At 49.6% G+C, this 251,770-nt stretch overlaps 7 protein-coding genes and 1 non-coding gene across 22 annotated transcripts; 3 read left to right on the top strand and 5 right to left on the bottom strand.

The window, feature by feature from the left end:
- Positions 1 to 15,568: 15,568 nt before the first annotated feature.
- On the bottom strand, positions 15,569 to 57,882 carry ST3GAL4 (ST3 beta-galactoside alpha-2,3-sialyltransferase 4). Of its 7 annotated transcripts, XM_062197335.1 has the most exons (12): positions 56,951 to 57,106; positions 49,383 to 49,470; positions 24,297 to 24,369; positions 23,915 to 24,023; positions 23,475 to 23,555; positions 23,154 to 23,251; positions 22,942 to 23,002; positions 22,341 to 22,436; positions 22,065 to 22,254; positions 21,261 to 21,404; positions 16,517 to 16,660; positions 15,569 to 16,250 (listed from the first exon to the last, which is right to left on the bottom strand). In XM_062197335.1, exons 3-12 carry the CDS (start codon positions 24,310 to 24,312, stop codon positions 16,164 to 16,166), a joined length of 1,026 nt encoding a protein of 341 aa, XP_062053319.1. In that variant the 5' UTR covers positions 24,313 to 24,369; positions 49,383 to 49,470; positions 56,951 to 57,106; the 3' UTR covers positions 15,569 to 16,163. The 7 variants fall into 7 exon arrangements, with proteins under 7 accessions (XP_062053319.1, XP_062053317.1, XP_062053316.1 ...); XM_062197333.1 differs by lacking the exons at positions 49,383 to 49,470; positions 56,951 to 57,106 and adding an exon at positions 57,866 to 57,882; XM_062197332.1 differs by lacking the exon at positions 49,383 to 49,470.
- A 7,710-nt stretch (positions 57,883 to 65,592) lies between these two features.
- DCPS (decapping enzyme, scavenger) lies at positions 65,593 to 113,169 on the bottom strand. The gene is made up of 6 exons (XM_062197327.1): positions 112,928 to 113,169; positions 110,087 to 110,261; positions 79,808 to 79,953; positions 72,546 to 72,659; positions 67,667 to 67,777; positions 65,593 to 65,960 (listed from the first exon to the last, which is right to left on the bottom strand). The coding sequence occupies exons 1-6, from the start codon at positions 113,126 to 113,128 to the stop codon at positions 65,694 to 65,696; spliced, it is 1,014 nt and encodes a 337-aa protein (XP_062053311.1). The 5' UTR covers positions 113,129 to 113,169; the 3' UTR covers positions 65,593 to 65,693.
- A 17,558-nt stretch (positions 113,170 to 130,727) lies between these two features.
- TIRAP (TIR domain containing adaptor protein) lies at positions 130,728 to 142,565 on the bottom strand. Its single transcript, XM_062197328.1, has 4 exons — positions 142,463 to 142,565; positions 135,715 to 135,873; positions 133,445 to 134,038; positions 130,728 to 132,893 (listed from the first exon to the last, which is right to left on the bottom strand). Exons 2-4 carry the CDS (start codon positions 135,779 to 135,781, stop codon positions 132,874 to 132,876), a joined length of 681 nt encoding a protein of 226 aa, XP_062053312.1. The 5' UTR covers positions 135,782 to 135,873; positions 142,463 to 142,565; the 3' UTR covers positions 130,728 to 132,873.
- Positions 142,566 to 146,661: 4,096 nt separating this feature from the next.
- FOXRED1 (FAD dependent oxidoreductase domain containing 1) lies at positions 146,662 to 151,575 on the bottom strand. Of its 3 annotated transcripts, none has more exons than XM_062197324.1 (11): positions 151,427 to 151,575; positions 150,584 to 150,804; positions 149,830 to 149,940; positions 149,532 to 149,650; positions 149,273 to 149,367; positions 148,956 to 149,057; positions 148,546 to 148,622; positions 148,198 to 148,358; positions 147,948 to 148,077; positions 147,583 to 147,687; positions 146,662 to 147,365 (listed from the first exon to the last, which is right to left on the bottom strand). In XM_062197324.1, the coding sequence occupies exons 1-11, from the start codon at positions 151,509 to 151,511 to the stop codon at positions 147,111 to 147,113; spliced, it is 1,461 nt and encodes a 486-aa protein (XP_062053308.1). In that variant the 5' UTR covers positions 151,512 to 151,575; the 3' UTR covers positions 146,662 to 147,110. The 3 variants fall into 3 exon arrangements, with proteins under 3 accessions (XP_062053308.1, XP_062053309.1, XP_062053310.1); XM_062197325.1 differs by lacking the exon at positions 151,427 to 151,575 and adding an exon at positions 151,243 to 151,413; XM_062197326.1 differs by lacking the exons at positions 149,830 to 149,940; positions 150,584 to 150,804; positions 151,427 to 151,575 and having other exon boundaries at positions 149,273 to 149,363; positions 149,532 to 149,625.
- Positions 151,576 to 151,826: 251 nt separating this feature from the next.
- On the top strand, positions 151,827 to 157,649 carry SRPRA (SRP receptor subunit alpha). The gene is made up of 14 exons (XM_062197316.1): positions 151,827 to 152,036; positions 152,570 to 152,653; positions 152,952 to 153,115; positions 153,323 to 153,483; positions 153,681 to 153,840; positions 153,964 to 154,114; positions 154,328 to 154,419; positions 154,525 to 154,643; positions 154,771 to 154,857; positions 155,165 to 155,337; positions 155,431 to 155,644; positions 156,021 to 156,184; positions 156,268 to 156,366; positions 156,536 to 157,649. The coding sequence occupies exons 1-14, from the start codon at positions 151,920 to 151,922 to the stop codon at positions 156,662 to 156,664; spliced, it is 1,914 nt and encodes a 637-aa protein (XP_062053300.1). The 5' UTR covers positions 151,827 to 151,919; the 3' UTR covers positions 156,665 to 157,649.
- Positions 157,629 to 209,672, bottom strand: FAM118B (family with sequence similarity 118 member B). Of its 5 annotated transcripts, XM_062197320.1 has the most exons (9): positions 209,587 to 209,637; positions 194,207 to 194,387; positions 180,647 to 180,739; positions 175,160 to 175,412; positions 167,411 to 167,638; positions 164,784 to 164,912; positions 162,887 to 163,172; positions 158,683 to 158,742; positions 157,629 to 158,423 (listed from the first exon to the last, which is right to left on the bottom strand). In XM_062197320.1, the coding sequence occupies exons 3-9, from the start codon at positions 180,730 to 180,732 to the stop codon at positions 158,410 to 158,412; spliced, it is 1,056 nt and encodes a 351-aa protein (XP_062053304.1). In that variant the 5' UTR covers positions 180,733 to 180,739; positions 194,207 to 194,387; positions 209,587 to 209,637; the 3' UTR covers positions 157,629 to 158,409. The 5 variants fall into 5 exon arrangements, with proteins under 5 accessions (XP_062053304.1, XP_062053303.1, XP_062053307.1 ...); XM_062197319.1 differs by lacking the exon at positions 194,207 to 194,387 and having other exon boundaries at positions 209,587 to 209,672; XM_062197323.1 differs by lacking the exon at positions 194,207 to 194,387 and having other exon boundaries at positions 158,683 to 158,739; positions 209,587 to 209,672.
- A 74-nt stretch (positions 209,673 to 209,746) lies between these two features.
- Positions 209,747 to 243,465, top strand: RPUSD4 (RNA pseudouridine synthase D4). 3 transcript variants are annotated; one of them, XR_009866424.1, is made up of 8 exons: positions 209,747 to 209,952; positions 210,282 to 210,447; positions 213,145 to 213,346; positions 218,451 to 218,544; positions 218,619 to 218,763; positions 220,335 to 220,432; positions 227,069 to 228,488; positions 229,227 to 230,100. XR_009866424.1 is itself a non-coding variant. In XM_062197318.1 (7 exons), the coding sequence occupies exons 1-7, from the start codon at positions 209,776 to 209,778 to the stop codon at positions 243,285 to 243,287; spliced, it is 915 nt and encodes a 304-aa protein (XP_062053302.1). In that variant the 5' UTR covers positions 209,747 to 209,775; the 3' UTR covers positions 243,288 to 243,465. The 3 variants fall into 3 exon arrangements, 2 of the variants coding, with proteins under 2 accessions (XP_062053302.1, XP_062053301.1); XM_062197318.1 differs by lacking the exons at positions 227,069 to 228,488; positions 229,227 to 230,100 and adding an exon at positions 243,255 to 243,465; XM_062197317.1 differs by lacking the exons at positions 227,069 to 228,488; positions 229,227 to 230,100 and adding an exon at positions 220,961 to 227,062.
- LOC133764931 (U6 spliceosomal RNA) lies at positions 232,247 to 232,348 on the top strand. Its single transcript, XR_009866499.1, has one exon. It is a non-coding gene; the product is annotated as a U6 spliceosomal RNA (small nuclear RNA).
- Positions 243,466 to 251,770: the final 8,305 nt, after the last annotated feature.

Genomic DNA, 251,770 nt, shown 5'->3' with positions numbered 1-251,770 from the left:
GTCTAACCAGAAAGGCAGGGCACCCACCCAGGAGGGAAGGCATTTAAGGAATTGCTTTGAGCAGATTTTTAAAGGTCTTTAGTCATCCGCAGTAAAACTCTAGTGTTTGCACGCTCTTGACAACTTGTGGGTAGCCAGGACTCTGATGTTGCAAGCTGTAGACACACATGTGCAAGGCCTAAGTCGGGCGGCAGAGTGGAGGGGACAGTGGAGACCTGGTCTCCCAGTCCCACCTCTCCTGCCATGTGACCCTCGGCAAGCGGCCACTCTTCCGGGTTTGTGACATTCTGTGAGCTCCGTGCACACGAGGAATCAGTGGTACAAGTCTGCTTCTTTTGTCTGGCAGCCCTCATGGGTCATGTGTGTTCCCTGACATATACTAGGTAACCCTGGCTCCAGGGCCTGCCTGCAAGGATGTGGTCTCCAGGACCCCTCCCTCACAGCCCCCCCACCCCCCACTCAGTGGAAATTACTGGGAAATGCATTTTTTTTACAGGCAGAGTTAGACAGTGAGAGAGAGAGAGACAGAGAGAAAGGTCTTCCTTTCCACTGTTTCACTCCCCAAATGGCCACTACGGCCAGCACGCTGCACCAATCCGAAGTCAGGAGCCAGGTGCTTCCTCTTTGCCTCCCATGCGGGTGCAGGGCCCAAGCACTTGGGCCATCCTCCACTGCACTCCCGGGCCACAGCAGAGAGCTGGACTGGAAGAGGAGCAACCAGGACAGAACCGGCACCCCAACCGGGACTGGAAACCGGGATGCCGGCACCGCAGGTGGAGGATTAGCCAAGTGAGATGCATATTTTAGCAACACTCTTCCAAAATGCCCTCCCACAGGAAACAGGCTGCAGGAAAGCTTCTGTCGCCTGCGCACAGACAGAGCCACTGGACCCCAACGTGTGGGCTTCTGCTCTGGGTGGGAGGTTGGCCATGGGGACCGTGAGGTCCTTTCGAACAGTGACATCTGTGGTTCCATGGATGGAGAGCCCAGAGCCTGAGAGAGTAGGTCAGAGAGACTTCTAGAAGGAAGTGAGAATTCTGTAAGATGAGAAGGATCTAGGTCACTACAGTGGACAAACGGATGAGGACAGCCTCTCCAGCCATGGATGAGTGGCTGAGCCACGGGCAATGAGGAGCCAGGCAGCCCACGTGGTTGGCCTCGTCTGAAGCCCCATCAGCCCCAGCATATCCAGGAGGGTGATTGACCGGTCAGGGTGGGGTGGCCTATGCCGAGTTCAGGGGCTGGCGGGTCCACTCTGGGAGGGATGGGGTGAGAGGGGCAGGGGGCTGCTGGGCAGCTGGACATCTCAGGCCCAAGTGACTGAAGGTGACCACTGAACGGGTCATCTCCATGTTCCTATCTTGTGCCCAGATCTCAAAGGTGTCGTGTCAGCCAAAAATGACATCCGAGTGGAGATTGTCCACAAGGAGCCTGCCTCTGGCCGGGAGGCTGAAGAGCACCCCACCATCAAGCAACTTATGGTGAGAGTGCTGTCCCCGTTCCCACCCTGCCCCGGGCCCCCAGCTCCTGGACGGACTTGGGCCTAAAGGCTTCCCGATGTTAGTGGAGCACCTGTCACAATGTACCCACTACCGTAGGCCAAGCACACATGCCCAGCCAACATGTGCCTGCTCCATTGGCCTGGGTGTTCTGGGAGGCCCAGAGGCACCTGAGTTGCAATCCCAGGTTTCAGGGAACCTGACTCCCTAGTAGGGAGAGAAGACTTGTGCACACATCGCCATACTGTGTTGTCACACAACAGAGGGCCCAATGCACACACAGCCACAGGGACTATAGCAATCCATCACATGGCTCTGTCGCACCAAAGTCTACAGATGGCAGTAGGCTCCCCGGCAGGGCCCCAGATAGCGCCGAAGCAAAGGCACCCACTCTTCCTCGTGACCCTTCATGGGCTTACCTCACTCAGCTGTCCCAGCAGAAACCTAGACATCTATGCCAGGAGCTTTGGGTGCCTGCCATGCGTGGTTGGGATATACGCTGGAGTAGGGGCTACAGAGCAAGGAGTGAAGAGCCTGCACTTCTCTGAGCCTCAGCGCCTTCATCTGTGAAATGGGCATGAAAGTGATAGCATACAGGGTCACAGCAAGGGGGAAATGGGTAAAACCCTGAAGAGCTTGGAGCCTGCAGGACAGAATAAATGCTCAAAAAATGTTAGCCGCTCCTGCTGCTCCGAAATCCCCCACTAGATGGTAAGCAGCCACTGCCGGCACGGGCCCTGGGGGGCACTCGCAGATGTGGACAGAACCGAACTGCCCCCCCACCATGCTTTCTCTATCCAATTGATTTTAAAGGCCTGTCAATTCCACTTCAAAAAATGTCTCAACTCCGGGGGCAGAGGGGGTCCCCGGCTCTCCTCCACTGTCACTTCCTAACTCCCCTGGACAACAGCAGCCTCCTATGGGCCGCACCATGCTAGGCCGTTGCCACCTTTCTCAGTCCACCCTCCAGAGCCCTGCAGGAAGAGCTGTTCTACAGTACAGAGCCGGTCCTGTCACCATCAGCGCTCCCCTACCACTTCTGCGGAATGCCCCAGGGCCCGGCGTGCCAGCAAGGCCCTTCGCTGCCAGGCAGTGCCACCTCCCAGCCAGAGCCATCTGGCCTCCCAGACGTGCCAGGGAGCTCGCGATTTTCTTCAGCCCTCAAAGGCCTGTGCACGGGCCCTTCCCACCGCCTGTTGATTTTGTCTGTTGAATTTCACATTCTCCTGTAAGAATCAGCTCGGATGTCAGCCACCCCACAACTTTCCGGGCACTTGGGGCTCCCCATAGGCACTTTGCATGGGCCTCTCTTAGACAACAGTGCTCTCTGTGCCTGTCAGACCCCCCCCCCCAATTCCAGCGCTCCTGCTGCCTCATGCCCCCAGGGCTAACACAGATCCTGATCAGTAGAGGGAGGAAACCACAGCCCAGCCCCAGGAAGGAAAACGTGTCTGTGCCTAAGCTTTATCGCATCTGTCCTTCTTTCCCCTTGGGACATCCTGATCACCCAGGCTGTGCCCAAGCATCAGGAGACAGAGGGGTGCTGAGGAGTGGGGTGAGAGCAGGGGCGGAACTCCCTCACTGGCTGAGAGCTCTGTGGCCGGCCTCCCCTTGCAACATCTTCGTGCCCCCTGACCCTGACATAGCCCCATCCTCAAGGAGAGGCTGGCTTAGAAGTGCAACCTGGGGAGAGAGAACTCCAGCCAGACAGATCCAGAGCAGGTATTGCAAAATGAAAACCAGCTGTCTCATTAGTGAGGCGGTAATGGGAGGTGTGGGGTGACCCTCTGGCTGCTACTGTGGGGCTCCAAAGAGACCAGGAAAGGGAGTCACAGGGTGGAGGTGCTTCTCAGTCCAGAGACAGGGACCTGGCCCAGACCACGCAGTCAGCAGAAGTGACTCACGGGTTACAGGCTAAGCACCGCTGTGGTTATGCAGATCAACTCGCATACCCTCTCTGTGCCTTGGTTTCTTGTCTTACAGCTCACTGTTACTGTCAGTGGTTAGCACTAAGCCAACTCCTTCATTCATTCCACACGAGTATAATACCTGGAACAGCCTGACTGTACCAGGCACTGGGCTAGGCCCTGGCAGGTCACAGAAGGAAGAGGTTCCATTCCAAAAGCTTTCTGATCCACCTAGCTCTCTGCCAGGCACCAGACCAGGTGCGGCGGGCACCTAAAGAGAAGGAGGAAGCGATCCTCACCCTAGCGCTCTTTGGCATCTATTAAGGAAAATAACTCCAACTTCCCAGCGGGTCTAAGTCACCGCTGGGAGTGACAGGTGCGGCCCATACGGGCAGCACCTCACGTCATTATTCCTAGCAGTTCCTTGTTGAGGCCTTCACTGAGCCCCAGCACTGGGTGACTGGTGGCTGGGAGGAGCCCGACCCGTGCCCAGAGGTTGGCATTCTACAGCTTTTTTATCTCTGGGTCCATCTTGCGGCTGCACAGAGCTGGCTGCACCTTATCATGTCTTAATCTGTGTAACCCTGGCCAGAATTTTGCAAAACGTGCTCAGTGACTTGAGTGAAATCAGATGAGTGAGATCTCTGGAGGTGATGTCCTAACCCAAATGCAGGAAGTATGGCCTTAGAGACCCGCCCCAGCCCAAGCCACACACATGCCCCCCACCGCCTCTCCTGGATCTCTCTGTCTCTGGGGCTTTGGGGTCCAGAAGCAAGGATTCGGTGTGGAATCCACGGGGACGCTTCACCTGCTGTCGGTGGCCCAGAGGTGGGAGGGGTGTGAGTGCATGTCTCCATCTGCTCCTTGGGGGCAGAGGAGGCCAAGGCCACCTCCTACCCCACTGAGTAGCACTGTGGGTTGTAGATGGACCGCGGTGAATTCCAACAAGACTCGGTGCTGAAGCAGCTGGAGGTCCTCAAAGAAGAGGAGAAGGAGTTTCAGAACCTGAAGGTGAGAGCAGCCCAGGTGGCAGGACACAGCTGCTGGCCCTTCCACTCCCATGACCCAGGCCCCACATCGGGAGACAGAATGACAGAATGACAGCCTCTGGGGAAGGAGAAGGGCCTGTGGCCAGCTCACAACAAGTTCCTGCCCCCTGCCTGAGCTGGGCCACTCCCCACCCAACCCAGAGGAGACTGAGCGAGTTAAGGCCGAGTTCCCACAATAATTCTCTTCCACAGCCTCCTAACATTAAATCAACTAACTTTAAAATTAATTATTCATGTTCAGGACAATAAAAAAATAATTTCAAATGATCTTGCCATATCCCAACACAAGCCCAGTTGGGGGCCTCTGCTTACCACCTCCCATAGCCCAACACCACCTGCCCCCAGCACCCCCCCCCCCCGTGCACCTGCCAGCCCTCCCCTCCTGGTGTCCCCACCGCTAACCCTCCCCCCTGCCTCCTGTTCCCTGTCTTTGTGGCCCTCTCACTCCTCCTGTTTCCTGCTCACTCTGCCCTGGGTAACTAGAAACTCAGCTACAGCCAGGCCAGTGCTGGCTGCACCCGGTGATACTTGTCTGGCTGTCCCCACAGGACCCCACCAATGGCTACTACAGCGTGAACACCTTCAAAGAGCACCACTCGACGCCGACCATCTCCCTGTCCAGCTGTCAGCCAGACCTGCGCCCTGCAGGAGGCAAGCAGCGCGTGCCCACCGGCATGTCGTTCACCAACATCTACAGCACCCTGAGCGGCCAGGGCCGCCTCTACGACTACGGGCAGAGGTTCGTGCTGGGCATGGGCAGCTCGTCCATCGAGCTGTGCGAGCGGGAGTTCCAGAGGGGCTCCCTCAGCGACAGCAGCTCCTTCCTGGACACGCAGTGCGACAGCAGCGTGAGCAGCAGCGGCAAACAGGACGGCTATGTGCAGTTCGACAAGGCCAGCAAGGCCTCCGCCTCCTCTTCCCACCACTCCCAGTCCTCTTCCCAGAACTCCGACCCCAGTCGACCCCTGCAGCGGCGGATGCAGACTCACGTCTGAGGATAACACACCGCGGGCGGGCGCAGGGAGCGGGGAGGCAGCCGGGGGCGGGGCCGGGGGCGGGGCGTGTTCTGGGTCTCCAGGGACCAGGGGTCGCTTTGCCGCAAGACCCCAGAACTGGTCGCCTCTGCCACCACCGTCCTCCAAAGCTCTGATCAAGCACAAATCCGGGCCCCCGGCTGCAGCGCGCCAGAGGCAGGCGGATGGGCGGGGAACTGGACGGAGGAGGCCCTGAGTGCTCTGACACACTCGACCAGGCCCTTTCCTGGAAGGCCCCTCTTCCGCCTGCTCTCCCACAGGCACTAGAGGCAGCTAGAACTTTGCTTTCATGAAACTGCCGTCCACTCTCCCCTCTCCCCGGAGCTCCACCCCTTGCTGCCCCTAAGCTCTGCCCCGTGCCTGTGCTCCTAGACAACCCTGGGGAGAAGGGACGGGGGTGGGTAGGGGGGGAGTTCCTCCCAGCACCGAGCGCCCCCAGAGACCCCCAGCTCACCCCACCTGCTCATAGCCCATACCTTGGAGGCTGAGAAGCCCAAAATGGCCCTGGCCAGAGGAGCATCCCTGGCACCTCGCTGGCCGGAGCCCACCCCCAATTTGTTTGGTGTTTTGTGTCCATACTCTTGCAGTTGTGTCCTTGGACTTGATGCCTCTGAAGCCTGGCTGGGATAGGACTGGCCCCATGAGAGCTTGGTGTCCTCCGGGGAGCAGAGGGGGAGGGAGGGAGGGTGTGCGTGCTTGCCCGACAGTTCCACCGCCTCCCCGGTCACTGCCCCCTGCTGCCTGTGTACCGCCCTTCCCCCCCTGCAGCACAACTGGAGTTAACCTAAGGAGCGTGAGCACCTCTCTGGCCAGGGTGCTTTGGCGGCCGTTGGAGAGAGGGTGTATTCTGGGAGGTGCGGGTCCAGGGGCTGGAGGTTTAAGATGATGAGACTTGCGTTCCCCGGCGACCAACGCAAGGGACGATGGCCAAGTTCTCTGTAAGACTGCCTGGCAAGAGAGCCAGCGTATCTGCACCTCATTTCTCCTAGTCACCACGTGAGAATAAACCCGAGGGCCGATACTCCACCTCCTCCGTGCTGTTCTTTTGTGCCTGCACAGCTGCAGGAAGAGGTCAGGGGACTCCTGGTGTGCTGGGGGGGGGGGGGGGGGGAGACCCAGGGCTGCCTGCCCTCCTGTGGGCTGATTCTCCTGACAATGACAGCAGGTGGCAGGGCCAGCTGTGCTGCCCACAGCACCTAAGGGGAAACTCCTCTCCTTAGCGATGGGCCTGACCCACGGGACACGCACACATGGTCAGGACTTGGCACCCACCGGACTCACGCTAGACACAGCTCCCAGGCAAAGTGGCCATGCTGGACAGTAGCCTTCCCTCTCTGTGGGGGTGGGGGCGGGGGGAGCTCCTTCTTCTAGGGGTTCTGGGGGGAGGTCCTCTCAATGAATCTAGACTGCCAAGCACCCTAACAATCCAGTGAGACTCAAATCACCGAGGAATGGCCCTGTGTGGCGGGAAGCCTGATGTAGTCATGGCAGCCGGGCTGGATCAAGAGGGGCAAGTTCAAGTGGAACTCTGAGGGTGGGAGGCGCTGTTCAGCTTTGGACCCCTCCTCTCCATCCCCGTCTGCAGTCCTTAGCCCTCGTGGGCACCCCACCTGGGCAGAGTCTACACTTCTGTCCATACACTGACTCCCTGGATCACAGGTGCTATATGCAGCCTCTGTAGCTTTTCCACACGGACAACTCTCCCGCTACCATCCTGGCTCCTAGTGCTTTGAATTCTCTCGGCTTCAGGGATATCTTCCACTGGTCCAGGGGGAGGGAGTAGAAACTGATCAGGAAACTACACCCCAGCCCCAAGTTCCGCTCCTGGGACTGCTTTGGCCTGGCATCATGCCAGGATGCCAGCCTCTGCCCTCTCTGTCCCTCTTTACATGTTAAGTTTTCCCTTTGCCAATCAGGAGTACAGATCTAAGACCCTATGTATGCAGCATGCCTCAATGTGGTAGAACAAGCAAGAGAGAGGACCACTTAGGAAGATCTGTCCATTAGTTTCTCGGTCTTCCTTAGAGGTGGGTGGACAGTCTACCTCCTGATACTCACTGCACCCTGCCTTGGTCCGACACACATACACACAAAGCTAACAGGGTGGCAGTACCTGTTTCTTCCCAGAGTTCAAGGTTATACAGAGTAACTGAAGCATGCGGAAGAAATCTGGTCCTGTAAAACAGAATGAGCCCTTCCCCTCTCTGTCCTGGGCACTCCTGGGGTAGGAATGTGGGCAATCGTGAGAGACGGGCAGAGAGCACCAGAGAAGCCGCAAAGACAGCGCCTGACCCCCTGAGTTTTTTCCAATGCACAAATATGGCAAAGAATTGTCAAACGGACACGACGTCGCAAGCATGGGCTTTGCAAGACAGAGGAGCATGCTGGGAGGAAAAAAGCAGGCGCGGGGTGCACAGCCTCAGAGGAGCCAAGTGTACAAAGCTCTGCTCACTTCTTGCAAAGGAGTCAGGGCACAGAAAAACCGGGAACGGGAGGGCCTTAAAGACAAAGGCAGTGGGAAGCCCTGAATTCCCCTGGGGTTGATGTCTCATTAAGTGACGTGAGGGGTTTCCCTTGTGATTCCATTTCACCTCCACTCTAGAAAGTATCCCCATTGTCTCCAGGTGTGGGAATGAGGCTTTACAAAGCCAAAAGGCTTCCCCAAGGTCACGGAGCTTACAAGCGGCAAGTGTGGATTTAAACACACATGCTTTCCACCACACAGGATTTCCAGCCCAGACTGCAAACACAAGGCCTCCGTCATCCTCAGATACGTAGGGAAGTGGCTAACAGGAAAGGCCCTCAGCTTGCACCGGCTCAGGGGCTGCCTGGGCAAGGATAAGCCCCCCCCCCCGGGAAGGTGGGCCTGGCGCCCTCTACAGTAAGTCCCTAAATGACCCGGGAAGCCCACAGCTCGCTGGGAAACAAAGCTGTTCTGTGTATCCAATCACCCCCACCCCTCCCAAGGCCGGCATCCAGTTTTCTGATAGCTTTAAACTTCATTATTGGCTCAGGTCACTGGATGGGAGCCCAGTTTCTAATTCTCAGGCCCACTATCAGTCTGCAAAGACCCAGGCTGTTTCCACCGCTCCTCAGCTTTCATGGAACAGGAAGTGCTCTCGCAAGAGGAGCTCAAACACCACCTCCAATCCGTTTCTGACGGAGCCCATCTGAACACAGCCTATAAGGCGACGGGCCTCCAGGCCTCCATGGAGCTTCCTGACCAGAAAGGACGGGAGAAAGGAAAACAAACACTACGCAGTTCTTGGAAGAGTTCTCAGAACAGGAGAAGGGAGCCGGCCTCTCGCTTCCTGAGGCTAGGGTATTTACAACTATAGGTTCATTAGCCCTTTCAAATCCATGTGTGCTGCCTGCGCCGGCACCAGAAAAAAAAGACAAGAGGGAGTCCTGTCATTTGTGTCTTCTCTAGAAACTTCCCCTATAAAGCAAGCATCCAGATGTAAATTAAAACTACCTTCACTGGCATTTAGGTTTCTAATCAAAATACCATTTAAGGGAAACATTTAGACAGGGACCAGTGACACCTCAGCCAAATCTTGAATTTTACTTCCCCTCCAAAAGAGAGCATTTAAAAGCCTCTTATCGAAGTTGTTTTTAGGAGCTGTAACCACATACCAGCCATTGCAACGTTAGCATCAAAACTAACAGCAGTCTCTGGGAGACGCTGATAAAAGGGCTCTCTGGCTGATAGCAGCTTTCTCATTCCCAGTGAGGCTCCAACTATCTTTTCCCCAGCCTCTGACCAGGTCATAAACTGGGGTGGGAACCAAGAATATTTCTTTCTAAAAATACAGATTCGTTTTCCTGGATGAATACATGTCTGCCGTAGGACCATCAATTCCTTCCTCCTCTAACTGGTCGTCTTCCTCAGTGCAAGCCCGTTCTGCTCCCACAGCTGGTCTTTGACTCACACCCAAAGCTCTCATTACTACGAGCCCTGTAGTTTGACTTCTACCACAGCCCTCCACTTTTTTTTTTTTTTAAGATTTATTTAATTTATTTGAAAGGTAGAGTTGCAGACAGAAAGGGAAAGGGAGAGGAAGAGAGGGAGGGAGACACAGACATATCTTCCACCTTCTGGTTTACTCCCCAAATGGCTGCAATGACGAGGGCTAGGCAAGGTAAAAGCCAGGAACCAGGAACTCCATCCTGGCTGGGCCTCTTCTACTGCTTGGCCAGAGGTATTAACAGGGAGGCAGATCAGAAGTGGAGCAGCTGGGACTCAAATTGGTGTGCTTATGTGATGTAGGTGTTGCAGGCGGCGGCTAAGCCTACTGCACCAAGACACCAGCCCCAGCCTTGCTCCATAAAGGCCGTGGTGAATGTTCTCTGTGCATGAGATATGTTGAGTCCAACTGCGGTCTCCATTTATGGCTCTGTCTACACCTGCCCATCACCCCATGTTCCTCGAGCTCTTCTCGGAGACAGCTGCTTCCACTGATTCCCAACCTTAGGGCCCTTTGCAAGACCCTGGGATGCTGTGAGAACATTCAAAGTGTGTGCATTTACAACCGCTTTCTCCCAGGGTGAATCTAATGTATGAAGGAGTGAAAACAAGCCCAGGGGAGTCTCAGGAAGTTCAGGTCTTCAGTGAAAGACTTGGGGTCTTCATGAAGTGGGACTTTTCTTTTTTGTTTTTTTAAAGATTTATTTATTTATTTGAAAGTCAGAGTTACACAGAGAGAGGAGAGGCAGAGAGAGAGAGAGAGAGAGAGAGAGAGAGAGAGAGGTCTTCCATCCGATGATTCACTCCCCAATTGGCTGCAATGGCCGGAGCTGCACCAATCTGAAGCCAGGAGCCAGGAGCTTTTTCCAGGTCTTCCATGTGGGTGCAGGGGTCCAAGGACTTGGGCCATCTTCCGCTGCTTTCTCAGGCCACAGCAGAGAGTTGGATCAGAAGTGGAGCAGGCAGGCACCGCGGCTCAATAGGCTTATCCTCTGCCTAGCGGCGCCAGCACACCGCGTTCTAGTCCTGGTCGGGGCGCCGGATTCTGTCCCGGTTGCCCCTCTTCCAGGCCAGCTCTCTGCTGTGGCCCGGGAGTGCAGAGGAGGATGGCCCAAGTGCTTGGGCCCTGCACCCCATGGGAGACCAGGAGAAGCACCTGGCTTCTGCCTTGGGATTGGTGCATCGCAGCAGCCATTGGAGGGTGAACCAACGGCAAAGGAAGACTTTTCTCTCTGTCTCTCTCTCTCTCTCTCACTGTCCACTCTGCCTGTAAAAAAAAAAAAAAAAAAAAAAAAAAAAAAAAAAAAAAAGTGGAGCAGCTGGGTCTCGAACGGGCGCCCATATGGGATGCCAGCGCTTCAGGCCAGGGCATTAACCCATTGCGCCACAGCGCCAGCCCCAAGGGGCTTTTCTTAAATCTACTCCCAGTTACACCAGAGGAAAAGTTCTACTCAGGACAGGGGCTGAACAGAGGAAGTGATTCATCCCCTCAAAGATCACCCCCAATTAGGCCAAGACCAGTTCATGGTGGACTAAGTTAAAAACGTCCACCTCCACCACCTCTACAAGGAAGTTCAGGAACCAGCGCGCTCTGTTAGTGGATTGGAAAGTCTATTCCTGGGGGCTGGCGCTGTGGTGTAGTAGGTTAAGCCTCCGACTGTGGTGCTGACATTCTATATGGGCACCGGTTCAAGTCCTGGTTGCTCCACTGCTAATCCAGTCCTTGCTAACGTGCCTGGGAAAGCAGTGGAAGATGGCCCCAGTGCTTGGGCCCCTGCACCCACGTGGGAGACCTGGATGAAACTGCTGGTTCTTGGCTTCAGATTGGCCCAGCTCCTGCCATTGTAGTCACTTGGGGAGTGGTCAGTAGATGGTGTGTAACTCTCAGTGTGTAACTTTACCTCTCCTATAAATAAATAAATCTTAAAAAAGAAAAAGAAAGTCTATGCCTGACACCAACAGGCATTGCATTTCCCGGATACACAAAAGAGCAGCAAATACAGAACAAGGGATGTAGACACAGATTTGGGAATTTCAAAAACAGAATTTCCAGATAAGGACTTCTATCTGGGTTTTGACTGTTTCTCTAGCTGTCCTGCCATGCAAAAGGGCTACATCGTACAGCATAAAGCCACAGAGAAAAGAGGACACGGAACTGGAGGACAGCCCCCTACCACACTCCACCTCGGACTCTTCTCAAGGAGAGCGGCTCTGGGCTTAGTAAGGAGAGAGACACATTTTTCGCAAGTGAAGACACTGGGCAAGTGTTAAAGTCGGAGATGTATGTAAACAGTATTTTGAGAAGCCTCAGAATAATAGATGGTTCTGGAATAGTTTAGTTCAGTAATTCCAACTTTGATCCCCTAGGGCTGTTTCAACATCTGAGCCTTCTCTCATTCTTTCCACCCAACTCCACCCTCCCAAGTCCTGCAAAGCTCTTGGGAGTAAGCAAGGTCTCTGTGGAGGGGCTGGTGTACTTCAAATTGCATCTTCCCTGGGAACCAGAAATGGGGCAAGAAGTAGGTCTCACTTCCCCAGGTCCGTTTCTTGCCCTAAAGACTTCTGTCAAACTCCTCCGCACTCCTGACACTGGAGTCTCTCCCGCCTGCCTCCCACTCTGCAGCTCCGTGAAGTACAGCCTTGAAACACACGTGGGCTTGCACTCCAGTTGCTGTAGCCAGTCAGCTGTTGCCCCTCGAGATCTCCTGGCTGACGAGACCTGCAGCTCGTGGCCACTGCCAGGATCTGAGACACCATCCTATTTCATACCACTAGCCTGGGAAAAGAGCAACATTCAAAACTTGAAGGATGGTTTCAACCAAATGCACGGTGCTTTCGCGCCATCATAAAGTCAGAAATCCTAAGTTAAACCTTTGTAACTGGGGGACCACCTAGCTATCCCTCCTTAAAATTTTAATTTAGAAGGTCTGATTTCCTGGAACCATGAATGTAGAGTTTAAGGGTGCTCCAGACTAACAGTTTTCTTAAGCTGTAATTAAGACTCCAGTAAGAAGGCTGGAGGGCTTATGTCTCCGCCTTTGTTTAGGGACTTAGGGTAAGCTACGTGCCATTGAAATGCATAATGCAATGGATGCTGCCTCCCCAGAGACCACTTTCTCCAAGAACCCCTAAAGATGTCCAACTTCAGCTTGAAAACCGCTGCTGCACAGCACTTTGGACTCACTGTTCCTCGTCTGATTATGCAATGTGAGCTTGAGTCATTCCACTGTCCTAAGGGCCCCTATGTAGCTCAGCAGGTGACTGGAAGACAAAGACTTTTCCGCGAAGTGTAAGCAGTTGGCCCCACAAACACATCTCACCGGGGTGATGCGCTCTCTGCTATTTTCCCACCACGCCCTGACAAACACATATCCCAGTCTATGCAACTTTACAGTCTACAAAATGCCGTCACGATCATATTCCTGTCAGCTCCTAACGTCCTCACTGTGAGACAGGCAGGCACGATCACTATTTCCAGGAGGGGAAGCAGAGGTTTTTCGGCTCATTAAGGCAAAGCCGCGAGGAGAAGGCGGCATCCAACCGTCCACGATTTGCGTGCACTACACCTGCCTGCCTCCCGGACAGAACTCTGCAAGCTCCAGGTTCTCTAGTCTCTGGAGGGAAGCAGCTGAAAGTACTTAGGGCCTCGGCAAGTGTAAATAAAAGCCTACAGGGTGCCAAATTAAGGCACCCATGTGACACCAATACACAATAGCATTTAAATGTGTCCCCCGGGCTAAAGACCTCCGCGCTCGGCCTGGCCGACAGGTGGAGAGGAGGGGGCACGAGCAGCGTCTCCATCGGGCGGCGCACAGCCCTCCCGTCGCCTAGAAGGTGAGGTAGGCTTCACCCCGGCTTTTGCAAGGGACTCAAAGCGGGTCATACGAGAGGAGGGGAGCAGAAGGGCACCCGCACACCGGAGGAAGCGGCGCGCCCCGCGTGCAAGATCCGCGCGCAGCGGCGACGCCCCCAGCCCACCCGACGCCCGGCCTCCCTCGGCAGCTGTCGCCAGCCTCCGAGCTGGTTGCCAAGCCAGGCGCCGGCGCCAGAGTCCCAAGAGGCTCCCGCGGGTGTTCCCGGCCTCTCCTGCGACGCATGCGCGGCTCCGCCCCCGGCGAGCAGAGCCGAGCCGAGCGCGCGGTTCCTCCCGCGGCGCCCACCCGCCCGCTCGAGGAAGCTGCGCGTGCGCCTAATTAGCACGGCTCAAGGGCACGCGGATTAGGAAGAGCTGTACACGCAGAGCCGACCGTGGCGTTGAAAGAGGCCAATGAGCTCATCCTGGAGTCTAGACGGCTAGAGCAGTGATTCTGGGTGCTTGTTAAAATTCCAAATTCCTGGGCCCCATCCCCAGCGGCCTGGGGAGGAGCCAGCAGTCTCCATTCTGAAATCACCCCAGATAGCCCCTGCTGGCTGGCGCCACCCTCCAGTTTCAGGGCATGCAGGGATGGGGGCCTATTCCAGGAGAAGCAGTTGGCCCAAGATGGTGCAGAATTAAGAGGCAGAACTCAGCCGTCCTGCTTCCGCCCAGCCGGCCCTCTTTTCAGGGCAAGGCTTAATCAGTACCAGGCAGGCTGGCAGGCAGCTCCTCCACATTGGTTGGGCTCACTGAAGGCTGAGCCTCTTTCCCAGAACACCAAAGAACCCCATCCAACAATCCCACACCAAAGCTCCACTCCCAGCTCCGACCCTGTGCCAGTATGGCCTCAAACTGGAGCACCCTGGAGAAAGCAATGCCTTGCCCCCCTACCCCCGCCCTGGCGAGACACACACACACACACACACACACTTCTCTGCAGGTGATCACAGGGGCTTACTACATATGGAATCACCAACAGCGCCCAAGGCAAATGTGAAATGCTGGTGTCTGCGTGTGCATGCATGTGTGTGTACAGTTGGAGGGCTGACCTGTTCCTTTGTGTTGGATTCTGGCTCAAGTTTAGGCACGTTTAGCAACAGACGGTGGCTTCGGTCCAAGACAGCTGGAGCATGTATGGAGACAGCCACTTTGAATAGCCCTGGATGGGGAGAGGGACACTCCCTCACATACTCTCCCCTAAGAACCTGGGGCCAGCAGAGCTGACAGTCTCCTGCCCCCACCCCAACCAACACACACTCCCACCTCTGTCGGGGTCAGGACAAAGCGTGGAAGACAGAGGAGAGGACCTGGGGGCTTTCAGAGTCCCCCTTCCCCAGGGAGAGAGCAGCCAGCCAAGTGTGGGCCTCAGAGAGAGCAGGCAATGCCCTCTCTGGGAAAGTCCTTGGGACTGTGTGGGACGAGGTTGTGTGTCCGCCAAGCCACTCCAACACTCCGTGGAGACCGGCTCATCTTCCTCCGCCCCTCCCAACTCGCTGCCCCTCTTTATCTGCCCTGTCCCAGCCTGGCTTGTCTCAAACTCACAAGGCTGCGACTCTTTCCGAGAAAGCCAGGAACACAGCTGCGAGTCTCATTCCCCACAGGGGACTTCCAGCTCTCCCTGCTGGCTCCAGATGTAAAGGAACAGCTGTGGGAGTGGCAGGAGGCCCAGTTGGCAGCCAAGGCGGGAGAGACGGGCAAACGGCAGGGCTGTTCGCAGTCTAGACCTGGGACAGAAACCACCTTGTCCCGCAGCCTGGCCACTGGCTGGGGAACTCTGCCAGATCCTCCCGACACTGCCCTCCAGCCCTGCCCACACCCATGCTGACGGCCCGGGCCTTCCATGAACTCCATTATTGTTCCCACTGGATCTGAGAAGGAACACTTGGCTGTCCTTGTCCGTCCCCACCCCTGCGCTTGAAAGACACACCTCCCGGCACGAGATTCAGATAAGTGAAGCTTGGGAAGCCAGAAAGGAAGACGGGTGAGGATTCTGCCCCTCCCATGGGGCATCTTTTAGTCCCCAGCCTCTCTGGGAAGGAAATCAGGAGGCAGGACACCAGGCTGGGTATCTGCAGACAGCGATGCGCTGGGCACCACGTGCTTGCCCACTGTGCCAGAGAGATGATGCACAGCCAGGCACCAGGCACCGCACCTGACAGTAAGCATTCCGGGAATGGCCCTGCCCGGCTCTGATGGGCCTGCCACCGCCACACCCCTTCAGCATCCTCCCTGATCTGAAAGAACACAGGCCTCACCTCTGCTTCCGTGTTAGGAAAAATAGTTTAATGATAGGTTTGAAACCTCTTTTCTAGGTGAGGTCCCTTTCTGGATAGAACCCCCATACCAGTGCTTTTCCCAAGCCTGCTGGGAGGTAGCAGCCGCTCTCTGGAGGGCACCCACCCACCCCGGACGCCCCTGCCCCCCCGGGGAGGCTGGCTCTGGGTGGGCTTTGGTGGGCTCATGACTTAGGTTTTTATAAAAAGTGGGCGGAGCACTGTGCCGTGCCCCTCTTCTGATTCCGTGGGACCAGCCCACAGCACTTTCCTACCCCGTACTTAAATAGCCCATTAAATAATCTCTTGGTGCTGGCAGAGAGAGGCTGCCACAGCAATAACCCCCCTGCCTTGGCCAGGCTCCCACGGCCACAGGGCCATCACCCTGACCGGGGATGGGCTCCACAGCAGCAGCCAGGGACGTGGCCTGCGGTCAGGCCTGGCCAGGCTCGGGACTCCCTCCCCAAATGGGGAAGTCGAGTTCAAGTGGTCCTGCGGGCCCCAGGCGCCCCACAGCCATGGATGGGGTGCCCCTGGGAGCGGCGTGGGCCACCGATGGGTTACAGTCCTTGCCCAAGTCAGAAGTACGTGAGGTTCTTGACAGCTCCAATTTCTAGCATCCGCTTGATAGCCAGGGCCTCTTGGGACACGTTGTGGCCTGACCCCTGTGGAGACAGCCAGGGAGGCAAATTGAAGGATGCCAGGGGACCTCTCTGTCCTTCCCCTCGCCCCACACCTCTTGGGAGCTCCCTTCCCTGTGCTGGCTCCTGGAAGAGAGAATCCGAGTGGCAGAATATGGGGCACCTGGATGCCTCAGTTCCAGTCCTGACTCTGGATGGCTTCACGGGGAGCACCTCGGGAACCCCAGCACACTTCTCTGTTGCCCAGTGAGGCCCACCTGCCCACCCCGACCGTGGGCGGGGCCACTTACCGCCATGGACTTGAGTGTGATCTGCTCATAGTAGTGGATGGTCTGCTTCTTGTTATAGGCATCCGGGTAGCCAAAGCCGGCGATATGCACCAGGTCACAGAGGTGGAGGGCCAGCGTGATGGCCAGCAGGCCTGTGGTGGGCTTCTGAGGGCAGGGACAGGAAGGTGTCAGAGCAGCGTGCTCCTCCCCCAGGGCCAGGGCTGGTGCTCTGCGGGCGAGCTGCCTGCAGCCCTGGAAGTGCTCCACCAGGGTGGCCACGTGCCCACTGAGCACCTGGCTCGATCACTTTAGTAAACCGTAAGGAGCTGCACCTTAAGTGTCAACAGCCACACGTGGCTGGATAGGACACATCTGGGGTGAGGGTGGAGTTTGGGCCCCCAGGGAGGACGATGGCAATCGAGGTGACAATGACAACAAGCATAATAATGTGTGTGGTTTTTGGAGCCACTTCCTGTGTTCCACAGCTGTCTATAGAATATCTGACCATAGGGCCGGCACTGTGGCGCAGCGGGTTAACGCCCTGGCCTGAGGCGCCGGCATCCCATATGGGCGCCGGTTCTAGTCCTGGCTGCTCCTCTTCCAATCCAGCTCTCTGCTGTGGCCTGGGAAAGCAGTAGAGAATGGCCCAAGTCCTTGGGCCCCTGTGCCCGTGTGGGAGACCCGGAATAAGCTCTTGGCTCCTGGCTTCGGATCGGCACAGTTCCAACCATTGTGGCCACCTGAGGAGTGAACCATCGGATGGAAGACCTCTCTCTCTCTCTCTCTCTCTGCCTCTCCTCTCTCTGTGTAACTCTTTCAAATAAATAAATAAATCTTAAAAAAAAAAAGAATATCTGACCATATACAATGCATTATCTCATCCAGCCTTTAAAAAACACTCGACAGTAGGTACTTTGTTAGCCCCATCTTACAGATGAGAAAACTGAGGCTTACAAATATTAAGCAACTCCCTCAAGGGAAGGGAAGGGATCTTCCCTCCTGTCTGAAGAAGCTCACCTCATTCAGAAGACCTGGGGGCTCAACACTCACTGGCCCTCCCCTTCTTCAAACTGGGGACAGCAAGGCCTTACCCCACCCCCACTTCGGGCTGTGATGGGGACCCTGCTTCCCCTGCCCCTCATTCCTCTTCAGGGATGGGCAGTCTGACAGTCTCACCTCGCCAACCTCACCCTCCTCAGCTGTAGATGCCCACCCTGCGGCTGCCTACTGCCAGTTTGGGACGGGGTGCCTGGGCAGGGTGGGTGGGCTTTTTTTTTTTTTTTTTTTTAAGATGTATTTATTTGTTTAAAAGCAGAGATACAGAGAGAAGCAGAGAGAGAGAGAGACAGAGATCTTCCACCCACTGGTTCACTCCCCAAATGGCTGCAACAGCCGGGTCTGGGGCAGGCCAAAGCCAGGAGCCAGGAGCTCCATCCAGGTCTCCCACATGAGTGCAGGGGCTCAAGCACTTGGGCCATCTTCTGCTGCTTTCCCAGGTGTATCAGCAGAGAGCCGGATCAGAAGTGGAGCAGCCAGGACTGGAACCGGCGCCCATATGGGATGCTGGTGCTGCAGATGGAGGCTTAGCCTGATATGCCACAATGCCAGCCCCAGGGCGGGCCTCTTAACACTCGCTTTCACCTAGCATCCCTTTGGAGCTCTGCTGTCTTCTCATTTTCCACTCCCTGCCTGGACCTTGTGTTCACACTGGTTGCTTTAACCACCCTGGACCCCAATGGAAGCACACTGTCCTCACCTGCTAGCCATCTCTGCCTGGGCGCAAGCCCCTTACCTCATCAACCTCCTCTTCTTCCCTGTGGTCTCTGTGTGTGTTGCCTGAGATACCATCCACCCAGCTGCTCAAGCTAGAAACCCAGAACTGGTCATAAATCTCTCAGTGCCACCCACACAACACAGGCGACAGAAGAGCATCGCCAATGGCACTGGCCCTTTTATTGCCTCTTCCTGTGGCAACCCAGGAGGAGGGTGGAGTCTATTACAAGGTGTATGTCACATGGACACAGTGTCAACTGTAAGAGGGGCGACTGTCCTGACAAGCTTGGCCCAATCAGCTGAACCTTTTAAGTGTGGGTGTCAAGGTCAGAGATGGAGGAAGCCAGAGATTTGCGGCACAAGAATTCATTACACTGTCCTTGCCTTGAAGACGAAGGCAGGCAGCCTCCAAGAGCTGAGTCCCCACCTAGCCCAGGCTGACAGCCAGCAAGGAAACGGGGACCTCAATCCCACAACCACAAGTGCTAAATTCTTTCAACAGTAACACTGAGCTTAGATGGGGCCTGTGCTGTGATGCAGAGGGTTAAGCTACCACTTGTGATCCTGGTTCGAATCCCAGCTGTGCCATTTCTGATCCAGCTCCCTGCAAATGTACCTGGGAAACCAGTGGAAGAAAAGTGCTTGGGTTCCTGCACTTCATGTGGGAGACCCGGATGAAGTTCCAGGCCCTTGGCATCAACTTGGCTCAGCCTTAGCCATTGTAGCCATCTGGGGAGTGAGCCAGCAGATGGGAGATTGATCTCTACTCTCCTTTTGCCCCCACATGTGTGTGTGTATCCCTTACTCTGTCACTCTGCCTTTCAAATAAATAAATCTTGGGGGAAAAAAAAAAAGAATGAGGTTGGAGGGCGGGTGTTTGGCACAATGTTTAAATCACTGCTTGCGACTCCTGCTTCTATATCAGAGTCCTTGGTTGGAGTTCAAGCTACTCTGCATATGATCCAGCTTCCTGCTAATGTGCACTTCGGGAGGCAGCAACTGACAGCTCAAAATGGGCCCCTGACACCCGTGTGGGAGGCCTGGATGGAGTCCCAGGCTCCTGGCTTTGGCCTGACCACAGCCTTGGCTGTGGTGGGCATCTGGGGAGTGAACCAGTGGATGAAAAGTCTTGCTCCATCTGTCTTTGTCTCACTGCCTGCCTCCCTCCCTTCCTTTCTTCTTTAAGACTGATTGATTTATTTGAAGGCAGAGAGAAGGAAAGACAGACAGACAGAGAGATCTTCTATCTGCTGGTTCACTCCCCAAACAGCCACAAGATTCAAGGCTGGGTTAGATCAAAGTCAGGAGTCAGGAGCTTGTTCTGGGTCTCCTACACGAGTGGCAGGGGCACAGGCACTTGGGCCATCTTTGCTATTTTTCCAGGCCTCTAGCAGGGAGCTGGATTGGAAGTGGAGTAGCTGGGACAGAAAGTGGTGCCCATAAGGGATGCTGGCATCGCAGGCAATGGCTTAACCGGCTATGCCACAACATTGGCCCCCTCTCTGCCTTTCAAATAAAATGAAAATAAATTTAAAATTTTTTTTAAAGTATAGCTTCCCCTAGCATTTGCTGGTCTTCAGAGGGAAACTCTATTCTTGTGATCAGCCTTATGATACTGTAGACAAGAACCTTCAGGCCTATGAGTCAACATGGGTATTATTTTCCACCTCTAACTTTGTGGCCCTTGGACAGACAAGGACAGAAACTAATATACTGTGACAAGTGCTTGTGAAGTCCTTCCCACTGCCGGGACTGGGTGTAGGTCCTGAACTTCTCTTCCCTTCCTCCCCAGCCTCCGCGCTGACGCCCTGCCTGACCCTGTCAACTCCTTGTTGTCCTCAATGCCACTCGCAGCAGCACGACTCAGTACGGAGGAGCCCTTTGGTCTTGCCAAAGGGCGCGCCATTCCCCAGGTCCCTCAAGACCTCCTCCACTGGGGAGCCTTCCAGACAGCCCTCAGCAGAGCTGTGCCCCTTCCTCTGCCACCCCATGGCATTCAGAACAGTTTTGGCATCTCATTCCTCCATAGGGCAACCTGCGTGTTTATTCTGCTAGACTGAATTTCCTAAGGGCAAGGAATACATCTCGCTCACCAAGCATGCAGATGTGGGCAGTCATAAAAGCAGGCAATCAACATAGGAAGTTGAAAAACAATAGATACTGAGTAAAGAATGGAATTGTCTATTCTGAATTTGACAAATATTTATTGAGCAGGCACTGTGTACCAACCTCTGTGATAGGCACTGTGCATAGTTATCTCTTTATAAAAGGCCAGCGTGAATATTAGCCCCACCACAGTGACGAGCAAACCGGGGCTCCAAAGTGGCTGACGTGCCAACGCCACCCAGTAAGGAGCACAGCCCAGAGTCCTCGCTAAGTCTGCCGCTTTCCCTCCTTGCACACGGCTCCACCGAGCCCCCAAGAGCTTCCCAGACATGGGTGGAAGTACTTGAGAAGCTGCAAGGTGGAATAAAACCCACCCGCGGAAGACCACCAGGGCACTGAGTGCTGAAATCAAAACCATAACTCACAAAACTGCACCGTGACTCCCCAGATCAACACATGGCACCAAGCCACAACACACAGACCGAAGGCTCAGAGCAGAGTTTTTAACTCAATTGGACCAATGTGTTCCCAGATAAGATCACAGACTAAGTGTCTGACAGCAATGCTACACAGGCCCAAGCTGTTCCAAAGACAGGTCCACTGGCTGTTCTAGCAACTCCCTAGCACCTGCTAAAACCATCCTGGAACTCCAGCCCCCAAGCTCAGTGCAGAACCTCTGTCACTCCTCTCTATGGTGATGCCCAGGATTCTCCCCCAAGACCAATAGCACCCTTGCTGCAGATAAGAAACCTCACTTTGATGGCAGGTGTGTTCGTGGGAACCAAATGCGAGCCACTGTGCCTGTTTCTCTCTCCCACTCCCAGGGGGTTCCTCTATGGCTTTCCACACCAGGACCCCAGCCCACGGGCCTGGCTCAGGTCATCACCTGCTTGATCCTGCGTGGCTGCTGCATGGGCAGGCTCAGCAGTTTGTCAGCGGTGATCTCCATGAAGAAGGGGTTGAGGATCCGAATCTGTTTGGGGTTGACGTCCCAGATGAGGGGGGGCTGTTTCCAGAAACCCTTTCGCACCTAGCGTTGGAAGACAGAGATGGGAGTGGGTGGAGACCTGTTTCTCAAGTCCACCGGCCCGTGACCCTCAGCCATGAGAGGGAACCCAAGTGACGGCGGAGGCTCTCAAGGGTGCAGGGAGCAAGCGAGGGGTGGTGGAGCCTGCACCAGAGGAAGGCAGACTAGAGGGTAGTGGTCCAGCCACTGCCCACTCCCAAGGGCTCCCACACGGCAAGAGAGGCTGGCGTTTTAGACTGTCTAAGCACTTGGCAAACCTGCCAGCTTAGACAACTCAGTCTCTGACCCGATGGCAAAGGGAAGGAGGGGACCCCTTCTGTGCGCCATGTGGGAGGGCACGAGCGCCACTGTCCTAGCCTGCCCCTGCCCCGAGCCACCCTGCTCTACAGGGCTTCTCTGCCCCCACATCTCTCTCAGGAGGCACATGTTCCACAAGCTTTCCTGTCCCACACAGCCCTCAGGCGTGCGGTGCCCTTGGCTGCTGTGTCTAACTCCTACGGTGTCCCGGGCCCGACAATGACCTCCTGGGAAGCCTGTGGGCTGACAGGCACCTACTCCATGTCCTCCCCTCCCCCGCTGGCTCTGCAGACCTGCAGGACTAAGGTCTCGACTCCATGGTGTCCCTGTCCCAGGCCTCATCACCTAAGCCATCCCCCGACCTACCCGCCTCTTATCACTCAGGATGGTCTCAATCCAGTGGAAGTCCATTGCCTTGAAAGCTACAAGGACCAAGAGTGTGTCCGGGTTGTTCTCCACTTTGGGGTCAAAGTGGGCGGATTCGGGGTAGAAGAGACGCATGGTAGTCTTGGAGCCCACGTCACCCTCATAGCCAGCCACTGGGGCGTTGTTCAATCTGGTGGGGAGAGGAAGATGCCGTCACAGGAGCCCCCGGGCCTGTCTGCAGGGCCCTGTCTGGGATGTCAGATGCCTGTCACACACCTGATGACCACGTCATACTTGTCGATGGTGTCTCCCAGCGAGCTGTTGCGGAGCCGGCTGCCGTTCCCCACCACCACGCAGCGGCGGCACTTGAGACTGTCACAGGGAGAGGAGCGGTCAAGGTCAGCAATAGCCCTGCACCTGCCCGGCCCATCTCAGGATGGCTCCCCAGGCGCCCCCTCGGGCCCCCTCCTCGTGGAGCACACAGCGCCAAGGAGTGCTACTATGGCCACTTTGACTTTGCAGCCCTGGGCCTTAAAAAGAAGAGACTGAGCAGAGCATGGCAGAGGGAGGAGGAGAAGGAGGGAAAGGACCAACCAGAAACCCCACTGCCCAGCCCCCTTGCCTGCTGCCTGCCTGTTGCCATGGTGATTCTTGCCTGTTCTGACACCCCGATGCCCAGGCCAGATTGCCGTGGGGATCCGTGCACCTGTAGCCCCTGGAGACAAGCAGGCTGGGAGGGATGTCAAATTGGCCCCAAGAGACCAGCGGCTGGAAGGCTCAGGGGGATGGCGCTGGGCCGTGATGATTTCGCATTGGGGCAGAAAGAAGAGAAGGGCCAGAGCTCAGCAGGAGGTGGCAGGGGGGATGGTATCCTTACCTCTGGATGCTGTCGGGTATGGAGTAGCTAGTGATGGCCAGGACCCGGAGGAGCAGGTCTTCTACGGGAAGATTGGAGGCAAGGGCCTGAGCCTGCAGTTTGTACCCTAAAGGCTACACCCTGACCCCCTCCACTCCTCCCCCGACCCCACAGAACAGGCAGCAGCACGGCCAAGGCGAGCCATTGCTCCTGCTGGGCCAGGCGGAACCTACCACTCCCCTTGGTCCCATAGGGCAGCTCGTAGGCAGATGGTGTCTTGACCCAGAAATAATCCTTAAGCTGCAGGAAGACGGGCTGATCTTGGGAGTAACTACACAGGTGGGGTGAGATGGGGATTAATCTTGATTCCAGAAGCAGGGGCAGGCCTCTGACTCACTCTAGAAGGCCCCTCCTGCCCTCGCTGGCATCTCTGAACCCATGCCCGGCAGCATGGTCCCCTCCTGCCAGCCAGCACTGAGGCCCCCATCCCGCGAACCTCTCTCTCCTAGCTGGCCTGCACCCCGCCGCCCCAGCCCCCATCCTCCTGCACCTACTTGCCAAAGATCCTAGAGGCCTTCCGCTCTGCCTCGCCATGCAGGCATGGTTCCTTCTTCTCTGGGATTGGAAAATAGAAACTGGAGACAGAAAAGGAGAGGAGACTGGAGCCTTGGTCAGACCACAGGGCCCTGGGGCCAGCAGCCCACCTTCCTTCCCCCCTGACACCCAAGTCCAAAGCACTGGAAGGAGATTTGCAGGGTGGCATTGTCCCAACAAGTTCCACTTCCAACCCCAATCAAGGAGGGTCCAGCTCTTCCTGCTCCTGTACTCTCTGGGCATGGGCACCAGGAAGTCATTCAAGACCCCCATCCCCATTCAAGACCACCCCCATCTACCCTCACAGAAGGGTGGGGCCCTGCCCTGGCTCTCGAACCCTCCTGCCCCAAGCTCCCAGCCCTGGCAGGAACCAGTGGAAGGCCATAGAAGATGCACTCACAGCTCGATGTACCTGTCCTCTCGGGAGATGGAATACCACACCATGAGGACCAGGACCAGAGCCAGCATGGCCAGGAGCCTCCAGCCTGCAGGGCACATGCACAGAGGAGCTGGAGGCAGAAAGAGGCAGGTACAGCTCCAGTCTGCCTTCTCCCCTGCCCCCCCCAGCCCTCCCACAACCACCTCCAGCAGACCCCCGTCCCCATCCTCTCCTGGCCCTAAAGCAGGCCTTGGGGCTCCAGGTCCCCACCGCCCTCTAGGAGGAAGGGAGGAGCCCCCACCATTCCTGGATGCTGCAGAGGCTGGCTTCTGCAGGCCCTCCATGCCGTGTGTGTGTGTGTGTGTGTGTGTGTTGGGGGTGAAGGGCTCCTGGCCGTACTCACGGGACTTGCTGATCATGTTTCTCAGCAGGTGGGCTTCCTGGGGGGAGCTGTCATCCCGGCTGCCTCGGGCCACCTAGGAGGTAGGAGGCACAGGTGTCTGTCTGGTCGGCTCCACAAACACTCCCACCTAGACCCAGAGCAGGACACACCCACACCAGCCCCTTCCCTCCTCCAGGCAGCCAGCTGGGCCCTGCCCCAGAAAGGGAAACCAGGGCCCCAGCCCCCAAGGATTAGGTCCAAGTTGGACTCGCCTACTCCCGCTTCCTCTGTGTGGTCCCTGCTGCCAACTTCTCCATTTTGACGGAGAAGGGTCAGCTCCAGGGGGCAGATGGGGACCTCTACCCACTGGTGATTGACGGTCAAGCTAACTGTCCCAGGGCTTGATTCGTGCTTCATTGATGTCTACCGGCTCCATTCCCGAAGGCGTGCCCTCCTGTCCATTACCCATTTTCTGGGACTCCAGCCAAGCTGCCTGCTCAGGCCACAGGCTGGGCCACACAGTGGCTCTCGTGGGGCCCCTCCAGCCCGTCTGGACTCTGATGTCTAAGTGTGCCACCCAGAACGTGAGCCGCGAGGGTCTGGGTGGCCAAGGAGGAGTCAGAGATGCTTCCAGTAAGGGCAAAGGCCAGCGAGGTCAGGACCAGGCAAAGGAAGTGGGGAGCTGCCCCGTGCCCTGTGCCGCCAGCTCAGCCGGGTCCATGTAGCTGTGTCCTGGCAGAGGGAAGCTCTGTGGCCTCCACAGCCACAGGAAGAGGCACAGGACACTGAGTGCCGTGTTTTCCCGGCCATCAGCTGGCCATCTGCTAAACACACACATTCTGCAGCCCTGTCCCGGAGCCGGCCTGGGGTGGGCCCGTGACGGGCAGGTCACCAGCTGCCCACGGGTGATCTCAGAATTGATCAAGGAAGGGAGGGAAGCACCAGGGCTGGGATCATCGGCAGATGCACAGAAAACCTTCGAGTATCTCTCAGGGGTGAGGGGCAGCATCCAGAGGAGCGCTGGTCTTATCCATCAAAGTCCTGAGCGCTGTTCTGTCATGGAGTCAACACTCTGTCCCCCAACGAGGCATTCCCCAAGCTCCACTCCGAGCCCCAGAGGGGATGGGGGCTGGCCCCAGCCGGTAGGTGACATAAACACTGGTGCACATGGTGCACAAGGCAACTATCTGAGGAGTTAAACCTAAGGGTTTTTTATGGCTTTTGTTTTTTAAGGCAGAGAGATAGAATAAGAGAGATCTTCTAACCCTGGTTCAATCCTCAAATGTCAGCAACAGCAAGGGCTGGGCCAGACAGAAACCAGGAGTCCGGAACTTAATCTGGATTTCTCACTTGGCTGGCAGGGATCCAAGTACTTGAGTCATCACCTGCTGCCTCCCAGGGTGTGTATTCCCAGGAAGCTGGGGGCGGGTGCTGTGGTGTAGCGGGTCAACACCCTGGCCTGAAGTGCCGGCATCCCATATGGGTTCCAGTTCGAGACCTGGCTGCTCCACTTCTGATCCAGCTCTCTGCTACGGCCTGGGAAAGCAGTAGAAGATGGCCCGAGTCCTTGGGCCCCTGCACCTGCATGTGAGACCTAGAACAAACTCCTTGCTCCTGGCTTCGAATTGGCACAGCTCCAGCCGTTACAGCAAATTGGGGAGTGAACCATCGGATGGAAGACCTCTCTCTCTCTCTCTCTGCCCCTCCTCTCTCGGTGTAACTCTGACTTTCAAATAAATAAATAAATCTTTAAAAAATCAAAACAAGACAAAAAAACCAGGAAGCTGGAGTTGGAAGCACAGCTGGGACTCAAATCCAGGCACTCTTAACAGGGGTTTTAACTGCTGCACCAAATGTCTGTGCCAGCCCACTCTTCCAGGGGAACTTTAAAAAATTTAAGAAAAATGAAAAAAAAAAATGTATTCATTTCAAAATTTTTTGCAACAAAATAAACTGACCTTTTCTTTCCATTTTCCACAAGTTTTTGGAAGTAGCCTCTTATACTGGGACCTGGGCCCCAAGATTTTTATTTAATTGGTTAGGAGAGGGCCCTGGGCATGAGCAGCAAACAGCAAACAAAATAAACAACAACAAAATGCACCCTCTCTCTGTGATTCTGATGCTCAGCCAGATGGAAGCCACTACCCCAGAGCCCGATCTACAGTGGCCAAAACACAGACTCAGTCCCTTGTAGGATGGACCGGGTCGGGTAAGAGACTTTGACATGCAGATATGAGCAGCATGGACCAGTTCCAAGCCACAGGACAGCTAGCTTTTCCCAGGGCTCTTTCCAGAACAGTTCTGTGTTGCATGTCTTTATTCTAAAACCATGTTGCTACTGGACTACACTCACTGGGCAGTCCTAACACATGGGCCAAGGTACCCCATCTGGGAGCCGCTGAACCTATGCCCCTGTTTGTCAGGTCCAGCCAAGAGCGCTGCTCAGTGGCCCTGGGTCCTCCAGGGGGCTCAGTCTCACTGGGCTAGCTGCTCCTCGGGACAATGTGCAGCCTTCTGACTGTCCCCCCAATGTGGACCTAGCCCCTGGGTATAGAAAAAGGTGAGAGAAGAGTCACAGTAGGGTGCCTGGGCATCAGAGTCACACCTGATGCATTCCTGTCTGAGTGTACCAGCCTCTGCCTGTGACCAGCTGCCGAGACGGCCGGCTCACCCAACCTGCTGGGCAGAGCTGAGCCCAGGCAGAAAGGGGTCTGCCCTCTTGGTGCTCTGCCAAGAACCCTGGCTGAAGTGAGCTGGTGGATGCCTGCCAGGGAACTCGCCCCAGGGAAGAACGGGGGCCACGGGATGAAGAAATAGGGCCCAGTGGGAGTGGGAACCCTGCCTCAAGCTGCACCACAGCTCAGCCTGAGCCCCTGGACCCACCGGAGGGATATGGCTTAATGTTCCAGAGAATGGGTGGGGAAGATCAATGGGTACGGAAGCCCAGGGGTTCCTTATTGATTCTGGGATCCTGAGCGAGTCACTGGATCTCACTGTCCCAGTTCTGTAAGGAAAACCTGGAGCTGCCTGACTTCCACGGACAGCCTTACCTCCGAATCCTTCCATCAGGTACCCCCGATGCATTCCAGAATCATCCCCAACCAGTGACCCTTTGTCCTGTATCTTCCAGTGTCCTTTCTTCTCGACTCTGACTTATAAATACACCTGCATCCCCCGCTTTCTAAAATCCATGCCTCCCCTCCCGTGCCCCTTTCCCTTCAACAGCCAGACATCTTTCTCTGCGCTCCCTCCCTCTCCCCGTCCACCTCTCCCAATGCACTCATTTTCAGGCTGCCATTGCTCCTGCTGAGAGCATCAGTGGCCTCCTAATGGCCAAGCCTGGGAAGGGTCCTTTCTCCATCTCCGTCATTCTCTGAGGCCCTGGATGCTCCTGGCCATGCCTTCTCCTTGGCTGCTAGGTTCGGGTCCACAGGTTTACCTCCTCCCTCCAGGCCAGTCTCCTGGCTGCTCTTGCTCCCTTGCCCATCATGTGAACACCAGCGTTCTCAAGGGATCTGTCCTTGAACCTGGCCACACATCTTCACAAGGGCAGTTCATTCACTCTCAGAGACTTAACTGCCATTCATACACTGATGATTCAGGTTCTTTCTTTTTTCCACTCCTAATTCCTCTCCCAGATCCCATCTTAATATTTCTAATTTTCTACCTGGATGACTTTAAATTCTCCTATCTGTACATGTCCAACACTGGACTCATCTCTCCCCCAACCCCCTAACATCAACAACCAGGTCTCCCAACACTTACCCTCTCCTTCACGGCCCCTCTCACCTGGCTGCTAAATATTATTGATTCTTTCCTCCACCTGCTCATTTTAGCAAACATTTGCTGAGCTCCCTGCCCTATGCCTGGTATCACAGGGGACATTGAGGATGTCAAACTTCTTAACAGCCACAGTCCAGACCCTCAGAAAGACTTCAGACTACAGCCTCCACTCCCCCTATCTTTTTTTTTTTTTTTTTTTTTTTAAGATTTATTTACTTGGTGGCCGGCGCCGTGGCTCAATAGGCTAATCCTCCACCTTGCGGCGCCGGCACACCAGGTTCTAGTCCCGGTCGGGGCACCGGATTCTGTCCTGGTTGCCCCTCTTCCAGGCCAACTCTCTGCTATGGCCTGAGAGTGCAGTGGAGGATGGCCCAAGTGCTTGGGCCCTGCACCCGCATGGGAGACCAGGAGAAGCACCTGGCTCCTGCCTTCAGATCAGCACGGTGCGCCGGCCGCGGCGGCCATTGGAGGGTGAACCAAAGGCAAAGGAAGACCTTTCTCTCTGTCTCTCTCTCTCTCACTGTCCACTCTGCCTGTCAAAAAAAATTTTTTTTAATTAAAAAAAAAAAAAAGATTTATTTACTTGGAAGAAAGAGAGTTGGAGGTTGGGGGAGATGCAGAGTGAAGAAGAGATCTTCCAACTACTGGATCACTCCCCAGATGTCCACAAGGGCCCAGGGGAACTCCACCCAGGTCTCCTACATGGATGGCACAGGCCCAAACACTAGGGCCAATCATCTGCTGCTTTCCCAGGTGCATTAGCAGGGAGCTGGATAGGAAGTGGAGCAGCCGGGATTCGAACAGGTAATCAAATGGGATGCTGGCATCACAAGCAGCAGCTTATCCCACTGTGCCACAACATCAGCCTCCCCCTACCCCACCGCATCCCCTTTCTGAGCCACAGCCTGATTCCAGATCTCACCCCAAGTTATGTGCTTCTAACTGGCCGCTTGACCACAAGTCTTTCCGCTCTCAAGCCACTTCCTCAGATCAGCAAGCGTGGTACCTTTCTAGGAAGCGATAGAGATCAAACCACCCTCTTGCTTCCATTGCTCCTGTTCCTTAAATGAAAGCCAAGGCTCTGGGGCTAGTGTTGTGGAACAGTGGATTAAGCCACCACCTGCGATGCCGGCATCTCATATGAACATTTGTTGGAGTCCCAGCTGCTCTGCTTCTGATCCAGCTCCCTGCTACTGCACCTAGGAGAACAGTGCATGATGGCCCAAGAACCTGGGCCCCTGTTACCCATGTGGAAGACCCAGTTGGAGTTCCAGGCTTTTGGCTTCAGCCAGTCCTAGCCTCAGCTGTTGTGGCCATTGGAGAGTGAATCAGTAGATGAAAGGTCTCTCTCTCTCTCTCACTCTCTGACAATATGCCTTTCAAATAAGTAAATATATCTTTAAAACTAAAACAAGGCCGGTGCCGTGGCTCAACAGGCTAATCCTCTACCTAGCGGCGCCGGCACACTGGGTTCTAGTCCTGGTCGGGGCGCCGGATTCTGTCCCAGTTGCCCCTCTTCCAGGCCAGCTCTCTGCTATGACCCGGGAGTGCAGTGGAGGATGGCCCAAGTGCTTGGGCCCTGCACCCGCATGGGACACCAGGAGAAGCACCTGGCTCCTGCCTTCGGATCAGCGCGGTACGCCGGCCGCAGCACGCCAGCCGCGGCGGCCATTGGAGGGTGAACCAACGGCAAAGGAAGACCTTTCTCTCTGTCTCTCTCACTGTCCACTCTGTCTGTCAAACAAACAAACAACAAAAAACTAAAACAAAACAAAAAACAGCCAAGGCTCCTTAGCAGGCAACCAGAGCCCTTCAAACTCCAGCCCCAAGCCCTGCAGATGTAACTCCTAGTGGGGCTCCTTTTCCTCCCCACACCCTACCCTTCCTCATCCCCACCTTGGCCCAGGTTCTCCTGCATTAGGATTCCTGCTATGGTTTGAATGGGCCCCAAGTTCATGGTTTGGCAACTTGATCCCTAATGCGGTGGTGTTGGGAGACAGAACCTTGAAGAGGTGTTTGAGTCACGACAAGAGACTCAAAGGATATGGCCACTGGTGGTGGACCTGCCGCCTCCAGGACTGTGAGCGGAATAAACTTCTTTTCATTATAAATTACCCAGTCTAAGGTATTTCTGGAATAAGACAGAAAATTGGTACTGAGACACGGGCATGGCTTTAGAATTGGGCAATGGGTAGAGGATGGAAGAGCCTGGAGGCACAGGCTAGGAGAAGCCTAGATGGCTGCAAGAAAAGCATTAGGGGCAAACGAACTGCCAGAACGTCTAAAACTCCTTAGAGACCATTGAGTGCTCACGGCCAGCATGCTGGTAGAATTACGGACAATGAAAGTCATCCTGAAGAGCCATCTCAGACGGAAATGAAGAACAAGGAATCGGAAACTGCAGGAGAAACCATCCTTGTCACAAAGTGGCCAGGAGGGCAGGTGTTTGGCACAGCAGTTAAGAACCTGCTTGGGATGCCTGCTTCAAGTCCCTGCTCTGCCATTTAAAAAAAAATTTTTAAAGATTTATTTGAAAGAGTTACAGAGAGAGATCAGAGATCAACTGGTTCACTCCCCAGGGCTGGGCCAGGCTGAAGCCAGGAGCCAGGGGCTTCTTCCCGGTCTTCCACATGGGTGCGAGGGCCCAAACACTTTGGCCATCTTCCGTTGCTTTTTTCAGGCCATTAGCAGGGAGCTGGATCAGAAGTAGTGCAGCCGGGATATGAACCTCCAACCACATGGGATGCCGAGGTTGCAAGCACTGACTGACTTTATCCTCTATACCACAACACCAGCTCCTCTTCTTCTGCTTCTGATTCCAGCTTCCTCCTAATGCACACCATACCAGGCATTAGGTGACGGCTCAAGTACTTGGGTCCCTGCTACCCACATGGGAGATCTGGATAGAGTTTTGGGCTCCTGGCTTTGGCTTGGCCCAGCCCCAGCTGTTGCAGGCATTTGGAGAGTGACCCAGCAAATGGAAGATCTCTCTCTCTCTCTCTCTCTCTCTCTTTCTAAATAAAAAAGGAAAGAAATTAAAAAGTTACAAAGAACTTGGCTGAAGTGTGTCTGTAGCCTAGTAATTTAGAGAGGGCAGAACTTCAGAAGAATGAACTAGCATGTTTGACAGGAGAAATCTCTGTGCAGCAAAGCATTCGGGCTCCTGTGTGGCTTCTTTTAATTGCACACAGGAAAATGCAAGGAGAAAGAAATGATTTCAAAATGGAATTCATAACTAAAAGGGAAATGGAACTCAGGGATTTGGAGGCTTCTGCTTGGCCAAGCAGAAAGCATGAAAGAGAATCTTAAGAAGCATCAAGGGTGTGGTGAAGCAAGGCACCGGATGGATAAGATTACTCTGGACACAAGCAAGCCAGGTGCCATGGGAGAATGACTTTGAAGACATCTGGGAGAATGTTGATGCGTCCCTCCCGTGGCAGGTCTGGAATGCAAGCCCTGGGGGAACGTCATAGAAACCTAGGGCACCCTCAAGACACTGGGGCTTGCTGCCCATGAGCAGCCTTGCCTCATCCCCCTGAATTTGGGTGCAGGGCTCCTCAGGCACCAGGGCCATGGCTCAAGCGGGTCCAGGTGCTGATCAACCCAGCACTACAGAAGGTGCAAGCAGTAAGCCTTGGTGGCACCCACACAGGTGCAGACACAAGGCCTGTGGAGGCCCCAGCTTCCTCCACTTGGATTTTAAAGGATCTCTCAGACAGCGCTGGGGCCCAGGTATAGCTGTGTCCATAGGCAGTGCCACTGCTCCTTGCCTGCAGCAGGGCAGAAGTGTGGGGTCAGAGCTCCCAGAATCCTACGACTCTGTGACGCATTGGGGCAGGGCCATTCCCAAGACCTCAGTACTGCAGATACCAGGAGGCAACACCAGCCTGGAAGAGCTGAAGGCCTGAGACCCCAACCTGGGAGAGCTGCTTCATGGGCTGAGTCCAGCAAAGCAAAAAAGACAGGGTCACTTGAGGCCTTGGGGGCTTAACCCCAACTCCAACCCCTGTATGTTTGCAGGGTGGGACATGGCATCCAAGAAGATCATTCTTAAGACTTAAGGTATTGGCCTCCTTGTCAAGGTTTTGACTTGCTTGGGGCCAGTTACTCCTTCCTTCTCGCCCATTTCTCTTTTAGAATGGGCCTGGATAACTTGGTTGATTTCACAGGTTCATGGCTGCAGGTTGAGCCTCACCCATATCTGATTGAGATGAGACTCTGGACTTTGCAGTTGTTGAGAAGGAGTGAATGCATGTTGCGCTATGAAAAGGACACAAATTTAGGGGGCCAGGGACAGAATGCTGTGGTTGGAAGGTGTTCCTGGGTTGAAAACTTAATCCCTAATGTGGCAGTATTGGGAAGCGGGAGGTGGCACCTGGAAGAAGTGTTTAGTTCATGAGGGTTCTGTCCTCATGAGTGGATTAATACCCTTATCAGGAGAGTGGGCTCTTTCTAAGAAGACAAGTTCCTCTCTCCCTTTCTCTCCCCCTTCTACCTTCTACCATGGGGTGATACAGCAAAAAGGCTCTCACTAGATGTAGCCCATTGATCACGACTTCCCAGCCTCCAGAACCATGAGCCAGCACATTTCTGTTGGTTATAAACTACCCAGTCCATGGTACTCGGTTAGGGCAGCACAAAATGGACTAAGGCAGTACCCTTCCCTCTCCCACCCTGTTCACCCCAGCAGTCCCACTCCTGCAACACCCCGATCACATGGCTCCTCCTCTATAAAGTCTTTTTTGTTTGTTTGACAGAGACAGAGAAGCAGAGATCACCCACCTGCTGGTTCACTCTCCAAATGTTTGCAACAGCCAGGGACAGGCCAGGCTGAAGCCCGGAGTCAGGAAATCAATCCAGATCTCCCAAGCCGGTGGCAGGGACCCAAGTACTTGAGCCGTAAGTTCCTGCCTCACAAGGTGCCCATGAGCTGGAAGATCAGTTGGAAGCAGAAGAGCCAGGACTCACACCAGGCTCTCCAATACGGGATGCAGGCATCCCAGATGACAACCTCGCACAAATGCCCACCTTCAGGAAGATTTTCTGACATTTCTCAACAAATGATGTTTTTGCTTCCACAAAATACTGTTTTTACCCTGATTTTAGCACTTGGCAGGTAACAGAATTTTAAATTATATACTTACTGGTTTTCACATCTTGCCCACTATGCCATGACCTTTGCATTTAGAGACTTATTTCTACCCAAGGTCTTTTAGAGTACCTGCACTATAGATGTTTTATTATACACAGTAATTTGATATTAAATAATTATATATTTTCTTATCTTGCCCAAGAGACCATAACCCCTGTAGTTAGAACTTCCTATCTCCAGAGTCTACTATAAGACATGGACTTAGATGTTTCTATAAATGTCTGACAAACAAGAAATAAGATATTAGAGATATAGCATAGGTCTTATTAAATAAGGGAAGTATATTGCACACTTACTATATGTGAGACCAGTAGCTCTCAGCCTCTGCACCTCTGATTTGGGGGGGCACATAGTTCATTGTTGTGGGGTCATCTTGTGCACTATTTAGCATATTTAGCTGTGTCCTTGGCCTCTACCCACTAGATGCCAGTAGGGCACCCACACCCATGTTGTGACAAACAGAAGAAGGTCTCCAGACATCATCAAATGTCAAGAACTGGTATGCTAGACACTTTGAAGGGCTGTACAAATTCTTTCTTGAACCTAAGCTTTCACACTATAATTACCTTCATTATAGAGGTGGGCCCTTAAGGGTGACAAGAGTTAACTATATGCCCAGGTCGTACAGCTGGAGATGAGTGCAACCAGGCCTGGAACTCTACCCACGTTTGCTCTGAGCCCTGCGATTAACCTCTGTGCCCTAGCGTCTCTAATACAACCATCCTGTGAAGGAGTGGCTCCCTAAGCCCTGAAATCTTTGAAACAACTACGGAGCAACTAGAGGAAATGGCACCACTGGCACAGCAAAGCCTTCTAATGCTTCCAACTGTTGGAGCCCTGTCTCAGGCCAGCTTTCTCATGAGGCACGGTCTGTGGCCCCCAGCCTTGGCACTCCTCTAGAAGATCTCTACATGTTTTCAGTGCACATAGCTACAATCATGGCTGCCAGCTGGACTCCAGGCTTCTACAAATGCTGTCGCTCTCTCACAGCCACGTCACGCTAAGGGCATAGCACTGGACCCTCCCACTGGTGAGCCCAGTCCCCGGAGCACGGCTGCCCTCTGAACCCAAGTACAGGACTGCAGCTGCCCATTTGACCAGCCTGTCCAGGCATGTGGTCTGGAAGGTGTCAGCTCGTCCACAGCAATTCCTTCCATGTCTCATGTTTCATGTCCACTGTCAATACTCCAAAGAGGACTCGAGCTGGACTGCAAACTGAATGACATGAATACACCTGCTAGGTAAGGCAAGAGCAGGATCAAGGCCATGGGGATTCTCCCATGGGGTCATAATCCACTTGATCAACTGCTCTTGGCTAGAGATGATTGATTAAATGCAACTGCCCAGAGTAGGTCTGTTATCTCTGTCACTTCTTGACTCAAAAATCCCCCATGGGCTCCTCATCCACTGAGAGGGACAGCCCAAGTCCTTGCTCTGACCTGTAGGGGTCCCCCTGGCCAGCACCTTTCTTCCTCTTTTCCCAACTTCCCCTCTTGTATTCCACACTGCTCAAGCCACCACACCTTGATGAGACTGGCAAGGTACATCCAGCCCTCCCCAGGCCCTTGCACCTACTGTTGGCTCAGTCTAGAATGTTTCTCCCATAGACATGGACTTGGATATCTATTTACCCAGTTCCTCACTCACCTTCTCTGCTTCCCAGCAGTAATTCCACACATACCCAACATTGCAGATCCCGCCCTGGCTGCTGGAGGAAAAAAAAATGTTTTGTTGCTTTCCTAGCTGCTGTATCAACAGTGTCTATATAGTTGCTAGGACATGGTCAGCTCACAATACAAACCTGTTGAATTAATCAGGGGACCTATTCATTGGGACATCACTGCCACAGTGCAGGTGAAGGAAGAGTGCAAGAGGCAGTGACGATAGGCCAGGTCCCCTCCACCCTTCCGGGGCAGTCCCCACCTGGACATAGCAGCCTCCTGCCACCGCTGAACACTGTGACCACAGCATGCCTGGGAGGGGGCAGCTCTGTCTCTCAGGCTCATTAGAGATGGCAGACGGCAAAGTCATTGACCAGCCGTCTCAAGGACACAAGTGGGAGGACAGGGGTGTCCCTCCAGCCTTCCGAGTTCAGAGAAAGAACACCGGACAGGCTTCCCTCCCTGCAGTGTGCAAGCTGCCTCTTCCCCACCCTTGGGCTCCACAGCTTCCCCAGCTGGGCACTGCAGACTCCCGCGCAGAAGCACTGTATCATCCACTCTATCAGCTGCCAGTCACAAGACTCCGAGGGAGTCACTTGAACATCATACTTCTGGTGTCTGCATGGGAGGGTCAGCCGCTTTGAATTCCATTCCGGGGTGAGAGAGCTAAAGCTGCTGTGACGGCCAGGAGCCCAGAGGACAAGCCCAGGAAACACAGAGGACAAATGTGGACCTGCCCGGGTTGTGATCCATCAGGGCCTCTGGGACACGTCTCCCTCTTACCTTCCCTGCAGCAGAAGCACTGCACTCACTCCAGGGGTCTGGAGTCTGGGGCTGGGCCCCAGCTCATCGCCAGTATAACCAGTTCCCTGCCTCCTCTGGGGTCCAGACGCCCCTCGGGTAGGCAGCGGGCTGCACCTGCCTTGCCCTAGCCCCGTGGTGGCCCCAACCCCAGGTGCCTATTGAGTGCTAGCAATGAGATGGAGCCACACTGACAGGTGCTCTAAGTGGAAAACATGCGTTGGATTGATTTCAAAGCTAGTATAAAAAAAAAAAAAAAGAAAGAAAGGAAGGAAGGAAGAAAGACAAAGAAAGAAAGAAAGATGTCACCTTAATCATTATTTTACACTGATCACATGCTGAAATAATATCTTGGCTACATAAGATTAAAATATTAAAATTAACTTCACCTCTTTATTCTTTTGAGATGTGACCGACTTGTTTTAAAATTACTTTGAAAATTACATATGTGGCTTGGATTTGTGGCGCGCATCCTACTTCTGTTAGAGAGCCCTGGGCTACACAGTTCCTCTGATTCCTCCAGGCTCCAGCTTTCCAAGACTGGAAGGCAGAGGTGAACACCCCTGAATGCCCCCTGGAGGCCCCTGGGGAACCGACAGAGCCTCATTCTCTTCCCAGACTCCACTTTGGCAAAACTCAGCCAACGGCACTGAGACATCTGAAGAGGAACCTGGTCGTCTAGATTCACAACCAAGGTGAGCACTGCCCTGAGGTCTTAAACATGTCAGAGTCCAGAAGACGTCACTTCCACACCTGCCTCGGCTCCTTTCCTCCCAGGCTCTCAGGGTCCTGGCTTAGGGAAGCACAGTTCAAGGTGATGTTGCCCTGGTCCACAGCCCCCACTTCTACTCTGCCCACACCCAGCCTCTTCCTGACCTTGCATCTCGTCCCAGTGCCGGCCTGCAGGGGGCTCAGCCCCACAGCTCCCTGGCACTTTCTCAGAGCCCACCCAGGGGGACACCTACCGGGGCCTTGGCTCCTGCCCTAGGTCCCAGGACTGACCCCTGCCTCTGCCATTTGCAAGATGCGTGACTTTGGAGTGACTTAGCATTTATAACCCTTGGCCCCCTGGTGTGTAAAACAGGTATGGTCTCTAGCACAGTGTTTCATGGTATGGTAAATGGAGACCATGGGAGGGTGCACAGGAAACGCTCATCTCCATCTATAACCGAAAGCACAGAAATGCAGGCTGTGAATCTCGCCCTATGCACAAGCAGCCGTCCATGAACTTACCTAGAATCTTAGCTTGTATGCCGCCATCTGCAGTCTCTTGTTACTACCCCACACCCAACCCTCAACCCCCCCCAAAAAAAACATACCCAATTTGAGAATGGAGGCTGGGCAGAGCCTACAGCTTCAACTTGTCAGGGCAAGCAACTGTTGACCGTGTTATAAATGTTGAGGGATCTGGAATATGTGGTTGGGGCCTAACTTCCCCCCAGCCTCCCCTCGTCCTGGCCACAGCTTCCTCCCTGAGCAGGGTCCTGACTACCCAGTGGAGAGGAGCCTTCTCAGTTCCTGTGCCGTCTCCGTCCCCACATCACCCTGCTCTGTGTCTTGCATGGCACTTAACACTATGACACTGGCAGACCACATGCCCCCAGAACATGGCCTTCCTGAGGCTCACACACCTCCAGCACCAAACTGAATGCATGAGGCAAGGTAGGGAACTGACAAAGATTTTAATAAATGGAAGTCAGAATGAATTAGCAAATAAGCTTACCAGCTGTGCGACAGAAAATTTCATCAGGGGACGGGCATTTGGTACAGTGGTTAAGATACCCACTAGGGATGCCCACATCTCATACGGGAGGGCCTGGGTTTGAATCCTGGCTCTGCTCCTAATTCTACCTTCCTGCTAATACAACATCCTGGAGGCAGAAGGTGATAGCTCAAGTGCTTGGGTTCCTGCCACTCATGTGGGAGACCTACACTAAGCACCTGGCTCCTGGCTTCAGCCTGGCCCAGCCCCAGCTGTTGCAGTCATTTGGGGAGTAGACCAACAGATGGGAGATTGCTTCCTTCCTCTCTCCCTCTCAAATAAAATAAATAGAAGTTTTCTAAAAAGAGAAAGTTTCATCAAGTTAGAACATTCCCAAGCACCTCTTTTAGGAAGACCTGGGCACCCAAGCTATCCAGGGCTTGCTAGAGGCTCACCCTGGAGGCTGGCAGAGCCAGCAGGCACCACCGCACTGTCTGACAAACACAAGTCACTCTGCCCCCAAGGGCACACTTACCACCAGCTAGTTATGACTTCTGCAGAGCTGCCCACCACCCCCTTCGACTCCGCTTGGCCACTATCAGCTCCAAGGCGAATGGACCGCATCGGTGGCTGACGTCAGAGAGCAAACTCTCTGCTACAGACTAAAAGGTACTAGCCAGAGGAATCTGCCCCCTTCCCTGCTCCCTGATAGGGCCTGAATTACACCTTAGGACCCAGCCCCAGGAGGTTCAAAGCATCTGCTGGGGGCAGTGGAAAGAGGTATGGACTCAGAAAGACCTGAGTTCCTGGATGGAGGGCCAGGCTTCTGGCTTCAGCCTGGCCAAGCCCTGGCTGTTGTGTGCACTCGTGGAATGAACCAGCATGTGGGAGATTTCTCTTTCCCTGTCTTTGTGCCTTTCATATAGTTAATAAATAAAATTTGTGTGAGGACAGACCTGAGGTCCCAAGCAGTCTCTGCAGTCAGAGAAAGTGACCCCCACAAGGTGCTTATCCAACAGAGCTCCAGGTTCCTCATGTGCAAAATGGGAGAAGCAAAAGCAAGTTCCCAGGGGTGCCATGTGCCCTGAGACACATCCCAGTCTGTACAGTCCACACAGAGCCTCAGTACAGGCCTGGCACACAGCAGGCACCTGGAAGGGGACAGTGACCCCGGGCCCTGGACCCCCCCCCCCCCCACACACACACACCACCTCTCTACTTGAGGTCTGCCCCAGCCCTGCCTGCTCCCAGCTGCACTCACCTCTCCTCCTGATGCTGCTTTGACTCTGCTCGCCACACAGGACCCTATAGCTGTCCAGACAAACAGGGAGGAGCACTGCCTCCCAGACTCTGCCCTGCACTAAATGAAGACCCACCTACTGACTCACAAGCAAGAGTGCCCTGCTGGGGTGGGGTGGGGCTGCAGGTAGGAGAAGTCTGACTGGCTGTGGGTCTCTCTCTGCAGAAGCAGTACCACCTAGACTTGGTGTCCAGGCCCCGATCAAATCCCTCTCCCAAGCAGCGACCCCTCCAGAACAGGCTCAGTGGTACACAGAGCTCAGGAGCCCAGGCTTTGAGGAAGTCAGACAATGTTCATAATCCACTAACACTTAAACACATCAGTACTCCCACTCAGCAAAAGGGAACAAGTCAATGAACCCACAAGAAAAACAAAGAACACACTATAACCCAGCAAGTCCACTCTGGGTATTTACCCAAAAAGAGTTCAGGATCTCCAAGAGATATTTTCACCCCCATGTACATAGCATCAACATTTGCAACAGTCAAAATGAAGAAGCAACCCTGGGGCCGGAACAGTGGGTTAATGCCCTGGCCTGAAGCGCGAGCATCCCATATTGGTGCCGGTTCGAGACCTGGCTGCTCCACTTCTGATCCAGCTCTCTGCTATGGCCTGAGAAAGCAGCGGAAGATGGCCCAAGTCCTTGGGCCCCTGCACCCATGTGGGAGACCTGGAAGAAGCTCCTGGCTCCTGGCTTCGGATCGGCACAGCTCCAGCTGTTGCAGCCAGTTGGGGAGTGAACCAATGGATGGAAGACTTTCTTTCTCTCTCTCTCTCTCTCTCTCTCTCTCTCTCTCTCTGCCTCTCCTCTCTCGGTGTAACTCTGACTTTCAAATAAAATAAATAAATCTTTTTTTTTTAAAAAAAAAAAAAAAAAGAAGCAACCCAAGTGCCCATCAAGGATGCACAGGTATACACAGTGTGATACATACACGCAACTGAATGTTACTCAGCGCTGAAAATTCTGACACATGCTACAGCACGGATGAAACTTGAGGACACTAATGTTAAGTGAAATAAGCTACTCACAAAAACACGAGTAGTTGGGTACTCAACAAGTGCAGGGAAAGTAGAATTAAAAGAGTTTATTTTGGTTTAAGACATTTTTAAATCCATGCAGTTTCTTTTACACAATATGTATTTTTCATAAACTTTTTAATGAACTCACGGATACAGGAATTGGTGCTGTGGCGTAGTGGGCTAAGCCTCCACCTGCGGCACTGGCATTCCATATGGGTGCCAGTTCATATCCCGGCCGCCCCTCTTCGATACAACTCTCTGTTATGGCCTGGGAAAACAGTAGAAGATGGCCCAAGTGCTTGGTCCCTGCACCCTCATGGGGGACCTGGAGGAAGCTACTGCTCCTGACTTTGGATTGTCTCAGCTCTGGCTGTTGTGGCCATTTGGGGAGTGAACCAGCGGACAGAAGACCTTTCTCTCTGTCTCTCCCTCTCTCTCTAACTCTACATCTCAAATAAATAAATAAAATCTTTAAAAAAAATTTGGAAACCCGACAAGTTCAGCAAGTGCCAACAGGCGGAGGTGCACTGCCCTGGCGGGGAGTAGGGGAAAGTGCACCTCCCAGTCCCACAGTGGAAGTGAGAAGCAGGGCACCCCTCTGGGAGGGGCAATGTTCATCTCGCCCCTTTCCTCTGCGGATTCCATTGCCAACTTATTCCTGTGCCTACACGGAGACCTGTCAATCAAGATGTTAGCCACAACACTTTTTATAACAGTGAAAGATGTGAACATTTTGAAATCTATCCACAGAGACCTGCATAAGTGCATCCTACACAACAAAACCTTATGCGGCTATGAAAAAGGGATGCAAATCCATGCTTACTGCTATCAGGTCATCTCCAAAGCATGTGTTAGCTTTTTAAAGGGCAGGAGGAGAACAGATACGGTCTGTGTATCTCCCAGTCCACTTTCCCCCAAAGCAGTTCCGTGCACACAGAGATAAAGCATGCAGGAAACATGGAGGTGGTCTCTCGAAGGCAGCCCTGCAGGCAGGGGTCTAGAAGGGGATAATTTCTTTTTATCATGAAGGTACTTTTAGAAAGTTCACAGGAAACAAAATAAAAATTTTAAAAATTTTTAAAAATAAAAAGTTCATGAAAAATGGAAAAAAAAAGTTCTCAGGAAAACGAAATGAAAAGTTAAATTTATGAGGCATGCGCTTGGCATTGTAGTTAGGATGCCATGTGGGATGCTCACCTCCCGTATCTGAGTACCTGGGTTTGAGTCCCAACTCCACTCCTGTTTCCAGTTTCCTACTAATGTGCAACCTGGGAGGCCACAGGCGATGGCTCAAGTGCTTGGGAGTAGGCCAAGCAAGTGGCAGACCCAGACTGAGTTCCCAACTCCTGGCTTCAGCCTGGGCCAGCCCTGACTAGTGTGGGCATTTAGGGAGTGAACCAGCAGATGGAAGTGTGTTCTCGCTCCCTCACTCTCTGCCTTTCAAATTGAATCAATCGATAAAAAAAAAATTTGTTTTGATTTAAGGTTATTTTGGTACAAAAATTTTAAAGCCACTTTTTCCCATGAACTTTTAAATTTAAATTATTTATTTGAAAGAGAGACAAAGACAAGGATAGCCCATCTTCTGCTGCATTCTCCAAATGTTTAAAGATCTCTCATGTGCATGGATTTCAAAAATTTTTGTGCCAAAATAAAGTTATCCTTCAATTGCATTTTCCACAAACTTTTTGAGTACCCTTGTATATCTTTTTGTACTGTTCAATTTTTTTAAACCTGGTAAATGTGACACACTTTCAACTCAAAACTTGATGAAAACAAGAGAGGAAGAAGAGAAAAGGAGGAATATAATGTTGGAGTCTGACACACCTGGACCCGCGTTCAAGCTCAGGCATCAGATAGATGAGTGTAGCCAAGCCAGCTCTCCAAGCCTCAGCTTTTCTGTTGGGTTACTGAGAAACATGGTGCTATCAGGACAGGGGTTGATCTAACAGGGCGCCAGTCAGGATGCCTGTATCCCATATCAGAGTGCCTGGGTTGAAGTCACAACACTCCTCTCAAGTCCAGGGGGCAGCAGGTGACGGCTCAAGCAGTTGGGGACCTGCCACCCACATGGGAGACCTGGATTGACTTCCTGAGTCCTGGCTTTGGCCCAGCTCTGTTCTGGCCATTATGGACATTTGAGGAATGAGCCAGAGATGGGAGCGCTCTCTCTTGTCTATCTATCTGCTTCTCAAACAAGTAAATAAAAATTCCAACACACAGACACTGTGTCAGAGTGGCTGGACATGCCAGGTGACAGTAACTCCAAGGATATTATTGGAGAAGTGAAAGCAGCTGATGTCAAACCTCAGAACACAAATCACCTGCCCCTCTCCCGGATGCGTGGTTCTCAGCCTTCCTTGAGACCCTCTCCCAGGAGAGGCCACTCACAGCAAGCACGTCGGCTATACCAACCTAGCCAGGGAGGTGAGTGCAGCTGCCAACCTATCCCTCTGCCTGCACACCCCAGCGCAAGGCTGCGTCCACCCCAAAGGGTTCCTTTTTTCTCATTTACACAAAAGCTCTGCACCGACTAGCAGCAAGACCATTTAGAGCAGTTTACTCTCTTCTCTCCAGGTTACAGACAGCCTCAGGCCAACGCCTGGGTGTGTACAGAGTGAGAGCTGGCAAGAAGTACCCCCGGAGAAGCCCGCAGAGCAAGCTAGTCTGTATTTACCACTCTGTCTGTCACTTCCCCAAGCTCACAAGGATATCCTCATCATATACAGGTGTGGTTTCTGTGGAACTGGCTCCTGCCACCTGTGGTCCAGCCATACCCACTTCCTAATTCTAGGGCAGCTGCCCAGGGTTCCAAAGTGAAGTCACTCAGAAGGCTCACCCCATGTGCAGAGAAAGGCACCTCCTTTCTTTCCCACAGAAGTCTGCAATAACACCCCCATTCCAGTGCAGGCTGCAGACCCCAAGGCCTCCAGGGACAGATTGAGAAGGAGCAAATGGCACAACCAGGAGCCTCCAGGGACCACAGGCCTACAACATGCAGGGGGCACTCTCAGGCCCTGTGACAGAGCCATACACCAGATGACAGGCCTCCACAGGGAGTTTACAACTAGTAGGGACAGATGCATGACAAACATTATGATTACGTTACCAAGATACATCCTATTTGGCCAACGGCACAGGGCAATGGGGCAGAATGTTGGGGCTGCAACTTGGTAATTGCCTAGTTGGGCCCAGCCCTCTGAGGAGCTGGCAGCCACATGCAGAGAATCATAACGACCCGGGACTTACTGGTTGTCAGGGACAAACAAAGGGCAGAGGTGACTGCCACAGGTGGCACTGATATAGTTACGGGGCGGTACCGCATGTGGCAGGCCACCTCCCACCCTTGGAGCCCAGATTAAGGTATCATAGGTGTCATAAAAAGTCAATGAAGGATATTAAAAGAGGAGTGACACCACTAGATTTTTTTTTTAAAGATTTACTTATTTATTTGAAAGGCACAGTTACGCAGAGGCAGAGAGTGAGAGAGGTCTTCCATCCACTGGTTCACTCCCTAAATGGCCAGAGCTGCGCTAATCCAAAGCCAGGAGCCAGGAGCTTCTTCCGGGTCTCCCACATGGGTGCAGGGGCCCAAGGACTTGGGCCGTCTTTCACGGCTTTTCCAGGCCACAGCAGAGAGCTGGATTGGAAGTGGAGCAGCCAGGACTTGAACTGGAGCTCATATGGGATGCCAGTCCTGCAGGCAGCGGCTTCACCTGCTATGCCATAGAGCCATCCCTGCTTCGCTTCTGATCCAACTCTTTACTAAAGCACCTGGGAAGGCAGTGGAAGATGGCCCAAGTGCTTGGGCCCCTGCACCACGTCGGAGACCCAGAAGAAGGTTCCGGCTTTGGATCAGCCCGCTTCAGCCATTTGAGCCATCTGGGGAGTGAACCAGCAGATGGAAGATCTCTCCGCCCCTCTTTCTCTCTGTGTAACTCTGCCTTCCAAATAAATAAATAAATCTTAAAAACACATAAAAAGGCTGGCACCAGGCTCACTAGGCTAATCCTCTGCCTGCGGCGCTGGCACCCCGGGGTTCTAGTCTTGGTCGGGGCACTGGATTCTGCCCAGGTTGCTCCTCTTCCAGTCCAGCTCTCTGCTGTGGCCCGGGAGGGCAGTGGAGGATGGCCCAAGTGCTTGGGCCCTGCACCCGCATGGGAGACCAGGAGGAAGCACCTGGCTCCTGGCTTCGGATCAGTGCAGCGCACCGGCTGCAGTGGCCATTTGGGGGGTGAACCAACAGAAAAGGAAGACCTTTCTCTCTGTCTCTCTCTCTCTCTGTCTACTCTGCCTGTCAAAAAAAAAACCATAAAAGACATCCTAAGGGGGCAGGCATCCAGCCTGGTGGTTAAAATGACTGCAGCCCCTATCAGAGTACCTGCGTTAGATACCCAAATCCAGCTGCTGATCCCAGCTTCCTGCTGATGCAAAGTCTGGAAGGCAGCAGGTGATGGCACAAGTGACTGAGTGCCTGACTCCCTTTTCAGAGACTTGGATTGAGTTCCCAGTTCTCAGCTCCAGCCCAGCCCAGCCCAGCCCTGGCTGTTGTGGGCATCTGAGGAGTAAACAGGCAGATGGGAGTTCTTTCTGTCTCTCTGCCTCTAAATACATACATACACATATACATAAATATATCTCCAGGATGGTGGGCATTCGGTACAGCAATTAAGATGCCACTGTGGAGGCGGGGCGGGGGCAATATTGTGGCACAGCGAGTTAATTGACTGCCTGCAATGCCAGCATCCCATATGAGCACCGATTCAAGTCCTGGCTGTTCTACTTCTGATCCAGCTCCCCCACTAATGCGCCTGGGAAAGCAGCAGAAGATGGCTCAACTGCTTGGGCTCCAGCCACCCATGTAGGAGACCCAGATGAAGCTCCTGTTCTCTGGCATCAGCCTGGCCCAGCCCCAGCTCATGCAGCCATTTGGGGAGTGAACCAGCGGATGGAAGATTTCTGTCTCTCCACCACTCTAACTCTGCCTGTCAAATAAATAAAGTGGAAAAAAAAAAAAAAGACCAAGGTTCTCAGTTCCAGCTTCCTGCTAACGCACAGCCTGAGAAGCAGCAGGTGATGGTCCAAGTACTCGGGTCCCTGATACCCACATGGGAGAACCAGCCTGAATTCTAGACTGCCAGCTTTGGCCTGACCCCATCCTGGCTGTTAGAGTGTTTAGGGAGTGAACCAGTGGATGAAAAATCTTTCTGTCTTGGTTTTGCTCTCTCTCTCTCTTACACACACACACACACATACACACATATATACACACACATACAGACATACACATACACACACAGCCTTTCAAATAAATGAAGAATACAATAAAAAATTTAAAAGCCATAATATCACTAGGGCGATTCTGCAGCTACTGTGTGTAATGTGGTTTAATTTTTAAACTCTTTTATGGGGCAATAAAGGAAAATACCACTTACAGACAGGCTTGTTTCTTCCTGCCAAGAAGGAACTGGAAGGATCAGACTCCAAAAAAAACCACAACACCATCCCTTCACCTCTCACCCTAAAACACACCAAAGCCTGACCAGCTCACCCAGCCCTGCTGGGGCGGGGAGAGACAGGAGGTCCCACTGGAAAAGTCCCACAGGATGTCACTCTGACTCCCTCTCTCTCCAGGGGCAGCATTCCCCACAGTCTGCACCCAGGACCCTGACTAGTTCCACCTAACCCAGCCATCCCAGTGAGGCTCGGACACAGATCATCTTGCTTTAAACTAGATGTGCAGCCTTCTACACCATACACCTGCTGTCCATGGGCAGTCCGCCCACACCCAAGGGCAGCAGACATCCCCAAAGCCCCCATTCAAGGCAGTGGAGGGCAACATCCAGTCCTGGGAGGCCCACAGAGGTGGTAGCCCAGGCAGGCCAGCCAGCAGCCGCGCTGCGGATTCCCTGGGAGCAGCGAGCACGCAGGCATGGAAGATCCTCTCTGTGCCCTCCAGTTTCACTCCTGCTAGGACTTTACTCCCTTCCCTCTCCAGAACACCTGGCCAGCACTGAGATGGGCCAGGGACTCAGGAGCAAGGTTGTTTCTGAACACTGGCAAGGCAGGGTCGGCTCCTGAATTCCCATTTGGAGCCCAACAGGGTCTCAGGGGCTGAGTGTGGGAGAAGTGAAAAAGGCTGGGCCAGAGAGGGATGCAGTGACTGGTGGGGTGGGGTTGAGGGTAGGGGGTCCCTGGGAGAGAAGTGAAGGAAAAGCAAGCCCGCCCCTTCCTGCAGCAGCCAGCCCACCCCGGGGAGGGGTGGGGGGAGAGGAGGAGGTAACACGCCTCTCTGAGGTGGCTTCACAAGACCAAGACTTTTAAACCAGTCAGGTACAGGAAGGGACTTCAAAAAGCTGGAGGGAAAACCAAACAAAAACTTAAGGGCCGTGGACATTTGGTGCAGCAGTTAAGACACTGCCTGGGTTTGAGTCCTGGCTCGCCTGCTTCTAATCCAGTTTCCTGCTGACGCACACCCTGGGAGTCAGCAGGTGATGGCTCAGGGATGTGGGTCCCTGTCACCCACATTGGAGGTCCACACTAAGTTCAGTGTCCTAGCTTCGGACTGTGGGCATTTGGGGAGTAAATCAGCAAAAAGAAGATCCCCCTCTGTCTGTCTCCCTCCCTCTCTCTCTCTCTGCTTTTCAAATAAAATGAAAATAATTAAACAAAAATATTTTAAATAAAAGTTAAAAATCTGAAATTCATGCATCGCTTTCTCAACATACTCATGTCCCATGAATTTCTCAAAAATCCCACATATGCATGGGTCTCAACAATTTTTGCACCCACAGCAGCTTATCTTTTAATTCCATGTTTCCCCAAAATTTCTGAAGTCTCCTATCTGTGTGATTCTCCTCAAAGTCAAAGAAGATGGTGACGGAAGGGAGGGGCGGCCGGACTTGTGGTTGCCGCTGGGGAAGACCCACCCCTGCAGCATCTGAGTGATGGTCCCTCTGGGCGAGCACAAGAAATGCTGAGGAGACCTGACTGGCCCATGGCTCAGCCAGCCCCAGTGGGAGTGTGGGTGACTGAGAACCCACAGCCATAGCCCTACACCATGAGTGTACAGAGAGCCCCCAAGTCATTCCTGCTCTGTGCCTGTGACCACACTCACACACACACCCCTCCCTGGTCAATAACCTGAACACCCTCCTCTGTGCACAAACACCGGTGCTTACACAGAGCCACAGTGACCCTTCCACACACACACGCATATGTACACACACACAGCTCCCTCAGTAGTCCTTCCCACCTTCCCTCCCCACCCTCAACATACAGCTTCTGGGGCCTGCGGGGCCCCCTCAGCCAGGGCGTCCTCCTCCTCCATTGCTGCTGCAACGTGGGAGCAGAGTGGGGTGCTGCGGCTGCTCCTGCCTCCCCTCCAGCCCACTGGGCTCCAATTTGAGCCCTGGCTCTGGCTGAGTTTGTTTGTCAGGTTGCAGGTCCCTGGAGCCAACGTCCAGGGAGCCTGGAGCTCCAAGAGCCACGGGGAGTGGCTACGCCAGCCCTCTGGGGAACCCTGTGGCTCCAGAAGTTGGGTAAAGAGAAGCCTTGAGCTCCCTGCCCTCTGCCATGTCAAGCTAGCCCCCAGGAAGAGAATCTAGCTCAGGATTCCCTGGGGGGACAAGGCTGCAGGAGAACAGATGGGAGGATACACAGCAGAGGCCCTGGACAGGAGCCCCAGCCACCCTGGGAGAGTCCTGGGACAGCCTGTGGCTGCGGCTAAGAACAGGGCTGAGGCTGCTGCCCAGTAGAGGGCACTCCCTGTCCCCAGGGCCACAGGGCACACACTCACCATCCTCGGTGCCTGTCCCAGCCTCTGTACCAGAGTCTACCCCGAGTGACAGGGACGGAACTCTGGGCCCACTGAACGGAAAGCCAAGAAGATGGTGAGGGAAACTCCTCCCCAGCCCATCTGCTCACCAGCCCAGACCTTCTGGGCTCAAGCCTTGAGGTTTTAACAATTTCAGGATCAGGCCAGCACCCAGACCCAGGGGGAAGGGATGGGTGGCCTGGGGACTGAGGATTCCAGAATCTGGGCTTGTTCAGCCGGTCTGGGCAGTCCCAGCACTCACCTCCCCGAGCAGCCAGTCCAGGGTCCCGCGCAATAGCCCAAGGTTAGAGACTCAAAATCAAAGAAAGTGGTGCCAGGCGTTGAGCCCAGTGCCCAGAACCCCAGCTCTCTGTCACCCATTGGGCCCCAAACCCATGTTCTGGATCATCTGTGGCCTTGGCCATGGCTCCTGCTCCCTGTGCATTGAGGACCTGCTGTGCTTAGGCGGAAGAGCATGGCTGACCGACCATGGCAGGCCGCAGTTAACCACCACCCTGAGGGCCCAGGCAATCAGCTGGGGCCAGAAAAACACTGCAAAAACCCCGGAAAGCAACCCCCAGTGGGGGCTGGGCCCCATCTGAAGGCAGGAGATGCCAGAGGCCTCGTCAATCCTCCTGGCTGCTCCTGATGAGCTGATTCCTCCCGCCTGGGAGGAGCGAGGTGGATCAGGGCCCCAGGACACCATACCCTTCCCGACCCCACCACAGGACACACCCAGGCCTGGCCAGCTCACCTGGCCTTGCTGGGCTGTCAGTCCAGCTGTTCTGGAAAGAGTACATTTTCCTCTTGTTCTATTTGGACAGCTGTAGGGGTCGTGAGGACGAGGAGAGAGGCAGATGACTGGGAGCCTTGGAGGGCAGGCTGGCTGAGCATGCTGAGAAGGGGCCGCCCCCCCCCCCGCCCTACTGGGTGCTGCCCCATGGGGTGGCCCAGCAGGCGGGAACAGAAGCCAAGGGCAAGGGAGGAAAATTACTCCTGATTTTACGGAATTTGCTCAGTCAAAGGTGAGATCAAGAATAGACTTCAGAAGCCCAGCCCCAAACCCTGCACTGCCTCACTCCCACTCCAAAACAGGTCCCACGACCTTCCCCTTAGCTCCCCCAGGACTGGTGGGAAGGGTCCAGGAGAGGATGTCAGCACCCAGAGGCACGGCCCAGGGCCCTGGTATTCATCCCCTTCCCCTCCTGGGAGGCAGGATGTGGAGCTGTGAGCTCAAGACCAACTCTACCCCCTCTCACCCCTCCTCTCAATGGTCTCTCTGGCTCTCCCCCCTCTTCTAGCCATCCCATCCTGGTATCTCCCGGTCCCCATCTCCACCCTCCTGCTGCCTGCCTGCCCCCATCCCCGGGTTACGTAAGGGGCCTGAGAACACACAGAGGGAGCTTTGTTGTCAAACCAAATCCATACGGAGCCGACTGGGCCAACGCAGCTGTTCCCCATTCCCTCCGCCTTGGCAGTGCTGGGTCTCTGGGCAGGAAGCCCCTACACGCCTCCATTTTGGGAGTTGGGGGACAAACACTGGCCCCAGGGCCCCAGGCAGCTGAATGGGTGGCCAGGGATCAGTCATCACTGCGTGGGACCATGGCAAGGGACCAGCTGGCCCCTAAGATAGAACAAAGTCACAGCACAAAGCCAGGGTCACAACAGCCACAGAGAGCCAAGCTCCAAGCTAGGGGCAGGGCGGCACAGTGCCAGGCTCCAAGGCAGAGAGGGTGCAGCTCACACAAGTGCACCCCATATTCTCCGTCACACACACACCACCCATGTCCTCACTCTCCTCCACACTTACAGGCACGTGCATGAACACACACCATGCATAGCCCAGGCATGGCGGGCTGTCATGTTGCTCACCTGCAAGGGTTTTGAGCAGAAAGTGCCTCTCCACTCTGGCCAGCTCCCTCCATGCGAGCAGGCACCTCTGAGGGAAAGAGCTGCAGCTCTGGAACAGGAGGGTGCAGGGGGCAGGTCAGAGGCCAGGGACGCTCTCTCCAGGAAGAACAAGATCCTGGCTACAGCCGGCGCCGCGGCTCACTAGGCTAATCCTCCGCCTTGCGGCGCCGGCACACCGGGTTCTAGTCCTGGTCGGGGCACCGGATTCTGTCCCGGTTGCCCCTCTTCCAGGCCAGCTCTCTGCTGTGGCCCGGGAGTACAGTGGAGGATGGCCCAAGTTCTTGGGCCCTGCACCTGCATGGGAGACCAGGATAAGCACCTGGCTCCTGCCATCGGATCAGTGCGGTGCGCTGGCGGCCATTGGAGGGTGAACCAACGGCAAAGGAAGACCTTTCTCTCTGTCTCTCTCTCTCTCTCACTGTCCACTCTGCCTGTCAAAAAACAAAACAAAAAAAAAGATCCTGGCTACTGGCTACCCACCCAGGAAGAGGTCCGGGGAGGCAGGTGAGGGCACAAGGAATGATGCTAATGATCAGAGTGTTGTGAAATCTTGGCAGGCACTGTCCCTTCACCAAACCCAACTGCAGAAGGCTTCTGGCATTTGCAGCCCCCTCGGGCTCCTAATGCAGGCTCCCCTGAGCACCCCTGGCAATCCAGGGAGCCTAACCAGCCACCCCCTGTGAGGCCAGTCTGATTGCTGGGGCTTGGGGGTGGGCGGGAACAGAGGGACAAGGGGACAGAGAGAAACAGAAGGCAGAAACAAATCAAGGGGGAAGATCAAAGCAAGTGAGCGAAACCTACAGGGGAAAGACAAGGAGGGCAGAGAAGGTGGAAGAAAAAGAGGAGGAAAGGGACCAAAGAGAGGGCAAGAAGGAGGGGAGGCAGTGAGTCTGAGGATCAGGCCACTCCTGTGGGGAGAGTGTCCCCACTCTATCAGCACACCCCATTCCCCAGTCCCTTGCACCTGACCCTCTCAGCAGGACCAGTCTAGTCCATCCAAATGGACATTTGAGGCCACTCATCTTAGTCCACCCAGTCCTGGCGCTCAGCATGCCCCAGGGGCTCCTGACTTCCAAGTTCCAGATTTGGGGGACTGCAGAAGACAAGACGAATGAGAAATGCAGGTGGGTGGTGGAGCTGGGGGTGCAAACAGAGGGGCAGAGGGAGCCAGGGTCACTTCTGAGGCTCAGCCCAGTGGGGCAAGAGTCCCGCGCCTCTTCCCTGCCTGGAATGAGAGACGCTGTGTGATGCTGTACAAGCAACTTAGTTCTGAGTTTCTGCTCCCTCGTTTGCAGAAAGGAGGGCACGTGGAACAGTTCTTGCGTGCCAGGGCAGCACTACGTGCTGGGATAGAACAGTGAACCAGTCACCAGTCCTACCCTCTTACGGAATGAGGATCAGCCAACCCCGGAGGTTCCCTCCCAGCTTGAAAACCATTTATCTCATCCGTGCATCACAGTCCGGTGGGGGATTACACGTAACAGATGTGATGACGGAGAACCTACAAAGTCTGAGGCCTGCCTGAGATCACGTGACTGGGGCGTGCACAGAGAGGACACAAAGGATGTCCCAGCAGTCCCTGCCGCCTGGCCACCTGCCCTTGGTCCCCTGGGCCAGAAAGTGGCCACTCTTCAGGCTCAAAGGTCCACTCTGGAGGCCTGGGAAGTAGACCACTCAGCATTTAAACTGTGAAAGCCCAAGCTCAGTTTATCTGGGATGTCACCTCATTAAGAGGTGTTAATTTCTCGGAGGGAACAAAGTTAACAGCCTTCCCCCTGCCTCTAGGAACACAATCTCCTGGCCCCACACCAAGGACACCCAAGGGCACTGCCCCACAGTCACCTGCCTGTGATTCAGCTTGTACCCCACTCAGGGCCACTCTGGACTCATCCTGGGCACAGGGTCCCTTCCATGTCACAGGAGCCAGACCTGTGTGGGTGGACTCTGTGGGGCAGGGGTGTGCAGGGACCGTGCTGGGTGAGCTGGGAACATTTCTCAGAGCAGAGCCCTGCGCTGATGCTGACATTCACAATGTAAAAAGGTCATTAGCATTGGTGGGTGGCCAAGCCACACAGGGGGCTGTGGGGGTAACGGCAAGGAAGTGGCAGGCCACTGGGAAATTTTTGCTACTTGGGAGTTGGCAAAAAAATCTTTTTAAAGCCAAGAAACCCTCTGCCCCAGTTTCAAAAGAAACAGTCAAGTGGGAGTCCAATATGTAGAAATGAGCCGTCCGGGTCAAAGCAAATGAGGGTGAAGGCTCCTCCTAAGAAGCCCCTGCCCTGAAGTGAGGTTCCTAGGGCAAGGTTGCCGCTCCTGGGCTCCGAATAAGGAGGGGACTGACCTGGGGACATCCCTGTGTGGGGGCCTGGAGGTTAGGGGAAGAGGTGACAAGCACAGAGATGAGACGGGATGAGTGGAATGGGGCATGCCCTCCAGGGATGGTGTTGAGGGGACAGACTCCTAGACATGCTCACCAGGGTACCTGCCTGAGGCCAGGCCCTTCTCTGGCAAACAGTTTACCTGGCAGGAGGAAAGCTCTCCTCCCTTTGTCCCAGGAAAAGGAGGAAGCAGAGTAGGGACACATTAAAGACCAAGGCAGAAAATCAGAGGGCTGCAAGCCTCTTCCTATAGTGCCAGCACCCCACGTGGGTGCCAGTTCGAGTCCCAGCTGCTCCACTTCCAATCCAGCTCCCTGCTAACAGCCTAAGAAAAGCAGTGGAAGATGGCCCAACTGCTTGGGCCCCTGCATGCATGTGGGAGATCAGGAGGAAACTCCTGGCTCCTAAATTCAGATCAGCCCAGCCCCTGCCATTGCAGCTGCTTGGGGAGTAGACCAGGGGGTGGAAGATCTATGTATCTGTCCCTCTCTGTCTGTAACTCTGCCTCTCAAATAAATAAATATTTTTTTTAAAAGTCTTAAGATCTGGGACAAGTGTTTGGCCTAGCAGTTAGTATGCCAGCGTCCACACTGGAGTGCCTGGTTTAATTCCCAGTTCTGGCTCCCAATTTTAGCTTTCTGTTAATGCAGAACCTGAAGCAGCAAGCTTCAATGGCTGGGTTCCCACCACCCATGCAGGAGACCTGGATTGAGTTCCTGGCTCCCAGCTTCAGCCCCTGCTCATTTAGGGCATCTGGGGAGTCAACCAGCTGATAGGGGAGCTCTTCCTCATAGAAAAAAAAAAAAAATCCTAAAATCTCAGAAAGAGTACACTGTAATAAAAGTGGCCAAAGCCACTCCACACCACAAACACGGCACAGTCAATGCCTGTGGCAGTTACCTCTGTACTGTCCCTGCCATGGATACTGGCGTGTGCTCCCGAGATCTCCAGATGGCCATGTGAGGACCCTGCTGCTCTCTCCCGGCCCATCCTGCGTCGTCTCATGCTAAGGAATCAACAGTGTTAAAAGCACCCTTAGAACATGCACACTTTGCTTTCCATACGGCAAACTACACGACTGCTGTATCTCTCTGGTTCTGAGTCGATTGCCTGAGACCAAATGAGGCAAGTCAGCTTCATCCTCACATGCCCAGAGCTCCAGGGTCCCTACCCCTCCGCCCTGGCATCCCCTGCCTGGCTTCCCTGCCAACGGGTCCCCAGCAGCAGGAACCCAGGTGTGCCCCTGCTTCCTTCCTGCAACCTCTAAGGCGGGGGGGGGGGGGGGGGGGGGCGGGGGCTGTCTGCCTGGCACAAGGGTAGTTCACCCACTACACTGGATGGAGAATCGGGTTTTGGGGGAGCCTCTCCGGCCTTGAGCCAGCTCAGAGTGGGCTGCCAAGGAGAGCCAGGCAAAGCGATGCAGAATCGGGGGATTCCAGACGCCTAAGTGGCCACCTTGGCTGGGCTCCTCCTGCTCAGATTTCGGCAGGGCCTCTCCCATTCCCCATGTGTCGCCCGTGGTTGCCGAAGGAGGCCTCGAAGCCATGTGGGCGGCCAGGAGCCGCATTTCCAAAGGAATAGGGGCCAGATGGAAGCAATTACCGGCGGGAAAGCAGGAGGGTGGGGGCTGGGAGGGGCCGGCAGGGAAGCTGGGAAGAGGGAACAGGAGAGGAGGAAAACCCTGTCCTGCCCAGCTGAGAGCCGACCAGAGACCAGCGCAAGGCCTAGGCTCCGGGCTGGGCAGGGCGGGAACTGGGTCCAGGGCAGCACACAGAGGGCCGAGTTTGGGTTCTGCCTTTGTTACTAACACACTGTGGTCTTGAGCAAGCCCCTTCACACCTCTGCATCCAGGCCCTCACTGATCACAGGATGGGGTGGGTAAGACGAGCTCAGGGGAGCACTCAAGAACTGGGCTGAAAAGTGCAGGTTTTGGCAACAGGCCTAGATCCAAGCCCCCAGCCCAGTTCCCAGCTGCTTATGAGCTGTGTGACCTTGGCCAAGTAATGCAATCTTTCTTCACTTATAAATGGGCTTAATCACACAGTTGTGCGAGGCTCCCATGAAATGATGCAAGTGTCTAGCACGTTTTTTTAAGGTTTATTGGATCTGGCTTTTAAGAAGTGCTTGATTGATAAATGGTAACCTTTTGTGATTTGCTAAGTCCCTTTTTATTATGACAGAAGTTCAGCAGAGCTACAGCAGGCAGAGGACACAGGGCAGACGGTGGGCACAAGTAGCATCGCTGCTGTCCCTGGTGCTCTCATCCTGGAGAACAGCCTAGACCCAAGGCAGAAACACAGTCATGTGCTTGCCCAGCACCCCCGACACTGATGGCTGGACTCTCCTAGCTGCTGGCCTCCAGACAGGAAAGCAAGATCTTGGAGTCTCTGACCCCCACGCATGGGACTGAATGAAGCTGCAGGCAGGGAAAAGAAACTATCCCTCAACTCCAAGTGTCTCAGGGCTGCTCAGCGAGGCCTTCCTCTCACGGGGTCCAGCCTGACCCCCACCTCACATCGGTCCAAGCCGCAGCACCTTCATCCCCACCAGCCCAAGAGCAGAACCCAAGGCTGCAGAGTCCAGAACCATCCCATCACTTTTCCACACAGCAGCTTTGGCAGTGGGGTGGGAAGAGCTGGGGCCGTGGTCTGGCTGTGGGGCTCCTGGTTGCAGGTGAAAGACCAGCCAAGATGAAAAGCAAACCCACAGCTCTGGACACCCACACCCTCCTGAAAAGCAGCAACCCAAGTTCAGCCCCCTGCTGGGCTCAAGGTCAATGCGAGGCCCCAGGGCACCTGGCTGGGGCCTGAGTGCCATGTGCTACATGTGACATTTGACCATTTCCTCCAGTCCACTTGCAGAATAAAGAGCACCATTCACACACACACACACACACACACATTCCCTGGGAACGCAGTGCCGGTTGGGGTGATCCTATGGCCAGGGTTGCCCAGCAGCCCATCCAGGGGTGCTCAGAACATTTGCACACCTCTGGGAAGAGGTGGTAAAGGAGAGAGGGGAACTCCTGACAATAGTCACCCAAAAGCTACCTGCCCAAGCCATTTCCTAAAGGAGACCCAAGGCTTCCGTGCAAGGCCTTGGGAGGTGAGAAGGAAGGAGGGTCCCCAGGGCAAGGACAACAAGCAGCAGGAGCTATGCCACCAGCATCAGCTCACTAGAAGGAAATGGCTAACACATGGCCCCATGCGACTGGGCAGGAAGGAGACGGGAGCAAGTGCTGGGGGCTCAGGGTGTCCCACCGCTCATCATTTGATTGCGCTGTTCTCTGCTGCCCAAGGTCTATCGCTGAGGGCTGGGCGTGAGGATGGACTCTGGAAGCTGCCTGGATCACAATAATCTTGATCTTCAAAACCTACTGGAGGTCCAAGATCCCCATCCAGCCCCTGCAGACTGTCCTCAGCCCAGGGCCTGGGACCTGGCACCACCCAACCGTCTCGTACTAGTGCAGGATGGTGTGTTCCCTCCCTTGCAGCCTGCGAGTCCCTCAGAGAGGCACCCACAGCCTCACTGGGACAAGCTCTGGGGCGGCTGCTCTGGATGATGAAGAAGCCTAGAGTGGCCCCTGAGACACGGGCAGATGCCAGGCCCCCATGGGGTAACTCTAGGATGACCACAGCGCAGGAGGGAACACACAGCACAGACAAGAGGCTCCGGCCTCTCGGCTCGTGCCTAGTGAAGGGAGGTCCTTTCCAGGACTTCTGACCATTCCAGTTCTTGGTTCTACGCAGGAAGCTGGATGGGTGAAGTCTAAAAAGGCTGGGAGGGGGGGTGGAGTAGAGGGGCCACGACAATGTTTCTGAGGAGTTGCCAGTGAGTCACAGCTTCGGGCAAGGGAGAGGGCGAGGGAAAGAAGGGGAGACAGCTCAGACGATGCCAGGGGCTTCCTGGGCCTCCACTCTGAGAGTGGTCTCTGAGCAGCAGAAGCAGGCTACTCCCCAGCTCAAGCCCAGCAGGTGACTGACTTTTCTCCCCTCCCATCTGTATCCATTCCTACCACGTTAACCAGCCTCTTTCTCTCTGCAGACACCTTTCAAAGCACGTAACGCATAATAACTCATTTCCAATCTGCCTTTGCAGATGCCGGGCCTGAGCCCTGGGGGTGGGGGACATGGAAGAACTGGTCCCACACAGCTCACGAGACGGCGGCATTGGGTCTGCGCCGCTTGTGCCAGGCCAGTTCCCCAGGTTCCACAAGAGTAAGTCCGCCTGAACTTGGCTTCCACACTGTGCCTCCCTCCAGTGGCGGAAAGCACAGACTTCCAGAGAAGCTCGTGGGGGTTGCCAGCCTGTGGGTGGCCATGAGGTCAGACAGGGCACAGCTGGGCCCCTGAACGCTGCCTACGTCTCCAGCCTTCTGGCAAAGGCCCACCAAGCCAGGCCCTGGGGACCCAATCTGCAGAACAGAGGAAGCAGCAGCTCAGGCCTCACACGGGGCCAGATGGGGGCCTCGCCCCAAGACTAGAATGGAGGGGGCAGCTCCGGGCTGGCCAGACCTCTGTGCCAGCAGGAGCCCCAGGCAGGCTGAGCCCAGGGGGCTCTGCACCCTACTCCAGCTGACCCCTTCTCAACTCGGCTCCTCGGCACCGCCCACCACACAGGAAGCTCTCGGAGGCACGGTGGCCCTGTGCCCTCAGCGGGCAACCCTGACCTTTGGGCTCAGCTCGGCGACCTTGCGACTCCTGCACACACACAAACACACACGCGCGCGCGCACCGCAAAGCCCGTCACCTCCAGCAAGGAGGGCCCACGTGTGCTGCACTCGGTCGGGTCAGTGGTGGGAGAAGCCAGCGACCCGGGCTCAGAGGATGCCGGCGGCGGCGGAGGACGCCTCTCCAGCCCGGGCGCAGGGTGGGGACAGAAACTTTCCGGAGAGGACAGTCCTGTTCGCGCACTGCAAGGGAGCGAAGAGAATCCGGCTTCCCGCGAAAACCTGGTGCAGGGAAAGCGACCCCAGGAAGCAGCTCCCCGGGGCCGGGGCAGCCCCCACCCGACCCCGAGCCGCGCTGCGCCCACGTGCAGGGCCCGACACCGCCCCGAGCGGCGGCGCAGGGCTGCAGCCGGACGGCCCGGGACCCCTGGGCGCTCCCCGCCCTCCCTCGGGGCCCCGGCGCCCGGCTGCTGCGTACTCACCCCGGCGGGTGGAGCGGGGCGGGGCAGGGCAGTTCCGCGCACAGCTCCGATCCGCTAGGCGCACCGACCCGCGGCACAGCGCTGGCGCAACGGCTCCGCTCCGCCCGGTCCCTGTCCCGGGCGCGGGGCCGGCCTGGGAGCGGGCAAATCCGCCTGCAGGGGAGGCGGGGGCCGGGGCCCGGGCCCGGGCGGGGGGCGGGGAAGGGGCCGGACACGCTTGCGCACACGGCCGGGGAGCCGACTCCCGGAGCGGCGGGGAGGAGGAGGAGGAAGGGCGGGGTGGAGGAGGAGGAGGAGGAAGGGCGGGGGCGAGGCGGCGCGCGGGCGGGGCGGGCTCCCACCGCAGGCTTGGGACGGCTTGGTCGCCTCCGGGGCTCGGGGTGCGAGAGGCGCTGGGCGGCGACCGGGGAGCCGGATGGGGTGAGGGCAGAGCCTGGGCAGGCGCTGCCTGTGAGCCGCGACAAGATGAATGTGCCCGGTGCAGCCTCCCACACCCTCCCGGGGACAATGAGACCCAAGAAAGGGCTCCTTGCGCTCCCACGCGCCGAACCGTGTCCTTGCCTCCCTGGGGAAACCGAGGCACGGAGGTGGGAGGGCCCTGCACCGGGAGCAGTCCTGCCTCTCCCGCGTGCACGCGCTGGGCGCCTCTACCCGAGTCTGCACCCGCCGCCGCCGCCAAGCTGCTCCCTCCCCACCACTCCCTTGCAGACCACCTCACAGAAGACCCCATCTGACCCCTGGGGCCCAGGTAATCTCCCTGAAGGTCTGGACCCCTGCCAGTCCCAAGAACAGTCCAGAAGTCACCCCGCTGGAGGAGCCACAGCCCCCCCCCGCCACCGGTCCGTTTCGTGGATCAGCAGTGTCCTGACCCCCTAGTGGGAACAGCCAGGTGCTGTGTCAGGCTCAGTCCCCTACCTGTCCCCAGGGGGCCGAGGTTCCAGCTCCAGAGACAGTAGGGCAGGGCAGGATGTGACTAAGTGCAAAGTGTAACTGACAGTGGGTGCATGGAGGGTCAGAGAAGGCGGCCGTTGGCTTCAGCTGGAGCTCAGGGCTTATGTGGGGAAGCCCTAACTCAGGAAGCTCCAAGGGGGAAGAGTGGGCCTCCAGTCACCCTTCCCAAAGCCCCTGGGCTGTCTGGCGTTTCACCAAGGTCTCACTTTGAATGGTGCCTTTTGCTTCGTCAGTCAAGCATTCATTCAACAAATACTCACTGCAGATCATCTTTGGGCCTCAGCCTAAGCTGAGCATGAAGAACACAATGACCAAGTCTTCGACCTGGGCAAGCCAAGAGGAAGCGGGGAGGCCCTAGTTTTACCAATAGGACAGCTAGCTCTGAGAGAGTAAGGCCGTGGCCCGAGGTGATTCTGGGTGTCTGGTGGAGCTGATCCAAGAATCAGCCTGGCCACTAAACTTGACCAACTCTTTGATGGACCAGATCATAATCTATTTTGCAGTGCTTGCTAAGAACCATGTAAACTTGACTGTCATAAAGTGGAATTTAAAAACCAGCTGCTGGGGCCAGTGGGATTGTGCAGCAGGTTAAACCACAACCTGTGATGCTGGCTTCCCTTATCAGAGCGCTGGTATATGTCCTGGCTGCTCCCCTTCTGATCCGGCTCCCTGCTAATGTGCCTGGGAAGGCAACAGAGGATGGTCTAAGTGCTTGGGAGACCCAGATGGAACTCCTGGCTCCTGTTTCCAGCGTGGGCCATTGCAGCCATTTGGGAAGTGAACCAGCACATGGTCTCTCTCTCTCTCGCTCTCTCGCTCTCTTATTTTCAAACAGAAAGCTCCTTTCAAATAGATAGTAAATATACAAATCTTAAAGAAAAAAAAAAAAAACACAAGGTTTTGCTTCTGGAGACCTGAGTTCCAATTCTTTCTCCACCACTAAATAGCTTTAGTTTTCTTACTGGGGGGAAAAAAATGGAAGTATCTGGCTTATTGAAAGGGCTATTGCTGGTATGAAACCAGACAATGATATGAAGGTGTTTGGAAAGTGTAACGTGCTGTATGCAACTGTGTACTATTGCTGTGTGGTGGAACACCTCTTGTAACCTAGAAACTGCATTCATCTCTCTCTCTCTCTCTCTCTCTCTCTCTCACACACACACACACACACGGCTTACCCCAGTTGTTCCTGGGTGCTCAGAGGCAGGCCGTAATTCTGATCTCCTCCCTCTGGGCCACAGTGTGTTTACTCATGGCCTCTCCCCTCCAGTTTCTTAAGAACACAGCCAGAAGGTTAAGTTGCTGCCCAGAACCCATCTGTGAGGCAGGAGGAAAGCAATTCTGGTGCTTTTTGATCCCAGCCTCTCCCAACTCCATGGCACCCTGCTGGCCTGTCTACAAGACATTACAAGTTGCTTGATGAGAGGCAGTGTGATGGGGCAAGCAGGGCCTTGGCTCATGGGGACTGTTGCTCTGGGAGCTTGGCTGTGCCAAGGGCGGGCCAAGACAACCTAAGCAACAACAGGTCTGAGTCTTCATCTCGAGCTGCTTCCCGGCAAGGCCATCTCTGTTCCTGGTTTCCTCTCCCTCCCTGTCACCTCTACTGCGTTTTCCCAGGGGTAGGGCAACCAGAGGGAGGGGACAGAGGAGATGGGACAAGGGAGGGGGCAGGCAGCTCTAGACCTGGGAAGCCCTGGTCCTGTGGCCCCTCCCTGGCAGGCAGTGGGTGTGGGCAGCAGCCATGCAGCCAGCTGACAAATGTGCCGCCCAGGTTTCTGGTTCCTGTACCTCACGTGTGCCGTGGTAGCATCCTGCCCACCAGGAGGAGGGAACAGAAAGATGCTGTTAGAAGAGCAAGAAATAAACCCAACCCAGCATCTCAGACGCTTTTAAAAATAGCAACTCCAGGATAGTATTTCAGCTCCTATTTTTATCAGATTTATATGGCTGGACCATGGAGCTGAGCTGTTCCCAGGGTTCTCAATAATGAGACATCACTGTGCTTGTGCTAGGAACTTGCCAGTAGGTCAAAGCTAAAATGCATTCCAGAAACCTTTAGGCTGGAAGAGATCCCGAGAAGTCATTGCATGTGGTGATTGCCTTTGCTAGGGTCACGCTCAATGGGCCACAGGACGCTTATAGCTTGCTATTTTGCCTCCTGTGTGTGGCCTAATTTCACAGCCCTTCCAATCAGCAAGTTATTTTTAGTATCGTCTTCGTCCTTTCTGGCTACTATAACAAATTAGACTGGGTGACTTATAAACAATGGGAAATTATTTCCCACAGTGCTGGAGGCTGCAAGTTCAAGTTCAAGGCATCAGATTTGGTGTCTGAGGACCTGGCTCCAGTTCAGAGATGGCCATCTTCTCACTGCCACCCATAGTGGAGAGGGCCAGCTGCTCTCTGGGGCTTCTTCTATGAGGCACTAATCCCATTGATGAGGACTCTGCTCTCATGGCCCAATCACTCCCCCAAGGCCCCACTTCTAAGTTCATCTCCTGTGGGCATTAGGACCCTAATGTGAATATCAGGGGGACACCAACATTCAGACCTAGTATCTAGCCCAGTGTTCCTCTGCTGACATTTTTTTGGGTCACTCTCACAGTAGAAAGTAGCAGCTAATGTTTACTGAGTGATTACTATGTCCCACCACATCCTCTTCTTTAGTCCCCACGAAAGCCCTCTGAGGAGACACTTTTATCACTCCTGTTTTATGAGTAATTCTGTAACTCGCCCAAGATTACACATGCTTATGGGCAGATGCTATGCCAGGGCCTTCACTCTGCTTCCCAAGCCGGGGAGGAACAGAACACTATGAAATTTCCTCTTAGCCAAGTCCCAGCCACACTGAGCCCCAGCGGCTGGCCTCTCTAATTTCTGGGTCTTTGCTGGTGCTTGCCATTTGGCTAACAATTAGCAAGTTTTAGCCTAGAGCACAAAAAGACAAACACTACACAATCTCACTTACAGTCGAAGTCAAGCTCATAAAAGCAGAGAGTAGAATGGTGGTCACCAGGGGGTAGGGGCGGAGGGGAGATGGTTTGAGGATACAAACTATAAGACTGGAGGACATCTATTGTGCAACAGGGCACATACAGTTAATAACAACATATTGTATGCTTGAAAACTGCTCAAAAGACTTTAAATGTTCTCATCATTTTAAAAAGTTAAGTATTTGAAGTAACCTATGTTAGCTTGATTTAGCAATTTCACATTGCATGCATATGTCAAAACATCAGGTTATATACCATATATCTGTATAACTTTTAAAAGATTATTTATTTGAAAGGCAGAGTGACAGAAGGAGAGAAAGAGAGAAATCTTCCATCCAATGGTTCATTCCCCAAATGGCCATAATGGCCAGGGCTAGGCTAGGCCCAAGCCAGGAGCTTGGAATTCCAACCAGGTCTCCCATGTGGGTGGCAGGGATCCAAATAATGGGTCATCCTCTGCTACCTTTCGAGGTGCATCAGCAGGGAGCTGGATTAGAAGCAGGGCAGCCAGGACTCAAACTGGTGTTCCAATATGGGATGATGGCTTCCATTATGGGATGTGGCTGAACTCACTATGCCATGACACCGGCTCCCAAATTTTTACTTGTCAATTAAAAAAAATCATTCATAAAAAAGGTTTTAGCCTACAGGTTTTGTTCCTCTTGGCTTAAGCTCCTGTAGCCCTTCCCACTTGTTCAAGACACATTCACCATAATTCTGTAATTCCTCTGTAATTAATGCCTGTATCCCTCACTACATTGTAAGCTCCACATGAGCTCTGTTTACAGATTCTCTGAAAAACAAAACCTGTCCATCCTATTGAATTTAAATTGGACCACTTTGAACAGATGCAGTTCCTGCTTATTTTCCGACAATGTTTACATTTCTGACAATGTTACATTGATATGGACTTCAGAAGCCAATACAAATTCAGCAACAACAGAACTGGTGGCCACATTTATTTGCTAAGTAGAATATTTAAGAAGCTACCATTAACCTTCATCATCTTCTGATAAAAGGAAGGGCATTTACCATTATACCAGAGTCCTTCAGAGGACTTGTGGAATATGTAATTAAAAGATGTTTATTTTGGTGCAAAAATTGGAAATCCATGCATTTTTGTTCACAGCGTGCATTTTTCATGAACTTTTTGAAGATTCCCCCCCCCCTTTTTTTTATTTGACAGCTAGAGTTAGTGAGAGAGAGACAGAAAGGTCTTCCTTCGGTTGGTTCACTCCCCAAATGGCCGCTACAGCCGGAGCTATGCTGATCCAAAGCCAGGAGCCAGGTGATTCTTCCTGGTCTCCCACGTGATACAGGCACCCAAGCACTTGGGCCATCCTCCACTGCCCTCCTGGGCCACAGCAGAGAGCTGGACTGGAAGAGGAGCAACCGGGACTAGAACCCAGCGCCCATATGGGATTCCGGTGCCACAGGCAGAGGATTAACCAAGTGAGCCACGGCGCTGGCCCTCCTGGTTAGTTTTGAGTAGGGGATCAGGAGCATGGAGATGGGGAGAATTGAATATTCCAGTCCCCTAGGCCCTGTATGGCCAGGGAGACAATGCAGCAGATAAGTCTGCAGTGTCTTTCTTTCTCACTGGTGTCCTTGTTTGATATATGTAAATAAACATCTTGTTTGGAAAAGTAAAAAAAAAAAAAAATAACATTCAAAGGTTTTGGATACAGAAGTATTGCCAGGGTAACATTTTCAAATATTACTTTGTGTGCAATTGCTTCATTTGTTTCTGTATGTTCTTTTTCTCAGCTTCATGTTGATAAATGGAGACCACTCAGCATTTTGCTGTCAGGAACCTCTAGGGCAAACAGAATGAATCCAAGGAACAACAGCAGTCATGCCTCCAACTGCTTTTCTCCTCCAACCAGGCCAGGAAGAAAGTGAGCTAAATGCTAAAACCTAGCACAGAGCCATCCGGGATTTCCCTGGGAAGGGTGTCCTGTCACTACTGCACAGCAGGGACACAGGCAGGGGCGCGAGGACACGTGGTTAAGTAGAGAAGACATCCCATCCAGCACAGGTCGATGGCATTCCAGCTGCATTTGCCATTCGGTCAAGTGAGGGCTAAGGATATGATTGAAGCCTCGCTGGGGAAGCTCTCAGGGAGGTAGGAATGTTGCCTTCAGAAGTGAGAGCAGGATGAAAGCATGGGGTGGGGGGATGGGAAGGGGGCCACCCACTCTGCCCTGGCCCAGGAACCAGGAGGCCTGGGTTCACAGGCCAGGTCCATTCCCTCATTCACTTGTCCTGAACACCTCCTACGGGTCAGGTACTGCCCTGGATCCCGAGTAAATGGTGAACAGATGTGCACAGATCTGTTTCCTGGAGCTGACATTCACCCTGTAACATTGGACAAGGCATCCTGAGCCTGTTTCTTTATCTGTAAGATGGTCCCATGGAACCACCTGCTATATAAATATAGTGTTACAATATGACTCTTAATACTTCACCCTGCAGAGTAGACAGAACCCTAGGTGCTGGGGATACGGCTATGGTTAACATGGCACTCCTGCCATCAAGGTAGCCAGGTAGGGAAAGCAGATATGCCAACAGTGACCAGTAGGAGTAAGAAAACAGAAAATGCCTGGAGCAACTTGGACAGGTTCCGCAAGAATCCGATAAGGTCCCCCAAGAAGACATACAAGGCACGCTTTGGGGATGTATACTAAGCACAGCAGCTGGCCCAGCATACGTCACAGTGTGGGCCTGGTAGGAGCGTAGTAGGGTGAGGTGTTGCGGGAGACCCAAGGGGGCTGGACTGTAGGGAAGGAGTCACAGCAGGGGGAGCCCACGTGTTCTCTGGCTCTGAAGGGGACCCTGACCAGGTCTCAGGCAGGGGCCTGTCTTTCCATGTGTAAGAAAAGTAAGTGAGGAGGCCTGGCGAGGAGACCTCTTGTGAGCAGTCTTTAAGGTAACTGAGGCTAGGGAAGGCAGTTGAGGGGATGCTCTCTCAGAGGCTCCTCCTTGCAAGGTGGGGGTCTCCGTCTGCCTGAGCAGAGCCCCTGGAGGCTCCCCATTCCACTCCCAGCCTTCTGTGGAGACCCTTGTGGATGAGCTCTGTCCCTTTTCTTCTCCTTCCTTGCAGGTTTTAGATCCCTACCAACCATCCTCCATGGGCCTGGACCTACAGATAGTGGGTAGGAACAAAGGAGCCCCGAGCCTGTTGACCTGGACCCTCAGACAGCAGTCTGGGGAAGGAGAGAATGTTGGGGTGTAGACAAGGGCTGATTCAGCGGGAGGCCTCCCCTTGCTCCTCTGCCCTGCTGTAAGGGGAGAGCTGACACTCAGGGAGCAGCTCTAACCCACAAGCACTGCCAGTGTCACTGCCCCCAAGGGATCTGCTGTTAGTCCAGGAATCAGTCGGTCCATGTGTGGTGGCCGCGAGAGCATCTTGGTCACCTCCTGAAACAGGTGCTGAGCTGCAGCTCCACTCTCCCTGGGTCCTGGGACTCTGGAAGAGCCGCAGGAAGACCGCCTCATCGGGACTCACTGGGGCTACAGTGCATCTGCCGTCTTCATAGGACATCTCCCACATCCCTGCTCTTCCTAGAGAGTTTCCTTCCTGGGGTCACAGGGCCAAGTGCAGCTCTCTGCAGTGGGCAGCGTGGGCCTGCAGCAGGTGGCTGCAATGGGACCACCACCGAGGGCCTCGCTGCATGTAAGAGCTGGGATCTGAATCCAAGCGTCCTGGTTGCCAGGTCAGGGGATGCAGAGTGAGACCACCCCCAACCCCGTGTTTTCCTTCTGCTCTCACTTTCTAACTCCAAGAGAGCTTCTGCAGCAAGGCCCGGTAGTCTTGGCTGTCTCCTGACAGGACAGCATACGCCAGGCTCCCTCTGGCAGCAGGATGCCATGGTCCTGTGCCGGAGAGGGTGCCGAACATGTTTAATGGTGTGCCCTCACACCCACTCCTGTGTCCTTGCTATGGCGGACCGTGGCAGGCATCACCCTTCCCAGATAGGCCCCTTACGGCTCCTCCAGGGCCATCACCCTCCAACATGTTGAGGTCCCTTCCTGGCCTAAGAGTTGATGAACCCAAGCCCCTCTGGAGCTTTGCGACCGTTATCAGTTTGCCCTTGCTGATAAAACTGTTTTGCACTGGATCTTCTGGCTGCTCCATGTGAGTCTGTTTTGTCTTCCTGCCTAGATGATAAACCCAAGGCCAGGGACTCACTGACCAAACAGCAGGAGCAAAGGCAGGCATTTTGGGCTTGCATCATCTGATTCCTATTAAAACCCTCCCACATCCAGGCACAGATCCCCGCCCTCGTCAGCAAGAAGTTTATCAGCAGGGAGGTGTGACCTCAGCGTGGGCAGGGAAGGGGGAAGTAATGTCAGGACTCTACAGACTATTTCTGGAAAGGTTTTGAGACTGGTTTCTCCGGGGAACTCCTCAAAGGAGCACTGTGGGGGGTGGAGGGAGGCGCATGACAGCAGAATAGGAAGGAGTGGGAATGGGGAGAGACGGGCTCAGGACAAGGAGAGCAGCCAGCGGTAGGCACCTGCCCAGGGCAGCTTGGAACGCCCGCAGAGGCCACTGCTGGAAACCTGCCTTCTCAGGGCCTTCCCATTGCTTCTGCCCACCTGCCAATCACCACCTGCAGCCCTGGCCACAGTGAGCCCTCACCTCACCAAATGAGTCTAGGACTTTATTCACACACAAGGAACAAGCCAGTAAAAAACACATTTAAAAAAAAAAAAAAAAAAACCCATTGGAGATAAAAATCCACCCTCCCCCTGGCCCACATCCCACATGTCTGTGCTTCTCCCCCCACGAGGGCTCAGTGCTGCTGGGCCTCCTGCAGGAGCTTGAGTAGGGGGTCGTCGGCCCTGAGGGTGAAGGTCAATGAGCGCTGCTGATAGTGCTTGGGATTGCATTCCAGGTTCTCGATCACCTCAGCCAGCAGGTGAGCTCGCTCCACCCCCGAGCCGGGGGCTTCGAAGCCCAGGGCAGTGAAGTGCACGTGCAGGTGGTAGTAGGAGGGTAGGTAGTGCAGATACACACGCAGGCGGTCCCCCTTCACCTGGTAGCGCTGCAGGATGGCTGCCTGGGGAGAAGGGAGTGGCAGGAGAGGGGTCATGAGCTGCACACAAGCTGGCACCACCCTCATCTGGACTCTTCCTCCAGTCCTAATCCCCGACTGGCCTGGGACACCTGATGAAATCCCTCTGAACAGCTCTCTGCACACTGTCTGCTCCAGAGCCCTCAATCTTTCACTCTAGGAAACCAACAACTGCAGCAGACTCTGACTTGGCTCCCTACAGACGGGGCAGAGGTCTCGCTCTGAGTGCCCCAGCCCCGGGAATCTGGGCTGGTCCAGCACCTCCCAAGGACAGGCCAAGACTCCTGAGACTATGGGACTAGCCTGCCTCTGGATGACGTAAATCCTACAGTGGGTAGGAGAAATGCTTCATTCTCAGCACGGAACAGGGTGAGGCCTGAAAACAATGGAGGTGGGGAGGCGCTGAGCTAAGAACTTGGTGAGGGAGAAAGGGTGGGGCAAGGGCACGACAGGGGAGGGCTGCCCCACACAGACCCGGGATGTCTCAGGTGGGCTCCCCCTGCCTACATTCCTCCCCTCTTCAGGAGCCTCCAGGCTTGGAATGCAGAGGAGACTCTGGTCTCCACTGTGGAGGCCACAGGTGACTGGAAAGAGACCGGATCCAGTGGGCTCACCCCAAGCATCTCTGCAGCAGGATGAGAGAGGGACCAAGGCACCCAAAGGGCCTCTCGAGGTAAGCAGGGCCGACCCACCAGAGGCGGCCACCTGAGCTGCCAAGACAGGAGAAAGTGGGACTCTTTCTCATCTCCTCAAGAGGAAGACACCACTCTGCCCGCTGTACCCAGAGGTGGCATCAGGATAGAATGGAGTCACTCCAAAAGGCTCAAGGCAGCCAGGGAAGCAGAAGGAGAGAAGATGGGCCAGGGCCAGTGGCAGGGGAGCTGGGATCCAGGAGAATCCCTCCCTCCAGGCCTGCACTATGCTATGCGTGGAAAGGGGCAGGCCTCTGTCCTGGCTGGGCCTCCTGTGTCTGTCGGGCCTGGCGTGATGGCAGAACTTCACAACCCTGCCCCACAGAGGGATCACCTCCAGACTCAAGTGGTAAAGTGGCTTGCCCCCAGCCCTTCAGCTGGATAGGGTCAACATGGCAGGCCAGTCCACAACTCGACATTCTAGGCACTCATCCCCTGCCCCTGGGGCTTTTTAAAAATGTTCTTATAATCTCAATCAATTCATCATACATCCTAGATAAAAAGTATCCCAGGGGCCGGAGCTGTGGGGTAGTAAGTTAAGCATCCACCTGCAGCACCAGCATTCCATATGGGTGCCAGTTCAAGTCCTGGCTACTCCACTTCTGATCCAGCTCCCTGCTGATGGCCTGGGAAAGCAGTGGAAGAGGGCCCAAGTGCTTGGGCACCTGCACGCACGTGGGAGACCTGGAAGAAGCTCCTGGCTCCTGGCTTCAGATCGGCTCAGTGCTAACCGTTGCAGCCATTTGGGGAGTGAACTAGTGGATGGAAGGTTTCTCTCCCCCGCCCCCCCCTTTCTGTAACTCTGCCTCTCAAATAAATAAATCTTTAAAAAAAAAAAAAAAACAAAAAGAGTTTTAAGAGGGTCCCCATGACTGGCATCCAGAGAGAAGCCCCTTTCTAAGGTGGACTCTGGGAGGGTGAAGAGAGTAGCCCATGGAACACCCTGGAACCTCAGCACAACCCCTACGGGCTTCAACGCAGCTTAGAGAAGCAGCTCACCTGGCCTTCGTGGAGGATATTCCTGAGCAGTGGCAGGTGCTCTGGAGTCAGGTCCCGAAGTGATTTGATGCCCCGGCGATGGCAGATGGCGATCAAGTACAGGTCATCAAGCTGCATGGAGACAAAGAGGAAACCAGAGGGCAGTGCCCGGCTCAGCAAGGTACAGGGCCAGGGAAGTTGCCAACCCTGGAATCCCCCACCTAGTGAGGAAGCACTGACCCCTGAGGCCCACGTGCTGGCCACAGCTGATCAAGGAGGCCCCCAGCAGGACCAAGCCCCAGGCAATGTAGGTGTCCACGAGCCCAGGGAGAGCAGGACAATCTAAGGAACAGGTCTTCGTTATTCTTCCTGCTAGGGCATCAAATGAGAGGATCTATATATTCACTCTACAGGGCTGGGGGTGTGAGCAGGGAGCTTCAAGAAAGAACCAAGGATAATTCCTCCTCCACAAGTTTGCAGTCTAGTCCCATGCCCGTAAGAAACTCTGCTATGAGACACAGAGTGACCCAAGTTCAGGAGGAAGAAGGAAAGGTTCTGTCTAGCTGGCGCCATCCAGGGAGGCTCCTGGAGGAGAAGGCAGAGGATCTAGGTCTTGAAAAAGAGGTAGAGTTTGGGGGCTGGAGCTGTGGTGTAGTGGGTAAAGCCGCCACCTGTGGTGCTGGCATGCCATATGGGTGCTAGTTTGAGTCCTGGCTGTTCCACTTCCAATCTGGCTCTCTGCTATGTCCTGGGAAAGCAGTAGAAAATAGCCCACATCCTTGAGTCCCTGTACCCACGTGGGAGACCTGGAAGAAGCTCCTGGGTCCTGGCTTTGGATTGGGGCAGCTCTGGCCATTGCGGACATCTGGAAAGTAAACCAGCAGATGGAAGACAGATTTCTCTCTCTCTGCCTCTCTGAAATTCTGCCTTTCAAATAAATAATCTTAAAAAAAGAAAAAAAAAAAAGAGGTATTGTTTGGAGAAAGGACATTTGGTATAGGGAATAGTGAGAGCAAAGGCTCCAAGTCAAGAATGTGGAGAGTAAGCAACTGGACCTGTCTGGGGTTGGAGGCACACAAACGGGGACAGGGGATGTGAGGGATGGAAGGGGAACCTGGGGCCAGCTCAGCGGTGAGCACCACTGGGGAGGTTAATGCTCTTCCTCTATCTCAAAGGGGTCATGGGAGGTCCTTCCTGCTGTCCTTCCTGAAAACAGCCTGGCTGAAAACCTGGAGGTCACAACAATGCAAAGAGCCAGAGTCAACAGGATTCTGTGCCAGAGAGCAAATGAACTCTTCCTCTTGCCCAGAAAACTCTCCCACACCCTCCCTGCTCACCCAAGCCCCGGCTCTGCCTGGTTATCATACCCACATGCCAGGCAGGCCCCTGATTCCAGGGCTCCAAGGGACAAGGTATACGGAGAATCCAGCAGTGCGCAGCGCAGTTCTGCAGTCTTAGCTTCTGGCTTCCTTGCGAAGACACTCTGGGAACCATGAGCCACCCAACGAAATCCTCAGGGGTCTCAACTTAAAAAACTGCATATGACTGCTGATGGCCCCCATGTCATTCTCTTCACACTACAGAGCTGTAAGAATCGGAGCTCTGTGCCGCAGTGCAGCTCACGGACAACCCCAGCATTACGGCTGAGCTGCACCACAAAGTCTCCGTCTTGCCCCCACGTCCCTCTAGACTCTCCCTCCTCAAGGCCTGTGCTCAGCAGATTTACTCTCTCACCAGCATGGAGTCTAAGAAGAAGCCAGGAAAAAGAGTGCTCCAACTTGGGATATGCACCCCAAATCTACCAGAGGTAGATTTCCAGCTGCCCGATGTGTCCCCATCACAGGGCTCCCTGTTAATAGTAACATTTCTTTTAGATGAGGTCAGCTGACAATCTCTAACGGGACATTAAATCACAGCTCTGGGCTGGCACTGTGATGTCGCAAGCTGCTGCCCGCGATGCCGGCTTTCCACAGGGGTTCCAGTTCAAGTACTAGCTGCTTTATTTCCCATCCAGCTCTCTGCTAATGCACCTGGGAAAGCAGTGGAAGATGGTAGAAGTCCTTGGGCACCTGCACCCATGTGGGAAACCCAGATGAAGCTTCTGGCTCCTAGTTTTGGCCTGGACCAGTCCCGGCCACTGTGGCCATTTGCGATGTGAATCAGCAGATGGAAATCTCTGTCTCTGTAACTCTGCTTTTCAAATAAATAAAATAAATCTTTAATAAATAAATAAATCACATCTCTGCTCCACTGGCATGGAATGAGACATGGCACCTATGCTGCATGTTGGCTCACAGTGATGGGTTCATGCTGTGTGAGGGAGAAACAAGAAACCATTCTTTCACACTAGACACAAGCCAAGAGTTCCTGCAAGCAGCCCAGGGGCCTCATGGTCCAGAGCAATCATCTGAGAAGACCTGGACAAGGGACAGGCAAGGGTCTCTCTCAGACTGGCACCCCAGAAGGGGAGACAGACACCATCAGTCTCTTTTCCCAAGACAATATAGTAAAATCAAGGTTACAGTTTCCTGACAAGGGGCAAGACAGAGAATGGCTAGCATTGGAGTGCCACCCCTGACCTCTGGAGTGATGCAAGGGGAGAGTACCTCATGCCAAACAGCTTCAACTCTGTGAACTAGAAGGGTATGTGTGTTGACGTACACACATACACACATGTTTATATGAGGGTACTTAACAGGTGCAAAAAACATGAAAAGGTAAGTTTATTCTGATGCAAACATTTTAAAGCCCATGCACAGAGTTTTCATAATACACATGTCCCATGAATTTCTGAAGGCCCCTCATATATGCAATATGCAACAGTGACCCCTGGAAGGAGAGACTAAGAAATAGCAACAGTGGTTGTTTCAGGGGGAGGGGCATAGAGAATGGCGGGGTGAGGGAATCACTTTCACCGCAGATTCCCTGTACGATTTTCACTTTCCCATGTATTAACCACGCATGTATTAAGTGCATGTGTTAACCATGACAGAACAAATGAAAAAAGAACACATAGGTGGTCTGTGAGGCGGAGGAACCAATGTTACCATCCAAGGGAAGGCCCTGGATAACAGCCTGCTGAGTGGCTGGGAGGACAAGCAATGGACAGGCTCTCTAATGCAGGGCCATCGGTTTGGGGGCAGCAAGCCCATACTTCTAGAAGTGGCAGGCAGGGATTCAAGGCAGGCTAGGAAGGTTCCACAAAGCACAGGCCAGCACACCTCCCAAAGACAAAGAACAGAAGCATGGGCGTGACCTGTCTCCCGCTGCACACACTGCCAGATGCTAATGGAGCTATTGAGATCCCCGCTGTCACAGATCAAGGATTCCGTCACAGATCAAGGATTTGAGGCACTGAAATGCAGCACCATCAAAAGACAAGCAGGAATTAAGCAAAGGTTGTTGAGCAAAGTGGCAAAGTCTGACATTTAAACACCAAACACAACCCTTGAGGGCAAGTACCTTCAGCTGGATGACTGGGAGCCCACGGCAGTTCCGTTCCGGAGCCCTTCCTGTTTTAAAATGGGCCTCTGAGCAGTCCACTGGCAGGCCAGGCAGATGCTCACCAGCACCAGGTAAGAGGACCATGGGTTTCCCTCCTCAGGGCATCAAGGGCTTCACAAAAAGTCCCTCTCTGCTGTCCCTCCATGGCCCTCAGACCACCAACCCCCTGCAATCTCAAGTTCTTCCGACCCCACACCCCTACGTCCCAGGACCCAGGGTCTCAGGTGCAGGGCTGCCTGGAAACAGAGTGGGGTCTGCAGAGCAGTGATGGGGCCTGCTCCCAGGGCTTGATGGTGGCCTGGGTAGGGACTCCTGCTGCAGGGGAAGGAGAGGGTGGGTGCAGGTGTTTGCTCAGCCTCCCTCACCACAACACCCCACATGCGGGTCTTCTTTGATGTTACCTGGCTGGAATAAATCATCACTCCATGCTGCAACTTCTGGAAACTCCCTTAAGCTCCCTACACCCCCTCAGGCCGGGTGTGGAACACCCAGGTGCCTCTTTCTGAGAGCAAGGTAACACCCACTCCCCTGGAGCTTCTGACCAAGGCTTGTTCTGGGGCAGCGGAATGGCATTGCTAGAAAGCACAAGTTCAAAACTAAGCAAACTGCAGGTGAGTTCAGATCAGGACCTGAAGGCCTCAGAGCAGGCCACAGCCCAGAGAGCAAGGGGCCCTCCCTGGAGAAGCGCAGAAACAGGCCCACCTAGGGTAGAACAGTACACCTGAGCCCAGACTACTCCAACAGCATAATCAGGGGGCGAAGGCGTTGCCTTCCCAGCGCCTCCCTGCTCCAATCTGAATGGAACACTCTGTCATAGGGGCTGCATTTCATTTCTGACACTCTCAGGGCATAAAGGAGCCCATAGTAAGTTACAGCTTTGGGTTATAAGGGAGAGAGGAGGTGCAGAGGATGCCTCTAAAACCCGCTCCTCAGATGGTTAGGAGAGGCAGAGTGCTTGGAGGTCAAGCTCAGGCTGGGCAGGGGACTCCTCAGGTCAGTAGGCACGGTCCCTGCCTGCCAGTGCTTCAGAACACAGGCCTGCACAGATCTGTGGCCATCGAGGGGACAGGAACAATGCAGGCCAGGTGCTGCTGGAACCAAGGTGGAAACTCAAACTGCCTGGCTCATTAAGGAACGGTCAAGTTGTCACAGATGCAGACAGCACCCTGTTTCATGTCTTGGGTGAGATCTGAGCCACCAAGGGCTGCGAATGAGCCATCAGAGCACATGCATTTGAGTATAATGGGTGCTGTCAGCCAGGAGCTCAGGCTGCCTCCTGCTGGGTAATTATGATCCATTTAGAGAGAGGGAGAGGGGTCCGCGTGGGAAAGAAGGGCATGCTGGGGGTGGTGCACAGCGACCTGGAGCAGGGGGTGCTCCAGTGGGCCACCTTTACCTGCTGTTGGTTCCACTTGAGGTCGGGGATGAGGACAAAGCCATCCGAGGGATCTGGGTTCTCAAAAACAATCCGGTCGGCTTCAGCTTTCTTGTCGAGAATGTTGTATACCCACTGAAAGGAGGGAAGAGATGGCTCACAAATCCACTCAGCACCCCTCAGGAGATGCCCCAAACTGGCCCAGGTAAGCTCTCTGGCCCTTCCAGGAAGGACAAGAGAGCCAGAAATGGCCACCAAGCTCAGGGCATCAACACTCAGGCAGTCCTGGTCCCAAGCATCTGCCATTGTGGGTCCAGCAGAGACTCCCCTCATTCCCACAGCTGACACTTCGCCATCACAGTTGTCACGGGGCTTCTGCTGACTGGAGTGGCCCAGGCTCTGGAGGGCCTTCCTGACTGGCATGGTTTGCACACTCTGCTCTGTGTTCACGGGCCTGGTCTGCACCTACCCTCCCAGGCAGCGGACCCCTCTATGGCCCACAGGACTTGAGCAGGGTGGACACCATGGACCCTGATTGACTTTACTCAGAACTTCGGGGCAAAGACAGCTTGGGAGGCAGAGGGCAGAGAGGTTTCTTCCCGCAAAGGGAGGCAGCGGCCCACTGGGGCCATGAGAGCCTTTGGGTTCTAGGAGTTAAGGTGTGCGGGCTTCTGACCCTGCAGTGAGGCAGCCATCAGCAGTCTCAGCTGACACAGGCCTCATACCAAAAAGCAGAACTGAAAGCCAAGTGGAGATGGAGGCCTCCTGAAGACTTTCGTGGTAACAGGGCTTGTGGCCCATACACCACCCTCTGGTCAATGGCTCTCGACAGTCCTCAGAAGAGCCTTGCCCAGGTCCTGGGGGAACCCCTGAGGATATCACTTTACAGTTAGTATCCTGGGCAGCCCTTCTGAGGGGGCCAGACTGCAGGCAGGGGAAGCTGAGCAGAGATCAGGGCTCGCAGTGCTCAAACCCAGTGCCTCTGGTGTTCTCCTTCCTACACAGCCCCTGGTAAGTGTAAATCCCTTCCAGGTGACCTCTCTCCCAGCATCCCAGAGAGAACCTGCTGAGAAAGCAGAGAGGGGTGTGGCTGGGTCTCACTGCTGACCCTTCTTCCCCCAAGCTCACTGACTAGGGAAGCAAGGCATCAGCACAATGACTGCCATGTCCCCCTCCTGGTCCCAAAGGCCAGGGCAGGGAGCACTGGCTTGGGGTCTGTATGTGCCCTACACTGGGCCTGGAGGCCTGATATGTGGCACTGTGTCCTCAGCCCTCTGCTGGGACAGAGCGGAGGAAACCAAGGGCATCACCCTGGAACCTCTGGGCCTCCAGACCCCTGCGCAGACCCACAGGCCAGTCATAGTGTGGCCCGCCCAGTGCCAAAGAGTCCTTCCCAAGAAGAATGTGGCTGAGCTCCTTCCAAGGAGGGAGCTGGCAGACACCCACAGCTGCTTCCTCACGTAGTGCGGGGGGCAGAGCCGCACACACCTGGCAGGCTGCGACTTGTCCACAGAGGCATTTCCCGTCTGCCTGACCTAAGTAGAGCCCTCCAGAGCTGTGCTGCAGGGGTGGGGAGGGAGAACAGTGGGAAGCTGACTGGCAGCCTCCCAGTAACTGAGGGGAGAGGGGGTGGTGGCAATGCCCCATGGAGACCCTGGGCACCCTGTGAGCAGTACTTCCAGCCCATCCCCTGCCCATAGGGGAGCAACCCCTCAGGCAGGGAGCAGTGGGTGGTATCAGAGAGCAAGTGAACAGGCTCTGGAGCTCAGTGACTGCTTTCTTCTCCAAGCCTCACCACTGATGAGCTGTCACTCTGGGCAAGCAACCAGATCCTCCCCTGCAAACTGGGGCTGATGAGACCCAAGGCATGGACTGTGGCGAGGCTCTTCAGTGGGACATGCATGAGAGAGCAGCTGGCTCAGAGCCCAGCACAGGGGAGACTCCCTGCAAGTGATAAAAGTGCTCAAAAAGGGGATGACAACAGGACAGGTCACTGAAGACTCTGCGACCAACTGTGGGCAGGAAAGAGCGGGGATGAGAGCAAAGGGCACATGAAGCTGGGGCGGGGTAACCCCAGGAAGGTACGAGGATGGAAGAGGAGCCTCACTCTGGGCCACTGCGTAGCTGCAGTGATGACCCCACCTTGAAGGTAAGGACGGAAGGAAAAGCAGTTCACCTGCTCACACGACCCTAACCCTGGGAATCTCCCAAACCCTGGGCCACGGCACACCCTGTCTCCTTGGAGAGGCCTCCTGATGAGTGGCCAGGACCTGCACCCACAGGAAGTTTCAAGGCCAGAAGCTCAGATAAGGAAGGCAAAACAAGGGCACTGAATTCACACAAATCACAGAGGGCCAGGTAACGGAAGTGCCACCACCTGGAAGCAAGCCCAGGAGACTCACCAGCCCTGCTGACAACGGGGCAGTGGTGGGAACGCCAACGGCTTTCCAGAATGTGCCTGGTTAGACTGCAGGAAGTGACGCCGGCAACTCCTCTAGACCCTGCCTTCCCCCGCTTACTTCCCACAGGAACTCTGCACCTTCTTCACTCCTCCTGTCCTCACTCTGCTCACCTGCCTGGCTTCTCTCCTTTGGACATGCCTCCCGGGTGTCTGGGTTCTGACCCCCGGAACTGCCACCTGGGCATGGGCAATGGTAGCTACCCCTCTGAGGCCTATTCTGTGCTGGGAACACGAATAGTCAGAACAGAACACAGTATTTCTCCTAACTTCCACAACGATGCAAGGAAGGAGGTGCTGTATGTCTCATCTTCCAGACAAGGAACTTGGGCTCATTTGTTAAGACAATGTCAACTGTTCTCAGCAGAATGAGAACCGAATGCTGCCCCAATGCTGATTCCCAAAGTTATGGTTCAAAAATGGACACTTTTAGCCATGCGATCTCAAAGGCTTGAAACCCAGATACCCTACTTTTTTTTTTTTTTTTTTAATTTGACAGATAGAGTTAGACAGTGAGAGAGAGACAGAGAGAAAGGTCTTCTTTTCGTTGGTTCACCCCCCAAATAGCCACCACGGCCAGAACTACGTCGACCTGAAGCCAGGAGCCAGGTGCTTCCTCCTGGTCTCCCATGCAAGTGCAGGGTCCAAGCACTTGGACCATCCTCCACTGCACTCCCAGGCCACAGCAGAGAGCTGGCCTGGAAGAGAAGCAACTGGGACAGAACCCGGCACCCATATGGGAGGCCGGCGCCGCAGGTGGAGGATTAACCAAGTGAGCCACAGCGCCGGCCCCCACCACATTTTTTATGGGGAAGTTGATCAGTACCTCAAATTTGAGGAACTATCGTGCCTCAGGCTGAGAGTACAGACACTGGGGCCAGGCTGCCTTTGAGGCCTGTCTCCAGATCAACTGTGAAGACAAAATGAAGTGATGCACACAGAATGCTGAGAATAGTTCCTGGCACCTAGCAAGTGTTCAGTAAGTTCCAAACAGAACTCCCTGTCTTCTATATTATCCCATTCCTCCATGCATGTCCCCTGTCAAGTTTAGCAAATGATCCTCCTATCCACCCAGTACCCACACTGGGCTGGGAGGCAGCCCACAATTTCCCTGCCTCTCCAGATCAACCAGTTTCTTTTTCTTCCCTTCTCTCTCCCTCTTTCTAGATTTATTATTTATTTGAAAGTCAGAGATAGAGAGAAAGAGATCTTCCATGCACTGGTTCACTCCCCAGATGGCCACAATGGCCAGGGCTAGCCAAGCTGAAGCCAGGAGCCAGGAGCTTCACTGGAGACTCCTATGTGGGTGACAGTGTCCCAAACACTTGGGCCACCTTCAGCTGCTTTTCCAAGGCCACTAGCAGGAAGTTGGATGGGAAGTGGAGCAGCCACTTTTACCCACTATGCCACAACACCAGCTAGTCTGTAAGCACAGTCCAGCCCTGTTCCAGAATTCTTCCCTGCTGTCCCTACCCTGGTTTAGACCCGTGCTGGTTTTTACAGTGTTCCTGCTTTACTCTCATGTCACCCGCAACCGAGCCTGTAAATCTGACCATGTTACATGTTTCTTTGTTTTCTTAGATATATTTTTATTTGAAAGGCAGAGTTCCAGAGACAGAGGGTGACACAGAGAAAGACAGGTCAGCATCCACTGGTTCACTCCCCAAATAGCTGCAATGGCTGCAGCTAGGCCAGGCCAAAGCCAGGAGCCAGGAGCCAGGAGCCAGCTTCTTCTGGGTCTCCCATACGGGTGCAGGAGCCCAAGCACTTGAGCCATCTTCTACTGCTTTCCCAGGTGCATTTGCAGGGAACTGGGTTGGAAGTGAGCAGCCAGGACTCAAATGAGCACTCTTATTGGATGCTGGTGCTGCAAGTGGTGGCTCTACCCATATGTGTGGGTGCCCCTGTCACACCAGATTTCTTACAGCTCCCCAAGTAACTCAGAGGATTCCAGCTCTCTGTGCTTCCAGACTTGCTCTTCCCTCCGTTTTGTCCAGCTAATAGACTTCTACTGGTACCTAAAGACCCAGGAGAGGGTCCTCTTCCTGTGAAGCCCTAACCAACTGAGCTGGTCATTCAGCTTCTGCAGCACACGTATAGTTCCCAAAGACCACCAGAGTGCTTATGCCAGTACTGCAATTGTCCATCTACATGTTTCTTGGCCCTGTCAAGACTGGGGGCATAGGGACTGGCGCTGTGGCTCACTTGGTTAATCCTCCGCCTGAGGCGCCGGCATCCCATATGGGCACCAGGTTCTAGTCCCGGCTCTCTGCTGTGGTCTGGGAAGGCAGTGGAGGATGGCCCAAGTGCTTGGGTGCCTGCACCTGCATGGGAGACCAAGAGGAAGCACCTGGCTCCTGGCTTCGGATCGGCGCAGTTCCGGCCATAGCAGCCATTGGGGGGTGAACCAACGGAAGGAAGACCTTTCTCTCTGTCTCTCTCTCTCACTGTTTAACTCTATCTGCAAAATAAAAATAAATAAATAAAAAGACTGGGGGCATCTCTGAGGATGCATGACCTTGGTGACCCTCCAGAGCCCAGCACAGGGCCCACACAGTGCATGCTCAGTAAATACAAAGGCTGCTCATGCGCTTGTTAGAAACAGCCAAGAAGGAACACAAGAATGCTTCTTTCAGCAATTGGTAGAGCAGTGGAGTTTTTATTTTCCAATGGAACTGCATAAAAATTGTGTGTAGTGACATACACCCTAGCCACACAACTACTGTCAGGCTTCCTTTTTAATGCCAAATATGTACAACCACAACAGCACACATGTTCCAAGACATTCCTATAAGATTCTGAACAGCAAAAGCTATCTAGAAACATGGAAACATATGCAGGTAATTCAAAAAGTTCATGGAGGGGCCGACGTTGTGACATAGTGGGTTAAGCCTCTCCCTGCAACACCGACATCCCATTTGGGCACTGGTTTGAGTCCTAGCTGCTTCACTTTCGGTCCAGCTCCCTGTTAATGTGCCTGGAAGAGCAGTGGAAGATGGCCCAAGTCCTTGGGCCCTTGTACCCAAGAGGGAGAACTGGATGAAGCTCCTGGCTTCGGCCTGGCCTAGCCCCAGCCATTGCAGCTATTTGAGGAGTGAACCAGCAGATGGAAGGTCTCTCTCTCTCATTCTCTAACTTTGCCTTTTAAATAAATAAAATAAGTCTTTAAAAAAAAATTCATGGGAAGGGGTGGGCATTAAGTCACTACTTGGGATGCCTGAATCCCATATGGGAGAGCTTGGGTTCAAGTTCCAACTCAGCTTCTGATCCAGCCTCCTGCTAATGCACACTGGAGGCAGCAGTGATGGCTCAAGAACTTGGGTCTGTGCCACTTACATGGAGACCCAGATGTAGTTGCAGGCTCCTGAACTTGGCATGGTCCAGTCCCAGCTGTGGCAGGCATTTGGGGAGTGAACCAGCACACAGGAAATCTCTGTCTTTCAAATAAATAGAAAGCACATAAAACAAACAAAGAAAAAAACCTCATGGAAAATGGAATTAAAAGTTTATTTTGGTACAAAAAAATTCAAATCTATGCCTAGTTTTTAAAAATACATATTTTTCCACAACCTTTTTAAAAACTCCTCATATACCTAGATTTCACAATTGTTTGGCACCAAAATAAAGTCATCTTTTAACTCCACTTTCCACAAACTTGTTGAAATGCCCTAATATTTCTTTTCCACATAGAACACAAAACAAGTGATAGGATTTTAAAAGCAAAATAAATAAATAAAAATAAAAATTAAGCCTGCTTAAGCCAGAAGAAACTTGTGCAAATGATACACAGGGATCCATGGATAACAATGGGGCTAGCCTTACCCACAGAGAACAGGGCTGTCAGAACACTGGCCTCCGGGGGAAACGGCATTCTCACAGGCCCTGCCAACTTTCCTCCCCTTACTCCTCTGGGTACAATCCAAGCTGCAGCACCCTCACTCAGTCCTCCCTTCTTCTGCGTCCAGGAGCAATGGCTGTGACCTCCCGGGTCAGATCACTCTCCACCAGGGAGAGCAAATTCAGGGAGAGTAGGTGGCAAATGGTGCAGAGAGCAAGGGTAAGCAGTGAAGCCTTCCCTCCAGTGAGAGCCAGGGAGTGGGCAAGAAAATGGCTCACCAATAAGCATCAATCATACTTAACTCTGAGTATGCACATGGGGCCAATTTCAGGCAGAGGCTCTGACTGGCACTGGGCCTAGGCTCAGGAAGATGTCAGAATCCGAGCTAAATGGCCTTTTATCTGGCCCAGCTGGAAGGTGCTGCCAGTCACTGAATGGAGGCCCTGCTCCAAACAAACCCCAGGGACAGTAGGGCCCTGCCTCTTTACTCTGACCCTGAGCTGCTGCAGGCTGCTCTGCTGTTAGTAAAAGCAGGACTGGGCTTGGCCTAACCCAGCATCCGTCTTCACCTCTGGCGAGGGCTACTGCAGAACAGATGCAAATCTTCTGATGGCCTGGACTCCTCTGAGACTCCCAGACAGCCTCAGTGCCATGCCCGTGTACCCCAGGTGCGGCCTAGGACCAGAGCCAATCCCCTTCTCCATGAAACCCTCTTCAACCATTCCATAGTAAATGGCACCCAGCCCAGCCTAGGACTGTCCATGGCTCTGACCCTGTGCCTTTTTCTCATGCACTCATACTCTCACCTGTCATAGAACTCCTTAGATCCCTGTACTGATTCTGAACAGAGGCAGCTCCACTGTGCCCCATACTGTGCCCCGCTGCCTGGCACAGTGCCTGGCCTGAAAAGAACCCAGTAGATGCTTGCAGGAAAAGAAACCAGCCATGGGAACAGCACTTTGCATGTGAGATACGACAGCCAGTCACCTGAATGCTGAGGCTCTGGGACTCCAGGTAGGGTAAGGTAACATTCTTGTAGTCCTCTCCTGTCTCCCGGACCAGGTGCAAGTCCTGGCGCAGGTACTTCTGAAGGTGTTTCTCTGTGGCAGGGTAGACCACGGTCGTCTTTATGTCTGCAATGACAACACAGCCCATGACTGGGAAAGCAGACCCCATTTGCCATGCAGTCTGTTACACTCCCTTTCAACTCTCACCCGGGCTTTGATCCTTGACAAGGGGAGTCAATGGCCAAAAGGTCTCAGCACTGAGAATCCACTCCCATGAGGACCTCATGCCACGAAACTCGTGAGCTGAGCCACACACATGACCTGGAATGCAAGGCTTTCAACGAAGGGTCGCAGGCCCCTTATCACTCTAACCCTTGCCCTTCCTCCTTCCTCCATCTTCCAGGCACAGGAAGGAAGGTCCTTAACTCTTCTCATGTCCCACACATCTAGGAATGTGGCTTTCTGAACTCAAAGGTGAAAATGTGGTTTGAAACATAGGAGTCCTCCCACAAGGAGGGGCAGCACAGCATAGGGGTTCAAGCCATGGATTCTGGGGCCACAGTGTTTTGAGTTCAAGTCCTGGTCCGCTCCCTCCTCACCTCAAGTTGGGACCATGGCCCTGAGAGCTCGGTCCAGTTATTTAACCTTTCTATGCCCCGATTTCCTCATTGCCAAATGAGGATAGTCATAACTCTTATGTCAGAAGGATTAAGTGAGGTAATTACCTGTGAAGCACTGGGAACAATGTCTGGCACACCTAAGTGCTGGCGAGTTTCATCCAAGGTTTCTCAACCTCTGCACCACTGCCACCATGGCCTGGGTCACTCTGTGCTGCAGGGCCGCCCTGTGCATGCAGGATGTTGAACAGCAACACCTTCCCCAGAGCTCTGACAATCAAACATACTTCCAGACATTGCCAATGTCCCCGTGGGACAAAACTGTCTCTGGCTGGGAATCAATGTTTTTGTTTGTTTATTTGTTTAAGATTTATTTATTTGAAAGACAAAGTTACAGAAAAGTATAGGCAGAGAGAGGGAAGAGATATATATATATAGAGAGATCTTTCATCTGCTGGTTCACTCCTCAAATGGCTACAATGGCAAGAGCTGGACTGATCTGAAGCCAGGAGCCAGGAGTTTCTTCCAGGTCTCCCACACGGGTACAGGGACCCAAGCAAAAGGGCCATCATAAACTGCCTTCCCAGGCCATAGCAGAGAGCTTGATCAGAAGTGGAGCAGCCGAGACTCGAAACAGCGCCCATATGGGATGCCGGCACTGCAGGTGACAGTTTTTACCTGCTACACCACAGCACTGGCCCCAGGAATCACAGTTTTAATTAGAAGGAATCTTTACAGTTTTCCTAAACAGATTCTGTGCTAGTGTTCTGGCCCAACAACACCTGGTTTGGGTTAAGTCTTTTCCCTATTTTAAATAACATCTGGTACATTACTCTAACATTTATACAGGGCTTCTACACGGATCTTGTGGCAGGAAAGGAAAATGGTGCTTCAAAGTCAGTGGGGATGTTTCTCCAAAGACCCACTCCCCCTGTGCAGCCTCCCCGGGACTCAGATCTGCTCTTCCAAGGAAACCCACGAAGGTAGAAGCCTGGAAGCTGTTTCACAGCCCAGGAAATCCTCATATTCACCTACATAGCCCAAGATCTGGCAAAGAACCCCCCACCTACACTTTCAGATTTAGTCTGAGGATGTAGATGATTCAACCTCACTTTCTAGGTAAGTGGAAAGGGCTGACGAAGATTGAAAGACTTATCCAGCCCTATGCTGTGGGGTGTGGCAGAGGCAAGACCAGAGCCCAGGCTTTCTTACCCCACAGTGGACGCTCCTTCACCTCCGCGGCCTGGTGGGGATGCACCAAGGTGACACAGCAAGCACAGGACTCCTGGTGAGCGGCTGGTGTCCCAGCCCAACATGCTCCAGGGGCAAGGCAGCATGGTGGGAAAACACAGGCTGTGGACCCATGCTGGCCATGACCTCCCTCACTGCCCTGTGACTGCCTCTCAGGGTCTGAGTTTCCTCACTGGTTAAAGGGTAGTCATACAGTCTGCCTCAGTGAGTTAACATTAAAGAAAACATGTTATCTGAATCAGCAGAGGTGTTAAATAAACATCGCACCAAGCTCTAGGAATCCCTGCCTCCATCCCCACAAAAGACACAATGGCCAGCTCACAACCCTGCAGGCAGGCAGCAGCTTCTTACTCTTCATTGCTTCCTAACAGGCCAGGGTAGAGGCCTAGCACAGCAAGACCCCAAGAAGGAGTAGACTGTCTGAAATAGATAGAGTGAGGCCCCTGCAGTGGATGTGGGGAAAATCCCATGCAACCTGCAGAGGAGCCTGGAGATGAGAAAAGGTAGCTTGGAGCCAATCAGTCTGGGTCTGACCTCTGCCACACACTTAGAAGCTGTGTAAACCTGGGCAAGTGACTGACTCTGTTACTGTTCTCTTCACCTATGCATCTGGGAGTAATAATAACAGCACCTATCCTGCTGTCGGTTGGTGGGAGATGGAAAGCGTTGAGAGAAGTGCCACACAAAAAGCAGAGAACCTCAGCAAAAGCTATTACTCTCACTGTTGCTTTAGTTGCCTGGCTTGGGCTGCAGAGGAAGCTGAGGCAGTGGACTCCCCCGGAGTGGGGAGATGGCTGGGAACAACTGCAAAATCACATCAGAGAATAGTCTAACTGCTGGCAGTGGACACACAGCCCTGGGGCACTGCTGGGGGCTCCTGGATGTTCCAGATCAGAAAGCCATGGGATCAGTGTGCACGCTCTCATGTGTCTGCCTAGGCTTGTCCAAGATCTGCCCCAGCCACCCAGGGTGTCAGGGAAACAGGCACCTCTCCAAGCCAGCCCCCGCTCCTTGTACCCTTGGCAGCCAGGAGAAAATCCAGAAGTCTGATGCTCCAATTGCTCACTTCCTGCCATCCTTCCTCCTTCCCTAAGACACCCCTGTCTGCACCTAGGTACCACACTGCACACTCCAAGGGCCCTCCTCAGAGCCCACCCCTCCTCAGGGCTCAGTTTCTCTCAGACCACGAGGGAAGCCCTGGCACAGTGGTGTCAGGGCCAGAGGCTGCCCTTTCAAACCATCGAATGCTCCGCCAGTATCCAGCTGTGGTCTGCAACGCCCTCGGTCACCTTGCCCTGCCTTCTCTCCAACAGCGTTCAGTGCCCCCACTTTCCATTGATGCCTTACTGCAGCTGGGCTGACTCTGCATGGTTTCATTACCTCACACCCGGCACCTGCCCACTCTGGGCCCTGTCAGAGTGGCTCCCACTGCCTAGCAGTCTGTCCCAGTGGGGAAAACACGTCCCTTGCTTGCCTCCCCCAGTTCTCTAAGGTCAGCAGCCCTAGCTAAAACAGCATCCTAACCTCATGGACTTGCTTTTTCTTCCCTTACCTGAGAGTGGAGTACAGGTTTAGTGCCTAACCACTCCTCCCCATTAGAGTCACTTCCAGGGAGACAGGCATTTGGTTTTTTAATCATTTATCCCAACACCTGGAATAGCACGTGGCATAGAGTAAGTACTCGGCAAACATTTACTGAACACATGAATCAATGGATCTTTTCAGACTTTAAACCTAGAACATTTTTGTCCCAAGTGGAATAAAACCCTTTGATAAAAATCAATACATTTCCTAACACTGAATTTACCATTGGCAGCCCCCAAATAAACCCTGGTGCTTTCCTTAATGCCCATCAAGATGCTGAGCTGTGGCTGATCTTTAGGAGGAGCTTGGTCAAGAGTCCATGACTGACCAACTCAAATCATCACTTTAAACTATGCTCGGGGACGGGACACACACACAGTCCCAACACTCCCTCTCCCCAGATTGCTTATTAACTACAAAGGGCAAACAAGTCATACCTCCAAGTGAGAGGCGGTGACATCACTCGGAACAGGACAAACCTACATGAACTGTCTCCTGATAGTATCTAATATTCTGGCTAAAAGTGTATAACCTGAACCCAATCGTAAGAAAATAACACCAAACCAAAATCCAGGAGTACTCTATAAAACTAGTGGCTTTGTAACTTTTCAAAAGTGTCAGATGAGCAGGATTTTGTCACGGTGGCTAAGAGGCTGGCTGGGACACCACATAGGATATGGGAGTGCCTGGGTTCAAGTCCCAGCTCTGTTCCGGATTCCACCTTCCTGCCAATGAGCATCCTGGAAGGCAGCATGGGATGGCTCAAAGGACTTGGGTAGTTGCCATCTTAGTGGGAGACTCTGACTGAGTTCCAGGTTCCTGGTTCTGGCCTGGCCCAGCTGCAGATATTGCCAGTGTTTGGGGAGTGAGATGGTGATCTCTCTTTCTTCATCTGTCTCTCAAATAAATAAACAATTTTTTTTAAAGGGTCAAGATTAGGAAAGACAAAGAAAGGCTGAGGAATTGCTCAGATCAAAGGGGACTAAGGAAACGTGACTAATGGGATTGGAGTAGATCCTGGATCCGGGAGGAGTCCTGCTTTACACAGTACTGAACAATCAGCACTGTTTAATAATGGATGCTATGTTATATAACAGTTTTGTGTAAATGTGCTCTCCTGAAGTCTGAAATTAATCACTGTATCCTTCTTTTCCCTAACCCTAGCCATAACGATTATTCTTCTATGTGTATGTGGCAAGAGAAAAAACAAATGTGGCCAAATGTTAACAATAGGTCAAACAGGACTAGTGTGAGGGAGTGCTTTGTACTACTCTCACAACTTTTCTGTAAGATTGACTTTTTTCTTCCTTTTTATTTATTTATTTATTTTTTAAGAAAAAGTTACAAAACCGTGTTGATACCTTGTGGAACCTCAGCTTGAATTGCTAATGGATACACGAGGCACTGTTCTAGACCCAAAACATGTATTAAGTTATTTATGCTTCAGGACCAAGTTGGGGTTTTATCACAACCCCATCTTACACACAAGGAGGCCAAGGCCCCACAGCTCTGTGTGGTGAAGCAACATCCTGCTCCCTTGGCACCAGCGCAGGGGCAGCTGGTGTGCCTCCACAGACCAGCAGATGAGGCTGACCACCTGCTCGGGTTCTTTCTCTGCCAAGGACAAGCAATACCTGCAACTCCTCTCCCCAGAAGCTTTTCTCTGTGGTTAGAAAAGCAAAGGGAAATTCCCCAACCCTGACCTCCTGCTGGCACTCTTACCCAAACAGCTGATGAGAACCCCAAGCCCCTCAAAACTCACCCCTTAACAACCTGTTAAGGGAACCACCCTGACACCCCTTACAAAGTTCCTCCTACCCGCCATGCTTTCAAAATTTTTATTTATTTTCATTTCATTTTATTTGAAAGGCAGAGAGAGCAAGAGAATGAATGAATCTTCCATCGATTGGTTCACTTCCCAAATGCCAACAGCCAGGAACCAGAAACTCCATCTCCCAGGTGGATATCAGGGATCCAAGTATTTGAGCCATCACCTGCTGCCTCCCAGGTGCATATTAGCTGGAAGCTGGAATCAGAAGCAGAGGCAGATTGAAACCCAGGCACTCCTATATGGGATGCAGGCATCCCAAGCAGCATCTTAACCACCCATGCCAAATGCTCACCTCTATCACACTTTTTAAATTTGATTACATTTATAAATCAAGGTGTATTTATTTGCACACAGGTTAAAGAGTCAAATGACACTTGTGTTAAAGCTTTACTACTCCTCCCTGATCCTGACTTCCAGCTCCTCAAAGGTACTGCTTTCAATTCTTCCAGCCATTTCACTGTTTCTGTTCTGCGATCGTCCCTAATTGGGTCTTTTTTTCTTGTTCCTCCATGACCTTTCAGTTTTATTGCTGGTGAACTTACTGACCACCCATTATGGAGAACAGGGATTTTTTCTCTTTTCACCTGCGTTCTGCCGACCTTGCATAGGTGCGCCCCACACACACACACACACACACACACAGGTGCATAGATACTTCCAACCCCTCTATAGTCACATTACATTTGGAAAAACCACTATTTAATAGTGCTACTATTATAATGATATAAATGCTATAAATGTAAAAACTGCTCAAGAGTACACTAAGAGCATTTTTCCTTTGTAGTACAATTTGTGGGATGTAGAACTAGTAATTACTTTACTTAATTTTCTATAAACTTGTCACTGATTCACCCCAAATGTACTTCTCTGTTTACAGAAATCTCTTGATGTTTTAAAACTCAGCAGGCACAGGAGCAACACATCTTACCAGAACCTCTTACACAGCCCCACCCAGTTCCATGCAGTATCATCCTGGGGTTTCCTTCCCCTTTCTCTTGAACTGGGCACCTTGTTTCCCAGATCCATCATCTTCCTCTTTCGTAATTATGTCCTTATTTTGCTAAAGAAGTGATTTTAAAACTTCATAGTTTGGCATTATTATTGAAACTTAATTCTCAGAATTTTCATTTGGAAATCACGCAAATATTCCAACTTCATGAAATAATTTACTAAGTAGACAAGTGGATCAGTAGATGGGCATTCAAAGTTTCACCAGCACATAAAAGTGAAATAATTTTGCCTCCCAAATCTACTACGAGAATGCAACAAATGACTGTAGGAATGAAACTTTAATACTTTTAGCCATTACTTGAAAATCTTGCTCAGTAAAAGAATTATAGACCAACAATGATATCCAGTGGTTTGGGTTGGGATTTCTTTTTACCTTACGAAGTATGAAAGCGATACACACACAGTCAGTGAAAACCAGCTTTCAAATTTGAGTTTTGCTTTCCCTGGGCTGGGGACGAGCAGACTGACCCTCTCTCTCTACGCTGGGCAGCTAGCCCTGCGATCCTGACAGCAAACAACTGGGACCCTCAGCATACTGTGTTGCTAAGGTGGAATGTCCAGCAGGTTAGGCAGAGTAAATTCATTTGTGACTTGGCATATTTTCAGCTACTGAGGGGTTTACCAGGACATAACCCCGCTGGAAGTTAAGGAGTATGTGTATCTGTGTCATGGGTGTACTTTATCACTGAAGTATATACCTGCTTTGAAAAATAAATATATCAGCTTGAATTTAACATTAAAGTGGAAATAAAAACAGCACTTTAAAGCTGAGTCTCTGTCATTCAAGGCAAAAGACAAATTGTACTTTGAAAATAGAGCTACTCAGATAGGATTAAAAAGTCTCTTATGAGTAACTGAACAGAATTAATGAAATTTGTAACTTGTGTATCTTAATTTATACTTCTATTTGCTGTATGTAAAGGTAAGATATTTAAATCAACATGTTAAATGTAAATAAAGACTATTTATCAGCAAAGAACCCCAGTGTGCACCAGAACGACCTGACTCAGGGGGCCTGCAGTAGTGTCAGGAAATCTACATTTCCGACAGTGTCAGGTGATGCTGCTGCTGCTTGCTCCAGGGTCCTCAGAGCAAGACCCACTACTGTAAAGCACAAGCCCAAGTTGCAAGGAAATAAATTGTGAGACTTGGAATATCTGAAAGCATCTTTTTTTAAAAAAAATATTTGTTTTATTTATTTGAAATACAGAGTTAGAGAGAGAGGTACAGCCAGAGAGAGAGAGGTTTTTCATCTGCTGGTTCACTCCCCAAATGACTGCAATGGCCAGAACTAAGCTGATCCAAAGCCAGGAGCCAGGAGCTTCTTCGGGGTCTCCCACGTGGGTGCAGAGATCCAAGGACTTGGGCCATCTTCTACTGCTTTCCCAGGCCATAGTAGAGAGCTGGATTATTAGTGGAGCAGCCAGGAATCGAACCGGCGCCCATATGGGATGCCAGCACTGCAGGCCAGGACTTTAACCTGCTGTGCCACATGCCGGCCCCTGAAAGCATCTTTATTCTACACTCACATTTAAGAAATTGGCTGACAAATTCTAGTTTGGAAAGCAATGACCCTGGACATCTGAATGCTACTGCAGAGCGGGCAAACATGATTCTAACTCCCAGTCCGTTATATGTGACCCCTTTGTCCTGATCATACTGATGAGTCTGAGTTGGTTTACTATCATTTGTTGTACTAGGTAACTGCTGGGCTCTTTCAGTCTCAAAAACCATGTTCTACCTTCAATCCCAGGAAACCATTTTGAATGATTTCTTTTTTAAAAATTTTACCAGGGGCTGGCATTGTTATGCCAGCATCCCATATGGGAACTGGTTAGAGTCCCAGCTGCTCCACCTCTGATCCAGCTCCTTGCTAATGGCTGGGAAAAGCAGTGGAAAATGGCCAAAAAGTGTTTGGGCCCCTGCACCCATGTGGGAGACCCAGATGAAGTTCCTGTCTCATGGCTCTTGCCTGGCCCAGTGCTGGCTGTTGTGGCCATCTGAGAAGTGAACCAGTGGATGGAAACTCTTTCTCTCTCTCTCTCTCTGTAACTTTTTTCATTCAAAATAAATAAATATTTTTAAAAATAAAATAAAAATAGGAAGTTACATGTGTTTGAGAGTCAGAGACAGTGAGTGTGCCCATCTATCAGGAGCATGGAATACACCCATCTCCCCCATGGGGGTGGCAGGAACCTGATTATCTGAGCCATCAATCATTGCTGCCTCTAAGGGTCTGAATTGGCAGGAAGCTGGAAGTACCCAGAGCCGGGAACTGAACCCAAGTACTCCGATGTGGGATGTGGGCAACCTAACTGGCATCTTCACCACTAGGCTAAACACTCGCTTCCCCTTGAATTATTTCTTTGATGATTTCCCTCATTTTCTATGCTTTTTCTTTCTGGAATACCTACCTGGATATTTTGATTCATCAGCCAGTTATCCTTCTGTTTCCATCTCTTTGTTTATTTTTTTGATCCACCTTCAAGGAAATTCTTTAACTCATCTTCTACTCTTCTATTTCTAAAACTTTTCATTCCTGCTCTATTTCTAATTTCTAAGGCCTTTTAAAAGAATTCCTTATTCATATTATCTTGTCCTTATGCACTCATTGTAGCGTTTCTCTAAGGTTAATGGTAACTTTTGGAATTGTATTCTCCCCACAGTTTCTGTTTCTTCCAAGTTTCCTTCATTTCTTTTTATTTTATTTTTCAACTGAGCTTTACTTGGAAACAGGGTAGCCTGTGTCCAACCACTCACAGGTTTTTTTTGTTTTTGTTTTTGTTTTTGTTTTTTAATTTGAAAGGCAGAATTAGAAAGAGTGAGGAAGGGAGGGAGAGTCAGACAGTGATCTTCCTTCCACTGGTTCAATCCCCAAATAGCAGCAATGGCCAATCCAAAGCTAGGAGCCAGGAGCTTCTTCTGGCTCTCCCATGTGGGTGCAGGGGCCCAAGCACTTGGCACATCTCCTGCTGCTTTCCCAAGTACATTAGCAGGGAGCTGGATCAGAACTGGAGCAGCTGGGACTCGAACTGGTGCCTATATGGGATGCTGGCAGGGCAAGCGGCAGGCAGCTTTACCTGCAATGCTACGGTGCCAGCCCTTACTCACTCACATTTAAGAGCAGAGCACTACAAGGCTGACAGGTAACTGTGGATACAGGTGTTTGCCATTTCACTTACAAGTGTAGTATGCAGCTGCATACACATAAATACACACAGGAAAAAGTCTGCGTGTTTGTTTCCTGGAACAAACAGGGGACACTTGGGTAATGCATATATTAAAAAACAGGAGCAGGCATTGCGGTGCAGCAGGTTAAGCTGCTGTTTATGATACCAGCGTCCCACATTGGAGTACCTGTTAGGAGTCCTGCATGCTCCGCTTTCAATCCAGCTCCCTGCTAATGTGTCTGGGAAGGCAATGCAAGACAACCCAGCGCTTAGGCCCCTGCATCCACATGGAAGACCTGGATGGCATTCCCGGCTCCTGGCTTCAGACTGGGAAAACCTGACTGTATGGCCATTTGAACAGTGAAAATGATCTCTCTCTCTGTCTCTCCCTCCTTCTTTTGTCATTGTGCCTTTAAAAAAAAAAAAAAAAAGATTTTATTTATTTATTTATTTATTTGAGAGGTAGAGTTATAGACAGTGAGAGACAGAGAGAAAGGTCTTCCATCCACTGGTTCACTCCTCAAATGGCCGCAATGGCCAGAGCTGCACCGATTCAAAGCCAGGAGCTTCTTCTGGGTCTCCCATGTGGGTGCAGGGGCCCAAGCTCTTGGGCCATCTTCCACGGCTTTCCCAGGCCATGGCAGAAAGCTGGATCAGAAGGGGAGCAACTGAGACTAGAACTGGCGCCCATATGGGATGTGGGCACCGCAGGCGGAAGATTAACCTATTGCGCCACAGCATCGGCCCCTCTGCCTTTCAAATACATAAATAAATAAGCCTTAAAAAAACCATATTTAGCCTAGTGGTTAAGAATCTCCCATCCCACATTAGAGCATCTGGATTTGATTCCCAGCTCCAGCTCTTGACTCTAGCTTCCTGTCAATGCAGACCCTGGGAGACAGCAGTGATGACTCAAATAATTGGGTCCCTGACACACTGGTAGGAGATCTGGAATGCATTTCTGGCTTCTGCCCCAGCTCCAGCCCAGGCCTGGCTATTGTAGGCATATAGGGGAGTGAATCAGTAGATGGAAGTTCTGTCCCACTAATAAATTTTTAAAAATTAAAACTAAGCCACCCTTTATAACTGAGCCCCCACTGAGGGGTAAGTAATTTGCAGAAGATCAGGAACCCAGGCAGTCAGGTCCTTTGTTTACTCTGCCTTTCCCTTTCCCACAGGGCCTTTCTCATCCCATGCTGCAGCCACGTTTCCCAACAGCAGCCCTATGAGATGAGAGAGACACATCGACAGCCATCAGCAAAACCAAAAGGCGTCATGAAGTGCCAGAGTGACTGGGGCTGCAGGCTGGGGTAGGGGGTAGGTCAGAGTGTGCAGAGATAGTAACTACAGGGCTCTCCCCTGCTCCTGCTCAGAGATACTTCCTGAGGAGGGAAAGGAAGCAGAGCCCCACACCCCTCCATTCTGGAAGGCTGTTTGAGGAGGTCCTTACTAGGGTACACTACAGATGCTGCAGAAAAATGGGGCACGTACGGAGAGTGAAGGGGACGCTGCTCCCCGCTGAATGGTCACAACAGGGACAATGGCTATTTTAAACCACATTTGTGGCAAAACTCCCAAATATGATAGTGTAAGATCATGGGGAGGTAGGCATGAGATGGGGGTACAGGGTCCCAGAAGAGGGACCTGATGGTGGTATTTGAGCCTGTGTGGGACTCAGGGCTGCAGTTCCTTATCCACAGGAATGTCCTAGCAGTGGGAATGGTCACACTGATGCATCCCAGATGAACAGTGGCTCTATAAACACATGTTCCTTGTCTCTGCAGTTCAGACCAGCAGGCAGCTATGCCTCTGGCTAGACCTTGAGGAGCCCCTGCAAGGCCTTCTCCAATAAACACAGCCACCCCTCATTCCCCACCTGGACACCAAAGCCCAAGTTCTCTCAGAGGTGGGAGGCAGGGCCGTCCAGAGGGAAGTTAAGAGCAGCTGCCTCCCTGCTCCCTGCCAAGCTAGCTTAGCCAAATCCCCAGGAAAACGCTGCTGCGCCTGAAACATGAAAATGCAAACCACAGACAGTCTGCTCTCCTTCCCATACACATGTTCAAACAGGACTGCTTCCCAGCCAGGCTGATGCCTGCTACAGGATGAGCTCATTTCCATGGCTCAGGCTGTGGCTTTTGCTCTTTCACTAGGATGAGCCAGTTTCCACTTATTTGACCCAGATGTGCAGGCCCAGGACAGCAGGGAGAAGCAACAGCGAGGCAGGATGCCAGTGGGACACCCGCTCCCACAGCCCCACACAAGAGCTAGGTAGCAGCAGCAGGGGACCAGCTGGACAACTTGGGCTTGGCAGGTGCTGCTCATCACCCAAGGACACCCAGAGAAGACCCATGGGGAGAAGTTGGCAGCAGGCTCTTCCAGATCTGCACTTTCTTGCCTCCTCTGGAATCCATTTGGGCTAGGCAACACTCTCCTCGCCTGGCCTCTGGTCTCATGGTAGAGAGAGACCGGGCGTGGGGAGGGGGGGGCAACAGGGGGGACGGGGAAGGCTGGTGGCTCAGATTAGAAGTCATCCTCAAATAGAAGGCCAGGGTGGGGTGTTCCCAATCCCACACTACAGGGTATAGAGGCCTGGGGAGACCACCACACCAAGGGTGAACAAAGCTGATGCGTGCTGGCAGGACGCTACTGGAAGCCCCAGCCACTCCATAGCAAATATCTAATTGCTAATTACCTGCCTCTGCAGGAACAGAGAAGCTTCTCGGGGCAGACGCTGACTGTAGCAAGCCCCTGGAGCTTACAGACTCTTTGTGCAAGTCCTTCTCTCCCTCTCCTTGGTCCTTTGGAGTCTGGGAGGGACAGGAGAAGGGGTGGTGTCAGGACTTGATGGCAAAACTCCAGGTCTGCAGATCCCTTAGGTAACACTGAATGCAGCCACAGGACCACGGGAGGCCTTTGGGTCCCATGAAGGCTCCTTTGGATGGGCAGCTGCTGCTGGAGGGTGGCTGTGCGGCTGAGGGCACCCTGCAAAGCCCCACTCTAAGAGAAGGATGGGGCTGACGTGTAAGGAGAGTGGTACTGCCGGAGGACAGTTCTGACCTCAAAGCTGAGACCCCTACTTCCACACACACAGGAAAAAACTACTCTGGGGTTGAGCAGACAACTCTATAAAAAAGGACTGTTAGAGGGTTCTAAAATAAAGCCCGTCTTTTAACTTTGTGCCTAAAGGCATTTCCTTTTTTTTTTTAAGATTTATTTTATTTATTTGAATGTCAGAATTAGAAAGAGGGAGAAACAGAGAGATTCTCCATCCCCTGGTTCACTCTCCAAATGGCTACAACAGCTGGAGCTGGGCCAGGCAGAAGCCAGGAGCCAGGAGCTTTTTCTGGGTCTCAACATGGGTGCAGGGGTGCATTAGCAGGGAACTGGATTGGAAGCAGAGAAGCTGGGACTTGAACCGGTGCCCATATGGGGTGCTGGTGCTGCAGCTGGTGGCTTAACCTGCTACGCCACAGTACCAGCCCCTAAAGGCATTTCCTTAACTCATTCTGAAAGAAGTATCATTCCTGTCCCAATTCTACATCACTAGATATTGCTTTATGGGGGGTGAGGGGAGGGTGGAGGGAAGGCGCAAGGCAAGGACAAATCCCCTGCTTCCAGGAGCCCAGGTCCAGGGAATTCTCGGTGAACACTTGGAAAAAAGTGTGGCTCAGGGGTGGATGACGGATCAGGCTGCCACAGGCTGCCACACAGCCACTGCCAAGCGATGAAGTGGACCTGCCATCCTGTGGGCAACCTGCCTGTGCCCACTGCCCTGAGTAAGCGGACTTTTCTGCTGACTGGAGCCTTAACACGGCCACAGAGTTTTGGAACCTTGCCCCATCTGAAACAGAGAAGGAAAAACACTAGTCTTGTGGTGGTGGCTACATCTCTGTATCCAGAAGTATTCATTTCTAAACAGGCTCTGAACACAACAGCTCCTCCCAACTTCAGGGAAGTCATGGGTAAAAATGGAGAACCAAACAGAGGGCCTCTGTTCTTGGCTGGCTGGTGAAGAGAGGTGGGGGTACCAGGGAGGCAGCACTCAGAGTACTATGAGCCGAGCACACAGCTCAGCTTATTTGAAAGACAGAGTTACACAGAGAGAAGGACACACACACACACACAGAGAAAGAGAGAGAGAGAGAGAGAGAGAGAGAGAGAGAGAGATCTTCCATCAGCTGGTTCACTTCCCAGATGGCCATGACGGCCAGGGCTGCGCCGGCCTGAAGCCAGGAGCCAGGAGCTTCTTCCAGGCCTCCCAAATGGGTGGTGGGAGCCCAAGGATTTGGGCCATCTGCTGCTGCTTTTCCCAGGCCATTAGCAGGGAGCTTTTTTGGAAGTGGAGCAGCCAGGACCCAAACCAGCACTGACTACACCACAACACAGACCCCGCAGCTATTCTACTTTTTTTTTTTTTGACAGGCAGAGTGGATAGTGAGACAGAGAGAAATGTCTTCTTTTTTGCCGTTGGTTCACCCTCCAATGGCCGCTGCGGCCGGCGCATCTCGCTGATCCAAAGCCAGGAGCCAGGTGCTTCTCCTGGTCTCCCATGCGGGTGCAGGGCCCAAAGACTTGGGCCATCCTCCACTGCCTTCCCGGGCCATAGCAGAGAGCTGGCCTGGAAGAGGAGCAACCGGGATAGAATCCAGCGCCCTGACCGGGACTAGAGCTATTCCACTTTGGACCCAGCTTCCTGCTAATACATCTTGGGAGGCAGTGGATGATTACTCAAGTGCTGAGACCCCTGCCATCCACATGGAAGATCCAGATGGAGTTCTGGGCACCGAGCTTCAGCCTGGTCAAGCCCTGGCTATTGCAGGCATTTGGGGAGTGAACAAGTAGATCAAAGATTCTCCCTCTCTCTTTCACTCTCTCTGTTGTTCTGCTTTTCAAGTAGATGAAAATCAACATAAAAATATTAGTTACTCTAAAAAAACTGACTCAGGTGTCAGGGACCTTGATATTGTCCTGCTTGCTGTTTCCCCACTGTCCTTCCAAGCCCCAGAGGCGGCCCTGGCTCACTGATGAGAGGAGTTCTGAAGCACCCAGAGGGAGAAAGCAGAAGAAAAATCCACCTTCTTGGGGCTGGTGCTGTGGCACAGGTTAAACTGCCACTTGCAATGCTGGCATCCCTATATCAGAGGATAGGTTAAAGTCCAGGCTGTTCGGCTTCCGATCCAGCTTTCTGCTAATGAGCAGCAGGTAACAGCCCAAGTACTTGGGCCCCTGCTACCCTTGTGGAAAACCCCAATGGAGTTCCATGTTACTGGCTTCAGCCTGGCCCAGCCTTAGCCATTGCAGCCATCAGGGGAGTAAGCCAGAAGATGGAAGATCTATCTTATTGTATCTCCTCCTGTGACTCTACCTTTCAAATAAATAAAATATATTAAAAAGTAAAAAAGAAAAGAGAAATCTGCCTTTTTTTTTTTTTTTTTGGACAGGCAGAGTGGATAGTGAGAGAGAGAGAGAGAGAAAGGTCTTCCTTTTTGCTGTTGGTTCACCCTCCAATGGCCACTGCGGCCGGCGCATCTCGCTGATCCAAAGCCAGGGGCCAGGTGCTTCTCCTAGTCTCCCATGCGGGTGCAGGGCCCAAGGACTTGGGCCATCCTCCACTGCCTTCCTGGGCCATAGCAGAGAGCTGGCCTGGAAGAGGGGCAACCAGGATAGAATCTGGCGCCCCAACTGGGACTAGAACCCGGTGTGCCGGTGCCACAAGGCGGAGGATTAGCCTGTTAAGCCACGGCGCCGGCCAAAATCTGCCTTCTTTAAGCTGACTTCAGCTGACGACACAGGAAGAGTGAGCCTGCTTGGGTGCTCATTCACGATTCCCCGGTGGTGTTAACAAGACCCACAGAAAAGCCCCTCACTCTACAGCTTTGTCCATACCTGGACCATCCTTTCCTCTCCCGCTTTCTGCATCACCAAAGCCAGACCATCGAGAAAGCCACACACCTCTCCTGGTTGGTAGGAGCTTCCTCCGAACACTTCAGCCCACAGCTCCTGTCACCCACTCCACATCGGCCTGCTCTTAATTAGCATTCCACAGACGCGCAGCTATAGGAAGGCTAAGTCACTGGCGCTGGGCTAACATGGTTTGGGTATGTACTGAAGAACTCACAGGCTCCACCAGATGAGAGGCATCTGGGCTATGCATAAGAAGACCCAAGCCAGCTCATCTTCTGATTTGTTTCTCTGTTTTGTTTTTGAGGAGTTAAGATCCCAGAAAATGGTCTATTTGTCTAAGCACCACATGAAGAGATTCTCAACTCATTCACAAGTTTAACTCCCAATCCTTTCCATTGAAGTCAACCCCAATAGTCATTGAGTGTTCATTTCAGTGTTTTTTCGACAAGAAGTAGGACTGGTCAGTGTGATAAAGAAAGGAGCAGTACAGTGGAAGTCCTCACACTACAGACACTACTACCCATCCAAAGGACCACAGCTGAGAGGTGTATTTGACCTCAGAGCTATCCAGAATGAGGCTCTTCTCAGCCACCTGTCTTTAAGTTCACTCACAATAAACTTGGTAAAGTCCTGCTTCTTTGCAATGTGGATCTTCTGGTGGTCAGGGGACTTGAACTCGGCCCTGTATAGAGCCTCAATTATATGTTCTTTGTTCTCAGCTTGGTGCAGATGGACAAGATGACTTGGCCCATGTGAACACTAATTACTGTGCCCTGGGGCTCCCCATAGGCATCCCAAGGACCGTGTGGAGCCTAGACTGGGAACATCACAAGGTCAGAGACATGAAGGTCCACTGGAAAGAGTTATCTCCAACCCAGGCAAGCGACAGGCTGATACACCACCAAGGGGGAAAGGAGCCTCGTCAGCTTACCAGTCTTTTCTTTAATGAGTTCAAGTATATAAGAAGATAGGTGTGGGCATGTAGCCTAGTGGTTAAGATGCCAGGAAAGACCCCTGCGTTCCCCATCAGAGTCCTGGGTTCCACACCCAGCTCCAGCTCCTCATTCCCTCCGAGGCAGCAGTGATGGCTCAGGTAACTGGGTCCCTGCCACTCTCACGGGAGACTTGGGTTGAGTTTCCAGCTCCTACCTTCAGCCCAGCCGGGGGCCACTGTGGGCATCTGGGGAATGAACCAGCAGACTGGAGCATGTGCATGCTCTTTTCTCTTGCTGCATCTCAAATAAAAAAAATCGAAAAACACAAACCACATATTAAAATAAAAGCCCACTGCAATGGCAATAATGGAATACAAAAGGGAATAAAGCTGAAATAGTAAGGAAAACAAGAGAAGGCAGTAATGAATGAGAGACAGCAATTCATTTCCTGAAGTTAAAACACAGAAGACAGAATAGAAATGGATGAACACTAGAGGAAGCTGCAGCCTGGGGCAGACACTGGTCTATAAGGAGGTGACTGTCATACTTGCCAGGGGAACTTAGGAGGGAAGCTGAGCTTAAAATAACAGCTTAGGGCTGGCGTTGTGGCCTGGTGGGTTAAACCGCAGGCTGAGACATTGGGATTCCATATGGGTGTCAGTTCAAGTCCTAGCGGCTCCACTTCTGATCCATCTCCAGGCTAATGTGCCTGGGAAAGATGCGGAAGAAGGCCTAAGTGTTTGGGACCCGGCATCCACATGGAAGACCAGAAAGAAGCTCTTGGCTCCTGGGTTCAGTCTGACTCAACTCTGGTCATTGCAGCCATTTGGGGAGTGAACCAGCAGATGGAAGACCTCTCTCTCTATCTCTCCCCCTTTCTCTGTAACTCAGATTTTCAAATAAAATAAATAAATCTTAAAAAAAAAAAGTGCTTGGGGCCAGCACTGTGGCACAGTGGGTTAACTTCCTGGCCTGAAGCACTGGCATCCCATATGGGCGCCAGTTCGAGACCTGCTGCTCCACTCCTAATCCAGCTCTCTGCTATGGCCTGGGAAAGGAGTAGAAGATGGCCCATGTCCTTGGGCCCCTGCACCAGGAAGAAGCTCCTGGCTCCTGGCTTTGGATCGACGCAGCTCCAGTCGTTGCAGCCAATTGGGGCGTAAACCATCAGATGGAAGACCTGTCTCTCCCTCTCTCTCTCTGCCTCTCCTCTCTCTGTGTAACTCTGACTTTCAAATAAATCTTTAAAAAAAAAAAAAAAAAAAAGCATTGCTATGCATGGTGGTTGAAAGATAATAAATTCAACAAATATTTATTAAAAAAATAAATAACAGCTAAAGGACAGGAAATAAATGAACCTGAAAATTGAGATCAACTAAAGGGCTGTCTTGGGAACAATTGCGCTAATTGATTCCATCCATTGTCATACCCTTATCCCAGAGGCAAGTACTTAATCCCAGGTAAAGATAGAACAGCTGGCTTCCAAAAATGTAGAACCAATAGACTGTAGCAGAGGTTGGCAGACTTTCCCATAAAGAGCCTGATAATAAATATTTTAGCTTCTTCAGGGCATGAGGGGCTTCACTTTGGGGAAAAGGGAGGTTTGGTGGCCCCAGAGTGCCAAACTGCACACCTGATGCAAAGCTTTCCAGCCATGTAGCCTCAGCCTGCACCCCCACGGTACCAAGGGAGAGGCCTGCTGTGTGACACTGCGCTAGAATCCCAGCCTGGTGCTGGGGCAGAAATGATCTGTCAAGAAACATTTTTGTTTCTGATGGAGTACAGAGTGACACTCATGCATGTGTGGTGCGTCATTTTTCAGTATGAACGTGCTACCGTGTATCACCAGACAACGAGGGAAAACGAACAGCCTGAAAAAGAATGACCAAGATAAACAACCAGCATCAGCCCCCAGAGGAAAGGAAATCATTTCAGGGTCAGCAGATAATTTTAAAAACAAGTCTAATTAGTGTGTCCGAGAGATTCAACCCAATTTGGCCTCGACTAAAACAAGAACAAGATGCTGCGAGAATGATATAACCAGGGTCCAACCCACTGTGAAAAGACAAAACACAAAGGCAGACGTGAGAGACCAGAGACACACACAGGATCCATCCAAGAAATCTACCAACTAAATGGGTTTCCAGAATGAGCGAACAAAGGAAACGGAGGGAAGGAAACTATCAAAGAAGCAGCAGAAAAAATGTACACAGTAGAAGAAAGACAGAAGACTTTTTCATTTTTTAATTTAAGAGATAAAAAGAGAGACTGAGCTCCCACCTGCTCCCCAAATGCCTGCAATGGCTAGGGTGGGGCCAGGCTGAAGCGGGGAGCCAGGAACTCCATCAGGTCTCCAAGTTGGTAGCCCACATACAATTACTTGAGCCTTTACTGCTGCCTCCCAGGGCCTGCAATAGCAGGACGCTGAAGTCCAGAGCTGCAGCCAGGGACCCTCGGCAGTCCAGCGTGGGACACATGTGTCTTAACCAGGCTACATGCTAGCTCCCCCATCATAAGACTTTAAATTGAAAGAGTCCAAGAGTATCCACAGCAATGAATGAGTGGGAAAAAAAAAAGTCCAAGCCTAGACCCAGGCTTACAACATTTCAGAACACCAAAGATAAAGAGTACATTACACACTTCCGGCCGGCGCCGTGGCTTAACAGGCTAATCCTCCAGCTTGCGGTGCCGGCACACCAGGTTCTAGTCCCGGTTGGGGTGCTGGATTCTATCCCGGTTGCCCTCTTCCAGGCCAGCTCTCTGCTATGGCCTGGGAAGGCAGTGGAGGATGGCCCAAGTGCTTGGGCCCTGCACCCGCATGGGAGACCAGGAGAAGCACCTGGCTCCGGGCTTCGGATCAGCGTGATGCGCCGGCCGCAGCGGCCATTGGAGGGGGAACCAACAGCAAAAAGGACGACCTTTCTCTCTCTCTCTCTCTCTCTCTCTCTCTCACTATTCACTCTGCCTGTCCAAAAAAAAAAAAAAAAAAGAGTACATTAAACACTTCCAAAGAAAGAAACAAAACAAAAACAAAAAAGATCCCTATTACCTACATAGAGGTAAGAATGGAACTGGCATCAGAGGTCTTATTAAGCACAACAGATGCTTGAAGTTAAGAGATCAATGCTTTTGCTGTTTCAGGGGAAAGTAAATTTAAATTCTGTATTCAGTTAAACTATCAATCAAAAGTGACAGCAAAATAAGGGACTCAAAGTTTACTCCCACATATTCTTTCTGAGGAATTACTTTTAAGAATGTACTTCAGTTGATCAAGAGATTAAGCTAAGAAAGGAAAGGACAGGGGCCCCCGCTGTGGCGCAGTAGGTTAATCCTCTGCCTGCGGCTCCTCTGCCTGCATCCCATATGGGTGCCAGTTCTAGTCCCGGCTGCACCTCTTCCAGTCCAGCTCTCTGCTGTGGCCTAGGAAAGCAGTAGAAGATGGCTCAAGTGCTTGGGACCCTGCACCCACGTGGGAGACCAGGAAGAAACACCTGGCTCCTGGCTTCTGATTGGCGCAGCTCCGGCCGTTGCGGCCATCTGGGGAGTGAACCAATGGAAGGAAGACCTTTCTCTCTGTCTCTCCCTCTCACTGTCTATAACTAACTCTACCTCTCAATAAATAAATAAAATCTTTACAAAAAGAAAGAAAGAAAAAGACATAAAAGTCCTGAAAACAGCAGCTCTCCAGGATGGCTAAAGAACCACCTGTGCAGCTGGGAGAAGCAGGAAAGAGGTCTTTGCAAACAGTGTTACCAGGAAGAAGATCTCAGTAATGAATTATCAAGCTAAGTGGCTGGATAATTTCAAGAGCAGAGAATAAAAGTACATCATTCTTTTAGCCCCAATGAAAAGAGAGGCAACTAGAAACTCCAAGAGGAAATAAAAGCTAAAAGAATAATGGTTTAACTGTGAGACAAACAGAAACAGCACGACTAGAGGAATTGCTGGAATGTAAGGAAGGAGAATCCAACTGGGCCTGGGCATCAGAAGTACTCTCCTATGAGCAGCATGGAGATTACACAAGGGTGCTTAAAAAAGTTCACGGAAAATAGAACTACAAGTTCATTTTTGGGAACGAGTGTGGTACAACGCTGGCATCCCATGTGGATGTGTTCATGTCCTGGCTGCTCCAATTCCAACCCAGCTCCCTACTAATGGCCTGGGAAAAGAGGTGGAAGATGGCCCAAGTGTTTGGGCCCCTGCCACCCATGTGGGAGACCCAGATGAAGCTGCTGGCTTCAGACTGGCCCAGCCCTGATCACAGCAGCCATCTGGGGAATGAATCAGTAGATGGATCTGTCTCTCTGTCTCTACCTCTCTCTGACTTTCAAAAATATACAGAAATCTTTTTTTTTTTAAAGTTTATTTTGGTTCAAAAATATGTTGAAATTCCTGCAGCTTTTCATATTCATTTTCCATGAACTTTCTGCATACCCCAATATGAAAGCGTTTTTTACCATTTTCTAAAATAAACTTAGATATTCCATCTACTGATTTCACTCCCAAATGTCCACAACAGCAAGGCCTGGGCCAGGCTGAAGCCAGGAACCCAGAACTTCAACCTGGGTCCCCTATGTGGGTAGCAGGGATCTGACCAAGTACCCCAGCCATAATCTGCTGCTTCCTAGGGGACACACTAGTAAGGAGCTGGAATTAGAATCAGAATTGGGACTAGAACCTTGGCATTCTGACATGGGATACAGGGGTTCCAAGTGGTGTCTTAACTGCTATACCAAACATCTGCTTTGGGTTTCACAGTCATTTTGCTTCAAAATGACCTTATTGTTTAATTGCACCTTCCATGAACTTTTTTGTTTTTAAATTGATTTATTTAATTGAAAGGCAGAGTTACAGAGAGGGAGAGAAGCAGAAGCAGAAAGAGAACCGTCCACTGGCTCACTCCCCAAATGGCTACGATGGCCAGAGCTGGGCCAGACTGAAGCCAGGAGCCTGGAACTAAATCCAGGTTTCCCATGTGCGTGCACATGAGCACTTGAGCCATCTTCAGCCACTTCCCCAGGAGCATTATCAAGGAGCTGGATCAGAAGTAGAGCAGCTGGGTCTCAAACAGGTGCCCACATGGGATGTCGGTGCTGCAGGTGGTGGCTTAACCTTCTATGTCACAGTGCAGGCCCCTTTCCATGCACTTTCTAAGGTACCCTTCAGATTTTGGCAACTGGGAAAGGAACAAATAGCCAACACTCTGCTCGAGCGTGCAGCGAATTCTCACATGGCCACAATGGAAGCCCTGTTTGCAGGCTTCCAACTCAGAATCCAACTTACAATGTGTTAAAGAGTCCACTACAGTTATTCATCAGCACACACCATCAGCAATGTGAGAGGGAGGGGCAGCCCCAGATGAAACTGAAAGGCAAAGTGGGTGGCAAGAGGACTGTGGGCACTTACATTCTCACCTGAGGGGCATAAAACCTCCAGGAGACGGAGTAAGACTAAAGATTTTAGTTATGTTTAGGAGTCCAAAGGCAATTATAAAATATTTATCAAAAATTTGGAGGAGGAGTGGGCACTGTGGCAGAGTGGTTAAGCCATCATGTGGGACACCCATATCCTATATCAAAGTACCTGGGGTTTAAGTCCCACCAGCTACTCCACTTTCTTTCTTTCTTTTTTTTTTTTTTTTTGAAGATTTTATTTATTTATTTGAAAGTCAGAGTTACAGAGAGAGAGAGAGAGAGAGAGAGAGAGAGAGACAGGTCTTCCATCCGCTGGTTCACTCCCCAGATGGCCGCAACGGTCGGAGCTTCTTCCAGGTCTCCCACGTGGGTGCAGGGGCCCAAGGACGTGGGCCATCTTCTACTGCTTTCCCAGGACATAGCAGAGAGCTGGATTGGAAGTGGAGCAGCTGGGACTTGAACCGGTGCCCATATGGGATGCCGGCACTGCAGGAGGCAGCCTTACCCACTATGCCACGGCACTGGACCCCCAGCCACTTCAGTTTCAATCCAGCCTCCTCCTAATACACATCCAGGGAGAAAGCACATGATGGCTCAAGGACTTGAATCCTCACAGCCTATCTGGGAGACCCAGACTGAATTCCAGGCTCCCAGTTTTAGCCTGGCAAATCCACGGCTGTCGTAGGCATCTGGGGATTGGACCAGCGAACAGAAGACCTCTCTTTCTCAAATAAATAAAAATTAATAAATACACTGTAAAAAAATCTTCAATTATGACAGATTTGTTTTCAAAAATTGGAAGGACAGGGGAGGGAGGGAAAGGAAGTATACTTCCTCTGTAGGGAACTGATAACACTGAAATTTAATAAATCAAAAAAGAGTTGTCTAAGCACATTATTCAGCTGAATATCTAGAGTAAACCACCAGAAGCGCTAACCTCAGACCAGGGCTGCTTCTCAGAATGGGAGAAGGATGGGCAGAGCGGCACGAGCGCCTGCTCCAGGCCACTTAGAGCTTTGCGTGTTATTTGATCATTTGACCATGTGACGGATAAATACCCAGGCCCTATGCTAGGGACTCTTACTCATTTCTAGATTCTGTATTTGACAAAGCCCTTGAATTAATTCAAACAGTTCTAGTCCACGGCTATTTATTATTAGAGATTTTATTCTCTCTCTACTCCATCCTCAGATACTATGACTCTAGGAGGGACTTTTCATTCAGAGAAACTGAGTCTCGGCAATTCTGTGCCTTCCCCTGGAACCGCTCACCAGCTGTAGGCCTGCAGGACTTCTCATGCTGGCTGGCCACGGTGCTCTGGTCGGGTCCTGCCTGAGACCTGTTTGGCAAGCCATCCCCTGTCCAGAGATCTCTTGTCCACTGGCTCAGCTGCAGTGGCAGGGCCGCTGAGGACATTCACAGATGAGCCTGAAAGGTCCCCACCCAGCCTGGCACACACGCTTCTCTTCCCATGGCTGGAGGACCTGCCCACACTGCCTTGTTCTGCCCTGCAGGGCCCTCCTCCTCTGCTGCAGAAAAACAGGGTCTGGCCTGGCCACGCCCCCGCCCCACAAAAGAGGAGCAGGCAGAAAGGGAAGTCTGCTAATGCCGGAAATCCAGAAGAAGGAGGCAAAAACCCAACACTTTCACTTTCAGCAGCATCGACTAAACACCAAACTTGAAGACTGGGATAGAACCTTCCAATTCATGGGAGAATATGCTTAGTCTAAGGATCTGCCAGCTCTTCTCGACGTTTACTGGGAAATCTATTGTACATATAAAATGAAGGTGTGTGTGTTATGTGTGTGTGTGTGTGTGTGTAAAAAGCCATGTACCACTTAAGAACCTAATATAGAACAAAAAGAACACTCACACATGGAACACGATCTTAGAAACACCGCCAGCAGGGCTCCTGATGTTGTCTCTGGCCTGCCCCCACCAGAGAGAACCAGCCTCCAGATTTGGGGTTGATCAGTGTTTTTCTGTCTTCACAGCCACGCATCAGTAGCCAGTAGACTGACTGCTCTGCTTGTTTGTCAGTTCCTGTCCCTGGAACCGCACTGAGTGTGCCATGTCGTCTTTCTTGCTCTCCATGGTGAGACTCAGCTGTGGGTCATGTTCACTGCCACACAGAGGCGGCTGTCTGTTCACTGTTTCCAGTTGTGTGTGATTGTGCGTGTGCGTGTGCGTGTTCTTTTAAAACCAATCATGCTGCCAGGGAGACTCTTCTGGGAGTGACTTGTCTCCTAAAATGCTTCTCCCAAGCAGCTGCACCCCTCCCTCTAGCTTTGCCTCTTGCCTGTGGCGAAGGTACTAGGAGTTCCCTGCAACCGAAGGATGGTGTTATTCCCAGGATTCCAGCCCTCTGCTCCCTGTCCCAGCCTTGCTCACACAGGCGCCCATCTCCTGCTCTGAACCTGAGATTCCAGCCCCTGCATTCCGTCCAAGAAAACAATTGGCCTTTTTAGAGGCAGTCTGTGTTTCTGAGTCATACCCTTCTCCCTACCATCTCCCCCCTTCCCCAGGTAAGAGGGAACGAGCTCTCAATGAAAGGGCTCCATTGACAGCCCACAGGCGTGAGAACGGAGGCAGCAGGAGGGGCTGATAGAGGCTCTGCCCTGCCTGGATAGCAGGGGAAGCATTCAGATGTGGTGTGGATGGGGCCACCATTGTGTGGCACAGCGGGTTAAGTAGCTGTTTGGGACACCTGCATCCCATGTCAGAGTCCCAGCTCTTCTGCTTCCAATCCAGCTTCCTCCGAATGTATGACAGGAGGCAGCAGACAATGACTCAAGTTTTGGGGCCCTGCCAGACATATGGGAGACCTAGATTGGAGGTTCTAGCTCCTAGTTCTGGCCTGGTGCAGCCCTGGCTGATTGTGGACATTTGGAGGGGGTGAATCAGCAGATGGAAGATTCCCCTCTCTCTCTCTCTCTCTCTCTCTGTCACTCTGCCTTTCAAGTAGATGAAGATAAATAAGCAGGGGCCCGTGCTGTGGCACAGTGGGTAAAGCCTCCACTTGCAGTGCTGGCATCCCATATGAGTTCTGGCTGCTCCACTTCCAATCCACCTCTCTGTTATGGCCTGGGAAAGCAGTAGAAGATGGCCCAAGTCCCTGGGCCCCTGTACCCACGTGGGAGACCTGGAAGAAGCTCCTGGCTCCTGGCTTCGGATCAGTGCAACTCTGGCCGTTGCGGCCAGTTGGGGAGTGAACCAGCAATGAAAGACCTCTCTCTCTCTCTCTCTCTCTCTCTCTGCCTTTCCTTCTCTCTCTGTGTAACTCTTTCAAATAAATAAGATAAATCTGGGCCGGTGCCGTGGCTTAACAGGCTAATCCTCCACCTTTCGGCGCCGGCACAGCGGGTTCTAGTCCCGGTTGGGGTGCCGGATTCTATCCTGGTTGCCCCTCTTCCAGGCCAGCTCTCTGCTGTGGCCCAGGAAGGCAGTGGAGGATGGCCCAAGTGTTTGGGCCCTGCACCCGCATGGGAGACTAGGAGAAGCACCTGGCTCCTGGCTTCAGATCAGCGCGATGCGCCGGCCGCAACAGCCATTGGAGGGTGAACCAACGGCAAAAAGGAAGACCTTTCTCTCTTTCTCTCTCTCTCACTATCCACTCTGCCTGTCAAAAAATAAATAAAAAAAAAAAAGACAAGCAAGCATTAAAACAAACAAAAAGACATCATGCAGCCAGCCAGGGGAAAGAAAGGACACCTGAGCTGGTCAAGGCCTGCAGCTTTCCCCCAACTCTTCCCCTGGTTCACTCTACAGCTCCACGTAAGGCTCACATAATTGCAAAGGTAGAGAAACAACCATAGGTAACACAGGAACAGCACTTATCAGACATAGCCCCTGTGCCAACTGCTGTGCTAAGTGCTTTAGATGCCTTATCTCAATAGGTCACAGCCCCTGACAGTAACCACAAAGTCAATTTAGAAGGTTAAGACCAGTATCTTTTAAAAAGAAACACACAAGGCCAGAACAGAAAATACCAGAGGGTATCCATAAAATACAGCTAAGTTTCGTTTTGTGAAACTTTCGGTTTCACTGACACGTGTTCCTATATATTTCTGTGTACTGGGTCCCAGAATAAAATGTCTCTCTGTGGTCAGAGGCTCAAAAATGTTGTAAAACACTTCCTTAGCTATTTCATAATCAGTCCACTGAGGTCTGCTCCACTACTAATCTAACAGAGAAAATAACTGAAGCTACTTTCCTAACAACTTCTGTGCCACACACCCTGGCCACCGGCCCACAGCCCACACTCCCGACATACCTGCCTCCTTTCTGTTCCTCTTTCCTCCCGCAAAACAGGTGCCTCTCCCTCAGCCCCGAACACCCTCCCCACATCCCTCCTCAGCACAGCTACTGGCTCCCTCCCAACCTTCAGGCCTCAGCATGGGGGTCATCTCTGTTGCAGAGCCTTCCTGGACCCCCATAGCCCCTCAGACGTGTGCCTCACTGCAACTCCAAAGGCAGGGAGAACACCTGTTGTGCGCATGACTACACGTCTAGCAGTTAAGGAGGGTGGCTGGCACAGCCAGGCAGTTCACATCTGCTAAGTGAACACAGAAACTTCCCAAGTCCTCATGGTTAGTGAGTTGCAAAGCCAGGATTTCAACCCAGATCTGTCTAACCCGAGGCTTGCTCTTAACCCCTGCATTATACTAAAACAGCATGTCATTGCTCCAGCATGCACCACACTACAAAGTGTTGGCAAGGCGGATGGAGCCCCAGCATGTCTGGCTCCCCGAGTCATATTCTCTCCATTAGCTCATAGGGCGGGGGCTGCAAGTGGCTCCCGGGAGCAGCCTCTTGTGGTCAGCCAAGAAGCTGGAAGGGACAAATCAATGGGAAGACTGCACAATCTTCAGCCTGGATGAAGAGAAGAAATGTGCTAAGGACCAGAGAAGTATCAGAAGAAATCAGCTGGGCACACAGTTTTTGTTGATCCAGGAGAGCAGCCAGCTCAGACAAGAGGAGTGGGGACTCCTGGGGCAAACAGTATTCTGGGAAAGAGGACTGAGAAAAGCAGCCAGACACAGCATGAAAGCTCAACGTAGCAACTGTGTGGGAGGCACAGAGCTGCAGAAACTGCATGTTGAGGGCCATGTGGAGTTGGTGACTCTGAGACAGACTGGAGAGACAGGGGCTGGGGAAGATTCTAGTTCATCCAGAGACACCACAGCCGCCTGGAGGCGCAGGCGGCACGAAAACTTTGGCAACGCTGCCCCCTTGTGGCTGTGCGATGCCTGGCCCACGGGAAAAAGAACCAGTAGATGGGTTCATTCGGGGATTCACCCTTCAGTGATCACTTAATTAAGCACTAACATGGGTCTGGCTGCTGGGGACTGCAAATGAGTCTGCTGCGATTCAGTCCTCAAGGATCTCTGTCCTCTGGATCCAGACAGCAATCAAACCCTCCTACTTTTACCCCCTTCTCTGTGTAATAATTTGTGCATCTCACCGCCTCTTAAATAAGACTGCAAGGGCAGGGATAGTATCTCACTTGTTCTAAAGCTACAGGACCGAGCACCTGGCCCAGCACAGTGGAGTAATAGTAGCGCTACTATGGAATATGGGTTTAGTGCTTTTAAATATATCAGCGCTAGATTCTTTCATTTCACTTATGAGGTCTCCAAATGGAGACATCAAGCAGGCATGCACTTCACTAGGAACTTGAAGTTCTCAGGGAGGTCAGGATGGCATCACCTGCAGACGAATGGTGTTTTTTAAAGACTGGTGCCTGTGAAAGTTTAATGTGCATATGACTTGCCGGAAGAATTGGCTAAAATGCAGATTGTGAATCTGTTGTCTAGGGTGGGGCCTGAGAGTCTGGTTCTAACAAGCTACCAGATAGTGCCAATACTGCTAGGGTGATGGCGCTGTGGTGTAGGGAGTAAAGCCGCTGAGGTGCCGGTTCAGTCCGGGCTGCTCCACTTCTGATCCAGCTCTCTGTTATGGCCTGGGAAAGCAGTAGAAGATGACCCAAGTCCTTGGGCCCCTGTACCCATGTGGGAGACCTGGAAGAAGCTCCTGGCTCCTGGCTTCAGAACGGTGCAGCTCCAGCCATTGCGGCCACCTGGAGAATGAACCAGCAAAGGGAAGACCTCTCTCTCTGCCTCTGCCTTTCAAATAAAATAAATAAATCTTCTTTTAAAAAAAATACTGCTGATCCATACACCCCACTTAGGCAAAAATCTGAAACAAGGATTGACAAATATGGTCAGCAAGTCAAACCTGGTCGCTGACAGCACAAACAGCAAGCTAAGGGAGATGTTTTCACTCAGGAGACAGAGACCACGTGTGCTCCACAAAGCCTAAAATATTAGCTGTTTCTTTTTCTTTCTTTCTTTTTTTTTAAGTTTACTTATTCCAAAGGCAGAGTGAGAGAGACAGCGAGAAAGAGGAGGGAGACAGACAGTGAGATTTTCCATCTGCTGGTTCACTCCCCAAATGCTTGAACAGCTAAGGCTGGGCCAGGATGAAGCCAGAGTCAGGAAGTCCATCCACGTTTCCCTCATGGGTGGCATGGATCCTAGTATTTGAGCCATCACATGCTGCCTCCCAGGAGGCACATTAGCAGGAAGCTGGATCAGAAGCAGAAGCAGGACTTGATCCCAGGCATTCACATATGGGTTGCTGGCATCTCAAGCAGCAGCTTAACCCACTGTGCTACAACACCCACCTTGCTATTTCATTCATTTAAAAAAAAAATTGTTAGCCCTTACTTATCTAAATATCACCCAAAGATAGAGTTATAGCTAAACAAGGAAGACACAAGGGCCAGGCTCTGAAGCAAACTGTTGTGACTTCCTGACTCCCAGGCCTAGTTTGATGGGGAAACTAAGAGTAAGAGTGCAAAGCACAGCCTGCATGCTAAGGCAGGACAAGCCAACACCGAAGCTCTCAGGTGGGCAGGAAAAGGTTTATGGAGATGTGTGGGGCTGTGAATGTCGAAGAGGATCTGTGGTGTGCCACTGATCAACTGCCTCTTTCACTGCTTATCTTGAACCTTGAATAAAATGATGGAAACAGGGGGCGATCAACACCATTTGTGGGCAGTGCTAGAAAAATAAAACGCAAAAGAAAGCCTGGGAACCCACAGGTTGTTCGTGCAGCAGAGCCTTCTGAATTCTGGCTACGGGTGAGGCAGGTTGGTGGAGGGGGTGCAGAAGGTGAGGGAAAGAGCGGGGAAACAAAATAAAGGACCCAGAGCCTGCACTTGGGGGACATCCCTGAGCCATGTGTAGCTACAATGCCTTCTTGTCATGCTTCTGCCACACCAGGTCAAAGAACATATTTGCTTAAATGTCAGTGCCTGAGAAAGTAAAGCTGAACATTTCCATCAACTTGACCAATTAATCTGGCTCTCTTTCAACAGAGGATCAGGCTGTTTCACTCTCAGCTGTGAAAGGTTTGCTTGTCTGACATCAAGTGTTCACATGTATTTCCAAAGGACAACAATGGCACCCTTTCATGGCAGTGCAGAAAGACTATCAAAAAGTCTGTGCAGCAGGATTATCTGTGGATTCAAACTCTTCCTAAATGCTGGGAGGCAAACAGAAGACAGAGGGATGTGGTAAAACTGCCATGTGTTGCAAAACAGATTCCGGGATTTCTTCGTTGGAAGGAAACTTTAAGATCAACCAGTGTCCTTCACGTTTCCAGTAAAGCACCTACAAAACCTAACCGTCTAGAACAAGAAAGCGTGTGTGCATGCTATGCCTGGCATCGGCCATGGAATAGTCTTCATCTGACTGAATTAAAAAATGCTTGCAATCAAAGACAATCTCTGCTTGTCATCCATGAGTTGCTGCCCTTCCCCAGTTCACTCCCTCAGTCACACTGTTGTCTCCCCCAACGGCAAATGGGTTCCACCAAGCAGGCGACTGATCTCGGCAGCACCCCGCACTGTTGGGCCCACAGTACAAGAGTTGGCAAGTGAGACCCCAGTCTACACAAAGGCCTTAGCTTTCCTGCCACTTGCTGGCTGTGTGATTTTGGACGAGTTACTTAACCTTTCAAAACCTGTTTCCCCACCCGCAAAGCCTTCTCATAGTAGAGCTATTTAGAGGATTAAATGATTAATACATGTAGAGTGCCTGGAATAGAGGCTAGTACAATGGTAAGGGTTCTGGAAGTGTTGACAGTTATGATTGTTCAATTGGTAAATGAATCTATTATTTTATCCTATGACTCACACTCCTTCCCCCAAAATACACTACATCAGAATAGGGTTTCTCAAGTTTGATTCAATTGACTTTTCTTTGCCATGGGGCTGTCCAGTGCCTTGTAGGATGTTTGGCAGCATCCCTGAACTCGACCCACCAGACGCCAGTAGTACTCTTCTCACCAGTTCTGACAACATAGAAATGTCTTCTGAGATTGTCACATGTCCTGTGGGGTTAAACCCTCCTCTTTCACTGAGAACTATTGTATCAGAATATGCAAATCAGGTATCCATAGCTTGATGACCACATCCCCTAATTTCCCACCGTCCCACTCTCCACACGTGCAGCCACCTCATCCACCACTTGCTCACCACTCAGTTGCCTTGGAGGGAACAGGTGATAGGTGCTGTAGATATCATTGGAGAACTGTAACTGGAGTTCAGGGCTGCCGGTCAGGAGCTGGGCCACCTGGTCCACCTGAAACGGTGTCTTTTCCATGATCACAACGGCATCCTCTCCGTCCCCATCCCCAGAAGCCTCATTCACCTGTGGGCAGAGACAACACCCGTGCACCCACGGGTGGAGACACAGGTGAGGCCTTGGGATTTCCTCCCCTGAAGTTTTTCTGGTCAATGGCACTCATTTCTTCTCTCAGGGAAGGTCTCTCAGCCCAAACCCATGTGGTACTTTCACACCTCTCTTCCAAAAGATGCAAAGATTTTCAGTCTTCTTCTACATCAGGCTTATGAGACCTCTGTCAAATTCACCCTGTTTTAGAAGATGAAGAAACTGAGATCTAGAGAGATTAAGTGACTTGCCCTGGGTCACATGAACAGCCAGCGCTGACAGAAACTAGAATCTGGGTCTGCCAACTCCCAGCTCGAAGGCTGTCCTGGCTCACATCTTCAGCAGGTGATACACACTGAAGACCAGTGGGGCTGAAAAAACCAAATAGAACCTCATAAAACATCAAACACAGGTCCTCCCAGAGGTAAGAGCTCCTGCTAGCGGTTCTGGGAAACCCCTGCCCCTGACCTTGGCCAGGCCTCCTCACCAGTTCCAGTTCTCAATCTCTGCTAGAGAGCTGAGTACATGGTATTGGAGCCAGCTATGTGTACCTGTCTCCCTAGACACACTCGGCAATCCTGAAGGTCATGGATGGTAATGCTCATATCCACACCACCAGCAAGCCTTTGGTGAACTGGTTAAGACAGCCACATTCCATATCAGAGTGTCTGAATTAGTGATCTAGCTGTGCTTTTGATTCCAGCTTCTGGCTAATATGCATCTTAGGTGGCAACAGGTGATGACCCAATTACTTGAGTCCCTACCACTCTTACGAGAGACCCAGATGGGAGATCCAGGCTCCTGGCAGGGGCCTGACTCGGGCCCAGCCATTGCAAGTATTTGGGAAGTGAACCAGTGGTTGAAAAATCTCTCTCTTTTCAAATAAAATTTTTTAATATTTATTTTATTTATTTGAAAGACAGAGTTACAGAGAGAGATAGAGACAAAGAGAAAGGTCTTCCATCCGCTAGTTGACTCCCCAGAAGGCCGCAACGGTTGAAGTTGCACCAATCCGAAGCCAAGAACCAGGAGCTTCTTCTGGGTCTCCCACGAGGGTGCAGGGGCCCAAGCACTTGGGCCATCTTCTACTGCTTTCCCAGGCCGTAGCAGAGAACTGGAGTGGAAGAGGAGCAGCCGGGACCGGAACTGGTGCCCATATGGGATGCTGGCACTTCAGGCCAGGGTTTTAACTCACTGCGCCACAGTGCCGGCCCCTTCAAATAAATTTTTTTAAAAAAATTGTTTTTAAAGAAAGTGGGGCCAGTGTTGTGGTACAGCAGGTCATACCACTGTTCGTAATATTGACAAATATTGACATCCCATTTTTGAGTGGTTTGAGTTATGGCCACTCTCCACTTAAGTTGCAGGTTCCTGTAAATGCTCCTGGGAAGTCAGCAGAAGATGGCCCAAGTACTTGGGTCCCTGCCACCCACATGGAAGACCAGGATGAAAGTCCGGGCTCTTCATTTGGCCTGGCCCAGCCCAGGCTGTTGCAGCAATCTGAGGAATGAATTAGCAGATGAAAGATATCTCTGTTTAAAAAGCTGGGGGGGGGGGGGGCAGCAGTGCTGTGGTGCAGCAGGTTAACGCCCTGGCCTGAAGCGCCAGCATCCCATATGGGCACTGGTTCAAGACCCGTCTGCTCCACTTCTGATCCAGCTCTCTGCTATGGCCTGGGAAAGCAGTAGAAGATGGCCCAAGTCCTTGGGCCCCTGCACCCACGTTGGAGACCCAGAAGAAGCTCCTGGCTCCTGGCTTTGGATCCACACAGCTTCAACCATTGCAGCCAATTGGGGAGTGAATCAGCAGATGGAAGACCTCTCTCTCTCTACCTCTCCTGTCTCTGTGTAACTCTGACTTTCAAATAAATAAATGAATCTTTTTTTTTAAAAGATATCTAAAAATTTTTGAAAGTGCACAACATATGGAACTGAATAAACAATATAATATATCCTGTTGGGGCTGAAGTCGTGTAAAGTGGAGCTCACATTCCCCAGTGTCTTCCTGGATTTACTTGTATTCTAAAGGCAGGGCCTAGCAAGGATTCCAGAAACGTTTACTGCTACTGAATGAATGTTGAGTAATGGCATATGGAACTTAATGCGTGGTTTTTGTTTTGTTTTGTTTTTGGAAAGTCATAGTTAGAGGGAGAGACAAGGAGATCTTCCACCTGCCGGTTCACTCCCCAGATGCTGCCATGGCGGGGGCTGGGCCAGGCCTAAGCAGGAGCTTCCTCCAGGTCTCCCACGGGGCTGGCAGGGGCCCAAGCACTTGTGCCATCTTCCACGGCTTTTTCCCAGGCTATTAGTAGAGACTGGAATAGAGCCCATATGGGATGCCGGCATCGCAGGCGGCCGCTTTACTCGCTACGCCACAACGCTGCCCAGTGCGTGGTTTTTAACGTGCAATGCCTCTACAAGTACTAGGACACGTTTCTGAAGAAGAGGAAGAGTACAACTAGACCACCGTCCCGGTAATCTTGTCGCCTCGCCCCCGCCCCTTGCAGTCTAGCGGTGAACTCCGCCTCCCCCGAGACAAGTGATTGGTATCACCCGGCCAAGAGCCGAAAAAAAAAAAAATCCTCCTGCCCGGCGACGATTGGCTCCCTCCTTCCCGCGTCCCACCTCAGGGTGGCCCAATGGTACCTTCCCATGTAAGAAAATGATTTTGTCCCGCGCAGACTCCCTCAGCACTTTTTGTAGTCTAAAGCCGGAGAACGGCAAGCTGACAGGAGCAAGGGTCCCATTTCCAACGCCGCCGTCCTTCTTCTCTGGGCTGGGGGCTCCCGCCTCCTCAGCATCCCATTCGCGCTTTCTCTTGACGGGTTGGGGTACTGCATCCGCCATGCTGCCTGGGAGCAGATGTGCGCCTGCGCGCACCAGCCGCCGGCCCCGCCCCTCCGCCGGGGATCCTCCTGAGGCTGCGTCCCGACTCCCGGCGTGCTTCGCGGCAGAGCCCGCGGCCGCGGAGTCTGCGCGTGCCCGCGGAAGGGTCTCCCGGAAGGAGGAGGTGTAGTCTAAGTTGCTGGCCTCGGACGCCGCTGCTGCTCTTTGGGCCGCAGGGACGGCAGAAGGCGGCGATGAGTCTCTAAAGAAGCGGACTGGAGATGGAGGGACCCAAGTGTTGCGCGCCGGGGGCGGGAACTGGGAGACGCTTTGGGACCGCGGATACTGGACGCCGTGTTTGGATGCTAATATTTTAATTTTAGTCCTTTTCTTTGGCTGGTTCTTGTGGAAGGAATGTTTTTGAAATCTAAGAACCTTTTTAATTTTTTGGTCCATTTTTTTTTTTATGGCGCACTGAAGCCACTTTCACTATTTATAGATGTGTCCATCGTGATCAGTTCCTTGCTTTGTAGAATGGGTACTTTTTGCAGAGGAGAAAGGTAAGTGAACAGGGCTGGCGCTGCACGTTACCTGCTTGTCCTCTGGCTTCGGAGGCTTTTGCCTGTTTTCTGCCTGGGGAAGTGATTTGCTTCGTCCGTCAGGGTATCTGCGGTTTTTTCCCCCCGTATAAAATTCTTCCTTGTAATTTCTGCTCTAGTGAGTTCCTTTTGTGCCCGTTATTTCTGGCTTGCCGGATTTTGAACATTAGCAACAAGATGCAGTTTTCAGTGCCAGGTATTAAGGACAGTTTGATTTTGGCATTATTTCTACCAGGCATCTGCCAAGATATAATGAATTGGCTAAAAATCTGATTTGTTTTGGAAAACAGAGCATTTTTCAGGAGAGACGTAGGTCCTGAAATAAATATCTTCAACCAAAAAACAGTGATCCCATATCTACAGGTTTCTTGAATATGTCCCTGAAGAGGTTATAAACTATGCAAAATGTCCTGGAAGACAAATGACGTTAATAAAACCTGCCCAATCCCAAGTTCCTGATCTTCGGAAAATTTCTGTGCGTTTTCCTAAGTAAGAAAAATGGGAGAAAAATCTGAGACATTAGTTTGGAGATTTTCAACCCAGTAGAGGAGGAAACTAAACATTGAGGATCCATTCCAAACTGTAGGTAAATAATAAAATCTTTAAAACGATGAGGTAAGGTCTACTAACAGCTTTAATACAGATTTCTTGGGGCTGGTGCTGTGGCACAGCTGGTAAGCCGCCAGCATCCCATATTCCCGCCAGTTCCAGTCCAGGCTGCTCTGCTTCCAATTCATCTCCATGCTGTTGTGCCTGGGAAAGCAGCAGAGGATGGCCCAAGAACTTGGGCATCTGCATTGTTGTGGGAGACCCTAATGAAACCCCTGGCTTCAGCCTGGTTGTTGGAGCCATTTGGGGAGTAAACCAGCAGCAGATGGAAGCTCTGTAACTCTGCCTTTCAAATAAATAAATTTTTAAAATAACATACATATACCTAGATTTTTTTAAAAAGATTTATTTATTTATTTGAAAGGCAGAGTTACAGAGAGATGAGATTGAGAGAGCTTCCATCCACTGGTTTGCTCCCCAAATGACCCCAAAGGCCAGGCTGAAGCCAGGAGCCAGGAACTTCATCTGGGTCTCCCCCATGGATAGTAGGGGCCCAAGCACTTGGGCCGTCTTCCTCTGCTTTCCCAGGCATGCTAGCAGGGAGCTGGGTTGGAAGCAGAGCAGCCAGGACTTGAGCTGGTGCTCATGTGGGATGACAGCATTACAGGCGGTGGTTTAAGGTGCTGCACCACAACACCGGCCCCAGTAGTTTTCTTAACAGTTTACTCATTCCAGTCACTCCATTTTATTAAAGATTATTACAATGAGTCCGTTACATTTAGACTCTAAACTTGGCCTATTTTACATAAGTTCAGCAAGGGTAGTGATCAGTCACAGGCTGTCTTCAAATCTGCTTTGCTGAAATTTTTAAGAGGTAATTTTGGATTCAACTTTTAAAAACCTCTTTAGGAAACTAAGCCAGGGACTTACCAAACTTGACAGTGATACCCAATGAATTCCTTTCTTTTTGATGCCCCAAAGTATTCTGAATTTCTGGGTCTATCATAACGGGACATGCTTTACCGTGCATCAACTCTCTATGCAAGGTATGAGGCTGATTTTTCCAATGGGTTTTTATTGGCTTCATAAGGGGACCACAGTTGCTTAAAGAAAGCTGGTCATATCTGAAAATATAACATTCCAGTATAAGTTTTAGTAATATACCAGTGTCTCCAAATGTCCTATTATAAAGAGCATAGATTCTTGATACATTTTTGCAAGCAAGTAAGTGTGCTCCCTGATAGTTTCGGAGTTTTAGAGGACCCAATGGGAATAAAAGTAAATACTTCAGTTCTGCTCACAAAAGTACACTTTACCAAATCACTGCAAGCTATAGATAGCTTAAAAAGAAAGTTTCTTTAAGTCTGGAAAAACAAAACATTAAAACAATTAGCAATGTTTCAAGAAGCCATAAAGCTTATACTGCTTTATCAATTTGTAATTCATGTAATTCATTCTTATTCTGCTTGATGTTGGGTTAGTTTTATGGATCCAATTTTTTTTTTCCTTTATAGCTCTGGAATTTTTTTTTTTTTTAATTTGAGAAACAACGATATGGATTTTCTTCTTTGGATGGTTCACTCCTCAAATGTGTGCAATAGCCTGAGCTGAGCCAGATTGAAACCAGGAGCCAGAAACTGGATCCAGGTCTCCCATGGGGGTGTCAGGGACCCATGCACTTCAGTCATGCCCTGCTGCCTCCCAGGGTGCACATTAACCGGAAGCTGTAATCAGAAGCTGAGCCAGGATTCAAACCCAGCCACCCTAATATGGGATGTGGGCATCCCAAGTGATGTTAGACCAAATACACACCCCCAGAGCTCTGTATGTTCTTACCCAGTCCAAAGATGTAATCTTCAAGTCATCAGAAATCTGTATTAAAAAGTATCTGTCATAAAGTCTTTTCTTTAAACATTCTTGAAGCTATTTCCAATTATTGCTTTATTGCAAATCATTTCAGAGAAAAAATCAGAATCACTGTCTACAGATTACAATGACTTGGAATTGCCATGTTTAAAATCTGATGAGAGTTTGTTATAACCAGCAGTTGACAAATCTGATTATTTCTGTGGCATACAATTTAACCTAATAACCAGAATTACGACTGATAGTGTATGAGAGTTCTTCAAAAGATTCATGGAAAATGGAATTTAAAGTTAAGTTTATTCTGGTGCAAAAATTTTGATACCCAGCATGGGTATTTGGTGTAGCACTTAAGATATTGCTTGGGGGAGGGCCAGTGCCTGTGGTGCCAGCATCCCTCATGGGCCCCAGTTTGAGTCCCTGCTGTTCCACTTCTGATCAGCTCTCTGCTATGGCTTGGGAAAGCAATAAAAGATGGCCCAAATTCTTGGGCCCCTGCAGCCACACTGGGGACCCAGGAGAAGCTCCTGGCCTTGCTTTGAATTGGCCCAGCTCTAGCCATTTGGGCCGTTTGGGGAGTGACCCAGCAGATTCTCTCTCTGCCTCTGCCTCTCTGTAATTCTGCCTTTCAAATAATAAATGAATAAATCTTTGAAAAAAACAAAGATGTTGCTTGGGACACCTGCATCCTATATAGGAGTGCCTGGTTTGAGTCCTGGCTCCTCCGCATCTTCTTTTTTATATTTTTTTAATTTAAGGTATAAAAATTTCATATATTTCATGTATACAGACTTGGGAACATAGTGATACTTCCCACCCTACCCTTCCTTCTCCTACCTCTCCTTAATTTTTACAATAACCTAATTTCAGTTTACTTATAAGATTAACCCTACACTAAGTAAAGAGTTCAACAAATAGAAGAAAACAAACTTCCTCAACAGTAGAGACAAAGGCTGTCAACCATCATTGAAGTACATAATGTCAATTTCCCATCCACTTCTAATATAACTTACTGGTAATGTATGCCCTAGGAGGCGACAGATGATGGCTTCAGTACTTGGGTCCCTGCCACTTGTGGGAGACAGAGATTGAGTTCTGGGCTCCCAGCTTCAGCTTGGCTCACTCATAGCTATTGTGAGCATTTGGTGAATGAAGCAGCAGATGGAAGATTCTCTCTCTCTGCCTTTCAAATAAAATTTTCAATTTTTTTTTTAAGATTTATTTACTTATTTGAAAGAGTTGCAGAGAGGCAGAGGCAGGTAGAAAAAGGGAAGTTTTCCATTGGCTGGTTCACTTCCCAAAGGGCTGCAATGGCTGAAATGGACTGATCCAAAGCCAGGAGCTTCTTCCGGAACTCCCACATGAGTGTAGGGGCCCAGGCCCCTGGGCCATCATCTACTGCCTTCCCAGTCCATAGTAGAGAGCTGGATTGGAAGTGGAGCAGCCAGGACTCAAATGGCATCCATATAGGATACTGACACCACAGCCGGTGGCTTTACTTGATATGCCACAACACTGGACTGAAAATTTTCAAATATTCTTAAAAATTTGGAACCTATGGGTAGATTTTCATTAAGTACAATTTCCATGAAGTTTCTGAATACTCTTTGTATATGTTAATTTAAAAATAGTATGCACCTAAATAAACTTAATTTTTAAAATGAATTGTGTTAGTCTTATTGGGAAAAGATCAATCGCTACTTACAGTACAACAAATTGATTTCTTTGGCCATTTTATTATTTTTATTAATAATTATACATATTTATGGGCTACAATGTGGTATTTTAGTACACTCATAAAATGTGCATTAATCAAAACATGCTAACCAACATTTTTCCTTATTGACATTACTTTATGATTGGAGGTTTGGAGTTTCTTTGCTCTGTTACCCATACATGCTAGATTATTGTGAACTAGCCTCTCTATTATTGCTGTGTAACACTAGAAACTTATTCTTTGAATCTAACTGATTTGGTGCTACCCATTATCCAAACTCCTGTCACCCCCACCCCTTCCAGCCTCTAGGAATCACCATTTTGTGTTCAGTTTGAGTTTTGGGGTGTGTGTGTGTTTGTTTTTAAGCTTCAACATATGGTTGAAGGACATGTATTTGTCTTTTTGGATCTTAACATGATGGCCTGCAGCTCCATCCATTTTTCTGCAAATGAGAGGGCTTCATTTCTTTTTATGGCAGAATAATATTCTGTTGTCTTTATCCATTTTTCTCTTGATGGACTGCTTGGTTGATTTCTTGTCTTGGCTATAGTGAACAGTGCTGTGGTAAACATAGTGGAGCAGGTATCTCTTTGATAGAATGATCATGTCTTTTGGATATATATCCAGTAGGAGGATTACTAGATGGTATTGCAGTTCTAGTTAAGAAATCTCCATACTGTTTTCCATAGTGGCTGCCCTAATTTGCATTCCCACCAACAGTGTAAGAGTTCCCCTAGGGCCCACATTACAGTGAAGCAGGTTAAGCCACTGCCTGCAGTGCCAGCATCCTGTATGGTTGCGCCATCCCATATGGACTCCAGTTCCAATCCAGAATCCTGCTAATGTGCTTGGGAAAGCAGCATAAAATGGCCCAGGTATCTGGGCCCCTGCACACAGGTGGGAGACGTAGAGGAAGCTCCTGGTTTCTGCTTGGCCCAGCCCTAGCTGTTGGTAGCCATCTGGGGAGTAAACCAATGGATGGAAGACCTCTCTCTGTTTCTTTCTGCAACTATTCCTTTCATTTTCTTTCTTTCTTTCTTTCTTTTTTTTTTTTTTTTTTTTTTTTTGACAGGCAGAGTGGACAGTGAGAGGGAGACAGAGAGAAAGGTCTTCCTTTTTGCCGTTGGTTCACCCTCCAATGGCCGCCGCGGTAGGCGCGCTGCGGCCAGCGCACCGCGCTGATCCGATGGCAGGAGCCAGGTGCTTCTCCTGGTCTCCCATGGGGTGCAGGGTGCAACTATTCCTTTCAAATAAATAAATCTTTTTTTTAAAAAAGTTCTCCTTTCCCCACATCCTTGCCAGCATTTGTTCTTTATGTATTTTGTATGTGTGTGTATATATGTATGTGCGTTTGTGTGTGTGTGTGTGTGTGTATATATATATATATATATATATATATATATATATAAAAGCAGAGTAACAGAGACTAAGAGACAGAGAGAAATAAATCTTCCATCCACTGGTTCACTCCCCGAAACGGCCACAATGGACAGTACTGGGCCAGTCCAAAGTGGGAGCCAGGAACTTCTTCCAGGTCTCCCACATGGGTGCAGAGGCCCAAGAACTTGGGTCATCTACTGCTGCTTTCCCAGGCACATTAGCAGGGAGCTGGATGGGAAGTGAATCAGCCAGGACTAAAATTGTGTCCATATGGGATGCCAACATCACAGGTGGCAGCTTAACCTGCTATGCCACAATGCCAGCCCCTCTTCGTGTATTTTTGATAATAGCCATTCTAACAGGGATGAAGTGATATATCATTGTGGGTTTGGTTTTCATTTCCCTGATTGATAGTGGTTTTGAACATTTTTTCATTTATTTGTTCATTTGCATTTCTTTTTGTAACTTTTTTCAGATGCTTTGCCCATTTCTTGACTGTATTGGTTATATTTTTGTCATTGAGTTTTTTGAGTTACTGATATATTCTATATACTAATCCTTTGTTGGATAAGCAGGTTGTAAATATTTTCTCCCATTCTGCCAGATGTCTCTTCACTCTTGTTATTTCCTGTGTTGTGAGAAGCATCTGAGTTTGATATAATCCCATTTGTTTAGTTTTGCTTTTGTGCCTATGCTTTTGGGAGGGATCTTAGCCCAAAAAAGTGATTTACACCAGTGTCTTGAAGTGTTTCCCCTATGTTTTCTTCTAGCAATTTCAGTTTCAGATCATATATTGAGATATTTGATTCATATAGAGTTGATTTTTTATATGGTAAGAAGTAGGAACCTAATTTTATTCTTCTAAATATGTATATCCAATTTTGCCAGCACCATTTATTGAAATCTTCCAATTTACATTCTTGGCACCTTTATCGAAAATCAGTTGGCTGTATATATGTGGATTAATTTATGGATTCTCTATTCTGTTCCATTGATGTGTGTGTTGGTATGTTATGCAAATGTCATGCTTTTTTAGCTGCTTTAGTATGCTTTGAAAACAGGAATTGTGATGCTTCCAGCTCGATTTTTTTGCTCAGCATCAGTTCTGATATTCTGGATCTTTTGTGATTCCATATGCATTTTAGGATTGTTTTTTCTAATTCTGTGAAAAATGTCATTGGTATTTTGTTAGGGATTGCATTGAATCTGTAGATTGCTTTAGGTGATATGGACATTGTAATGATATTAATTCTTCCAATCCATAAACAAGGGATAGCTTTCCATCTCTGTGTGTGTGTGTGTGTTTTTTATTTATGATTTCTTTCATTAGTGTTTTAATTTCATTGTAGGAACCTTTTACTTCTTTGGTTAAATTGATTCTTAAATATTTGATTTTTTTGTAGCTATTGTGAGTAAGATTTCTTTTTTTATTTCATTTTCAGCAAGATTATTATTGGTATATAAAAATGCTGCTGCTTTTTGCATGTTGATTTTGTACCCTGAGACTTCAGTAAATTCACTTATCAGTTTTAGCAACTGTTGTGGAGTGTTTAGTTTTTTATGTACAAAATCATGTAATCTATAAACATGGATATTTTTTCCTTTCTAATTTCAGTGTGTTTTCTTTCTTTCTCTTCCCTAATTGCTCTTGCAAATACTTCCAATACTACATTGAGTAAGTGTAATGAAAGTGGACATCCTTGTCTTGTTCCAGATCTGAGGGAAATGCTTTCAGCTTTTCCACATTCAGTATGATATTGGCTATGTGTTTGTATATTTAGCTTTTGTTATTTTGAAGTATCTTCCTTCACTGCCTAATTTGTTAACAATATTCATCATGAAGGATGTTGGATCTTATCAAATGCTTTTTCTGCACCTGTACAGATGATCATATGGTTTTTTGTTCTTCCTTCTGTGGATGTGATTTATGATGTTTATTGATTTGTGAATGTTGAACTACCCTTTCATCCCAGGGATAAATCCAACTTAATCATGATGTATGATTTTTTTTTTTTAATCTATGTGTTGGATTTGGTTTGCTGATATCATGTTCTACAAGGAACTACACAGTTTTCTTTTTGTGTTTTATCTTTGGTTTTGGTATCGAAATGGTGCTGGCCTAATAAAAAGAGTTTAACAGTGTTCTGTCCTGTTCAATGTTTTGGATTAGTTTGAGAACTATTAGAGTTGGTTCCTCTTTAATGTTTTGTAGTGTTCTATTGAAAAGCTATCAGGTTCTGAAGTTTTCTTTGATGAGAAACTTTTAATTGCTGCTTCAATCGTATTAATCATTACTGGTTTATATTTTCTGTGTCTTCTTGACTTAGTAATGGTAAGTTGTGTGTTTCCAGAAATTTATCCATTTCTTCAAGACTTCCCAGTTGTTAGCATACACTTCTTCATAGTAGTTTATTAGGATACTCTGCATTTCTGTGGTATCGGTTGTAATGTTCCTTCTTCTCTAGTTTTATTCATTTGAGTTTTTTTCTTTTTTGGTCTACCTAAAGGTCTTTCTATTTTGTCTTTTCCCAGTTTGATTTTTGAGAAGTTTGTCAACTATCAAAGGTTTCAGCACTTGATTAATTAGGATCAGAGGTCACTGAGTGATAATTTATTTAACCAAACTGGTAATTAAAAGACTTTAAAAGGAAATACAGAGGCCATCATTGTGGTGCCCTGGATTAGGCTGCTGCCTGAGATACTGGCATCCCATGTAGGTGCTGGTTTGAGTCCCAACTGTTCTACTTCCAATCCAGCTCCCTGCTAATACACCTGGGAAAGCAGCAGAAGATGACCCAAGTACTTGGACCCCTGCCACCCACATGGGAGACCCAGATGAAGCTTCTGGCTCCTGGCTTTGGCCCGGCCTAGCCCTAGACATTGCAACCATCTGGGGAGTGAACTAGTGGTTTGAAGATGTGTCTCTCTCTGTCTCTCCCTGTCTGACTTTCAAAGAAATAAATCTTAAAAGAAAATACATAAGTGATAGTTATACAAAAACCTTAACTCTCTCTTTTAAAATATTTATTTATTTTGAGAGAGAGTTCCTATCCACAGGTTCACTTCCCTAGAAGGCCCCCAGCCAGGCCAGGAACTCCATCCAGATTTCCTGGTGGCAGGAACCCAACTACTTGAGCCATCACTGCTGCTTCCCAGGCTCTGCATTAGCAGGACAGTGGAGTGAGGAGCCAGAGGTGGGTATCAAATCCAGGCACTCCAGTATGAAGTACAAGCACCGACCACTAGCCCAAATGCTTGCCCTAAAACCTTTTCTCTATTTTTAAAAAAAGTTTTTTCTTACTGTTTTGTTCTCACTACTTGTTAACAGATCTATTTATTATATTTCTTCATGATTCAATTTTTTAAAAAGATTTATTTATTTACTTGAAAGTCAGAGTTACACAGAGAGAGAAGGAGAGGCAGAGAGAGAAAGGTCTTCATCCACTGGTTCACTTCCCAATTGGCCGCAACCACCAGAGCTGCGCTGATTGGATGCCAGGAACCAGGAGCTTCTTCCAGGTCTCCCAAGCAGGTGCAGGGGCCCAAGGACTTGGACCATCTTTCACTGTTTCCCAGGCCATAGCAGAGAGCTGGATGGGAAGTGGAACAGCCAGGACTCAAACCAGCATCCATATGGGATGCCGACACTGCAGGCGGTGGCTTTACCCGGTACCCCATAGCGCCAGCCCCCATAATTCAATTTTTTTAAAATTTGAGAGGCAGACTTATAGACAGAGGGAGAGAGAGAGAAAGGTCTTCCATCTGCTGGTTCATTCCCCAAATGGCTGCAACGGCCGGAACTGAGCCAATAGGAAGCCAGGAGCTGGGAGTTTCCTCTGGGTCTTCCACCTGGGTGCAGAGGCCCAAGGACTTGGGCCATCTTCCACTGCTTTCCCAGGCTATCAGCAGGGACTGGATCAGAAGTGAAACAGCCAGGACTTGAATCGGTGTCCATGTGGGATGCCAGTGTTGCAGGAAAGGCTTAACCTACTATGCTACAGTGCCAGCTCCAAACCTTTTCTCTTTAACTCAGTTTTTCCAAGTTACCAAAGACATGAAAAAGACACCATAAACACAGAGAATTATATCAATGAAAACACAGAATCTTTCTTCTTTCCCTCCTGCAGTTTGCTCAAAACATGAACAAAGCAAATACACTCTCATAATTATTATATGAAAATCTTGTTTTCAAGTGAAAAGGCCAAATTCTAGTTTTACATCAGTGTACTTTTGATATTATCTTTTTGTTTTTGACAGAGTTTGAGGGCTCTCATCCTTTGGTTCACGGGGAGATTCTCATCTTCCTCATATGCTTACAATGGCCAGGGCTGGGCCAGGATAAGACCAGGCACTTTGAACCCAATCCAGGTTTCCCATATTGGGGGCAGAAACTCAGTTACTTGAGCCATCACCCCTGCTGGAAGGATGGTAAATCAGGAACCAGAACTGGTACTCAAGGCCAATACTCTGATATGGGACATGGGACATGGGTATTCCAACCAGTGTTGGACTGCAAAACACCTACCATTAATCCTTTTTTTTTTTTTTTTTTTTTTTTTTTTTTTTTTTTTTTTTTGGAAAAAGAGAGATCTTCCACCTGCTGATTTACTCCCTGTTTGGCTGTAACCACCAGGTTTGGGCCAGACTGAAGCCAGGAGCTAAGAGCTTCATCTGGGCCTCCCGTGTGGAAGGCAGGGGCCAAGCACCCAGGCCATCATCTGCTGCTTTTCCCTGGCCATCAGCAGGGAGCTGGATTGGAAGTGAAGCAACCAGGATTCAAATTGGGGCCAACATGTGATGCGATGCCAGCATTGCAAGCAGCAGCTTTACCCACTATACTACAACGCCAACCCCAATAATGCTTTTTTTTTTTTTTAAGTTTTTTTTTAAAGATTTATTTATTTATTTGAAAGGCAGAGTACAGAGAGAGATAGAGACAGAAAGTTGAGTCAGGAGCTTCTTCTGGGTTCCCACATGGGTGCAGGAGCTCAAGCACTTGGGCCATCTTCTGCTGCTTTCCCAGGCCATTAGCAAAGAGCTGGATCAAAAGTGGAGTAGTTGGGATTTGAACCAGCAGCTATATAGGATGCCAGCACTGCAGGTGGCAACTTTACTCACTATACCACAGTGCCTGCTCCTAATGCTTATTTGTCAAATTTTGTTTGAAAGGTAGGTGAGAGAGAGAGAGAGAGAGAGAGAGAGAGAAAATGCTCTTCCATCAACTGGTTGACTCCCCAAATGCCCACAACAGCCTGGACTGGGTCAGACTGAAGCCAGGAACCAGGAATCTCCATCCGGGTCTCTTGTGGGTGGCAGGGGGTCAGTTCTTGAGCCATAATCATCTGCCTTCCAGGATGTGTATAGCAGAGGGAGGACTCAATTACAGGCACTCTGATGGGGGATGCAGATGTCCCAAGTGGTGGCACCAAAACACCCACTGCAAAGCTTATGTAAAAAGTCTTTATAATAAATTCAATTTTAATCATTTTAACCACATAAGATTTCTTTTAATTTCTTTCAGTTTTCTATATCCATTGGTTTTGTTTTTATCATTCCTCCCACTATTCATTAACCTCTAAACCAGAAAGAAGTATGTTTCCTTCAACAAGAAGTAGCCTCATGTGTGTCTTACAGCTGTCACCACCAAAAATACATCCTATTTTCCTTGTACAATTTGCACACATAATTGTTTATAGTTTTATTTTTAGCAATTACATATGCTAATTACAAATAATCTTTAAAATATTTATTTGACAGGCAGAGGTGGCCTCCTCTCTTAGATCCCCCCTCCTGGCTGCTGTGGTAGGAGGTTTCTGATTTAAATCATGTTTTGATCAAAAAAAAAAAAAAAGGGGCAGAGTGACAGGGAAAGAGAGAGAGAGCTTCATCTGCTGGTTCACTCCCCAAATGGATACAATACCCAGGTCTGGATCATACTGGAGCCAGGAACCTAGAATTCCATCTAAGTCTTCTACATGGGTGGTAGCACAATCACTGCTTTTCTTTCTTTTTTTTAAATTTATTTATTTGACAGGTAGAGTTACAGACAGTGAGAGAGAGAGACAGAGAATGGTCTTCCTTCCATTGGTTCACCCCCCAAATGGCCACCACGGCCGGCGCTGCGCCGATCTGAAGCCAGGAGCCAGGTGCCTCTTCCTGGTCTCCCATGTGGGTACAGGGGCCCAATCACTTGGGCCATCCTCCACTGCCCTCCCAGGCCACAGCAGAGAGCCAGACTGGAAGAGGAGCAACTGGGACTAGAACCTGGTGCCCATATGGGATGCCAGTGCCACATTAACCAAGTGAGCCACAGCACCAGCCCCATGCACTTCACTGCTTTTCTAGGCATATGAACAGAGAGCTGTATTGGAAACACAGCAGCTGGAAACTGGAATCCATACTCCAATAAGGGATGCTGGCATCACAAGCAACAGCTTAACCCTCTGTGTCACATCAGTCTCACAATTTTAATTTTTAAGAATTGTGGGCCGGCGCCATGGTTCAACAGGCTAATCCTCCCACCTTGTGGTGCCGGCACACCAGGTTCTAGTCCCGGTTGGGGTGCTGGATTCTATCCCGGTTGCCCTCTTCCAGGCCAGCTCTCTGCTATGGCTTGGGAAGGCAGTGGAGGATGGCCCACGTGCTTGGGCCCTGCACCCAATGGGAGACCAGGATAAGCACCTGGCTCCTGCCTTTGGATCAGCGCGGTGCGCCGGCCGCAGCGCACCGGTCACAGCGTGCCGGTCACAGTGGCCATTGGAGGGTGAACCAACGGCAAAGGAAGACCTTTCTCTCTCTCTCTCTCTCTCTCACTGTCCACTCTGCCTGTCAAAAAAAAAAAAAAAAAAAAAAAAGAATTGTGATCTACGGGTCGGCACTGTGGCATAGTGGGTTAAGCCAGAATCCTATATGGGTACCAGTTCAAGTCCTGGCTGTTTGACTTCCAATCCAGCCCCTGCTGATAGCCTGGGAAGCAATGAAGATCCACGTCCTTGGGCCCCCGCCACCCACATGGGAGACCCAGAAGAAGCTCCTAGCTTTGGACCAGTCCAGCTCTGGCCATTGTGGCCATTTGGGGAATGAACCAGTGGATGGAAAATATCTCCTGTAAACCCTGCCTTTCAAATGAAGAATAAATATTTTTTAAAAAATTTTTGTTCTAGCATTCTGTAGATTAACACTATTTTATAGTCTCTTAGAAATGTGTTTCAAGGCAGGCATTGTGGTGCATTGCCACTTGGGATGGCCACATTGCATATCAGAGTGCCTAGGATCAAGTCCCACCTCCAATTCTGATCCAGTTTCCTGTTAATGCACGTTCTGGGAGGCAGATGATGGCTTATGTACTTGGGTGCCTGCCATGCACATGGACGACCCAGAAGGAGTTCATGCCTCCTGGCTTCAGCATGACCCAGCCTTGGCTGTTGGGAGTATTTGGGGAGTGTTCCAGGTCATTCTGCCTTTCAAAGAAATAAAAATAAATAAACTTTAAAAGCAAACTTCTTTTTAAAAAAAAAAAAAAGGTTATATTTCCTGTGGCAAATATTTGGTCTGCTAATTAAATTTAGCATCCTGCATCAGAGTACCTGGGTTTGATTCTAAACTCAGACTTCCAATTCTAGCTTCCTGCCAATGCAAACCTTGGAAGGTAGCAAGTGATAGCTAAGTGGTTAGGATCTTGCCTTCACAGAAGACCTGGATTACATCCCTAGCTCTTGGTTTTGGCCCTAGTCCTGTCCCAGCCATTACAGGCATTTGGGGAGTGAATTAGCCAATTGGAATGCTTTCTCTTACCCTTCCTCACTCCCCCTTTTTGTCTCTCTGCCTCTCAAATAAATAGAAAATAAAATTTCAAAAAAGAAATACATATTTCCTCACAGCACAACTTTTTATTGTAGTTTTATAGAGTTACTTATTTATTTGAAAGGCAGAGTTAGAGATCAGAGACAGAGATCTTCCATTTGGTGGATGACTCCCCAAATGGCCACAATGGCCTAGACTGGGCCAGACTGGAGCCAGGAGCTTCATCTGGATCTCCCACATGGGTAGCAGGGGCCCAATCTTATGCTGCTTTTCCAGGCACATTAGCAGGGAGTTGGATCTGAAGTGGAGCAGCCAAGACTTGAACCTGAGCTCATATAGGATGCCTGCATCACAGGCATTAAACCACTGAGACACGAGCCACAATATGGCCCTTATTTTATTTTTTTAAGATTTATTTATTTGAAAGGCACAATTACAGAGAGGGAGAGACAGAGAGAGAGAAATCTTAATCTTCCATCCACTGGTTCACTCCCCAGTGGCCACAACAGCCAGAGTTGGGCCAGATTGAAGCCAGGAGCTTCTTCCTGGTCTCCCATTTGGGTGCAGAGGCCCAAGTACTTGGGCTATCCTCTGCTGCTTTCCCAGGTGCATTAGCGTGGAGTTGGGTTGGAAGTAGAGCATGTGGGACTCAAACCAGTGCCCATATGACATACCGTTGTTGCAGGCAGTGGTTTTACCTGCTACAGACTCAGATATTTTTCATTTTCATCTATTTGGGATGCAGAGAGACAGAAACAGACATACATACAGAGATCTCCCATTGGCTGATTCAGTGATTTGCTCTCCAAAGGCCCACAACAGCTGGGGCTAGGCCAGGCCAAAGCCAGGAGCCAGGAACTCCATGTGATCTCGCACTTGGGTGGTAGGAATGTAATTACTTGAGCCATCATTGCTGCTTCTCAGGATCTGCCATTCATAAGAAGCTGGAGTCAGGAGCCAGGTAGCTAACCAGGGTACTCCAATATGGGATGCAGGAGTCTGAATTGCTAGGCTAAATGCCTGCCCTCTCCAAATATCCTTATTTCCTTTGTAATAAAAAGGCAAAGATAGATAATTTTTAAACCTTATGTTCAATATTTAATGTTTCACTACTTTATCTTATTTGAAAAGGATCTAGTCAATGATTGTCCAGCACTTAGCTTAGTGAAACTTTTTTTTTTAAAAAGATTTTATTTATTTATTTAAGAGGTAGAGTTACTGAGGGAGAGGCAGAGACAGAGGTCTTTCATTCGCTGGTTCTCTCCCCAAGTGGCTGCAGTGGCTGGAGCTGAGCTGATCCAAAGCCAGGAGCCAGGAGCTTCTCCCAGGCCTTACACGTGGGTGCAGGGGCCCAAGCCCATTAAGTGAGTCTTAAATCAAGCAGTTTATCTGTTTATGAGGACTACCTTTACTTAACGTCTCATGAAATTTTACAAACATAATTGTTAAACGTGAGTTCATTAAATAAGACATAAGTAAAAGTTTATAAACTTTTTATACAGTAGTTGTTTTATAATTTGTTTATTAGAAGGTTTCCCAAATCTCTCTGGTAATTATACCCTTAAGAGTCTCACTAAGTTAGGGCCAGTGGTGTATTAGGCTAAGCCTCCACCTCTAGAGCCAGCATCCCATATGGGCACCAGTTCGTGTCCTGGCTGCTCCTCTTACAATCCAGTTCTCTGCTTATGGCCTGAGAAAACAGTAGAAGATGGCCCAAGTACTGGGGTGTGGGAGACCCGGAAGAAGTTCCTGTTCCTGGCTTCCAATTGCTCAGCTCCAGCCATTGTGTCAGTTTGGGGAGTGAATTGGCAGGTGGAAGACCTTTCTCTTTGTCTCACCTTCACTCTGTCTGTAACTCTACCTCTCAAATAAATAAATAAAGTCTTTAAAAAAACCTGACTTAATGGAATTTTTTTCATTATCACAAATGGATATTGAATTTTGTCAAATACTTTTTCTGCTTCTATTGAGATAATATGGTGTTTCTTCTTTTCATCTTTTTGTTTTAAAAAATTCTGAAACATAGATTTACAATGTGTGGTCTAAGGATTTTTTTTAAAAAAAGATTTATTTGTTTATTTGTAAGGTAGTTACAGGGAGAGAGGGAGAGACAGAGATCTTTATCCACTGGTTCACTCCCCAGGTGGCCATAATGGCCAGGTGAGGCCAGGCCGAAGCCAAATGCCCACTACCACTACTGTCCTTTCTTTCCACATTTTACTGGGGGCCTATGAAGCATGGAAGGACAAAAAAGGAACTGAGGGTTTTGTTTTGCAAATTATGACTGTTTATAGGAACCTAATGAAATCTATAGTCTTAAAGAAAAAAGAACTGTATTATTAGATCAATAAGCAAAATAAATTATAATCCTTTTTACCAGGAATACATACAAATTTGTATAATTTTGAAATAGCTTTTGCAGCAGCAATGGAAAACATGAAATACTAAGGAATAAGTCTAATAAAAGATGAGGCTGATGAATTTGGAAAATATTATAAAGCCTTATTGGTATACATTTAAAAACTAAGTGGTGACAAACTATTTTTTTTTAAGATTCATTGATTTATTTGAAAGGCAGAAGAGTTACAGAGAGGCAGAGAAAGAGAGAGAAAGTCTTCTATCTGCTGGTTCACTCCCCAAGTGGCCACAACTGCCAAAGCTGACTAGTCAATGTGAGCTTCTTCTGGTCTCCCACACGGGTGCAGGAGCCCAAGCACTTGGACCATCTTCTACTGCTTTCCCGGGCCATAGCAGAGAACTGGAGCAGGAAGCAGCTGGGACTCAAACTGGCACCCATGTGTGATGCCAGCACCACAAGTGGGGGCTTCACCTGCTATACCACAGTGCAGGCCCCAAGAGATAGCATTTTTTTATTGCAGAGAGAGGGAGAGCCAGAGAGAGAGAGGTCTTTCATTCTGCTGGTTCACTCCCCAAGTGACCGCAACAGCCAGAGCTGAGCTGATCGGATGCTGGTGGATGGGATACTGGCGCTGTAGGCTGGGGCTTTAATCCACTGCACCACAGCACTGGCCCCAGAGACATAGTATTTTTACAGCTAGGAAGCCTCTATCATAAAAATGTTCTCCCCTAACACATTCATAAATTCAATATAAGTCTAATAAAAACACTAAGAGATTTTTCTTGGAACCTGACAAACTGAATAAACAATTTATATGAAAGAGTACAAGAACAAGAAAATCAAAGTGCTTCTTATGAATAAGTGAGAAAAACTGACCTACAAGCTTTCAAGGCTTATCAAAAAATAACAATAGGGGTCAGTGTTGTGGCACAGCAGTTAAGACATTGCTGACAATGCCAGCATCCTGTATTGGAACATGATGGCTCAAGTCCCAGGTGTTCTGCTTCCTATCTACCTCCCTGCTCTTGTGTCTGGGGAGGCAGCAGAAGATGGCCCAAGTACCTGGACCCCTACCACCCACGTGGGAGACATGAATGGAGTTCCTGGCTCCTGGGGCTTCAGCCTGCTGCAGTCCCGACCACTGCAGTCATGTGGGGAGTGAACCTGTGGATGGAAGCTCTCTTTCTCTGCCTGCCTCTCTCTGTGTCTCTGTCACTCTATTTATAATAATGAATAAACCTTTAAAAAAAAAAAGTAATACACCAGTATGGCACCCACACAGAGTTAAGTAAATAGAAGCTCCCACAGACAATACAGGACAGTTTGATAACACAGCCAGTGGGGGGAAAGGATGTACTTGTCAGGAAAGGAGTCTTAATCAAACAGAGGGAAAAAACAAGAACAAAAACCTAAGCAACAAAATCCAGGTGGATGGAAGACCTAAATATGAAAAAGAAATGCTTTAGAAGAAACTCCACGAGCAGGGAAGGATGTCAGGTACAAAAAACACAGACCACAGAGTAATAGGTAAACTATTTTATATTGAGAAAAAAACGAAACTTGTTCTTTAAAAGAGACTGTTAGATTATCATTCCTTTTTAAAAATTTTCTAATAATTTGAGATATATACCTAAATATATAGGACTAGAAAATGCCTGAGATTTGCTTCAGAATGATCTGGGAGTGAGAAAACGGGTGTGTTATTATTGATATGAAATGAGCTATGAGTTGGTAATTTTTGAAGCAGAGTGATAGGTATATGGGGATCTGTCAACCCTTTTCCTTTTAATATATAATATGTACTCTCCTGTGCATGTGTGTATGCAGTTTTTCATAAAAACGGTTAAAAGGAGAAGGATGTGATGATAGGATACCAGTTTCTACCCACCAAAGTTGTAAACATTTGAAAACCTGAGAGCTCATCATTACTGGCCAGAACACGACAGGTTGGGAAATCTTATCCATCAAGAGCAAGGACATACATTGGCACAAGCAATTTGGAAGGAACCTCATCACCTGGTGGAATAGAAGATGCATATCCTTTACCACCCAGCTGCTCCCCCATCTAGCCTAAGACCTAGAAAAGCTTGCTTATGGAAACAGGTACAAAGACGTTCACAGGCCCATTGTTTTTAATAGCAGAACACTGGAAACAACTGAGTATCCTTTTGTAGAAAAATGTGTGAGTCAACGGTGCTGTGTTTATTTATAAAAGGGCAGAGTGGGAGCAGCACCCATCAGCACTGGCAAGCCCCACCAACACAGGGCAAATGGGGTCAGGACTCCACAGAATACAGACTTGATGCCATTTACGTCAGCGCGAAGCCTGTACACCGACACCAGGTGCTGGGAGGGATGGAGGGACGTTACAGAGAAAGACCAAGAATAATCTGGAAGAGTGGTTATTCCCAATGTGGGAAGTGAGGGCGTGTCATCCAGGGCACGGAGAGCAGTAGGAAGGGTGAGGTCTTGCTTCCTAAGCTGGCTGGGGGCCCCATGAGTGGGTATCATTCCTTAGTCCTTCTCCAATTAGTAACATCACATGTAATTGTAAAAGTAAAAGGTGTTCAAAGAGGGCACACGATGTGGGAGGTGAGAGATGAGGCACAAAAGTCCCCACTGCGGGAAATAAACTCCTTTTCAGTTCAAAAACAAACTTACTGAGAACAGCTGAATGAATGTTCCTGCGAGGAACACGGTGCTGCCCGAGGAGACCTCAGTCCAAAGGTGAAGGCAGCTACTGAGAAAGCACCAGGGGTCACAGGATGGAGGAGATGGGGTGCTGAAGGGGGCACTTTGGATCCCCAGTGAAGGGGCAGAGTCCTGACTTCCTTCTCTTCACCCTCCCCTCTCCTGTGTATTCAGAATAGCTTCCAGGTTTGTATTTAGTGACTTGAGTGCAGTGAGTGAGATGCAGTACAGCATGTAGGGCTCTGGGGCTGGGCCTGGGCCTCAGGACGAGAGCAGCAGTAGTGTGGGTGGGAGGGGCTTCATCCCTGGCCTCTGCTCTCCCCTGGCTCACGTTCTGGGCTGCCCCAGGCTACTAGGAGGCCATCCTCTTGAAGGCCTGCAGCCTGTTTGCACCAGTGTCTGCTTGCAGGGGAAGAAAACAGGTGCACGCCCAGTTTCCTGTCTGGTTAGCCAGGAGGCAAAATACTGCAAAGCCCCACAGCAACAGTACCACCTCGTACCACCCACCACCACCTCCAACTTCTGGCTTCTTCGTGGCCTTCTCGGGGGAGTCCCCAGCCTCCCCATGGCCTTCCTGGGGGGAAGCCCCATCTTCCTCATGGCCTTCCTGGGGGAGTCCTTGACTTCCCCTTGACCTTCCTGGGAGGCCACAGTAAGGCAAGCCTGATGGACCTCCCAAAGTCATGGACAAGGTGCTGCAGACTCTGGCTCCTGATGCCTCGTCATATCTGCTGGAGCCAAGGACCTGCATGGGCCTCTATGTCCAGTTTTACTCCAACCGGGTCCCACGATGCCATGAGAAGTGTCAACCAAGGGTCCGTAGATCTGAGAGAGACCCAACAGAATCAAAGGCTTGTCACCCTCCCCACCCCCGCATCTCTGGTCCTCCCAACAGCCCCGCCCCCTCCACACTCTCCCCACCTTTTTCTGTATGCTGTTACTTCCAAACCACAAGCAGACAATGCCTGGCTCTGATGGATACACTCATTGGCCTCAATGCTTTCCCACGACCTGGTGCCATTCTCCCTTACTGAAGTGCCGTCCCTTCTGGTGCCTGCCCAGCTCTCCTGGACACCTCCAACCTGACCCAAGTGAGAGAAACCCAACCCTAGTCCAGGCCACTGCTCGCTGACACCTGCTGAGGGCTGGGGATGCACCTGCCTACCTGTCCTTGACACCTGCTCGGCCATGTCCTGGACATGCACCTGCTGGGCAGTGAGGAAGCCGACGCACTGAAAAGCACTTAAATAACTAAGTGCCTTCCCACGTGCTCCTAAGTGAGGAGCTGGAACTCAAACGCCGTCCTCCCTGGAGCATGCGCCGTGAGCCAGGGAACCCAGCGGCCCCACCCCGTCCCGGGCCACCCCGATGCTTACAGTGCAGGACGGCTTCCCTGACTTGGCGAAAGCCTCCGTCGGGGCCCCTGCCGTCCACGTAGTACATGAACCGGAGCTCGGGCGGGTAGGCGGCTCTAGACAGGCCGGACAGCAGAGGGATGGTGCGGCCCTCGGCACCTGGGGCCTCGGACAGGGCCTGCAGCATCTGGTACCTGCACCAGGGGTCGCGCAGGAAGCCCGGGGTGATGAGCAGCACGCGGCAGTGACTGCTGCTCAGCGCCTGGCACAGTTCAGACACGATGGCACCGCCCGGGGCTGCGTCGCGCAGCTGCAGGAAGCAGCGCAGGCTGGCGGCGCTGCCCTCCAGGTAGGAGACCAGCTCCTGGGCGGCCGCCAGGTCCTCCTCGCTGTGGCACACGCACACATCGTAGTCCCGGCTCCAGCGGCCAGTGCCAGTGCCGCTGCCACTGCAGGCGCCCTCGTGTGCCGCTGGCGGGGCGGGCGAGGTGCTGGCACTGAGGCCCGAGGGCGCGGGCCCTGCCTGCGAAGGGGTTCGCGGGCTGTCGCTGGGGGCGCTCTCTGGGGAGCCAGGCATCTTCGCAGGCTTCTTCTGCAGGGCCTGCCTGAACCAGTCTGCGGGGAGAAAGGCGGCTCAGTCCCCTTCCCTCCTCCCTCGCAGAGACCCTCTGCTCTGCTGTTTGTTTTCAATGAAACAATCTCATTTTAAACATTTATTTGTTTTATTTAAAGGCAGGGAGCGACAGAGCTCTCTTGCTGGGCCAGGCGAAGCTAGGAGCCAGGGACTCCAGCCAGGTGTCCCACGTCGGTGGCAAGGGGCCCAAGTATTGGAGGATCACCTGCTGCCTTCTGGGGTGTGCACTGGCAGGAAGCTGGATCTGGGCCAGAGCCTGCACTCAAACGTAGGCGCTCTGCTAGGGGATGCAGGCATCCCAGGCAGTGTCAACCCCAGCGCCAAAAGCCTGCACACGCTCTGCTGTTTTTTTATGCATCACCAGGGCCTTGCCTAAACGCCCCGTCTAGCTTGAAAGGTTCGGGGAATAGGTGGGACTGCTGCAGTTCTTACATGAGAGTTTTTCTTGCCTGATGATCAGTGGCCTTGCCTGCTCCAGGCCTCTGGTATCTGGTACCGTCAGTCCACCACCACCCCACCACCCTGTCCCCACAGCAGAACTTCCCACCAGAGCTGGCTGACTGGCACCTGTGGGTGGTCAGCAGAGCTCTGCTATGTTAGCATGGATGAGTCAGTCCCTCAGTCCACTTCCAGCAAGAGGGGAGGGGAATTTAGATTGTGATGGGCTACCCACCGTGGAGAAGGAAGACCAGGGGGAACCTGCACTGCTCTGGCACCGAGGAATCCTCGATACTTTCTAAATGGTCAACGTGGAAAGATGGAGGAGGACTACTACTGCTCAGAGCTCCTGACGAGCGCCAGAGCGAGTGAGGCGCACAGACCGACTCTGGGCCTGCTGCTTGCTCTGTGTGTCACCAAACACACATTGTGGAATGTGCTCCTTTCAGTGGTTACCTGAGAGAATGCAGCGACTGGAATGGGGGAAACACCCAGGATGGCATTAAAACGCAGCTTCAGGGTGGGCATTTGTCAAAGTGGTCAGTTCACCACTCGGAATGCCCACAGCTCATATCGGGGCGCCTGGTGCCAGTCCTGGCTACTCCACTTCCAGTCCAGCTTCCTGCTAATGCACACCTGGGAGGCAGCAGGTGATGGCTGAAGTGTCTGAGTCTCTGCCACCCACGGGGGAGATCTGGATTGAGTTTCGGGCTCCTGGCTTCAGCCAGCCTCAGTCCTGGCTGTCATGAACATCTAGGGAGTGCATCAGCAGCAGGTGGGAGATCTCTGTCATCTCTCTGTCTCTTTGCCTTTTAGGCAAAGTGAGGATAAACGAATTAAAAGCCAAAACCCCTCAGCTTCCACAGCTTTTGGTAAGGACGGTTTGATATTCTGGGGTGTGATTCATTTTCTCTCTGCTCCTTGTGACAAGAGAAACAAGGGTCAGCACTCAGCACCAGGTTTCCCAGGCTGGGGCAATCAGCTGAGCAGGCCCTGGAATATCTTTGCACCTCCAGAATTGAAGATGCAACTGAAACATGCCTTCCTCTCCTCCTCTCCACAAGGCATTGGGCATGAAATTAGGCCAGGAGCTTCCTCTGCCTTCAGCCTTCCTATCTCCCCAGTGTTTGGAGCAGGCGGGCCTCCCCGTGACCCACGCAGAGACTGGGGACTACACTCTTGGCAACAGCAGCACTTTCAGCAGCCTGGTTCTACTCACCAGCCATCTTGCCCAGAGGCTTCTTGGGCCGGGAGCGAGGAGCTGGGAGGGAGGTCGATGATGCCATCGTGTAGGGCTCACGACCATCCCTGTGAGACCAGGCATCAGGAAAGCGAGAGAAGGGAGGAGACCCAGCCTTGACCCCGTGGAACAGCCATCCTATAAGGGACAGAGACAGAGGAATCACGAAAGCTGTATTTACTCTGCTCTCGGGCCCCGTGTGGGCACCCGAAGTTCTGGTATCTCCCTAATGCCTGACAGGCCCGGACTTTAAGGGAGTCCTTCACCCGTCATGGGACTAGAGACAGACGCCTCTGTGACTGAAGCTGGTTTCAAGATACACCCAGATCTGGGTGCGCATTCAGACTCTCCAAGTAGGGGCTGAGCGTGACCAGAAGAGTGGCTGTTCCATGCTGCACCCAGCCAGGATCGCATTTGGGGCTGGGGAAGAAATGGCTGGCAGGCAGCTCTTCAGAGGGCCTTGGGTGAAAATGCTGGAATGAGACAAGGACAGCTGCTGTTGGCGTGCGTCATTATGTATGCAGGCAGACAGGCTGGGCAGTACAGAGAGCACAGCGGGAGATTTTTTCTCCCTGCCTGCCTGCCACCCTTCAGCAGCCAGCACAAAGAGCTCACAAAGTAGTGAAGATGCCCCAAGCCTCGCCTCTTACTAACCATGGCCTTTTGCAATCTTACCAAACATCTGTTTCTACATCTGTGAAGTGGACATACTGCAATACTAAAAACCTACTTCTTCTCAGCATGATTGTGAAAAGTACTGAGATAATTTACATAAAGTGCCACTGGTGTCTGGCATATGACAAGTGCTCAAAAATATGGGTGACTACATATTTAAAATAATCTAGATAGAAGAGGGATGTTTTAAGCTTATGGTTTATAAGACTCAATAGTGTAGCATTCATTTCTTCCCCAAACTGATCTTCATTTTATTGCCAGCCCAAATTTCAGGGGATTTTTGGTTTCGCTCTTGTTTTGGTAAACTGCTTCTGTGTTTATATGGAAATGCAAAGGGCCTAGAAGGCTTCAGATGAGTGTCTGGCCACGTTCTCTTCCCAGTACAACAGGGCCGCCCCGGTAGTGGAGGCTGTTCCAGCCTAGGTTCCGAGGGGAAGCTAGCATGCAGCAGAGCCCAGTGCAGATCCTGGAGGAGCTGTGGTATCCTGGAGACACTTCTCCAGGTGGAGGGTGGGTAGAGAACTTGGCTCCGGCATCATGGAGCAGCAGGCAGAGGGCTGCCTGCTCACCTTCTGCCAGATCGGCAGAGCTCAAAACCAAGGCCTCTAGGAACGCACACAGATATGAGTCGAACCATTAGACTCGCTAAAGTCAGAGGGCCCACAGTTTAAAGAAAGTCAGCCAGTGTTGGACATCAGATAAGGGATGCTAAGGATTCATGAACGTCTATCAAAGTTCAAATCAAAACCAAACCTTTCAGACCAGCGCTGTGACTCAGGTTAATCCTCCGCCTGTGGCACTGGCATCCCATGTGGGCACCTGTTCTAGTCCTGGCTGCTCCACTTACAATCCTGCTCTCTGCTATGGCCTGGGAAAGCAGTAGAAGATGGCCAAGTCCTTGGGCCCCTGCACCCATGTGAAAGATCTGGAAGAAGCTCCTGGCTCCTGGCTTTGGATTGGTGCATCCGGCCGTTGTGGCCATTTGAGGAGTGGAACAACAGAAGGAAGATCTTTCTGTCTCTCCCTCTCATTGACTGTAACTGTCTCTCAAATAAATAAATATTTTTAAAAAACTTTCATTGCAACAGCAATGGGGGCAGAAAGAAGAGGGGGGATGTGTGCAGGAAGCAGAGACGACGTTTGAGAGAAAAGAACTAAACCACGCCAAGGACACCACGAGTGGACTATCAGTACCACTGTGAGTTTCTTTTCCTTGCTAATCTATGGATCTCAGACAACCTAGCAGGAAGGCTACTGTGGCTGCCGTGCCGGCCCCACCATGTGGTCTGTTTCCCTGGTCAGAGTTTGCGGCCACTAGACATCTCATTTCAGCCACTCAAGACGCTGTGTCTCCTCCAGTGATAGACGTCCTCGTAGTATCACTTAGTTTTTATGTAAATACTTTCAACATTATTTTATGTTAGAATTTTTAAAAATGTATTTATTCGAGAGGCAGGGAGGTACAGACAGAGATCTCTCATCCACTGGCTCACTCCCCAAATGCCAGCAATAGCCAGGGCTGGTCCAGGCTAAAAACCAGGAGTTAGGAACTCAATCCAGGTCTCCCATGTGGGTGGCAGAGACTCAGGTCCGTAGGCCATCACCTGCTGCTTCCCAGGGTGCACATTAGCAGGAAGCCGGTTAGATATGGGATGTGGGCATCTCAGCAGCAGCTTAACTGTTATTCCATTTGCCCACCCCAATTTTATTTTTAAAGGTTTATTTATTTATTTGAAAGTCAGAGTTACACAGAGAGAAGGAGAGACAGAGGCAGAGAGAGAAAGAGAGAGAGGTCTTACATATGCTGGTTCACTTCCCAGTTGGCCGCAACAGCTGGAGCTGTGCCAATCCGAAGCCAGGGGCCAGGAGCTTCTTCTGGATCTCCCATGTGGGTGCAGGGACCCAAAGATTTGGGCCATCCTCTACTGCTTTCCCATGCCATAGCAGAGAGCTGGATCGGTAGTGCAGCAGCCAGCACTTGAACTGGCACCCATATGGGATGCCAGCACTGCAGGTGGCAGCTTTACCCACTATGCCACAGTGCTGGCCCCCCAATTTTGTTTTAATTTTAAGATTCATTATTTGCTGGGGTTGACACTGTGGTGGTACAGTGGGTTAAGCCACTGCTTGTGGCATAAGCATCCCATAGGAGTGCCTGCTCGTGTCCCAGCTGCTCTTCTTCCCATCCAGCTCTCTGCTAATGCACCTAGGAAAGCAGCAGAGGTTGCCTAAGTACTTGCACCCCTGGCACCCACGTGGGAGACCCAGATGGAGTTCCAGGTTTCTGATTTCAGCCTGGCCCAGCCCTAACTGCTGTGGCCATTTGAGCAGTAAATCAGCAAATGGAAAATTTCCCTCTTTCTCTCTATCTTCCCCTCTGTCTCTGTAACTCTGCCTGTCAAATAAATAAAATAAATCTTTTTTAAAAATTCATGATTTGCTCTTGATACAGTTACAAATTGGAGAATCATTTGATTTTTTTCAAAATGATATTCTAAAAGTTAAAAAGTAACATAACGCCGGTGCTGTGGCTCAATAGGCTAACCCTCCTCCTGCGACACCAGCACACTGGGTTCTAGTCCCGGTCGGGGCGCCGGATTCTGGCCCGGTTGCCCTTCTTCCAGGCCAGTTCTCTGCTGTGGCCAGGGAGTGCAGTGGAGGATGGCCCAAGTGCTTGGGCCCTGCACCCCATGGGAGATCAGGATAAGCACCTGGCTCCTGCCTTCGGATCAGTGCGATGCGCTGGCCACAGTGCGCCGGCTGCAGCAGCCATTGGAGGGTAAACCAACAGCAAAGGAAGACCTTTCTCTCTGTCTCTCTCTCACTGTCCACTCTGCCTGTCAAAAAAAAAAAGTAATATAACATGTAGATTAACATATGCTAATCTACTTAACATGTATAGATTAAAAAGTTAACAGTTGTCATTTTGTGAAATAACTTCCTCTTTTGGCAACACACGCTGATTTTGGATAATTGCCTTTTTTGCTGCTTGATGAAGAAAAAAACCCAGTACTGTCCAACAGCATATGTCAATGGAAGCGGGTAGGACAAGACCTTATAAGTACCGTTACGCAAAAGTTTAAACACAGGAAGGAACAGTGTCTTTGACAGGATCATTGAGCAACACGGCAGGTAAGTTCCAGGAACCAAACACAGCTACTTCCTAGAGTCTAAACCCCAACCATCTTCCTGGTTACTTCTCAGTTTTTGTGTAGCCAAGGCTGTGGAGCAATCGCACAGCCAAACATGCTTTAATCTTCCCAGGACTTAGTAATAAATATCCTATAGCAAGATATAGCTGTCAAGCAGATAAGATAATGAACGTGAATCTCCAGAATGGAAGGTCTAATGATTAGCTCTGTCTAGTCTTTGATTTGCTGTGTGGCTTTTTATAGGCTTTCTTCTTCTTGTGCTTTTCAAGAGTTCATACAATATGGAGCCAGTGTTGTGGCTTAAGCTGCCACCTGTGAGGCTGGCTTGAGACCTGGATGCTCCACTTCCCATCCAACTCCCTGCTAATATACCTGGCAAAACAGTGGAAGATGGCTCAAGCACCTAGACCCCTGCCAATCATATGGGAGACATGGATGGAGTGCCAGGCTCCCAACTTCTGCCTGGCCCAGCCCCAGCCATTTCAGCCATTTGAGGAGTGAACCAGCAGATGGAAGATCTCTCTCTGGCCTTTCCCTCTCACTCTGTAACTCTGCCTTTCAAATAAATAAATAAATAAATAAATAAATATTTTTAAGAATAAATAAGTAAAGTATATGCGAGAAGAAAAGCATCTGCCCTAGCGAGTGGTTAAGGTGCCTACATCCCTTACCTGGATTTGATTCCCAGCTGTCTTCCAGCTCCAGCTTCCTGCCAGTGTAGACCCTGGGAGGAAGCAGGTGATGGCTCGAGAAGTTGCATCTCTGTCCAACACTCATGTGGGAAGACCTGGATTAGGTTTCTGGTGCCAGATTCCAGCCCAGCCTAGGCCTGACCATTGTGGACATTTGGGGAGTGAACTAGTAAATGGGAGCTCTCTCTCTCTTTCTGTGTCTCTGCCTCTCAAATAAATTAAGGATATGGGAGGCTGTGCATGGGTTATATGCAAATGCCATGACATTTTACACAATGAAAGTGTGTGTCCTCCGAGTTGTGTTGGCATGCAGGGAGTCCCTGGAAGCAATCCTGCTTGATGTGAAGGCATACGAACTCTCCTACACTGCTGGTGGGAGCATGAATTGGTACCACTACTTAGAGAACTGTGTGGTATTATACACTAACACTGAACACACACACAAACCCAGAAATTCTACTTCAACGAGTAAGAGTGCTTCCATGTGTTCACCAGAAGACGCACAGATTATTCAAAGGATGACTGTATGTGTGAGTGGTTGGGCAATCAGGCTGTTAGAGGAAAACATAAGAAATTATCTCCCTGACTTTGGGGTAGGCCAAGATGCTTGCAAACTACACACAGTAACCATAAAGGGAGAAAAATCAAAGATTGGAAAACATAAAAATGAAGAGCTTCTGTTCACCAGAAGAGATCATTTACAGAGTGAAAAGGCAATGTACTAAGAGAAAAGTTTAAAAAGTACATGTCCAATAAATGTCTCATACCCAAACATTTCAAGAACCCCTACAGGCACTGGCGTGTGGCATAGCAGGTTAAGGCACTGATGCTCCACTTCTGATTCAGCTCCCTGCTAATGCCCTGGGAAAAGCAGCAGCAGATGCCCCAAGTGCTTGGGTACCTGCACCCATGTGGGAGACCTGGATGAAGCTACTGGATTCGGCCTGGCCCAGTCCCAGCCATTATGGCTATTTGGAGAGTGAACTAATAGAAGATTGATCTCTCTCTCTCTCTTTCTCTCTCAACTCTGCCTTTCAAATAAATAAAAATAAATTTAAAAAAAATAAAAAATAATCCTTGCAAACTAGTAAGTTTAAACGAGATAACCTATTAGAAAATAGGCAGAAGAATTAAACAGGATATTCAAATGCACAATAAAAAAATAAAAAGCGGCACACTTCACCCGGCCATCAGAGAAATGCAAATTAAAACTTCAACACACTCCTGCTATGCCCTCAACAAATGACTACACGAAAAAGAGAGAGTGTCACATATTGGTATGATGTGAAGGCATACGAACTCTCCTACACTGCTGGTGGGAGCATGAATTGGTACCACTACTTAGAGAACTGTGTGGTATTATACACTAACACTGAACACACACACAAACCCAGAAATTCTACTTCAACGAGTAAGAGTGCTTCCATGTGTTCACCAGAAGACGCACAGATTATTCAAAATAACCCCAAACTGGAAACAACCTTGTCCAGGAACTCAGCCTTCCGGAAGGATGGATCAATAGCTCCTGGTGCAGCCATACTCCGGACTGGCATACATCACAGAGAATACATGCATTACTGCCAAACACAGCCCGGGCAAACCTCACAAACATATTCAGTGCCAGACACCTGCTGCACAAGAGGACCTGGTACTTGCTGTTACGGATTAAAAGCCTAAAAACAGGCAAAGAGACCGTAGCTACTGTTCCTTGCACACTGGGATTGGAAGGGGCGTGGCAGGGAAGCAGAGGGCTAGGAATGTGTTATTTGATGTTCCAGGGCAGGTTGCACAGAGAATTATAGCTTTGTGGAAAACGGTTAAGAGGTACCCTTAGGATTTGGGTACTTATCTGTGTGTGTTACGTCGCCAGTGTTTTTTTCAAGTCTAAAAAATAAATAAATAAATAAAATCATCAGCTGTAGCTTCCTCTGAGTCATTCGTGACCCCGTGTCCGCTGAGCTAGGTGTGGCGGCCGGACCGCTCCTCGCTTCCCCTCTGTCGGCGGCACTGGGGTCAGGTTTACCGGGCTCCAGGAGGACGAGAGGACCGAGCCGGTCCCTTCACGGCTGTCCCTACAGCACCCGGCAGAGGTCCAACGCCGCGGAGGAGAAGCTCCTCACCCGCGAGGGAGCCGTGCGCGGAGACAGCGCGGAGAGCGAGAGGTAGAGGCTGTGGCCAGAGAGAGCAGGAAGTCGGGAGAGACCGTACCTGTGGTGACCCTGCACCAGCCCCGCAGAGCCCGCAGCGACAGTGCCAGCCTCCTCGCAGGGTCTCGCCGTGCAGCTCACGCGTCCTGGGCGCTGGCGGCAGCCAGGTGGACGCAGCGGGCCAGAGGAGGGCGGTCTCTTGGGGCCGGCAGGTGTGCCCGGGCTGCGGCCAGGCAGGGCTGGGCAGCCAGCGGATCCCCGCTGTCCGACGTCCGCCCGGCGCCGCCGAGCCGCGCCGAGCCCCGCAGAGCCCCGGCCCCGGCTCCGGGCTCCCCGCGCGCCGGCTTCCCGGGAAGTGGCGCGCAGGCCCGGCGCCCGGAAGCGCCGCGGGGACCCGGCGCCGCCCTCCTCCGCGCCGCCGGCGCCGCGTCTCGACCCTAGAAGGCGCTCGGGCACCGCGCGGCACGGGGAAGGCAGCCCCGGCGTCCCCCGACGCAGGACACCCACGTTTCAAAGCCGAGTTTTGTTCTAGGTGAGGAAGAAGGAAAGAAACCCTAATTTCATCCGTTTCATCCGCTGCTATCCTGCAAGGGGGCAGTGCGGCCCTTTTCCTGTTTATATTCAGAGAAAAGTGAGGCTTGGGGACATTAAACTCCTTTCCTGAGGGTCCCACACGGTCAGTGCTGGACAGGGCGGGAGGCAGAGGCAGCCCCTCGTGGCTGTGCAGTGTGGCCGGCGGGGAGCCCAACGCGAGTGCTTTGCCCACGCTAGGCACTAGCAGAGTTCTGCAGGGCACGCGTGGTTCCCGTGCCTGCCACACCTTGGAGCCCTGGAAGTGCAGGTGAGAAGCCAGCTCGCCACGGCTCATCTCCCTGAGCGGTTGCCCAGGGTATGCCAGTGCTCACACTGTGAACATGGAATGATGCCGGGTGGAGGGAGTTTAACTGGGCCCGCCCTGGCCCTTGCACAGTTAACAGTGCACAGATGCAACCCTCAGTGTCTACCACAGTGTGGAGTAGGAGTGCCCAGGATGCGTTTTTTCTTTTTAAGGGAGAGAGGCAGATTGCCCATCTGCTGGTTCACTACCCCGAATGCTCACAACAGCCAGGGGCCAGGCCCAAGCCCAGAGCCAAGAGCTCAATCCAGTTCTCCCCTATGGGTGGCAGGGATCCAAGTAACTAAATCATGACCTCTGCTTCCGAGGGTGCACAATAGCAGGAACCAGAGCTGCGACTTGAACCAGGTGCTCTGGATATGGAATGCAGGCATCCCAAGCACAACTACGGCACCCAAAGTCCCCCTTCCCATGTATCCTTTAAATGTAGCCTTGTGGCCTTGAAGAGAGAAGCATCTGGGTGAGCCGCCAGAGGCCCCTTTGGACCTCACGTTGGCGTGTCTGTGTGGCAGGGGGCTAAGTGCCTGCAGACACGCTGGACACCTGACAGGGCTAACCGGATGTTGGTTTAGCCTGACCAGCCCCAGCCGGGCCCTGGCAGGCTCCTTCCGGCTCTCCAGCACCGCGTCCCTTCCTATTCTGCGTCAGCACTTTAGCTCTCACGCTTCCACTTGGCACTCTGGCACAGGGTCACATCTTTTCCGGTTCACCCTCCCTAAGCGCTGCTCTTTATGAAGTTTTACCCGCTGTCTCTGTTTCCACTCAACTTCCCTTTCTCTGCAACTGCTCCCTCCAAGGTCACCACTGACCGACGTGCTGTGAGTCCAGATGCATGTGTGTCCTTTAGTGCCACTGACCACTTCCTCCTTCACGTCCATGACAGTACCCTCTCCTGGCTCTTCTCCTGCCTCTCTGGGCACCTGCTCTTGGGTCTCTTAGATGTCTGTAGGGTCCCTCCAGCTTCCCCGCGTGGCTCCCTGCTTTTCTCTCCTCCTGAAGTGACCACACCCTGTTGCATGCTGCCTCTCTCTCTGTCCCAGCTCGGATCGTCGCCCTTTGGCCATGCCAGGGATCCAACCCCTTGTGAGGAAAGTTTCTCTGGATACTGCACACCCTGCACGCAGCATGGACTCCTGGTTTTTGTCCCTCTCACTGTGCCTCCCTGGTGCTCAACTCTCTGAGAGGCATCCCTCGGTCCAGCTGTCCAAGCAGAAACCCGGGAGTCTTCCTTGACCCTGTTTCTTGTTGCTGCTGTCACCTCCTGGACCCTCTGCTGCTCACTGTGGCAGCACAGGCTCCTCTTGTCTCTGCCAGGTGAGCAACAGCAGCAGCCTCCCTCTGGAATCCTTGCCTCCTGCCCTGACACCCTAACGTGTTTTCTACAGGTACCCAGGGGGAATTCTGACCATGTCACTACCCTATGTAAAACTCTGCAGGGGCCGGAGCTGTGGTGTAGTGGGTAAAGCTGCTGCCTGCAGTGCCCACATCCCATATGGGTGCCGGTTTGAGTCCCGGCTGCTCCACTTCCGATCCAGCTCTCTGCTATGGCCTGGGAAAGCAGTAGAAGAAGGCCCAAGTGCTTGGGTCCCTACACCCACATGGTAGACCCAGAAGAAGCTCCTGGCTTCAGATTGGCACAGCTCTGGCCATTGCAGCCAATTGGGGAGTGAACCAGCGGATGGAAGACCTCTCTCTTTCTCTGCCTCTCCTCTGTGTAACTCTGACTTTCAAATAAATAAATCTTTGGAAAAAAAAAAAAAAACCTGCAGTGGGGGTGGTCGTTTGGCCTAGCAATTAAGACCCCTATGTGCCATTATCAGAGCAACTGAGTCACAGATCTGCTTTCAATCTTGGCTTCCTGTTAATGCAGACCCAGGAGGCAATGCGATGGCTCAAGGACCTGGGTTCCTGCCACCCTCGTGGGAGACCTGGATGGATAGATAAGTAGAACTCAGCATTGGCACCTGCCCACAGATAAAATCCAAGGTTTTTAGCATGGGTCTTCAGCCTCTGGTCCCTCTCCTTCCAATCTGGCCAGAAAGTCAGGCTGGATCCTGGTGTGGTCAGTAGCTAACACCTAATGTGACACTATTAACAGGCGGGATCTTCTGGAAAATGATTAAGTCACGTGGAGCCTCGTGAATGGGATGAGTGCCCATGTAAGAGGCTGAAGGGAGCTCCCTTAACCTCTGCGTCATGTGACAAGGCAGTGAGACACTGATATCTTTGCAGCAGAGAGCGAGCCCTTTCTGTTCTCCCCAGCCTCTAGGGCTGTGAGCAGTATGTTTCTTTTCTTTTCTTTTTTTTTTTTTAAACTTATTTATTTGAAAGAGTTACACAGAGAGGCAGAGAGAGAGAGAGAGAGAGAGAGAGAGAGAGAGAGAGAGAGGGGTCTTCCATCTGCTGGTTCACTCCCCAATTGGCCCCAATGGCCAGAGCTTCGCCGATCTGCAGCCAGGAGCTGGGAGCTTCTTCTGGGTCTCCCTGGGGTGTTCAGGGGCCCAAGGGCTTGGGCCATCTTTCACTGCTTTCCCAGGCCATAGCAAATTGCTGGATGTAGTGGGTTAAGCCTCTACCTGCCGCACCGGCATCCCATATGGCCGCCAAGGGTCAAGTCCGGGCTGCTCCACTTCCGATCCAGTTCCCTGCTAATGTTCCTGGGAAAGCAGAGGAATATGGCCCAGGTACTCAGACCCCTGTGGGAGACCTAGTAACTTCTGGCTCCTGGCTTCAGATAGGTCTAGCTCCAGCCATTGCAGCCACTTGGGGAGTGAACCAATGGATGGAACATCTCTTTCTCTTGCTCTTTCTTTCTCTGTAACTCTGCCTCTCAAATAAGTAAATAAATCTTAAAAAAAAAAAAAAAAAAAAAAAAAAGCTCAGAGCTCAACTTCCCTAGGGAACTTCATGGAGAAACTCCCTTCTAGTCCCCACTGCCACCTCGCAGGCTGGAGGAGCCCTGTGCTTACCCCAGCACTGCAGAGGTCACACTGTGTCTGGTCCAGGGGAGGAGGAGCAGGACAGAGATATGAAAGCTCTGGCGAAGCCTTGCCTGCTGGTACACTCTAAGATGTAGCCCTGAACCTGGCCTGGCGTTGGGGCTGAATAAATGTCGGCCAGATAGACGGACGCATCCACCACCTGTTCCCTTTACAAGCACACTGCCTGCAGGCACTGGGAACAGAAGGCGACAGCATAAAACGAGACAGCTCCAACTGGGTCCTCAGTTCCTCCGGGGGGGGGGGGGGGAGGTGGAGGAGCAAGAGGCAGCGGCTCTGCCTCCCCACTCCTGGGGTCAAGGCCTCCTGCTTCAAAAAGCTCCTGCAGTGAGACGAGAAACAGAAGGGGCAGAAGACTAAGGGAAGGAGTGAATCAATCACGTTTATTGATTGACTGATGAGGAGAGGAAAGATTCAAGTCAGTAAGTTTGGGCCGAGCTGCCCCAGAATGCTCCCAGGCCTGGGCTCTTCCCAGCCCTGCCAAGAGGGCAGTCTTTCTGGGTTGGTACAGGAAGGAGCCAGTCCTGGGCCTGCGTGCTTAGGATTCCAGCTGGATGGCCCTAGTGAGTGGGCTCAGCCTGGGCTACAGATCCGTCCTAGGGTCCTGCACCATCAGTTTTTGTTGGCCGAGGCCTCAGCATCTGTGCCTAGCCAGTGGGGAGTGCAGAATGGCCTGGACAGTGGAGAAGGGGGTGAAGCCCCGGGCCTGCCTACAAAGGGCCCTGGCATGGGACTGGGGAGGACTCGGGCAGTGCAGAGGACTATGAGCCAGGGTGCTGGCCAGGCCCATGGGGCCCAGTGAAGTGCCTGTGAGCTCAGAAGATATTCTGCTCCAGGACTTTCTCTCCCAAGTGAAAGCGGCTGAAGAGGAAGGGGCTCATGTCGATGGTCTGGAAGTGGCCCTCCAGCACCATCTCGGCCACAGCTCGCCCCACGGCAGGGGCGTGCTGCAGCCCGTGACCGCTGAAGCCTGTAGCGAAGTACATGTTGACAACCAAGGGGTGGGGGCCCACCACGCCGTTCTGGTCAAAGGTGTTGTAGTCGTAATAGCCAGCCCAGGAGCTCCGAACCTGTGGGTGCACAAGATTCTGGGGTTCTCGGAAGGCTGCAGGCCCACCCGACCCTCTCTTGTGGTCAGGGAACAGCACAGATACCCTCTACCAGCTACCGAGAGGCCCATGGATAGGATGGGTCCAACAGATTCCTTAGCAGTTGTGAGGCTGGGGAGGCATATGGCAGTGTCCCGTGTCTATAAGCAAACAGGAACAAGCATTTGCTGCCAGTTACCTTCAGATTCTCAAACGCTGGTACCCTCTGAGCCAGATGGGGCCACACCTTCTCCTGAAAGAAATCATGGTCCACTTCCAGGTTGCTTGGGTCTGGCTCCTCCTCCTGGGGTGAGAGGTGGGGATGAGGCTTACGTTGCCTGGGACGCAAGGACAGACCCAGACCTCACTGACCCCTTCAATCAATCCCCTTGGCAGGGGAGGGGAGATATGAGGATGGGAGGGTGGGGAGAGGGGGAAGATGCCAATTCACACCTGCAGGGTGTGCAATGTCAGTAACAGCCAGAGCCCTCCCCTGAAGACCAGACTCTTTCCTAGCAGGTGGCCTGTGTCTCCTTCCCAGCATGCCCAGGGCACGTGGCTTACCTCTGTGGGGCTACGGCCACCGAGATAGTTGTTGCCTAAGCCTTCCCGGCGGAAGTAGACTCCATTGGTGTCTGCAACAAACGGAGTCTCCAGGCCTGGGCCCTGGGGGCAGTGCCATAAGTACACATACCTGCCACGACCATGGGGTTAGGGGACCACAGGAACAGCACATGCCCACCCTCACAACCAACTTCCATGGAGCTTCTTTCTTTCTCTCACCAACCTCCTCAGCTGCCCCGAGGGATGCTACCTTTTCCTTGGCTCCACGGGTAGCTTGGTGCCCTGCAGGGTGCCAGGCGGCCCCTTCCCAATACCAGCTAGCTCTGCGATCTTTCCCGACCAGGCTCCCGCTGCATTGATCACTATGGCGCATTCCACAGGCTGGTACTCCAGGCTGTTGTCCATCTTCACCTAGAGGCATCAGAAGGTGAGTGCAGGAAGGGTCTGGACCACACAGTGGGCACCGCGATGGGCACACCTCTTCTTGAGCCTTAGTTTACCCTTAGAGGAGGGTGGGTAGAGAAGACCAGAATAAGGACCCTCTTCTCCTTTCTTGTTCATCCACTCTGGAAGGAACACCCTTGGCCTGGGAACTTACATGGACTTCACGGATCCTTTTCATGATAATCTCTTCCCCACTTGTGGTCTCCATGCGGCTGGAGGAAGAGACAAACCCTACAGGGAAGAAAACCAAAACTAAGCCTTGAGGCCTTGAAGAGGCAGGAACATGGGAATTTTTCCTAGTTTCTCCAGGAAAGAAAGCTGGGAGGCTGGGAGCTTTCCCACAGACACCGAAGCAGCAGAGATGAGGTCAGTGGGATGAGCATGGGTCCACCTGGGACAAGACAGTGCTGAAACTGTCATGCAGGTCCCAGGTCACAAAGCAGCAGATGGAGCAGCCAGAGTCAGGCTGGTAGACAACAGCCTCCCCTCCTCCAACCTTGCCTAGCCTGGGATGGAGATGATAAACACTACTCTGGGCCCCTGCCTGGGTGGCATCAGACTCACGTGTCACCTCGCCCTGGCAGAAAAGGACCCCCATGGACTGGGCCTTTCGCCGGAGCCCCTGGAGCAGGGACCAGGGGTCAAACCAACCTTCGTCTTCCATCCCTGAAAAAGAGTTCCGGATGAGGAACTTGGAACCGCCTTCTCCTGCTCTACTTCCCGCCCCCATCACTCTAGCCCTTCTGTAGGGCTTGTTAGCTGGGGAAGGTCAAAGATCAGTTCCAGCAGGGTGCGGCCAGGCCCTGAAGCCGGAAGCCTGCAGCTTGGCTAAGGGGAAGCCAAGCCCTCCAACCTCTGGCCCCTCTGCATGCAAGCCTCACCGTATGACGCCAAAGCCACTCCCTCTGTGTTTATCCAGGGAAACTTGTTCCGAAGCTGCTCGGGTGACATCAGACAAATCTTGGCTCCTTCCTGCCTGAGAGAGAGGTGTGGGTCTGCCTTTGTGTCACAAGCAGCATCTTTCCTGACAGAGGAGGGCCCTGTCCCATCAACTCTGTCCTCCCAGCTCCTAACTTGGCGCAGGAGCTCACCAAATGTGTGAGGCCAAGAAGCGGCTCAGAGCCTGCACCGGGCACCCACCTCTGCACTTTCACGTTGTTCTCCAAGGTGGAGGCACTCTTTTCTGAAGCCAACAGGAGATAGCCTGAGGGGTTGAACTGGAGATCCAGGGGAGGGGCGTCAACCACAGCCAGGTATTCCTGTGTGCAAAGAAAAGCTGCTCAAAGAGGCTGACCCAACAAAGGGAGAGCTTTCCAGGCTCAGCGCCCCAAACCCAAGAGAAGCCTCCTCCTGGCACCCACCCTTTGTTGCCTGACCATTCCTGTTCCCTAGGCTAAAGGAGAGGTCGCCAGCCAAGCCCAGATCTCACCGCACATACATTGATATTCCGAAGAAAGTTGATGGAGAAGAGGGAGAGCTGGACATTCTCCGGCAATGAGAACTGCTGACGGATCCCGCCCACGGAGAGCCCGGTGGAGGCCTGTGCATACTGGGGGGAGATGAGAAAAGCTGAACAGAACCTGCCTTGGAAGCTGGGCGTTGTACGCTGAGAGTTAAAGGGCAGGCCTCCTTGCAAGTTTATAATCTAAGAGGCCCTTGGATGTCCACAGCAGCCTTTCGGTGGTACTGTTTAACATCTGTATTAGCAGGCGTGCACAGCACAGACGGTGGGCCATCTAAAAAGGGGTGCGCACAGTGCAACAAAATGGCAATGGGCTGGAAGTACTAGTGTAGGAGGTTAGCTCTGACCTCCTCATTGGGGAAAAGATGTGACCAAAGGCAAAGGGGAACAGCTGAAGTGCAGAAACCGCAGAAGTCACAGAACCGGAGAGAAGGCCGGGGGAGTAGGGGGGACAGCTGCTTGCCTTGCATGAATTACGAGTTGAGTGCAGGCTCTCTCAGCCAGACCTTTGAGACCTCAAAAGAGCCAACACCGTGGCATCTGCTTTTAGAAGCAGAAGCCTTACTGCCAAGGTTAAGGACCTGCAGCTATTCAAGGTTCAAAGCACAGTTCCTGACCTGCAAAACTGAGGTCTTTTCCTTCCCTCCCCTCCCTCACCCCTAGAGTCCTTAATAAAATATGGGTCATCTTGCTTGTCCCACTCACGACGCTACCCCACCCCAGACCTCACCGTGTGGTCGCGTTCCACCACCAGCACCCGAATGGCGCCTCGTCGCTTCTCTAGCTTCTTCAGCCAAAAGGCCACAGACAGGCCTACCACCCCGCCTCCCACGATCACCACATCTGATTGTTCAGGGGGCAGGTGGCTGGTGTCATACAGTGGGTCACAGATCTCTCCAGGCAGCACTGACTTGATCTTCTTCTTCACCTCCGACACCTTCTCATCCCAGTCTGTGGGATATAGCTAGGGTCAGGGGACCATACGTGCCCTTCCATATGGTGAGGGGTTAGAGGTAAACGGACACTTGAGTTGGCGTCTCCACTGTCATCCCTTCTCATAAGGGTCCACTTCCACCCAGCAGTGTGGTCTGCTCTACTGCGTGGTCTATAAGCCATCAGCCTCCCTTTCCATCATGCATCAAGCCCTGAGCTGTGAGCCTCAGCTTCCTAAAGTTAATACTTTCTACTCTCCCTGTGCTAGACGATGCACACAAATTTTGCAGCCCTCTCTCTCCCTTGAGAACAACTGCATGTCATCTCCACTTGGGGTCTTAACCGCCCCCCATCCCGCCAAGACATCCGGGCAGAAAGCAAGCTGCTGCGTGCTCTTTAGCACGGTACCTTAAGTGGCACCTACACCTGGCTATCTGCCACCAGCAGCAAACTTACATGTTCGTGGATTTGTCACCTGAGAAGGGCGGTGTTGGGATCCAGACACCTGCCCAGGCCTTACAAGCTCCGGCAGGCGCTCACTGTCCTGTCGGCGTGGACTCTGCTCGCGGGCCCGGAAGCTCAGAGAGCCGGAGGTTGGGGCACCCAGAACCACGGTAGCCTGTGTCGCTTTCAGCCTTACCCACAGTAGAGCCTCCTCCGCGTGAGCCTAGGCCCCGGGTTAAGGGGCCCCGTCCCAAGCCCAGTTGCAGCACTCTCCGGAGCATGGCCCTAGAGAATCTGGACCCCGTAGAGCTAGCTGCACCTTAGCTCGGCCCCATCCCCGCCCCCACGGCTCGGCGCCACGAGCTCTTCAGATGAGCGCGCCCATTGGCCAGCGGCCCTTCTGGGCGCCGCCCCTCCACGCTATTGGCAGCTCTCTCTTCGCGACCTCCGCGGTAGCCCCTCCCAGACACGCCCCCACCCACCATTGGCCAGCCTCGTATTTACGTCGGTCCTGCGCGCCCACGGGCGGAGGAGGGGGTGGAGGGAGCCCGGCGGCTTGGGCGGAAGTGCGGAGGAGCCGGTTTCCGGGGCCGCTGGTGTGACGTGTCCCGTGCCTGGCGCAGCAGGAAGCGGCGGCGTTCGCGGCCTGAGTTCCCGACGCCGGCCCCGGCTCGTCTCCCGCCGCCGCCATGCTCGACTTCTTCACCATTTTCTCCAAGGGCGGGCTTGTGCTCTGGTGCTTCCAGGGCGTGAGCGACTCCTGCACCGGGCCCGTTAATGCGTTGATTCGCTCCGTCCTGCTGCAGGTACCGCCCCCGCGGGATCAGAACTCTGGCTTTCTCCGCCCCAACCCCGACCGTGGTCCCCGCTTCGCCTGACCATCCCGCGCGTGCCCGCTCCCCTCCCTGCCCACCTCAAACGGCCCACTGTCCCGTAAGCCGGACTTCATGTCCTCCTGCTGCCCCCAGTGGACCACCCGCAACTTTGCGGACCCCCTCCCCCGCCCCGCCCGGATATCTGGGGCCGGAGCCGCATTCCGCGGCCCCTCGGGACTTCCTTCGCGCCCTCCGTCCACCTCGCCACAGCTTGGTTCTCTCTCGAGGCTGGGTGAGATTGTGGATGTGAAAACATCTTTAGAACCTGGAGAGCTGCTCATAAATCTCATTGTTTATGTGCGGCCCCACGTGTCTTGGCTTACTCATTCTCCCTGGTAATGCCAGAGATGCCTGGCATCCGCCTGTTGGGGGGAAACGTCTGGTTCTCTCCCAAAGCTACTCCTGGAGGGGCCACGTCTGGGTTTTCTGGGGCAGTCTGAACCCTGAGACCACTCTTTTTCTAGGAACGGGGCGGTAACAATTCCTTCACCCATGAGGCACTCACGCTCAAGTATAAACTGGACAACCAGTTTGAGCTGGTGTTTGTGGTAAGTGTGGGGGTATTTTAGAAAGACAACGATTACATTTCCTACATGGTCCGGATTGTTAAGAGAATCCCAATTAGCCGCAGCCAGTGTGTATGGTGGAGTTGCTGAGAAAACTAGCGAGGTGGAGGGGGGTAATGGAAGCGGCCTCTGGGCCCAGGCAGAGCTTGGCTGCCTGTCAGGCGAGGGAAACCTGCCAGGTGGCTGAGCCTGTCTCTGGAGGCCTGGGTTGAGTTGGCTTCCCTCCCTTCTGGGCTGGCATGTAAGCAGATCTCTTGGCTCTGTTTCTTCCCCTAAACAGGTTGGTTTTCAAAAGATCCTAACGCTGACGTATGTAGACAAACTGATAGATGATGTGCACCGGCTTTTTCGGGACAAGTACCGCACTGAGATCCAACAACAAAGCGCTTTAAGTCTATTGAATGGCACTTTTGATTTCCAAAATGACTTTCTGCGGCTCCTTCGGTGAGAGGCCTCCCCTCTCCAAAATCAATTTCCATGACTGGAGAGCTCCCTCCTTGAAGGTGGTTCAAGGGTAGAAGATTCTGTGTTCACAGACACTCCTAATTTGCTGTCCAGTCCTGCTTGCTCTCTTGGTGGGAGGGTGGTTTTCTGGACTCCTCTGACCTCCTGCACAGGGAAGAAAGGTCAGCCATTCTCTTTGCTCTTTAGTGAAGCGGAGGAGAGCAGTAAGATCCGTGCTCCCACTACCATGAAGAAATTTGAAGATTCTGAAAAGGCCAAAAAACCTGTGAGATCCATGATTGAGACGCGGGGGGAAAAGCCCAAGGAGAAAGCAAAGAGCAGCAAAAAAAAGGGGGCCAAGAAGGAAGGTGAGCGGAGCTCTTGCCACACTGAGGTGGTCCGTCCTTTCGTCATTGCTGGCCTCCCTTTAGCTCACAGGCGCACTCACCACCCTGTCATTTCCAACCTGTACACTCTAATTTTGCCCTGAAGGATTCGAAGACGTCTGTCCGTTGTCTCGTTGGCTGGGGATTGGCTTTGTCTCCAGTGAGGTTTCTCTTAACAGGTTCTGATGGCCCTTTGGCTACCAGCAAAGCAGTCCCTGCAGAAAAGTCGGGTCTCCCAGTGGGGCCTGAGAATGGAGTGGAACTTTCCAAAGAAGAGCTGATACGCAGAAAGCGAGAGGAGTTCATCCAGAAGCATGGGAGGGGTTTGGAAAAGTCCAGGTGAGCATTTTGGCTTTTTCTGGTACTTTCCTAAAATGTGATGGTGGGGTGGCATGGAGGGGACAAGGGACCTATCTATGGCTCATGTGTTCTTCTCTGCTCTTCCATGCTAACCATCTGCAGCAAGTCCAAGTCAGAAGCTCCAAAGGAGAAGGGCAAAAAAGCGCCCCGGGTGTGGGAACTGGGTGGCTGCGCTAACAAGGAAGTCCTGGACTACAGTACTCCCACCACCAACGGAACCCCTGAGGCTGCCCTGTCTGAGGACATCAACTTGGTAAGAGACGACAGGCATCAGAGTGAAGGTTACCATTAATAAGAAATGGGGAAGAAATGGAGACTAGGAAAGTGAGACCTGGATTTGAACAAGGAGTTACACTGGAAGCCTCCCCACATGAGAGCAGTGTGGACAGGGTGCATCCTGGGCTCTTTCCTCTCGGAACCCTTAGTGTTCCTGATCCCCTCTCCTTCCTTTCCCCATATCCTCCAGATTCGAGGGACTGGGCCTGGGGGGCAGCTTCAGGATCTGGACTGCAGCAGCTCAGATGATGAAGGGGCCGCTCAAAACTCCACCAAACCTAGGTAGGGGAACTTCAGGTGTGGGGGTGGTGTGTATGGCTGCAGAGTTGGTAAGCTGTAACTCCTGCCCGCTGGCTTGTGTGTATTTGTGATCTCCTGTGCCTGCAGTTCTACCAAGGGAACTCTGGGTGGCATGTTTGGGATGCTGAAGGGCCTGGTGGGTTCCAAGAGCTTGAGTCGGGAAGACATGGAATCTGTGCTGGACAAGATGCGTGACCATCTTATTGGTAAGTTCTGAGAACTGGGCTGACTCCCATCCGTGGGGTGGGCTGGTTATGAGCAGGGCCTACAGTTTCTCAGCTGTGCCATCAACATGCTGCCACAGAACTCACACACCTTTCCCACTCTCCTCAGCTAAGAACGTGGCTGCAGACATTGCTGTCCAGCTCTGCGAATCTGTTGCCAACAAGTTGGAAGGGAAGGTGATGGGGACGTTCAGCAGTAAGTACTCTTAAGCCAGAATATGCTTATACATACTGAGCAGTTACGCACACAGACTTCCATTCTTACTAGGTACGTGACTTCTGGCAAATTCCTTAACTTCTAAAGCTCTGTTATATAACCTAGACTTTAAGAGTTACTAGGGTAAAATGAGCTAATACTTGTAAAGTGCTTAGAATAGTATGGGTTGGGTTCCTGGGCCAATAGTGTAGCACCATCCTAGCCCCTTAGAACAGGAAAGAGTTGGGCATCTTGGAATACATTCCTGGGGCTTCCTGGCTATGTCCGTCTCTACCTGCCCTTTCAGCGGTGACTTCCACAGTGAAGCAAGCCCTGCAGGAGTCCCTGGTGCAGATCCTGCAGCCACAGCGTCGTGTGGACATGCTCCGGGACATCATGGATGCCCAGCGCCGCCAGCGCCCTTACGTCGTCACCTTCTGTGGTGTTAATGGAGTGGGGAAGTCTACTAATCTCGCCAAGGTCAGTGCAGGTCCCCAGCCTGACAGTGCCATAGGTTTACTCTGTCTTAGAGCCCTGGCTCGAGGTGACACTGTGAATGTCACTGTTTTGCAGATTTCCTTCTGGCTGTTAGAGAACGGCTTCAGTGTCCTCATAGCTGCCTGTGATACGTTTCGTGCTGGGGCTGTGGAGCAGCTGCGTACACATACCCGGCGTCTGAGTGCCCTACACCCCCCAGAGAAGCATGGTGGTCGCACTATGGTGCAGTTGTTTGAAAAGGGTTATGGCAAGGATGCTGCTGGCATTGCCATGGAAGCCATTGCCTTTGGTACGGTGCACAGAAATACATGGGAGTAGCTGGGGCCCCTTTCCTTCCTGGGTTTCCTTGGAGTTTGCACAGAGGGTCAGGCTTACCCGGTTACAAAGTTACTGCTCAAAAGCAGGAAAAGGGACTAGTTAGTTGCCACATTCTGCATGTGTAGTTGATGGCAAAGCTAATAGTCTAACCGAAGACATCTAAATTGGGTCACCTTTACCCTGTTGCTCTCCTTTCTCCAAACATGTTTGCTGATGGCCAGGCTCAGAACAGGTTCCTTTTTTTTACATTACCTTGTAACCAAATCCAGAATCCAAGAAGTTAACAGGCTGTTAATATTAAGGGGTCAGGGGGGGTGTTTTGAGTTGACGGCTTTCTCTCTCTCTAGCACGTAACCAAGGCTTTGATGTGGTGCTGGTGGACACAGCTGGCCGTATGCAAGACAATGCCCCTCTGATGACCGCTCTGGCCAAACTCATTACCGTCAATACACCTGACCTGGTGCTGTTTGTGGGGGAGGCCTTAGTAGGCAACGAAGCTGTGGACCAGCTGGTGAGGGCTTTTGGGCCTAGTTCCCTTTACACTCCAAGCTCTGGCCAATTAGATGGTTCTTACATCATCTCTTTGCTTTCTAGGTGAAGTTCAACAGAGCCTTGGCTGACCACTCAATGGCTCAAACACCTCGGCTCATTGATGGCATTGTCCTCACCAAATTTGACACCATTGATGACAAGGTAAATGTGGATGGCACAGGACAGTGAGACTGGAGGGGGATGGGCATCCTTCAGGGGAGCTGAGACTGAGGCCACATGGGCTCGAAGTTTTCTTTTACTGAGTTATTACTACTGAAGGAGTGAAAAGCAGTAGACCTGAGCTAATGGGCTGTCCCTTTCTCCACTTCAGGTGGGAGCTGCTATTTCTATGACGTACATCACAAGCAAACCCATCGTCTTTGTGGGCACTGGCCAGACCTACTGTGACCTACGCAGTCTCAATGCCAAGGCTGTGGTGGCTGCCCTCATGAAGGCTTAATGTGGCTCTTGCCCAATACCAAATTGCCGCTTTCCCCAAGCCCCTCTTCCTGTATCAAGAATGTGCTTTAGAGTATGTGAGCAACTTGTCTTCAGTGTAGTACAAAGGCAGGGTGAGGGGATTTCCAGGGGCCTGCAGCTCCTTCTAACCCCGTGCCCTGTTCAGTCCAGCCTCCATCTGCAAGGAGGGCCTAATCATGTTCCAATCACTGCCCAGTGACTTCCCCTTTCCTACTCAGGCATCCCCTTCACTCTGCAACAAACTCCGTTACGACAGCTTTGACCAATGGTTGGAAGACCCAACACCAGAGCTTTGCTAATCAGTGTGGTCATGGAGCACCTGGGCCTAATGAGCAGGCTGCTGTGCCAGCACCGTTAGGTTAGACTTGCAGCGCCAGCGCCGGGTGATACCTCTCCCTAGGACACACAGGTTTCAGGTCCTTGGGGCCAGGATGACACCACCTCACTATGGCAGTGTATGGCCTGTTCTTAATTGCTGCTAATTCTAAATCTGATGACGACTCCTACCCCATTGTTGCCCCCAAAGCATCAGCTAGGCCAGAGTGATTTCTTACAAGTAAGTGGAGGATGAGTCCCTGCTTCCCTCGGAACTCAAACAAAGGGAGCCGACTGCAGTGCTGCGTTGGGCTTCTCAGCCTTCCGGCTTGACCCCACACCAAAATCCAGATGTAACCTTTGCATGTTCCCCTTCCTGGGAGAAAACATTTGCCAGAGGGTATCAGTCGCCCCCGCCCCAGCTCCATCCTTCACCTCCTGAGTGAGTCCTGGCTTTCCCCATCCCTCTCTACAGTGCCTGGTAGACAAGTGCTACGTTGAAGAATACAAACCTCTGTTCAGACTTGTCCTGTAGCTTGGTATTACAGATGTGCTATTAGTGCAATAAGGTGAAGGCTGTCCGCCCAGAGAAAAACATAATTTATATAAGAAAATAAATTTCATAAATAAATTGCCTTTTAGGTCTTGGAGTTATTTATACAGGATTCAAACTAAAACCCCACATCACACTAACGTATCTAGGGCGTATTTATGGTATAGAAGAGCAACAGTGATGCTGAGGAATCAAGTAATCATTGTCCCAAGAACAAGCTCACCCCATCCAAGGTGAAAGAACTTTCACAGTGAGTTATAAAAATGAAGCTTGTTAGTATACCTTGGGTGCAAGTTGGAAGTTTTCTACAGTGACTCTCAAAGCAGAGCCAGGGCCCTGGCAAGTAAATGAACAAGCTTTTAATACAGCTGTTATGTAAAATACTGTACACTGTAAAAGATCTAGAAAACTAGAGCTTCAAGTCATGTTTTAAAAAAGCCATTAAGCTGAATTGAAAAACCAAGTGTAGAGTACAAAACTGCAACAAGAGCCATGAAGATTCCACGGCTTCTGGATGCCCCGAGTCCTTCATGCAGAGCCGCAGCCACCACCTGTGCAGTGCCATACTGATCTGCCGTGTGGACACAAGCATGTCCAGCCCAGGGGGGAAGGGGTACATTTGGGTCCTGTTGTCACTTGGGTGTTCTTAAACTGGAACAGGCAGCAGAATGTCAAGAAACCAGCCAGCATGAAGGAGTCAATTAGAGTATTTCCTCCCCTAGTCTACCCCCAACCTTCAACCTCTGTGTATTGGTATTTCTGGGTGCTGTGTTGGGTTCTTGCAAGTTGACTTGTTAGACACTGTCCACAGTAGGGCCTTACAGCTTGGTCTAGTGGTGCTGATTTCTCTAGCTTGCTCATGTACTGCAGCCTGTGAAGAGAAGGAAAAGGTAGAGAATGAAATGAAGTTTCCCAGAATGGGTTTTTGCAACAAAAGCTGCAGATATTCAAGTCAATCCTAAGCTTTCAGAAGACAAAACAGAAGATTCTAGGACTCTTGTTAACAGACTGCATATGAAAAGGCAGAGTCCTTAATAGGTGACACAGGCAAATTACTATTTTCCCTTGTCTTGACTCAATCTCAGGACAAGTGTCTACAGACGGAATAAACAGAATGGGAAACAGCTTACCCCTTAGCTCACTGTGGGCTGCGGAGGAGCCATTTAGCTGACCTTCTCTCACCATCCCTGCTGAAAAGAGAGTGCATCAGTGTCAGACATCAGCCTGAAAAACTAAGAAAACCAGTTAAAGGGAAATTAAAGCACATGGTGGGACTGCAGACACTGGCACTCAGAAATGAGACAGTCAAGAGCAGAGCAAGTAGAATACCATGATCAGTCCTCAGATCGTTACATTCAGCTACAGAAGCAAGAAAGGTTTCTTGTGCACTTAAGACTGCGTGTGAACAACACACTTCACGCAGGCAGAGTGAGTCTGCCGTCCCTGTGTAGTCTGGAAGGCCAAGCATAGTTTTAAAAAATTCAGTCTGATCAGGGCTGGGGAGCAGCACATGAGCTGAGCAAATTCAACCAAGTAGAAGAGTGAAAAGCAACAGCTACTCCTGTATTAGAATATGGGCAAGATCTTGCACCATCCCCTATAGTACTATCAGCTACACATGGCTAGCGGCTTCATTATATTAATAGAAAAAAAGAAATCAGAAATTGGCTAACAGGGATAATTAAATTGTAACATCCACATTGGAATATAATACTGTCAATTAAAAACAGTGATTATGGGGCCGGTGCTGTAGCATAGCGGGTTAAGCCACCGCCTGCAGCACCAACATCCCATATGGGTGCCAGTTTGAGTTCCTGCTGCTCCACTTTCAATCCACCTCCATCTGCCTGCCCTGCCCTGGCTGTTGCAGCCATCTGGGGAGTGAACCAAAGGATGGAAGATCTCTCTCATTCTAATTTTCAAATAAATATTAAAAAAGAGGCCGCCACCGTGGCTCAATAGGCTAATCCTCCACCTGCGGTGCCAGCACCTCGGGTTCTAGTCCCGGTCGGGGCACCGGATTCTGTCCTGGTTGCCCCTCTTCCAGGCCAGCTCTCTGCTGTGGCCCGAGAGTGCAGTGGAGGATGGCCCAAGTCCTTGGGCCCTGCATCCACATGGGAGACCAGGTGAAGCACCTGGCTCCTGGCATCGGATTAGCGTGGTGTGCTGGCCGCAGCACACTGGCCATGGCGGCCACTGGAGGGTGAACCAATGGCAAAGGGAAGACCTTTCTCTCGGTCTCTCTCTCACTATCCACTCTGCCTGTCAAAAAAAAAAAAAAAAAAAAAAAAACCTATGAGAAAATATACAAGGAAAATTATTAGTCAGAAACACACCAAAGTAACTACTTATGTGGTAATGAACTGCAAGGTAATTATTTTCCCCATGGCCTGCTTTTTCTGAAATATATGTGCTAGATCCTCCACAATCTTTTGAAAATAGGTAATTTTCACCATTCAAAAACTGAGTACACAGCACAATGCATGCGAGGCACGAAGGAGTGCTGAAATACAAAACTGCAAAAAACCTCTTCTTATCATGTATTTACAGACTTAAAATATTACCAAAGACAGGATAGAAGCTTTACACATCTCAAAATGTTTTAACTTGAAACTCCTGCTAGATTGCAAATTGCAAACCTAACTGATCATTCCATTAAAGCCCCGTGGCCAGACTGAAAATCCGTCATTTTTAGAAGTACAGAACATCTTCATGACGGATAACTTTGGGGAAAGTCACTCTGGTAGGAAGCCTACATAGCACATAACAGAATCTACATTTCTATGATTTGGTGTGACAGAAACAGCTGTCCACAGGATTTTGTTGTAAATGTTAGCATCTTTCCTGGGCAGAGAATCTCAGAATACAGATAAAAAGAAATATGTAGAGCTTGGGTGTGTATCTCTTGTTTAATGAAACAGAATATGTGCAATGGCAAAGCCTACTCTGGGTTGCAAATGTGGGCAAACAGCACAGTCTAGGACTGCAGGATGCCAGAAAAACTTATCCCCAACAAAGAGCCAACTGTTTCCACAGAAGAGAAAACCTTGGTTTGTCTGGCTAAACCTTCTGGAGAAAGGGTTGACTTTGTCCGCCGTGGTCCTGTTTCACAAAGCATGGCCATGGAAGAGCTTGGAGAATTTTTCATCACAGGGTAATTCTTTTATTTATTTATTTGACAGGTAGAGTTACAGATAGAAAGAGAGAGAGAAAGGTTTTCCTTCCGTTGGTTCACCCCCCAAATGGCCGCCACAGCCGGCGCTGCGCCGAACAGAAGCCAGGAGCCTCTTCCTGGTCTCCCATGCGGGTACAGGGGCCCAATCACTTGGGCCATCCTCCACTGCCCTCCCGGGCCACAGCAGAGAGCTGGACTGGAAGAGGAGCAGTAGGGACTAGAACCCGGTGCCTGTATGGGATACCGGCACCGCAGGCGGAGGATTAACCAAGTGAGCCACAGTGCTGGGTCCCATCACAGGGTAATTCTACCTGAAGCCATCTGATGCAGAAAAGCAACCTGGGAATGATTAGATTTTTTAGGAAAAGGTAGCTATCTCTTCAATTACCCCTACGTTAACAGGCCCCCAACATGTGTTTGTTGGATTAGGAGTGAAGCACTTATTAAAAGACTTTGCTTGCAGTCCATAACAAACCAAACCTTTATCACAATTCTTCCCTATATTGCTAGAGCCTGGAGAGAAAATCCCAAGCGGTGACCCCTCACCTCTGACTTTAATACCACCCTCAGTGGTTTCCAAATCACATTTTAGAAATTTGTTTTGTTTAAAGATAGTGCATAAGTTAAAAATTACTCCAGATATTTTTCTATATACATGCAAATAGAATATAGCTACAGTTTTATATAAAAGGTTTCTACAATGTTCATGGAAATATGGATTATGAAAAAACTATGCATGGATTTCAAAACCTTTGTAGTCAAACTTATCTTTGAATGGAACTGACCATATGTCATTTACAACTCTCTTTTTAAAAATATTTTATTTATTTATTTTGAAAGGGTTACTGTGAGAGAATGAGAGTTAGAGTGAGGTCTTCTATCTGCTGGTTCACTCCCCAGATTACTGCAACAGCCAGCACTGGGCCAGGCTGAAGCCAGAAGCTTCATCTGGGACTTCCACGTGGGTGCAGGGGCCCAAGCACTTGGACCACCTCCACTGCTTTCCCAGGTACATTAGCAGGGAGCTGGATCAGAAGTGATGCAGCCAGGACACAAACCAGCGCCCATATGAGATGTTGGCATTACAGGCAGTGGCTTTATTGGTTATGCCATCACTTCTTGGCCTTTTGGTTAAAATTAAGTGTATCAGCTATGCCACAAACACGGCCCTTACAACTTTTCCTTTGCTTATGTCTGTGACCTATTTATGACAATGAAAGCATTTCCCCTTTTATGGCTTCATCATATTTCATCAATACTTAAGTTTGGTGTTTCTTAAAAATCCCCTCCAGACTGGGACATTTTAGGTTGTTCCAATTTTTGCCATTACTTACAACTCAGATTCCATTCTCAGGGACACATACTTGTGCAATTATATACTTACTCCTTAGGAGAAATGTCCCCTAGCATCAACTGCATTGATGGGATTTCTGGGCACATATTCTAAACTTGCCTTCATAAAAGTTACACTGAGTTTATCTCCGCACCAATATACTACACGAGTAAGTTTCCTCCCAGCCTTAGTCAAAACTCAGTGATCAATCTTCTGTTCTTCGTCATAATTCTAACTGCATTTACAGTGAGGCTGCAGCTCTTACAAAGATACTTGTTTCATTCTCCTTGCTTCCGTACTGAATGCTGAGGGTACTTTTGTCCAATTTCCTGTTATCCAAAGGGCACTCTAAAAGTGCCAAAGGCTTCGAGGCCTGCCCAACAGGACCAGGCATATCATTTCACATCTTCGTCATGTTTTTATGCATCATATACAAAGCTGAACAGCTGTGTTCCCCTCCGTCTTAAAATGCCTCTTACCTGGGGCCGGTGCTGGGGCGCAACAGGTTAACACCCTGGCCTGAAGCACTGGCATCCCATATGGGCGCTGGTTCAAGACCCGGCTGCTCCACTTCTGATCCAGCTCTCTGCTATGGACTGGGAAAGCAGTAGAAGACGGCCTAAGTGCTTGGGCACCTGCACCCACGAGGGGGACCAGGAAGAAGCTCCTGGCTCCTGGCTTGGATTGGTGCAGCTCCAGCTGTTTTGGCCATCTGGGGAGTGAACCAACGAATGGAAGACCTCTCTCTCTCTCTGCCTCTCCTCTCTCTGTGCAACTCTTTCAAATAAACAAATAAATCTTTAAAAAAAAAAAAAAAGCCTCTTACCTGATCTACCCCTCGTGGAGATCTCACATGTCAGTCGCTTGAAATATTCCGGAAGATCGGCATAGTCATTTCCATAGGAGATGACTTTAATCCCCTTATCTAGCATATTTTCTCGAAGCTTCTTGAACTCGTCAACATCTCCTCTCCTAACCAGCATGAAATGTTCGAGGTCAGATTTATGCTTGACAGCCTCCAGGAAAAGCGCCTGGAAAGTGGTGTCATCCACAGTCCAGCCACAACCCAGGAAAAGAAACGACTTGTTTTCATAGAGTTTCTGAATCTCTCTCTTGAAGGAAAAGAAAGAACATATTAATGACACTATGAACATACATACAACGTGTGTTAGAAATAGCAGGTTCGCCGGCGCCGTGGCTTAACAGGCTAATCTTCTGCGTTGCGGCGCCGGCACACCGGGTTCTAGTCCCGGTTGCCCCTCTTCCAGGCCAGCTCTCTGCTATGGCCCGGGAAGGCAGTGGAGGATGGCCCAAGTGCTTGGGCCCTGCACCCCATGGGAGACCAGGAGAAGCACCTGGCTCCTGGCTTTGGATCAGCGCGATGAGCCGGCTGCAGCGGCCATTGGAGGGTGAACCAATGGCAAAAAGGAAGACCTTTCTGTCTCTCTCTCACTATCCACTCTGACTGTCAAAAACAGCTGTTCCACCACCACCACTTTTTTGCCTTACAAATTGAACCAGGAATCACCACAGAAGGTAATTCTATCATTAGATTTGCTCAAAGTCTGGTAACTTGGAACACCAACATGCAAGTATGGGTGTTGTATGTGTGTGTGTGTGTGTGTGTAGCAGGGATTTTGTCCATGGGGTCACCTGATGAATGCAGTAACAGTGGATGGAGGGGAAGAGCAAGCCCCTGGGGCTTTAGGAAACGTCCCATTTTTTATTTTTTTTTATTTTTTGACAGGCAGAGTGGACAGTGAGAGAGAGAGACAGAGAGAAAGGTCTTCATTAGTTGGTTCACCCTCCAATGGCCGCCACGGCTGGCACGCTGTGGCTGGCGCACTGCCCTGATCCGAAGGCAGGAGCCAGGTGCTTATCCTGGTCTCCCATGGGGTGCAGGGCCCAAGGACTTGGGCCATCCTCCACTGCACTCCCGGGCCACAGCAGAGAGCTGGCCTGGAAGAGGGGCAACCGGGACAGAATCCGGCGCCCCGACCAGGACTAGAACCCAGTGTGCTGGCGCCGCAAGGCGGAAGATTAGCCTATTGAGCCATGGCGCCAGTCGAAACATCCCATTTTCTTGGCCTTTCTTCTGCTGCATCATGTCAAGATGCTATCATCTGGGACCCGGTCCTGATAACAGCCAGCACACAAGGTTCTAGGGCAGGGGGCCTGTGGACCCTCCTGCATTTCACTGGTGAGGAATTGCTTCTGACTGGAATATGTGTCAGTAAGTCCAAAACTGACACCCCAAATGAAGTTACTCACAAAGGAGGAAACTTCCATCTTATCCCATGTTTGTCCAATGACCAATTAGTGTGAATAAATGTGGTCAATATAAGCCCATGACCACTTACACAGAATCTGTTTACAGTGTATGCTTTCAGAGTGGTTGGTTTCTAAAATGCTGCTTTAATTATTTTTTGGCATAGAGAGGGATATTAATACACCAAATGGAGGAGGCGGCTAGTAACATATTCCTTGCATTTGAAGATACTGCCAGCAGCGGAGTGTCCACAGCTTACCAGCCACCAAGCACAGATGAAGACCCCATGGGTGACACCTATAGACTGGTGCGGCATGGCCTAAGGCAGGATGCACACCCCAGGCTAAGCAGCGCAGGTGACCAATGAGAAGAAAGCAATCCCCTCTAAGCCCTGTGTACACTTAGCGGGGCCTCCCAGGCAGGAGCCCGAGACCCGGACGACAACAGCACTCACCATAACTTCGGTGTTCCTGAGCACGTTCTGATATCCAGCTGGATGAAGCACAATGCCACTGGGGTTGGTATAGACCCCATGGATATGTAACACGCTCAGTTTCCGCTTCTCCTGCGCCCACTCCAGAACCTGCACGACATGCATACAGCTTACCTGGCTGACAGCAAGAGCACCCACTTCAGGTCACAGCGAGCAAGAAGCTGTGTTGAGGACCAGACTTCTGACGTAACTCTCCAGCTCCATAGCACATGACAAGAATGCAAACCCTGACACAGCCTAAGTTTTCATTTCAGGTATGACCGTCAGGAATGCTGGCAGCAAGTCTGGTGATTTCTCTTTAATAAAAGTCGCAACCAAAAATTCGAGTTCTATTGTCATAATTTACAGAAACAACAGGGGCCCTTTCTCTGGTGAAACACACAGGAGCTGTGCATGACTGTATCAGGGATGGCCCCCCTGAAATCGAGCCTCCCTGAATCCAGGCCCTTGACACGGTGACTTGAGGCTGGCCACAAGGCTTACATTAGCCAATGGGGCATCGACAAACATGACTCAGCAGCAGCCTGGGAAACGCTGGTCTGACGAGTCTGTTGTCTGGAACACAGCTGCCTTGTGAAGAGCCTGGGCTAGCCTGCTAGAGAGATGACCCAGCCAACCGCTGACAGGGAAACAGACCTCGCACACCACCCGGCCCCAGTCTGGCCAGCAGATGAGTTCAGCCACGTGAGTGAGCTGCAGAACCGGCAGAAGATGTGCCCAAGGAGCAGCTGGGCCCAGCTCCCACTGCTGATTCACTTTACCCCAGGCAGGTGTGTGTCTACTGTTCCCACTCACAGAACTTATAGGGTGGTTTCCTCTACAACAACAGGAGAGGGACAGAAGAAACCACTTTGGTCTTCTCCGGGGAACCTACAAAGTTGCCTATGAGAAGGCATCACTGGGATGGTGATAACAGCCGCCTGTAGCCTGCGGGGTCCGTCTTTCCAATGAGCACATTTGAGAGAGACGGGGATGTGGATTAGGAAAAATGGCCCAGAGGACAGACATTTAGAATTTGAGTATTACCAGGCACCATTTCTACCACTGCATGGCTTTCCCCACTAGACTCCAAAATTGTAGCTAAAAATACAAAGGAAATGTCAAGACTGACAGATCCTTAGTCTGAAAAGGACCTTAGAGGCTTCTGAGGCCCATGAACACTTTATCATGATCTTTGGACATTATACCAGAAATTGCATGGAAGCTGTTCTAGCCACCAAGCTTTAAATTTAACTTGATCAGTCACTGATTAAAAAAACATTTACTTGGCACCTACTATGTGCCAGATGCTATCTGAGACCCGAGTTGGGAAGGCTGACACAGTACCTGTGCAAATAGAGCTGCTATTCCCGTGGGGGCAACAGTCAAAACCAAACAGAAGAAATAGCCAGGGTAAAAACCACAAGTTACAGTAAGTGCTACAAAGGAAACAAACAAAGGAATTTAAACAGGGTGGAACACTCAGGTTGAAAGGAATCGGTGAAGAAGCTGCTGGCCACACAGAGCACGAGGGAGAAGGCCTCCAATCTGCCTGCCAGAGAAAACCATTCTTTATGGCACAATTTCTCTCATTTCTATCCCCACCCCCCACCCTTTTTTTTTTTTTTTTTACAGGCAGAGTTAGACAGTGAGAGAGAGAGACAGAGAGAAAGGTTTTCCTTCCGTTGGTTCACCCCCCAAATGGCTGCTATGGCCGGCACACTGCGCCGATCCAAAGCCAGGAGCCAGGTGCTTCTCCTGGTCTCCCATGCGGGTGCAGGGCCCAAGGACCTGGGCCATCCTCCACTGCCCTCCCGGGCCACAGCAGAAAGCCGGACTGGAAGAGGAGCAACCGAGACAGAATCCAGCGCCCCAACCGAGACTAGAACCCGGGGTGCCGGCGCCACAGGCGGAGGATTAGCCTAGTGAGCCACGGCGCCGGCCTTTCCATCCCCTTTTAAAATCCATTTCGAGGTCAGCACAACAAGAGTGGTATTACAGTGCTGCCACTACCACTACCACCACCACCACCACACCTGGCAGAGGCAAGCCCAGCAGTGCATGCCTGTGGGCCAATCACTTGGCCATTCAAGCTCAGCTCAGCTGGGCTCTAAGTTGGACACAGAAGTAGGTTCCTGAGGAGAACGAATGAAAATTACAAGGAGCAGGATAAATGAGGCCTTGAGGCCTCCTCTCAGATAGGTCAGACTGACATATTTAACTCAATATTATGACAGATGGCTTACGTATAACAGGGGCTATGTGGAAAAGAAATAAAGTCTGCAGCATATTAATCTCTCCTCCTAGCGATCACCTGGTCTGGAAGTGCCTCCTCTTAAGCAGTTTTCCTCCATGTCCAATAGACACCAGACAGAGTATCCTGGGAGAGAACTCTGCATGAATATTTCAGCATCTAATCTAAGATGCCCTCCAGTTCAAATGACTGCCTTAAAACTGGGTAAAACTGTCAACGCTCATAGTGACACTTTAAAAAAACCTCAAAATCCAACTTTTCTAGTGCTCCGTAATTACTAACAGACCAACTAGGAAACAGCTCTCCTAATGAAGACAGACCACTAGCCTGAAGAGACTAATGCTTTACGTTTTACCTTTTTCTCATCAGTAAGGTCGAGGGATTCAAGCTGTTTTCCCTGATCTGCTGCATACAGTTCCAGGAGATTATCAAAATTTGTAGTTAACACCAGGGCTCCATTTTCCATCAGGTGCAGAACTGACTGAAGTAGCTGCTTTCCAGAATCTTCCATCTTTGACTCCAGGTCATCAAATACTTCATATAAACAGTCCTTGAAGAATGTAGATCTAACATTACTGGTACGCTGGAGAAGGAATGGACAGAGGAAAATTAATCCAAGGTGTCTGGGCAGTCCATTTGTTTTCACTGGAGTAATAAATTATTGAAACATACACTGTACTTAAGACAGGGCTAAAATATTCTCCAATGGGGCTGTAATGAGGAAAACTGGGAGACATGTGCCAAGGGCTCAGCACAATGCCTAGTCTACCACAACGGTCAAAAGCGTCACCTCTGTGGCACACAACCACTGCTCTCTAAACAGGCACAGCTCATTTACCTTTACTACTGGGACAAAAGGAGGGTCAAGGGAGAAAGCACAGCACCAAGAACCCTAGCTAGGCCTCAGGGAAGAAGGCCACAGTTCTCATTACACCCCCCTCATCTATGGAATAACCACTAAAAGATCTGAATGTGGTCGAGTGTCTTTTTTTTCTAATCCTAAGCATTTTATACAACTGCTCATGGACTTGGTAAAAAAAATTCAACTTCTTCCCACTTCCTTTTTCTCCAGCACAATTCAGCCATCTGTTCACAGATTTGCTATGAAGAATACTACACACACATAAAAAGTCATTATAAAAAATGTAGCAAGCTTTATAATCGAGGATTTGCATTTTGCAATTGTTAAAATACCAAACACTAATCATTCTAGGGAGATTTCCCATTTCTTGACTTTCAGTCAATATTTGAGTAACTGCTCTTCCAGATTCACTCTCACACACACGAGCACAGTCACGTGGTGCTAATGTAAGACCCCTGCTAAAAGTAAATATTAAAATAATTTTAGCAAGGGTTTAAAAGTTTGGCTGCTGACAGTAGCCATTCCTTAAGATAACTGTGTCTCCACCTGCCTACAGAATAACCTTGGGAAACTGCCTTGTGAAACTGCTCTGTGTAACTGTCTCACGCGATAACACTTGCAGGAGTCCAGAAAAGAGTTGCAATAAGGTTCTGTGACCATTGTATAAACTTACCCCTTCCCTCACTAAAATCGCAACAAGAGTTTGCCCTTCAAAATAGCCAATCACCAAACGCCCCACATACATATGTTAATCAGGTGGCTATTGTCTTTAAAAACTGCTGTAACCCCTGCTCGGGGCTCTCTCGCTCTCTGGACTGCCTGAGGTGCTGGGGAGCCCGTTTGCGCAAACGTATTAATAAATATCCTCTTGCTTTTGCATCTACTGGGCTGGAGTTTTGGGTCTTTGGGCGACCACCCGAGCGCGTTGGATTCCCAGATTTGGGGTCCTTCACTAACTGCTTTGATGGATGTAGCGCACACATACACAGTGGTCTCCTAAGATGTGTGCATGCTCCCTCCACAATATTCACACAACGACAAAACTGCCTGGTGACACATTTCTTAGCCTGGGTCCCTGCTGTTAAATGACATGACTGAACCCCTGAGGAGTCATTACACCAACCTCAGCTGGTAAGCTGGTTTTATAACGTAAAGCACAAAGTGACTCTGAAATGGGAAAGTAACCATGCAACGTACTGTAACAGAGACCCGATTCCCAGTCTACCCCTGATTAGACAGAAGGAAAGCAAGAGTCAGTGGCTACAGGCCCCAGTGTTTCCCACTGAAACTACAAATGACTGAACTTAGCTGTCAGGGAGTAGATACCCAGCTCCTTCTGCTTTCCCTCAAAGTGGTCCCCTCCCTCCCCACTTGCGTAGTGTGTCTTTGTAATAGTGCAAAGCTCAGAAGATCTGTTTCCATGGAACCATCTAAGCAGATTCAGAAAACACAGTTCAATCTGCTACACTTTCCCTGATTTGTCAAGCTATTTTATAAAATTACCAACTCTTAAATCATACTTATCAAGTAGAAGGTAACTATGTTCATAAAGGAATCTTCAGAGCACAGCGGAGAGCGAGCTTCCACCCTGTGGAGCAGGGCTCTGGGATCCCTCCTCCATGCTGTACCCATGGTTAGAAGACAGACCTCTTGCTAAGCACCATTGCTGGTGGGTACAGAGCTTCTTTCCCAGTGACAGATCATCCAATAACTTATGTGATTAAGACACACATTTTCCATTCTCATTTACATAGTGGCATAAATAATCATACTACATATTAAGAGGGCATAGGCAACCAACTAGGGCCTGTAACACGATGTAGTCAGATGAACATCTGGTCAGAAACAAACAGTGAGGAATTTGTAACTCTAGTTAGTGCTAAGTTTCACTACAAGCAAGAGTCAATTATATAAAACAAGGCATTTTTCTAGATTTGTTTTAAAAATATGATGCCCTTTTAATATCTAATAAAATTACAATCCCTTGCTATGATCTAGCAATTCCATTTCTGGAAAGAGACCCAGGGATTTAAGTGCAAACAAATGAAATGACATACACAACGTTATCACTGCTCCATTCCAGAGCAGCAGAAGCCTGGAAACAAGACAATTACCATACAGAGGAGTGTGTGGTTGTCGGCTCCCAGAAAGTTCATGGAAATGTGTACTGTGAGAAACTACTGCACCAAAACGAAAAAACAAAAACAAACAAAAAACACCAGTTATAACATAGCTGAACAGAACAGAATTTAGTCTGAGGCACTAAGACATCAGTTTGAAAAGAGCCCCGAACATTCCAAACATGAATTTGGCTAGCACTGAAGCACGAAGAAACAGCAAATGTATGTTGAAGCCTGGGAGGAAGAACAGTAAAGTCACTGATGCTTCATGCAAAATTGATGGGGACAATGTTCCTAAGAAACCAGCAGTTGCCGGCGCCATGGCTCAACAGGCTAATCCTCTGCCTTGCGGCGCCAGCACACCGGGTTCCAGTCCCGGTCGGGGCGTCGGATTCTATCCCGGTTGCCCCTCTTCCAGGCCAGCTCTCTGCTATGGCCTGGGAAGGCAGTGGAGGATGGCCCAGTCCTTGGGCCCTGCACCCGCATGGGAGACCAGGAGAAGCACCTGGCTCCTGCCATCAGATCAGCGAGATGCGCCGGCCGCAGCGGTCATTGGAGGGTGAACCAACTAAGGAAGACCTTTCTCTCTGTCTCTCTCTCTCACTGTCCACTCTGCCTGTCCAAAATAAATAAATAAATAAATAAATTAAATAAACCAGCAGTTTACAAATGGGTAACTTGTTTGAAGTATGGGCAAGACAACACTGAAGATCAAACACACTGGCAGACCACCCACATTAATTTGTGAGCAAAGAAAAAAAACAATGTCTTGTCTATGCCCTGATTGAAGAGGATAGATGATTAACAGCAGCAACACAGTAGCCAACACCAGGCATCGAAACTGGTTCAGTTTACACAATGTGGACTGAAAAACTAAAGCTGAGCAAATTTTCTGCTCAATGGGTGCCAAAACTGATGCAACTGGATCAGCTTCATTTTTTAAAAAGATTTTATTTGAAAGGCAGAGTGACAGGGAGAGAGAGAGGTAAAGACAGAGAGACATCTTCCACCTGCTGGCTCAGTCCCTAAATGGCTGCCAACAGCCAGAGCTGGTCCAGGCTGAAGCCAGGAACTCGGAACTCCATCTGGGTCTCCCACATGGGCCATCTTCCACTGTTTTCCCAGGCACATTATCAGCGAACTGGACTGCAAGCAGAGCTGCTGGGACTCAAATCAGTGAGCTGGCATCACAAGTGGTGGCTTAACCTGCTGTGTCACAAACCAGCCCCTCAATGGAAATGTTACATAAGATCCTGAAGTATAGTGCTTCAAAAAACTGTAAGATGACATGAACCATGGCTTTACCAGTATGATTCTGATAACAAAGCAATGGCTACCAAGAAGTGGAAGTAGTCTGGTCAAAGCAGAAACAGACCAATCATGAGCATATGACATGGTAACAGTTTTCAATTACTGACTTTCTGGAGGACCAAAGAACAGTAACATTTGCTTATTATGACATTGTTTTAGGAAAGTCAATAGAAAGTTTAGCAGAAAATGCCTGGGAAAGCTTCTCCAAATAAGGGCAATGTTACTTAAAGTCCTCATTTAGCTCCTTCTCATTTCTTTTTGTCTGTTAATCTTAAAAAACAAACAAAAAAAAACCTTAAAGGACATCTTTTTTTTTTTTTTTCTTTTCTCCCAATTAATAATGTAAAAAAGGGGCCGGCGCTGTGGCGCAGGGTGTTAACACCTCGGTCTGAAGCACTGGCATCCCATATGGGCACCGGTTCGAATCCTGGCTGCTCTACTTCCGATCAAGCTCCCTGCTGTGGCCTGGTAAAGCAGTAGAGGATGGCTCAAGTCCTTGGGCCCCTGCACCTGCGTGGGAGACCCAGAAGAAGCTCCTGCCTTCGGATTGGCGCAGCTCCAGCTATTGCGGCCAATTGGGGAGTGAACCATAGGATGGAAGACCTCTCTCTCTCTCTGCCTCTCCTTTCTCTGTGTAACTCTGACTTTCAAATAAATAAATAAATCTTAAAAAAAAATAATGTAAAAAAGATGGCACTGTGATTGTTAAATTCCCAGGATCCTTCGTTCTTTGGGGATGAACTAAATGGCTGGTATCACAGCTGACAGAAGTGCCCTGAACTTGACGGGGTTTACATTAGAAATAAGTTTTAATTTTTCATTTTTCCATAAACATTTTGCAGTCCCCTTGTATTCCAACACCAGTTTAATTATTATGCACACAGACAAAAAGGCAAATAATCAGGTAATCACGGTATGGAATATATTTTCTTGCTTCTAAGAAAAGAAACATAAAAGGTTAGAACCGAGGAATAAACTCTCTAAGTCACTTATTTTGGCTAAATATCTTTTAGTTTCTATTTCTTTAGGTTATCAAATCTTGCATATCAACATAGTGAGGAAGGAAACAGGCTTTTGTAGCTGCACTCAGATTTGAAAGTTTTTCCACTCTTAAAGCATGTGGCTCTATAACTAAATTTCCCACCAGTAGCTTCTTATAAGAAAAGACAAAGGAATGAAAACACAAACAGGGGGTTCAACAGTCAAAAGGAAATGCCAAACTCCCACACAACTTGTAAGGACCTTTCCCCCCTCACTCAAAACAGGAAATTAGATCTGTTTGCTATTTCATTCCCTTCAAACCTCTCTTATTTTTCTAGTTCCAGACAGAGTAAAAACAACACACACATATAGCCTCTTTTTTGCCAAGATTATGAACATTTTTGTTGCATTTATTACGTGCCAAACACTATGTATCACTGATTCTTCACAAAACCCCATGAGGGAACATCCCAGTTTTACAGGTGGAAAACCAGATGCAGGAAAGCTAGGGAATAGGCCCTGGTTCCTGGTGCATTTAAGGGAACTATACATAACCATGTGAGTGGCTCCCCTGCACCTTCACCATTTCACAGCCCCATGCTCTGAGGGGGGTTCCACATTTTCCATATCCCTGGCAACACAGGGTAAGTGACTCTCTGACTATAACTAACTATTCTTAGTAGATGCATCTCATGAGGTTTTGATTAGCACTTTCTTATTGACTAACCACAAGCATCTTTTTGTGTTCCTATTGACCTCTTGCGTATCTATCTTCCAGGTTGTTTGCTCAAGTTTTAACTGGACTGCTTCTTTATTATTATTGAGTCCTAACAGCTTCTACATATTGTGGGTCTAAATCTTTATCAGATCTACAACCTGGAAATACTTTTGTCATTCTGTGGCCACCTTCTTGACAACAATTAAAGCATCAAAGTTTCAGATTCTGATAATGTCCTAGTTACCTATTTTTACTTTGTTCCTTGGGTTTCTTGTATCTTATCTAAGAATCCTTTGTTGTGCTATTTTTGATTATTGCTGCTCTGTAGTGAGTTTTGAAATTATGATGTGTGACTTCTCCTGCTTAGCTTTTTCAAGATCGCTTTGGTTATTCTGGGTTCTTTATGCAGTTTATGTCTTCTTTTCCAATATGGATGCCTCTTATAATTTTTCTTGCCTAACTGCCCTGACTAAAACTCTCTAAGTCACTTGTTTTGTCTAAATATCTTTTAGTTTCTATTTCTTTAGGTTATCAAAGCTTGCAATATCAACATAGTGTGGTACAATGTCAGATAGAACTGAAGAGCGCACACAGCCTTGTCTTGTTCCTGATATACAGGGAACGCTAAGATGTGTTGCCACTAGCATTACCTATGAGTTCTTTATCACACTGAGGTAGTCTCCTATTATAATTTGATTGTTTTTTTCCAAGGTTTATTTATTTGAAAGACAGAGAGACACAGTATTCCACTGTGCCAGTTCACTTCCCAAATGCCCACAACAGCTGGGATCAGGCCAGGCTGAAGCCAGGAGCCGGGAATTCCATCCAGGTCTGCCACATGGTGGCCCAAACACTTAAGCCATCTTGCACTGCTTTCCCAGGTGCATTAGCAGGCAGCTGGATTGGAAGTGGAGCAGCTGGGACTTGAACTGGTGTTCATGTGGGATGCAGTATTGCAGGCCGCAGCTTAACCAGCTGTGCCACAACGCCAGTCCTGAAACCTGTTATTTTAAGAGTTCTTTGATTTTAGCTCTAATATTTTAATTTTAATTTTTTGTAAATGGTATGAAGTAGAGCTCTCATGATTTCTTTAAAGCCCATTAGTTGTCTATATGGTTCTAGGTAACAATTTTATGCCAATCAAGAACAAGAAAGTGAAAAGAGAATGTAAAAAACCACAGGTTCTGTGATGGGCACTGGTGCAGTGGTTAAGACACCACATTCCATATCAGAACACCTAGGTTCAGGTCTTAGCTTTGTTTCCAATTCCAGCTTCCTGCTAATGAGAACCTGGGGAGGCAGCAGGTTCAAGTCCCTGCTCCCCGTGTGAGAAAACTCTCATTGTACACACATGCTTCTCGCTTCACCTTGTCCTTGTCCTTGGCTGTTGAGGACATGAACCAGCAGATGCAGGATTTTTCTCTCTCTCTCTGCCTTTCAAATAAGTATTTTTTAAAAGGTAAAATATTAAAAAAAGCACAAAAAACTACAAAGCTCTGCAATGAGACATGAATCAACAGGAATTTCCTTTTTAATGCCATCTTTTAGGCTCTCGCTGGTACTTCTTTCTATAGCTTTAAGGTACTGAGGGAAAACCATCACTGACTTTTTAAGGAGTTTTTTTTTGAAGGTGCACTTGACTTTATAAAATTCAAGATATGCTTTGGTATTATTATTTCCAAATATATCTCAGGCCAATCCTGATTTTTAAGAAATTTGTAAGTTATTACCTCTAAAAAGAACATTAAGAACTGGTTTTGGCTCACCTCAAAAATGATAATGATTATCTCCAGTCTTCCTGAGGTTCCCTAAATGGCACAGGTGACAGGAATACAGCTTTTACAGCAATGAATGTGGAGACTAAATTGAAAACACAGTGCTAATGGGATAGTTGCCTCACTTTTGTACATATGAAGGCCTCAACATCATAACTTTCCCAACGCACACTCTGAAACGGGGTCAAGATAATTACCTTAAAGTCAGCCCACAGACATTTTGCAGAAGCGCAAGTGTTATGCAAATTGAGAGGCTACAGGTGACTATCCCCCTGCAATACTCAACATACCAGTCCTGGTTTAGGGGCTATTTCCAGTGCCCACAGAAGGTACTCACAGGAGAGAGTTTCTGGATGAGGTCATGTGCCACATGGACAAGGTTCTTGTCTTCGTGGAGACATTTCTGAAACTTCTTGCTCTCCTCATCTTCTAGAAGGTCAAAATCAATAGCAGCATCCAGTAAGGCCTGAATCAGCCCCTTCCAGGATTTTAGGGCTGGAACTTGAGGTGCAACAGCAGCACTGATACCTGTGCCAATCACCAGCACAAGCTCCCGGGGCTTCTTGGTTTTTAGGCTTGGAAGCAGCTTCCTGAAAAGCAACAGAAACCAGAGGATCAGAACACCCCATAGATCTGAGGCACAGGGACAGAATGAAACTTTACAGCTGCAAAGACAGTACCAGTTTTTGACACTCCCCTGAGTAGCTTAATCAAAAAGGCCAGAACACTGTGCTGGCGCTTGCTGAAAAGCAAAGTTATAAACCTATTTCAAGAAGCCTAAACAGCAACTTTAAAATATATTGTCTTCGGGGCTGGTGCTGTGGTATAGCACATATAGCCAGGGCCTGCAGTGCCGGCATCCCATACGGGCACCAGTTCAAGTCCCGGCTCTTCCACTTCTCATCCAGCTCTCTGCTATGGCCAGGGAAAGCAGTAGAAGATGGCCCAAATGCTTGGGCCCCTGCACATATGTGGGAGGCCCGGAAAAAGCTCCTGGTTCTTAGCCTCAGATTGGCCCAGCTTCAGCCATTGTGGCCATTTGGGGAATGAACCAGCAGATGGGAGATCTCTCTCTGTCTCTCTGTAACTCTGCCTTTCAAATAAATAAATCTTTAAAATATATGTGTGTGTGTATATAATATAGTCTTCTTTATAGACTTGTGAACCTAAGAAAACCCACTAACATTAGGAAAAGGTCCAAATATGAGCATATCACAGTTTAGCTGAGCTGCTAACTAAATTACATTTTACAGCAATATTAAATTTCAAAAGAACATGTTTGATTTGTGTTCTAGAAAGCCAGAAAAGAACTCCATACAAATTAAGCTCCTATTATTGAGAAATATAAAATAGCAGATGAAAAAAATTAACTCCAAATTATATTAACATTAAGGTAAAACTGAGCATGAGACAGTAAAAATAAAAAATGAAGACAAATCTAGCCTTGGTTTTGTTCTCAATATTCTCAGGCCAAAAAAAAAAAAAAAGAAAAAAGAAAGAGAGAAAAAAGAAAAAGAAAAGCAGTTAGCTGAATTTATATACTTCATATGCCTCACATACCCAAATAAACAAAGTACAGAGCTATTTAATAAGCATGACAGAAAGCTAGACACATCCCTTTCTCTCCACGTTAGGCACAGAAAGGCTTCTGCTCTAAGGCTCATACGTGAGCAAGCACGGGTACAAGTGTTTGGTTTTGTTCCCCCAGCACCACCTTTCACTCTGAAAGAATGTGTTAAAATCCCTATTTGAAATATTCCTTCACTTTAATAATTGCTGATGGCATACCTTTTCCACCCCCAAACTGTCTTTTGTCCAAATAATAAAATGAACAGAAATAAAATCAGCATTTTGGCACACAGAAGAAAGGAATAGTATTTTTAAGGCTTGGGGAATTGAATTTTGGGGAAATTATGTCTAAAATTGCCTTTTGTATCCCCGGCTCCTGCATTCAGTCCCTCATCAAACATGAAAAACGTGCAAGCACCAGCCCTTATGGCAGGTCCTAATGATGTACTGCGAAGTTCAGTCTTCTGGAGAAGACTGGGAAAAGATGCTAGAAGCAAAGGATGAAAAACGAGTTTCGGTCGAGAAGAACCACGATACTGAAGCACACACCAATACGGATACACACCAAGCAGTCACAAGGACCGTCAAAGGCGGCCAACAGGGGCTTGCAGGGGAAAAGGACTCTCACTTTATACTGCTGCGTGGCTTCAATTTTTTTTTTTTCACCACACACATACACATCTGAGCTATAATTTTTCCTAATGAAGACTTCCAATTTAACAGTTTTGTATTATTTCTGGTCCTCCCTAAAGTCACTGAACAACTGTCAGTGCTTTGAGGGTAAAAGTGCATAAAAAGTAGAACAAGGCTACAGAAAACAACAAGAAAGCAGAGGGCGACAAAATCCTGGAATTTGTGAAGGCCGATTCTCTTTCTTGAACCTGGGACACATTTAGGGACATCTGAGAAAAGAGGAGCACCTAGATCAGAAGCCATTACACAGCTAAGACTTGGGGCTTGCTTTCTGGAGAGGCTGTGCCAAGAGGACTCTGGATTTGAGAACGCCGCACAGCTGGAGATCAAGGAAAAGCCTAAGTACAAAATACAAGAGGTTGTAAAAAAGTTCATAGAAATATGCACTATCTTTTTTAAAAAAGTATTTATTTAGAAAGGCAGAGTTACAGAGAGGCAGAGGCAGAGAGAGAGAAAGAGAGGTCTTCCATCCACTCGTTTACTCTCCAGATAGCTGCAACAGCTGGAGCTGCGCCGATCCAAGGCCAGGAGCCAGAGGCTTCTTCTGGGTCTCCCATGAGGGTGCAGAGGCCTAAGCACTTGGACCATCTTCTACTGCTTTCCCAGGCCATAGTAAAGAGCTGGATCAGAAGTAGAGCAGCCAGGCCTTGAATTGGTGCCCACATGGGATGCCGGCACTGCAGACAGATGCTTTACCTGCTATGACACAGTGCTGGCCCCTGCATTATCTTTTAATTCCATGTTCCACTAATATCTAAAAATATATATTTATTCATTCATTTGAAAGGCAAAGTCAGAAAGAGAGAAAGAGAAAGGTCTTTGGATGAAGCTCCAGGCTCCTGGCTTCAGCCTGGCCCAGCCCTGGCAGTTGTGGCCATTTGGGGAGTGAACCAGTGGATGGAAGGCTTTTCTCTTTGTAACTATGTCTCTCCCTCCCTGTAACTTCATCTTTCAAATAAATAAATCTTAAAAGAGAGAGAGATTTCTTCATCGCTGGTTCACTTCTCAAATGGCCACAACAGCCAGATCTGGTCCATGCTGAAGCCAGGAGCCAGGGACTCCATCCAGATATCTAATAATGGTAGTAGGGGCCCAAGTACTTGGGCCTTCACCTACTGCATTCCTAGGTGCATTAGCAGGGAGCTGGACTGGAACCAGGGCAATGACTTGAACCAGTGCCGCCGTGTGGGGTGCTGCTCTTGGAAGCAGTGACTTAGTCAAATGCATAACAACATTGGCTCCTCCACTAGCTTTTTTAAGTGGTCTCATATTAGACATCTCTCAGCCCCTTGTCCCCAGGGGAAGGCTCCCAGACACTAGCAATCAACCTTACATGTGCCGCATCTTCACCCTCCATCAAGTCAGGAGATAGAGAATTGTGCCTTGAGGAAAAGACCCACAGCTTCTGCCAGGTGGGAGTCCCTCGGCTGCAGAGCCTGGGCCGCGCCTGACACCCACAGGCAGGCTTATCAGCAACCCGGGCCCTGATGCACACACAGACTCTCCAAGTGCCTTTTCAGTGCTTTTGCCACATATGAGCAGACTAGGAGGGTCACCATGCATTTTGAAGAAAGCCCTGACACCAGAATTATACTAGCAGGTAGAGAGGAATTTGGAGGAAAAAAGAAGATATAGGGGGCAGCCGCTGAGACATAGTGGGCTAAGCCGCTGCCTGCGGTGCTGGCATCCTATATAGGCACTGGTTCGAGACCCAGCTGTTCCACTTCCGATCCAGCTCTCTGCTGTGGCCTGGGAAAGCAGTAGAAGATGGACCAAGTACTTGGGCCCCTGCACTCATGTGGGAGATCCAAAAGAAGCTTCTGGCTCCTGGCTTCGGATTGACACAGCTCTGGCTGCTGTGGCCACTTGGGGAGTGAACCAGCAGATGGAAGACCTCTCTCTCTCTCTACCTCTGCCTCTCTGTAACTCTGCCTTTCAAATAAATAAATAAATCTAAAGAGAGAGAGAGAGAGACAGACAGACAGACAGACACAACAAAGGAAGAAAATAAAGAGAAGAAAAATCTAAAAGCAAACAATGATATCCTCCTCATACAGACTTAAAATATAAGGAAGCTCGACATTTAACCCACAAGGTCCAATATCTGAAGAACAAGAGTTCTACAAAGGCAACGTCATCCAAGACAGCTTCTCTCAATGAAGTTAACAGTAGCCAGCTACAGACAGCCGATTAGTGTCTAGATTTGTATTAGGATACATCACTATGAAATTTCAGGTACAGAGAGTGGAATCATGAAATCATGATCCTTACAAGCTCCAGGAAAAAGATTCAGAGGTCAAAGTTCTGGGAATCAGAACAGAGTGGCTATTTTGGTTGGAACACCTAGATGTTAGTAGAGAAAGGATCCTACCTACAAAACACTAAAAACATGTTCTGGGGATGATGTCGTAGATCTCCACTTCAGATACAGCTCCTTGCTGATGCACCGGGGGAAATAGCAGAGGATGGCCCAAATACTTTTGACCCTGCACCCATATGGGAGACCCAGAGGAAGCTCTTGGCTCCTGGCTTCGTCCTGGCCCAGCCCTGGCCCTTGCAGCTACTGGGGGAGTGAACCAACTGATGGGAGAGCGCTCTCTCTCTCTTTCTCTCTGTAATTTGGTTTTTCAATAAATAAAATAAAATTTTAAGAAAGAAAATTTCCTACCTAAAATTCTATGCTCAAACCATGAAATAAGTGTAAAGCATATGATAAAGACATTTTCAAACATCCTCAAAAATTTTTTTCTGCTGTGGAACTTTACTAAGGAAGTTACATGATGCTTCAGCATCATGAAGAACATCAAAGACCTAAGACATGAGGCCCGGGAAACAGAGCAGCCAACAGAGGGGCATGGGATGGGGAATTCTCGGGGTGCTGGGAAAGGGAAACAGCCCCCATGCAGCAGGTCTGGGAACTATGGGAAAGAGGGGTGAGTCCAGGAAACAAACTCATCTAGCCAGTTACCCAGGTTTCAGCAGACACACACTCACTCTTCTTTCAGTGTCTCAGGGTACACAGAAAGGTATACAACAACCAAATAAATTAGGCAATCTTTAATCAAGAGAAACAAGTGGGCAAGAAAATACGATCATAATGCATTATTAGCCTCACCTATGACTATTATTTTTAGTCACTATAATGCAAATATTGAAAGCTGACATAACCATACTGTGAGGGTATGTGGAGAAGAGTGTATGGGGTGGCAGAATAGGGGGAGGAACCATGAGAGCAAACATAATCTATCTTCATCTGTCATTAGCTTAAAATAAGTAAAACCAAAATAAAGTAGGCACACACATACATATAGCATTTAAAAACATAGACATAACTATCAGAAGAAATAGATAAAAAAAAGTTGTAAGTGACCATCTCTAGGGGGGAGGGGGAGTATTGTGGGCCTTGCAGTGCTGCCTTTAAAACTGTATACATGTATTACCTTGACAGAAAATGGACATGAGCGAAAACAAGTGGAATAGAGAGTGAGTTCATCATTATTATTTTAAAATCTCCCACTAATGATAATTTACTCTGTTGCTCTCATTCCCTTCTCTTGTTTACCTGGGCTTTTTGGAGGGGGGTGCGCCATCACTGAAGAATCCAAAAATCTCGTCTATATCAGAGGCCTGGCTCCCTGTAGAAGCCATCCAGTTTCTAAAATAGATTAAACACCATGGACCATGATTAGATCTGTAAAGTACACTAGTCACAACAGCACACACATAAACAGTTTTCATAACCTGTATACCCTTAACCATGTTTTAGAAGTATCTCTTGCTTATTAACACATTTGTTAATTAACACACATTCCAAACTGAAGGAATTAAATCAGTCTAAAAGAAGTTAGGTTCAAAATTGCAGACCTGGGTCTTCCACACTGCATTCCTTTTCCATTCTTGAAGACACCCACCCCCAACCAAAAACCACCACCTTCAACTCGGGTCAATTAGCGGCTATCACTCCTCAGAGCTTAGCAAATACCTGCTATGCTCCCACAAGACAGTTCTGGGGAAACAGAGGATAAAATTTACCTTTGGAAGTAGGCTAGCAGCCTCCCATTACCCATTTACTCTCTCAGCTGAAGAAAGCACGGGTCAAGAATAGAACAATCCATACTCATTTGCTGATCGTTAGACATTCTGTGTTGCTGGACAGGCAGCAGGGCATGTCTTTCTGTCTGAACATGTAGTACACTCTTAAATCATGCTCATGTGACAAATGCAGAGAGGTATTATGAAGCAAAGATGAACAATCACCAATTATGTTCAGGTGCTGAGAACAGTCAAAGTGAAAGGATTACCATGGATTAGAATGAGAACCATAAAGAAAAGGTTTTGTAAAAAAAAGAGAGAGAGAGAGAATTAATTAATTTGAAAGGCAGTTATGGAAAGGTGGAGGATGGGAAGGGGAGGGAGATCTTCCATCCTCTGGTTCACTACCCAAATCCAGATCTCCCACATGGGTGACAGGGGCCATCTTCCACTGCCTTCCCAGGTGCATCAGCAGGGAGTTGGGCAGCCAAGACTTGAACCCACACTCCGATATGGGATGTTGGCACCTTAACGTGCTGTGTCGCAATGCCAGTCCCAAAGAAAGTTTTAGTTGCTCAAAATTTCCACTGGTTCATTCCCCAGATGGCTGCAAAGGCCAGGGCTAGGCCAGGCAGAAGCCAGGAGCCAGGAGCTTCATCCGGGTGTTTCCCGCCATGGGCCATCTTCCGTTGCTTCTCCCAGACCAATAGCAGGGATCTGGATCAGAGATGGAGCAGCTGGGACTCAAACCAGTGTCCATATGGGCTACAGGCATTGCAGGCCGCAGCTTCACCTGCTATGCCACAATGCTGGCCCTAGTTATTCTTGAGGCAGGCATCTGGCACAATGGTTAAACTGTTGCTTGGGGACACTCGCCCGTCATATTTCAGTGCCTGAGTTTGAGTACTGGCGCCATTCTCCCTTCCTACTTCCTGCTAATGCACACCCTGTGAGGCTGTAGGTGATGACTCAAGTACTTGGATCCCTGTCACCCACATGGGAGGTATGGATTGAGTTTCTGATCCCGGCTTATGCCTGGCCAAGCCCTCTCTTTCTCTGCCTGCCAAATGAAATTTTTAAAAAATTTAAGTTAACTATTCCTAAAAATAAAGCCAATTAATTACAAAAATGTATATGTTTCTGGGCCTCACTGAATCAGATCTTCAAGGGATTCTGATGATAGGGCAAACAAAACATAGCTAAATAAAATGCAAACTCAATTTTTTTAGAACCCAACTATTTTGCTAAAAGCAGGAGGTGCAACGCAGTAGCCAAGTCCCTCTCTTGAAGTGTATGTATCATCTATCACAGTCTATAGCTTCTGGTTTGTGACTACCACCAGGCAGGATGTAATCGCCATCAAAATACTTTCAAAAAGTTTTAATTTATGTGACGCCATTTTCTACTCTAAAATCTACGCTGGAGACCGACAGATCTGCAACAGAAAGGTGATACCTTCTCCCATGGACAGAACAACCTGTCATTTTGGGGGTATTGTTAAAAGACACACAAAGAAAAACATGTGTGCTAATGCTCTTTCCTTCAACATAGTTCTATCAACTCACCGCCTAAACAAATTACATCCAAACACTGTGTACTGAACAACGTCAAAGTAAACTGTACAGAGAAATTAGTGTTTATTAAGATGTGAAGACAGCCATCTTCAGAACTGAATACTCAATTCAGCTACTAGAGTTTTATTTAAGCAAACTCTAGTAGCGCTGATTCAAGCCATGTACTATTTATAAATATTAACTCTTTTAAACTCTATAACTTTAAGGGGCAATACAAGTTAAACATCCCCAAACTGAAAACTCAAAATCTGAAATCCAAAATGCTTCAAAGCCTAAAGCTTTTTGAGCACCAACATGACACCACAAGTGGGAAATTTCACACCACAGAATTTGTTTCACGCACAAAACTATCACAAAAACATTGTACAAAATTCAGGCCATGTCTATAAGGTACACATTAAACAAATAAATTTCATATGTCCTATCCAAGGTAACTCAAATATTCCAAATCTCCCAAAAAAATAAAACTTGAAATGCTTCTGGTCACAAGCATTTCAGATAAGAGACACTCAACCTGTATTAGTATAGTATTATCCTATTTTACAGGTGGAAAACTGAGGCAAAAACAGGTTGGTATTTGGTAGTACCACAATGCAAACATGGCAACTCTGCTTCCCAACTCCATGCTCTTAACTACACCATTACTAACTAAAAACATTCTCCAAGTATTTGCTTTCCAGCTTTAAAAAACAAACAAACAAAAAAAACCCTTCAAGTCCAAAGCCTTCAAAAAGAAAGCACCTATGTTTTAGAAAGCAAACTCACTTGAAGTAATTCTGCAAAGTGCTTCAGTTGCTTTGTAACCAGAGGCCCAGGGATGGCATCACAGATTAATAATCATCACATGATTAAATGCAGAAGTTGAAAAGTACTTTTTCTGTTTTTCTGGTGATAGCATCACTTCTTACATTCTTCTCACCACCACTAATCTACCAGAACCCCAGATTAGTCTTTCACTTTCCCCTGGAAAATATGCAGGATCAGTTTTTGTTTTTTTTTTAATTTTTATTTTTTTAAGATTTAACAGAGAGGGAGAAACAGAGATCTTTCATCCGCTGTTCACTCTTCAAATGTCTCCAAAGCCAGGAGCCAGAAGCTTCTTCCAGGTCTCCCACACGGGTGCAGGGGCCCAAGCACTTGGCTTTCCTAAGCCATAGGCAAAGAGCTGGATCAGAAACAGGGCAGCCAGAACATGAATCGGGGCCCATATGGGATGCTGGTGCCTCAGGCAGAGGCTTAGCCTACTACACCACGGCACTGGCTCCAAGATCACTTTTGCTGGGCTCTAATTCTGTCAAACGGTCAATTCCAGATGTCTACATCTGAACATGAAGCTTTTTGACTTTTTCCCTTTTCTGAGTCAACTGTTCTCTAGGTCCATTCCATCTATCATAATTTAAGAAAAGAACGTATGGCCAAGAGGTCCTGACTGCATGCTCTGGGTTCTCTTACCCAGGAATTCAAGGAGAAATAAGTCCACAGGCTGGCCGGTGCTGTGGCTTAACAGGCTAATCCTCCGCCTTGCAGTGCCGGCACACCGGGTTCTAGTCCCGGTTGGGGCGCCGGATTCTATCCTGGTTGCCCCTCTTCCAGGCCAGCTCTCTGCTATGGCCCGGGAAGGCAGTGGAGGATGGCCCAAGTCTTTGGGCCCTGCACCCGCATGGAAGACCAGGAGAAGCACCTGGCTCCTGGCTTCGGATCAGTGAGATGCGCCGGCCGCAGCAGCCATTGGAGGGTTAACCAATGGAAAAGGAAGACCTTTCTCTCTCTCTCTCTCTCTCACTATCCACTCTGCCTGTGGAAAAAAAAAAAAAAAAAAAGTCCACAGGCCCAAATTACACCTGATCCTATATTCATCCTGTTTTCTTCAGTCTAAAGGGTGTGGCACATGATGCAATCCCACAAGGACATCTCAGTAGCATATACAAGTAAGCCACACTTTACTCCTCCCACAGTAGTATTTGTGATGGTGGTGGGGATCTCATTTTAGTATGTACCCTAAACAATATGTAGTCAATGCTAAAAAGTTTCAAAGCTAACTGTGAAAATCCGACCCAGAGTTCCTAACATGCATCAACCAGCTCACACAGCAATTTTTCTCTTTTCTTTTGTTCTTTTAAGATTTATTTATTTGAAAGGCAGAGTTAGAGAGAGAGAAGACAGAGAGAGATCTTCCATCAGCTGGTTCACTCCCCAAATGGCCACAATGGCCAGGGCTGGGCCAGGCCAAAGCCAGGAGCTTCATCTGGGTCTCCCACATAGGTGGCAAGAGCCCAAGCACTTGAACCATTTTCCACTGCCCTCCCAGGTGCATTAGCGGGGAGCTGGGTCAGAAGTGGAGCAGTTAGGACACAAACCGGTGCCCACGTGGCATGCTGGCATTGTAGGCAGCAGCTTAACATGGTACACCACAACATCAGCCCCACAGCAATTTCTTTACATGGTTGCTAGTTGAATTTATTTCAGTGTGATCTGCTATGTATATGAGAAGTGGAAATGTTTTCCTGCCACAAGAAAACAAAGGCAATGACCTGTGGCAGGGTCTTCATTACTCCAATTACTGCTAAGCCACTGAGAAATCTTTCAATGGCAATAGAGTACAGCAAAATAAAAGCCAGACACTTGGCAAGCACTGGGAAAAGTAATGGCAACCTCATTAGCAAAAACGTGAAGGCCAAAGTCTCCACAGGAGATAGAAAACTTGGACTCTGAAACCTGTCACCCTGGCAGGAAACAATGCTTATATCTAATAGACTTAAAAACAACAACAACAACAACAACAAACAATGAGGCGAGTTTTCTAGGAAAAATCCAGTAAGCCCCACATGAAAGGGACAGGTTATGTGCATGCTAGAGAACCTGTGGTTTGCAGAGAATCTCAGAGGCTTCTACTTCTACAGGGTCTTGGCGCTGGCAGAGAGCAAACCCGGCCCTTCTCTCCGCTGGGGAGTCACCGTGTGGATGCTGATGTTCTGCCAGTGGACACTTTTTAGCTGCAACAGGCAGCATGCTGCAAGGAAGTCACAGCAATGCACTTCGGTAGATGGGCAGACGGAATAAATAAAAGAGGAAAGTTCTCATTTTCTTTTGCATATTTTTTGTGGGAAATAAAGCATCTCCAAAAGACTAGCTTGAAAAGGAGGTACATTTCGTGTCTGAAAAGGATGAGCTGTAATTCCAGTAAGCTTCCCTGCCTCAGTTTCAACAGGGAAAACAATGACTGGAATGAAAAATGACTTATTTCTCTCTTGTAAATGTTGACAAGGGTTAACTTCACTTTCTAAGGGCTTGAAAAGAAACCAAACCCCTCTCACTGTGGCTCCTGGCCTCATTCCCATGCATCTGTTTTCCAGCAACTCCGAGGGAAGGGAGGAAGGAAAAGCTACCCAGTAAGAAGTTCTACAAGAGAACACTCAACAAGCTCAACCAACCAACAAACCCAATAAAAAATGTTGCCAGTGCAGCTGATGTGTTTAGTTGCGTGGTATAAACTGCAGCTTTTCCTTTTTTAATTTTTTTTTTTTTTAATTTGATAGGCAGAGTTGTAGACAGTGAGAGGGAGAGACAGAGAGAAAGGTCTTCCTTCGGTTGGTTCACTCCCCAAATGGCCGCCACAGCCGGCGCTGCACCGATCTGAAGCCAGGAGCCAGGTGCTCCGTCCTGGTCTCCCACACGGGTGCTAGTCCCAAGCACTTAGGCCACAGCGCCAGCCCCCTGCAGCCTTTTCTTTCCACATACAAAGCCAAGGTGCCACTTCCCTGCCCAGTGCACACAGAAACAGGAATTAAGTCTGCCTGTGCAGGGATTCAACTCCTCTGTGCACGCTGTCTTGAAGACCTTTGGGACTGAGATGGATCGCCCCAAATTCTAGAAGGTCATCTGACTCCAGTCCCCAAATAATCTGTACTGGTATGCCAGGCTCAAGAGAGCAGATATTTATATCAGCGATTTTCACTTCTATAGCCCAAACAACACATCACTTCAAGAAGGAATAATGGAACATCAAATTAAAATCTGATGTGAATTAGAAATTGGTGGCTAGAGGTGACAATTTTATCGTGCAAAGAATGACAACTTCTCTCTTGTCAGTGCTTTCCCTCTTGTGAAGCCTCTGGGAAGGCCTATCCTGAAAACAATATCATACAATTTTAGGGAAGGAGGCTTTAAAAATATGCCATAAAAATATTTCCTATATATCAAGTAGTACAATTTTACAAACAATTCCATCAGAAACGATAGGTTATTCATTAACAATGAAATTATGCAAATGTTCAGGGTCAAGATTTTATGTTCTAGTGAATTCGTGGTAATTAAATTCCTATTATTAAAACAGTGAGTGGTGTATGATTGTACTTCCAACCACTTACTCTTCATGCCAACAGAGTATGTACAAAAACACTGCATACAGGGGCAGGCACCTGGCCTGGCAGTTGGGACACTTGCATCCCATACCAGAGCGCCTGAGTTTGAATCCCAGCTCTGCTCTCCATTCCAACTTCCTACTGATGCAGACCTGGGGACACAGCAGGTGATGGCTCAAGTGGTTGGGTTCCTGTTATCCATATAGGAGACCTGGACTGAGTTTGGCCTGGCCCAGTCCAGGCAGTTGTGGGTATTTGGGGAGTGAACCAGTAGGTGGGAGATCTCTCTGTGTCCCTCTGTTTCTCAAATTAAAAAAAAAAAAAAAAAAAATGCTGCGTACAAATGCAGATTCTTCCAAGTCTGGGAGATCCCAGAAGATGCTATCATTACAGTCTGTAAGCTGACATTTGACAAATCTTAATAAAGGGAAGACTTTTCTTTCATAATAAAAATAAGAATGTGTAATACCTACAGCTTGAATAATGTTCAGCTGCCTCAGGTTTTCTGACTTACAGAGTACTGAAAATTAAAAAAAAAAAAAGTTTTGAGAATAAAAAATAGCCTTAAAAATAAAAAAAAAAAATTAGTACTGTGTCAACAACATGAAGCTTGGCAAATTGTATATGAACCCCCCCCCCCCATCTCAAGTGTAGCTATCAGTAGTAATCAGGTGAACTCACCAGCAACATGGAGGTCCCCACATAGCGAGCATGGACTCCAAATCCCATTAATAGCCAAACCAAGGACAGATGAAAGAAACAAAGTAGATGTACTTTTCATTTATTCTTAAATCAAGTAAAAGGAAAATAAATTAAGTGTTCTACAACATTAACATAAGCCAAAATAAGTCACTCAAGTCCAACATACTGATTAAAAGATTACTTTCAAGTCCAAGTCCACAATAGTTTAAACAGATACACACAGCTTAAAAAAATTGAAAAGACACCCATCATAGGTTCTTAACTATATTTAAAATCTTGCTATTAGGGCCAGGCATATGATGCAGCAGTTTAAACACCACTTGGGATGCCCGTGTCACATTCAGAGTACTTAGGTTCAAGTTCTGACTCTGCTTCCAATTCCAGCTTCCTGTTCTGTGCAGCCTGGGAGGGAGCAGGTGATGGATCAAGTAGTCAGGTCTCTGCCACCCACATGGGAGACCTGGACTTTGGCTATATCTGGAGAGTGAACCAGCAGGTGGGAGACCTCTGTTAAGTCCATCTCTGTCTCTCTGCCTTTCAAACAAATAAAAAGTACATAAATATAAGAAAATCTTCAACATTTATAAAAAATAGCTTAATTAAATTATCTTAATTTTGTAATTCTTTTTTTTTTTTAAAGATTTATTTATTTATTTGAAAGAGTTACAGAGAGAGAGGAGAGAGGTCTTCCATCCAATGTTCCACTCCCCAATTGGCCGCAACGGCCGGAGCTGTGCCAATCCGAAGCCAGAAGCTTCTTCTGGGTCTCCCACGCAAGTGCAGGGGCCCAAGGACTTGGGCCACCTTCCACCACTTTCCCAGGCCATAGCAGAGAGCAGGATTGGAAGTGGAACAGCCAGGTCTTGAACTGGCGCCCATACGGGATGCCGGTACTTCAGGCCAGGGTGTTAACCCGCTGTGCCACAGCGCCAGCCCCTCTTAATTTTGTAATTCAGCAGCTATTAAACATCCACTGAATGTTCCTTCCTAGAACTGGCAATGGAACCGGAGGCTAGAGAGTCTGCTGCCTTTCCTTTTAAGAAAAAAGAGGTTATATACACTACTAGATTTTGGGGTAATGTGTATGCAATCCTGCCTAGGGGAAGGAGAAAAAGGGCCTGCTAAAACTTCTCAACGGCCCACCCAACTTGCAGTTACATGAACTTGTATCATTTTCCTTTTTTGCTGTTAGAAAGTGGAATGTCTAGTCCCAGAAGGTCAAATGCTTCTGAACATTTTCTTTTGTAATCTTACCTCAGCTTCAGCCTCATGGGAAACTAAGCTAGAAACAACAAACAGCAAGTCAGAGAACAGGATTCAAATATAAAAAGACCATGACAAACCAGGAAAGGATGCAATCAGCTGTTTTTAAGAAACTGCAAACGGATACTCCACTTAGGAAAAATAAAATTCCGAAACAACATGGGGAAAAACTTCAGCCGTGGGCAAGTATGGCTGCAATAGCTCTTCACTGGCTAAACTGCGCATGTGTCTTCATAGAGTATTAAGTGTCCAAAACTAAGTTGACGCCGAAGGTCCGTGCAATAGGACACATCGGACATGCACATGACATTGGCAACATTCTTCTACATCGGTCTTCTACATCATACATACATAGTATGCCCTATTTAAGAATGAAAATCTAAGGAACACATGGACAATTTCATTGAGACTAAGAACAAAACACGTAGACTGCCACAAAAAAATTTCAGAGAGACGAGTATTTGGCTCAGCAGTTAAATGCTGTTTGGGATGCCAACACCCCATACAGGGGTGCCCCATTCGAGTCTCGGTTCTGCTCCCCGATTCCAGGTTCCTGCTAATGCCCATCCTGGAAGGCAGGAGACGATGCCTCAAGTACTTGGGTCCTGCTGCACATAGGAGACCTAGATAGAATTCTGAGCTCCTGGCTTTGGCCTGACCAGCCCTGGATGTTGTGGGCATTTAGAGAGTGAAGCAGGGGATAGATGTTCTCCCTCTTTCTGCTTCTCTTTCAAGTAAAATGAAAATAAACACATTAGAAAATATAAAAAGAAGGATGTGACACTGCTGAGCTGGAAATGAGGGACCTGCTGAAACCCACCCTTACAGTACAGTTTCCCCCAACAGAGCACTATCTTTACTCCATCACTGCCTCTCTTAGAGACAGGCACACTGGCATTCTGCCATCCTTTGCTGTACAACAAAGCACGTGACTTGTAACCTGGAGGTGGACACACAGGAATGGTACAGTCTTCAGCAGTCTCTATCAAATGCTAGGTCTGTAAGCATGGAAACCAACTTAGGCCTCTGCTTGTTCAGCTGCCCTATGAACTGGAATTTAAGAAACCTTGGCATGACCTGAGAATCACCTAATTCAAGTTAGGACAGGAGTCTGCATGTTTACAGATTACCATCTTCAGAATATTCATGGGATGGACGTTCTCTGCCTAACTGTTCATTGCTTTGGCATCCGAACTTTTTGAACTGGCAGAGGCAACTCATTCCTAGAAAGCAGAGACATTCCCTCGTTCTCTTAGCCAATCGGAGTTCCTCGAGAGGCCAGGTACACTCCGGCCCTGAGGGCTTACTTTGAAGTGGTTGTCTCATCTCTCGCAAACACTTTCCCCTAAGATCTGCAGAGGTTTCCAAGTCTTTGCTCACACTGTACCCTCTCAGTGATGCTATCCTAACCGTACTGCTTAAAACGCTTCAACTCTTCTTATTTCATAGCACACACCACCCCTTAACACACCAATTATAGTTATTAGTCATCTGCCTCCTCCCACTGAAGTGGAAGCATCCCAAAGATGGGAGCTTTTGTCTGTGTGTTCACAGCTGCACGCCAAGACTGAGGAACAGTGCCTGGCACACAGTAGGCATTTGCATATTTATTTAGTCAGCTAACTCAGGACACGTGTTCATGATAAAAATCACAAGAAAGGAATTTTTTTTTGTGAAACAGACGATGCATTTTCAATTGGAAGAAACACCCCGTTACTGCCTTTAATGCAATGAGGACCACAAAGAGTCATTTCAGTTTTTAAACCGAACAAGTGGGGAAACTGTGTTCATAAGTAGATCAACATATCGAGACTGGGCTGGCGTCGTGGCTCACTTGGCTAATCCTCCACCTGCGGCGCCAGCATCCCATATGGGCACCGGGCTCTAGTCCCGGTTGCTCCTCTTCCAGTCCAGCTCTCTGCTGTGGCCTGGGAGGGCAGTGGAGGGTGGCCCAAGTGCTTGGGCCCCTGCACTCACATGGGAGACCGAGAAGAAGCACGTGGCTCCTGGCTGTGGGCTGGCGCAGCGCACCGGCCGTGGTAGCCATTTGGGGAGTGAACCAAAGGAAGGAAGACCTTTCTCTCTCTCTCTCTTACTGTCTATAACTCTACCTGTCAAAATTAAAAAAAAGGCCGGCGCCGTGGCTTAACAGGCTAATCCTCCGCCTTGTGGCGCCGGCACACCGGGTTCTAGTCCCGGTTGGGGTGCCGGATTCTATCCCAGTCACCCCTCTTCCAGGCCAGCTCTCTGCTATGGCCCGGGAAGGCAGTGGAGGATGGCCCAAGTCCTTGGGCCCTGCACCCGCATGGAAGACCAGGAGAAGCACCTGGCTCCTGGCTTCGGATCAGCGCGATGCGCCGGCCGCAGCGGCCATTGGAGGGTGAACCAATGGAAAAGGAAGACCTTTCTCTCTGTCTCTCTCTCTCTCTATCCACTCTGCCTGTCCAAAAAAAAAAAAAAAAAAAAAAAAAAAGTCAAGACTGTGGTTTTTCAGATATGCCAATAGCTACTATGTGAATAAAGGAAATCGGACTGTAGCAGGCCAAAGACGGATTTCAGACCTGAGATTTCAAGATCACTGTCTGGCACTAACCCAACCCTGCAGAGCTAAATCACATCACTTTTATAATTCAAGTTTCCGATCTCTAAGATGTAAACTGATCCCCACAGCAGATTCTTAAGGGAAGAACTCTTTCTGGTAACTGACTCACGGCCCTCAGGTTTTGGGCTAAGCAACCAGCTTCTCTTATTTTATATACTAAATCTATCTCCAGTATGAGAACAAACCACTCTTAAAAAGTCTGCAAAGCATGCAAGAGAAATGCCTACGAAGCCTGTCTGAGGGGTGTCTGGGCAGAGCCATTTACCCCACACCCCAGGCCCATCTTACATAGGTGATAGGCATATCGGGTCTGCTTCGGCTCAGCCATCTGGAGGGACCTTGAGCAATCCTTTGTTCTTTATCCACACATTCCTTAACCACTCCCAGAAATGCTCTTCTTAAATTAATCAGCAGCCTTCTTTTTTGGCATACTGCACCTCTAAAGACACAACTACCAATCATATTCTTAAAAAAACAATCTCCAACCAGTAAGGGACTCGCCCAGACTGACCTGAAGCCTGCCTCTTCTGGCCAAGCCAAGGTATGTTCACTGAGTGATGATATTTAAAAACTGCCACGCACTATGCAAACCCCTAATAAAACAGAATCTGACCAATTGGGAACACTGCCCAGGACTCATGAAGTCATGGGTCTGTGTCTGTGGGGCCTAGGTTGCTCGTGCTCTGCCCCCAGTAAACCTTACAGTAACCTTGTTACAGAGCCTGTTTACTTCCCTCAGCAAGTACTTCACAATTAGAGAAAAAGGAAAGCTTATGCGGCAGCAAAAGGGATTTCAAAACATAAATTGGGTTAAGTCATGGTCTCAAATCATTCCAGTGCTTCTCACTGTGTTTAATCCTCATCGTGGCTACAAGACCTGGCATGATCCGCTTGGCCCTCTGTGGGGGCCTCTCCAGTACCCACAGCGCTCAGCAGCTACCAGAGGGCTCTTTGGGTGCCTGAACACAACACGTGTCCCTGCTCACAGCCTCTGCTCAGAGTGACACATTTGTAAGTAACACCCACACCCCCATACACACACACACACACACACCCTTAAGTCTCAGTTTGAATGTTACCATCTGGGGCCTGCTTTTCCACCCCCTTCACCCCAAGTGCCTCCTTAGACTTCAGCTCCTTATTTGCATCTCTTAACACTTGGGAGTATTGGGCTCTCCCACAATAGCAGCTCTTCTAGCACAAGCACAGTGGCTGCCTTCTGTCCCATTCCAGCCCCAGCCCCTAGCAATTCTCTTAAGCAGCATCCTGCTATGCAGGGTGTAGTACATGTTCAGACGTTTGCTGATCCAAGGAGTGTGGACCTACCATGAATTAATTTAAAGTCTTGGAGATTGACTGATACTCCTAATTTTCTGAGCTATTAAAGCCAGGATGAATGGGTAGAGCTGTAGCACTGCCTTCGACACCAAGCAAACGCCTTCTGTGGCTGATTTCCACCACTCCCTGTTTAAGGCTAACGTTTATCCCTAACACATCAGCACATCCACATTCTCACAGGCTGTGGAGGAGCCTGAATCTTTCAGTTTTGTCCTGAAAGAAATTCACATGGGAAGAAATTCTGATCACACAGTTTTGTTGAAAAGGAGATTTGTTTTCATAAAACAAATCTCAGTGTACTTGCAGTTTCTGGTTTTCCTAAGGCCTGGCCACGGTTACATTCTGTATATGCTGGTGGAGTTATAAATGATAGGAACTTTATTAGTTGCAAGTTGTTGAATTTTCATGTTCAACATCTGCTAAATGCCAGGTACTGTGCTAAGAATACTAATGTTATCACTACCAGCTCACCTCCACCAAGCACTACATAGCATTTGCAATAAGCCAGGCACTGTTTTCCATACTTCATAAACATTCACTCTTCTGCAAGGCAAAAACTACTACCATCGTGCATCACAAACACCACACATAATGGAAGCAAGGCACACACAAGCTAAGCATCTTGCTAAAGGTCGCATAGCGATTACACAACAGACTTGGGACATGACTCCAGAGTCCAGGTTGTGGGCAACACAAAGATGAGTAAGATATGAGCCATACCTTTAAAATGTCTACACATTTAGGGGAAAGAGAATGGTACACAAACACTCATAACATGCTTGTGCCAAGCGTGTAAGAGGTATACAGATTAACATTAATATCATATTAACATAATGAATATGAACATTTATATGTATGAAAGGGATATGAAAGAGATTAGCACCCTTATAAGAAAAAAACAAGATCAAGTATTTCTTGTCCTTTACCTCCTGGCAGCACCTGACATTTAATTCTACTCCGGTCCCTTCCTGGTTTCCCAGCTACTCCTCTAATGGAAGCCTTCCCTCTGCCCACTCCCTGCATGATGCTGCTGGTCGCTGGGGCTCCGCTGCCCATTCATGTGACAAACCCCCAGTCCTCCCCACTTCTACAGCCTGAAATACTAATTACCTCCTAAACATGCCCACATCTCTATCCTTAGGTCAGGTCTCTGCTGGGCTCTGGCCCATGAGTTAGCCACTTAAAGCAGCTCTTTCATACTTACTGGGACTGCAAGGTAGTACTTAAAGGACAAAAAACAGTTCACCAACCTGCTTGGTATCACGTAGCTGAGATCTCTGCACAGCAGAAACAAGCTCTGAGTGCCAGATTAAAGGCGATTATTTCCTTCTGTTTCAAGCACCAAGAAAAGCATTTCTGATTTTGAAAAAACTGTCATTTACTTCAGGGATGTTCTTTGCAGTACGTTCCTTGGATCCGTTTCAATCACACCTTAAGAACAAGAAAATAAATCACGAGGCCAGCATTGTGGTTCAAGTGGTTTGAGTCCTGGCTGAATCACTTCCGATCCAGCTCCCTACTAATGCACCTGGGAGAGTGGTGGAAGATAGCTCAAGTGCTTGGGCCCCTGCGCCCATATAGGAGAGCCAGATGGAATTCCAACCTCCTGGCTTCAGCCTGGCCCAGCCCCAGCCATTGCAGCTATTTGCGGGAGTGAACCAGTGGACTGAAGACCTCTTTCTTCTGTCACTCTGCATTTCAAATAAATAAATAAATCTCTAAAAAATAGAAGAGAAACGATGAACCAACAAGAACATAGGAAAGGTTTGTAACCTTAAACTAACATGCTATTCTTGGCAGGATATATATATATAGTTTTAAATCTATTAATAAATTTGAAAGGCAGAGCTATGGAGAGAGGGAGAGACAGAGAGACCTTCCATCCACTGGTTCACTCCCCAAATGGCCACAACAGCCAGGGCTAGGCCAGGCCAAAGCCAGTAACCAGGAACTCCATCTAGATCTCCCACGTGGGTGGCAGAGGCCTGAGTACTTGGGCTATCTTGTGCTGTTTCCCAGGCATGTAGCAGGTCGCTGCTTTGGAAGTGGAGCAGCTGAGACTCAAATCAGTCCCCAGATGGGATGCTGCCACCTCAGGTAGCGGCTTAACTCACTACATCACAATGCTAGCCCCTATTTATTTATTTGAAAGGCAGAGTCAAGGAGAGAGAGAGAGACAGGGAGAGAGAATCGTCCAACTACTGGTTCACTTTCCAAGTGACCACAATAGTCAGAGCTGGACCAGGGCAAAGCAAGGAGCCAGGAACTCTATTCTGGTCTCCAAGGAGGTGTCAGGGGCCCAAGTACTTGTGTCATCATCTGTTGCATTCTCAGGCATATTAGCAGGGAGCTAGATGGGAAGCAAAGTAGCCAGGACTCAAACTGGTGCTCCAATATGGGATGCCGACATCACAAGCATTGGCTTGATCCTCTGCGCCACAATGCCAGGCCCCAGGATAATTCCCTAATAAAAATTAAGTGAAATATATGCTCTTTGTTCTGTAAATGACTAGGAACTGAGAATACCATGAAGACCAGAAACAAGACTCTCTGAAAGGTCCAAAAAAATTTTTAAAAATTAAAAAAAAAAAGTGATCATTTGCTACAGAGTGTAGCCACTGGAAAGTCTGGGCTAACTTAGAAGAAAGAGCATCAAAAGCTTCACTTTGCTGAGCAGGTAGTAGCAGTCTTAAAAAGTGGCCAGTGAAAATAACTGAGCTCAAATACAACCAGGTGAGAGAAAGTAGTTAGAAGGTCTTAACAATATACTCTCCTAAGCAGTAAAGGAGGTCAGTGGAGGAATAACGGGGCCAGTCAGGGCCCAAGCGAGACCGAAACTTTATCTGGGAGGAAAGAGCAAAACATCCCACCAGAGACAGCCACTGCAGACATCTGGGATTACGTGAGGAGTTGTTTCCAAGAAGAGCTCTTGGAAGAAGTGGGAACAGCCTGGGTCACGGGCGTATTGATTAAAAACACTCTCTGCATTAGTTTGCCTCTGCTTTCATACCATAAATCTCCTCATATGTAACATCCCCTTCTTGGTGTTTTTTCCCAGTTTGTTTATTTGAAAGGCAGAGTTACAGAGAGGGAGACAGACGGACACACACACACACACACACACAAATCTCCCATCCATTGGTTTACTCCCCAAATGGCTGCCCAAGTCAGGAGCCAGGAACTCTACCCAGGTAGAGGGGCCTAAATACTTGGGTCAACTTCCTCTGCTTTCCCAGGTGTTAGCAGGGAGTGGTATCAGAAGTGGACAGCTGGGACTTGAACCGGTGCTCACATGGGATACCTGCATCTTAGGCAGCAGCTTAACCTGCTTGCCATTCCACCAGCCCTTTTTTTTTTCCAGTCTTTTTCCTTCATTACCTTAGTGGCCTAGCAATAAATAAATGTAAAAACAACAGAGTAGCTTGTGGATTCATCAGCAGGGCAGCAGCGCATGTCTCCACAGGAGAGCAAACAATGGAGCAGCACCTTTCTAGCAGCCGAGGGCAGCAAAGGGCGGGATAAATAAGGACCTAGCCCACAGGGTCCCCAAGGACAGCACTCCTAGGGAATTTATAAAACTTCGGCAGAGCATCAAATGCTGGCAATAGATCTCACACCTGCTCCTTAGCCACAGAGTTAAAAACAGTGTCTCCAGGGCATGGCTGACCCTTAAGGGACCTAAAGATAAATAAGCAAGAGCTGAAGGGTACACTTCTGAAAATGAGGAAATCCACAGAAATTTCTGTCCCTCCATGTTTGATCTACAGGTATTATGGTACACAAATACAAGACTTGGTGGCTCTGTCCTTCACTGTTGGCCGCCTACTCTCTTTCCAAGTACCATATAAAAATGACAAGAGAGAGGCTGGCGCTATGGAGCAATGGGTTAACGCCCTGGCCTGAAGCACCATTGCCCAGCACCAGTTCGAGTCCCAGCTGCTCCACTTCTGATCCAGGTCTCTGCTATGGCCTGGGAAAGCAGTAGAAGATGGCCCAAGTCCTTGGGCCCCTGCACCCACGTGGGAGACCCAGAAGAAGCTCCTGGCTCCTGGCTTCAGATCAGTGCAGCTCTGGCCATTGTGGCCAATTGGGGATTGAACCATTGGATGAAAGACCTCTCTCTATGCCTCTCCTCTCTCTGTGTACTCTTTCAAATAAATAAATGAATCTCTAAAAATAAAATGATAAGGGAGAATTTTTCTACAGCTATAAAACCAAGAATGAAAATGGGAGAGAAGACTTCAGCAGTTTAGAGACTTTTCAATGAATGTAGATGGAAAGCCAGCTTTAAATGCAAACTTGGAAATGTGGACTAGTATAAAGTCTCTTTAATGCATAAATTCTTCTTTGTACCCCTTGCTAAGTCATAGCAATCTCATCTGTTTTCTTCATTTCCAAATCCAGAGGTTCAGAGAAAAATGAACCAAACTCTGAAATGGCTCCAGCAAGAACAAAGAAGAACTGAAAATAACAATTGAGTCACAAGTTGCATTCTGAAAAGCCCTCACCCTTGACCCAGCAATTGTTAACACTGTCAACTGAAGAAAGGCCAAAAAACACACACATGTACATGCACAAACACCTACCAAGAAGATGCAGCCTGGTATTTCACTCTTAAAATAACAAAAAAGGGTCATTAGACATTAAAAAAAATCCCAAGACAAAAAAGTTTGTTCCTTCCTTCAAGAAATTATTAAGCATCTAGTATATACTAAGATGATCTTCAGTATATGAAGGTAATTGAAAATGAAACTAGATAAAGGGCGGGATGGGAGACGGAGAGGGGAGGGCCACGGGAGGGAGGGAGGTTGGGGGGGAGAAGCCACAACAATACAAAAGTTGCACTTTCTAAATTCACATTAATGAAATAAAAAATTTAAAAAAAAGAAATTATTAAGCATCACTAAGTTCCAGGCACTGCTCTACAAGTTGGAATTACTGCAGCAAACAAAACCAAACCAAATCTCTGCCTCATGGAATTTATCCTGCAGGGGTAGGGGAGACAAGTAAACAAAGCATGTGACCTGTGTGGTGGGGATAAATGCTCCTAGAGAAAACCAAAGCAGGGGAGATGGGGAGATGCACTTTCAAACACTCCCATCTAACAAGAAGAGCTATTAGGGCAAGTGTTGTGGCAGAGCAGGTCAAGCCACCGCTGGGGATGCCCACATCCCATCGACTACCTGGGATTGAGTCCTGCTTCCCCTTCTGAGTCATCTTCCTGCTAATAATATGCCTGGGAGGCAGAAGATGGCTCAAGTACTTGGATGTCTGCCACCCACGTGGGAGACCTGAATGGCATCCATGGATCCTGTTTTGGGATTGGTCCAATCATGGCTGTTGTGAGCATTTGAGGAGCGAACCAGCAAACCGGAAGATCAGATTCATTCTCTCTGTCTCTCTCTCTCTCTCTCTCTCCTTCCCTCCCTCCCTACCTGTCACTCTGCCATTCAAATACAAATTTAAAAAAAGAATGGATATTATGAAAAAGGATCAAAGGAAAAGGAAATTAGAGACATAGTGTAAGAACATGCCCCAGAACCGCAGGACATGGATTTCTAGACTGAAAGGGCCCACTGAGAACAGGCACAAGAGATGAAGAAATCCACAAGCAGAGTACACCATCACGAAACTGCAGCACCCAGGGCTAGGAATACTCTCAGAGTTTCTTGGGAGACAGAAAACAAACAAAGCAAGGAGACAGAGAAAAACTCTGAATCAATATGCCAATGGAGCAATTACAAGTACCAGAAAACAGTACAATAATGCCTTTAACATTCTGGGGACAACTAGTCCCAACCTAGAAGTCTATCACCTGCCAACCACCAAACCAGTATGTGAGCAAATCAAAGTCATTCAAACAGTCCTTAGGAAACAACTGGAGTATGCCATCAAGGAAGCAAACGACAGAAGCCCAGGAAGAGGAAGACAGGGCTCAAGACTAGCAGATGGGCAGTGCTGAAATAACACCTGGGCAGCTGTTCCTGGCAGGAACACTAAAGTAGGAGGAGGAAGAGGCAGGGCTCCAATAAAAAACTGCAGGTGATACATTTGTGTTCATAAAAGAAAATATTACTGATAAGAATGTGACAAATAAGTTGGCACATTTGGGGAAAAATTAACAGTAGGTACATTAAAACTGTAGGCTAGGCCAATGTCAACACTAGGAGGAGCACAGCTGGGGCAGATCCTCTGGCTCAACATCAAGCAGTATTGGCAGACACCTAAACACATACAAGCGGCCTGTTTTAGCCAGAGTACACTGCATTGTTAGGGGCAGGGAGTGTGGAAAGGCAGGGAAGTGGGAGGGTGGAAGAACTGTAATCCATATAAGCAGGTTTAAAAGTGCCTCAGGTGATTCTTATCATTAAGCAAGTTGGGGAGAAGTTAGCTAGCAGACTGGGGTTAGTAAACTGTGTGTGGAACTGGTTTTCTGAATCTGTTAACTGTTTAGTTTTCTTAACGCCTAGTGCTAGTTATTTTTATTAATCTAAGGGTACCATTAGAACAGCACTGTCAAACAATGAAAACACAAACAACAATGAAAACACAAACAATTATTCTTACTTCAAATTCTCAAATAATGCAGAAAACAGGTTTATTCTACTTAAGCAACTGCCTGTTGCAAATACCTTCTTGAATTTTTCTGGAGCCCCAACAGCCTCTGGTTTTTATCCAAGATTTATTTATTTATTTGAAAGGCAAAAAAGTGGAGCAGCCAGGACTGGAACTGGTGCCTATACGGGATGCCAGCACTGCAAGCAGTGGTGTTACCCGCTACATCACAGCAATGGCCCCTATAATGCCTTAAATGCATGGTTCTTTAGTTTGGTTTCATTTGACAGAGAGACAGACAAATCTCACATCTACTGGTTCACTCCCCCTGCCCGCACAGCTGGGGCTGGGCCAGGCTGAAGCCAGAAGCCAGGAACTCCACCTGAGTCTCCTATGAGGGTGGCAAGGACCACTTGGCTACTTGAGGTATCTTCTGCCGTCTCACAAGGTACACATTAGCAGGAAGCAAAGCCAGGACTCAAACCAAGGCATACGGGAGTCTCAAGTGGCTTCTTAGCCACTGCACTAAGCACCCATCCCCTTTATAGTTTTGAAAATGCTCTAACGCAGTATTATTTTAACCTGTAATAATGACATACTACTACTAATCTGAGTGTGTACCACATATCAGGCACCGCGTATTTATCATGTTGCCTTTTTTTTCTTTTCTTTCTTTTTTATTTGAAGGGCAGAGTTATATAGAGAGGACAGAGAGATCTTCCATCCGCTGGTTCACTTCCCAAATGGCCACAAACAGCCAGGGCTGGCCCAGGCTGAAGCCAGAAGCCAGGAGCTTCTTCCAGGTCTCCCGCATGGGTGCAGGGGCCCAAGCACTTGGACCATCCTCTACTGCTTTCCCAGGCACACTGGCAAAGAGCTGGATCAGAAGTGGAGCAGCAGGGACTGAAACTGGCGCCCATATGGGATGCCGGCACTGCAAATGGCAGCTTAATCTGTGTTACCCCACGAGCACCGGCCCCCACCTTGTTGCTTTTCACGACAATCTCATTAAGTAGGTATTATTAATCTCATTACATATATGCAGAAATTGAGGCTGGGACACTTAGATGCTTATAAATAACAAAGTCTGCTGCAAACTCCAGTCTATTTTCAAAGCTCATGCTCTTTCTAAATATTATGATGTTCATTTCCTGTAAGCACTGGAAATCAGAGATCATCTAGTCATTCATCCCCCTTCCTTTTCTAGGCGAGAAATTTAAGGTCCAAATTTGGAAGCAAATTGTCAAACATGGCAGAATTAGACTAAATTTCATGTCTTGACCCTCAACCCATTTATGACCTTTCAACATATATATGCTGAGCCTGGCACCATGGTGTAGCGGGTAAAGCTGCCACCTGCAGTGCTGGCATCCCATATAGGCACCATTCAAGTCCCAGCTGCTCCACTTCCAATCCAGCTCTCTGCTATGGCCTGGGAAAGCAGTGGAGGATGGCCCAAGGATCCTGCACCCGTGTGGGAGACCCATAGGAAGCTCCTGGATCCTGGCTTCAGATCAGCACAGCTTGGGCTGTCGCGGCCAACTGGGGAGGTTTGAAGACCTCTCTCTCTCTGCCTCTCCTTCTCTTTCTGTGTAACTCTGACAAATAAATAAATAAATCTTAAAAAAAAAACACAACATATATATAGACCTGGTGCTATAACACACGCTGGGAATGGCTAAGGGCTGCTGAATAGTGACTGTATATTAGGCTCTGTGAAACTGCCTTAACATGAATCTCCTAAAGCAGTATCATCCACATTTTACAGGATAAAAAAAAAAAAAATCAGGTGCAAGGTTTAGTAACATGCATAAGGTTACACCACCAGCAATGGCAGACAGGATATGAAACCCTGACTGCAAGTGCAAGCTCTTTGCCACTGTGCTCTATCATCCTCACTGTTCACTGCCCTTTCTGTCTTCTGCCCATATGGTACTATTCTCATTAAAAGCATATGCATGTTGGGGAAACTCTGCAAGATAAGAGGCATAGGCAAAGACTTCTAAGAAAAGACCCCTGAAGCACAGGCCTTCAAAGACAAAATTGACAAATGGGATCACATCAAGCTAAGAAGCTTTAGCACTGCAAAAGAAACAGTCATGAAAAAGAAGAGGCAATCGACAGAACGGAGAAAATATTTGCAAACTATGCAACTGATAAAGGGTTTACATAATCTATAAAGAGCTCAAGAAATTCAACAACAACAAAACAAAACATCTAGTTAAGAAATGGGCAAAGGACATTTTTCAAAAGAGGAAATTCAAACGGCCAACAGACACTGCTCAGGATCATCTGCCATGAGGGAAATGTAAATCAAAACCACGATGAGGTTTCACCTCACTCCAGTTAGAATGGCTCTCATACAGAAACCAACAAATGACAAATGCTGGCAAAAATGTGGGGGAAAAGGTATCCTAATCTACCACTGGTGGGAATGTAAACTGGTGCAGCCACTGTGGAAGACAGTATGGAGATACTTCAGAAATCTGAATATATACCTATCATATGACCCAGCCATTCCATTCCAATGAATTTCCCAAACCAAAAGAAATCAGCATATTAAAGAGTTATCTGTACCCCCTCATGTTCATTATAGAACAATTCACAAAAGTTAAGATATGGAATCAATCCAGATGTCAATCAACTTGGATAAAGTAATTATGGTATATATACACTATGGAATACTATTCAGCTGTTAAAAAAAATGAAATCCTGTCTTTTGCAACAAGATGGACGCAATCAGAAACCATTATACTTAGTGAAATAAGCTAGTCCCAAAAAGACAGACATCATGTTTTCCCTGATCCCAGGTAACTAACAGAGCACCTAACATGCAATGCATCAGAGTGAAATGGACATTCTGAGATTCCATGATTGTTTACAGACTTGTTTCTTCCACTGAGGAACAGCATTTTTTTCCTCCACACTATTTGTTGAACTCTTTTACTCAGTATAGGATTAACTTTACTATCATTAAGTAAACTGAAAATAGATCTTGGTAAAAATTAAGAGTGGGAATGGGAGAGGGAGGAGGAAGAAGGGTTGGAGCATGAGGGAGAGGGAGGGTAAGGTGGGAAGTATCACTATGTTCCTAAACCTGTATATATGAAATACATGAAACTTGTATAATGAATAAAATTTATAAAATTTTTTAAAAAGCATATTCATGGAGACCAACATTGTGGTGCAGTGGGTTAAGACTCCGTTTGTGACTCTGGCATCCTATATTGGATGCAGGTTCAAGTTTCCGTTGCTCTGTTTCCAATCCAGCTTCCTGCTACTGCATCTGGGGAGGTAGAAGAAGATGGCCCAAGTGCTTGGGAACCTGCCATCCACGTGGGAGACCAGGATGGAGTTCCCAATCCCTAGCTTCAGCATGGCCCATGCAGCCATATGGGTAGTAAATAAACCAGCAGATGGCAGATTTCTGTTTCTCCCTCTCTCACTCTACCTTCCAAATAAAATAAATAAATATTTTTTAAAAAATAAAAGTGTATGCATGATACGTGGCTCTTTCTTGGAGCCTGATCAAACTAATCAACTGCTAAAAATTAAAGAAAAAGAGGGGGGAGGGGAATGGGAAACCTATACACTGATGGGTTGTTTTGTTTTTAAGATGTGATCATGTTGCTGTGGTTATATTACAAACAAGTCCTTGCAGTGCCAGCAAGGTGGTGCAGTGGGTTAAGCTGCTGGCCGGCACTCCTATGAGCACTGGTTTGAGACCCATGTGCTCCACTTCCAATCCAGCTCCCGGATTACGCGCCTGAGAAAACAGCAGAAGACGGCCTAAGTGCTCGAGCCCCTGCCACCCATGTGGGAAACCTGGATGGAAGCCCAGGCTCCTGGCTTTGGCCTGGCCCAGCCCTGGCTGTTGTAGTTATTTGGGGAGTGAACCAGCACATAGAAGACTTCTGTATCTGTCTGTCTCTATCTCTGTAACTCTGCCTTTCAAACAATTAAATAATGCATACATTAAAAAAAAAAAAAAGTGGCCGGCACTGGGCTCAATAGGCTAATCCTCCGCCTGTGGCACCGGCACCCCGGATTCTGTCCCAGTTGTTCCTCTTCCAGGCCAGCTCTCTGCTGTGGCCCAGGAAGGCAGTGGAGGATGGCCCAAGTGCTTGGGCCGTGCACTCACATGGGAGACCAGGGGAAAGCACCTGGCTCCTGGCTTCCCATCAGCGCAGCACGCTGGCCGCAACACACTGGCCGTGGAGGCCACTGGGGTGTGTGTGTGTGTGTGTGTGTGTGAACCAAATGAAAAAGGAAGACCTTTCGCTCTAACTCTGCCTGTAAAAAAAAAAAAAAAAAAAAAAAAAAAAAGTCCTTGAGGTGGGCATTGTGGCCCAATGGGTTAAGTCACTCCTGCATCTCATATTAGAGGGTCAGAGACTGCTTCCAATCCAGCTCTCTGCTAATGCATCCTGGGAGGAGTGAACGATCATCAAAGTGCCTGGGCTCCTGCCACCCACATGGGAAACCGAGATGAAGTCCTAGGCTCCTGGCTTTGGCCTGGCCCAGCCCTGGCTGTTGCATGCATTTTGGGAGTAAACCAGTGGATAGAAGACCTCTTTCCCTCACCTTCTCCCTGTTACTCTGCCTTTCAAGTAAATGAAAATAAATAAATATTTTTTTTTAAAAGTCAATGAATCGCCCCTCTTCCAGGCCAGCTCTCTGCTGTGGCCAGGGAGTGCAGTGGAGGATGGCCCAAGTACTTGGGCCCTGCACCCCATGGGAGACCAGGAGAAGCACCTGGCTCCTGCCATCGGATCAGCGCCATGCGCCGGCCGCAGCGCGCCTACCACGGCGGCCATTGGAGGGTGAACCAACGGCAAAAGGAAGACCTTTCTCTCTCTCTCTCACTGTCCACTCTGCCTGTCAAAATAAATAAATAAATAAATAAAAATAAAAATAAAAAAATAAAATAAAAAAAGTCAATGAATCCTTATCTTTTACAAATGAGGTGATATGTAGGATTTGCTTCACAACCATCTGGAGGCCAGAACAGGGTTTGGGGTGCTGTAGAACAAGACTGACCCACGTAGGGTGCCAGCAGAAGACACTGGGTTAAAGGTACAACACGAGGTGGGGGGGATGTCATCACAGTACCTTGCTCTATTTCTGCAAATGTCTGAAACTTTCTACAACTTCAGAAAAAGTAGAGTGAAAAAGACCTGGGGAAATGATATTAACATATTTTGGGGAAAGAACTAGGTATGCTTTCTTCCCACTTCATTATTATTTATTTATTTATTTATTTTAAATTTGAGAGGAAGCAAAGTGAGCAGAGGGAGAGAATGCTCCAATCTGCTGGTTCACCCCCCAAATGTCCACAAGGTCCAGGCTGGGCCAGGTCAAAGGCAAAGGAACTCAATCCTTATCTCCCACCTGGGTGGCAGGAACACAACTACACGGGCCATTATCACTGCCTCTGACGTCCTCCATTCGCAGGAACTGAGTATTCAATCCAGGCATTCTGATGTGGGCTGAGGGCCTCTTAACTGCTAGGTTAAACATGCACCCTCTTGGCTCTACTTTTTTCACATTTTCTATCAGTATTACTTTTATACTGGAACACATAAAATAAACTACGTAAAGAAATTCACATGCTCCTGGTAGGCTGATCTTCCCTCTATGTACTCTAAACTAGCAGACCAAGCTAGACCATAACCTAACAGGGTCAAGACATCATGACCAGCGGCATTTTCCATGTCTTTACCAGTTAACTCCCTGAGAAAGGGCACTTTGTAAGAACAAGTATGGACTTTAAATATAAACTGGCCAAGAGCACAGAGGCACATAAGTGCAAAACAGATAAGAAACCAATGATACAGTTCCTCTTCACATTTAGGCAGAGTTAGATCAAAGATCTTCCAAGTGGAAAGCTGACCTTCCCAATGGGCAGACAGGTCACAGGGTGGGGATCTACCTCCCAAGCCTTTGAGACCATGGAAGACGAGAGCTCCCAGGGTCAGCTGCCTTCTAAAGGCCATCTCCAATTTTCTCCAGTGATAGGACAATGACTTCCAAAAGCACCATATGATAAAAGCTTGGGAAGCACTGGTTTAAGCTAGATCTGCATTGTTCATTACTCGAAAGCTAAATAAAGGCTACTGAGAGGCAATAGTATGATGGAATCAAAACGACTATTTGGAAAAAAGACCTAATATTCACCTCTCAGGTCTATACTACATAGCAAAGGTGGGCAAACTTTTTGTTGTTGTTGTTGTTGGCAAGGGCAATCTGGATATTTACATTATTTGTGAGCCACACAAAATTATCAACTTAAAAATTAGCTTGCTACAGATTTATTGACTTTCGAGTCGCATCTGCAGGCTTTCTACAGTTCTCACCTCTGCTATATATAATTTGCACCCCCTCCTACACCTCACTTAGGAAATCTTTTTATTCCTACATTACTCAATGAAATGACCTCCAAATATAAATGTTAGCTCAGTGGCCTAAAGTAAAATTCTGGAGACAGAAGCACAATTGGACTCTCTGTATCAATGCTAAATGTACTCTAGATAAGTTTGAAAAACACTTCATTTGTTAATATTGAAAATGAAGTACTGGCTGGTGCCGCAGCTCACTAGGCTAATCCTCCGCCTGCGGTGCCGGCACACCAGGTTCTAGTCCCGGTTGCCCCTCTTCCAGTCCAGCTCTCTGCTATGGCCCGGGAAAGCAGTGGAGGATGGGCCAAGTGCTTGGGCCCTGCACCCACATGGGAGACCCAGAGGAAGCACCTGGCTCCTGGCTCCAGATCGGTGCAGAGCCGGCCATAGCGGCCATTTGGGAAGTGAACCAACGGAAGGAAGACCTTTCTCTCAAACTCTGCCTGTCAGGAAAAAAAAAAAAAAAGAAAGAAAGAAAAAAGAAAATGAAGTACTTAAGTGTCAGCAGAAAATTTTCATAGAATAGGAGTTTAGAGCTGTAAAGCTCATTTTTTTTTTTAAAGATTTATTTATTTATTTGAAAGAGTTACAGAGAGAGAGGAGAGACAGAGATAGAGGTCTTCCTTCCATCAGGTGGTTTACTGCCCAAATGGCTACAACGGCTGGGGTTGGGCAGGCCAAAGCCAGGAGCTAATTCCAGGTCTCCCAAGTGACTGAAGGGGCCCAAGCACTTCAGTCATCTTCCACTGCTTTCCCAGGCCATTAACAGAGAGCTGGATTGGGAGTGGAGCAGTTGGGACTTGAACTGGTGTCCATAAGGAATGCCAGCATTGCAGGCATCAGCTTAGCCAGCTATACCACAGCACCTGCTCCAAAGCTCATCTTTTAAATGGCAAACAAACAAACAAACAAAAACAAACAACCTGAAGCCCAAATTATTTCTTCATTTCAGCTGAACAGGAACTAGTCTCCAGAGCTCCTGGCTCCAAAGACTGACTTTCCAGGATACCTCCAGACAGTTCCTGCTAAATGTGACTTTTAATCTTTCTAAAACCATAAAACAATGTCCAAGCACTTCCTGCTCTTCAAGGAAGCAGACTCTCTTGTTAATCTGCAACTAGCAAATCACTGTTTGAGAACTGCAATTTAGCTTTATTCCACTAATTAACTTTAAATTTGTGATACTTAAATATATATATAAGTTCCTTTACAAGTTCTTGTTTATTTTTGTGAAATACTAAGGCGACTTTTTTGTTTCTGCATAGACGAGGAAATACCTTCAAAGCAAGCTACCAGGTTCTTTATTATGGTTATTTTAGGGGCACATATTGGGCTTGATCAAAATCTATGTAAACAAGTCATGTTTGAACAGAGCTGTACTCTGTAAGAATGAAACACCACTAACAGAATTTCCTTCCTTATAAAAACAGATCAGACAAGAGGAGTCCCCAGCCAGTAAGAGAACGCGAGATGGGTGCAGATGTAGAAATATGAACAGGCTAAAATAGCATCCATCAGTTGAATGAGGAAGAGGAAGAAGGCATTAAGGAGATAAACACACACACACACAGACATGATATTTGCATAAATCCTTCACACTCGGAGCTCTAAATCACCAATTGCCTAGACTCAGGGAAGAAATATTAAGGAAGCTGTAACTTCTGCATCCACACTGGCTAAAGCTGTCCTGGGCTACCAAGCAAAAAAACCACTGCATTCTTCACATTTCTCTTACCAGTTTCAACAAGAACAACGTAAGCCTTCCTTCTCTAGTAAAAAAAGTGAGCAGTGTTTTTAGTCTTTAGCCCTACAGTGTGTGTCTTGAAACTCGAGGACACAGCCTGCATCGCTGGCGGTGACATATGAATGGGTTTCTCATTTTGTCTCCGGCCAGTTCTGCAAGAACAGTGTTGATTCTTGAAAGCCAGAGGAAAGGGTGATGCTGAACCATGTTCTCCCAGCACCCCTTACCCTTCCAAAACCTTGAAAGTCCTGCAATGAATGTAATGATCTGAATTTCAGAGTCTTTGGAAAAGGGGGCTCTAGGCACCTAAGGAACGAGTGAATTACAACAGATGAGTGAAATCAGAGCCTGGGTCTGGGTCATATCAGAAAAAGGTAACTTGTTTATGGTGGAATTTCTGAACTTTTCTAGATCTATGCCCCAGCTGTGAATTTGCAGAAATAAAACAGGAGATACACAGGTTGCTTTTAGTCTCCCTTGGGGCTCTTGCCATTTACATCAGATCACCTGCCTCCTATGGAAATGTGCTCAAGCCTTCTTTCCCACTCCTTACAAACAGATTCACCCCTACCTTCACTCTTCAGGTCAAAGGCTGACAGAAGTAAGAACACTCACAATCTCCAGACTCACCTAACACACACCCAGGAGGCACTAAAGCCATCTAACAAATATTTGTGAGTTTACTACGTACCAGGTGTGAGGATAAAAAAAAAAAAAAAAAAAGGACTCAAAGGACTCACAGACCAGCAGCATAACTCATAATCACCTCAAACTCAGGGGACAGTGTAAGTACACTGCAGGGGGGAGAAAGACCAGGGGACGGAGCATGACCTCATCACTGACCACCCAGACTGCAGCACGTGGCTGGTCTCCCCGCTACCAGCTACCAAACTCTTTCCTTTTCAATCTGCCCTGCATTTCAGCTGAGAACCAAATCTAGAATTCCACTTTTAAGAGGCTTCAAAGACTCCCTCCTGCTCATCACACCTCCTTAGAGAAGTCTTCCACAGGGTAGCTCCTGCTCAATATGGCTCCCTTCTGTCAATCCCTTTTGGAGAGGTAGGAGCCAAACCTAATTCAAGTGTCTGCTCCTCGACCCCTGAGCAGGCTTCATTCTAGGCACTTTCTAAACACCGTGCCCTCTGTGTCAATTCAGACCCATTAACTGTCAAGACATTCGGTCAGACCTCCGCATTAGCGTGCTTCCTAACACCGGGCATGCTATTTCCCAGGGTAGTTTTAACATTCCCATCCCAAACAGATGTTCCTCTTCCCAGCCACCCGTAGTGCAATCAGAGGAAATCGCCTTGCAGCTCGGGCTCGGGCGTCCCAACATCGCGTCTTGTAAGAGACGGAGAGAGGGGTTTGGGGCGGTTGCAAACTACGAAGAGGAAAAAAAGCAAGCGAGCAAGAGGGAGAAGCGAAGGTCTGTGCTCCGGGAGGAGCCGGGAGAGCGCGGGGAGAAGAGACCCCCAGGAATGACTGCTTGAGGGAGGGCAGAAGAAGGCTGTGGACTAGGGACTCTGGATAAGGAAGAGGTCGCCAACCCCGGTTAAGGGTGGACAGGTTCCGCCGTCAAACAAAGACGCCGAGAGTCGGAAGGTGAGGCTGGAGAGGCTGCTGAGATCCGGGCATCTCCGAAGGTCGAGCGGCAAGGAAGCGCGCCGGGACACGACGCGGGCCTGGGGAGATGCGGTTGCCAAGAGGGACGAGGTAGGTGACCAGGACGGCTCTAGGGCGAGCGGTTATGGGGCACGGCTTCTAAGGGGGCGCGGGGGCGGGGAGGTGTTTTTGAGTGGGATCGTGTCCCAAACGGAGAAACGTTCCCCACGGCAGTGCTCTCCGAAAAGGGAAATCGCGGGGATGCGGACAACGTTCAAGGGTTGAGGGACCAGCATTTCCCAGCCCCAGCCCGGCTTCCCTACACACTCACCGCGTCTCCTCCAAACGCCACCGCTCCAGCTGCAGCTACCGGCTGGCGCAGCCGCACAGAGCGCGCCCCGCCCCACGTGACTCGACCAAGCCCGGCCCCTCCCACGTGACCCACAAGGCACGCCCACCCCGGCCTTCCTTACGTCACTGTGCTCCACGTGCGTTGGCTTTACCCCGCCCTCCTTTCAAGATGGCGGTGCTTGGTTGTGGTGCGTCCGGCCTCCGGGCCAGGGGTCGTTTGGGGAGTCTCTTCCCTGTCGTCTCAAAACCATTTTGTTCAGCCGCTGCTGCGTCTAGGCCCCTGGATGCTCAACGATTAGCGGAGAAGCTCCGAGCCCAGAAACGGGAAGAAAAGCTGAAGGAGCGGGTGAGGACCACAACTCCCGAGAGGCAGTGCGCTCACCGGTTTCCCTGGCGGGGAGAGAGGCCGGAGGGTCCTCTGACGGATAGTAAGTAGGTGTTGAGGACAGATGGTGGGACAGCGGGGAGAAAGCGGAGGGGAGCGGTGTCTTCCCGCGGCCTGGATCCTCAGCTTCTGCCAGGCTCAGCCCTGACCCCCGCGTGGGTACGCAGGCAGGACGTGAACTACCCACGCGCTCGAGGTACCGAGGAAGGTGCGAGCGGGAGGCAGAGGCACCCCTTCCCAGCCTTCCTCACCAGGCGTTTCCCCTGCTGCTGCTGCTGTCGTCTCCCCAGGTGCCCACAAACCCTGTTCAGCGGAGGGTGCGAGAGTTAGCGCGATTCACAAAGCAGCTGCAGCGAGTCCACCCGAACGTGCTTGCCAAGGCACTGAGCCGAGGGATCCTCCACCAGGACAAGGACCTTGTGGTCATCAGCAAGCCCTATGGTCTGCCTGTGCACGGTAAGGGCCCTGTGGGAAAGGGGCGGGGAGCTGCTGCTGCTGCTTTGCGCTGCCGGAGGCAACGCTGACACACCAGCCCCAAACCCTTGCTTTCAGGTTAATCGAGGCTTTGCAGAGTGTTAGCCTATCTAAGACACTATTGAGTGAGGGCCGGCGCTGTGGTGCAATGGGTTAACGCCCTGGCCTGAAGCCCCAGCACCCATGTGGGAGACCCAGAAGAAGCTCCCGGCTCTTGGCCCCTGGCCTTGGATCCGTGCAGCTCCAGCCATTGCGGCCAATTGGGAAGTGAACTAGCGGATGGAAGACCTCTCTCTCCCTCCCCCTCTCCCCCCTCCCCCTCTCCCCCCTCCCCCTCTCCCCCCTCCCCCCCTCCCCCTCTCCCCTCCCTCCCTCTCTCCCTCTCCTATCTCTTTGTAACTGACTTTTTTTTATTTTTTTGACAGGCAGAGTGGACAGTGAGAGAGAGACAGAGAGAAAGGTCATCCTTTTCTGTTGGTTCACCCCCAAATGGACGCTGCGGCCGGTGTGCTGCAGCCAGCGCACCGCGCTGATCCGAAGCCAGGAGCCAGGTGCTTCTCCTGGTCTCCCATGTGGGTGCAGGGCCCAAGGACTTGGGCCATCCTCCACTGCACTCCCGGGTCACAGCACAGAGCTGGCCTGGAAGAGGGGCAACCGGGACAGAATCCGGCGCCCCGACCGGGACTAGAACCCAGTGTGCCGGCGCTGCAAGGCGGAAGATTAGCCTGTTGAAACACGGCACCGGCACTGACTTTCAAATAAATAAATAAATAAAAAGAAAAAGAAGAGACACCGTTGAGGATGCACAGATAAGTAAGACAGTTCTCACCTTCTGAACTGTGGACAGTCAGCAGTGATTGCCCAAGATACTCCGTGTGTGCAGGCCCGCACAGGGATCGCTGCAGAGAAATAAAAAAACTGTGCTTTTGGCCTTCAGGTCAGTTTCCAACAAAACTAGGGAAGAGAAAATAATATATAACAAAAGGAAAAAAATGAAAGGAATGGGTATTTGTGTATTAGTGTGTACCCAACATAAAAACTCCAGAGTGCCTGGAACTGAATAGACACTCAGATGTCCTTGAGTAAATGTTGAATGTAGTTGTTGGGAACAGCCGAGTTGAGTCAGGGAAGATTGATAGAAAAAAAGAATTTGGCCGGTGCTGCGGCTCAATAGGCTAATCCTCTGCCTGCGGTGCCGGCACACCGGGTTCTAGTCCCGGTCGCTCCGTTGCTCCTCTTTCTGTCCAGCTCTCTGCTGTGGCCTGGAAGTGCAGTGGAGGATGGCCCAAGTGCTTGGGCCCTGCACCCACATGGGAGACCAGGAGAAGCACCTGGCTCCTGGCTTCGGATCAGTGCGGGGTGCCGGCCGCAGCGGCCATTGGGGGTGAACCAACGGCAAAAGGAAGACCTTTCTCTCTGACTCTCTCACTGTCCACTCTGCCTGTCAAAAAAAAAAAAGAAAAGAGAAAAAAAAAAAAAAGAATTTGTGTTGCGGAGGGAAAAAGCATGTTATAGCTAGAACATGATGCTTTGGGGGAAGTGTGGAATTGATCGTACATGAAGAAAAAGAATGAAAGCAGTAATCTGTCCAAGGTCAAATGGCATGTGAGTGAACTAGAACCCAGGAATGCCTAATCCCCAAGCCCATCTTCTTCTTCTTCTTCTTCTTCTTTTTTTTTTTTTTTAAAAGAATTTATTTATTTGAGACAGAGTTACAGAGAGAGGTAGAACCAGAGAGAGAGGTCTTCCATTCCGCTGGTTCACTCCCCAAATGACCGCAGTGGCCAGAGCTGAGCTGACCCGACCCGAAGCTAGAAACCAGGAGCTTCTTCCAGGTCTCTCACACGGTGCAGGGGCCCAAGGACCTGGGCCATTTTCCACTGCTTTCCCAGGCCATAGCAGAGAGCTAAATTGGAAGAGGAGCAACCAGGACGCAAACCAGTGCCACATGGGATACCAGTGCTGCAGGCTGGGGCTTTAACCCACTATGCCACAGTGCTGGCCCCCAACCCCATCTTCTTAACCGCTCTCCTATAATGCCACAGGAGGGCCCAAGGTCTTGCCAGGTGTGTCTAATAAGAATGCCACATGCTCTAGGACTGTGCTTCTCATTCTTTAATATGCTTTTTAAAAATTTATTTTTTTATTTGAGAGGCAGAGAGAGAGAGATCGAGCTCCTCCATCTCCTGATTCACTCCCCAGAGGGCTGCAATGGCCAGGGCTGAGCCGATCTGAAGCCAGGAGCCAAGAACTTCCATGAGGTCTCCCTTGCGGGTGCAGGGGCCCAAGGACTTGGGCCATCTTCTACTGCTTTCCCAGACCACAGCAGAGAGCTGGATGAGAAGTGGAACAGCTGGGACTCAAACCAATGCCCATATGGAATGCCAGCACTGCAGGCAGCGCCTTTACCCACTATGCCACAGCGCCAGCCCTTTTAATATACTTTTGAATCTCATGAATGCTTTGTTAAAATGCAGGTTTGAATTAGTCTGGGTTGGAGGCCAGAGGTTCCCATTTCCAAGCTTCCTAGACACAGGAGTGTTGCTAATCACTAAGCCACGTTAGTACTCTCACTGTAGAAAACACTGACTGTTTATTTAGTAGGGGCTTTTTTTCTCTAGAAGAGTTGCTGGATGAGATCTTCCTGGGTACTCAAACCTCTGGCTTTTCCCTGTGAAGGTGGCCCTGGGGTCCGGCTGTGTATCAGTGATGTGCTGCCTATCTTGGCAAAGATGCTTCGCGGCCAGAAGGCAGAACCCTTGCATCTGTGCCACCGGCTGGACAAAGAAACCACAGGCGTGATGGTGTTGACTTGGGAGAAGGAAATGGCACATCAAGTCCAAGAGTTGTTTCGAACGCGCCAGGTGGTCAAAAAATACTGGTAAGTGGCCCATGCGTGGCAGTAGAAGGGATGTAAATGGAGGCATCCCTTTCATGTGTTTGTGTTATGTAGCAGGAACTCCTGTAATACTAGTTGAAGGCACCATACCTTAATGAGGATATAAAAAGTATATAAGCATCCAGCACTGTGGCTTAACAGGCTAATCCTCCGCCTTGCGGCGACGGCACACCGGGTTCTAGTCCCAGTCGGGGCACCGGATTCTATCCCGGTTGCCCTTCTTCCAGGCCAGCTCTCTGCTATGGCCTGGGAAGGCAGTGGAGGATGGCCCAAGTCCTTGGGCCCTGCACCCACATGGGAGACCAGGAGAAGTACCTGGCTCCTGGCTTCGGATCAGCGAGATACGCTGGCCCCAGCGGCCATTGGAGGGTGAACCAACGGCAAAAAGGAAGACTTTCCTCTCTGTCTCTCTCTCTCACTATCCACTCTGCCTGTAAAAAAAAAAAAAAAAAAAGTATGTGATACAACTTTGGTGTTTCAAATATTAAGTCTGTACTGTACATAAAAATTATCAAAAATTTGTTATACAAATAATACTCTTGTGATTTCATACCTGTGCTAAAATAGTCAAATAACAAAGATAACAAAAAACAAAAGCAAAAAAATCCCTGGAGAATCTGTCCACTTTGCTATGAGGTCTCTTTCTTTGTCGTGGCAATCCCCATGATCAGTTTATATTTCATTCTTCTAGTTCTCAGTGCTTTTATGTTCAAGTCTACTGTTTACGGCCTCAGTGTATCTGTAACACACACACACACACGTTGTACAACTTAATATTATTTCTAACTGTGTCTTGGAGAATCTTTCTGTGTTATGCATATAGCTCTACTACTTTCTTAAATTACTTGAGAGACAGAGAAAGTTCCTGTCTGCTGGATCACTCCCTAGATGCCTACAACAACTGAGACTGGGCTGGGGCCACAGCCCAGACCTGGGAAAGCAATGCAGGTTTCCCTCATGAGTGGCAGGAACCATATGACTTGAGCCATCACCACCGCCTCCCAGGGTCTACATGAACAGGATGCAAGAGTCAGGAGCTGGAGCTAGGTGTTAAACCCAGGGACTTTGATGTGGGACATGAATGTCTCAGCCCATGTCTTAACCATTAGGCTAAATGCCTGCCCCATAGGAGCTGTCTCCTTTTTTAATGGCTCTGTGGTGTTCCAGTGTATGGATGGACGTTTAGTTAATCTCTCATTTTTCAGAGCCTATTTCAAAGAATATATGAATTTATCATCAAGTAAACTCCTAGAAATGAATTTGGTGGGTCAAAGGGTCACTGTGATACATCAGGTTAAGCCTCATGAGTGCTGGTTCAAGTCCTTGCTGTTCTACTTCCAATCTAGCTCCCTGCTAATATGCCTGGGAAAACAGCTGGAGGATAGCCCAAGTGCTTGGGACCCTGCCACCCATGTGGGAGACCTGGAAAAGGCTTATGGGATACCTTTGTCATAGGCTGCAGCTTAACCTGCTATGCCACAACGCTGGCCCATAAAATAGATCTTTTTTTATTCAATAATAGATTGTGTCCTTTTACATTCCCACCAGTCATAATTAGTACCCTCCTCCCTCTATGCCAACCAAAGCGTTTTTTAAAGGTTTGCCACTCTGATGGGTTAAAAAAAATGTAATTGCCATTTTTCTGTGTGCTAATGATGTTGACTCCCTTCTTTTTTTTTTTTTTTTTTTTTTTTTTTTATTTTTTTGACAGGCAGAGTGGACAGTGAGAGAGAGACAGAGAAAGGTCTTCCCTTTGCAGTTGGTTCACCCTCCAGTGGCCGCCGCAGTAGGTGTGCTGCGGCCGGCGCACTGCGCTGATCCGATGGCAGGAGCCAGGTGCTTATCCTGTTCATTTTTTATTTTTTTAAAAGATTTATTTATTTGAAAGGCAGAGTGACAGAGAGATAGGGATAGAGATCTTTCATCTGCTGGTTCACTCCCCAAATGGCTGCAACAGCTGGGGTTGGTCCAGGCTGAAACCAGGACCCCAAAACTCCATCCAGGTCTCCCACATGGGTTGGTAGAGACCCAGGTACTTGGGCCTTCCTGCACTGCTTTCCCAGGCACATTAGCAGGGAGCTGGGTCAGAAGAAAAAAACTGGGACTCCAGCTAATAGTTCGATATGAGATACCTGTGTCACAAGTGACACCTTCACTTGCTAAGCTACAACACCAGTCCCTCTTTTCATGCTTTATTAGCCTTTTTTTTTTTTTTAATTTTAGTTTTATTCTCAGGAGTAGACTTCTTTTGCCTATTTTTTAAAATTCCCTATTATTTTCTATTTCATTTGTAAGTATATTCATTTTATACTTTTAAATGTTAAACCTTCTTGTACTACATTTTATTCATTTATTTATTTATTTATTTGAAAGAGTTTTAGAGAGAGCAGTTCCATCCACTGGTTCACTCCCAGATGGCCACAATGGCTAGGGCTGAACCAGGCTAAATCCAGAAGCCAGGAGCTTTATCTAGGTCTCCTACATGGATGGCAGGGGTCATCTCCTGCTGCTTTTCCCAGGTCATCAGCAGGGAACTGGATCAGAAGTGGAGCAACCCCCAGATTATTATTATTTTTTTTTAATTTTATTTATTTGAAATGCAGAGCCACAGAGAGAGGGGGAGAGACAGAAAGAGAGAGATCTTCCATCTACTGGTTCACTCCCTGAATGGCTACTGCAAGCAGGTCTTTGCCAGGCCTAAACCAAGAGCCACAAACTCTATCCTGTTCGTCTCATGTGGGAAGCAGGGGTCAAAGTACTTGTGCCATCTTCAGCACATTATCAGGGAGCTGGATTGGAAGTGGAGTAGCCAGGACTTGAACTGGCACTCCGATATTGGATGCCAGTGTTGCAGGCAGCAGCTTAGCATGATGAGCCACAAGGCTGGCCCCAGTCTCAGAGATTTTTCAGATACTTCGTGATCTGGGTAGCCCTTTAAAGCTCTCTACTTTAGACCATGCATGTAGATTCTTATTCATTAGTCTATTTAATGTGGAATTGGCATCTTTTTTTAAATAGCTCCATGGATGACTCTGTGAAATTAAATTTCAGAGCCACTATAATAAGAGATTATTGATAATGGAGGAGTTCATCATAGTAGCCAAGAACTCAAAAAAATCTGAGTTCAACTCTCAGCAGTCCACGAAGGGTTAGACCTTTTTTTTTTTTTTTAGATTGATTTATTTGAGCCAGCACCGCGGCTCAATAGGCTAATCCTCCACCTTGCGGCGCCGGCACACTGGGTTCTAGTCCCGGTCGGGGCGCCGGATTCTGTCCCGGTTGCCCCTCTTCCAGGCCAGCTCTGTGCTGTGACCTGGGAGTGCAGTGGAGGATGGCCCAAGTCCTTGGGCCCTGCACCCACATGGGAGACCAGGAGAAGCACCTGGCTCCTGGCTCCGGATCAGCACAATGCGCCGGCCGCAGCGCACCAGCTGTGGAGGCCATTGGAGGGTGAACCAACGGCAAAAGGAAGACCTTTGTCTCTCTCTCTCTCTCTCACTATCCACTCTGCCTGTCAAAAAAAAAAAAAATTGATTTATTTGAAAGGCAGAGTTACAGAGAAGGAGAGAGGCAGAGAGAGAGAAGTCTTCCACCTGCAGGTTCATTCCCCAAATGGCCAGGGCTGGGCCAGACCGAAGCCAGGAGCCAGGAGCTTCTTCTGGGTCTCCCACATGAATGCAGGGGACCAAGTACTTGGGCCATCCTCCTCTACTTTCTCAGATGCATTAGCAGGGAGCTGGATCAGAAATGGAACAGCCGAGACTTGAACCAGCGTCCATATGAAATGCCGGTGCTGCAGGAGATGGTTTAACCTGCTATACCACAGCGCCGGTCTGTAAGGTTTAGACTTGATAACCATTTTCATTATCAGTCTTCATGGAGGAATTCACATCAATTAATTAGGCTTTGGTGAATGAGTAGGTTTGGTAGGTGAGATAGAGAAATGTGTTCTAGATTATGGAAATGACATGCACAAAGGAGTATGGCTTGCAGTCCAGTTTGGAGTGGGGGATGATGGGAAGTAATGCTGGAAAGGTAGGCCCCCACCCAGTACATGAGGGTCTCTCATATTAGATACAGTAAGTGGAAGTTGGAAGTAGACCATAGCAGGCAACCACTTAGCATTTGCTGGCTTAAACTCTAATAGCAGACTTAGTATATCCTGGTTCTGTTTTTGAATTTCTTACTAAACTTTGGCTTCCTTGAGCGCATGAGTTTTTGTCTTGTTGGTCCAATATGGATCTGATACTTACCGGAGTCAGTGAATATTTGCTGCCTGGACATTTTGGGGCAATGATGTAAAGGGTAATTTGGTAGTCACAACTCAGTTTAAATATAATGTATTGGGTACCAGCCAAACTGCCACCCAGTGAAGCAGGTGTACAGCGTGTGAAGTAGCACGTTTGGTCTGAGTGGATTTTTAACTTCTCAGTCAGTGTCTCTGCAATAGGCCCTTGGTAACCAGGAGAAGGACCTCTCCTTACGTTTAAGGACAGATTACATTCAGTCTTCCACCTGTGTGCAGTGATGAGTAGGAGACCACCAACAAAAGTGATTTGGGGCGAGTTACTGAATTGTGGCTCCTGTGACTTTGTTGGGCACTGTTTCTTCCTGTTTTACCTACCTTCCAAATAGGGTAAGAGTAGTCTTTTGAGTTTTTCATCAGAATCATTCATTCATCTGTTCTTTTATTTGTTCACTTAGTGTGCGATCAGAACATCTTTTATTATTTAAAAAAGAAAAGCAGGATATAAAACCATATTATCCTAGTTTAATTTTAATGGCACATATCCATTTTTAAAAAGACTGGAATAGAAGATCATGTTATTCATACAGATTTTTCTCTTTTTCTCCCAAATATTCAAAATTCACACATATGACTTTGGTAGTAAAAAAGAAATGCTTGTAAAGAGTAGCCAGCTCCCAGGCTAAGCACTATAGCCAGAGAACCACATGAGTCTCTCCGATCATAAGAGATGACCACATTAATGGTGAAACTCCAGTGTGAAATTTTCTAGGCAGCCAAGTCCTGGGAGCTCCTTCCTGGCTTCTCTGGTTGTCACAGAGATCCGTGTGTCACCCCCAGGGCCATCACTGTGCACGTCCCTGTGCCCTCGGCAGGAGTTGTGGATATTCCCATCATCGAGAAGGAGGTGCAAGGCCAGCGGCAACACCACAAGGTGGGTGAGCTGCCTCCTGGGGCATGGGTTTCTGCTCTTTCTTGGAAATCATGTCTTGGTTTCTTTGGCTTCAGATGACACTGTCCCCCAGCTACCGCATGGACAATGGGAAGATGGTGAAAGTGCGGAGCAGCCGGAATGCTCACCTCGCTGTGACTCAGTACCAGGTGCTCAGCAGCACTCTCTCCTCTGCCCTCCTGGAGCTGCAGCCCATTACTGGTGAGGGTGCCACCATCCTGCAGTGAGAAGGTTGTAACCCATACTGTCCAGCCTCCCCCAGAGCCTCATATGGGGCACAGCCCTTGTCTGAGCAGCTGCAGCTGACTTGGGTGAGAATGTGCTTCTGGTGCTAATCCGAGGCTGGCTAGACAGACGACTGTGTGTAGCAGAAGAATATAGTTAGAATACCTTTATTTAAAAATAAGCAAAGGGATTCCTCAAAAAATCACATTGAATTAATCTAGCAATTCCACTTCTGGGTATATAAGCAAAAGAATTAAAAGCAAGGGGCAGGCAACTAAAGTCTCTGTTTGCAACACCTGCATCCCCTACTGGAGTGCCTGGGATCCAGTTCCACCTCCACTTTTTTTTTTTTTTTAAGTTTTTATTTATTTATTTGAGAGGTAGAGTTACAGACAGAGAGAGGCAGAGACAGAGAGAAAGGTCTTCAGTCCATTGGCTCACTCCCTAAATGGCCACATCAGTCAGAGCTGAAGCCAAGAGCCAAGAGCTTCTTCTGCCACCTCCACTTGTGATACAGCTTTCTGCTGATGTGTACTCTGGAAGGCAGCAGATGGTGGCTTATGTGTTTGGATCCCTGCCTCCCATGAGGGAGACCTGGATGGGGTTCCTGGCTTCCAACTGGCCCAACCCTGGCTGTTGCGGGCATCTAGGGAGTGAACAGCCAGATGGGACATCTCTCTCTTGCTCACTCTCTGTTGCTCCACCTTTCAAATAACTAAAAAGAGGAAAGCAAGGACTGGAGCGCATTTCCACATCCATTGTTCATAGTTGCATTATTCCAAACAGCCAGAAGGTGGAGACAACCTAAATGCCCATTGAGGGAGGCGTGGAGAAACAAAATGTAGCATATGCATACTGTAGAATATTATTTTCAGCCTTAAATGAATTAAAGGAAATGAATGGCACATGCTACAATATAGGTGACCTCATAAGTAAGATAAGCCAGATACAAAAGGACAGACACTGTATGATTCCACCCATATGAGGTACCTAAAGTTATCAGAGTCAGAGAAACATGGAGTAGAATTGTAATGGCCAAAAGCTCGAAGGAGGAGGGTGGGGAGTTACTGTTCACTGGGTACGGAGTTTAAGTTTGGGAAGGTGAGAAAGTTCTAGAGACGGATTGGTAGTGATGATTACAAAATTATGTGAATATTTAATACCTCTGAATTGTATACTTAAAAATAGCTGAAGTGAGAAATTTTCTGCAGTTTTTACTATAGTTTTAAAGTGCACAAAGCAATGTTATCATAATTTAGTAAAATTATAAAAAATCAAGGTAATAGTAGATGCCAAGTTAATAATGGTTATCTATGGTAGAAAGAGGGAACAGTGATGGGGTTGGGTACTTGGAGTATTCATAATGTTTATTTCTTAAGTTGGCTGGCACTGTGTGGCTAGTTTATTATGACTCTACATACCTGATTGTAATTGGGACTTTGCTGGTTTACTGTGCTTTGATTTAATACGATTTGCAACCAGTGCCAGCAGTGGAGCATTCTGTAAGTCCTCATAAGCTTGCTTTTTTTTTTTTTTTTTTTTTAAAGGAATAAAACATCAGCTTCGGGTTCACCTGTCTTTTGGTTTGGAGTGCCCAATCCTTGGAGATCACAAGTACTCAGACTGGAATAGGTTGGCTCCCCAGGTAATATTGGTTTAATCCCTTTGTTCAAGCGCTACAGTACATCACAATAAGGAAGTATTGATTGTCTTCAGACATGGTGGGGTACTGGCTGTCTAGCTTCTGGAGACACTTGGAAGCAGTCAGTTGCTGTCCTCAGGGGGCTGCAGATCTGTTAGCAAAACCCTACTGCTTCTTTTGTTTGGTCTCAGGTTTTGTTGGGAGGCCATGGGCAAAGGAAAGGAGTCTTTCTGGAGGCTAAAAGCAGCCTTGTTTGTGGCTACTAAAGAACTGTGGTGGACCTTCCTCATGCTGTGATGTTACAGCCCAACCTCTTGGAGGGCCAGAGCTCCTTTGGTGTCGCTGCTTTTCTCCCTGACCCTGGGCTTTGAACCCTTTCTGGACTTGCCCCTGAAGCAAGCTGTGCATTCCCTGTGTCTCCTAGGGTGAGGTCAGTATTAGGTCCCTTTAGATGGAAGGCTTCTGACGCCGCATGCTGGGCAAGGATGGACCTTGGCCTTGCGCTCAGGGGTTTGTCTTGTCTTCGTGTAGAAGCTGCCTGCTGGCACCCTGAAGAAGCTGGGGCTGGAGCAGTCGAAGGCCCGCCACATCCCCCTTCACTTGCATGCCCGGCAGCTGATCCTGCCTGCCCTGGGGTCCAGGAAGGAGGAACTCAACTTGACCTGCAAACTTCCTCACTTCTTTGTACGTTCATTGAGCCGCCTGGGCTTAGAGATGCCAAATCAGGATCAAAATGACAAGTGAAGCTGGGCATCCGGGACTACAGTGAAAAAGACTGTTCAGTTTGAGCTCTTTGCTTTTAATGGATTCCGTTAACTTCTCACTTGAAAGAAGAGGCAGGCCAGGATAAGTTGAAGAAACCCGGCTGCTTCACGGCTTCAGTGGAGAGCAGTCTGTTTCCCAGTTGCCTGGCCACACTGTGGAAAAGCCTAAGGCCTGCTGGAAGTCTCCTTGCCAAGACGGAAGAGAGCCTGAGAGGACAGATCGGGGTGGTCACTGGAAAAGGAGAGCTGAGAGGCAGAAGCTATGGTCAGAAATGGTTTTCAGCCAGCAGGCAAGCCCTGCTGTCGGGAGGGTCTCCCCGGTTGGAGAGAATGTAGTGGTTGAGTGCCCGTCATGGAACCCGGGAATTCTGTCCAGCTGCAGCATGAGGACTGATTGCATTAGGGAACTGTGAAGGGTGATTGGGTGGGCGTGAGGTGGCATCTTTGGTGAGCAAGGGAAGCAGATGTGAGTGGCAGGGTCTGAGGCAGTGTGGGGACCATAAACCAAGGGACATGCCCAGAACCAGCGTTAGCTCCAGCCAGGTGTTGCCATGTGACAACAGATTTTCTCTTTTTTTTTTTTTTTTTTTTTTTGGAGACTCAGGGAGCCCAGATATTTACATGGGTATATCTCCCAGCACTTTGTCAGTTACATAAAAATTTGAAACCACTGCTTGGAATGCCCACATTCCATAGCAGAAAGCCTAGGTTTCAGTCTCAATTCTGTTTCCCATACCAGCTCAAGTACCTGCCACACAGGTGGGAGACCAGGATTGAATTACAACCTCCTGACTATCCCCAACTGTGGGTATCTGGGAAGTGAACCAATGGCTGAAAGATCTGTCTCTGCTTTTCAAATAAATAAAAGTATTTATTTTAAAAAATTATTTTTAAAAATAAGGATGTTTGGAAATCACTTTTGCTTATAAATATTAAACATCCTTTTAAAAATTAGAACATTTAATCAAGCACACAATAGGAACCATCAAACATCAGGTGCTAGAGTTCATTTGTAATTAGTTGCCATCTGAGTATTGGTGAAGAGGATCTCACCACTGCCAGCATTGCCAGAGAGAGGGCCCTGTATTGAGGGCAGAGTGGGGTTTTTGGCCTAGTGGTGAAGATGCTTTTTGGGGGTTCCACATTCCACATCTGTAGTGCCTGGGTTCAGCTTCCAGCTTCACTCCTTTTCCAGCTTCCTGTTAATACAAATGCTAGGAGGCAGCAGGTGACGGCTCGAGTAATTTGGTCCCTGCCACCACATGGAAGACCTAGATTGAGTTTCTGATTCCTGTCTGGCTTGGCCCAATCTTGGCTGTTGTGGGCATTTGAGGAGTGAACCAGTAGATGGAAGATCTCTCTGGCTCTCAAATAAATAAATAGATTAATAAATAAAAGGAATGTGGCAGAGGAGCAGGCATTAGATTTACTCTGGCAATTAAGGTGAAAACCCTCGGAATACCTGGGTTCAGTTCCTGGCTGTAGCTCCTGATTCCAGTGGTGATTGCTCAAGTAATCGGGTTCCTGCTCCCCTGGAAGACCTAGATTGAGTTCCTGGCTCCCAGAATATCCCCTGTCTTGCCCCAGCCAATGTGAGCATCTCAGGAGTGAACCAGCTGATGGAAGCCCTCTTCCTGTCTCTCAGATAAGAAAAAAAGTGGCAGGGCCGGCGCTGTGGTGCAGCGGGTTAAAGCTGCATCCCATATGGGCGCCGATGTGAGTCCAGGCTACTCCTCTTCTGATCCAGCTCTCTGCTGTGGTATGGGAAAGCAGTAGAAGATGGCCCAAGTCTTTGGGCCCCTGCACCCATGTGGGAGACCCAGAGGAAGCTCCTTGCTCCTGGCTTCAGTTCAGCTCAGCTCTGGCCGTTGTGGTCATTTGGGGAGTGAACCAGTAGAAAGGAAGACCTCTCTCTCTCTCTGGCTCTACCTCTCTGTAACTTTGTCTTTCAAATAAAAGTGGCAAGTGTGTCTGGGGCCAGGTGTTGAGGCTCCCGAGGTGATCTGGTCTGCAAACAGATGCTCTGGATGTGTAAGGATGACGTGTAGAATCTACTGTGAGGCCAGGCCATTAGGTGCAGTACAGAGCAACAGAGGTGGGGCCCAACCCTCCCTGAGTTTGGAGCATCGTGGGGTGGGGCTGGGGGGACCCATGGTGTGCAGGTGCCGGATGCAGGTGTGAGTAGGACTGTTGTGTGTTCAGAAGTGAACACTCCTCAAAGTTGCTCAGAGCAGGGGTCAGCAAAGATGCTTGGAGAAGGGCCAGGTAGTAAATACTTCAGACTTTGCAGGTCACATGAACTCTGTCGAAAGCTCTTCAAATCTGCCACTGTAGCATGAAAGCAGCCAAAGATACCACGTGAATGAATGAGCAAGACTGTGTTCCAGTTTTATTGATAAGCTCTGGAACCTGAACTACATAACAGTTTTCATATGTTAAACATGTTAATCTGCCCAGACTGCTATAGCAAAGCCACACACTTGGCTTCACCAACAGATGTTTGTTTCCCAGAGGTGTGGAGGTAGGAAGTCCAGAATCAGTGTTGTCAGGTTGGTTTCTCCGGAGGCCCCCCTCCTTGGCTTGCAGAGAGTCACATGTGCTTCTCTCTGCACACATCCCTAGTGCCTCTTCCTCTTGTTTGGACAGATTAAAGCCTCACTGTTATTACCTCATTTGTCTTTAATTACCTCCTTGAAGGATCTATCTCCTAATACGGTCACATTGGGAGTTGGGACTTCAACATAGGAATTGGGTAAGGAGGCATAATTCAGTCCTTGAATACTAAGGATTTTGATGTTTTTCTCCAACCATTTAAAAATGTAAAAACTATTCTTAATTTATGGGTCATACATGTTTGGGCTGCATTTGGCCTGCAGGCTATAGTTCGGCTGTTACTATTTCTAGTCAACCATGCTTCCCAAAGGAACAAGAACGTGACACAGGAAATATGGTAATGGACTGGGAGAGGGATGAAGAGGATCCCTGGCCTTCTAGGTGTTTGGGGGGGATCCCAGGTCCCTAGGGAAGCACCCCATAGGGCCCAGGCAGAGGCCCTTATGCTGCAGTCTGGACACGGAGCAGACCAGGGCTGCAGATGTCAGCTGTGGACAGGTGCAGAGGTCCACAGAAACCTTGCTGTGATGCTGGGAGCAGTGATGAGCGATGAAGCTCTTCCCATTTTGCATTCTTAGGCCTAACAAAAGGACGAAACATTTCCCTGATGCCCACTGGGATGTGGACTTCCTGAGCAGTACATCTTGTTGGATGCAGTGGCTGTCATTAATCATCCACAATAACCTGGGAAGAATGTCGCCCTAGGTTTATGTGGCCTGGCAAGTGGGGCTTACACAACTAAGGAGGTTGGAACATGCCCAAGATGAACCTGACCTATTTTGAAAAGTTGATTCGAACTAGCTAAAAGATTTGATTTAGTAATAAATTATACAGTTAGTTTAGGAAGATTGTTCCTTGGGCCTGCTGCTGTGGTATAGTAGATTAAGCCTCCATCTGTGATGCTGGCATCCCATATGGGCGCCAGTTCAAGTCCCGGCTGCTCCACTTCTGATCCAGCTCCCTGCTATGACCTGGGTTAGGAGCTGAAGATGGCCCAAGTCCTTGGGCCCTTGCACCCCCGTGGGAGACCCAGAAGAAGCTCCTGGCTCATGGCTTTGGATCAGCTCAGCTCTGGGCATTGTGGCCATTTTGGGGGAGTGAACCAGCAGGTGGAAGACCTTTCTGCCTGTCTCTTCCTCTCATCTGTAACTCTACCTCTCAAATAAATAAAAAAAATCTTAAAATAAAGTGGAGCAGCTAGAACACAAACCAACCCCCATATGGGATGCCAGCATCCCAGCTGGCAACTTTACCCATTATACCATAACTTCGACCCCCTATGAGAATGGTTTCTTATTTTTATTATTTTGAAACACAAGTTGTACATGCACGTGACTTAAAAATCAAACACTAGAGGTTTAAAGGAAAAAACTGCAGTTCTCTCTCTCACTATCCACTCTGCCTGTCCAAAAAAAAAAAAAAAAAAAAAAAAACTGCAGTTCTGTGCCCTCGTGGGCAATGCCTGCCAATGTTGTAGTCAGGAAGCTGGAGGGTAGCCCTGCCAGTGCCTGTCCCTGGGGCAGCCAGCAGCACCCTGCTCTTCTCCCTGAAGGAACTCCAGCAGTGAGGATTTTTCCCTGCTGGGTACACCCACCCTAAGCCCGCAGAGCACTTGGCTCAATCCTCCGTCGCATGCGTCTCCCACTCTGGGCTCCTTGTGCCTCCTCATCTGAACTTCCAAGGTTCCTTTGAAGGCTCAGACCCTGTGTTCCCCTACTCCCAGCTCCATCTTTGCACCCTACCTACCCCTCTCCCAAGTGACCTAGCAGCAGAGTGGGGTCAACTCTGTAAACCTCTGCTGTCTCTGACCTGCTCCCTGCCTGAGCCATTCCCTTTATCTGCACCTGCATGTGGTCCTCTCCCCTTGGAAGCTCCCTTGGGGCGCCCTCACTTTCTCTCCCAGCCTTGTCTTAGTTAATTGGTATCACCTGAATCCTGAGCGTTAACCTTGACTTTTTATTTTTAACTTCTTGTTTTTTTTCAAAAAACCTTTTAATCTTTTTAAAAAGATTTATTTACAGAGAGAGGGGGAGAGAGCGAGAGAGCTTCCATTTGCTGGTTCGTTCCCCAGATGGCTGCAATATCCAAGGCTGGGCCAGGCCGAAGTTGGGAGCCTGGAACTCCACCTAGTTCTCCTACAAGGGTGGCAGGGGCCCAAGTACTGGGCTGACTTCTGGTGCTTTCCCAGGTACATTCCATTAGCGGGGAGCTGGATCAGAAGTGGAATAGCTGGGACTTGAACCAGCGCTCATACGGGACGTTGGCATCACAGGCAGCAGCTTAACTTGCTGTACCACCACGCCAGCCCCCAAATCCACTAAGTCCATGTCAGTTCACTCTATAACCTGTTTCTTAGAATGCACGTTCCTCTTTCATCCTACCACCTCTGCTGAACACCAGCTTCACTGTCCCAACCCACCACCTATGGTGGGCTATATCTGGAAGGCAGAGAGACATGGGAATAGGGTCATTGGCAACCTGATAGTGCCACCAGACACTAGACGCAAGGGAGTGTTGAGGCTGTGCCTGGGTTCCTGGGGTCAGAGCAGTGGAGAGCCACTTCAACAGAATGAACAGGCTGGGGCCGGTGCCGCCGCTCACTTGGTTAATCCTCCGCCTGCGGTGCCGGCTTCCCATATGGGCTCTGGGTTCTAGTCCTGGTTGCTCCTTTTCCAGTCCAGCTCTCTGCTGTGGCCCGGGAAGGCAGTGGAGGATGGCCCAAGTGCTTGGGCCCTGCACCCGCATGGGAGACCTGGAAGAAGCACCTGGCTCCTGGCTTTGGATTGGCGCAGCTCTGGCCATAGCGGCCATTTTGGGGGGTAAACCAAGGAAGACCTTTCTCTCTGTCTCTCTCTCACTGTCTAACTCTGTCAAATTAAAAAAAAAAAAAAGAAGAAGAAGTAGAAGAAGAATGAAGAGGCTGATGGAGTCCCCATCCCCATGTTTTCTAAACCTGCTGCTCTTGGCTCCCGGCTGCTGTTAGCCAGAATGCCTCAGAGGAAGAACAAAAACACGGCCTTGTGTCTGTGCTTGTGCAAAGCAGGCCGTGTGGGGACACAGACTGCTTTCCCCCAGTAGGGTGCAAGGTCTGCTGGCTCAGAGCAACGTAGCCAGAGTCAGGGCAAATGTCACAAAGCCAGAGCACAGAGCACCCTGCCCTTGGATGCCAGCCAGCTGCCAATTCAGGTGTTCCCGCCGACTTCTTGTGATGGATCATTCACTAGAATGATTCCTCAGCAAAATTCTGTACTTACTATTACAGCTATATTATAGCGAAGAAATGATGTGAATCGGGAGGAAAAGAAGCAGAAGGTGAGGTCTGGGAGAGTCCCAGACATGAAGCCACCATGTTCTCTGCTTGGAGAGTCAGAACATGTCACTGTCTCAAGATGTGGATCACCAACCGGGAAGGTCACCCACGCTTCAGTCATTGGCTCCATGAATGAACCCAATCACCTGCCACTCTCTTCTTTCTGGTTCAAAGCCTCAACCATCTAATTACCTGATCTTTGGCATGACCAGCCCTATCCTGAAACTAGAGACCCAGGGTGAACCGCATTATTAGCATAAACTGAATAACAAAGACTTGGGAGGCTCCCCAGGAACCGAGGACAAAGGTCATCTTCATTATACAGCCTCATATTTCCCCTATTAGGGCTCCCTCCACCTAACTGTCCCCAATGAGTAACAGGCCTTGGTAGCTGTCTGCATAAAATGCCTCTACCAGGTGGAGCCTTAGGATCCTTTTAGGAAAGATATTTCTGTTTATTTCCTTCTTCACATCCCTCCTAGCACATCTCATCGGCAGCAGTGAGAAAGTGATCTTTTCTTTTAAAAGGTGGCAGGTAGGGAGGGAGAGACGGAGACAGAGAGATCTTACATTGACCAGTAAATTCCCCCACATGCCTGCAACAGCTGGAACTGGGCCAGGCAGAAGCCAGGAGCCAGGAATGCCATCTGGGTCTCCCAAGTGCATGGCAGGGTCCCAAGTACCTGACTCATCACCTGCTGCCTCTCAGGGTGTGCATTAGCAGGAAGCGGGATCAGAAGCAGAGCTGAGACTCTGATTTTGGATGCAGGCATCTTACCCACCGTGCCCAACACCAGCCCCTTGAGAATGTGATCTTAATTGGGGGTGATTCACAGTAGGGTGAAGCTCTTTCACAATACTTCTGTTTTTTCACATGACTTATACCCAAACACATCCTAAATGCACAGCTGACTCATGCCTTCTAGTCTATTTTAGTGCCCACACACCAGACATGTCTGCACACATCAGAACCCCCACACCACTTCAGTCATCTCTCAGCCCTGCTGGAGACTGACTCCTGCCCTTCACATCTTTGCCTACTCCCGGCTCACTCCAGAGGAACATTCCCATGGTGAGGAGACCAGGGAATAAGCTGACGTGGCACTCCACATGACAGGTGACAGTAGCTGACTTTGGTTGGGGCACGGTGGGTAGAGTAGGTGGCTTGGAATACAGCTTGGAAGTAGAATGGGCCCAGCTGAGAGTGTAAATGAGGGCCAGAGGAAGAACCAAGGGTGATGCCCAGGGGTGTTTGAGCAGCTGAGTAGAGAGGGTTGAGTTGGCAATCAGTGGAGCAGGAACAGGTTTGGCAAAGCCCTCTCAGTCGGACGTTACGGGAAAACAGCGGAGGAGAACATTAATAAGATAACTTGTTTTCACAATAACCTGTGAGCTCGGGAGCATGGGATCCCCACTCCCTTGCATCCTCATGGTAAATTTGGAGATTCCTAAGGAAGGAGGGTGGACACTTCTGATCTGGAAAAGATAACCCTTTGGGGAGAAGTAAGCATTCTACATCCCAAATTTCCACTGGAACCACCCTATAATTACATTGCCTCCTCCCAGACTGTGAGTTTCAGGTGGGCAAGCACCAAGTCTTTTTTTTCATCTTTACGCCTTCTACCTTCAAGCCCTCCACCTGTGAGCCCTCAAAGGGCAGCCACTGATTCTCTGTTCAGGCAGCCCTGGTTTGTGGGGAGCTCCGAGGTTTTGGAACCAGACGGGCTTGAGTTCAGATCACAGCTCTACTGCTTATTTGCTATGAATGAGAATCGTTCACTTAACTTGGAGCCTCCAAAATGAGTGTAGTAATAGTTATTCATATCAGACATTTATTTTAAGGATCAAATGAGATGGTTAAAAAATATTTAAATTCCCAAAAAGTTCCCGACATACGGTAAGAGTCAAATTAATGGAACCCATTATGCTAAAGCACATCAAATTGTGGGGAGTCAAATGCGTTAATAGGCAGCCTGGAAATTGAAGGTGGAAAATGTTCCCTCCCAAAAAAAGTTATCTTTAGCAAGATCAAAAGTGTCCACCCTCCTTCCTTAGGAATCTACAAATTTACAGTGAGAATGCAGGGGAGTGGGGATCCCATGCTCCCGAGCTCACAGTTTATTGTGACAACAAGTTACCTATTCCACCCTTCTGGGTGGCTTTTTTGTTTTATCATGAGCAAGCCAGACAGGATAAAGGATTACAATCAGGTCTTTTGATGGGTTTTGTTCCCACTTTGTAACTGAATGTCAATCAAAATTGTGCTTCAAAACTCCACTGCCACGAACATATCAGGGTTTTTCCTCTCTTGGAAGCCACCCTCCGTGCCACTCTGGCTGGAGCTCTTTGACTCTAATAAATCTTGTTTGTTAAATCTCTCTGCTTGTCCGCTTGGAAATTTTTCTATGTGAGACAAAGAACCAAGGTAATAATAATTTATCCACCGCTTTTTTCTCATAACAAAATTACTCAATGAGTTTTTAAAAATAGATTTATTTTATTTATTTGAAAGGCAGAGTTACACAAAGAGAGGGAGAGAGAGAAAGAAAGAGATCTGCTGGTTTACTCCCCAAATGGCCACAACAGCCAGGCCTGGACCCAGCTGAAGCCATAAGCCAGGAACTTTTAGACGAGTCTCCCAGGTGCGTTAACAGGAAGCTGGATTAGAGGCAGAGCAGCCGGGTCTCGAACCAGCACTCCAATATGGAATGCTAGTGTGGCAGGCAACAGCTCAATCTGCTGCACCCAACACCAGCCCCAAGATTTTGAATTTTTGGCTTGGGATGCTCAACATGTACCATGACCTAATTTTAGTATATAATCATCCCCACAAAAAGAAACCCCAAACCCTTGGCAGTCACTCCCCATTCTCTCTCATTCTCCACCACAGCCAGCTACTGATCTACTATCTATATTTGCCTATTTGGGGTATTCCATATAAATAGAACATATAATGTGTACTGTTTTGTGACTGCCTTTTTCACTTAGCATGTTTTCATGGTTCATCCTTGTTTTAATATATATCAATATTTGATTTCTTTTTATTGATGAATAATTAACATTCCAATGTGTAGAGGTAATATACCAAATTTATTTATTTTCTTTCTTTTAAACTTTTATTTAATAAATATAAATTTCCAACGTACAACTTTTGGATTATAGTGGCTTTTTCCCCCCATAACTTCCCTCCCACCCGCAACCCTCCCATCTGCCACTCCTCCCCCATCCCATTCACATCAAGATTCATTTTCAATTATCTTTATATACAGAAGATCAATTTAGTATATACTAAGTAAAGATTTCAACAGATTGCACCCACACAGAAACACAAAGTATAAAGTACTGTCTGAGTACTAGTTATGCTGTTAATTCACATAGTACAACACTTTAAGGACAGAGATCCTACATGGGGAGTAAGTGCACAGTGACTCCTGTTGGACACTTATTTATGATGTCAGTAATCACCCGAGGCTCTTGTCATGAGCTGCAAGGCTATGGAAGCCTCTTGAGTTTGCCAACTCCGATCGTATTTAGACAAGGCCATAGTCAAAGTGAAAGTTCTCTCCTCCCTTCAGAGAAAGGTACCTCCTTCTTTGATGGCCTATACTTTCCGCTGGGATCTCACTCACAGAGATCTTTCATTTAGGTCACTTTTTTTTTTTTTTTTTTGCCACAGTATCTTGGCTTTCCATGCCTGAAATACTCTCATGAGCTTTTTAGCCAGATCCAAATGCCTTAAGGGCTGATTCTGAGGCCAGGGTGCTATTTAGGACATCTGCCATTCTATGACTCTGCTGTGTATCCTGCTTCCCATGTTGGATTGTTCTCTCCTTTTAAATTCTATCAGTTAGTATTAGCAGATACTAGTCTTGTTTATGTGATCCCTTTGACTCTTAGTTCTATCATTATGATCAATTGTGAACTGAAATTGATCACTTGGACTAGTGAGATGGCATTGGTACCTGCCACCTTGATGGGATTGAATTGGAATCCCCTGGCACATTTCTAACTATACCATTGGGGTAAGTCCAGTTGAGCATGTGCTGAACTGTACATCTCCTCCCTCTATTATTCCCACTCTTATATTTAACGGGGATCATTTTTCAGTTAATTTTAAACACTTAAGAATAATTGTGTGTTAATTAAAGAGTTCAACCAAAGGTATTAAGTAGAAGAAAAAAATACTAAAAGGAATAAAGTAGTAAGTTGTTCCTCAACAGTCAGGACAAGGGCAGATCAAGTCACTGTTTCTCATAGTGTCCATTTCACTTCAACAGGTTTCCTTTTAGGTTCTCATTTGTCACAGATCAGGGAGAACATATGATATTTGTCCCTTTGGGACTGGCTTATTTCACTCAGCATGGTGTTTTCCAGATTCCACCATTTTGTTGCAAATGACCGGATTTCATTTTTTTTTTTTACTGCTGTATAGTATTCTATAGAGTACATATCCCATAATTTCTTTATCCAGTCTTCTGTTGATGGGCATTTAGGTTGATTCCATGTCTTAGCTATTGTGAACTGAGCTGCAATAAACATTGAGGTGCAGACAGCTCTTTTATTTGCCAATTTAATTTCCTTTGGGTAAATTCCATGGAGTGGGATGGCTGGGCTGTGTGGTAGGGTTATATTCAGGTTTCTGAGAAATCTCCAAACTGATTTCCATAGTGGCTTTACCAGTTTGCATTCCCACAAACAACGTCCCTTTTTCCCCATTTAGCTCTTCATCAGCTGATGACTGTTTCCATGTTGGGGTTATTATACATCTATAGACATTTATATGTATGTTTTTCTATGGTTAAGTGCTTTAATTCCTCTTGGATACATGCCTATGAGTGGAATTGGTGCAGCATATAGCAAGTTTGTTTTAACACTTTGTAGAGCTGATAGACTGTTTTCCAAACCACTGTTTTTTTTTTTTTTTTTTAATTGAGAAGGCTTTTAATGATGTAGGATTTCAGAGAAAAGTAGGAAGGAACATAAATACACACTTTGCCCAAGTAGAATATAATAATTAAGCACAGAGAAAAAAAAATTAAACATCATGATGATCAAGACATAATAATTACAAGGATAAAATCATATACCCGTTAGTCGGAAGATAAAACATTTTATACTAGCAAGCAGTGTGTGCTCACATAGCAGCATAAATACTAAAATTGGATGATCCATAGCTTAGCATGACTTCTGCACAAGAATGAAATGCTAAGTGGTGAAGTATTCCATATGTTTTTCAGCAGAGAGACGGAAATCTTAAAAAGGAACGAGAACAGAAATTTTGGAAATGGGGGACTGAAATAAACATACAGTTGAAAGCCTCAGCCGCAGATATATAAAGCAGAATAAAGAAGGTCTGAACTTGAAGACAGACCTTATGAAGTGTCCCAGACCAAAATAAAAACTAAAGTAAAAAATTAGAGAGAGGCCCCAAGGCCTTTGGGACACCATTAAAGGGTCAAACATTCCTGCTGACACACTGTCCTCTGGTGGCTGTCACCAGAGGAGGCAGGGTTCGGGACGTGTGTTGGGGACACAATACGATGGGCTTCTGGCAAGCAGCAAACATTCAAATTTGGGGAATCCCAGAGGGCAAAGAACGGAAACAGTTTTCTTGGCAGAGACCGTACAAGCCAGGAGGGAGTGGAAATGACTACATGCAAACTCAGAAAAAAGAACTGCCAACCACGAACTCTCTCCCCAGCCAAGCTATCTTTCAGACATGGAGAGGTAAGGACTTTTCAAAATAAGCGGAAACTAAGGAATTTGTCACTAGCAGACCGACCTCATGAAAGATGTTGAATGTGATATGGGAATTTGACCCCTTAAAAATATATCGGAATGTGGCCCCTTAAAGTTCCCCAGAAGTCCCATCTGGGGTACCACGTATGTTATCGGAATTTGGGGTGCCATACGATATCACCATATGCTTATTAATAAATCCCCAATAAAGCCTATGTGGGTTCTTGTCTAATATTCAGAGAATTCTAAATACCGCCATAAATGAACGAGGTAGCATGGTACATTTAAAGCTTTTATTCAGTGAGAAAGATGCATAGGAGAGTGAGGGCTTTATCTAACAGAGAGGGGTAAATTTGGGTTTATACCGAGCACCAGGAACCAGCCACGTGGAAGAGCATCTAGACCAGGAAGCATAGGGTGGGTTGGCCCGTAGGCCACACGCCCTAGAGGTGCAGGGCTGCAGCCAGCCCCCTGCTGGCAAGAGGCCAGAGCCAAGAGAAAGGAGGAAAGGGCCAGACACACCCTGTCCCAGGCTTTTAATTCACTTTCAAAGGGGAGTGGTTAATTAATCTGATTGGCTGGTGGGCACTCAGGTGTGGCCAGGTGGGGCATGAGGTCACACGGGGGCGTGGTGAAGGCGTAATCTTCCAGCTTACAAACCTAATCAATTTTAACCTGTATGCCTACCTACTTCAAAGGGAGTCACATTCAGAAGCAAAAGAAAGATAACTAGCATGAAAACATGGAAGATACAAAGAAAAGTATAAAGAAAAAAGAGAAGTAGGAAACAAGTAAACCTTTAAAAAAAATTTGATTCATTTGAAAGGCAGAGTTAGAGAGAGGGACAGAGGGAGAGGTCTTCATCCACTGGTTCACTCCCGAGATGGCCACAATGGCCAGAGCTAGGCCAGGCCAAAGTCAGAACTCAGGAGCTTCATCTAGGTCTCCTGTGGGAGTGACAGGAGCCCAGGTACTTGGGCCCTTCTGCTGCTTTCCCAGGCACATTAGCAGGAAGCTGGATAGAAAGTGGAGCAGCTGGGACTTGAACCTGCACTCATGTGGGATCCCAGCATCGCAGACAGCAGCTTAACCTTCTGTGCCACAATGCCAGTCTCAGAATTAAATCTTATCACTCCAGGAAACCATCAAACCACAAAATGAGTGATAATAGAAGAAGAAAAGAACAAAGGGTATTCAAAAACAAGAACATCAACAAATGACAGAATTAAATACTTATCAATAATAACCTTGAATACAAATGAACTAAATTCTCCAGTTAAGACACAGGCTAATTTTTTTTTTTTAAAGCAAGGTTCAACAATATGTTGCCTATGAGAAACTCACTATTCTGGTAAAAGGCACACAGATTGAAGGTGAAAGGATGGCAAAAACATTCTGTGCAAGCAGAAAGTAGCTAATCTTATAGAACAAAAATTGTAACATCAGAAGGTGACTATAAAATGATAACAAGATCAATTCAACAAGAAGATGTAATTATTATGAATGTACATGCACCTAATGCCAGAGCACCAACTTTATAAAACAAACATTATTAGCTAAAGGGAGAGATAAGCTCCAATATAATAAAAGTTTTCACTTTTATCAATGGACAGATCATCCAAACAAACAAACAAAAAATCAATGGAGGCAGTGCTGTGGCATACACTGCCTGCAGTGCCTGAATCCCATATGGGCACTGGTTCGAGACACAGCTGCTCCACTTCCAATCCAGCTTTCTGCTATGGCCTGGGAAAGCAGTAGAAGATGGTCTGAGTCCTTGGGCCCCTGCACCCACATAGGAGACCTGGAAGAAGCTCCTGGCTCCTGGCTTCGGTTTGGCACAGCTCCAACCTTTGTGGCCAATTGGGGAGTGAACCAACGAATGGAAGACCTCTCTCTCTCTCTGCCTCTCCTTCTCTGTGTAACTCTGATTTTCAAATAAATAAATAAATCCTTTTTAAAAAAAAAATCAATGGATAGATCATACAGGAAAAAAAAAAGGCAACAAATAAATATCAGAGTTAAACTGCTGTGGACCAAGTGGACCTAACATGTTTACAGAATATCCAATGGCTATAGAATACACATCCTTTCATGAGCACAGGGGCATCCTATAAAACAGACCATATGTGAGATCACAAGATGAGTCTCAACAAGGTTTTAAAACGAAAGTGGGGCCAGCTTTGTGCCACAGTGCATTAAGCTGCTGCTTGCAATGCTAATACCTCATATTGGTGTTCAAGCCCCCACTGCTCCACTTCCAGTCCAGCCTCCTATGAATACACCCAAAAGGCAGCAGCAGATGGCCCAAGTATTTGTGTCCCTGCCACCCAAGTGGGAGACCCAGGTGGAGTTTCAGGCTCCTGGCTTCCATCTGTCTCAGCTCTGGCCATTGTGGCCATTAGGGGACTGAGCCAGCAAATGGAAGATCTTTTTCTGTCTCTCTCTTTCTCTGTCACTCTACCTGTCAAATAAATAAATAAATTGCTTAAAAATTGAAATCATATTCGTCTTTTCTGATTACAATGAGATAAAACTAGAAATCAACAATAAAAGATACTTTAGGGATTACACAAATGCATGGTGACTGAAAAACATACTTTTGAATGAATAGTGGGGCATTGAAGAAATCAAAAGGGAAATTAAAGAATTCCCTGAAACATGGGATCAGCATTGTGGCATGCCAGGTTAGGCCACCTCCTATGATGCCAGCATCAATACGGCTCCATTTCCTATCCAGCTCCTGCTAATGTGCCTGGGAAGGTAGCACAAGACAGTCCAAGTACTTGGGCCCCTGCAGGATCTGGGAGAAGCTCCTGGCTCCTGGCTTCATCCAGGCCCTGCCTTAGCCATTGTGGCCATTTGGGGAGTGAACCAATGGATGGAAGATCTCTCCTTGTCTCTCCCTCTCCCTGTAACTCTGGCTTTTACATACATACACACATACATAAACATTTAAAAAAATTCCTTGAAGCAAATGAAAATGGGAACACAATGCTAAAACTTATGAGATATAGCAAAACAGTCCTGAGGGAAGTTTATAAAAATAAACTTTTATATATAAAGATAAAAGATTTCAAATAATCATCCTAAAGATGTGTCCCATGGTTCAGAAAAAAACAAAAACAAAGCAAACCCAAACTTAGTAGAAGGAAAGAAATAGGAAAGAAAAGAGGAGAAATAACTGAAATAGAAACTAAACAACAACAATAAAAAGAAAAGAATCAATTAAACAATGAGTTGAATTTGGAAAAGATAAAATTGATAAACCCAGGCTGGTACTGTGGCATAGTAGACTAAGCCTCCACCTGTGGTGCCGGCATCCCACATGGGCACCGATTCGAATCCCAGGATGCCTCACTTCCGACCCAGCTCTCTCCTTATGGCCTGGGAAAGCAGTGAAAGATGGCCCAAGTGCTTGGGCCTCTGTGCCCACGTGGGAGAACTGGAGGAAGCTCCTGGCTCCTGGCTCCTGGCTTCAGATCAACCCAGCGCCAGCTGTTGCAGACATTTGGGGAGTGAACCAGCAGATAGGAGACCTCTCTCTGTCTCTCTGCTCTGCCTCCCAAATAAATAAAATCTTTTTAAGAGAACTGATACATCTTTAGTCAGGCTAACCAAGAAAAAAAGAAGACTCAAATAAATAAAATCAGCGATTAAAAAGGAGATACTACAACTGATACCACAGAAAAAGTCATTAGGGACTATTATAAATAACTGTATCTCAGCAAATTGGAAAACCTAGAAAAAATGGGTAAGTTTCTGGACACAAATAACTTACCAAAATTGGACCATGAAGACAGAAAGAAAACCTGAACAGATGAATAATGAGTAATGAGATTGAATAAAAAAAAAAAAAAAGAAAAACTCTCAACAAAGAAAACCACAGGACCTCCTTCTTTGATGGCCCTGTTCTTTCCACTGGGATCTCACTCACAGAGATCTTTCATTTAGGTCTTCTTCTTTTTTTTTTTTTTTTCCATGGTATCTTGGCTTTCCATGCCTACAATACTCTCATGGGCTCTTCAGCCAGATCCGAATGCCTTAAGGGCTGATTCTGAGGCCAGAGTGTTGTTTAGGACGTCTGCCATTCTATGAGTCTGCTGTGTATCCCACTTCCCATGTTGGATCTTTCTCTCCCTTTTTGATTCTATCAGTTAGTATTAGCAGACACTTGTCTTGTTTGTGTGATCCCTTTGACTCTTAGACCTATCAGAGTCATCAATTGTGAACTGAAATTGATCACTTGGACTAGTTAGATGGCATTGGTACATGCCACCTTGATGGGATTGTATTGGAATCCCTTGGCACATTTCTAACTCCATCATTTGGGGCAAGTCTGATTGAGCATGTCCCAAATTGTACATCTCCTCCCTCTCTTTTTCCACTCTTAAATTTAACAGGGATCACTTTCCAGTTAAAATTTAAACACCTAAGAATAATTGTGTGTTAATTACAGAGTTCAACCACTAGTACTAGAACAACAACAACAACAACAACAAATACTAAAAAGGATAAAGTATTACATTGTACATCTAGAGTCAGGACAAGAGCTGATCAGGTCATTGTTTCTTATAGTGTCCATTTCACTTCAACAGGTTTCCCCTTTGGTGCTCAGTTGTCGCCAATCAGGGAAAACAAATGATATTTGCCTCTTTGGGACTGGCTTAATTCACTCAGCATGATGTTTTCCAGATTCCTCCATCTTGTTGCAAATGACCGGGTTTCATTGTTTCTTACGGCTGTATAGTATTCTATGGAGTACATGTCCCATAATTTCTTTATCCAGTCTACTGTTGATGGGCATTTGGGTTGGTTCCAGGTCTTAGCTATTGTGAATTGAGCTGCAATAAACATTAATGTGCAGATGGCTTTTTTATTAGCCAAATTAATTTCCTTTGGGTAAATTCCAAGGAGTGGGATGGCTGGGTTGTATGGTAGGGTTATGTTCAGGTTTCTGAGGAATCTCCAGACTGACTTCTTTCTGTGAAGGGAGGAGAGAACTTCCACTTTGACTATGACCCTACTGGAATAAGATCAAAGTCAGCGAACTCTAAAGGCTTCCATAGCCCTGGCAACTCATGACTAGAGCCTAGGGAGATTACTGACGCCATGAACAGGAGTGTCAAATTGTTAAGTCAGCAACAGAAGTCACTGTGTACTTACATCCCATGTGGGATCTGTCCTTAACGTGTTGTCTAATGTGCAGTGATGCTATAACTAGTACTGAAACAGTATTTTTACACTTTGTGTTTCTGCGTGGGTACAAACTGATGAGATCTTTACTAATTATATACTGAATCGATCTTCTGTATATAAAGATAATTGGAAATGAAAAAAAAAACCTGGTGTTAAATTGGAAATGGCATAGAAAATTAATTAATTTTTTTAAAAAATATTATGTAAGATCTCTGTCTTTAATGTGCTGTACACTCTTATTTAATGCTATAACTAGTACTCCAACAGTTTTTTTTTTTTTCACTTTGTGTTGCTATATGGGGGCAAACTGTTGAAATCGTTACCTAATATATACTAAACTGATCTTCTGTATATAAAGAGAATTGAAAATGAATCATGATGTGATTGGAAGGGGAGAGGGAGTGGGAAAGGGGAGGGTTGTGGGTGGGAGGGAAGTTTTGGGAGGGGGAAGCCATTGTAACCCATAAGCTGTACTTTGGAAATTTATATTCATTAAATAAAAGTTTAATAAAAAAAAAAAAAAGAAAACCACAGGACCAGATAGCATTACTGTCGAGTTCTACTGAACTTTTAAGAACTAACACAGTACTTCTTTTTTTTACAGGCAGAGTAGACAGTGAGAGAGAGAGAGACAGAGAGAAAGGTCTTCCTTTGCCATTGGTTCACTCTCCAATGGCCGCTGCTTTCGGCGTGCTGCGGCCAGCGCACTGCGCTGATCCAAAGCCAGGAGCCAGGTGCTTCTCCTGGTCTCCCATGGGGTGCAGGGCCCAAGCACTTGGGCCATCCTCCACTGCACTCCCTGGCCACAGCAGAGAGCTGGCCTGGAAGAGGGGCAACCGGGCCAGAATCCGGCACCCAGACTGGGACTAGAACCCGGTGTGCCGGCACCACAGGCGAAGGATTAGCCTATTTAGCTGCGGCGCCGGCCAACACAGTACTTCTTAAATTATTCCAAAAAATTGAAAGGGAAGGAACCCTTCCAAACTCTTTCTATAAAGCCAGAAATGCCTTGAACCCCTAACCAGTGACACAACACCACCAAAACAAACAAACAAAATATTAGCAAATCAAACAGCTCCACTTCCAGCCCAGCTTCCTGCTAATGCACCAGGGAAATGGCCCAAGTCCTTGGACTCCTGCTAGCCACATGGAAGACCTGTAACACTCCTGCTCCTGACTTGCCTAGCCCAACTCCAGCTATTGCCATCTAGGGAATGGGCCAGTGGATGGAAGATCTCTCTCTCCCTGCTTCCCCTCTCAGTAACTCTGCCTTTCAAATAAATAAACATTTTTAAAAAGAAATATGAATCACCAGCAATATAAAAAATGCTCAATATAACTAATGATCAGGGAATGAAAATAAAAACCACAATGAGATACCACCTCACTCCAGTTAGGATGACTATTATATATATATATATATATATATATATATATATATATATATATATAATAAGAAATAGCAAATGCTAGCAATGAATGCAGATAAAGAGGAAATCTCATACACTGTTGAAAGAAATATCACTTAGTACAGCCATTGTACTAAGTATGGAGGTTCCTCAAAAAAGCTGAAAAATAGATCCAGCATAAGACTGTTATCCCACTTCTGTGTATGCATCTGAAGGAAATGAAGACGGCATAGTAGAGAGACAGCTGCACCCCCGTGCACAGTACAGCACTGTTCACAACAGCCAAGGAAGGGACCCATGTCAGAGTGCCTGGGACCCAGCCTCCCGCTAATGCACCTGCGAGGCAGCAGATCATGACCCAAGTACTTGGGTTCCTGCCACCCACGTGGGAGACCCAGATGGAGTTCCTGGCTCCTGGCTTCTTTCTGGCCTAGCCCTGGGTGTTGCAGGCAATGTGTGAGCATTCCTATTTCTGGCCTTTCTGACCATAGCTATCCAGTGCATGTAAAATGGATTATCATTGTGGTTTTGAATTGCATTTTGCTGATGGTTAGTGATATTGATCATCTTTGGGGGTGTTTATTGGCCATTTCTGTATGTTGTCTGGAGAATTGTCTATTCACATACTTTGCCTACATTAAGATTGGGTTACTGGTGTTTTTACTAAGTTATAAGAGCTCTTTATACATTCTGGATACCAGTCATGTACCAGATGCATTAGTTGCTATTGTTTCTTCCCTTTCTGTAGGTTGCTCTCACTTTCTTGATGCTACCATTTCCACCATGAAAGTTTTTTTATTTCCGTATAGTCCAATTTATTTTCCTTGTTGCTTGTGCTTTTGCTGTCGCATGTAAGAAACCATTGTCTAGCCCCAGATCATGGAGATTTACTCCTATTTTCTTTTAAGCATTTTCTAGGGGCAGGCATTGTGGGTCATTTAGGGAGTGAACCAGCAACTGGACAATCTCTCTCTCTTTCAAATAAATAATACATAAAATAAGTAAATAAAATTTTAAAATGAAGTGATAAGCATTTTTTTTTTTTGACAGGCAGAGTTAGGCAGTGAGAGAGAGAGAGACAGAGAGAAAGGTCTTCCTTCCGTTGGTTCACCCCCCAAAATGGCCACTATGGCTGGCACTGCGCTGATCCGAAGCCAGGAGCCAGGTGCTTCCTCCTGGTCTCCCATGCGGGTGCAGGGCCCAAGCACCTGGACCATCCTCCACTACCCTCCCAGGCCACAGCAGAGAGCTGAACTGGAAGAGGAGCAACCAGGACAGAATCTGGTGCCCCAACCGGGACTAGAACCCAGGGTGCTGGCGCCGCAGGCAGAGGATTAGCCAATGAGCCACAGCGCCAGCCGTGATAAGCATTTTAAAATGAGTTTTCTGGCTTCATTCTATTAGGTATATAGTCCCTTTGAATTAACTTCTATGTATAGTACAAGGAAGGTGTCCATGTGAGTGGCCAGTCATTCCAAGAACCATCTCATGAAAATATTATTGTTTTACGTGTGGAATTGTTTGGGCAGATTTCTAAGTTCCTAGGTGAGTTGAGTACAATTTCATGGGTTACAGTTTTGTTGTTATACTTTTGTTGCAGTGTTAATGTGAACACAGTGACATGTATTTTCTGTTTCTGCCACCAGAGAGCAGCACTAGCTTAGATTTTTGTCCCTTTCCTGCCCAACCTAGTTCAAAAAGTGGCTATGGGTTTTAATCAAATACCCTCCACAAGAGCTGTTCTGTCTTTCTCTAACCTCCCGATAACCCTGACTTTGGCTTCTCTGGCATTGTAAATCTCAGTCTCCTATGTTTTTGGCTCTCTTGAACCTGGATTTTTCTGTCCTCTGGTGGGGGAGTGAGGTGGGGTGGGGTCATGTCTGGGGCTCCATGAGTGAACTTGAACTAGAACTTGATTTACATACAATCAATTAGAAAGCAGTGCACATTTATTGTTAAACTGTGGAGCGTATAAGCAAGCAATCTGCAAACGTCAAAAGCCCAACAGGGGCACGCATTCGCCCACCCCACAGTTGCACTGCTCAGCGAAAGCGGAGAGCTTGCTCCAGGCTGCCTCACTTTTGGCCCAGTGTAGAAAAGCTGCTTTCTCTTTATGGGTCAGAGGCATGGGCTGATTGCTATGTGTGACTAAACGCACTTACTATGTATGACTAAGTTTTATTTTTGACTAAATAAAAACAGACAGACACATCCTTATTTACTAAATAGTGGAGGGGAAATCAGGACGAGCATTTGGAAGGCTGTGCGACATGTTTGCTGAGGCCCTTCCCTGCCTCCTCCCTTGCTCTTGGGTGAGACGCTCTGCAAGGGCAGGCCTCACGCCGTGTCTCCGCAGAGCTGCTGATGGACAGCCGGTAATAGCTCCCAGAGCATCGAGAGGGATGCTGTCCCGGCTGGGATCTTCTCTGGCTCCCACGGCCTGCCTGACGTGGATTCCAGAGTCCTAGGGCCCTGCAACTCCGCGCACCACCTACCTCCTGCAACCCCAGTGTCGGAGCTGCCTTTACACCACTTTTCCCCAGTGCATGCTAGCCAGACTGTCCCGGGGGAGCTGGCTGCTAGGATGGACGCAAGAGAGGGGGCAGCTGGGACAGCACCGCTCTCGATGCTCTGGGAGCTATTACCGGCTGTCCGTCAGCAGCTCCGTGGAGCAGGAATGATGACCCGGGCTCATTCAGGGACTGGAGCCGGAGGAGGGGTCCCCACTTTGATGTGGGCCAAGAGGTCAAGGAGGGAGCAGGAGGTGAGGGCCAGGGCGAGGGCCACCGGACACAACCTCCTCTGCCCTCGCTGGCTTCCGGGAAGACGCCAGCTCGGCTCCCCGACCCCTTTCATCTCTCCACACTCTAGGGCTCGTTCCCTCCACCCTTGGCCCCTGAGGCTGCCCCCGGAGGATGCTTTGGGCTCCGCATCCCAAGTCCAGCCAGCGTCCTGAGGGGTTCATGGTGGCCAGGCCCCTCTGCCCACTTAATTGGTGGGGGGTCTTAGGGAATGGGTGGTCATGAGCTCATGCATGAGATACCTACTTCTCAGAGCCAGACAGGTGAATACCCCCGTAGGAATCAGGGAGGAGCCCTGGAGGCCACAGCACTCTACCTCAGTTAGGTGCAGGGACCCTTCCACCCTGCTTCTCATGGGCAGCTGCCGAGCCTGGCCTCACACACCTGCAGCTGCAAGGAACTTCCCAACCACTGAGAGCTCCCAGCCTCACTGGATGGGGAGAGGAGATGAGAGGAACAGAGAGGCTGGGAGATGGAAGACAGTCGGGAAGGAGAGCACCATGGCTGCCTGAGCTCCTTGCAGGCCCCTGAATCTCCTCTCTCTCTCTCTCTCTCACACACACACACACACACACACACGGTCCCCTCCAAGCCAAGCCTGAAAGGCTGCCAGTTCATCCTGGCCCAGTTTGGGGAGTCTGGCCTTTTTCCTGTCTAGAGTTACAGAATTTTCCAGAAGTTTCCTTGGGTTATTTTCTGGAGTTATAAACCAGATTTCCCCCCTGTCCTCCTCCTTCTCTGGCCTAGGGAAGAAAAGTCAGCCGGGGAAGAAGGCAGAGGGCTTGGAGGGGCTGAGCCCACAGCCAGCGCCAGCTCTTCCTCTCCTGCCTCCTGCGGGAGACCCGGGAGTCTAGCCCAGCGATAGTCTGTTTAGCGTTCAGCGGCCGTTGCCACGCGGAACCTCTTCCATGTATTTGTTTACTTAAAGCTCCCGGTAGCACCGCAGTGAAAAACATACAGGTCCTTCTAACTCTCACTTCCCTTTTACAGATGAGGAGCAAGGAGCCCAGAGGGCCCGGCTGATGTCCTGAGGTCACATCTGAACTTAGCAGAATCAGCTTTGGACCCACGTCTGTCCAACTTTGGCTGTGCAATGCACCTGCATTGCTCCAGTGGCCCAACAAAGAAATCCCAGGTGTCCTCTTTCCAGTCTCCCCAGCTCAGATCCCAACCAGGGCAGGCAGCAGCCCCAAGCACAAAGGCGGAGCAAGTGTTGATGGAAAGATTGGTGTTTCTCTCTCTTTCTATAACTCTATCTGTCAAATAAATAAATAAAATATTTAAAAAAAAAAAGAACTAGAGGAGTTTGGGGGGTCCTTTTATTTATTTATTTTATTTATTTATTTTTAAAGATTTATTTATTTTTATTTGAAAGTCACTTACACAGAGAGGAGAGGCAGAGACAGAAAGAGAGACAGAGAGAAGTCTTCCATCCACTGGCTCACTCCCCAATGGGCCTCAACGGCCAGAGCTGCGCCAATCTGAAGCCAAGAGCCAGGAGCTTCTTCCGGGTCTCCCACACAGGCCCAGGGGCCCAAGGAGTTGGGCCTTCTTTCACTGCTTTCCCAGGCCATAGCAGAGAGCTAGATCAGAAGTGGAGCAGCAGAGTCTCAAACTGGAGTCCATATGGGATGCTGGCACTTCAGGCCAGGGCATTAACTCACTGCACCACAGCGCCGGCTGGGGGATCCTTTTAAAAAATTATTTATTTGAGAGGAGAGAGACTGCCTCAGGATTTGTATGCGAGTTGGAAGTGAAGCTTCCCAGAAGGGACCCCAATGCAGAGTCCAGACTTAGGCTGGGAGAGATGGACTCCACCCTCCCGATGGCTCTGGAGGCTGAAATCCAGGCGTGGGCAGGGTCCATTTCTCCCGAGTCCCTCTTGTGGGCCTGCAGATGGCCCCCGCTCTCCCTGTGGCCTCACCTGGTCACCTGTCTCTGAGTGTCGGAAGCCCTCTTATAAAGACTCCAATCAGATTGAATCAAGGCCGGCACTGTGGCGTAGCGGGTAAAGCCACTATCTACAGTGCCAGCATCCCATTTGGGCACTGGTTCAAGTCCAGGCTGCTCCACATCAGATCCAGCTCTCTGCTGTGGCCTGGGAAAGCAGTAGAAGGTGGCCCAAGTCCTTGGGCCCCTGCATCCACGTGGGAGACCTGGAGGAAGCTCTTGGCTCCTAGTTTCAGATCGGCGCAGCTCTGGCCATTGCAGCCAACTGGGGGGTGAACCAGCGGATGAGAGACCTCTCTCTGTGCCTCTGCCTCTGCCTATCTATAATTCTGCCTTTCAAATAAATAACTAAATAAATCTTTAAATTTTTTTTAATTTATTTATTTGAAAGTCAGAAATAGAGAGTGAGAGATCTTCCATCTACTGAGTCACTCCCCAAATGGCTACAATAGTCAGGGCTGGGCTAGGCCAAAGCCAGGATCTGGGAGCTTCATTTGGGTCTTCCATGTGGGTGCAGGGGCCAGGGACTTGGGCCATCTTCCACTGCTTTCCAGGCACATTCATAGGGAGCTGGATCAGAAATAAGAGCCGCCTAGACTCGAACTGGCGCCATACGGGATGCCAGCATCACAGGTGATGGCTTTATCCACTGTCTGACCTCTGAAGAAAAGTCACATGCTGAGGTGCTGGGGATCTGGAGTTGAACATAAGAATGTGGGGGCCACAATTTAGCCCGCGATGCACACGGCCCAGTGCTGGTGGGGACAAGCATCGTGACAAGGGCAAGCAGGCTGAGCAGTTTCCCAGTGGCCTCATTCAGATCCTCACACGGCTTCACACAGGAGGCATTTCGAAGAGGCCAGATCCAGGGGGGCAGATTGGCTGAGGGCACAGAGCCAGGCGGTGAGGAGGCCGAGGTTCTTGCCCACTGCATGCTGGTGCCACCAATTGGAGAAGCACTTGGATTTCTCCTGCGTTTTCTGGAGGGGAGACAGGTTGCAAGGTTCCCCTCATTGGTCTGTTTTTCCAGAGTCCCGAGGGGAATGCAGAACAGCCCTTAAGGATGCCACTGGGACTACTGTTTTGGGGCAAGTAGGAAACACGAGGGAAAGGGGATCAGCTGTCCTGCTGTGTGCTGTGCCTCGAGACCAGAGCTCCAAGCCAGATACGTGTGTGGAGACCTTGACCTGGGAGTCATCAGGTCACACATGAGCCATTCCAGCCTTGGGAAGAGAACGTGAGGAATCCCCAGGTAGCTCAGGAAATGGCCTGGAGGATAGAGGGGGATGCAAGTGTTCCCCAAATGGCATTGCCTGCAGAGAGCGAGCTGGAGACCGAGGACTTGGGCTGGGGGAGGGGTACAGCAAGCCCCTGGCCAAGGCCATGGCCTGGAAGTGGGAAAATGCCAGGGAGCAGGCAGCATCACCCACTGCTGCCCTGAGTGGTCTCGGGGTCCCTGAGGAGTTGGGGGTGATTTGAAGCCAGAGCTCTTTGGTTCCTGATTTGGGGCCAGAAGCCCACAATACTGGAGCTAAGCTGCCCCCTCCCCCGAACTGCCCCCTAGATCTGACAGCAATTGCTTTCCCTGACCCAAATGGGGTGGGAGGGAGGAGGGGAGGGCTGGGGTTGCCACGGCAAAAGCTCTTTCTTTCTCATCCTCTGAAGCACCCAGTGTCACTCATCCCTGGGCAATTTAGCTGCCATCAGTGCCTGCTATTTGGCACAGGGAGATGGGAAGGGGAGATCAGAGTAGGAGGGAGGGCAGAGGGGACACCAGAGGCTTTGTTCCCGGCGCCCACCTCCTGGGGAGGGAGGGGCAGTGTGCCCCACACTCTATCTGGCAGGCAGCCCTGCGTTGAGGCAGGGAATTAAGCTGTCCTCGCCTCCCCAGCATGAATGAGGCCTGGGGGCTGTGACAAGAGCTGTCAGTGCCGGTATCCTGTCCCAGACATCCTGAAAAGGCAGGCAGCTCTGGATGCCTGGGAAAGAGAGCGGGGGTCCGGGCCCACTGGGGGAGGGGCACCGGGAACACAACCACCTTTGTGCACCTGATCAGTGCTGGTCCCTGACTGCTTCCTGTCCGAGAGCAGAGGGGCTCCGTCCCTGTCCTGCCTCCCCACTTGGACTTTCTGCGACTGGGAGCCTAGGGCCATACCCCCACTGCGCACTGCATACGCCGGCCCTCGCTGCTGCCACCTGCTCAGGGCCAGGCCTCAGTGTCTCCAGAAAGCTCATCGTGGAGGGGATTCCAGAGTCCTCTTCCAGTTGTGGGCAGAGAGGACAGGAGCGAACTTCACGGTGACACAGGGGATGGTGAATATCTTTTAAAAATTATTTATTTAGGCCGGCACCGTGGCTCACTGGGCTAATCCTCCGCCTTGCGGCGCCGGCACACCGGGTTCTAGTCCCGGTCGGGGCACCGATTCTGTCCCGGTTGCCCCTCTTCCAGGCCAGCTCTCTGCTGTGGCCCGGGAGTGCAGTGGAGGATGGCCCAAGTCCTTGGGTCCTGCACCCTATGGGAGACCAGGAGAAGCACCTGGCTCCTGCCATCGGATCAGCGCGGTGCGCTGGCCGCAGCGCGCCTACCGCGGCGGCCATTGGAGGGTGAACCAACGGCAAAAGGAAGACCTTTCTCCCTGTCTCTCTCTCTCACTGTCCACTCTGCCTGTCAAAAAAAAAAAATTTATTTATTTGATCGGCAGAGTTACAGAGAGGAAGAAAGCAGGAGAAAGATCTTCCATCCTCTGGTTCACTCCACAGTGTTGCTGGGCAGATCCGAAGCCAAGACCCCGGAGCTTCTTCTGGGTCTCCCACATGGGTGCAGGGGCCCAAACACTTGGGCCATCTTCCACTTGTTTTCCCAGGCCATAAGCAGGGAGCTGGATCAGAAGAGGAGCAGCTGGGACATGGACCAGCACCTATATAGGATGCTGCGCCAGCACAGCACCACAGCGCCAGCCCCAACAGCGAATATCTCAGCACTGGGGGTGCCTGCCCTCTGCAGCTAGACCCCAACAAGAGAGGAAGAAAAGTCACTGAGAAGCTGGCCTTCCCCATCCCGGGGCCTCCGTGGACCTCATAGCCTCACCACCCTAATCAAGCAGAGCCCTACCTGGACCCCAGCCCAGCTCATTCCCAGACCATTAGTCCAGGGACTGCAGCAGCGTGGGGCCAGGTGTGGTTGTGCCAGCAGCAGGCAGCCTCACCCCCAGCTGGCTGCCTTATTAGCAGCAACGCAAGCCCTATCTCGGCGGTGAAGCCCACATCCGCAGCTCTGCCTGCCTCCCCTAATTGCCTCATTAGCTCCCAGAGCACAGGCCCTTCCATCACCAGCTCCAGTTCTGCCCCCTTCCCTCTGCCTCCTCCTAAAATCAACCTGAATGGGCTCCAGGCCAAAGTCGCGGTGCTGTTGACGGGGAAGGGACACTGCTCCGACTCTATAGCCCTTAGGACAAAGTGAAGCTTTGTGTGGACCTCAGACCTTCTTTGGTGTCTGGAAAAGGCCTGGAGAATCCAGGTGGGTCCCTTGGGCCCCAGCAGGCTGGAACCCCTCTTCCCATCCACAAGTGTCCATCATTCCTGATATCACCTGAAACCAGGGCAAGACAGGAGCAACAGAGGATAGAGCTTGCTGCTCCCAGGGGCTTGCCACCTGGCAGAGGAACACGAAGCAGGGAGCCAGTGTGGTGAGGTGTGCCTTGTAGTCATGGCCACATCCTTTTTTTTTTTTTTTTAATTTTATTTATTTATTTGAGAGGTAGAGTTACAGACAGTGAGAGGGAGAGACAGAGAGAAAGGTCTTCCTTCCATTGGTTCACCCCCCAAATGGCCACAACGGCTGGAACTGTGCCGATCTGAAGCCAGGAGCCAGGAGCCTCTTCCTGGTCTCCCATGTGGGTGCAGGGGCCCAAGCACTTGGGCCATCTTCTACTGCTTTCCCAGGCTACAGCAGAGAGCTGGATTGGAAGAGGGGCAGCCGGGACTAGAACCGGTGCCCAGATGGGATGCCGGTGCCACAGGCAGAGCATTAACCTACTGCGCCACGGCGCCGATGGCCACATCTTATTTGTTCACCCCTTGCCCATTTCTCCCACACTCAGGGACCCAGGCTCTGTGCTGGGCCGTGGTGGACATCCTGGACTAGCTGGCAAGCAAGTTCGTGTTGTAGGTGCATAGGGGATGTATCCAGGGTGCAGGGAGACCCCTAAGAAAGTGCAGTTTAACCTGGGGGTGGAGGGAGGCTCGAAGGATGCCTATGCGTTTTCCAGGCGGAGGGCAGAGAGGGGCTGTCCAGGGGAAAGAGCAGCATGGCTCACAGGTGCTCCTGCAGGTGCTTTGGTGTTGCCATGGCACAGAGGCTGGGGCAGGAGGGACAGCGCTCGGGGAAAGGCAAGGGAGACTGCATGCTGAGCTGCATGGACAGGAGCGCCCAGGGCGGTTGGACCTGCAGGGCTCCAGATAACACCCTCGGCTGGCCGCTGAAGGGCAGCTCCCGGGCAGTCAGGCAAGCCATCTCTCTCAACGCCAGAGCTCCCAGAAACTCCCTCTCTCTGGCTCCTCTTGTGTCTGTGCCCCAACCCCACCTGCTTGTGTCCCGGGCAGACCTGGTAGGAGGCAGGGAGGGTCCGTTTGGCTAGCAGGCCACAGGGTACTCCTCAGGGTCTCCTTGTGCCTGGCACCCCACCAACACTCTCCCCAGGCATCCCAGCTGGCTTGGCCTGGAGGTCAGTGTCTGTACCCGGAACCTCAGAGAGGATGGGGATGGCTTGGCGTGGCCTCCAGGGTCAGCTGGGAGGGGGCAGCACATTTCTCACTCCTGACTCCAGGCCAGTGGAGGGCAAGAATTCTCATCATAGAGCCAAGCTCCAAAGCATGATGGGCTGCAGCATCTCTGTCTATGCCCCCGGGCCACACAAAGCCCGTGAAACCAGCTGGTCCAGCCCTGTCAAGGCAACTGCAGGCAGAACATGAAATTCAATAAACCCATAGCAGGCTTTTTCAGTTGATAGTTTTGTGTGATCTGAGGAATGATGCTACAAATACCCAAATGGCCCTTGGAGCAGGAAAGCTTCCCTGCCCCTGGTCCACGCTGTCTCTGTCTATGCGTCTCAGTGTTCATGGGTGTTCATCCCTGCCCTGCTGTCTCTCTCTGCCTCTCCCCTCTCCTCCGTTTCTCCCGTCGCGGCTCGGTCTCCCTCCTTTACGCTCATTTCCCATCTCTCCTCTGGGTGGCAGCTTCAGTCCCATGCTGTCCCAGCTTCCGTCTCACCAGGGAGGGACCATCTTGGGGAGGCGGGTAGGAGCCGCCACCCATGCGTGGGGTGCGGTGGGTGTTGACAGAGGTGCCCACTGAGCCCCCACCTATCCTGTGACAGCAGGCCAGGAGCTGAAGCTACACTCGCTCACCTGTCCCAGCCTGGGGACACCCTCCCCAGACTGCAGTGGGAACAGTGCTGTGGCCCCTAACTTACTAAGATTATGGGGGCTTGGGGCCCCTCCACTGCCTGACCAGATTTGTCCCACCCCATCGAATGACCACAGTACCCAAAGACAAACTGAGTTGGTCCCCCAGCCATCCCCAGGACCCCTCCTGGAGAGAAACGCCCAAGTCTGCCCCTCCCCCAGCAGGGCTCAGCCCTGTCCTGAGTCTCCAGGGGCAGGACAGGCCTTTCCCAGGGTGGGGGAGCAGAGGGAGGACTAGGGACCAGGTGGGCATTTCTGTCCACCAGAGTCTTGGGGAGGACCCTAAGGTATGGCTTCAAGGCTGGGACCCTTTTGTGGCCAAGTCCGGTGACATCCTCACTGCTCAGAGCACCCCAGTGCGGGTCTGGACTCCTTCTCCAGGTCTGGGGGCCCCTCTGTGCCCAGCTGACCTCTCCCCAGGCTCGCCACTCAGGGCAGTCACCAGACCTCAGGCAGGGCAGCCTCTTCCCCTCGAGGCCTCAAGGGCGCATGTGCCTGTCTCTGTTACCGTGGTCCCCCCCGAGCCCCGCCTCGGGTAGGGAGTCTGTATCCCTACTCCAGGCTCCACCTCCAATCCCTCCGCGGGACTCCAGGTCCTTCGATGGGGTCCCCCAGTCCCGCGATGTCCTCACATTCTGTCCGGTGTAGACGCTGCTCATCGAGCACATCGCCCTAAGCGAGGCTCTTCCATGTCACGCATCCCGCCTCATCATCTCAGCCACACTTGTCCGCAGAGGATGATAGTGAGGGTCAGAGGGGCCCAGGGCACTGCTCTTGCCAGGATTTGCTGTGAGCCTGTGCCTTCCCTGCCTCAGGACTGCAGGAGAGGGCAGCACGGATTCCCAAGGACAAGTTGTACCATATGGCTATTAAAATGCCACTCCTCTGCATTTATAAATGCCTGGCTCGAGGCCAGCGCCGCGGCTCAATAGGCTAATCCTCCGCCTGCGGCGCTGGCACAACAGGTTCTAGTCCCGGTCAGGGCGCTGGATTCTGACCTGGTTGCTCCTCTTCCAGTCCAGCTCTCTGCTGTGGCCCGGGAAGGCAGTGGAGGATGGCCCACGTGCTTGGGCCTTGCACCTGCATGGGAGACCAGGAAAAGCACCTGGCTCCCGGCTTCGGATCAGCGCGGTGCGCGGGCTGCAGCACGCCGGCCGCAGCGGCCATTTGGGGGTGAACCAACGGAAAAGGAAGACCTTTCTCTCTGTCTCTCTCTCTCACTGTCCACTCTGCCTGTCAAAAAAAAAAAAAAAAAAAAAGAATCTACAAAAATAAATGCCTGGCTCGAACAAACCAGAGGGCATTCTCTATGCGAGACATTGGGTTGTGGGAATGGACAGGACAAAGGGAGTGTGGGTGGGCATCCTTAGGGGGTCACCTGTCTACCTCTGGACCCTTGGTTTTCCAGCCCAGCTGCGGCGTTGGCGCCCACCCAGGGCTGAGGGTGTGAGCATTGGCGGGGTGGGGGTGGAGGGAGACTGGATTTAATGAGGTGGCTGCCACTTGTAAATGAAACCAAAGGCGGAGCAGCTGGTGTGAACTCTGACCTCTCCTGTCCATCCTGCCTTTCATCGGGAGCTTTATGAGCAGGCATCCCGCTCTGAGGAGACCCACCGCAGCCAGGGAAAGGCAGGGCTGGGCTGGGGTGCTGGGCTGGGTGAGCCGTGGAGCTCGGGTGCAAATGTGCTGTTGCAACCACATTGTCCTCCCAGGAGTTTTGGAAGATAAGCAGGTGGGGACCAGAGGTGGCAAATCTGGAGATGCCTGAAGAGGCAAATCCACTGTGCCAGACCCCGTGCAAGGTGTCTCAGGACCACCACCCCATGAGGCCTCCACCCTGCAAGTGGGTGGCACCACATACACTGCACTAGATGGCCATGGAGGAAAGAACTTGCCCAAGGGCAGACAGGGCTGAGGTTTGAAATTGGTTCCATCCACTTCCAGAAAGTTCTGTGGTCCAGCAGAGACTGTCCCACAGGCTTCGTGTGCTGGCCTGTGGCCATTAACATGGAGATCTCCGGTGTACAGAAGTCAGGAAACCACTGTCCCGTTCTTTCTTTTTTAAAAGTATCTTTTATGGGCTGGCACTGTGG

Source organism: Lepus europaeus, chromosome 7 (assembly GCF_033115175.1).
Source record: "Lepus europaeus isolate LE1 chromosome 7, mLepTim1.pri, whole genome shotgun sequence".
Taxonomy (NCBI): domain Eukaryota; kingdom Metazoa; phylum Chordata; class Mammalia; order Lagomorpha; family Leporidae; genus Lepus; species Lepus europaeus.
Note: the sequence above shows the minus strand (reverse complement) of the source record. Positions and strands in the feature narration are given on the sequence as shown.

Bases quoted from the DNA above. Each gene is read 5' to 3' on its own strand.
- ST3GAL4 (XM_062197333.1), bottom strand. The intron at 23,556-23,914 runs GTGAGTGCATCT...TTCTGTCTCCAG, and splicing joins GAGGACAGGTACATCGAGCT to TTTCTATTTTCCAATCCCAG. The intron at 16,661-21,260 runs GTGATGACCTGA...CCCTGCCCTCAG, and splicing joins AGCCACGCAGGATCAAGCAG to AAGCCCACCACAGGCCTGCT.
- DCPS (XM_062197327.1), bottom strand. From the start codon at position 113,128: ATGGCGGATGCAGTACCCCAACCCGTCAAGAGAAAGCGCGAATGGGAT. The intron at 72,660-79,807 runs GTGACTGGCTGT...CCCTCCTTTCAG, and splicing joins CCCAGAGCCTCAGCATTCAG to TGGGTATACAACATTCTCGA. The intron at 65,961-67,666 runs GTGAGCTGCTTC...CCTTCTCCCCAG, and splicing joins ATATCCTCCACGAAGGCCAG to GCAGCCATCCTGCAGCGCTA.
- TIRAP (XM_062197328.1), bottom strand. From the start codon at position 135,781: ATGGCATCATCGACCTCCCTCCCAGCTCCTCGCTCCCGGCCCAAGAAG. The intron at 134,039-135,714 runs GTGAGTAGAACC...TTCTCCCCGCAG, and splicing joins GCCTCTGGGCAAGATGGCTG to ACTGGTTCAGGCAGGCCCTG. The intron at 132,894-133,444 runs GTAAGCATCGGG...GGTCTCTCTCAG, and splicing joins CAGGGAAGCCGTCCTGCACT to ATCTACGGACCCTTGGTTGA.
- FOXRED1 (XM_062197324.1), bottom strand. From the start codon at position 151,511: ATGCTCCGGAGAGTGCTGCAACTGGGCTTGGGACGGGGCCCCTTAACC. The intron at 149,368-149,531 runs GTGGGTGCCCGG...CCTCTCTCTCAG, and splicing joins AACAACGTGAAAGTGCAGAG to GCAGGAAGGAGCCAAGATTT. The intron at 147,366-147,582 runs GTAACTGGCAGC...GTGCACCCACAG, and splicing joins CAGCGTTTGAGAATCTGAAG to GTTCGGAGCTCCTGGGCTGG.
- SRPRA (XM_062197316.1), top strand. From the start codon at position 151,920: ATGCTCGACTTCTTCACCATTTTCTCCAAGGGCGGGCTTGTGCTCTGG. The intron at 154,420-154,524 runs GTAGGGGAACTT...CTGTGCCTGCAG, and splicing joins CAAAACTCCACCAAACCTAG to TTCTACCAAGGGAACTCTGG. The intron at 155,645-156,020 runs GTACGGTGCACA...CTCTCTCTCTAG, and splicing joins CATGGAAGCCATTGCCTTTG to CACGTAACCAAGGCTTTGAT.
- FAM118B (XM_062197319.1), bottom strand. From the start codon at position 180,732: ATGGCTTCTACAGGGAGCCAGGCCTCTGATATAGACGAGATTTTTGGA. The intron at 163,173-164,783 runs GTGAGTGCTGTT...TTTTCCTTCAAG, and splicing joins TCAGGAACACCGAAGTTATG to AGAGAGATTCAGAAACTCTA. The intron at 158,743-162,886 runs GTAAGAGGCTTT...CTCTCTTTTCAG, and splicing joins CTCCACGAGGGGTAGATCAG to CAGGGATGGTGAGAGAAGGT.
- RPUSD4 (XM_062197317.1), top strand. From the start codon at position 209,776: ATGGCGGTGCTTGGTTGTGGTGCGTCCGGCCTCCGGGCCAGGGGTCGT. The intron at 209,953-210,281 runs GTGAGGACCACA...TCGTCTCCCCAG, and splicing joins AAGAAAAGCTGAAGGAGCGG to GTGCCCACAAACCCTGTTCA. The intron at 218,545-218,618 runs GTGGGTGAGCTG...CTTTGGCTTCAG, and splicing joins GCCAGCGGCAACACCACAAG to ATGACACTGTCCCCCAGCTA.